The 275,516-nt window shown below is 40.2% G+C and overlaps 2 protein-coding genes across 2 annotated transcripts; both read left to right on the top strand.

Annotated features, from left to right (window-relative positions):
* The first annotated feature begins 7,806 nt into the window (after nt 1-7,806).
* Nucleotides 7,807-31,499, top strand: bsg (basigin). The gene is made up of 8 exons (XM_072244383.1): nt 7,807-8,271; nt 9,164-9,341; nt 11,559-11,647; nt 14,038-14,174; nt 15,173-15,446; nt 24,011-24,035; nt 24,125-24,207; nt 29,685-31,499. Exons 1-7 carry the CDS (start codon nt 7,812-7,814, stop codon nt 24,183-24,185), a joined length of 1,224 nt encoding a protein of 407 aa, XP_072100484.1. The 5' UTR covers nt 7,807-7,811; the 3' UTR covers nt 24,186-24,207; nt 29,685-31,499.
* Nucleotides 31,500-101,355: 69,856 nt separating this feature from the next.
* Nucleotides 101,356-263,294, top strand: hcn2b (hyperpolarization activated cyclic nucleotide-gated potassium channel 2b). Its single transcript, XM_072243884.1, has 8 exons — nt 101,356-102,023; nt 129,280-129,703; nt 171,124-171,285; nt 183,825-184,043; nt 237,431-237,577; nt 241,198-241,438; nt 254,207-254,371; nt 262,366-263,294. The coding sequence occupies exons 1-8, from the start codon at nt 101,356-101,358 to the stop codon at nt 263,292-263,294; spliced, it is 2,955 nt and encodes a 984-aa protein (XP_072099985.1).
* Nucleotides 263,295-275,516: the final 12,222 nt, after the last annotated feature.

Here is a 275,516-nt window from a genome sequence, read left to right as displayed (position 1 = left end):
ACCTGTGGTTTTTAAAATTCTTTAAAATTTCCAGTTGATATAAGTTTGTGTAACCCTAAGAACTGCTAAATCTGCTTTTAAGTTATTTCTTGCCAGGCCTTGGACTCAATAAATACAACAATTTACTGGGTGACTGTTATATTTATTCTAATTTTGTTATTGGAAGAGGTGAGTTCTGACAAATCTGATACTGGGTGAGGTGAACTGCAGCTATCTGCTTGTGAAAGACTAGTATATATGATTGAACATTTTATTAATAACCAAGAAAGAATGTCCAACTTTAATATTGCAGTAAGCTCCTAAATTTGCACACCACCTTGTCGCTAGCTTTCTTCAGTTAACCCCCTGAGATTTTTATATTTGATAGACTTGTGAGGGAATGCCATACTAAATAGCCCAAGCATAAACTACATTTGAAATGGGTATGAATCTCATCGTTTATACTCAGGTTTTCCAATGTGCAATTTTATCTCAAAAACAAAATGGAGGTCAGCTTCTCCTACTTGCAGATTTCATTTAAATGATTAAAAATAAATCAGGCATTTATCTTTGACCATATACATTATTCAATATCCATTTAATGTATGAACCAGTCTGGCTGTAAAGTAGCCTACTTTTTAAAATGGCTTTCTGCTGTGATAGATTATATACTTAATAATCATTATTAAGGAATCACTGGCAAGCCTCTCATTTATTGCCCATCCATAACTGTACTTGAGAGAATGTAGTGGTGGGTTCTCCTTGACCCTGTGTGGTAGTATTCCTGGTGAGGATGCTCCTCTGCTGTTAGACAGTAATATAGTACTGAAATAGGCATTTTGGCCCAACTCTTCCATGCCCACAAAGTTCCCCTCTTAACTGGGTTTGGCCCTTCTAGACCTTTCTTATCTCTTTTCTAATCCAGGTGTCTTTTAGATGTTGCTTCGGAAAGGGTTTCAGAATAACTCTCTAGTGGAGATGATAGACAACAGTGTATTTCTAAAACAGTGTAATTCTAAATGAGGCTTGGAATGGAATCTGGTGGTGTTCACATGCGTTTTCAAGTCTTGTTTCACAGATACTGGCAGAGTGGTGGAAGGAATAAATGTTAAGGGTGATTGCTGGAGGTCAGCTGAGTAGGTATTTTTGGTGTGGAACTGTCTGACTTGGAGTTACACTCATTCCTGATAAGTGGTGAGTGTTCTGTCAAACTTTCTTTTGACTTGTCTTTTTGATGTGAGGTTCCAGGAGGTTAGTTATTTCCTGTAGGATACCCAAACTTTGATCTGTTCTTTCTTGTAGTCGCAGAATTTATTGGTTCATTCAGCTGAGTGTCATGAGTGTATTGAAGTACAGTGCAATACATAAAATTTACTTTGGTACTGTACAAAAGCAATGGGCACTTAAATATATATGTGCTTAAGACCTTTGCACAGTACTGTATCTGCAGTGGAATATTGGGTAGTACAGTGCATGAAATGGTACAGATTTCAGCACCAGACTCCTGAAACCTCACACTATTCTAAGCTCCTCTAGGAAGAAATTGAGTTAGATAGAAGGATCAATTCAAAGGTGCATTTATCTTTTATGGGGAATGGGGGATAGAATGCAATTTCCCCTCAGATTGTGGGAATCTTTTCTCCACTTGGAGCAGTCATGGAAAGATGATTTAGGATGGTATTGAGAACTTCATGTCCATGAATTGGAATCATACAGGATCGTAATATAAATAGTGGCAGGTACTCACAGCTTAAACTATGTGCCTGGCTTCATCTTAAATAGTGATGGAAATGGTGGGCAGTGATTCATTCTGTTGAAGGTGGAGGTTAATGGGCCAATAGGTGCAGATGAGTGAATTATTTTTTTTTAATGATTTTTGGGTGGAGTCTGGTGAATGCAAGGAACCAAACTAGCATTGTTTTGGGTCTTGTTAACTGGTGGAGAATAATTTTCAGTTGATGAGGAGGGAAGACATTGGAAGTACTGTTAGATCAGAGGCTAATAAGACTGAAAAAACTAGTAGTGGAATAAAACCTTTATAGTGTATAAAAGAGGTGTTTAGTTGACATCCTTTTCATGGCATTTGTTCATTGGTCTTTAATCAACTTAGGACAGAAGTTGCAGGAAGGGACAGTGAGAAGGAATCATTTGAAAGCAAGTATAGGGTAGAAATTGACTGTAAATTTCCAGAGTAGTTCATAAAGATCATTTTATGTATGATTTTTATCTTGCCAGTTATTGGAATTGACATATTGACCTTGTGGTTGAAACACAGTGGTTAGAATTGAAAACTTAAAAGTGAAGATGGTTTAAGATTATAGCTGTATTCATACAATTAGTGAATTGAAAGTAAGTGTTCCATAAAAGATCCACGGTACTGAAAGTAAAATATTCCTACCTTAACTCCAGTTTCATCTGGATTGATAAATTTCACAACATATGCCAGTGTTAAACCTGATTCTCTGATGGGTATTTGTATGTCAAGCGACCAGAGACTTGTCCTTAAATGTTCCTTTTAGATTTGATTCTATTGAATGGCAACTATGAATATTTTGCCACTATTTAAAAATATGCATTTGGTTCCACAAGTTCATTCTTTCACATGTGGTTCACACAAGTCTTTTAATTTTTCAGATCGCATGTTCTTGTGCTTGAATGTTGAACAAGAATGTGTTACTGAAATCTGAATTATGTTAATAGTTTGAGTGCAATGATGTTTATGATTCACCATTATTATGCCTCAACTCCAATATTTCAGATGGGCTAAGGCCTTCAGGGGGTAATGGGTACAAGTCTAGGCCAATTCATCTCCAAGGTGACTTTCACAGCAGCAAAACAAAAGCTGGGTGGGCTGACAGCTGATTTGTGAGCAGTGACCAGAGGTCAAAGAAGGTGGACACTATGTACTTATTTTAGATACTTTTGAGTTCAAAAGGCCACTGTTCAGGGAATGCTGACATTTATAGCTATTTCTGATAATTTAGGCAACAGTTTGGGAAAGTAAGAAGTGGCCCTTTAGGTGACTTGCAAAGTAGTTCTGCCGTGCAAGGGCTCAAGTAAAATTTGAATCCTTTCTTTTTGCTTAAATAAGTCTGACCTGGTTTTACTGATCTTCTCTCAAATTGTGACAGTGTTGAAAAAGTCCAATCTAGTTGCTAATTGTACTTGTTTTTTCTTTGAGCAACATGTTCCATTTTCCTTAATTACACAGAACATGGCTGATGCCCTTGGCTCCTTTTGATTATTGATCATATGCTGTAAGAAGTTTTGTTTTATTACCTGCTATTCATTGATGTTTCCAGTGTAGCTTTGTGATTTAGTGAGGAAAAACAACTTTGCAGGAATTCTGCTTTTCCCATCACCCATTTATGGCTGTGTTTTTAAACAGAATTTGTTTCTTAAATGCGTTCACATTTGATCCTCTGACTTGAAATCTAGTTCTCACTTCCCAATGTGATATGACATTGCAGTAAAAGGGAAATTTTCGGTGCTTGCCAATTCGTGGATTAATCAAAATGAGTCATTTCCTAACCCTATAAACTCTGTTACATATGTTTATTTCGGAGATTCATGTGCTTGTTCTTGATTAAATTTGATTTCTCTGCTGTTAAGTTTTTATTTGTTTCATAATTTGTAACTGACCCCTGTTAAGTACAAGTTCCCCTTTACCATCAAATATAGATGGTTGTTATCTGGTAACTGAAGCCTTTTGCACTGATTAATGCAGCACTCCACCTGTAAATGACTCGTGTACTCTTTTTCAGCCTTGATTAGACGTCAGTTCATTTGGTATATTAGCACTAATACCCTACTCCCTGATTTTGTACAATAAGATGACAGTGTGGGTGCTAGCAGGATTCCTCGAGGCTGCTTTCCTCACTAAATTATCAACTGTTTTATTATTGCCTGTTCTGCTAGGTACAAGCTCAATAAGTTTGTAAAATTTAATTTGCCTTTCCTAAAATCTGTCTCTCTACCCAATTATTAGTTCTCCAAATGCTGATATATTATGTGCTCCAAAATTTCTTTTATTTCCTTTATTAAACTGTAGGGCTATCTCCCCATTTGTGGTATCTATTTCAAAATGTATAAAATTTTGGACGATGCCATGCCATGGAATGATTATCTCCATAGCCACTTCATTGAAAACACTGGTGTAGGTCATCATCGGTTCCTGGAGATTTATTGCTTATGTTTCTTTTTAATTATCCAAATACCAGATTTTTACTTGAGTTAATTTCTGAACTTTGCATTCACTTTAGATGTGCACGCAGTGGTCTCTTTGTTAAATACACCTGTATACTTTGTTAATGCTAATCATGTGGTAGCAACTATAAGTTGGAAGTAACTTTATTATCAAAATTCATGTCACCATATGCCTGAGCCTCATTTTCTTGTGGGCATTCACAGTAAATACAAAGGAACACAATACAATCAATGATAAACTGCACGTACGATGGATGTCCACAAGACACACTATACAAGTAATAAATATTGAGATCACCAGTTGTGGAGTCCATTGGTTGTGAAATCAGTTCAGCGTTTAGTGAGTGAAGTTGTCAATGTTATCCATCCTGGATCAAGAGCCTGATAGATGGGGGTGGGGGTGGTTAATAACTATTCCTGAAACTGGTGGTGTGGGGCCTGGATGGTGAGTGTCTTTGGATGCTACTTTCCTGCAACAGCACTCCATATTGATGTGCTCAGTGGTGGTGAGGTCTTTACTTTTGATGGACTGGTCGGTGTCCACTACTTTTTGTAGTCTTTTTCTGTTCAAGGGCATTGGTATTTCCATGCCAGACTGTGATGCAACCAGTCAGCATACTCTCCACTATCCCTGTACAGAAGTTTGTCAAAGTTTTAGATAATATGCTGCTGTGCCTTCTTTGTAGAGGCACATACGTGCTGGACCCGCTGGTGACAGGTAACCCGTTGTAAGTTGCTGACCCTTTCCGCCTTTAATCCCTGGTTGATAGCTGGCTCATGGATTTCTGGTTTCCTTCTCCTGTAGTCAATATGTAGCTCTTTGGTTTTGCTGATGTTGTACAACCATTCAGCCAGATTTTCAATCTCCCTCCTCTATGTGAATTCACCTTTGATTTGACCCACAACAGTGGTGTTGACAACAAACTTAAATATGGCATTGGAGCTATACTTGGGCCTCAGTCATAAAATGAGTTTAGCAGGGGCTATGCACACTACCTTGTGATGCCCCTGTACTGATGGTGATTGTAGAGGAGATGTTGCCAATTCAAACTGACTGGGGTCTGAAGGTAAGGAAATTGAGGATCCACTTGCACAAGGAGGTACAGAGGATTAGACCTTGGAGCTTCTGGATTAGTTTTGAGGAGATGATAGTGTTCAATGCAGAGCTGTAGTCAATGAAAAGTATCCTGGTTTGTACATCTTCACTGTCCAGGTTTGAGTGAAGAACCAATGAAATGGCATCTGTTGTTGACTTGTGATGGTAGACATGGATCCAAAAGTCTCTCCTCAGACAGGGGTTGATATGTTTTATCGCCAACCTCTCAGAGAACTTCATCACAGTGGATGTAAGTGTTCATGGACAATAAGTCATTGATGCAGGTTACCATGTTCTTGGGCACTGGTATGATTAAAGCCTGCTTGAAGCAGGTGAGAACCTCAGACTGCTAAAGCAAGAGGTTAAGGATATCAGTGAACACTCCAACCAGTTGATTAGCATACGTCTTCAGTATTAGGCGAGATGCCCTGTCTGGGCTGGATGCTGTTTCACTCTCCTGAAGGATGCTCTCACGTCAACCTCAGGGAACTAAATCACATACACGAGGAAATCTGCAGATGCTGGAAATTCAAGCAACACACATCAAAGTTGCTGTTGAACGCAGCAGGCCAGGCAACCTCTCTAGGAAGAGGTACAGTCGACGTTTCAGGCTGAGACCCTTCATCAGGACTAAAGCTCGTTGACTTCATTAACTTTGCCTCCAACTTTCACCCTGCCCTCAAGTTTACCTGGTCCTAGTGCTGACGAAGTGTCTCGGCCCGAACCGTCGACTGTACCTCTTCCTAGAGATGCTGCCTGGCCTGCTGCGTTCACCAGCAACTTTGATGTGTGTGACTTAAATCACATGGTTGTCTCAATTGCACAAGTACGTGATCAAGAGGTTCATTTGTTGTTCAGACCAAACATCAGAATGGGGAAGAAATGTTAATTAAATGACTTTGACTGTTGGTGCTAGATGGAATGGTTTGAGTATTTCAGAAATTGCTGATCTGGGATTTAAGTCTCACATTTGTAGAGAATGGTGCAAAAAAAACAACAGAACATCCAGTGAGTGGCAGTTCTGTAGGCGAAAATGCCTTGAAAATGAGATGGGTCAGAGGAGAGTGCCCAGATTGTTTGAAGCTGACAGGAGGTTGATGGTTACAAGAGCAGTGTGCAGAAGAGCATCTCTACACAGCACTTCAAAACTAAGTGGATGGACTATTGCAACAGAAAACCACATCGGCTTCCACTCCTGTACCTAATAAAGTGGCAATTGTGTGTACTTGTTACTGTTTTTGGTCTTAGATCATCAAGCATAGAGACAGATTATCATTTATTCCACTGCATAATTTCTCTTGCCTTTCTGTAAGTGATTTCTTAACATTTGCTAATCTTTTTGGTTATATCAAATCAAAGCTTTGCTGTTTTTACATTGTTCTTGTGCTTAAAGTTCTAAATTCTACTTTCCTTTTCCTTATTCCATGTACTGCTGGCATTTTCCCAACCCTCTGGTGTATTGATATTTTTCAGGCAATACTAGATTTTTTGATCTAATATTATCTTTAATTTCCCCTGATTGCTGAAGATGGACAACATTTCTTTATTATTTTAATTAAGCTGTAAAGGGTTCAAATTGTATTTTTTTTAAGAATGTTTGCCTTCACTGCAATGTCTTTCTGTTTTTAGTCTTCCAACCAAAGCCACTTTGTGCCTTATATGCATTTACTATTTTATTCAGATATAGGATTCTGGTTTGAAATGGAAGTAAATAATTTTCACATTCTTTTTGTTAGAACTCATTGCATTAAAACCATTTTGCCATCGGATTATTAAGATGTTTATCATAGGATTCATGTTACTTCAATTCATAAATTATTCATATCAGAAACAGGTTTAATATCACTGGAATATGTTATGAAATTTGTTGTTATGCTGCAGCAGCACATAGTAGTCTGATGGTTGAGGGGCAATAACTGTTCTGAACTTGGTATTAAGGCTCCTGTGCAGTCCTGATGGCAGTAGCATGAAGAGAGCGTGACCTAGGTGGTGGGGTCCTTGATGGTGAATGCTGTTTTCCCCAACTCTACAACTATGAAGTTTGATTTGTTGTACTGATGCCCATTTTGGTTATAATATTGTTTTGGTTGTTATTTGAAACTTGAAAAGCAAAGTGATCTTTCTGATCTACTTTATTGATCTCAAGGGAAATTACATTGCCATAGTAGCACTACAAGTGCACAGATACACAAATATTAAAGAGTAGGAGAAAAACTAAGTTGCCCTTTAAATATAAGATGTACAAGATTTTCAAGTTCGCACTGGTGAGATGGTAGTGCAAGAATTACTGTAATATTATGCAGTAATGGGTGCACATTCACATACTTATGTTACAAATGAAGCATTGTTGAATATGTTTTATAATATTGTTCCTTATATATTCACAACACTGCAGAGTTATGGTGTGCTGCAACTTGAAGTAAGACTTGGCACTTTTTAGAGCTTTATAGAGAGATGCTAAATTTACCTTCCCTTTCTTTAATGAGTAGAAATTTATGGTCAGGCACTCGCATATTAATAAATCTGAGCTATGGGGTTGGATTTGTTCACGTCAGAGTATAAGAATTTCTTTTCAATGCTTTCTCTGTTTATAAGCTTATATTTAAGTTTTCTCTTTTGTTGCAAACGACTTCTTATTGCAGCTGGCTTTATAAAGTCACCACTATCTGAAGTGAAGCTAATTGAAGACAGTATAGAATTGCACTGTGAGGTAATTGGAAAACCCACCCCTGAAATTCAGTGGTGGACTGTAGAGGGCAATGACTCTGAAATCATGTCACAGCTGTATGATGGTGCACGACAACATCGAGTCAACATCAACTTCACCTATAACCTTGATGCCAAGAGCACAATCAGCATCATGAATCTAACTATCGAAGACACAGGCACATATGAATGCAGAGCCAGTAATGATCCCTACCGCAATGATTTAAAAAAGATCCCAAAGATCAAGTGGATACGGTCTCAGGCAACAGTAATTGTCATTGAATGTGAGTGGTTGCCGCCAAACGCAGTTGGAGATGTTTACCAGTAGCTTAGTGCAAGTGCCTGGTATATATTTTGCTGCCCTCTGTGTCATCCCTCCAGGAAAAGCCCCTGGTACGACCAATGTTATTTTAGCCTTTTTCATCCCTGGTAGCTATCCTATCTTTTTCCTGTGGCTTGTTGCAAAGTTGTGAGATTGCTTTCCTAAATTTTGTTGTATTTTGAATACATCAATACATCATTTGTTCTAAAGAATTCTGAGTTTTGAAAATTAGTGGTTAAATGAATCTGATGTAATATTGAAATCTAGAAAGCCACTGGAGAATTAGTAAGTGCAGCACTTTTGGTGGTGTGAATGCAAGCAAAATGTTAGGCAAAATCTTTAATCATTAAGGCAATACAACATAAGATGTGGATTATCTTTTTGTAATGGTGCAATCTCACACTCTGTTACAGGTCTTTAGTTTTACCTTTATAACCAGAAGATGGCACCTGAAATCTTTCTAGCTTTATAGACTGGAATTGGATACCCAGCAATTTCTGATAGAGCAATGCATTTGATTCTAAGATTGACACCTGTATTGATTTATGTAATGGCTGCCATTTTCTACATGATCAACTTTGAATGTTGAAGCCTCCTTTATTCCCCTTGTTTTAGACAATGCCATGCTGTGCTTGACTTTGCTGGTTGTTAGTGGCTAAATAGTGGTGGATTAGTGTGAGGGTGGGTGCAGAAAAAGTAAATGGCACTGAACCTTTTGGTAATTCAGCATCTATGCTGCAATGTTTCTTCATGATTGCTTGATAGATGAGCTGAGTGTTTGATGACTGCTTTCATTTAAAAGGAGTATAACCTGCTTTGTTGCAATTTTCATGCCTGTTCCTTTTTGCTTGTAGATCCTATAATTGTCAGAAATCCTGAAGTCTTGGAATCCAAAGAAAACGTGAAGGGAGCCATTCTTAGCTGCAACCTGACAAATCCCCCTTCTTCTATAGAGGGCCGTGTATGGAAAAAGGATGATGTGGAAATCCCAGCAACTAAAGATACAGAGGACTCAACATTGATGGAATACAAGTATGTTTCATATAACTGCTGGAACTGATTTCATGATTTAGAGCAAAAGTTTTTTTGTCTTGTCCTTCCAGAGGTGGGTGTAGTAGTTCCTTAAACATGTTCATGATACTATAATGCTTTGTTCCTCTTACAATACCACTTATTTATGCTCCTACCTGCTATGTGACAAAGTTAGTCAACCTTCCAAAAAATCTTAAGGGAGAATAGAAAGGGAAGTATAGATATCACTAATAAGAATTAATTGGGTAACTTCTCTCCAAGCATTTTGACTTATCTGTATGTTCATTTCTTGATTTAATGCTTTCAACCAAAGGTTACAAACTATTTTGGGCTAATTAGGGAAACGATTTTTCATAAGAAGAGAGTATGTATCCAAATTAACCTTTAGTATCTCAGTGATATAATGAGATCAGTAGAGTGTGTACAAGAGTGTTATTAATATAGATGATTTTTACTACTGAAATCCATAATCTAGTCTCTAAAAAGACAAATGTTTGTAGAACTATTTCCAAAATGCATACTATATTGAGTTAAAATTTATCTTATTAAGAACAGTTTCATAAAGACTGCAGTTAGAATTTAGCATAAACCATGGAGTTTTAGTAGTTAGACTGCAAAACATTGAGGAAGTTAATAACTTAATTAACACAAACACCTGTGCACACAATTCCCATGTGGGATGCATGTGCACATTAAGTCTGTTCACTGAGATGTCCTTCTCAAGCACCTGACTTGAGTGCAGCTGTACAAGCATTTGGGAGATTGTTGTGATGGATTTGATGGCTTTTGCAGCCTAAGGGAATCTTCTAGAAATCAGTTCACCACAGTATCATTGCGTATTGCAGAGAAACAACTAAATTTCTTAGTTTACCTCGGTGTTCCTTGGATGGTCGATGGTTTTTAATAACAATATTGCCAGATCTTTGCATTTCCAACTTGCAAACTGGATTTATAAACCATTTTTGGGAGCAGAATCCTATTGTAGCTTGGGGTGAATCTGTACCTAGTTTTTTCCCCTCAGTAATTTATGAAGTATGCTTATAAATTTACTTTAAAAAATTTTTTTCTACTGGTGTTGCTTTCTGATGACCATAAATTATGTACTGTTAGCGGAAGGGCAAAACCTGTTCCATGGCTAGGTTTTCTCTCCTGCTCTGTTCCAACTTGAGCATTTTTCTGATCTTCATATATTGTAGATTCAGCAGTGTCCTCTCTTCCCTCTGAATTCCATCCCCTTCCTGTTTTGTTGTTTCCAGAGGCAATAATGGAACTATTGTTTTTTCATTGAGAATTGAGCTAATTATTTGTAAGACCAATTCCATGTTAGTTTTGCTGTGGGATTATCTTTCTGGAGGATTTGAAATGTGGAGCTGGTGGTGGACGTGCTTTTGCTAACATAAATATTGTTGGATTAGCGAGGCAGAGCAAGGTATTACTAGCTATGATAGAGCTGCTAATTTTGTGACACTGGAAAACAAGTCCTGCCGAAATAGCAAAAAGCTACCAATGTGCTTAAATCATGGTGTTTACATTGCAAGACCTGTTAAGCGGAAATATCATTTAAACACCCTGCTCTATGCACAACAGCTGAATCAACTTTGAATCTCTATTAAGTCATGGTGTCTGTTAACATTTAAAAAAAAACACTCTCTCAATTTTTTCCTACATCTGGGGTCAAGCAGAAAGCTATATCTGTTGCAGTGCCAACTGCAAACCACTGTCTCTAGTTTTCAAATGTTGAAATAGGGTTCTGTGTGATCCTAAACTTCACCATTCCCCTCCCCCACCCCCAATATTAAAGAACTATTTATATTTGTTGCAGTGAAAATAAAACTCTTTATTACGTGACTACGCTCCCACCACCACTGATTATAGTTGCATTGCTCGATCCCAGGCAAGTGGTTCTATTGTTAGTAAAGTGACCCCTAGAAATGGAATTAGGATGAATTCATTTGAGCTGTTGCCAATAGAACATGTTTTTTCCCCCTGCTTTTGGCATTAAACTACTTCAAGGAGATAGTCACATGTTTTTTAGACTTGTTGCTATGCAGCCAGAATTTGGCATTTGTCTAGTGTTCATGACTAGTGTTAAGAATGTACCAGCAAATTATGTAAGTGCTTTTTTTTTTAAAAAAATGCCTTCACTGTTTTTCATGTATGCTGGTTTGGTTTGTGCTTCGGTTGCAATGAATTCATTTGTTCTGCTTATTTCTTCAGACTAGAGGCTGATGATGTAAAAAATTCGGGAGAGTACTCTTGCCATTATTTCACGACTCCTGCTGTCAACGGTACCATTCTTGTGAAAGGTATGGCATTCAAAAAGTTTTTTTTTGTGCAAGCTGACCAGGCTAAAGCGTTTCCATTTGTTGAAGCATATTGTGTTAACAATGGAAATGGAAGTAAAAGGAAATATCTTTGGAAAACAAGTAGTGTTGATGATTTTACTTTTTGCCTATTGAATGTGACAATTTGTCTGAAAGGGTAAGTGTGAGTAATAAGAGGAAGGGAACACTGACTGCAGTGAAGTAAGTTAATTGCTTGCCTGTGGCTTAATTATAAGCACTCTGAGCTTGATTTTAATCATTTGGTTTGATGAGTGGAATGTACAAATTTGCTGAGCAGTATACAGCAGTGTGTTCTCTCAGAAGGTTGGAAATATCCCATAGTACTGCATTAGGGTATGCTGGTGAAGATTATCTCCATCTTCCCGGTCAGAGTTTGTTCCTCATTCAACTTCCATGAAACTGATTTTTTGGTAATTATTACACTGCTACCCATAAGGGAAAAAGGCAGAAGGGGTAGGATTTGTCCAGAATGTCAGGTAGAATCTGATTAGGCTTCAGATCAATGTGCACAAATGTCCCACATCATAACATGGCTGATCCACTTCAGCTCCAGTGTCCTGTCTTCTCTCCGTATTCCCTCATGCCCTGACTAATCAAGAGTCTATCAATCTCTGCCTTAAAGACTTGTATTTATAAAGTATGTTTGAAGTGGAGTCACTGTTGCTGAGTTATTTTCAGTATCTGAGTTAAAAATTTTTCCTCAACCACCACCATGAATGTACATTAGCTGGATTTCTATTTTTTTGTGGGAGATCGATTGCTTTGTGCACGTTGGCTGCACATTTCCTACATTCACTTCTGAATTGCCTTATTAATTCTAAACCACTTGGGAATGTCTTGTGCATTGTACACTATAAATGCAAGCCTTTTGAAAACACTTGGATTTGTCCTGATGACATGCATTTACTGTAAAAATAGAAAACAATGCAAGTTATTTTCAGGAGATTGTAAACCCCTGGCATATTGAAGCTGGTACAAGTATTTAGTGAACTTGAAGTGTTTATATTTTACATTAGGCCGTTGCCTTTCAGCAAGTGTCCATAACAGGTATCTGCTTAGGTTGCTAACTGCCTTAATAGCACACTGATCACAAATGTTTGGCCTTTGTAGTACTGAAGTAGATTAAGGAGTTATCTTTACAGTTGGAGCCAGATTAGCTTCTGGAGAAAAGTGAGTATAAATGTGAGTCTTCTAACTAACCAAAGACCGTTTGTAGCAACAGCTTAGATGATTTTTGTAGAATCTGAAGTTAGTGGTTTCTCAAGAATGCCTCACTTATTTATCTTGTGAGACAGAACCATATCACAATTTTGATTGAGACCATGAAAAAATATGCAAAGCTACTTGGTAAAGATAGCTATGAGATGACATGAAGGTGTGTGCTTTGTGTAGAGCCTAGTCTAAGTTCAGAAGTTAAAGAGCAGGTAATTTGACTTGTAGTATTTTATAAATAGTACTGGAATCCAACACTATCATTTTTGAGTATTGTGTAGTTACTTATTTTGGAGATACAGTGCGGAACAGGCCCTTCCAGCCTGACAAGCTACACCACCCGGCAGCCCACCTATTTAACCCTAGCCTGATCACTGGAGAATTTACAATGATCAGTTAACCTACTAACTGGTACACCTTTGGACTGTGGGAAGAAATTAGATCATCCAGAGGAAACACACACTCATAGGGAGGACGTACAAACTGCTTGCTGGGTATGGAATTGAACTTTGAACTTCGAACTCCACCCCAAGCTGTAATAGCATCACACTGACCATTGTACTACTGTGGCATTCATCTGATCTAGAAAGTACAGAACAGATTTACCAAGCTGTTACCTGACTTAGGCTCTGAGTTACAAAGAAGAATTGTGTAGAATGGGACCTTACTCCCTGGAATGTGAGATTATGCGGGGTGACTTGATAGAGATGTACAAGTTCTTGAGAAGTGGATTCGGTAAAAGCACATAGACTTTTCCCAGGGAAGGGTGCTTAAAAACAAGAGGCCACAAACTTAAGATTAGTGGTAAGAGATTTAAGAGGGACATCTGGACCAGCTTCTTCACACAAACAATGGTGAGTATTTGTGATGAGTTACCAGAAATAGTGATTGAGGCAGGCACCTTAGCAACATTTAAAAATACTTTAGATAAGTACATGAATAGGAGATGTTTAGAGGGCTGTGGACCAAATGGGCAGCTGGAACTAGCTTGTTGGCTAACATATTTGGCATGGATGAGTTGGGTCAAAACATCTGTTTCCATGCTGTGTGACTCTTGATCTATATTTGTGATCTCTGAACATGCATGTTGAGGAAAAGTTTAGGAGTGGTTGAAAATCTGTGACTTATTTTTTAATCAGCTGCCCCTGGTGTGAATGCAGAGAAGACATCTGAACACAGAACTGAAGGAGAGAGTGGAGTGTTAGCATGTAAGAGCAGCGGGTTTCCACCAGTTGAGAACTGGTCATGGTCCCGGAAGACCAAAGGTGGTACTGAGGTAAATAGCAACATAAAATAACCGACTAATTATTATAAATGAGAAACCACTTAGTTAACTTGATTTTTTTAAAGGTTAAAATACTTTTTTCCTCTTACTGCCATGGGCAAATTAAGCTTCTTGTTAGTTGTTCAATGTTTAAAGTTATTGTGTTGAGTCTAGTCGCTGATTGACGTACAACTGTCGCAGAGACTTGAAGGGTGGAGGTTGCATTACTGGTTTGGTTTATTTTTTGGTGAAATTTTATAAACCAAGTCTAATGTTACAACTAGTTTTATGAGTATACCACGCCACTTTATTACATACTGTGAATCTGGAAATGGTCAAAAGCAACGTTTTTGTTTAAACATCCTACCCAAGAGTAGTCTGATATACTTGAAGTCCCTTTAAAGTTCAAAGTAATTTTTATTATCAAAGTACATATACGTCACCATACACAACCTTAAGATTCATTTTTGGGCAGGCATCTCAGCAAATCTGTAAATAGTAACTATAACAATCAATGAAAGATCAACTATAGTGCAGAAGACAAAGTATAAGTGAAAATAAACAATAAATAGCAAGATGGAGTCCTTGCAGTGAGATCATTGGTTCTGGGAACATCTCAATGGATGGCAAGTGAGTGTAGCTAACCCTTTAAGAGCCTGATGGCTGTGGGGTAGTAACTGTTCTTGAACCTGGTGATGTGAGTTCTGAGGCTTTTATATCTTCCACCTGATGGCAGCAGCAGGACTAGAGCATAGCCTGGGTGGTGAGGACCTCTTGATAATGAATGCTGCTTTCTTATGATAGTTTCTTGTAGATAATGCTCAGTGGTTGTGATGTACTGGGTAAATTCACTACTTTTTGTAGGATCTTCAGTTCAAAGGCTTAGTGTTTCCACACCTGGCCATAATGCAGCCAGTCTATACACTCTCCACTACACACTCCAGTAGAATTGCAGAAACCCAGAAAGTTTTATTGTTATTTACGTGAACATTTTAATATTTCAAATTTAGCAAATTGTCAATGGAACAGAGAAGTTTCATATCAAGAGCATGGGAAATAAGACTGAGTTGCGCATCTCTTCTCTGGATATTGAGATAGACCAAGGAGACTATTTCTGCAATGCAACTAATGAAATTGGTGGAAGAGTTGAGACAATTCACCTTCGAGTTCGTAGCCGTTATGCTGCTGTCTGGCCCTTCTTGGGTATTGTTGCCGAGGTGATTGTGCTTGTTGCAATTATCTTCATTTATGAGAAAAGGAGAAAGCCTGATGAAATTTCAGATGGTAAGTTATAACTTTAATATATATTTGTACATTGTAATGTAGACTTATCGCTGATTCAAGAATGTTTCATAACGAGCCATTTCAGGGAATCATGACTAAATTCATTCTTGGAAACTGGACTTCCTAGACATTTTCTTGCCTTATTCTTTCATAATGATACATCTGACTGAATGTTATTGTGGAGTATCCAGTGCAATGTGAATATGTTGAATGCATCAATGATATTTCAACCAACAAAACTGCAAAATCTATTTTAAAGCTTCATTTCTGAGTTTATGCATTTGAATAACTTGCTTAATTTTGTGTTTAAGATGAATGTATCTTAAGATGAAAGATTATATGTATAATTGTGTTAAGAAAAAAATCAGATAGATCCATCATAATGGCAACCATATTGATAAGGTAGTTTAGTTCTCATGCATACAATTTTGTATGGTTATTTTCATTGTTTTAGCTTTTGTGTCAATTTTTTTCTCATCTACCTCTGTCAAATTGTATTTCCCTTAGTTTCTCTGTGTCAGTTGTCATGGATTATCTTGTGATGGTGTAAGGGGGGAAAGATTAAAATGGGTCTATTTGAGGTAGTTTTAGTGGTCAAATTTAAAACAAAGCAAAATCCACTTCAGATAAAAGTCAGTCAAACTTAGAGATTCTGCAGCTGAATTTTTATTGTGGGTGGGGGGCATGAATTAATTAATTAGCAAATGATTAGTTGTAATTTTCCCCCCAACCAGAAAGTCAGGAATTTCCTGCACATCAGCTCCCAGGGAATTCTGGAGGTTGATTGGGAGAATTTGTCAAAATATTTTTATATTTAAATGAACAGTAAAACAGCGCGTCTTTCAAAAGAAAAATTAGAATAGTGATCTTTCACCAAGAAACAATTTAGATGTTAAAAATTCAAAGTACATTTATATTCAAAGTATGTATGTAGTGTACAACCCTGAGATTTGTTTGCCTGTAGACAGCCACAAAACAAAGAAACACAGTGGAACCTGTTCCAAGCAAACCCCCTGATGTACAAAAACAGAACAAAACGTGCAAATAACACATAATATTAAACATCAAACTTTAGAATCCTTGAAACAGTCACGGAATGTTCAGTTCAATTTAACATTGTGTCATTTGTAGACTGCAGGCCGCAGAGCCAGTCTGCACTGATCAAAATCGCACAAAAAATTACAATAGGAAAGAAACCAGAAATCGGGGGGAAAAAATAACATGAACTGCAGTGTCTTCTAAATATGAGTCCAATCCACAAGCTGTGCTGATCAAGCCTTGTCCAATACTCAAGACAATGGTGCCTTTCTCTGGCAGCTAGTGAAAAGGAGATTCGCCAAACACAGGCAGGCAACGTTGAACACCTGCTCACCCTCCACTCTCGTGGTCATTAATTTCAATCTTGCTTGACGCTTTAATCAGTGAGTTAGTGGAGAATTGGAGTTGATGGGTTTGTGCTCCGCCATTAGGCCGCACATACCATTCTCAATCTTGTTCTCAAGCATGCTGAATTCCCTATGTGACAGCAAAAGCGCCGGATTGCTCAGTCCACCCAAAAACATTATCAAAATGTAAATTATGGTCTCCGATTACGCATAGATTAGGAGTAAAAGTATATTTTAATAAAGTAGTAAAAAAGTAGTAATTTAGTGAACTCTGGAGGAAGTTGCTGTTTGGCAATTTGAGTTGATATGTTTCTGATAAAAGGTTGTTGCATTGTAACTTAACTATTTTGTCTCTGCAGGTGTTGCCTCACCTGAGTTTTTTGAGCATACAATTTTTATTTTGAGTGTTTGAATAGACGTTGTTGAAGAGGCTTGTTTTAAGAAAGATCTTAAATGTTGAGGGGGATTATTTTAAGGGACTTCTGTTTTTGAGATCAGAGTGTTACTGGAGCTGTAAAATGGCCATCTTGCATAATCCGTAAATCTTACCAGTATTTTGAGCTTTTGGGTGTAACCAGTAAAAGCTCGGAACAGCTTACAGTTAAATACTGGAATAATTACAATGTTTTCTTGGATCTATTTTAACCCTGTGAACATTCAAAGGATATGTTTTTATTGATGTGTTTGAGCAGTGTCACTGACTTGGGTTTTAAAAAAACTCTGTCAACCAGTACATCTAAAAACCAGGAAATAATCTGAAAGAGAAGCTGATTTGAGTATTAACTTTTTAAATAGTAATATTTGCAAAGTATTCATTTTAACAAATTGTGCTGGATAAGTTGTGCTTTTAAACTTTTTATTTGAGACTTCAATTTGTGAATTTGCTCCTGAGATCTAATTCACAAAGCAAGAACACTAACATTCACCAACACTTCTTTAATCTCTGTATTTATCATGGAGTTTAGGTTAAGATGGACTTGTACCGTCTTCTATGAGAGTAAATAGTGCCAGGTTGACAAAGCAATGTTATTTGCTTCCTTCTTCTAGGAATTATTTTCCTTATGTTAGCTTTATCTTGCTTTTAGATCATCTGATGGCTCAGCTTTGCCAATTTTTTTAGTATTTACAGTTTTTTGTCAAAATCTGGCAGAGACGAAACCAGATAGTTTGAATGAAAGGGAGAGAAGTGTAGTCTTGTGCTGCTGTCAAACTTTGAATCAGTCATGTTTTTCATTAAGCAATTGCATTGGCTGGCAGTTGTGACAAAGGAGTATTTTCTATTACTTCTGGATGTAATGATCCCAGTGTTTGAAATGATTTGGTATCTAGGAAAGGTGAAAATCCTGTTGCTGGCCAAATGGAGAAGCTATGATGTCAATAATAATGATATCTCCACTGACAAGTGAAGTCAGAGCCAAAGTAAAAGCAAAAGAGAAGGCATACAAGGAAGCCAGAGCTAGTGGGAAGATAGAAGATTGGGAAGCTTTTAAAAATTTGCAGAAGGAAACTAAGGTCATTAGGAAGGAAAAGATTAATTATGAAAGGAAGGTGGCAACTAATGTCAAAGACAATACTAAAAGCTTTTTTTTAAAGTAAATAAAGGGTAAAAGAGAGTTGAGGGTAGATATAGAACCAAACAAAATGACACTACAGATATTGTAATGAGAGATGCAGAGATGGCAGTGGAACTGAATGTGTAATTTGTATCAGTCTTCACAGTGGAAGATGTCTGTAGTATACCAAACATTCAAGAATGTCAGGAAAATGAAGTTTGTGCAGTGAAAATTATGACTGAGCAGGTGCACAGGAAGCTTAATGGTCTGAGGGTGGATAAATCTGGACCTGATGGAATGTACCCTCAGGTTCTGAAGGAGGTAGCTGGAGAGATTGTGGAGGCATTAACAATGATCTTTCAAGAATTGATAGATTTTGGCATTATACCGGATGACTAGAAAATTGCAAAAGTTATTCTGCTATTTAAGAAGGGTGGGAGGCAGCAGAAAGGAAAATATAGACCTGTTAGCCTGACGTTAGTGGTTGGGAAGTTGTTGGAATCAATTGTTAGGGATGAGATTACTGAGTACATGGAGGCACATGACAAGATAGGCCAAAGCCAGTATGGTTTCCTGAAAGGAAAATCTTGCCTCACGAACCGACTGCAATTCTTTGAGGAAATTACGAGCAGAGTAGACAAAGGAGATGCAGTAGATGTGGTGTACTTGGATTTTCAGAAGGCCTTTGACAAGATGCCGCGCATGAGGCTGCTGAGCAAGATATGAGAGCCCATGGAGTTACAGGGAAGTTAATAGTGTGGGTGGAGCATTGGCTGGTCGACTGAAAACAATGAAAATAAAGGGATCCTATTTAGGCTGGCTGGTGGTTACTAGTGGAGTTCCACAGGGGTCGGTGTTGGGACGCTGCTTTTTGCGATGTATGTCAATGGTTTAGACTACGATATTAATGGATTTGTGGCTAAGTTTGCCGATGATTCAATGATAGGTGGAGGAGGACGTAGTGTTGGGGAAACAGAGCCTGCAGAGAGACTTGGATAGTTTAGGGGAATGGGCAAACAAGTGGCAAATGAAATACAACGTTGGAAAGTGTATGGTCATGCACTTTGGAAGAAATAAATGGGCAGACTATTATTTAGATGGGGAGAGAATTTGAGATGCAGAGGGACTTGGGAGTCTTTGTGCAAGATGCCATAAAGGTTAACCTCCAGGTTGAGTCGGTTGTGAAGAAGGTGAATGCAATGTTGGCATTCATTTCTAGAGGTATAGAATATAAGAGTAGGGATGTGATGCTGAGGCTCTATAAGGCACTTGTGAGACCACACTTGGAGTATTGTTGCAGTTTTGGGCTCCTTATTTTAGAAAGGACTTTGGAGAGGGTTCAGAGAAGATTCACAAAAATGATTCCAAAAAAGAAAGGGTTACCGTATGAGGAATGCCTGGCAGCTCTTGGGCTGTATTCCCTGGAGTTGAGGAGAATGATAGGGGGGGGGGGGGGGGGGTAGATCTCATAGAAACATTCCAAATGTTAAAAGGCCTGAACAGATTAGATGTGGCATAGTTATTTCCCATGGTAGGGGATTCTCGGACAAGAGGGCACAACTTCAGGATTGAAGGGCGTCCATTTAGAACTGAGATGTTGATAAATTACTTTAGTCAGAGGGTGGTAAATCTGTGGAATTTGTTGCCACGAACTGCTGCGGAGGCCAAGTCATTGGGTATATTTAAGGCAGAGATAGATAGGTTGATTAGCCAGGGCATCAAAGGGTATGGGGTGAAGGCAGGGGAGCGGGGATGACTGGAAGAATTGGATCAACCCATGATTGAATGGTGGTGTAGACTCAATGGACCGAATGGCCCACTTCTATATCTTATGGTCTTAATAAGCTGTTGGTTAAAACTACAGCTAGAAGAGGGTAGAGTTTGAGGGTGAGACAAGGTCCTTATCCTGAGAATATCTAGAATGACAAAGCCAGGGATAGGGGAGAGCTCTGATTATTGAGAATGGCATAGATAATACTGGGAGTACTTCGAAACATAGAAAACCTACAGCACAATACAGGCCTTTTAGCCCGTCATGCTGTGCCGAACATGTACTTCCTTTTGAAATTACCTCGGGGTACCCATAGCCCTCTATTTTTCTAAGTTCCATGTACCTATCCAGGAGTCTCTAAAAAGGTCCTCCACCTCCACAACCCAGCAGCCCATTGCACACACTCACCATTCTCTGCGTAAAAACACTTACCCCTGACATCACCCCTTTACCTACTTCAAGCACCTTAAAGCTCTGCCCTCTCATGTTAGCCATTTCAGCCTTGGGAAAAAGCCTCTGACTATCCACACGATCAGTGCCTCTCATCTTGTACACCTCTAGCAGGTCACCTCTCATCATCTGTCGCAGTAAGGAGAAAAGGCCAAGTTCACTCAACCTATTCTCATTATGCATGCTCCCCAATCCAGGCAACATCCTTGTAAATCTCCTCTGCACCCTTTTGTTTCTACATCCTTCCTGTAGTGGCGTGACCAGAACTGAGCACAGTACTCCAAGTGGGGTCTGACCAGGGTTCTATATAGCTGCAACATTACCTCTCCGCTCTTGAACTCCATCGCATGGTTGATGAAGGCCAATGCAGCATATGCCTTCATAAGCATACAGCAGCTTTGAGTGTCTTATGGACTCAGATCCCAAGATCTCTCTGATCCTCCACACTGCCAAGAGTCTTACCATTAATGCTATATTCTGCCATCATATTTGACCTACCAAAGTAAACCACCTCGCACATATCTAGGTTGAACTCCATCTGCCACTTCTCAGCCCAGTTTTGCATCCTATCGATGTCCTGCTGTAACCTCTGGCAGCCCTCCACACTATTCACAAGACCCCCTACCTTTGTGTCATCAGCAAATTTACTAACCCATCCCTCCACTTCCTCATCCAGGTCATTTATAAAAATCACAAAGAGAAGAGGTACCAGAACGGACACTAGGTGAAGTTCCAGTTGTGGGATCATTTTTTTTTTATATTTAAAAAAAAAAGTCATTTAGCTATTGTATATGGGAATTCTTGCAACGTCAGTTCCCAGATCCTCTGGCCCCTGGGAAACCAAGCATAGTTGAAGCAAAGTGATGGCTTTGTTCTGGAGCTTGGTGCTAACCTATCAAACTGGTACTTTTATGAAGTCTTAGCCCACCCTTACCAATTTATCCCTCTACCGTCTTGTTCAGGAAATGTAAAAGGTGGCAGCTAAGGTAAAACACAATGCTTGTGGTAACTAAAGTTCCATTCTCGCCATACTTTAAAATGGAGTAGAACTGAGTGTGACTCTTTTCTGTAACCTGCCTGTGTAATAACACCACCAGAGGGAATTCAAATCATCAGTGAGGGCTTGATTAAATTTTGTGCTGTGAGATGGTCAACAAATGAATTCCATTGTGCCATTATGACATTTATAAGATGACAGATAAGTTTCTTTTGTATTTCAGCAGCTTGTGCTAGAGTTACAGAAATATGCTGATCAATTATTTTTTTTCTTAGGCTCATTGACAGCTTAGTTTATGTAGGTTGGTAGATACTGTTGAGCTTCATGGTACTTACTACAAAGACCAGATTCATTACCTGGTTGTCTGATTATAGATTGTGACTAGTTTCATTGTCATTTAGGTGTTAGTGAATTTTGTAGAGAATTGAAACTTTAAGGTTTCTGGTTAGTGTCCAGCATGCAGTTCAAGGTCGTCTTTACTTAATTCAAGCAAAATGTTTTCTTTCCCATTTGCTGCTGGTTCATATCCTGCGGTAAGTGGATTAACATGCATGCTGGTCTTAAAAGGGTATATTCCATTGGATGAGCTGCCTAAAGTAGAGGTTCCTGCCTTCTTTACACAGTTGTGCTATTCATGTGTTTAGCATTAAGTTACTGTAAATCAAATAACTTGCTAGTTCAACTGATTCTTTTCTGTTATTTCAGTGTGATGTTGTAAAGCCAACATATGAATACAATCTCTTGGCTTTGAACAATTGTTTTACAATGTAAGGTGCTTAATAAGGAAGTTAAAATTAGACCTGTCCTTGCAGTGTTAGACACAAGGCTATATTTAAATTCCACGACATACAAAACTAAATAAATCATCAGTGTATGATTACAGAATTTCCCATCTTTTAGCAAGTTACTATGCAGTAAACTTGGTAAATCTTTACACAAGTCGAAACTGAATTTTATGGTAATTGCAGATCTGAATTCATTTTTAGAATTTGTCATTATTTTTAGTGTCATTTGGTTTATTTTCCTGCAGTGAATTAACAGTGGTACTACTGATTTCATGTGATATAAATAACTCCATTAGAACATAATTATACAAAGAATATTGCTGAAAGATTTAAAAAAAATTGAAGGTAGGAAGTGTGACAGTTATAATTTTTACCTCTTCAGTTTCCACTGTAGGCAGGAAGTCTTAATGATTCTATTATAGAATGGTGTAACATGGATGTTTTTGTACCTGCTGATGCTATAGAAGAACTACCCATTTAATTTCTCTCCCTGGTTATTCCTAATATCTCTAAATATTATGTAAATAGCAAGCTTACTTCCCATCTCCATCTGACTTATCTTTAAGTACCTGGTCAAGATTGACCAATAAGATAAGTTTCCCTAAATTGACATATCCATTGTCCAAACAGAGTTTCTTTCAGTTAAATTGTTAGTAGAATATTATGTTTGATGAACATCCCAGACAGTATGTAAGAATCAGGTTTGGGCAGTTGCGCTTGTTTTTGATTTACAGTATTGAGAAGGAGAAGACAAATGAGACTAGCCTCAAGGCTCATCTGTGTGTACAATGTCTGTTTAAAACGGATTTTGATATATACAGAATTTCCCAGCAATATCTAATCTGGAATTTTCTTTTAAATTATTGTATTTAATCTGTACTTTGAGCAAAAAAAAAGTCAATGAATATTGTAAAACCTTGAGCCTAAGTATATCTCATTTAAGGCAAACAATGCTAAACAGCTTGCCTTGTGTACAAAACGGCTGCTAAATCTGCAGCTCCTAGTATTGATTTGAGAAACAAGAAGTTGCTGCTTTTCTGCTTTCAGGCTTAACATAAGTTTGAGAATTGCAATGAAACAGTAGTATGAATTCATGATTTTAGGGAACGAATCTCAACCAAGTAAATGTTTTAAGGTCTGAAGAAAACTTCATGAACTGTATTTTGAGATAAAGATGAAGCAGTCTTGGTGTCAGAGGTCTGGTATGCATCATTCACTGCAATTGGAAAATGTGTTCTGCAAAATATGGGGAGTCTTGGCAAAACAAGAATTGCACATTGTATGACCAGATTGCAAAAATAGTTTAAGTGGGAGTTTGATTGAATACTGTTGGCACTTTTACGCCAATGTGTTCCATCTTACAATATTAATAATTAATTTCTGTACCTCAAAGCCAGAAAATTGCTGTGAAAGGCTCCCACTTAATTATCAAGGGGTTTCTTCCTGGCTCGAAGAATTATAACTGCTTATGGAGCAAGCTTTATTAGAGTTGACCTACAAAAAGGGTTTTTAAAAAGTTGAATCCCAGAATATGCAAATAGCAATAAATTCATTAAATATTTTAACATACTATTACTAAGCCCTCTCTTTTTGTTTTTGCATGTGAATTGGATACTAATACAGATGATGAACAAGGATCTGCACCTTTGTAAGTTTACCCAACTTTCATATTTAAGATACAATTTTAAATTTAGTCATTGTCGACAAATGTTAATTAATTCCTAATTTCTTCGACAGGAAAAGCAATTCAGCCACAAATCACAAGGATCAAAATATCAGGCAGCGAAACTCTAACTGATTTGATACCACCTCCATGAAAGGTTGGTGTTTCTTTATTTGAACAACTAAGTTCATACCTTATTTGAAATCTTCTGTTTTAAAAGTTCCAGTCTCGTATCCTGATTTACTAAACTCGCATGTTGATCGATCTCTCTTAAATGACACAGCAATATCAGTGTATTTTTGGGAGGATATAGTATTTCTTTCTAAGATCAAAATGTCCAAAAAAAGTTTTAGTTCTGATTAAATTAAAATTTGCAGTCAATGAGCTACTTTCCAGGTATGGACACTAGTGCAATGTAAACAAGATAGCAACTGATTTGTGCACAGTAACATCCCATAGAAAGCAAAGTGATAACCAAATAATAAGTTGTAGTGATCGTGCTTCAGTTAAATGTTAGGCAGTAAAAGAGTCCTTCCTCTGTGATCTAAGCTATCTGATCTGTTACATCCACAAATTGGCACCTGATAGTATAGAATTTCAGTGTCAGTCATTTTCAATAATATTCTTGACTACCAGTTTCAGTTTATTGTCATTCAGTCATACACATTTATACCACCAAGCAAAACAACATTCCTCCTGCCCAAGTTACTGTCACACAACATACATGGTAATAATACCACAAATGAATTAACAAATAATAAGGTACATTTATGACACAAGTTTTAAAAAGTAAACAATATAATGCTATTTATGCTTCATATAGGATAAGACATGGGTGGTGGCAGGGAGTTCAGTAGTCTTGTGCGCTGGGGGAAGATGCTATTTCCCACCTTAACATTCTTTGTCCTAATGCTATGTTACCTCTTGCCTAATGGTAGAGGGTCAAAGAGATTGTTGGATGGATGGGAGGGATCATCGATAATTGAGGCAAACCTGGCTTTATCTAATGTAAGGAATACTATGAATTTGATTATTCCATTATTCTGAACTGAAAAGGCTTCAACTCAGGTGTTGGTATGTGAATCAACAATGGCACAAAGGGGCATCTTTTCCCCTGTGACTCCTCTTCCTTTACTTTCTCCTATTGTGTACTCTCCTCTCCTATTGGATTCCTCCTTCTCCAGCCCGTGACCTTTCCCACCCTCCTGGCTTCATCTATCACTTTCCAGCGCTCCTTCGCCTCTCCCCGTCTTTCTTAATCTGGCATCTCCCCCCAACCCCCGCTCCTTCTCAGTGTCTCAGCTCAAAATGTTAACTTGGAATTCATTTCCATAGATGATGCCTGACCTGCTGAGTTCCAGCATTTTGTGTGTATTAGCCCTTATGTTAAGTTTCGGGTAGTCCAAGAGCGGTCAAATGTTCCTCATATGTTAACCCTCTCATTCCCGGTATCATTCTAGTGAATTTTCTCTGAACGCTCTCCAACATCAGCACATCCTTTCTTAAATAAGGAGCCCAAAACTGCACATAGTACTCCAAGTGAGGTCTTACCAGTGCCTTATACAGCCTCACATCACATCCCTGCTCCTATACTCTATTCCCCTAGAAATGAATGCCAAGATTGCATTCGCCGCCTTCACCACCAACTCATTCTGGAGGTTAACCTTAAGGGTATCCTGCACGAGGACTCCCAAGTCCCGTTACATCTCAGAACTTTGAATTCTCTCCCCATTTAAATAATAGTCTGTCTGTTTATTTCTTCTACCAAAGTGCATAACCATACACTTTCCAACTTCTTTGTATCTTCTTCATTTGCCACTTCTTTGCCCATTCTCCCAATCTATCTGCAGACTCTGTTTCCTCAGCACTACCAGCCCCTCCACCTATCTTTGTATCATCAGCAAACTTAGCCACAAAGCCACCTATTCCATAATCCAAATCGTTGATGTACAATGTAAAATAAGCGGCCCCAACACGGACCCCTGTGGAACACCACTGGTGACTGGTGGCCAACCAGAATGGGATCCCTTTATTCCCACTCTCTGTTTCCTGCCAATCAGCCAACGCTTTATCCCCGTATGTAACTTTCCCGTAGTTCCATGGGCTCTTACCTTGTTTAGCAGCCTTGTGCGGCACCTTGTCAAAGGCCTTCTGAAAATCCAAATACACAACATCTACTGCATCTCTCTTGTCTAGCCTACTTGTAATTTCCTCAAAAAATTGCAATAGGTTTGTCAGGCAGAATTTTCCTTTAAGGAAACCATGCTGAGTTCTGCGTGTCTTGTCATATGCGTCAAGGTACTCTAACCTCATCCTTGACAATCGACTCCAACAACTTTCCAACCACCGATGTCAAGCTAACAGGTCTATAATTTCCTTTTTTCTTCCTTGCCCCCTTCTTAAAAAGTGGAGTGACATTTGCAATCTTCCAGTCCTCCGGAACCATGCCAGAATCTATTGACTTTTGAAAGATCATTGCTAATGCCTCTGCAATCTCCACAGCTACTTCCTTCAGAACATGAGGATGCATTCCATCTGATCTGGGAGATTTATCTACTCTTAGACTATTCAGCTTCCTGAGTACTTTCTCTGTCGTAATTGTGACTGCACACACTTCTCTTCCCTGCCACCCTTGGAGTGTCCGATATATTGCTGATGTCTTCCTCAGTGAAGACTAATGCAAAATACTCGTTCAGTTCCTCTTCCATCTCCTTATCTCCCATTGCAATTTCTCCAGCATCATTTTCTTCGGTCCTATATCTACTCTCACCTGTCTTTTACTCTTTATATACTTGAAAAAACTTTTAGTATCCTCTTTGATGTTATTTGCTAGTTTTCTTTCATAGTTAATCGTTTCCCTCTAAATGACCTTCTTAGTTTCCTTTTTTAAGCTTTTAAAAACTTCCCAATCCTCTGTCTTCCCACTAATTTTTGCTTCCTTGTATGCCTTCTCCTTTGCTTTAACTTTGGCTTTGACTTGTCAGCCACGGTTGCATCCTTTTTTCTTTAGAAAATTCCTTCTTTTTTGGGATATATCTGTCTTGCACCTTCCTCACTTCTCGCATAAACTCCAGCCACTGCTGCTCTGCCATCCTTCCCGCTAGTGTCCCTTTCCAGTCAACTTTGGCCAGTTCCTCTCTTATGCCACTGTAATTTCCTTTACTCCACTGAAATACCGACACATCGGATTTTGGCTTCTCTTTCTCAAATTTCACAGTGAACTCAATCATGTTATGATCACTGCCTCCTAAGGATTCCTTCACCTCAATCTCTCTAATCACCTCTGGTTCATTACACAATACCCAATCCAGTACAGCCGATCTCCTTGTGGGCTCAACAACAAGCTGTTCTAAAAAGCCATCTCGTAGACATTCTACAAATTCTCTCTCTCGAGATCCAGTGCCGACCTGATTTTCCCAATCCACTGGTGTGTTAAAATCCCCCACAATTATCATAACACTGCCCTTCTGACTGGCCTTTTCTATTTTCTGTTGTAATTTGTAGTCCACATCATTGCAGCTGTTAGGAGGCCTGTATATAACTGCCATCAGGGTCCACTTACCCCTGCGATTTCTTAAGTCAACCCATAAAGATTCTGCACCTTCCGATCCTATATCACCTCTTTCTAATGATTTAATATTTCTTACCAATAAAGCCACACCACCCCCTCTGCCTACCTGCCTATCCTTCCGATACACCATGTATCCTTGGATGTTCAGCTCCCAGAGACATGCATCCTTTAGCCACGTCTCAGTGATGGCCACAATATCACACCTGCCAATCTGTAGCTGTACGACAAGATCATCCACCTTATTCCTTATGCTGCGTGCATTTAAGTATAACACCTTAAGTCCAGTATTTGGTACTTTTGGCTTTGATTGCTGTGCAACTTTATTGCACATCACCTGCCTGTCCTTCCTGACATCTTACTGCTCACTATCTTAGATTTATTTCTGTTTTCCCCCTCCTCTGCGCTGTCATTCCAGTTCCCTTTCCCCTCCAAATTAGTTTAAACCCTCCCTAATGGCTCTATTAAACCTTGCCACCAGGATATTGGTCCCCTTCGGGTTCAGGTGTAACCTGTCCTTTTTGAACAGGTCATACAGAAGAGATCCCAATGATCCAAGAATCTGAAGCCCTGCCCCCTGCACCAGTCTCTCAGCCACACATTCATCTGCCTGATCCTACTATTCTTGCCCTCGCTAGCACGTGGCACAGGTAGCAATCCTGAGATTACTACCCTGGAGGTCCTGCTTCTTGGCTTCCTTCCTAACTCCCAGAAATCTCTCTTCTGGACCTCCTCCCTTTTCCTGTCTATGTCATTGGTACCAACATGTACCAAGACAGCTGGCTGCTCGCCCTCTCCCTTCAGAGGACCCGATCCGAGACATCCCGTGCCCTGACACCTGGGAGGCAACACACCATGCGGGTATCTCTATCAGGCTTGCAGAATGCCCCGTCTGTTCCCCTGACTATGGAATCCCCTATGACTATCGCATTCCTCTTCTCCCTCCTTCTCTCCTGCACAACAGCGCCAGGCTCAGTGCCAGAGACCTGGTCACCGTGGCCTTCGCCTGTCAGGTCATCCCCCTCAACAGCATCCAAAACGAGATACTTGTTGCTGAGGGGGACAGCCACAAGGGTGCTCTCCACTATCCAGGCATTTTCCTTCCCTCTCCTGACAGTCACCCAGTTTTCTGACCCCTGTAGCCTAGGTATAACTACTTCCCTGTAGCTCTTGTCTATCACCTCTTCACTTTCCCTAATAAGCAGTAGGTCATCAAGCTGCAGCTCCAAATCCCTAATACGGTAATGTGAAAGGAATAATTGTGTGTTTGTGTTCTCTTAAAGAAAAGTGACCATGATATGGTAATGAGGATTTCAATGGAGTTCACATTTAGTTGGTTATGATGGATTTGGAAGGGGAGTGAGCAGTTGTGCTAAATGGATTGACTATAATTAGGCAATGGATAATATTTAAAGAATGCACATAGGAATTCCTACCAAAATTAGGAAAATTGGTTCATTTGTGGGTTGTAAGCGATATTAGACATAGTGTTAGGTGCAAAGAGGAGATGTATAACTGCCTGAAGAATCATCAGTCCTGAAGATTGGGAGCAGTTTGGAATTTAGCATAGCCAAAATGATTGAATAAGCAAGAATAAAAATGAGAATGAATTTGCAGCAAACAATAAAGCTAACTGTAAAACTTTATACAGTGAAAGGAGATTAGTGATGAAAAACGTAGATTGCCTAGTTTCAGAATATTGGGAACAAAGAAATGGTGCATGATTTAAAAGGTGATAGTGGCTGATAGGAAGGTCATTATTAATTCTGCTCGTTGGTGTACCATATTTTTTAGAATAGTGGCTCATTGAAAGATTTTGAAATAATTGGATCACTTTGGGTGCAAATTTAGGTGCTGTACACAAAATTCAAACTTCTGTGTTGGGAATTATTTGTAATTTGCATGAATTAATTTGGGTGACAGTCCATTGAGTTAACATATGCAGAAAACATTTAATGGGAACTTGATTTCTTTGACATATTGTGTCATACTTCCTATTTACTTATTCATTTTTCTTTGTTCTGATTGATATCAAAATTAGTTAAGGTCACTTTCTCCCCTCTTAGGAAGAGACCTACACAACTTTAAGCAAGATTGCAAAGTGGACGGGTTTTCAAGTTAGTATAAAGAATGTCACCTTCAACACGATTCAAATATTTGATCTATGCCTGGATCCTAGGTCATTTGGATCTACAGGAAAAACTGTTTAACAATTTAACTGCTGGTGCCTTTTAACTACAGTGTAATGCCGCTGGCACCAGCAGTCAATTAAAGGAACAATGTAAAGCTCTAGGCCTATCTCACCTGTATAAACTGGACTAAAATGTTCCTGGTAAAGATTTGCTTTTTCTTAACAATTAGATTGGAAACTCTGTTCTGTTAAACAGTCATCTAATATTTATCGTCCTACTTTATATAAATTATAGATTACCATAATTATTTTGGCTGGAATTTGTAAATACCCTTGTCACACATGGTCAACAGTAAGAATGCTGCCTTGCTATTCTCATGTTTTTAATCCTGCATGTTAAAATTTTCAGATTGGCTTCTAATGTATGTAGTGTGATGCTAGTGAATTTCTCTAATGTTGTCATGTTATTCCCTCTAATTGATGCATACCCAAAGAGTGATAGTTTACAAAAGTATATTGCTAAATTCAATGGTTGTGGCAAATGGGCAAGGGGTCTGGCTTCCTTTAGTGATTTGGATAATACTCCAGTCTATCTCATTTATATTTCAATGGTTATCATGGAAACAGGATAGGATTACCCACTGACTGATGGTTAGGCAGTACAATAGTTAAATCAAAGCAGTAATCTTTGTTCTGATATAGGTGATGGGAATCTACCCAGAGGCAGCAACTAATATGCTTCCATACCAATTTTATAGTTAGTCATATACGTCAGTTCAATCAAACCAGTCGGTCAGTGTTTTCAGGCCCTTGAAGGTAATTTGAGGGGAGACAATTGTGCAAATTCCATCAGAAAAATCTAGGTTGCTGCCATCTTGGGCTTAAGGAATCTGATTCCACCACGAGCTGGTCTGAATCCAGTAACTTTTGTTGAAGCCATCTATTTAGGATGAATGGCTTATTAGTTCTCTTTAAATGGGACTGGGACTGCAGACCTCCTCACACCTGTAAACCTTCACCAACTCACTCTGGTTTTCATTTGAGAAATCATTCCAAATTCAATATTTGAAATACTGAGTATACTTCAGTGATTTCCTAAAGCTCAATTATTGACCTCAAAAATATTCTTCAACTTTCCCTCTTTAGTATTACTGGTAAGATCGTGCATGATCTCTAGTCTTCAACACACTTTATTTTCTTGCTTTGTAGGCTACAATTCGTAGTTTTCTGTGTGAATGTATTTATAGCACAACGTGTTACTATTGTACTTTTAGTGCCATTGTTCGTGGAACTTAGATTGCCAATATTTTTTGCTGCCTATTTGTCCAGGAAAGAAAAGGCCCAAATAACATGGTTACTTTTGTTGCTTGCGGTTTCTGCCTTTTTAATCTTTAAAATGAATGATCCTTGCTCACTAGAGTTTGAAATGTTGGCCCTAGTGACACTGCATGTTAATTTTATGCTAGTGATTGATATGGGAAAGCAGTACAATTATTGTCAGTTTTGCTTTTGGTGAAATCCTCATGGCAATGTATCTGATTTGGAAATATGTAATTTTTGTATAGACTGCGGATAGTTTGCAGTATTTGACCATCACTGTTAATTGTTATGCATTTTTCCTGCTAAATCTTAATTGCTAAATGATTCAAGATGAAATTAGGTAATATTTTCAAATTCATGTTGCCACACTGCCTCAACAGTATGCAATACCTGTGTCTGAATTCACATTAAAAATTTTTGATTTTATCAATTTCACCTGTAAATTTTGCATTTTTCCCCCAAGTTCAGTTACAGCTTTTTCTCAATTAGTAGTACTACTTTCTGATGAAATATTTCTGAAGTAATACTTGAGAATACTTGTGTACACAGTGCCTTGTAAAAGTATTCAGCCCTCAATCCTTCACATAAATGAATATTACAACCTGAGATTTTGATCAATTTAACTGAGAAATTTTACTTGTGAATCACATGCTCCTATTTTTTCCCCAGTACAGCCCCAAAAAATGGAAAATTGTAAAGCTCAGGAAACTAAAAATTCAAAAACTGAAATGTCAGCAATTCAAAAGTATTCATCCCCTTTGCTCACTACTTAGTTGAACTACCTCTTTTTGGACAAGTCTCTTGGCTTTGCACGACGTGATGGCGTAAGATTTGCCCATTCTTCTTTGCAAAATTGCTCAAGCTGTGCCAGGTTACTTGGAGAACAGCGGACATAATTTTTTTTATTTTGAAGCCACTCCATGTTTGCTCTGGCAGTATGCTTCTGGTTGTTATCCTGCTAAAAGATGAAATTCTGCCCCAGTTTAAGCTTTCTGGCAGAGGCTAGCAGGTTTTTATCTAGGATCTCTCTGTAATTAGCAGCATTCAACTTCCCATCAATCCTGACCAAATTTCCAGACCCTGCTGCTGAAATGCATGTTTTTTTTCCCACCATATTTTGCAGTATGGATTGTGTTACTTGGCTGATGCACAGTATTAGATTTGTGCCACACGTACCACTTAGTATTGTGGCCAGAAAGTACCACTTTATTCTTGTCTGACCACAAGACCTTCTTCCACATCTTAGCAGTATCTTCTAAGTGACACACTGCAAAGTCTTTACGAGCAAGGGTTTTTTTAGCCAAGGTTTCTTCCTTGCAACTCTTCCATAAATACCCTTTTTGTACAAGGCCTTTGAGACTGTAGAGCCATGAACTTCATCTCCAGTTGCAGCCACGGACGACTTCAGCTCACTCAGATTGACTGTTAGCATCCCTGTAGCCACTCTTATAAGTGCCATTCTTGTCTGGCGATTGGGTTTAAAGGGGTGGCCTGACCTTAAGCAGTGTGGTTGTGGTTCCATATTTCCACTTTTTCATGCTTAACTGCACAGAGCTCCGCGGTATGTTCAGTGCCGTTGAGATGGTCTTGTACCTTTCCCCAGATCTGTGCTTCTCTATTATCATGTCCCTGACTTGTCTTGAATGCTCTTTTCTACCATGCTGTTGCTCATTACAGAGCGAGGAGGAATTTATTCAGGTGATCCTCCAATTTTCTACGTTAACAAATTGGGGGAGTTGGTATGGTAATACTGTATATTGCTCCTGAGGAAAGTTGGTGTAGTAATTACAAAGGAAATGAATATGTTTTCAGCCTAAATTTTGGTTTTTAATCTTTAGTAAATTGTTGACAGGATTTGGAATTTTTCTTTTGATATGCACAATGTCTTGTAGATTAGCTCAAACTTAACTTCAATATTTTAAATTTAGAAAAGACAGAATGTGAAAATCTTTGTGGGGACTGAATACTGTATCAAGTTACTGTAAGTCTTTGAACTATCCTCTTCCTGCCATTTGAGTAAACCTCCCACCGGAGATGAAGGTGTAAATTTCCTTATCCGTATGAGCAATGGAACATGTATGGTAACTGAGGTTGTTAATATTGATAGCTGAATTTGACATTTAATTGATGTGTAAAACCTGTTGAAAGGTTGAGAAAGTGAAGGTTTGCTAAGAATTCGTGGGTTTGCTTACTGAATAAATATTTGATTCTTGATGACTGGAAGAAATGTTTATCAGAAGCTAGCAGCCTTGGATGATGGTATGCAACTATTGTGTATGGCTTTGTTTTCTCAGATTGTCAAAGGTTGATAAAAGTACTGACATCCAAAAAAATGTAACCTGTATTGGCTAACTCGCAACATGTGCAAGTAACTTTCATACCCATGTGGCAAATTAACCCCTTCTCACCTTGACTTTCATTACATTCCTATGATTGATTAGAATTGCTATAACGTACTTTACTATTGCGTAGGATGAAATAAATGTGGAAAAGTTAACATGACTTAGATATTTTTTCCTGCTTGATTTATTGGACTAGAGTAGTTTGGATGGAAGTAAACATCTGTGTGCAGTTTATTATTTGGCATTTCCTTTATTCATATTCTGTCAATAACCAGTTCACCCATTTAATAAACTTTCAAAATATAGTACTAAATTCAGTCTTAATCTGTGCTCATCATTGTATCATGTCCACTCAAGATTGATATTTAAATATATGTGGTTCATAGTTTTGTGTTGAAGATGTGACATTCAGAATGAAATTTAAACTTTATATAAAATACTAATTCAACTGTTGTGGAAAAAAATATTGATGGACATAAACCTAGCAGTTCCCTCTCATTTTCTTTCCCCTACAATTTTTTAAATGATTTTATACTGTCTTTTGCTGTTTTTATTTATTCTATTGTGTCCTTTTTCAAAGTTTCTCTTTATGCTTTCTTTTTGTTTTAATTTGTTCTTTGCCACCTTGCCCAATGCCCAATTTTAGGACAGAGATGCAGGAGCAATTGAGTATAGATTTTTTTTTTTTTACCCACACAATGCAGGAGGAATTCAGCAAGTCAGGCAGCATCTATGGAAAGGAATAAATAGTTGATGTTTCAGGCTGACGCCCTTCATCAGAATTGGGTCTCTGTTCAAAACCTCGGCTGTTTATTCCTATCCATAGATGCTGCATAACCTGCTGATTTCCTCCAGCATCTGCAGAATCTCTGTTTGATTTTTGAATTAGTGGGTATGCTGAGAATTCTGGAGTCCACCAAGAGTACTTGATTCAACGAAGTAGAAGATACAAATTGCTTCATGGCTGAAGAATAGATGAAAGCATTATTAGATGTTGTACTACATGTGCTCAGTGCAGTTTTGGTAATAGATATGGTGAGGAGATCAGCCTAGATCAAACAATGCAGAGTTTAAATACCTTCTGAACCTTTTAGCTGAGGGAGTGACCAAGACATCATATAAATTAGGCCTATGCTAAAATTGCATTTTAAAGCTTCAGATTTAGTAATGTCTACATTGCATATATATGCAAATTTAAGTGTGGGTAGTATCTCATTAATAGAGTTTGTGTTGGACCACTTTCTACAAGCTCAGAAAATTAACAGCATTTAGAGTGATGCCAAAAGCATTTCACATTAACATTAGTCAATGTATTCACACAATGAGATTTAAAAATTGAGCCAGGCATCACTTCAAATATTTGGTGCCAGGCCTCCTATTTGTATCAATGGAGACCAAACAGGGTAAAAACAGTGAAATATTTTGAACTTTTTTCAAAAGTTGCAAATCATTTGAATTTGACCTTTGGACTTCAGCACAGACTGCTTATGTGATCATTCTATGTGCATCCACTAAAGCCGGGGTTCCCCGCCTAGTGTTGGGAAGACTGGGAACCTCTGCACTAAATGTTCACAGAATACAAGTTCAATATGGTAGTAGTACTTTTGTGTGGAATGTGAAAGTTGAGAATTTCTTCAGTTTGGTAATTTGGTGGTGAGGTGTTTTATGGAGCCTCTAACCCTTGTGATGTTCCATTTAGCTTCATGTAGGAAGTCCAGGTTGACTGGAGATGGACGGCAGACAGATTATATTTGAGTTGCAATGTGGAGCTGATGTCAGTCAGAAATCCTCACCAGTCTACACTTTGAGGAAGTTTAAATTGGAGACCTGAATTGCAAATTTTTGATTCTATTGTGTGCAAATTAATCCAAGAGATCATAAGACATTGGTCAGAATGGCCTAATTCTGCTCTCTCGAATCTCCTCTGCCATTCCATCATGGCTGATCCTGGATCCCACTCAACCCTATACTCCCGCCTTCTCACCATATACTTTGATGTCCTAACCAATCAGGAATCTATCAACTTACGCCATAAATATATCCACAGACTTGACCTCTATCACAGTCGCTGGTAGAGCACTCCACAGAGTCACTACTCACCAGCTTAAAAAAAAAATTCCTCCTCACCTCTGTTCTAAAAGGTTGCCCCTCAATTTCCTTTCAACATTTGGTAGGTTTCAGTGAAATCGCCCCACGTTCTTCTAAATTACATTGTGTACAGGCCAAAGCTGCCAAATGTTCCTTAAATGTTAACATCTTCATTCCTGGAATCACCCTTGTGCACTGCTGGACTCTCTCCAATGACAACATATCCTTTCTGAGATATGGGGCCCAAAACTGTTGACAATACTCCCAAGTGCGGCCTGACTAGTGTCTTATAAAGGCTCAGCATTATCTCCTTGCTTTTGTATTCTATTCCCCTTGAAATAAATGCCAATGTTTCATTTGCCGCCTTTACCACAGACTAAACCTGTAAATTAACCTCCTGGGAGTCTTGCACAAGGGTTCCTAAGTTCCTCTGCACCTCTGATGTTTGAACCTTCTCCTCATTTAATAATAGTCTGCACTATTTTTGCCTTTTATCAAAATGCATTATATCATACATTTCCCAACATATTCCATCTGCCACATTTTGCCCATTCTTCCAATTTGTCCAAGTCCTTCTGCAATTGCTTTGCTTCCTCAGCACTACCTACCTCTCCACTTATCTTTGTATCATCCGCAAACTTTGCCACAAAGCCATTAATACCATTATCCAAATCATTGACAAACAATTGGCTAGTGGTGTTCCTACTGACCCCTGAGGAACACCACTAGCCAACCAGAAACCCTTGTCAACCACGGTTACCTACCCCTGCTATTTGAGAGCTATTTCTGTGAGACTTGCACTAATGTAAAAATATGTACAGTATATGTGTAATAACTTGATAGGTGCACAGTTAGCTTGGGAGTTGGAATGGTCAAGCTATCCCATAGAACTGTCAAGTCTTAGTATAGGCCTCCCTGAATCATGCCTTTTTATAGATGAGTATAATCAGTCTATGAATGTATGGTGATCTTATGTATATACAGCCATATTCAACTGTGACTTGCACATTGTGTTCATAGGATTGCTTTTATGTTTAATTTGTTTTATATGCTTATTGTGGTTTTTTATGCTGCATTGATCTGGAGTAACAATCATTTTGTTCTCCTTTACACTTTTACTGAAGAATGACACAATCTTGAATAACATGCTAAAGTCTTTGATTGTATTACTAACCATCCTTGCTCAGCTCCTCAAAGTGGAGCATGTTTGGAAAAAGTAGTCATATATTGAGCGACAGAATGTGTTCTAGGTGGTGGTCAAGAGTAACTTGATGGTAACATCACTGCCCATGCTAGCCAAATCCAGAAGTACACATTGATAGGTTGAGTCTGCATCAGGTAAGGCATGAGCCAATGCAGATTGAATTGCCTCTAATCACCTTGTGCTGCAAATATGATCACAGTGCAGTCCTTGGAAGAAAGTCCTGTCATCACTTCAATAATACACCACCATTTTGGTTGGCACTAAAATTCATCCATCCTTGTTATTCACCCTGGATCTCATTTTTGAAACAACTTACCATGAGGTATCTTATTAAATGCCTTGAAGATAACTTCTACTGCCTTACTCTTTCAAGCTCCTTTGTCACCTCAAAAAAAATTGATCAAGTTTCAAAGAATATTTAAGCACATTATGATTTTCTTCGTTCCTTTGTCAGTAAAGTCCAATAATACAGCATGTCTGGGACTTTAGTAGCAGGGTTTCTGGAATATTGGATGATGTCTTTTTTTAGACGTGACACAATTTTATAACTTTCTATTGATCAGGTGGATTCAGGGGGAATGTAATAAGTCATACTGTTCGATTTAAAGGGAGACAAGAATTGTCTAGGAGGACATGAACTACACTTAAAGTGAGTTGGAGGGGAGCATGGGATCTGGGGCCCTAGCAATTTGGAAGAGAGCAGGTGAAACGGGGTCCCAGCAAATAGGAAGGTAATGCAGTTAACAATGTGAGCCAGCTACCAAATTTATCCAAGTTTTACTACAAATCTTCCTAATAACTCAGAATGTAGTGTCTGTTTTAGGAGTCTTATCGTGTTGGGCATGAAGCAACATGTAGCTCAATACTGAGGATAGTGGCCTGGGAGAGATGCCTGTTCTGGTAAATTTGGAAATATTTGCAGAGATATTAACATTGCTGTGCCTGGAGATGCCTGAGACACATTCTGGTCTCGATAGCAAAGAGTAGGGAAGGATCTCAGCTGTCTTATAAGCCAAATGATCTGTGTTGGATCTGGTGTCTTGATCTTCAAGTCGTCCCAGGGCTTTACTAGTCTGGTACATTGAAAGCAGTGTGGAATTTTATTGATGCCTGCCTTTGGATATGGAAGTTTGTCCCATTGCGTCACACTGAATCTTTATTGTTTGAAGGACAATGTGATGTCATGGGGACAAGGTGGTACATTGAAGATTTTGAATGTAGGTCTATCCTCCTGTTTCAGTGAAGGCATCATCGATGGGTTGGAGGTTGGCATCTGAGTATCATCAGCATTCTGCATCTTAAGTACTGGCATTTGGACCATAATAAACAGCAGGAGCTTTCTGTATCCTGACTGATTACATTGTGGGTTGGTATGGCAATTTCAATCCACTGGGACATATGCTATAGAGAGTGGTTGACACAAATTGGTCCATCATGGGAGCAGTCCTCTCCACCATTGATACCATCTACAGGAGGATCTGTCTCAAAAAAAAAAAAAGCATCTGTCAAAGGATTGCCATCATCTTCTCGCTGAAACCGTCAGGTCGGAAATACAAAAGGCAGAAGTCCTACATCACCTGGTTTGTAAACAGTTTTTTTTCTGCAGCAATCAGGTTATTATTTATTCTGAAGCAGCAACAGACACTACAGACCACATCTTTCACGATCAAGGTATTATCTCTGATTTGTTTTTTGTTTTGAAGTCATTTTTCACTGTTGCGGCTAATTTATATTTTGTGTTGACTGTACCTATTGTACCTGTCTTTCACTCTACTTGCACACATGACAATAAATTGAGCAATATACAGAAGAAAGAACAGTTGTAACCAATGAATCAGATTGAAGCTCTCTTGTTCTTCCACAACTTGTCGTGAATAATGGGCAATTAACTAACAGGATTCAAGTACATTTATTATCAAGGTATGTATACAGCACTGAAATTCATTTTCCCCAGTCAGTCACGAAACAGAACCAAAAGACCACCCAGTTCAAAGGAAAACATTAACCCCTCCCCCATGTGCAAAAAAATCATGCAAATGGCAACAAAAAAGCACAAAATCAGAAAGTATATTTCAGTATTGTTTAGCTCAGTATTCATTATCTGCAAGCTGCCACAATTCAAAAATTTGCCCAAAAGTAGTAACAAAAAAGAGGGACCCGAACTAGAGCATATTATAAACCTGAGAGTCCAAATCTGCATTGATTAAACCTTGGTGTTGAACCATCTGCTGACGGCATCGGGAGTTGGAGGAGAGATCTCTCCAAAGACCTTGCCTCTGAAGCAGCGAGCGGGAGACCGCCACACAGGCACCTCCAGCAGCAGCAAGTGAGAGGCTGATATACGGTGCTGAACACTTGTTTGCCCTCCATATCCTGCCTTGATGATTTCAGCGCTTTGATCGGCGAGAGATGATGAGGATAATCCAACAACTATTCCATCTTCAGCAAAGGTGAGTCCTGGTATTTGTTTTTGTTAGGTTAAGGTGAGCCATATTAAAAGGTGCCAAATTAACAATCCAATTTTAGAGGACAATTTTAGTGTCGTCTAAAATTCTAAATTTTAGAACAGAAGCCAGAATGAAGTCAATACTTTCACTTCATGTGATATTGTGAAATACCTCTGACAGCATCAAAGGCTGTGAGATGAAATGATATTTTGCCTGCAGTATAGAAAATGTGCACTCTAGAAAATGGCTGCACCTCTACCCAAGCTTTTCCAGTACAGTTACTGCATTGGCATCTACCCAATAATATAAAATTGCCTAGGTATGCCACATTCATCAGAAACTTGATAATTCAATCTGGTCAATTTCTGCCAAATCAGCATACTCTAAATCATCCGTAAATGTAATGGAATATGTCATTAAAAAGTGCTGTCTAGTGGCAATTACCAATTTCATTCACCTGCTCGCTGATGCCTCATTTGGGTTTCATGAAGAACTCACTGTTCCAGGTCTTGTCCAAACATGGATCAAAAAACAAATTCAAAGGGGCTACCAGGTTCCAAAACATTTTAAGAGGACTTGTGATTGATAACTTACTTCTTTCATGGTGAAGACTGGTGCTGTTTTAATGCAGCTATCTTTTAATTTCAAAACTAATTCCTGCTTGTGTGTTACATGTCGAGCTTTTTAAAGCCTGTTCCTTTCTGTATATTTATACTATACTACTACTTTTACTAAAGCACTGTATACCCCTTAATTATTGGAGCTTACAGTATACTAGTTTCTAACAGGCTGATAAGTGGTCTTCATGCCACAGAAGTACAGAACATTAGCCATGGCCAACAAGGTAGAATGTAATTGCTTAAGTAATTGACATTCAATTGCTGTTTTCAAGTTTCCCATCATTTAACATCTTAGGAGTCAATGTTGACCAATATCTCAAATGGACCAGTGCTGAATAAATACCATGGGTACAAGAACAGTCTGAAGGCTGGTGTATTCTGTTGTGAGTGACTGACCTGCTGATGGTATGCCCTTTCCATTACTTACAAAGCACAAGTCAGGACCGTGATAGTATATTTTATATTACACAGATGAGTGCAAGCCAACATCACTCAAAAAGCACAACACCATTCTAGGACAAAGCTGCCCATTCAAATAGCACATCGTCCATCTTCCTAAAATTCATACTCCCCACCAAGTCTTTCCAAATACATTGCCATTACCTCCCTAGACTACCCTGAGATCACATCCTAAATCCATGACCTCTACTATCCAGATGGACTTGGTCTTCAGGCTCTTCCCTAAATAGCACAGCATGTTAAGTTGAAAATACTACTACTTCTGCAGTGATACTGGGTCTAAATCCTGGAAGTCCTTTCTCAGCAGCACTGTTAAAAGAAGTACCTTTATCTGAAGAAATGCAGTACCTCAAGAAAATTGATTGGGGATGAGCAATAAATACTAGCCTTCATTCATTTGTAAAATTGTTGAAAAAATATCACCATAAAAACAAAATATAAGCTTTAATTTAAATACCCTCCTGCTTCAGAAATAAATGAACGAAAAAGGCAACTGCATTTAAAAACATGCCTAGGCCCTCTCATATCTCTGAATGTTATAGATGGGTTGGAAAGTTAATAGGGTGGGCCAAACACTTCTGTAGGGATCCTGGTTGTCCAAATTCTGGCTTTGCCTATCGAGGGTCAAACTCAGAAAGGGTATTCAAAGGGAGTTTCAGCATGCAACCATTGAAGCTCCTCAGTTCTTTTGAAAAGAGTTATTGAGGATAAAAGGATAGTGTTCACTCTTGGGTGAAAGGAGCCTTCCAATATAAAGTAGGGTAAAAGAGGTCATTTGTAAAGCCATTGTGCAATTCGATTTAGATCTGACTACTTACTATTTACACTGATCCAACATTTAATTACATTCTTAGCTTTTAATTATAATAAATTCAATGTGCCAGAGTTTTTGGTTAAATAACCTGGCGGTAATTAGGGTTTAGAAGCCTAATAACATACACATACATGAAAGATGTCTTGAATAATACTGCCCTCTTGTGGCTTTACTGTAAGAAATCAGTCCTGAAAGGATAATTAGTAGGCACAGTTAAGCTACTTATTCCTCTTTTTCACTGTAATCTTATATTGCTTCTGTTTAAAATTGCTATTTTTAAAACTCTAGACCATGATGTTTCACGTTAAAAACACAGCATAAAACAAATGAACATTGATTACTTCATTAATACTGAGAATGCTGAGGATCCCCACCAATTTCACTGGAGTTCACAATCATCTCATCATTTATTGTAGAAATGATTGCTATTTAGCGATTCAGCATGATAATATGCCCTTCTGGCCCAATGAGCACACAATGTTCCAATTAACATTTAACTCCTATATCTTTAAATGTGGAAGGAAACTTTTGCCAAAATGGGGAAAACATACAAACTCCTTATAGGCAGTGGTGGAACTGACCATCACTGCACCACCAGACTGATGGTGCTGTACCAGTGTTGTGCTAACTGCCATACTACTGTGTCACCCGCTTTTTTGACCATCCTTTACAAATGTGACTACCTTTTACAAAGACATTATAGACTCCCTACAAATAAAATCGGGTGCTAATTGCATAAAATGGGGGGGGGGAGTTCTTCTGTCTCTGCTCATGTATAGAAAAAGGAATACTTGAAACTCTATTCTAGACAAAATGATCACTCAAAGCAACGCAAATGCTGGGGAACTGAGCAGGTCAGGCAGCAGCCGTAGGAATGAACAGGCAGTCAATATTTTGGGGTGGGACTTGCAGAATTGAGAAGGGGAAGATGCCAAATAAAAAGGTGGGTGGGGGGGTGGGAGACAGAAGGAAGCTCGCTGGAGGGCGATGGGTAATAGGCAGGTGAGAGGAGATAAAAGTTAAGAGTGGGGATTAAAGAAAGATCACTCATTCTAGTGAGAGATGAGGAAAGGTTATATCAACACACATCAAAGTTGCTGGTGAGAGGTACGGTCGACGTTTCAGGCCCAGACCCTTCATCAGGACAGGTTATATGTTTATTTTTCTAAAGCTTGTCAATTACAGGTAGCTGGTGGTATTACTCAGGTGTTGAGATTTCATTAGTGTTAGAGGACAAGAGAACTGTAGTCTGAAAACAGGTTAGTAGTTAGATTTATTTCAAAATGAAGGAGTTTCAGAGTCCATCTTCTCTTGGCCAGTGAATGAAGTAGGATTCAGGGAGAATCCAATATGGGAGAAAAGCACATTGCAGTAAATGAAGCAGTTATTTAGAGGGCAGCACTTTAGTGTAGTGGTTAGGGCAATGCTTTACAGCGCCAACTTATAAGATCGGATTTTGATTCTTGCTGCTGTCTGTAAGGAGCTTGTACCTTTCACTGGTGCTGTGGTCTCCTTCCACATTCCGTGGTGGGGAAGTGTGACGATAATCCTCGCTGATTTGATTTGACGCAAACCAGCAATTCACTGTATGTTTTGATGTACATGTGATAAATAAGGCTCATCTTTAAAATCTTAAATTTTCATTAGTAATTACTAAGCTTGCCCCTTGCTCACAATACCTGGCAATGATTTCTGGATATTAGAGGAATCAAGGTAGAGATAGGCCAGGAAAGTAGTTTTGGGGTAAAAGATCAGGTGTAATGTTGTTGAATGGCAGAGCAGGCTTTAGAGGCCTAATGGCAGTTACGTTGTTAAATAACATTTCTACAGTTAATAATTTTATTTGGGTGAATATTGAATAATATTTCAAAATAAGTGTCTAATCACCTATCATTGATGTTTAATGATATTATAGCCAGGATATCACCATATACTACCCAGGGATTCATTTTCTTGCGGGCATTAATGTAGATACAAAGACAATAGAATCAATGAAAGACGACATATAAATATGGATAAATAACTATTCAAAAGATTGCTAATTGTGCAAATACAAAAAGAAAATGTATTAATAATTAATATTTAATATTGACAACATGAGTTGTAGAGACCTTGAAAGCGAGTCCCTAGGTTGTAGGATCACTTCAGAGTTGAGGTGAGTGACGTAATCTTCTCTGGTTCAAGAGCCTGATGGTTGAGTGATAATAACTATTTTAAAACCTGATGGTGTGGGACATAAGGCTCCCCTACCTTCTTCCCAGTGGCAACAGCAAGAACAGAACATGGACTGAATGCTCCAACATTTCTGCCAAATTGTATTTGTGATCACTAAAATGTGTAGGTTATGCTGTGGAAAATTATCAGGAAATGGCATTGTTCTCAATATAATGATTGCTTTTCAATTTTCTGTCAGAGGTTAATGAAGCAGCCTTCAGCTGAATCCTAATGAAACACAGTGCTGTTTTTCTTCCTATCCATGCATACTGTATTTGAACAAGGACTCGTGTCTTCATATCTAAAATCTAAGTGAGAAATTGAAAACACCTGCAACTTCAAAACTATGTACTTTGATGGAATCTTTCATGTATTGTTGTGTAAACCCTTTGAGAATCGCAGTTTGTCCCTCAACTTCTCTTGCATTTGCTATGTTTAGTTGACAATGAGTACAAAGACGTGCATAACAGATTTTAGTAGCGGATTTCCTGCTATCAGATGACTCCAATTTGTGTCCTGGGAAAATAATCACAAGTTACGCCAGCTTCTATTTCTGGACACATTTTTTCTCAACGATTACAGCTAAAAAATGTTGCCTAAAAATCCAATCCTGATTTGTAATTCTGAACATACTCCGTGGTCATGTCGAGTAATTAATTCTGGAGGCAGATTACAATGTGCTATATAATATGTTCATTACTGCTGCCTGCAGGTAAATTTCTATAAGCAGTAATAGTGATTTACAAGAGCTGTATGGAAAATTGCAATGGGTGTAGCCATGAGATTTCTCCACCATTGTATGTCAGAACAATAGAATGGGAGCTGGAATAGGCTTTCTGGACATTTGACTTGCTTTGTCTCTTATTATTTTCCATGGCTGATGTTCCAACTCCATGCCATTTTCTGCCACTAACTGCATATCTCTTGATTCCCCTAATGTGCAGAAATCTTATCGACATAACATGCTGGACAAATTCAGCAGGTCAGGCAGCATATACAGAGAGGAAGAAACAGTTGACATTTCAGGCCGAGACCCTTCATCAGTACTGCTTGGTGTAATCTTGGTTTACACTGAATGTGGGTCCCAAGGAAATTCCAAAGGTTCACTACCTCTTGAGTGAAGAAATTTCTCCTCGCCTCAGCCCCTAGTCCTTGTCAGCTAGCGAAACATTCACCCTGCACCTAGCCTGTGTAGCCCTTTTTGTTTTTGTAATGTCTTAATTTTAATTCTAAAGAATACAGTCCCATTCTCCTCGATTTCTTCTCATACAACAAACCTACCATCCCTGGAACCATTTGAATGGCTTGTTGTATTTCCTTGATGGTTAATACATCCTTTCTTGGTTAAGAAAACCTAAACTGAGGGTTGTACTCCAGGTGCAGTATTAACAAGGCCATATGCAGTTGCCAGAAGAGGTTCTTACTCTTGCAATCAAGCCTTCTAATAAAAAAAACGGCTGATGCCCCCAGTTCCTTTTCTTTTCAATTCGGTATATTAGTCTTCAGTGATTTTTGTTCTTGTAATCAGACATCTCACATCTGCACTGCCAATAACAAGATCTGGAATAGTCATGTCCCACTGAAAGAAACCACCAGGTAATTTCTGTGTCTGAGTGAAAGAAGCAAGAAGCACATTTCATTTTGTCCATCCACTGCCACATCCTGGGTGTTTCCAACTTGCTGCCAGGTTTGTCAAATCCATGAATCAATTTCAAAGATATCAGTCATGACATTAATTAAAAATATTTGCATATGTAATGCCCTGGTTCACATGGTTCTTGTTTTTTTTTTCATTTGCTTTTTCTGTTCTCTGTGTAAGCTGCTTGTTTGGGCTACTGTTGAAGATAAGAAATAGAAGAAATGTGTGCCATCCAATGGGGAGGGGTGGATTCAGGGGAGGTTTCTCTGGTGAGGGACACCAAGGTTGGGCTTGGGGTTTTTGAGGTGTGGGAGGAGAGAAGGCACCGGAGAGAAGAGGTCGGAGGAGTCAACCCGGAGCGGGGCCATGATTTGATGAAGCCTAGGGAGATCGAAGGAGGATCGGCGAAGGGGAAACAGTGAGCTCCAACTTGTGCACATTAGACTGTTTCATTTAAAATGGGCCCTTTTTTTGCCTTTTCTTTACTAACTCTTTAGTCAAATTAAGAATTATAAAGCTAAATCTTTTAATTATATGCGGTGTACTGTCTTATTTCATGGTACTGATTTGTAACACAGCATCCACACAAACGGGGATTGGGGCGGGGGGGGGGCTTGCACTTCAATCTCCCACGCTTGGCGGGGCTGGAGGGTGTCTTCCCGAGACTTGCGCAGCCGATGGAACCAGAGTGTTACACATATACACTGAAGTTTTTGCGTGAATGATGTAATGTGAAAGAAAAAGATTGGTTAAGACAAATGTAGGTACCTTACAGTCAGAAACAGGTGAATTGATCATGGGGAATAAGGACATGGCAGACCAATTGAATAACTACTTTGGTTCTGTCTTCACTAAGGAGGACATAAATAATCTTCCAGAAATAGTAGGGGACTGAGGGTCTAGTGAGATGCAGGAACTGAGGGAAATACATGTTAGTAGGGAAGTGGTGTTGGTAAATTGAAGAGATTAAAGGCAGATCAATCCCCAGGGCCAGATAGTCTGCATCCCAGAGTGCTTAAGGAAGTAGCCCAAGAAATAGTGGATGCATTAGTGATAATTTATTAGATCCTGAGGATTGGAGGGTGGCTAATGTAACCTCACTTTTTAAAAAAGGAGGGAGAGAGAAACCGGGGAATTATAGACCAGTAAGCCTGACATCGGTGGTGGGGAAAGTGCTAGAGTCAGTTATCAAAGATGTGATAACAGCACATTTGGAAAGTGGTGAAATCATCGGACAAAGTCAGCATGGATTTGTGAAAGGAAAATCATGTCACCCCAGTTGTTTACAATATAAATGACTTAGACAAGGGAATTAAATGCAGCATCTCCAAGTTTGCGGATGACACGAAGCTGGGCAGCAGTGTTAGCTGTGAGGAGGATGCAGGGTGACTTGGATAGGTTAGGTGAGTGGGCAAATTCATGGCAGATGCAATTTTATGTGGATAAATGTGAGGTTATCCACTTTGGTGGCAAGAACAGGAAAACAGACTATCTGAATGGTGGCCAATTAGGAAAAGGGGAGGTGCAATGAGACCTGGGTATCATTATACACCAGTCATTGAAAGTGGGCATGCAGTTACAGCAGGCAGTGAAAAAGGCGAAGGGTACGCTGTCATTCATAGCAAGAGGCTTCGAGTACAGGAGCAGGGAGGTTCTACTGCAGTTGTACAAGGAATTGGTGAGACCACACCTGGAGTATTGTGTGCAGTTTTGGTCCCCTAATCTGAGGAAAGACATTCTTGCCATAGAGAGAGTTCAAAGAAGGTTCACCAGATTGATTCCTGAGATGGCAGGACTTTCATATGATGAAAGACTGGATCGATTAGGCTTCTATTCTCTGGAATTTAGAAGATTGAGGGGGGATCTTATTGAAACGTATAAAATTCTAAAGGGGCTGGACGGGCTAGATGTAGGAAGATTGTTCTCGATGTTGGGGGAAGTCCAGAATGAGGGGTCACAGTTTGAGGATAAAGGGGAAGCCTTTTAGGACCAAGATGAGGAAAAACTTCTTCACACAGAGAGTGGTGAATCTATGGAATTCTCTCCCACAGGAAACAGTTAAGGCCAGTTCACTGGCTATATTTAAGAGGAAGTTAGATATGACCCTTGTGGCTAAAAGGATCAGGGCATATGGAGAGAAGGCAGGTACAGGGTTCTGAGTTGGATGATCAGCCATGATCATACTGAATGGGGGTGCAGCCTCAAAGGGCTGAATGGCCTACTCCTGCACCTATTTTCTATGTCTGCCTTTCTGGCCATTCGTTCTCGCTCTTCCTTCTGGATGAGAAAGTGGAGGGATGGGTTAGTAAATTTGTTGATGACACAAAGTTTGGCAGTGTTCAGGATAGTGTGGAGGGCTGTCAGAGGTTACAGTGGGATGTTGATGAGATGCAAAACGGCTGAGACGTGGCATATGAAGTTCAACCCAGATAAGTGTGAGGTGGTTCATTTTGGTTGGTCAAATATGATGGCAGAATATAGTATTATTGGTAAAACTCTTGGCAGTGTGGAGGATCAGAGGGATCTTGGGGTCAGAGTCCATAAGCACTCAAAGCAGCTGCATAGGTTGACTGTGTGGTTAAGAAGGCGTACAGTGCATTAGCCTTCATCAACCGTGGGATTGAGTTCAAGAGCCAAGAGGTAATGTTACAGCTATATAGGACCCTGGTCAGACCCCACTTGGAGTACTGTGCTCAATTCTGGTTACCCCACTACAGGAAGGATGTGGAAACTATAGAAAGGGTGCAGAGGAGATTTATAAGGATGTTGCCTGGATTGGGGAGCATGCCTTATGAGAATAGGTTGAGTGTGTAAGATGATGAGAGGCATTGATCGTGTGGATAGTCAGAGGCTTTTTCCCAAGGCTGAAATGGCTAACATAGAGGGCACAGTTTTAAGGTGCTTAGAAGTAGGTACAGAGGGGATGTCAGGGGCAAGTTTTTTTACGCAGCAAGTGGTGAGTGGGTGGAATGGGCTGCTGGCGACTGTGGTGGAGGCGGATATGATAGGGTCTTTTAAGAGACTCTTGGATAGGTATATGGAGCTTAGAAAAATAGAATGCTATGGGTATCCCTAGGTACTTTCTAAATAAGTACATGTTCGGCACAGCATTATGGGCTGAAGGGCCTGTATTGTGCTGTAGGGTTCCTATGTAAGAAGATGCAGGAACTTGAAAGCCCAGATGACCAATGTTCTTTGCTATTAGACTCTGAACATCCACCTTTTTTCACATTCTGTTCCCTTTACCCTTAAATTTATCTTTTGGTCATTCTGTTTTGCACTTTTGTAGTTATTAACGTTGCTGTTTACTGTGAGGAAAGGATTCCATTGCATCTTGGTATATAGGACAAAGTAATCTGAAATATAAAAACAGTTAATTTTGGGGATAGGATTCAGAGAATGTTAACATATCCTTATCCTTCATTAGCTGTTGTCCATAGGCAGACCTGAACAGATACCAATCATTCAGCTGTTTTTCACCATTCAGTTGGATTGTGATCAATCTACACTTTTACTAGTCCATAAACCTTACAACTGTTAACACTTTGGCCTGACAAAAACAAACACAAATCTGAGTTCTGAATTGTTTAGTGATGGGAGAAAGTGCTGGATGTGCAATGTGCCTTCTGTCAAGGAATACAAAAGGTCATGCTGTTGTGCTAGGAAGTTGAGGTTGGTGATAATCCTCTCAAGCTCTGGGAAGTGAATATCTGTCACAATAATGGCCATGAAACCATTTGATTATTATAAAGACCAAAGTGGATCACTACTGTTCTCTTTTAAAGGAGGAAATCTGCTGTCTTTAATCTCAGTATGTAGTTTAGGACATTTAAATTTCTTAGCAAACAATCCTGTTCAGAGGCAATTGTGGATAAGCATTGTAAGTTTAAAAAAAAGTAGCTCTCATCTTAAACACTTAATACTTGTCCTTAATACAGGGGTTCCCAACCTGGGATCCATGGACCTTTAGTTTAATGATCCGTGGCACAAAAAATGGTTGGGAAGTCCTGCCTTAAAATATAGCAATGAATTAGCCTCTGTTCTGCTATTGCTTACCCATAGACTGCACACGAGTTGGGAGCTGTGCCCCTTTCTTAGAGGTTACAGTTTCACCATGATTCCTTGGCCATAATCCAGTGACCAGACTTAATAATGTAAAACTATTAATTCAAATCCCACCATGGCAGCTAAGCAACGTGAATATTAAATTTATCTGAATGAAAGTGAACTGAAAGTATCAAATTACAAAATCCTACTTTGACCACTAATGTCATTTAGAAATGGAAATATGATATCCTTGTCCAGTTTGGCCCGTATGTGAATCCAGGCATGGTACCTCAGGGCTGGGAAACCCCTATGGTAGATCTTGAAAAGACCCACCTATCACTTTCAGTTCTTGCTCCACTCCTTCACTTCACCTCTCTATACTGTGAAATCTCCCTTGTATCTTTCTGTCTTGTTGACTGCCTACTTACTCCAATAGTTCAACATTCAAAGTACATTTATTATCAAAATATATATACATTATACAACCTTGAGATTCATCTCCTTACAGACAGTCACAAAACAAAGCCAAAAGAACATATTTAAAAATACATCAAACATCCATCATGAGAGAGGGGAAAAACAAATCATATAAACAATTAAAGTATGCAAATAGCATTCAGAACTGAAGTTTTGTGAAAGTTGGTCCACAGCCACAAAGCCAGGCATAACTGCTGCGGGAGCAGGCCATAGCCTCAGTTCAAAGCAGAGCAGAGTAAACATCACGGATCAGCGAGCAGAATTGGCTCGTCCCCCGCCTCTGGTCCCGACACCCTGACCTTTGTATGACCCATTGATATCTTCCAACATCTGCAGTATCTTGGGCCTCCAGTGAACACTTGTTTTTCAGTTTTGACATGGAAAATTCTCCAGTGGCATGATATATGGCTTTTGAAATTCCAGTGCAAAATTGTATTAAGAACCAGTTAAAGTCTGACTGAAAAATCCATAGACTTAGACAAGATGACAGGTAATCGAAGGAAAAGAATAATTTAACTTGAGTATACACCAGAACTTAACAAGTTTATTACACTGCAGGTTCTTCTGCAGTGCTGATGGTAACAGATGTGAGTATTTCTAACCTTTCTGCCCTAGGCTACCGTTTCAACTGAAGAAATGTCAAAACTCCAAACAAATTAGAGTATAGAAGATGTTTACAACTAAGTGAAACCTCAGTACTTAAATTTTTAGCAACACACAGAAAATGCCGGAGGAACTCAGCAGGCCAGGCCGCATCTGTGGAAAGCAGTACAGTTGGTGTTTCAGACCAAGACCCTTCGGCAGGACCTCAGGGTTGGGAAACACCTATAGTAGATCTTGAGTTCTGCCAAAGTGTCTCGGCCCAAAATGTCGATTGTACTTTTTTCCATCGATGCTGCCTGGCCTGCTGAGCTCCTCCAGCATTTTCGTGTGTTGCCTGGATATCTAGCATCTGCAGATGTTCTCTTTTTTTGTGATTTAAATTTTTACTTCATAGGTTTTGGGGCCTATAATTATACTCCCTTGAAACAAACAGAGATTACCAAGAGAGCTCATATTATACCCGTGGGGTCTTGAAAACCATTAGCTGCTCCTATTTCCCCACAAAGAATCATTAAAAATGTGTGAAATGTCCACCAGGCCTCTTAGTAGTATTTCACTCCACTCAATGATTCGGGAACAGCTACTTTCCCTTTGCCATCCAATTCTTAAATGGACATTGAAACCATGAACACTACCTCATTTTTTATACTATCTGTCTTTGCACTATTTTTAATTTATGGTGGCCAGTGCTATCATGTTTGCTGTTGTGTGCTGGGGCAGCAGGCTGAGGGTAGCAGACACCAACAGAAACAACAAACTCATTCGTAAGACCAGTGATGTTGTGGGGATGGAACTGGACTCTCTGACGGTGGTGTCTGAAAAGAGGATGCTGTCTAAGTTGCATGCCATCTTGGTCAATGTCTCCCATCCACTACATAATGTACTGGGTGGGCACAGGAGTACATTCAGCCAGAGACTCATTCCACCGAGATGCAGCACAGAGCGTCATAGGAAGTCATTCCTGCCTGTGGCCATCAAACTTTACAACTCTTCCCTTGGCGGGTCAGACACCCTGAGCCAATAGGCTGGTCCTGGACTTATTTCCTGGCATAATTTACATATTACTATTTAACTATTTATGGTTTTATTACTATTTATTATTTATGGTGCAACTGTAACGAAAACCAATTTCCCCTGGGATCAATAAAGTATGACTATGACTATGACTAATTTAACTATTTGATATACATATATTGTATCTTACTGTAATTGATTTACTTTTTTTTTAATCCAAAATTTGCATCTATCGCATTCTACTGCTGCCCACTATGTTAACAAATTTCATGACATATGCCGGTGATAGGAAACCTGATTCTGATTCAAAGCCCATTGATGTCAGAAAGGGATGTAATGATGCAGTTTAAATAAGTCCTTGTTTTTATGGGTAACTCCTTGTGAATTCAGACAGGTATAAATAGTTTGAGAGGCAAAATTTGAAGTGCCTTTGGAGTAAAGAGGATTTTGAGTCTCTCCTGGAGAGAGTGCTTTTAAGCCAGAGAACCAAAGTCTCCCAGGGGCAAGCAGGACTTTTATTATGGCAGCCCATTTGTGCCCAGAACAATTCTGTTTCAAAAAAAAATGTTTTTATTTTATCTCTGGGCTGTCAGTGAGAAATCACCAACCACCTACCTGAAGCAGTTTCAATAAAATGGGACGAACAATTGGAAAATGGTACAAGTTTGTCACTATTCTCTCCATCAGCTACACCTTTCTTAAATAAACATAAAGTCCGCAGATGCTAGAAATCCTAAGCAATTCACACAAAATGCAGGTCAGGCAGCATCTCTGGAAATGAATAAACAGTTGACATTTCAGGCCAAGACCCTACTTCAGGACTGAAAAGGAAGTGGGAAGATGCCAGAATTAAAAGGTAAGGGTAAGGGAAGGGGGGTGGTGGTAAAGAAGGTTAGCTGGAAGGTGATAGGTGAAGCCTGGTGGGTGGGAAAGGTAAAGGGCTCTCATTATCTCTATGACTCCTTAACGACTCAGAGTTTATAAGCTGGAAAACTACCCACAATCCATCAGAACTGAATAAGCCTCTCAGATGAGTGGCGATACGTCTTCTAGACAACACAGCAAGTCGAGTTGCTTTGACTTACAACTGTTTGATATACAATGACCAGGATGACTGAGAACCTTCACAGACATATGGCTGGAGAAGAAGGAATCTGATAGGAGAGGAGAGTGGACCACAGGAGAAGGTGAAGGAGGAAGGGACCCAGGAGGGAAGTGATAGGCAGGTGAAAAAAGGTAAAAGGCCAGAGTGGGGAATAGAAAAAGAGGGGAGGGGGAGGAAAAAATACTGTAAGGAGAAATTGATACTCATGCCAACAGGTTGGAGGCGACCCAGACAGAATGTAAGGTGTTGTTCTTCCACTCTGAGTGGACTGACGGGTTGGAATGGGAAACTGAATTTAAATGTTTAGCCACGAGGAAGATCTGCTTTTGGTTGATGGAGCAGTGATGCTCCATGAAGCAGTCCCCCAATTTATGACGGGTGTCACTGATGAAGAGGAGGGCACATCGGGAGCACCAGACACAATAGACAACCCCAGCAGATTCACAGGTGAAGTGTTGCCTCACCCGGAAGGATTGTTTGGGGACCAGAATGGAGGTGGGGGAGGAGGTGAATGGGCTGCTTGCAGGGATACGTGCCAGGAGGGAGACTAGTGGGGAGGGATGAGTGGGCAAGCGAATCACAGGGGGAGGAGGTAAAAATATGTTTAGTGGTAGGATCCCTTTGGAGATGGTGGAAGTTGTGGATGATGATATGTTGGATGTGGAGGCACATGGATTGGTAGGTAAGCACATGAGGAACTCTATCACTGTTAAGGGGGTGGTAAAATGCAGTGAGTGCGGATGTTTGGGAAATGGAGGAAATGCAAGTGAGGGCAGCGTCAACTGTGGAGGAAGGGGAACATCTCTGATGTCCTGGAAAGAAAAACCATGTCCTGGGAACAGATGCGGCAGAGGTGATAGAACAGAGAAAAGGGAGTCTCGTTTTTACAGGAAGTAGGGTACAAAGAGGTACAGTGAGATAACCGTGGGAATTGGTTGATTTATAAAAGATGTTGATTGACAGTTTGTGTCCAGATATGGAGATAGAGAAAATGGAGGGAGGTGTCAGTAAATATAGTGACAGAGTGGAAGTTAAAGGTAAAGTTGATGAAATTGACGGATTCAGCATGGGTGCATGAAGCCGCACCAATGCAGTCATCAATGTAGCAGAGGAGAGGTTGGGGAGTATTACCAGGGAAGGCTTGGAACATGGACTGTTCTACATAGTCAATGAAGAGACAGGCATAGCTTGGGCCCATTAGGGGGCCCATTAGGGTGCCCATGGCTACCCCTTGAGTCTGGAGAAAGTGGGAGGAGCCAAAAGAAAAAATATATTAAAAAAAATAAGGGTGAGGACTGGTTCAGCCAGTTAGAGGAGGGTGGTGGTGATGGAGGGGAATTGGTTGGTTCTTCTGGTAAGAAAGAAGTGGAGCTCTTTGAGGCCTTCTTGATGGAGAATTGAAGTGTATAGGAACTGAACATCTGTGGTGAAAATGGCCAGGGAATTGAAAGTTACAGAGAAAACCTAGAGCCTTTCTTACATTCTTGTGTGCTAATCAGTTAACATATTTAGCTGAATGTCAATTGTTGATAAGTGGCACAGTATGAGGAAGGTATTTTTAACTGTTAAAGCAGCCAAATCATGACTTATCATCACTGCATGACTTCAAAACACTGAAAAACATTTCCATGTAATTCAACTGAACAATAAAAGTATAGTTCTTTTCCTGGAAGGAAACAGTTTGTATTCTCCTCCAAATATATCCTTTGTCTTTAAACATACTTGACAGCTCTGCGTTAAACATTTATGACTTCTGCTGGGTAATTCACATCAATGAATAAGGAGAAAGATGTGTGACTATGATTATTTTTAGAATTTTAGGAAAATTGAGTAACTATTGCACTCGGAATGCAATTTGTGAGTACTTGCCCACTTTTGATCTGTCTTTAATTGGAGCAGCCACATAAATACTTGTCTGCACTTTGTAATTGTGATTATAACAATGTTCAAAGTAACTTCTTAATGAAGTATATATATCATCATATACTACTTTGAGATTCATTTCCTTGCAGGCATTCACAGGAAAGCAAAGAAAAACAATAAAATCAACAGAAAACTACACACAGAAAAACTGATTAAAAAACCAACATGCAAAAGAAGGCAAATGGTGCAAATAGAAGATAGATAAAGAAAGAAAGAACACTGAGAACATGAGTTGTAGAGTCCTTGAAACTGAATCCATTGGGTTATGGAATTGGGAGTTGGGGTGAATGAAGTTATCCATGCTGGTTCAGGAGCCTGATGGTTGTGGGATGATAACTGTCAGCCTAATGGGTGGCACTGTGGTACTATAGGTAGTGCTGCTGCATCATACTTCTGTCTGCTTCAGAGATGATCTCAAATGTTACCTCTGTGGACTCTGCAAATTGTGTCTTGTGACTGTGTGGGTTTCCCCAGGGGACTCCAGTTTCTTTCCACATCCTCGAGACTTTCGATGGTGGTTTAATAACACATTGTGAGCTACCTCTGATGCAAGGGGAAGAGACTGGTGAGATTATGAACATGAGAAAATCTGGAGACGCTGGAAATCCAACACAACACACCCAACATACACAGCAGGTCAGGCAATATCTATGGAAATAAATAAATGGTTGATGTTTTGGGTCGAGACCCTTCTTTAGGGCTGAGAAGGAAGGGGGAAGATGCCAGAATAAGAAGGTATGGGAGGGGAAGGAGGCTAGCTGAAAGGTGATAGGTGAAGCCAGGTGGGTGAGAAAGGTAAAGGGTTGGAGATGAAGGAATCTGATAGGAGAGGAGAGATTACCAGGAGAGCTCAAATTATACCCCTGTGGGTTTGAAAACCATTAATTTCCCCATAAAGAACCATCAAAAATGTGTGAATTGTCCGCTTGGCCTCTCACTGAAATCTTGTGATTGTTGAAGTTTGCAGGTAAAATGGACTTCAAAACCCATTGACGTCAAAGGGATGCAGTGCTGCAGTTTAAATAAGTCCAGACAGGAGAGGAGAGTGGACTATAGGAGAAAGGGAAGGAGGAGGGGACCCAGGGGGAAGTAATACGCAGCTGAGAAGAGGTAAAAGGCCAGATGGCGGTGGGGGGGGGGGGCGGAATTTGTTTACCGGAAGGAGAAAATTATATTTGTGTCATCAGTTTGGAGGCTACCCAGACGGAATCATTGGGCCTCCTCCTATGTTGTAATTCAATATTCAAATTCATTTACTTATCACATACACATCAAAACCTACAGAGAAATGCACTATTTGCATTAACAACCAACACACCCTTAGGATGTGCTGGGGCCACCACACATTCCAGTGTCAACATAGCCTGCCCATCGTCATGTTTGCACAACAACACAAGCAACACTATAAACCTCAGAACAAAGGCAACAAAACAACAGCAAAACAGGTACTATTCCTCCCACCCACCCACACATGCACACAGATAGTCCTCTACTCCTAGGACAGGCTGCCTCCAGACTTATCGCCTCCAGTGGACTTGCAGAAAATGTCTACTGCAAAAATGCAGAGACTTAAGAGATTCTGCCCTGGAAACTTTTGAGTATCAGTAACAAAATGCTGGCACCACTTATGGAAGGGAATAAGCAGTCAACGTTTCGGGCGGAAACACTTCTGCAGGGAATACAAACAGCTTCTGTGCTTATAGATTTGGAAAATACAGAAATCCAAAAAATTATAAACACAGAAAGGCCTGCAGATTCTGGAAATCCAAATCAACACATACAAAATGCTGGAGATCAGGTAGCATTCATGGAAATGAATAGATAGCTGGTGTTTCAAACTAAGATCCCTCTTCAGGACTGAGGGAAGGGGTAAGATGCCAGAATAAAAAGGTAAGGGGGAAGGGGAAGGAGAGGTGATAGGTGAAGCCAGATGGGTGAGAAAGGTAAGGAGCTGGAAAAGAAAGAATCTGATCGGAGAGGAGAGTGGACTATAGGAGAAAGGGAACCAAGGAGAAGTAATATGCAGGTGAGAGGAGATAAAAGTTAGAGTGGGGAATAAAGAAAGGCGGATGAAATTGCTTTCAGAGATTTCCTACTTCTTCTCATGGTTGCTGTTTGTAGTCATCAAAATAATTTTCAGTATTCAAACTAAAATACCCTGAAAATATTCATCTTTTCTGAGCATGTTTTGCTGCAGCAGTTAGTGCTGCCGTCTCACAGGGCAGAGGTTTTCTCCTTAACTCAGGTATTCTCTCTAAGGTCTCTATGCAATTGCTTCAATTTACTTTGAACCGCTCCAATGTCATGTCTCATTCCAAAGACATGACGGTGGGTTCTCCGGTGACTAGCAGCTGAATGCAGACAAGTGGCTAAATAATCGAAAGAGGAATTGATGTGTACGTGAGGTGGTAAGTTGCAGACCAGGAGGGATATAAGCAGAGAGGATGGAGTTGCTGTGCTGGGAGCCAGCATGGACCAAAATGTCCATGTGTATTAAGCAAGTGAAATCAAAGTGACTATTTTAAATGAAAGCATATTTAAATTGGTAAATTACTTTATTATTGTCATGCGTATCAAGGTAGAGTGAAAAACTTGCATGCTGTTCATACAGATCATTTCAAAACAACAGTGCATTGAGATTGGAGAAGGAAAATCAATCAAGCACTGCAGTTACAGAGAAAGTGCAGAATCATAACAAGGTAGATGGTGAGGAGAAGTATCCATCTTATCATACCAGGGAACCATTCAATAGTCTTATAACAGCAGGATATGGGCTGTCCTTGAGTCTGGTGACACATGCTTTCAGGATTTCTACCTTCTGTTTACTGGAAGGGTGCAGAAGAGAGAATATCTTCGATGGATGAGATCTTTGATTGTGCCTATTACTTCACAGAGGCAGCGAGAAGTACAGACAAAGTCTATGAAGGAGAGGTTATTTCTTGTAAAATGCTGAGCTGAATCCACAACTCTCCGCAATTTCTTGCGTTCACGGGAAGAGAAGTTGCCATACCAAGCTGTGATGCATCCAGATAAAATGGTTTCTGTGGAGCATCAATAAAAGTTGGCGAGGATCAATTTTTTTTTTTTAGCCTCCTGAGGAAGCAGAGGTGCTGGTGAACTTTCTTGCCTGTGGCAATAGTGTGGTCGGATCAGGACAGACTATGGATGATGTCCATTCCTAGGAATATGAAGCCTCTCAAACCTCTCAACCTCAACACCATTGATGCATGTGCACAGTCCCCCTTCCCGAAGTTAATGACCAGCCCCCTTGCTTTGCTGACGTTGGTTGTCATGACACGATGTCACTAGGCCTTCTATCTCTTTCCTATACTCTGACTCATCTTTACTTGAGATATGGCCCACTACCGTGGTATCATCTGCAAACTTGTAGATGGAGTTAGAACAGAATCTGGCCACACAATCAGGAGTGTATAAGGAACAGAGGAGAAGGCCCAGTCTTGTCGGGCACCAGTGTTTAGAATAATCATGGTGGAGATGTTGCTGCCTAATCTCAGTGACTGTAGCTGTTGGTCACAAAGTCAGCGATCAAGTTGCAAAGAGAGGCATTGAGTCCCAGGTCGAGGAGTTTGGAGATCTGCTTACTTGAGTAATGAAGGTGAAGTTGTAGTCAATAAACAATAATCTCTCATAGGTGTCTTTGCTATCCAGATGCTCCAGAGATGAGTGTAGGGCTAGGGAGATGATATTTGCCATAGATCTGTTTCGGCAGGGGACAAATTGCATTGACCTGAGGTTGTCTGGAAGACTGGGGTTAACATGTGCCATGACCAGCCTCTCAAAATATTTTGTGATGGAGGATAGTTATTTATTGTTCAGTAATAATCCCAATAGCACACGATCCAATTTTATGTGTGAATTGCAATGCTCTCTGAGAAGTATTCTAAAATATAATAGCTTTTCAAATATGAAGTTGTTTTATTTTTGTAAAGCTTGGTTCTGATATTTCACTTTCATCCACAATCTTAAATGCATTGATATTAATGTTATATTCTGCAAGATGCTTAAAAAGTTTGCTAGAAGTTTTAGTTTTTTACTCTCTGATCTGCTGTCTATGAGAATTCTCAATGTGACTGGCTGTTCAGAAAGCTTGCTGGGATTTGCAGTTGCCTGGCAGGAAGCAAGAAGATATTTGGAGCAGGAAAGCAGTTAAAGCAGATACAATAGCAACCTTAAATGGATATCTAAACAGGTGCATAAACAGGGAATGGAGCAATATAGACCATGGGCAGATGTGCAGTTTAAGTAGGCATCGTGGTTAGCACAGACATTGTGGGCTGAAGCGCCTTTCCCTGTGCTGTGCTGTACTACTCATGTTCTGAATTCTAACTCCCAAGCCAGCAGTGGGAGCTCCGTCACTTTGAGGACCATAGCAGTTCAATAAGTAGGTTAACAACAGGGCAATTGAAGTTTGGTAATGAATGCTGGCCCTGTCAAAAATGCCCGCAACTTGTGTATGAATGTGAAAAAAGAATACAGATGTCAGAAACCTTTTCTAAAAATACCCCGATTTAAAGGCAGCAATGCACTGTAAGGTTATGAAGAAATATGAACTAATATTGCATTTTGTTTATTTCTCTATCTATCCTGAAGCATTTTGCAAATAATGAATTAATTTTTGTGGTGCATTCATTTTAGCTAAATTATGCTAAAAATGTGCTAACAGAAAATGTATGAATATGTGACCTACTGGTAGTGTTAGTTGATGAAGAGTTATATGCCAGCTCGTTGAGAAAAATACTTGCTCTGGCTTCTTTGGCTCAAGGGGTCTTCTTTATTTCCACCAGGTAGGGCCTCTGTAAGGTCATCCTTGTAACAATGTGACATCCTTTGAATGTTGCCAGAGCTTTCAGCCAAGAGATACCCTCATATACATAGTAGAGTTCTAAAGCCATAAATATTTGTAAGTTAGTCAAAAGCATACATTGTTGATCTGTTCAGCTGATGAAAAGCACTATTTCTGTGAGTGATATACTTCTCTTCTGTTGTAACGTGTTTAGTCTGCTATGAAAGTTCTGGTTTGATGATTAACTCTTGTTCAGACATGTTTGAAAGATTCCCAACTAATCTAAGACAAATTACACACTGCCAGATGCTGTCTTTGTGAAGTCTGCTTGATTCATTGCTTAGAACACCAATACTCACTTGAAGTTGATAAGTTGCACTTTTTAACGCAATATCTATTCAATTTAGAGCATGGAATGTACCTGTGTGAGCACGTGGCCAAGTGGTTAAGGCATTGGACTAGCGACCAAATCTCCACTCAGCCTCTGCTGCTGCAAGGAAAACAATCTAAGTTTGTCCAGCCTCTCCTGATAATCAAATCTCCACTCAGCCTCTGCTGCTGCAAGGAAAACAATCTAAGTTTGTCCAGCCTCTCCTGATAATACTTACCGTCTAATCCAGGCAGCATCCTGGCGAATCTCATCTGCACCCTCTCCAGAGCCTTAATTTCCTTCCTTTCATAGTGCAACCAGAACCGAATGCAGTACTCCAGTCGCAGCCTAACCAGAGTTTTATAAAGCTGCAACATAACTTTCTAATTCTTGAACTCAATGTCTTGATTAATAAAGGCAAGCACCCTATTTTCTTCATCACCCTATCAACCTGAGTAGCCAGTTGCAGGAAGAAATGGACTTGGACACCAAGATGCCTCACTCATCAACACTCTTATGGATCTTGCCATATTGCCATTAACACAGTACAGGTAAAGGCATCCGTTAGTCTTGTGAGACCATGGATCTGCGCCTGGAAAGTCTTCACTCTCCAGGGCACAGGCCTGGGCAAGTTTGTATGGAAGACCAGCAGTTGCCCATGCTGCAAGTCTCCCCTCTCCACGACACCGATGCTGTCCAAGGGAAGGGCATTAGGACCCGTACAGCTTGACACCAGTGTCGTCGCAGAGCAATGTGTGATTAAGTGCCTTGCTCAAGGACACACACACGTTGCCTTGGCTGGGGCTCAAACTCACGACTTTCAGGTCGCTAGTCCAATGCCTTAACCACTTGGCCACGTGCTCACACAGGTACAGTACTTCATACTTACACAGATCAGAATCCATCTGCCATTTTTCCACCTATATCTGCAACTGCCCTGTGTCCCACTATATACTTTGCCAGTATTCTACACTATCCACAACACCATCAATCTTTGTATCATCTGTAAACTTCCTCACCCACCTGTCTACATTTTCATCCAGATCTTTTATATACATCACAAACAGTGGAGGTCCCAGTACAGATCCCTGTTGAACGCCACTAGTCACAGAGCTCTAATTAGAATAAGTCCCATTGGTCACTACCCTCTACAGGCAAGTCAATTTAAGTCAAGATAAATTTATTGTCATTTAACTATATACATGTATATAACATATATAACCATATAACATATATAGAGACGAGACAATGTTTCTCTGAACCAGGGTGTAAAGCACAATAGTACACATAACACGCAATAACTTATGAAGGTAAGGATAAAATCTACAGATGAATCACACTTAAATAACAGATTAAAGTGCATTAATATTAAATATTACACTGGAACAGATTAACCAGTGGAGATGTATATTTTCAGGATTCTCTCAATGGTGCTGAATCCAAATGGCCAATTCACTGTGAATCTCATGCATTTTAGAAGATGTCAAGTTGTACCAATGGATAAATTAAAGTCTATACATAAAATCATGGAAGAAATTTCTTAATCATGGTTTCCTCTCTACCATAGTCAACAGAGTTTCAACCATATTTCCTCTATTTCCTGCAGTTATGTTTTCAGGCCTCCTGAAACAAAACTAATCAGGGAAACAAAACTAACTCATCCTCAGTTTCCACCCACCAGCCTCTGCACCAGAGTTAATCCTCTGTAATTGATACCACCTTCAACAGAATTCCACCACAAAATATATCTTCCTCTCCCCTCTCCTTTCAGCATTTTGAAGGGACTAATTTTGTATTCCATAAATTGTGTCAAAATTGTAGCTTTTAATTCCTGCTTTGCTGTCTGTTGGAATTTTGAATATGATTGGATTTTAGAAGGCTTGATGGGATTACAGTTGCTCGCGTCGAGAGATCCCCAGGAACTGATGCCTGACAGTAATTGACACTGGGAGATGTGAAATTCATGCCGTAGTGGCAGCTAGCTCTGTCTTCACAGTCAGCAGAGAATATGCTGCTTCATTACTGATCACAAAATCCACATCATGGTAGCTACAAGACCAAACCACTGACGGGTATTTGAAGGCAAAACACTTCCTGACACAAAAGCGTTTCCAACAGGCATGCATAAATACTACCATTTCAAAATTCACCTCCAAGTTGTGCACCACATTTGTGACATGGAATTATTGTGTTTCTTCATTTTCTTGCAGGTTTAGCATACCACCATGAGGAGTGCACTGGTTCAAGAATTATGTTCACAGGCACCTGACAAGGACAATTGAGGATGGGTAACGCTTAGAAGTAACTAAATTCTACATCTGAATTTTAAAAGTATAGAAATGGGTGAAATTTTCCAGTCAGTAAAATGAATTCATAATGTATTTTATTCATTCCTCTGGAAACACTAAAGCAATTTAATGAATATCTTTGAAGAGCATTAATTTAACTATTATGGCAAAATTATGCACAGCAAGCTTATGCCAATTGCGAATGAATGAATGAGCAGATTTTAGAGGTATTGGTAGATGATTATAGTGGTTAGCACAACGCTTTACAGTACCAGTGACCCGTGTAAAATTTATGCCACTGCCTGTAAGGAGTTTGTGATCTTGTGGGTTTTCTCCAGGTGCTGCGGTTTCCTCCCACAGTCCACAGACATTATGGTTGGTCGGTTAATTGGTCATTGTAAATTGTCCCATGATTAGGCTAGGATTAAATTGGAGGATTGTTGGACAGCTTAATAGGCCGCAAGCCCTATTCTGCACTGTATCGCGATAATAAATAAATAGATAGGAATAGGTAGAGAGATAGATAGATAAATAAATATATAACATTGAGAAAATTATCTATTCTCATTTGTTTAGTTCAAAGATTCTCTTTATGTCCACTAGATGGGACTTCTGAAAAGTCACATCTGTAGCAATGCCACATGCCTTCAATGAACAAAGGTATGCTTCTGCGCATGATGGTTTTAAACCCGTTATGTGTTCCCAGGGTGTCAATAACCTACAGTGTTAGTACTTCCAGTGCACGAAAGATTACTTATTGGTTTTGTAGCTTTCCCTTATTGAAACAATTTCATTGTTGTTACATATTTTGACATTAAAAACACTATTTCAGACTCGCAGCTCTGCTGATCTCCTGTTGAAACATGTTTGATTTGCCATTTATTTTGAGACGGATAGTTGGATGCTTAGCTCTTGTTTGGGCATGTTGAAAATATTATTAAGCAATCTAAGGCAAATGAAATGATACAGAGCAAGGTGTTGTCTTAGCAGATTGTTCACCACATTGATTCATTGGCCACCAATGCTTATTTGAATTTGATAGGTTGCACATTTCAACATGCATTTAGTGACCACTTTATTAGGTACCTCTGTTCCTAATAAAGTGGCCACTGAGTGTGTGTTCATGGTCTTCTGCTGCTGTAGCTCGTTCACTACAAAGTTCAACATGTGTGTGTTTTGAGAAGCTCTTCTTTACACCACTGTTGTAAAGCATGGTTATTTGAGTTGCTAGTCACCTTCCTGTCAGTTTGAACCAGTCTGACCATTCTCCTCTGACCTTTCCACTGAACTGAATGTTTTTTTTTGTTTTTTGCTCCATTCTCTGTAAACATTAAAGAGACTGTCGTGTGTGTAAGTCTCAGGAGATCAGCTGTTTCTACGATACTCCAGCCACCCTGTCTCACACCAATAATCATTCCGTGGTTGAAGTTACTTAGATCACATTTCTCCCCCAATCTGATGTTTGGTCTGAACAACAGCTGAACCTCTTGACCATGTCTGCATGCTTTTATGCATTGAATTGCTGCCACAAGATTGGCCGATTAGAAATTTGCATTAAAGAGCAGTTGTACAGGTGTACCCAATAAGGTGGCCACAGTGTGCAAAACGTATGGGACATGTCAAGTGGTACCTTGTATGATTTAACTTTAATTATAAATAAAGCTCCACTAGATCTGCCCCAAACAACCTGGCTCCTTCACCTCCTACCACTTCAATTCCTGGCCTGTAAGTTGTCTTGCAAGGCCTGTCCATGAGTTTAATTCCTGAAAGAGAAGTTGCGAAGTCTATGGTATACTGATGTGCCACAAGACGGCTTCAGTGAGAGTTCTATGTAAGACAACAAACTAAATCTGTGTAACTTCAAAATCAGCATGTCTTAAAAGTGCCTTTATTACAAGTGTGTATATTGTGACAATATCATAGCCAACCAGAATGGAGATGTTTAAGTCACAGAGTCATAGGAAAGTACAGCCTTTGGCCTATCTAGTTCGTGCTAGGCCATTTAAACTGCCTACTCTAATTAACCTACACTGAGACCATAGCCCTCCATACCCATTTACCTTTCCAAACTTCTCTTGACGTTGAAATCAAGTGTGCATGCACCGTTAGAGCTGGCAGCTCAATCCACACTCTCACAACCCTCTGAGTGAAGAAGTTTCCTCTCAGGTTCCTTTTAAACTTTTCATCTTTCCCCTTCAACCCATGACCTCTGGTTGTAGTCCCACCCAGCATCAGTGGATAAAGCCTGCTTGAATTTACCCTATCTATACCCCTCATAATTTTTATACCTCTACCAAACCCCTTCTCAATTTTCTATGTTCCAAGGTTAAAGTCCTAACCTCTTCAATCTTTCCATATAACTCAGGTCCTCCAGTCCCAGCAACATCCTTGTATATTTTCTCTGTACTCTTTCAACCTTATTTACATCTTTCCTGTAGGTAGATGACCAAAACTGCACACAGTACTCCAAATAAGGCCTCACCAATGTCTTATACAACTTCAATTTTGGATAATTCTTTTGTCAAGTAAGCTTGATAATCACATCAATGTCTTTGTTTCTTTCGCATGTATTTTTCCTGAGTGATTTTCAATATTTGCAGAAGTCTGAGATGTTTCCTTTCAATTGCAATGACAGCTGATGGGTGTAGGACATGGCTTCTCTTCAGCAATCAGAGCCATTCTTGGGGTGGAGCTAATCACATCTGATCAAAGAGGCCCTGTGTCCTTCTGGGCCCCAATGCTCCTCAACAGAAAACCATGTCTGGGTTCATGCTGGAAATTGGAATGGCATTTAGTAAGTGCATGTTTTGGAATCATATTTACCAACACTTCTCCTATACAACTTAATTTCCCCCTATATATGATAGGTTTTTAAATCTAGAATTGGTGCCTTTACAGTACGAATTACACATTCAGAGGTTTGTCTTTGGGAGCTATTTTTGACATTTGAGCTATAGTGTTTAATGTGGCATGTTCCTAGATCAGTGGTTCAGGAGCCTGCCTGAACTATCTGCAGTTCTGTGTTCAAATCCAGCGCTAAACACAAGAGATTCTACAGCTGTAGAAGATCCAGAGTAACACATATAAAATGCTGGAGGAACTCAGCAGATCAGGCAACATCTACAGAGAGGAATAAAGAGCTTATATTTTGCCCTGATACCATTGGGATATTTAAATTCAGCTAATTAAATAAAAATCTGGAACAAAATCAATTACAGTAATTGCAACAACAAACATATTGATCATGATGAAGGCAAACCTGGTTCACCAATGCACTTTAGGACAAAAAGCCAACTCCATCGTGGGCACTAGCCTCCCCAGCATGGAAGACATCTACAAAAGGCAATGCCTCAAAAAGACGACATCCATCATTAAGGACCCCCATCACCTGGGATATAACCTCTTCTCATTGCCACCATCAACGAGGCCGTACGGGAGCCTAAGGACACACACTCAATGCTGTAGGAACAGCTTCTTCCCTGTCATATTTTTGAATGGACAACGGGTTGGGGTGACGTGGTAGCAAAGTGGTTAGCACAACGCTTTACGGTATTAGTGACCTGGGTTCAATTCCCGCTGTTGCCTCTAAAGGGCCTGTACGTTCTCCCCATGACCAGGTGGATTTCGATCGGGTGCTCTGGTTTCCTCCCACAGTCCAAAGACATACCAGTTGGTAGGTTAATTGGTCATTGTAAATTGTCCCGTGATTAGGCTAGGGTTAATTCAGGGGGATCGCTGAATCAAAGGGCCTGTTCTGTGCTGTATGTCAATAAGAAAAAAGAAATCATATACACTACTTCAGTTTTCTTCTTGCTCTCTTTTTGCATTAATTTAATTTATCTAATTATATTTCTTATTGTAATTTAATAGTTTTTATTATGTATTACATTGTACTGCAGCTGCAAAACAACAAATTCCATGACATACTTATGCCAGTGATATTAAACCTGATTTTGATTCTGTTTTACTCAAACTATGACCCCATATGCGACTCTAATCTTACACCAATGAGGCTGATTGAAATTGCCCGGCAAGTCGCTCAGTTTAAAGCATTGTGGGGTGTGTACTAGGGATGCCAGATGTGGATAGAAAATAGACCTTATCTCAAAACCCATGCCTTGTGAATGAACAACAGGTAAGAATTACAAAAGTATGCCATTTATTGTGCTAATGATTTACCCGAGGGAGGACATTTTGAACATAAAATTTCTCTGGGGTAGAGAGTTAAAGTTAATTTATGCTGCAGCTCATCAATATATTAGCAGATTGAATTCACAGATGCAATTCTTGGGAAAACTGAATTGAAATAAATTGACACCTTAACGGAATTATCCGTGCTGAGAGTTATTAGTTTTTCCATTATTGCAACCAAACTACTTTAAATCCCATGCATTGCAGAACATTAGTCAGACTTTTTGATTTGTAGGTCGAGTACAATCTTGCAGTTTCAATCTAGAAACAGATTTGAATTACAAAGCAAGAGATTTGCATCAGGTGGATATAAATCAAGTTTTTATCAATACTTGCCTTGGGCCACAGTATAAATGAGAACTGGGCAATATTTAATAGCTATTGCTCAATTGCATTAGTGCCAGAAGTCAAATGACTCTTTGAGAATGATTTGCTTGTTCATTTCCATCCTATAACTACACAGTGGCCACTTTATTAGGTACACCTGTATACCTCCCCTTTAATGCAAACTTTATTTTTCAGCTACAGTGCAGAATAGGCCCTTCCAGCTCTTCAAACCATGCTGTCCAGCAATCCCCAAATTTAATCCTAGCTTAATCATGGGACAATTTACAATGATCAATTAACCTAGCAAATGGTGCATCTTTGGACTGTAGGAGGAAACTGAAGAACCCAGAGGAAACCCATGTGGTCACGGGGAGAACATACAAACTCCTTACAGACAGTGGCAGGAATTGAACCCAGGTCGCTGGTACTGTAAAGTATTGTGCTAACCACTATACTACCATGCTGCCATATGTAATCAGCCAGTCATGTGGCAGCCACTTAATGCATAAAAAGATGCAAGCACCTGCAGTTGTTGTTCAGACCAAACATCAGTATCGGGAAGAAATGTGATCTAAGTGACTTTGACAGTGAAATGGTTACTGGTGCCAGGCAGAGTGGTTTAAGTATCTCAGAAACTGCCAATCTCCTGAGATTTTCACGCATGACTGTCTCTAGGGTTTAAAGTCTGAAAAAAAAAACAAAAAACATACAGTGAGCAGCAGTTCAGTGGGAGTGGTAAAAATGTCTTGTTAGTGAGAAAGGTCAGAGGTGAATGGCTAGACTAGTTCAAGCTGACAGGAAGGCAACAGCAACACAAATAACCATGCTTTCCAGCAGTGGTGTACAGAAAAATCAAAAAAAACACAGCATAAGATGTTAATATCCCTCATGCCAATGGTTCTTGAGAACTTGCCTGCGACGGCCTTGATGTTGGGAGTAGCATAGGTTTGGCAAACAGGAGGTTTCAAGTGGGCACCCTCCTTCCTCGATGGTTCATCAATTAGCCCACTGCATCTCCGGAGGGCTTGGCGATGACTTCTGGCATCCCAGAGTCACTCACCACCCCCCCCCCCCATTGTGTCATTCTTGATGCTATCTTGGAGCCCAGGTGAGGTCTTTTCACTTGATCCAAAACCAGTGACTCCTTCTTTCTGCTGCCTCTGATGTGGCTCTGATGGTTTGCTGTAGAGTCTGACCATGGATCCCCAGCTCCTTCAGCAGTTTGATGGTGGATGTGGCTATAAATCCTCTACAACCCACTCCCAGAGGACAAACTTTGGTTCTCCTGCCCCATCGCTGAGTTTCAGCTGCTAGATCTGCATAGCATAGCCTCCTGTGTTCAAAGCCTTCGGCCACTAAATTCTCCCACAGGACTCTGAGTTCCATGATGTAAATGATCTGTAATGAATTGGACCAGAGAACCAAGCCTGGTCTAAGGTTGGTAGAAGCAATTTCCAGTGGAAAGGTGAGTTGTTTATTGACACCCACCAGCATTTTCCAGTCACAGGCCATGTCCATCTGTCCTGTTTCTGGTTTAGGAGGGAGATTAGTTGGTCTTTTCCCTCCCTCCTGGACAAATGTTGCTGGAGTGAGAGTGTTAGTCGTTCTGGGGGGGGGGGGGGGGTAGGGAGGAGTTGGTTGCTATCCTCTTGATCTTGATTGCTCTGCCAGAATCTTCAAGACCTGGTTGTGACGCCGCGTGTATCTGCCTTGTGTGAGGCTTGTTTTGCAGCCTGCCAGGATATGCTTGAGGCTTGCCCGAATCAGGCACAGGGCACAAGCTGGGTCTTCACCGAACCACTGGTGGAGGTTTTTTTTGTGAGAGAAGCATATCTGAACACACACCACATCGAACTTTGAAGTGGATGGACTACAGCAGCAGAAGAACGTGAACATACATTTAATGGCCACTTTAACTGGTATGTAAGGTATGGTGGCCACTGATTGCAGGTGCCTGCACATTAACAATTTCCCAATAGCCTCTCAAATTTAAATTACTATAGGGAATGACTTTACATTCATTGAAATCATGATCATCTTCAAAGAATTTTTCATGGCTCCAATGAGAAATTAACATTTACAATAAAAATGTAAGGGGATAGGAATTATCCTGAATTATATGCAGTATAATAGTGGCCGTGCATTGTAGTCTATGTCCAAGATTTTGTTGGATCCCAGTATTTTTGCAATCCAAAGGTTCTTCAGAAGTCAAAAGAGAGGCATAAATAATGTTAATAATATGCAGGTTTATTACAAGAAGAAAGAATGAACAAAGAGAAAGGAAAAAGAAATCCTGGTCGACTAGTATATGGACGAGAGATAATAAAATTTTAGTGACAACAATTAATCTATAAAATAGCCTGATTCAAGTGATGTGACATCTGCTAGAGAAAGCTAGGAAGCTTCTAGAAAGATACAGAAGCAACTGTACCTATGACAAGCGGACTTGGTGAGATGGTAAGGACACAAGTGCTGGAGTATCCAAGACTGGAATCAAGACCATCATGAGGACAGCGTTCTTGACTAGATGCTAGACAAGAACCTGACAAGACTAGGCAAGAATCCAAACCTGACAGAAATCCTAAATGCAATCACAGACCGAGCAAAAGTTGAGCTGATGATCGAGCACCAAACCTGGGTTCAGATGCTCTTTAAATATCCAAACCTTGGCACAAAAGAAACGGCTGCCAATTAGCAGAGTGGGCCAGAATCTTTAAAGGGACCATGCCAGCTTACCACACACTGGAGAATTGGAGCATCTATACCCAGGAGGCTGGCGAGGTCAGGTGTATACTCTAGCAATAACATAATTATTTTAAAAATCACAAAACAATTATGTGTATATAGATGATCACATAAAAATATAAACAAGCAGAGGATAGTTAAATTACAAGGAAAACATGAGAAAAATAACAATTTTACCACCTCAATCCAACTATTTCTTGCCACTGATATTGTCAATGGCCTTGGTTATCTCATGTGGAGGTTGGCATCTCCTATTGTGCAACACTCCTGCACTGGAGAGTCACTGCGATTTTGGAAATTCACAACTTGCTCAAAGACAAATGCTATCAATTGAACCTAAATCTTCCCTGGGCTGATAGAATTGTACATTTACAAATCTGTTGAATAAAAAACTGTTCACATTTATCTAACTGTGAGAGTCATGGGGAGAGTCATGAAAAGAGGCCGTTAAACCCAACGTGTCTGTGCCAAGCCGTTTATACAATATTGCTTGAACTTAAAGTGGTTTTCTGTCATTGTTACTTGCTGTGTTTTGCAGATATTGGATATTAAAACTGCATAACACCACAATCTGTTCTCTGCAAGGTGATAGTGCTGAAGAGATTACTGTTGCTTTTCTTCTTTAAAAGACATTTCTAAGAGATCCATTTTATTGATGAAATATAAATCTGGGAAGGCAATTGATCTTTAAACTGTAATGTACAGTACAAGTCAGTGATTGAAATGAAAATCTGGGACAATTACCTGGAATTCAACAGGTTTTCCATTTTTTAACATTTTGACTGAAGCAGGTGTCTTTTAAATTTGAATTTCTGCAGGACCAGTATTTCTTGTTGCTTTCTTTATCAAATATCTTGTAAGATGGTGCCTATATATCAAACTACATTAAAATGTAAATTTTAAGTCGGGATATTATGTATAAAAATTGATCCAAAAATTACTTCAATTTTATTTACTCAATGCTTCAAAAGATGTCATTCTGCTCATTCATATTAACAGAATTTATTAGTTGAGTGACATATGTTTCTGGAAAATGCACATCTTCTGTTTTTGTACATTGTCACAGATTTTTAAATGTATCAGTCTGTTTGCACATTTTTAAAATATATTTTTATTCATTCTTCAGCAAGCTGGCACGGCTGACGAAGTAAGTATTTATCTATTGCCCATCAGTAACTGCTCCTGAGAATATGGTTGTGAACGATCTCGAACCACTGAGGCTGTCCCGGTGAGTGTAAGTCTAGAGTGCTGCAGAATAGGGAGTCAGGTTTAGATTCGGCAACAACAGAGGATCAGTGATATACATCTTCATCAGGACAATGTGCACCCTGAAGGGGAACATGCAAGGATTTTTATATGACTAACAGCCACCTTTTAGCATTTTAGTCAGGTTGTGAATCCACAACAGCATTATCAATGATGACCTAATATTATGCATTCCTGCAGGAGAGATGTAGAAATGTAGACAGCTTAGAATAGTGATTAATAAAATACATTGCATTGTTTGATGTTGCTTACAATTAATCAGGTGTAACCTCATAGTCCCAGAGACCCAGCTTTAATCTTGACTGTTTTTGCATTCTTCCTGTGACCACCTAAGTTTCCTCAGGTACATCCCAAAGATGCGTGGGTAGGCAGGTTAATTGGTTGCTGTAAATTGTCTCTGGTTGTTAAAAATGAGGGAAGAATGAAATAAGATTAGACTGTCAGAAAGAATTTGCTCTTATTCATCACATTTCATGAATTTCAAATAGATTCAATGTTGATGTATTAACACTTGCAGTGAGGAATATATGGACACCAGGATAATATTGACATCCCATTAAGAACTTGCGTCACTATCTCATCTGAAAGACAGTGCAGCAGTTCCTTAGTTTGATTTTAAATAGTTCAATGGAAAGTTATAGTAATTTGTCACATATTTAAAATTGTATAGGCAGTTTTTTTCGTCTGTACTGGATTGGGTACTGTGTAACGAACCGGAGGTGATTGGAGAGATTGAGGTGAAGGAACCCTTAGGAGACAGTGATCATAACATGATTGAGTTCACTGTGAAATTAGAAAAAGAGAAGCCGAAATCTGATGTGTTTCAGTGGATTAAAGGAAATTACAGTTGCATGAGAGAGGAACTGGCCAAAGTTGACTGGAAAGAGACACTGGCGGGAAAGACGGCAGAGCAGCAGTGGCTGGAGTTTATGCGAGAAATGAGGAATGTGCAAGACAGGTATATTCCAAAAAAGAAGAAATTTTTGAGTGGAAAAAGGATGCAACCGTGGTTGACAAGAGAAGTCAAAGCCAAAGTTAAAGCAAAGGAGAGGGCATACAAGGAAGCAAAAATTAGTGGGAAGACAGAGGATTGGGAAGTTTTTAAAATCTTACAAAAGGAAACCAAGAAGGTCATTAAGAAAGAAAAGATTAACTATGAAAGGAAACTAGCAAATAATATCGAAGAGGATACTAAAAGCTTTTTCAAGTATATAAAGAGTAAAAGACAGGTGAGAGTAGATATAGGACCGATAGAAAATGATACTGGAGAAATTATAATGGGAGATGAGGAGATGGCAGAGGAACTGAACAAGTATTTTGCATCGGTCTTCACTGAGGAAGACAGCAGGATACCGGACACTCAAGGGTGGCAGGGAAGAGAAGTGTGCGCAGTCACAATTACGACAGAGAAAGTACTCAGGAAGCTGAATAGGCTAAAGGTCGATAAATCTCCTGGACCAGATGGAATGCACCCTTGTGTTCTGAAGGAAGTAGCTGTGGAGATTGCGGAGGCATTAGCGATGATCTTTCAAAAGTCGATAGATTCTGGCATGGTTCCGGAGGACTGGAAGATTGCAAATGTCACTCCGCTATTTAAGAAGGGGGCAAGGAAGCAAAAAGGAAATTATAGACCTGTTAGCTTGACGTCGGTGGTTGGGAAGTTGTTGGAGTCGATTGTCAAGGATGAGGTTACAGAGTACCTGGAGGCATATGACAAGATAGGCAGAACTCAGCATGAATTCCTTAAAGGAAAATCCTGCCTGACAAACCTATTACAATTTTTTGAGGAAATTACCAGTAGGCTAGACAAGGGAGATACAGTGGATGTTGTATATTTGGATTTTCAGAAGGCCTTTGACAAGGTGCCACACATGAGGCTACTTAACAAGATAAGATCCCATGGAATTACAGGAAAGTTACATACGTGGATAGAGCGTTGGCTGATTGGCAGGAAACAGAGAGTGGGAATAAAGGGATCCTATTCTGGTTGGCTGCCGGTTACCAGTGGTGTTCCGCAGGGGTCCGTGTTGGGGCCGCTTCTTTTTACATTGTACATCAACAATTTGGATTATGGAATAGATGGCTTTGTGGCTAAGTTTGCTGACGATACGAAGATAGGTGGAGGGGCTGGTAGTGCTGAGGAAACGGAGAGTCTGCAGAGAGACTTGGATAGATTGGAAGAATGGGCAGAGAAGTGGCAAATGAAGTACAATGTTGGAAAGTGTATGGTTATGCACTTTGGCAGACAAATAAACGGGCAGACTATTATTTAAATGGGGAAAGAATTCAAAGTTCTGAGATGCAACAGGACTTGGGAGTCCTCGTACAGGATTCCCTTAAAGTTAACCTCCAGGTTGAGTCAGTAGCGAAGAAGGCGAATGCAATGTTGGCATTCATTTCTAGAGGAATAGAGTATAGGAGCAGGGATGTGATGTTGAGGCTCCATAAGGTGCTGGTGAGACCTCACTTGGAATACTGTGGGCAGTTTTGGTCTCCTTATTTAAGAAAGGATGTGCTGACGTTGGAGAGGGTACAGAGAAGATTCACTAGAATGATTCTGGGAATGAGAGGGTTAACATATGAGGACCATTTGTCCGCTCTTGCACTGTATTCCTTGGAGTTTAGAAGAATGAGGGGAGACCTCCTAGAAACATTTCGAATGTTAAAAGGCATGGACAGAGTGGATGTGGCAAATTTGTTTCCCATGATGGGGGAGTTTAGTACGAGAGGGCATGATTTCAGGATTGAAGGGCGCCCTTTTAGAACAGAAATGCGAAGACATTTTTTTAGTCAGAGGTTGGTGAATCTATGGAATTTGTTGCCACGGGCAGCAGTGGAGGCCAAGTCATTGGGTGTATTTAAGGCAGAGATTGATATGTATCTGAGTAGCCAGGGCATCAAAGGTTATGGTGAGAAGGCGGGGCAGTGGGACTAAATAGGATAAAATGGATCAGCTCATGATAAAATGGCGGAGCAGACTCAATGGGCCGAATGGCCTACTTCTGCTCCTTTGTCTTATGGTTTTATGGTCTTTTTTATATTAGCTCTGTAAGTTGAGGTAGTCTAAGTTAGTCCTTGGTGACAGCATGATAACATAATGGTTAGAGCATTGCTTTACAGTTCTAGCATTCAACGACAGGGGTTCAATTCTCGTCACAGTCTGTTAAGAGTTCACGTTTTCCCCATAACTGTGTCAGTTTCCCCTGGGTGCCCTGATTTCCTCCCATCTTCCAAAGATGTACTGGTTAGTAGGTTAGTTGGTCACATGGGTGTAATTGGGTCGGGTGTGCTCGTTGGGCCAAAAGGGCCCCTTATTGTGCAGTATCTCTAAATAAAAATAAATCAAATAAATCCACCAAATATAAAGTGTCAAAATAGTGACAGAATAGTGAATGTATGAAAACGTTGTGATTGTGGTTTTAATTATATTTGATATTATTTTGGATCATAGACTGAATAGCAAAAAAAAAACTGGGCAAATGAAAATATCCTTGATCTTACATAGAGTATACCCAATTATTCACCTGCAGTACATAAAGTGCAAAAGACACAAGACATCTGTTCACTTATGCAATATTTATTGCCTGTCAAAGAAGCCTAGATTGATTTTCAGTTTCAATTATGCCAGAGTCGAGAAAACAGAACCATAACTTTGGCACAACTTCCAATTTAACACAGATACAAGTTTCACTGGACCATTAGAAGTGGGACGGGGGTGTGGTTTATGAGACCTCCTGGTGGAGCGATGTGTCTCACTTATGGGTAGGTAACTGAACATTCTGTGAATGAAAATAAAACAAAATCTGAAGATCCTAGACATTTGAAATAAAAACAGGAAATGTTAGAAAATTCAGCAAACCAGAGCGGAGTTAACATCTCTGACAAAAGTTCTCTAATTCTCATTCCACAGTTGTTGTCTGGCCTGTGAAGTATCTCCAACATTCCAAGACTATAGGACAAAGAAGAATTAAACCATTTTACCCACTGAGTCTGCTCCACCATTCGGTGATAAGACCATAAGGTACAGGCACAGAATTAGGCCCCATCAAGTCTGCTCCACCATTTCATCATGGCTGATCCAATTTTCCTCTCAGCCCCAATCTCCTGCCTTCTCCCTATAACAATTCATGTCTCGATTTCCTTTATGCCCTGTCCAATCAAAAATCTGTCAGCCTCTGCTTCAAATATACCCAATGACATGGCCTCCACAGTCCTCTGTGGCAATAAATTCCACAGATTTACCACCCTCTGGCTAAAGCAATTCCTGCTCATCTCTGTTCTAAAGAGACATCCCTTAATTCTGAGGCTGTGCCCTCTGGTCTTAGACTCTCCTACCATAGGAAATATCCTCTCCACATCCACTCTATCAAGACTTTTCGCCATTCAATAGGTTTCAATGAGGTCACCCAACATTCTCTAAATTCCTGCGCATACTGGCCCAGAGCACAGTATGACGAGCCATTCAATCCAGGCATCATTTTCGTGAACCTCCTTTGAACCCTCTCCAAGTTTCAGCACATCTTTTCCAAGACAAGGGGCACAAAACTGCTCACAATATTCCAAGTGAGGCCTTGTCAGTGTTTTATAAAGTCTCAATATTACATCCCTGCTTTTATATTCTAGTCCTCTTGAAATGGATGCTAACATCGCATCTGCCTTCCTTACCATAGACTCAACTTCAAAATTAATCTATAGGGAATCCTGCACAAGGAGTCCTCAGATTTGCACCTCAGATTTTTGAATTTTCTCTCCATTTAGAAAATATTCTACCCTTTGATTTCTTCTACTAAAGTGCATGACCATACACTTTTCTGACACTGTATTCCATTTGGCACTTCATTGCCCATTCTCCTAATCTGTTGACATCCTTCTTCCTATCTATGACCTCAAAACTACCTGCCCCTCCACCTATCTTCATATCATCTGCAAACTTTGCAACAAAGTAATCAATTCCATCATCTAAATCACTGACATAGAATGTAAAAAGAATTTGTCCCAACACAGACCCCTGTGGAACACCACTAGGCACCAGAAGCCAACTAGAAAAGGCTCCCTTTTTTCCAGAATGAGTCCTGGTGAAGGGTCTCAGCCCGAAACGTCGACTCTACTCTTCCATAGATGCTGCCCGGTCTGCTGAGTTTCTCCAGCATCTTGTGCATGTTGCTTTGGCTTCTTTGCTGGCTTTGACTTCTCTTGTTAGCCACAGTTGTGTCAGTTTTCCTTTGGAATACTTCTTCATCATTGGGATGTATATATTCCGTACCTTCTGAACCACTTCCAGAAATTCCAGCCATTACTGCTCTGCCGTCATTCTTGCCAGAGTTCTTTTCCAACCAGTTTTGGCCAGTTCCTCTCTCATGACTCTGTAATCCCCTTTACTCCACTGTAATACTGATACATATGACTTTAGCTTCTCCTTCTCAAATTTCAGTGTGCATTCTATCATATTATGATCACTGGCCCCTAAGGGTTCTGTTACCTTAAAGTCCCAAATCAATTTTGGTTCATTGCGCAACACCCAATCCAGAATATCTGATCCCTTAGTGGGCTCAACCATGAGCTGCTCTAAAAAGCCATCTCATAGGCACTCTAGAAACTCCCCCTCCCCAAATCCAGTACAACCTGATTTTCCAAATCTACCTGGAGATTAAAATCCCCCATGACCTTTTGGGCATGCATTTTCTAACTGCCATTATAATTTGTAGACAACATCTTTACTACTGTTTAGGAGTCTGTATACAACTCCCATCGGGTTGTTTTTACCCTTGCAGTTCCTTAGCTCTATCCACAAATATTCCACACCTTCTGACCCTATGTGACCTCTTTCTAATGATCTGATTTCATTTTTTAAACAACAGTGCAATGCTGCCCCCTTTGCCTTCCTGCCTATCCTTTCGATACAATATGTATCCTTGGACATTAATCTCCCAGCTATAATCTTCTTTCAGCCATGATTCAGTGATGCCTACACCATCATACTTGCCAATCTGCAACTGTGCTGCAAGTTCAGCTACCTTATTCCTTATACTGCACGCACTCAAATATAATACCTTCAGTCCTGTATTCACGCGATTTGATTTTGTCTGCCTTTTACATTGCAACTCATCCTGTTGTTTGCAGTTTTGCCCTATCAACAGTCTCTCTTCACTATGCATTGCCTGTGTTTGTAAAACAGCTACCCATGATAGCTACACTATCATCTGCCTTTCCTACAATACTTCTTGCGTTGAAATTTACGCAGCTCAGGACACTGGTTGCACCGTGCTCAACCTTTCGTGGTTGGTTTCTTTCTTTCTCAATCCCATACTTCTGCTTTCTCCTTGTAACCTTTGACAACCTTACTAATCAAGGATCTATCAACCTCTTCCTTAAATATACCCAATGATTTGGCCTCCACATCCATCTGTGGTAATGAACTCCACAAATTCACCGCCTTCTGGCGAAATGAATTCATCCTAATCTGTTCTAAAGGAATGTGTTTTTATTCTGAAGCTGTGTCCTCTTATTCTATTGGAAACATCCTTTCCATGACCACTCTATCCAGACCTCTCTATATTTGGTAGGTTTCAGTGACATCTCCCACACTCTCACACTCCCACCATTCTACCATGCTCTGATGACTACAGGCCAAGAACCATCGAATGTTCCTCATATCTTCACCTCTTTTATTCCTGAGATCGTTTTTGTGAACCTCCACTGGACCCTCTCCAACACAAGCACATCCTACCTTAGATACAAGGCTCAAAGCTGCTCACAAAGTACAGAATGCCTTATAAAGCTTCAGCATTACATGCTCGCAATTATGTTCTGGTCCTCTCAAAATGAAAGCTAACATTGCATTTGCTTTCCATACCACTGCTACCATGTAACCTTTAGGGAATCCTACACGAAAACCATTTGTACTTCCCATTTTTGGATTCTCTCCCTGTTTAGAAAAGTCTATGCCTTTATTCCTTCTATTAAGATGCATGACCGTACACTTCCCTGCACCATACTCCTTCTGACACTCCCTTGCCCATTCACTAACCTGCCCAAGTCCTTCTTCAAACTCCCTGTTTCTTCAACACTATCTGCTCCTCCACCTAACATTGTATCATCTGCAAACTTGGCTGTAAAGCCATCAGCTCTGCAATCCAGATCTTTAACATAAAACATTAAAAGTGGCAGGATCAACACCAACCCCCGGGGAGAACTTCATGTCACCGGCAGTCAAACAGGAAAAGCTCCCTTTATTTCCACTCTTTTTCTCTTTGCCAATCAGCCAATTTTCCATCCAGGTTCAGACCTCTTCCATATTACCATGAGCTCATTTCTTATGTAGCAGCCTCATCTGCAGTGCTTTGTCACTGGCCTTCAGAAAATCCAAGTAACTAACATCCACTGATCCCCTTTGTCTACCCTGCTTGTTACTTCCTCAAAAACTTCCAACGGATTTGTCAGGCAACATATCCCCTTAATGAAACCATGCTGATTTGGGCCTGCTTTATCATGTATTTCCAAGTACCCTGAAACATCAGCCTTAATAATGGACTCCAATCACTGGTCAAGATAATTGGCCCTATAACTTCTTGTCTTATGTCTCCCTCTCTTCTTATTTTTCTTAATTGACATTTGCGATCTTCCAATCCTCTGGAACAATTATCCACCTTTAGACTTCTCAGCTTCTGAAGCACCTTCTCCTTAGTAGTATAGTAACTACTTCTACCTACCCCCAACTCGAATTTCTGGCACATTCTTGCTGTCTTCCACTATTTAGACTGACGTAAAATACCTATTGAGTTTGTCCACCATTTCTTTGTTTTCCATTACTGTTTCTTCAGCACCACTTTTCAGCAGTCCAGTGTCCACTCTTGTCTCTCTTTATATTTCTGAAAAAAAAGCTTTTACTATCTTTTTTATATTATTAGCTAACTTACCTGTGGGCACGTGGCCAAGTGGTTAAGGCATTGGACTAGTGACCTGAAGGTGGTGAGTTTGAGCCCCAGCCGAGGGAACGTGTTGTGTCCTTGAGCAAGGCACTTAATCACACATTGCTCTATGATGACACTGGTGCCAAGCTGTATGGGTCCTAATGCCCTTCCCTTGGACAACATTAGCGTCGTGGAGAGGGGAGACTTGCAGCATGGGCAACTGCTGCTCTTCCATACAACCTTGCCCAGGCCTGCGCCCTGGAGAGTGAAAAGACTTTCCAGGTGCAGATCCATGGTTTTGCAAGACTAACGGATGCTTTAATGCTTATCACAAGCTGCGTCAACTAATAGGATAGAATGTGCACAAACACATGACAATTTTCTTTGAAATAACATTATGTAATACCTAGAATAAATGGAAAGATCAATTTGATTTCCCCAAACCCTTCCCTCTTTTTCTATTCCCCACTTCGTCTCCCCTTTATCCTTTCTCTTATCCTCACCTGGGGACCATAAAAAAAAGTCTCCAATGATAGGAAAATCTGTTCTCCTATCAGATTCCTTCCCCTTCAAACCGTGACCTTTTCCACCTATCACCTCCCAGCTTCTTCATCCTCCCCCCCCCCCCCACCCACCTGGCTAGTTCGGTCTGTGTTCTGAACATACAATTGCTTTTTATTACCTTGTCGCTTGGAAAATTTACAAGTGGAAAGTAGGAAGGCTCTCAGCATGAAATATCAACTCTTTATTTCTTTCCATGCTGCCTGACCTGCTGAGTTCCTTCAGCATTTTGTACGTGTTACTTTGGATTTCCAGCATCTGCAGAATCACTTGTTTTTTTTTCTATTTGCTTTTATAGATCATTTGCTATTTACCCCACAGTCAAAACTGATTCTCTTTCAATTTAGATTGTAATCTAAGACTGTTAATTCATTTACAGTATTGCAATTTATTGCCTGGTATATATCTACAGGTACAGAGTGGAGGAGTCAATCTGTGCTCCAAGCATACAATAGCTTTTCATTGACCCTCCTTTTGGAAAACATAGAGGTGGAAAGTGTGAATGAGAAAAGAATCAGGTACAGCTGTGACAAACCTGCCCAGGCTCATTAATGGCCATGAATCAAGGGACCTATCGGGCTACCTGAGTCTTTGGAACTGTGTTCCAGTTGGTGATCGATCTACAATCAGGATTCAACTGACCACAGGAATGGGATAAAGTCTAACAACACTTTCAGGCCAATGTGGTTTAATATCACATCATCAAGCTAGGGCTTTACTCTTTGGAGGGAAGGAGGATGAGAGGAGTCATGCTAGAGGTATACAAGATAGTAAGAGGAATAGATAGAGTGGACAGCCAGTGCCTCTTCGCCAGGGCACCACTGCTCAATACAAGAGGACATGGCTTTAAGGTAAGGGGTGGGAAATTCAAGGGGGTTATTAGAGGAAGGTTTTTTACTCAGAGAGTGGTTGGTGCATGGAATGCACTGCCTGAGTCAGTGGTGGAGGCAGATACACTAGTGAAATTTAAGAGATTACTAGACAGGTATATGGAGGAATTTAAGGTGGGGGGCTTATATGGGAAGCTGGGTTTAAGGTTGGAACAATATTGTGGACCAAAGGGCCTGTACTGTGCTGTACTATTCTATGTTCTATCTCTGAGGAAATATCCTGGATCCAGCATAGTGATGCAGTTACAACGAAGGCTTGACACAGCCATATTTCATTAGGAATTTGAGGAGATAAAGGCACTCGCAAATTTCTATGGATGTACCATGGAGAGCATTCTAACTGGCTGCAGCGCCTCTAGTGTGGGGGTGGGGGCACTGCAGAAGACCGAAATAAGCTGAAAAAAGTTGTCAGCTCCATCATGGACACTAGCCTCCATACAATCCAGGACATCTTCAAGGAGCCTCAAGAAGGTGGCATCCAGCAGTAAGGACATGCCCTCTTCTCATTGTCACCACCAGGAAAGAAGTGCAGGAACCTGAAGGCACACACTCAGCGATTCAGGAACAGCTTCTTCCCCTCTGACATCAGATCTCTGAATGGACATTGAACCCATGGACACTATTACACTCCTGTCCTCCCCTCCTGTCTTCTCCTATCATTTTGGATCTCTCCCTCCCCCTTCCACTTTCAAATCTCTTACTAGCTCTTCTTTCAGTTAGTCCTGACAAAGGGTCTCAGCCCAAAATGTCGACTGTACCTCTTCCTAGAGATGCTGCCTGGCCTGCTGCGTTCACCAACAACTTTTATGTGTGTTGCTTGAATTTCCAGCATCTGCAGACTTCCTCATGTTCACTACTTTTCTCCCCTTTTTGCAATTTATTTCCCGTTTTTAGTATACATATATGCTGAATACACTTGCTATAATTTACAGTTTTTCATTATTATATATTGCAATGCACTGCTGCCACTTAACAACAAATTTCACAACATATGCCAATGATATTAAATCTGGTTCTGAGATATGCAGATAAAGAACAGAAAAACACAAGAAGCATTAAGAAGACTAGTCCAATCAGCTCCTCAAATCTGCTCCAATGTTCAATAAGATGACGGCCGATGCTTTACCTTAGCACTACTTTTCTGCATTAGCCCCATATCTTTTTAAAACTTTAATGTCACAGAAACGATTAGGGAATTTAAAAACTCCCGGCAACATTGAAATATTTACATATGTTAGATTATGAGAACACTCAGTCCTCTTTTATTGTCATTTAGAAATGCATACATGCACGCAAGAAATGATACAATGTTTCTCTGGAGTGATATCACAGAAAACAGGACAAACCAAAGACTAACACTGACAGAACCACATAATTATAACGTATAGTTACAACAGTGCAAAACAATACCATAATTTGATGAAGAACAAAGCATGGGCACGTTAAATAAAGTCTTAAATGTCCCCGAGTCGATCGACTCCCGAGTCCCGACAGCAGGCGGCAAAAGGGAGAAACTCCCTGCCATGAACCTCCAGGCACCGTCAACTTGCCGATGCCTTGGAAGCAGCCGACCACAGCCGACACTGAGTCCATCTGTCTGAAAACTTCGAGCCTCCGACCAGCCCCTCGGATACAGCCTCCTGAGCGCCATCCTCTGCCGAGTGCCTTCGACCTCGCCCCAGCCGCTGAAGCAAGCAAAGCTGAGGATTTCGGGGCCTTCTACTCAGGAGATTCTGGTTACCACACAGTAGCAGTGGCAGCAAAGCGGGCATTTCAGAAGTTTTCCAAATGTTCCTCTGTACTCTCACGCCAGAATCCATCAAATCAGAATTGTGCACGGTCCCCTACTTGACAGATAACAGATATTAGTCAACAGTTATATTAGTCAAGTGCCTTCAGAAAAGGAAGAGAAAAAGATCAGAAGGAGAATTTTGGAGCAACACACACAAAATGCTGGAGGAGCTCAGCAGGTCTATAAACAGTCAACATTTTGGGTTGAGGTGCTTCATCAGGACCGGACAGGAAGAGGGGATGAAGCCAGAATAAGAAGGTGGTGTGGGAAAGGGGAATGTATGTATATTGTTAGCTTTTACTGTTCACTCTAATTGAGGTTTCAGAACAAAGAAGCACGTGCAATATTTTCTTAGGATTTTCGTCAATTTTTTTTAGCAAGCTATTCATCATACTTCCCATTATCAATGCATTTGATCCAGTATCAGCTTCTGTCTGATTACACTGAAGTGGCTTGGGATCTTTTCTTATGATAAAGGTGCTATATAACTGTAACCGTATTGAGTTATTTTCATTGCTGCATGCTGAAAGCAAACTATTCTGTAACATTAGCTTGCTGGGATAAAGTTACATTGTGAGATTGACCATAAACATGTAACAAAATCAATACAGTCCAGATCCTTTTCAAATACATATTCCAGAAATACTGTATGATCACCTTTCAATGTGCGACTGATACTTTCTGTAACTTGATCCTTTCCACCCATAACCTTCCAAAGTAAAGTGTGCACAATGTTCAAAGTGAATCCATTATTATTTCCTAATTCATGTGCTTAATATTGTTCTTGTGCAACCATGAAACAAACAGGAAACCCATTAGTTAACAGCATTAGCATGAATACATGTTTTACCTTTTTTGGCTATTGAGTTTATAGATGTAGTTCAGTGAGACCTGAATGAGTAATTAATTAATCTAAGGATTTAAAGGCAAAACACTGTGGATGGAGTAAATCTGAAAAAAAAAAACAGCAGAAATGTTCATGATTTGTATTTGTTGAAATTCATGTTGAATCCAGAAGATCAGATCATAACAAGTGTGATGGATAGTCACTGTCCAGGGCCGGTGGGGGGGCGGGGGCGGTGGGCAAGGCCATGCTCAGCTTTCTAATACAGTAGCTGACTCTTCCAGGGGTCAAAGGTTTGTTTTTGAGCAGGTTAAACTATCAACCAATATTCCTTGCTCAGCTTCATGGCATAAACAAGAACCAGTCTTCAATTCTTAAAGTAAATGCCAAGCAATAATCAGTCCAAAGTTAGAAGGACAGCTTTGCAAACAAACAACATTCTCTGTAGAACTCAGGCTGCTGGCTCACAGCACACGCCTGGCCACTCAAGAGATACAATTTAAGACAATGGGTTTATGATAATTGGGCCTACATCTAACCAGACAACACTGGCTAAGTTACTTAGTTCAAGGAAGCTTGAAGACCAGACTGATACTGTCACTGACCACATCAAATAGTTGACCCATTAATAGTTGGGAGATTTGTGTACTAGGAGAGTCAGCCCTCACAGCATTAATGTTAGGTGTCTGGGATCTCTATCCCAACAAATTTTTGGACCACCTGTCTGCAGTTCTCAGCAAAGGTATCTGAAAAAAAGAATCATGTGTGTGAAGTCATCAAGTAACAAAAAACAGTGAGAGTGTAGTTAGGAATGGTCAGGTGATGACAAGAAGAATGACAGAAAAATTGGGTGACTAGAATCCGTTCCTCTACCCCTGATTTCTGTGATGGATGACTCATTTGTCTGTAACTTGCTGGTATGTCATTTTAGCTTCTAGGAATTGTACCCATGCACTGGAAATGCTTTGTGTTTTAGAAATCATTTGTAATTTGGAAATCTTTTATAAGATAGAAAACCTCTGTGAGTTTTAAATTCTGTTTTAAGAGTTTCATCTAAATTTAAATGTGTATCATTAAAAATAAATGAACTGTGTTTAAACTAATATGGTAGTTTGGAAATATCTCCTCCTTGGTAGGAGGGATCCCACCTCTCAGATGGTGGGTATTGGCAGCTAAACTTGCCATGGAAGATAAACAGGGACATGATTTAGCCTTTGAAGTGTAGGTGGCTACAGTATAACCTTCCTTTGGTGAGAGTACCTGAAGCTACCTTATAGGATAGGGCTTAAGATCTTCATTTGAGTTTAGAACTTCATGGATAGCAACCAAATGCCATCACAGAAGAGGACCAATTTTTTCTGTTGTTATTTCAGATTTCCAGCCCTCATCACTTTTGTAATTCTCCTTCCTCAAATTTCATCGCTTCCAGTCTGATCTTCTGTTCATCTACTTGATTACTTACTTTTAACTAGCGCTATCACCACTTTTGTCATTTAATTTCTTTCAACTTTCATACCGTTACAAACATTTCCTTAAGTTCTCCTTCTCCTCCCTTCACATCTTAAAACTTGCCCATCACTAACTTTTCCCAATTCCAATGAATTGATCAGAAAAAAGTATTTTGTTTTACTCTCCAGTGGTGCCAAATAAATCCTGCATTTTCTGCTTTTAATTTTTAATAATAAATAATTATGATGGTATTGCATTTTTGTAAAATTATGTAACTAAGTATCCTTAGCTATATGAAAAAGAACTTAATACTAAGAAGTACAAAACATACAAGGATTCTGCACTACTTTTATGTGTTGTACTTTATGTTTGATCTATCCAAAGGTTAAGAATAACTTGTTAAAATTTAACCTTACCTCCTTCACGATTTGGTTTAACACTTTTAAAATGGTACTTGGAGAAAGCATCCTTTGCATATGAGAGGTGTCCGTTGAATGTCCGACTGACTTTTGCTGACCAAAGTCATACATGATTGGCGACCAGAATATGTACCAGAACTTATTATACAAATTGCCTGTTTTTATCTGTCAGAGGTCTGTTATGGGCATAAGCCTCCCTCCCCCTTTCCCACCCTCACTGAGAACACTTTGAAAACCTAGTGCCTCTAGAAGGTGGCATTCACCGTTAAGGACCCTCACCACCTGGAATATCCCCTCTTGTTATTACCACTAGGGAGGTGGTAGAGGAAACTGAAAATCCACAGTCAAAATTTTAGGAACAGCTTCTTCTCTTCTCCCATCAGATTTCTGAACAGTTCATAAATCCATGAACACGACCTCATTAGTCCTCTTTTAAACTATATACTTTTTATTGTAACTTATAGTAATTTTTTATGTCTTGCACTGCTGGGGCGGTGCGATGCGATGGAGATACATCTCTACCAAAACAGGCGTAAGGTGCTCCTTCCCTCCGCTAGCTTGCAGGTCACCCTTGGGCAATGTGTAGCACCTGCTTAGCTCCCCCGATATGGGTCATGGGAGCAGGTTGTTTGAGCGGCTGGTACGTATCACTAGTCCTGGTTATGTGACCACTGATACCAGGCAGTGTCTGAAGAGTATTGGTAGTGGTGGGGGTCACCCATCTTGAAAACACAGGAGAAGGTAATGCCAAACCACTTCTGTAGAAAAATTTGGCAAGAAAAATCACGGTCAGGGAAAGACCGTGACGGCCCTCATCATATGACATGGCACATAACAAATGAATGAACTGACGAAGGATCTTGGCCTGAAACGTCGACTGTACCTCTTCCTAGAGATGCTGCCTGGCCTGCTGCGTTCACCAGCAACTTTGATGTGTGTTAAATGAATGAACTGTATTCTTGCAACAGAAAACAACTAATTTCATGACATTTGTGAGTGATAATTGATTTGACTTTGAAAAACAAAAAATATGGGTATGGAAATCATAAATATGAACGGAAAGCTCCTCTGGCACCATCCTGTAGCAAAGCCACCTCCATATAACTGGTACACAGAGTAATGAAGTCAAAGGGTTTGCCCATTCAGTGATAATTGAAGCCAGGACATTGATCTGGGACCCTCATCACTTTCATGAGAGCAGTCTGGTGAGTGCTAAATATGGAGCAACACGCACAAAATGCTGGAGGAACTCAGCAGGTCAAGCAGCATCTATGGAGAGGAATAAACAGTCGATGTTTCAGGCAGAGACCTTTCATCAGGACTGGAAAGGAAAGGGGAAGAACCCTAACACAAATAAAAACCTGGAGGAAGGGGGAGGAGAACAAGCAGGAAAGTGTATGGGTGGGAGAGGGAAGGTGAATTACAAAGCTGGGAAGGTGATAGGTGGAAGGGGTACAGGGATGAAGAAAAAAGAATCTGATAGGAGCGAGCATTGGACCATAGGAGAAAGGGAAGGAGGAGAAGCACCAGTACTCCACCTATCTCCCTACCTTCTTATTTTGGTTTCTTCCTCCTTTATTGCCAGTCCTGATGGAGTGACTTGGCATGAAACATCCACTATTTATTCCTCTCTATAAATGCTGCCTGATCTGCTGAGCTCCTCCAGCATTTCATATGTGTTTCTCTGGATTTCCAGCATCTGCAGAATCCCTTGTGTTAATGCTAGATATGGAGACTTCAGGATAAAATGAGATAAATAATGAAGTAATCAGACATGTTGAGCCATTATTCCTTTACTTACTATCCCATCCTCCACAATGACCACAACCATGTCATGGTTTGGAGGCTTATGTGCCTCAATGACCAGGAGAGCTGTGCTGGCTGGAGTCAGGGCCTTATGCTTTAGCTCCTGATAGGGTCACCCATGCAAAACAGGTCAAAGGGTAGAGACCAGACTAAGAGTTGTCCACCGGTTCTCCAGGTTTGAGGGTTCAACTCAGAGTTAACAACCCTGACTGGTCAGCAAGAAAAAATGTTACAGAAACAGCAATGAAGAATCCTTCTACATCTGCGTGCGGCCAAGGACAGACAGAGATGGAGGACCTTCATTGCTGCCCTAAACACTGGCAAGTATAATGAAGAGTAAGTAAGATACTATCCCAAAACTACAACATTCCCGTGAAGCAACTTGAGATGTTTAGTGATGTCAAAGGGATGTATGCAAGTGCAAATAATTATTTTATTGCAAATAGAAGTGTATTTTTCTGAGCTGAGGATAAGGTGAGGAATGCAACATTGTCTATAATCCAGGCTTGTAATATGTGTATGAACAAAACAGCGGGACAAAGCAAAGCCTTCAAATTTACAGCACCCTGTCACTGTCGTCAGGAGTATTTTAAGACTCTTTGTGAGGTTTTAAAATGCAGCACCCTTTCTGTGCATAGCAAAGTGCCACAGATATATGATGAATACCAAGTTAATTTGTGTAGTAAATCACCCAGCTATTGAGTAGTACCATTGAAATCTCATCATCCTACACAGACTGCTGTTTATTATCTTATGACAGGTAGTCTATTGTATTCACAGATGACAGCGAAACCTTTGTGGGAGACTTTTTTAAAATGGAGAAGTTGTTGCACTGGAGTTGTTCCACTTTTTCAACCTTGGAAGTCCAGGTCCAATGACATGGGTGGTCGTCACAACAGGTGTCTTCATTGGTTGTAGCGGATGACCTTGACTGTTTCTGTGCCTTGCCGCGCCCTTCACTTTCCACAAAGCACTGCAGAACCATCTTCCTGTTCATTGGATCTCTCTGTTGAACCCATCTGCCCAGTGCACCGGAGCTGAATTTGCATGCTGGAACAGGCCTGTCCCTATCTCTCTGGTGCATGAGGCCTGCCAGCTACCCTCACCTAGTTTAGCCTGCCTGTCGAAGCAGTACACCAGAGGTGTGGCCAATGTCACATGCAAACAACTACTTGGAGCTGCAGACTAGTGGGTGAGCTGCCCATGAATGGGCATGACAAGCCCCGTTACCAGAGGTGCTACCCCTTCCTGGACACCCCATTATGTTATGATATCCTGTTTGTGTTGCCCTTAAGGCATTTATTTGACTTTGTTGGGTCTACGTTTTAAATAATTTGTTTAACTATTTTCTAGTTAAAGTTAAAGGTTGATAATTAAGTTACAGTATAACAAAGGTAAATCCATTGTCTGTGGTATATCGCGGCATGTGATGATGTCACCTCTGGTTTCGCTGCGTTTTATGTGTAATCTCCAGTTCGGAGAAGGTGTAAAGACAGGTGCCATGTGTGCAGCATGATCATGAAGAGCTCCGTTTCTACCCACAAAGAAACATTACAGAAGCAACGCCTTCTCACCATACGATGTTAATGTGGAAGAGTGAACAGTAAATGGTTAAACTTACTACGACTCTGCCTTCATTGGCTCTGGTTTAACTTGGTGTTTGGTCAGAGTTTCAACACACTGCACGAGAACACTACACTGTGAGTGTGGCGAAAGGGTGCAGAACATTGAACACGTTCTGCGCAACTGCCCACTCTCACCTGAGTTAGCTGACACTGACCTGCTCAACGTCAACCAAACAACACCAGAGTGGCTGGCAAGCTATGATGATGATGATATCCACCCTATGAATAGCTTGTATTTTGATTTGAAGAACACCATGTATGTTGGAGCAGGTGCGTTTGTTGTTACAACACAATAAGTGAGTAGTAGAAATTTTCTGTATGTTTAACATAAGAACTAACTTGTTGGAATTTACCTAGTGAGGCAAAAACTTAGATATTTAATTCCTACTTCATTGTTACTAATAATGCAGCAAACTCATAAGAATCATAAGACAAGAAAGTCTGCAAATGCTGAAAATCCAAAGCAACACACACAAAATGCTGGAGGAACTCAGTAGTTCAGACAGTATCAATAGAAATTAATAAACAGTCGACGTTTCAGGCCAAGACCCTTCTTCCAAGCTGGAAAGGAAGGGGGAAGATGCCAGGATAAAAGGTGGGGGGACGGAAATGAGGCTAACTAGAAAGTGACAGGTGAGGCCAGGTGGATAGGAAATGTAAAGGGCTGGAGAAGAAGGAATCTGATAGGAGTGGAAAGGGGACCATAGGAGAAAGGGAAGGAGGAGGGGACCCAAGGGGAGTGATGGGTGATGGGCAGATAAGAAGAGGTGAAAGGCCATAGTGGGGAATAGAAGTAGAGAGGAGGGGGAGAAAAAAAGTTACCAGAACGAGAAATCGATATTCACACCATCAAGTTGATGGTTACCTGAGGCGGAATATAAAGTGTTGATCCTCCACAGAAATTCAGAAGGTTTTTTTTTCTCAGGATTGGGGAGTCTAAAACTTAATGGACATAGATTTAAGGTGAGGTAAGGAATGTAAAAGGTATCAGAGGGTTAATTTTTTCCTGTAGAGGATATATGGAATGAGCTTCCAGAAGAAGTTCACAGGTAGGTACAACAACAATTTTTAAAAGGCACTTGGACAGACAAATGGATAGAAAAGCCTTATTGGTATATTGGCCAAATACAAGCAAATGGAACTGGCTCAGACAGACATTTTGGATGGCCTGGATGAGCTGGGCCAAAGGCCCTGTTTCTGTTTTTTGTGACTATATCAGACTTACAAATATTAGATCTTTGGTCGTTAATTTAGGAAGTACGGTAGCAGATCAGCACCAGATTTTGGAGGCAATTGGATGGGGAATGCATCAGATTTTGCACTGTCTGAAAAAAAATGCCTGACATAGAGTTAATTCTCAGACAGCGCTCACAGTTGAATAATGGTTCACAGGATTACAGCACATCAAGAGACTGAAGAAAGGATTTTTATTCTTTCTCTAACCTCTGTCTGCAGAAACTCGAAGATTAATTGCTTACTCAGACTAGACTCTAAGCTTTCATTGCCAAAAAGATCAAACAGCAAGAGGCTGAAAGAAGCATTGCCTCCAGAAAATAGAGAACAGCAAATAGTTCGAACTGCTTCACTGAACTAAAACCCAGAGAGTGCACAAAATAATTGTTAAGATACCAGATGAATATAAGGGACTTCAATGTTCATTTCATTTTTCATTCAGGGAATGGGAATTAATGGCAATGCCAGCATTTATCACCCATTCCTAATTGTCCTTGAAAAGGTGATAAGCTACCATCTTGAGCTGCAGCAGTCAATCTGGTGAATGTACACTCAGAGTTCTAATGCATAGGAAGCTCCAGCAACACACACAAAATGCTGGAGGAACTCAGCAGGCCAGGCAGCGTCTATGAAAAAAAAGTACCGTTGACGTTTCAGGCCGAAACCCTTCAGCAGGGCTAAAGAACAAAAAAGCTGAGGAGTAGATTTAAAAGATGGGGGAGGAGGAGAGAGACAAATTCAAGGCCTTAGGTGAAACTTGGAGGGGGACAGATGAAGTAAGGAGCTGATTGGTGACAGAGACAGAAGGCCATGAAAGAAAGGAAAAGGGGGGAGGAGCACCAGAGGAGGCGGTGGGCAGGCAAGGACATAAGGTGAGGGATGGGAAATAGTGAAGTGGGGAGTGGGGACATGAATGGAAGTTTGAGAAATCAATGTTCATGCTATCAGGTTGGAGGCTACCCAAACGGAATATAATGTATTGTTCTTCCATCGTAAGTGTGGCCTCATCACAACAGTGGAGGGGTCCATGGATGGACATATTGGAATGGGAATGGGAAATGGAATTAAAATGGGTTTCTCTACCAGATTGATCCTTTCCCACACCCCAAACCCCAAACCCCATTAAGTTATGGGGCGGCACAAGACCGTAATGGTAGCACGACAACTTACAATGGCAGTGACTCAGGGTCAATTCCCGCTGCTGTTTGCAAAGAGCTTGTATGGTCTCCTTGTGACCAGCTGCATTTCCTCCAAGTGTTCTGGTTTCCTCTCACGGTCCAAAGTCATACTGGTTGGTAGGCTGCTTGGTCATTGTAAATCGTCCTGTGATTAAGCCAGGATTAAACTGGGTGGCGATGTGCTTAACAGTTCCATAGATTCAGCCCTCATCTCTGTCAAACCCCTCACTTCCCCTTGCTGGTCAGTATATGATGACTCACTTCATTAGATCCATCCCTGCAAGCTGTGCTATAAAATACAGAGTCATTTATTCATTCATTAGGTATCCTGTTGTATGATGTGCACAATCATGGTTCTTCCATGACCATGGTTGTTCTTGGCAGACTTTGTCATTGCCTTCTTCTGGCTAGTGTCTTTACAAGATGGGTGACCCCAGCCATTATCAATACTCTTCAGAGATTGTCTGCCTGGCGCCAGTAATCACATAACCAGGACTTGTGATATGCACCAGCTGCTTATACAACTGCCCACCACCTGGTCCCATGGCTTCACGTGACCTTGATCTGGAGGGGATGGTGGACTAAGCAGGTGCTACATCTTGCCCAAGGGTGACCTGCAGGCTAGTGGAGAGAAGGAGCACCTTGCACCTCCTTTGGTGGAAACCCTGCTACCCTATAGAGTCATAGGCTTGTAAAACATGGAGACAGACCCTTCAGCCCATCACACCTGTGCTGGCTATCATATCTCTATACTAATCCCATTATCCAGCATCCTCTGCCATGGTTTTCCGAGAGCTAAATAAGTACATGCATAGGCTTCTCTGGGGATCTTCACCTTGTCATGGTGGAGCAGCTTGTGAGTTCCTGAGATCTTGAGAGCAATGCTTTGTGAGCTTAGCTCCTGGGAATGAAGTCAAGGGAGAGGTTCCAGTCAAAGAGCCATCCAACCAAGACCTCAATGGTGGAGCTGGCGGAAGTTGATGGCACTTCATAACAGCAGGTAAGATGGAGGAAGTCTGCAGCAGTAAAGGTCCCCATGCCACTGGACCCTAACTCCAACCAGTCAATGACCATACATTGGCTGCCTGTGCATCAGCCTCCTCACATTAAATAAAGTCATGCACAGGCATCCTCCACTAAGGCAATACAACCTATCATCATGGATTAAGTCCTGTGGTGATCCTAGATCATCCTTTCCAGGCAAGGGTTCCCAACATTTTTGATGCTATGAAGCTTGGAGAGCTATTTTATTGAAGTGGAAGGATTCTAATCCACCTATGGTCTTTTAATGGCTTTCCTCTATTATGTCCTGTTTAAGTTTAGAGAAAATAAGAAGTCCGACATTTGATACATCCTTTAAATTTGAACAAATCTGGTGACTTTTTATTCAATATTTTCATTTAATTTGATTTATTACACTTACAATTTTTTTTCAAAGTTTTTGATTTGATCAGAAAGTTTTTCTTTTTTTTTGCTCATATCCTCAGAATGGACTGCCCAGACCTTTTTTTTTGTTTCTTTTTTTTGTATAGTGTAGTGTTTTTTTTTCTTCATTTAAAGTTCAAAGTTTTTTCTTTCCTCTTTATGAACTGATAAGAAGAGAATTGCTGTTTTCTTTATTATATATTGTATGCTAGCTTAACACTATGTATGATGTTGATAATGTCTATATCAATCTCGGTTGGTATTGTTATTGATATATATATCTGAGATAATTCTCCTCTTGTTTGTGTTTATTTTCCTTTTAAATCAATAAAAAAGATTAATAAAGAAGGAAGATGCTATGAAGCTTTACAATTAACTAAAGGGTCCAAGGACCCAGGTTGGGAACCCCTGCTACAGCCACCAAGCTCAAGCTCTTAGGAGAACAGTATACTGGACTCAAATAATCACACTACTACTACATGGATAGGAGAGGCTTAGAGGGCAAAGCGTTAAACGCAGGCAGATGGGACCAGCTGACAGGGTAACACAGTTGGTGCGGATGAGTTAGGCTGAAAGGCCTGTTACCATGCTGTATGACTCTCTGACTCGAGCTCATTTAAACACTTATTAAATGTTGTGAGAGTATCTGCCTCCTCCAAACCTCTCCGACAATACTTTCCATATTTCAGACGTACTCCGAGGGAAAAACAATTTGCTCCAAGTCTCCTATCTCTCATCTTATACCTATGCCCTCTGGTTATACAGTGGGTATCCAAGATTTTAAATTTTAAATGTACAGTCACTGTTTACTTAGTAATTGCTTTCAGGAAGAATGCTCAATTAGAATTTTAATTTGATCAAATTAAATATATGAATGAATTTGATACTTTTAAAATTCAGCTGGCAGCTCTGACCTGGAATAATTTATGTAGAGGTGACCTGCTTGTCCATAATGCTAACACATACATTGAATTACTGCTGTTTCAGAAAATAAAATTACTGTTTTGAAAACAGGTACAATGAAGCATTCTCCATATTCATTTTATTTGTTTCAAAGTAGTTTAACAAGCAACAGCATATCTCCAGTAAATTATGTCTAAGGCCCAGACAATTCCACTGGAAATATTAATCACCACAGATTCTACAGATGCTGGAAATCTTGAGCAACGCAAACAAAATGCAGTAAGTCAGGCAGCATCGATAGTGGGGGTATAAATGTTGCTCCTTCTCAGTCCTGCCACTGGATGGCAGAATGCATAGTAATGCAGAGTTCAACTTGGGAGAATATGACAAAGATTATACCATTATCCCTCTCTAATCTCTATTAATTTTCATGTCTTCATACCATTTAATTTCCTTTAGTTGCAAAATGTTTATGAAGCTCTGGTTTAAAATTAGGAACTGAGCAAGCATCTATTTCTTTATGTGGAAGAGAACAGCTACCAGAATTATCTCAGTGGTAGGGAATACAGTCTGGATATGTATTCCTGTTTTGGGGGTACAGGACAATGTTTGTGCTCAGGTGAGTGGGAGTGACCTCCAAGTGGACCACAGCCTTGTCATGGTTTGGAGGCCTACATGCCTCTATGACCCAGAGAGCTATGTTGGCTGGAGTCAGAGCTTTAAGCTTTGGCTGTTGGTAGGGTCACCCATGCCAAACAGGTCAAAGGGTAGAGGACAGAATAAGAGTGATCCACTGGTCCTCCAGGTTCAGGGATTCAGCTCAGGGCTAACAACCCTGACTAGTAAAACAAAACAGCAATGAAGAATCCTACGTCTGAGTGCAACAGTACTCCTGAGTCCCCAGCTGGGAATAGCACGACTGATAGTAGTGAAAACCGAGAGGATGCTACTGACATGTTGAAAGAAGCCCTGAACACTGCAGAAGATGGAGGACGTTCATTGTTGCCCTGAACGCCAGTAGGTAAGAGTGGGAGGGAGGAATGGGGCTTGCTTTGCTGTTATTGCTTTGCCACTTGGGATGTTCTGTTGTGCTGCTTTCTGAGTTGTTCCGTTGAATATGGTGGGCATGCCATGTTGGCACTGGAATGTGTGGCAAAAGTTACAGGCTGCCCCCAGCACATCCTGGGTGTGTTGGTTGTTAATGCAAACAACACACTTCACTGTATGCTTTGATGTACATGTGATAAATATATTTGAATCTGAGCCTGTTTTGTTGTTCAGCTCTGGTCAGGGAATTTTAGACCATAAGACATAGGAGCACAATTAGACCATTTAGCCCATTGAGTTTGCTCTGCCATTCCATCATTTTCCTCTCAATCCCATTCTCTTGCCTTCTCCCTGTATCCTTTAGTGCCTGACTAATCAAGAACCTATCAACCTTGGCCACAGCTGTCCATGGCAATGGATTCCACAGATTCACTACCCTCCGGCTAAAGAAATTCCTCCTTCTCTCTGTTCTGGACGTCCCCCTAGTGTTCACTGAGATTTTTAACCTCTCACTTCTGCAGTTTGCGGTACCCACCTGCTTCAAGCAGATTTCACTTTTACTGGTGCCTAAGAAGAGCGTGGCAAACTGCCTCAATGATTACCGTCCAATAGCGCTTATATCCACGGTGATGAAGTGTTTTGAGAGGCTGGTGATGAAACATATCAACTCCTGCCTGACTTGGATCCTCTTTAATTTACCTACTGGTGCAACAGGTCCATAGCAAATGTCATCTCATTGACTCTTCACTTAACCCTGGAATACCTGGACACCAAACATGCATCCATTAAGATGCTCCTTATCGACTAAATCTTAGCATTCAATACCACCATCCCCTCAAAACTAATGAATAAGCTTCAACACCTTGGCATCAATATCTCCTTGTGCAATTGGATCCTTGATTTTTCATTTGCAGACCTCAGTTATTTCCTATTGGCAACAACATTTCCTTCACAATCTCCATCAGCACAGATGCACCACAAGGCTGTGTGCTTAGCCACCCGCTCTACTTGTGTTGCACTGTTTGGCTCAGCACAGCTCCAATGCCATATTCAAGTTTGCTGACGACACCACTGTTGTTGACCAAATCAAAAGTGGTGATGAATCAGCATATAGGAGGGAAATTGAAAATCTGGCTGAGTGATGCCACAACAAAAACCTTTTACAGAGTATCAGTAAGATCAAGGAGCTGAGTATTGGTTTCAGGAGAAGGAAACCAGAGGTCCAAGAGCCAGATCTCATCAGAGGATCAGAGGTGAAGAGCATCAGCAACTTTAAATGCCACGATGTTATTAGTTCAGAGTACCTGCCCGTTCAATTTTAAAGACTGCACGACAGCACCTCTGCTTCTTTAGGAGTTTGCAATGATCTGGCATGACATCTGAAACTTCGACAAACTTCTCTAGATACATGGTGAAGAGTATATTGACTTTGGAAACACCAATACCCTTGAAAGGAAAATCCTACAAAAAATACCAGATACCGTCAGTCCATCACGGATAAAGCCCTCCCCACTACCATTGAGCACACCTACATGAAGCACAGGAGGGCGGTACCTGTTATCCGGGAATTCCACCACTCGATCATCCTCTCTTCTCACTGCTGCCATCAGGAAGAAGATACAGGAGCCACAGGACTCATACCACCAGGTTCAAGAGAAGGTATAAAGCCTCAACCATCAGGCTCCTGAACCAAAGGGGATAACTTCACTCAACTTCACTTGCCCCATCATTGAAATTTACCCACAACTTATGGACTTGTTTTCAACAACTTGTCGTCTCATGTTCTCAATATTTATTGCTTATTGATTTATTATTATTATTTCTTTCATTTTGTATTTGCAATATTTTGGTGCCTTTTGCACTGTGGTTGAACACCCAAGTTGGTTGGTGCGGTCTGTCATTGATTCTATTTTGGTTATTATTCTATTATGGATTTATTGAATATGCCCATAAGAAAATGAATCTCAGGGTTGTATATGATGACATACATGTACTTTGATAATAAATTCTGCTCTGAACTTTGTAAGCTACTGAAGCACCATCAATAACTCCAAAAGACTAGAAGTAGAGTAAATACTGAAAGGCTTTTATTAGCAGTAAAATGTGACCTCCATCACGCTGAGTATCTGCCCCTGGACTGAGAGGAGGGGCAATGGCGCAATCGGGGTCTGTGGGAGGAGCCACAGGAGCAGTCAGCAGAGGGGCGTGTCCAGACAGGTAACCCAGTTACAACATATATATATGGTTTACCACAGCGACATACTGATAACTTGGTGTCTACAGTTCATGAAGCCACTGAAATGGTTCTTTGAGATGTATTTAAGGTTTCTGGTATGATTGTGTTTGCAACAACAGCAATGAATGTTTGAAGCCCAAAGTGGTGTGATTGTTCTTGGTCTTTGAGGTTTGATTTGAATGGGAACTGGATGGCATGGGTGCCTGTCTACCTGCAGTATAATTGGTTGGATGAATCAGTTCATCTGTATCTGTAGCTTTTTTTAAAAAAATTGAAGTTGATTATATAGCTAAAGGGATTTTGTGTGATCCTGTAGAATGATTAGAATTTACAAAGTTGTAACAGAATTTAACACAGTGGGTGCTTGACTATATTTTTATGTTAATTTTATGTGTTAGATGAAGAGGGATTTATAAAGATTAGCTTTATTTTTCTGACATACATTGAAACATTGAAACACACAGTGAAATGCCCAGTTTGTGATAATGAGCAATTCAGTCTGAGGATGTGCTGGGGGCAACCCGCAAGTGCCAACGTGCATCTGGAGCCGATGAGGCTTGCCTATAATTTACTAATCCTAACCCAAACATCTTTGGAATGTGGGAGAGTACCCAAGCACCTGGAGGAATCCTATGCAGTCATGGGAAGAACATACGTGGGCCATACCCTCCAAATATCCGGACCTGCCTCTCGGTTTTTTTGCACTACCTTACTTCCCATTTTTCTATTTTCTATTTATGATTTATAATTTAAATTTTTAATATTTACTATCGATTTGTAATCCAGGGAGTGGGAAGCGCAGAATCAAATATCGCTGTGATGATTGTACGTTCTAGTGTCAATTGTTTGGCCACAATAAAGTATAAGTGTACAAACTCCTTACAGATGGCACTAGAATTGAACTCCAGTCTCCGTAATGCCCCAAGCTATAATAACATCATACTAACTGCGATTCTACCGTGCTGCTTAATATTATTCTCCAAACAATTCTTTATAAAATAGGTATGGACTGAACAGTGAAATAAACATTAAATGTGATCGCAATTTAGCAGCTGAATTTCATATCAAACGTTAGACCAAGGTGATTAAAGCACACTAATGTATGGTGAACATAATCAAACAAGCTTTTCTATAAAAAGGACTACATTAATCTCTTGTTCCATTAAAAGCTGTTCCACGATACCCTGTTCTACACCAGGAAGCATGTTTGCCATTCACTCAATCAGAGAAATCTAAATGACTTTTAAACTAGAAAAGAGGGCTGAAGAAATGAATAAGGGAAAAAGATTAACGTTTATTCAAAGGGATTGCTACCTAGCAATGCATAATCGAGTCAGACTTAGTGCTGATTGAATAACCCATAATAATAGCCTTATCGCATAGTGCTAAAATGCTTGTTGTATATGCATGTCATCCTTCTAATCTGCTAGAAAGCTACCAAACTAAACATCATTGAGAACTTATAATATGAAAGGGGGAACAAGAGATGGGTATTAATATATTATTGAAGCTATCTAGGAAATTATGGATAATTCTAAACATTGTAAAGTATAATTTTTATTAGCACAGTAGAAATTTTACAGGATGAGTAGGTGGGACATTATTCTGAAAACATACACTCAGTGGTCACTTTATTGGGTGCACCAGCTCGTTAATGCAAATATCCAATCAGTCAATCATGTTGCAGCAACTCAATGCATAAAAGCATGCAGACATGGTCAAGAGGTTTAGTTGTTGTTCAGACCAATCATCAGAATGGGGAAGAAATGTGATCTAAGTGGCTTTAACTGTGAAATGATTGTTGGCCCCAGATGGGGTGTTTTGAGTATCTCAGAAACTGCTGATTTATTGCAATTTTCACACACAACAGTCTCTAGAGTTGACAGAGAATGGTACAAAAAACAAAAAAAAAACAAATCAGGTGAGCGGCAGTCTGTGGGAGAAAATGTCTTGTTATGAGTGAGGTCAGAGGAGAATGGCTAGTTCAAGTTTACAGGAAGGTGGCAGTAATTCAAATAACCACGTGTTACAACAGTGCTATGCAGAAGAGCATCTCTGAATGCACAACACATCAAACCATGAAGTGGATGGGCTACAGCAGCAGCAGACCATGAACATACAAAAGTGCACTCAGTGGCCACTTTAATAGGTATCTCTTGTAGTTAAGAAGCTGAGGAATTTAAATTCAAATAATTAAATAAGTTTGTAATTTAAAAAACAGTAAAAGTAATACTTCAATCTGGTTGAAATCCTTCAGGGAAGGAAATCTGCCATCTGATGAAAGTCCTTGGCCTGAAACATCAACTGTTTATTCCCCTCCATAGATGCTGAGTTTCTCCAGTAGTTTTTGTGTCTAACTCTGGATTTCCAGCATCTGCAGCATCTCTTCAGAATCAGAATCAGGTTTATTATCACTGGCATGTGACGTGAAATTTGTTAACTTAGCAGCAGCAGTTCAATGCAATAAATAATATAGAAGAGAAAAAAATAAAAATATATATATATACTCCCTGAGTACTCTTGCGTTTATAATCACTGTTTCTTATCCAGTCTATCCAAGCATACCAATGTGGTTGACCCCTAATGCCTTCTCTTTCAGGGATGAAGAAGAAATGATGGTGTCAGCAGCAATAAATCATTTATAATGTACATTACAATGTGAAAAGGTGAACAGTTAAGAACAATAGACCATACACTTACAAATTAATTATAGATTCATTGACATAAAAGACATTAAGGAGACACTGTGCATTTGAACTTCACGCAACATATTTGCATTAACTGAATAATTGACATAGGTTTAAATCATGACGAAATGGTCAATTATATTCCATAATGGCTTAAACTGAACATAAGAAAATGCAAAATGCGTGGGATATGGGAATATTGCCTAGCAGATAGCTATTGCTGTTTCTGTTTCACTGATTTACACAGAGAGTGGTAGGATCTCCCTGCTGGGGATGGTGGTACGTTAGGGGCATTTAAGAAACTCTTCGATGGATACATGGTTGATAGAAATTTTTAATAATTTACTTAGCACTGCAGTATGGAATACACCTTTCTGGCCTTTCAAGCCATGTTGCCCCAGCAACCCCGCAACCCCAATTAACCCTAACCTAATCATATAACAATTAACAATGACCAATTAAACTACCCAGTATGCATTTGGACTGGGAGGAAACCAGAGGATCCGGAGAAAACCCACGCATTCCACAGGGAGGAATTACAGAGACTCCTTACGGAACAGCTGTGGCATTGAACTCTGAACTCCGGAACTCCCTGCGCTGTAATAGCATCATGGTAACTGCTGTACTACTATGGCGCTCAGTTGAGGGCAACGTAAGAGGGAAGCATTAGATTGATCTTTGAAGGTCAGGTCAATGACATAGATTGAAGGGCCTGTACTGTGCTCTAGTGTTCCATGTTGTGTGCTTTTGTTCCTATGCTTCAGATATTCTGCCTGATTTATTCAATTTAAATTAGCATGGCAACTTCCATATGATCAGGATTAGGATCAGTGCTCATTAGTATTAACAAATGCTCTTCCATCAATGGGAGCAGATTGCAAAGATTTCACCTATTCCCCCAGTAGTGTGTGTGTGTGTGTTGTAATTATTTTCTGAATATGTCAATTTTACACATTTAGAAAAATATGTCACAATTCAATTGCAATAGAAAACATCTACCTTGTCTAGCCTTGCTTAAGAATCTTATGGATTTTTATTTCCCTATCAAAATTGTATGGCATACACTTGGAAGTTAGAATTCATAAATGCTGAAAAGCAATTTTGGTTACCAAACATATAAATAAGCAAATAGAAACCTCAATATTTCATTAAATAAAAAATGCAGAATTTAAACATAAAATATACAAACTGCTCTCTCAGGAGCAGTCGATTTCAGAGATGTTGTTCTGGCGGTGGTTGCAACATTTTGAAGTTCAAAACTAAGGCCAGCATCAGTTGGGAAATTGAGTTTACTTCAATAAGGTTCAAATTGATTGAACTAGTGTGAGGAAGAAGCTGGGGGTTGAGGTCCTGGATTTTTGAGGAGAGTCAGATAGAATGAAATAAGAACAAAGCTGTACACCTAAATTCTGAAACTTTTTAAGCAGTATTCTTTCACATACGTTGTAGTGGAGGATTTTCTCTAGAGAACACAGTACTGTATGTGTGTAAAATATGAAAACACATGATGCCATCAATGATCAAGCAACAAATGACAAACTGTGAATTTAACTAAGATACCTAATTCTGGACATTGTATACATATTTAAATAATTTGACTTTAAGCCAAGTTCTAGTAGTTCCTAAACTAAAAAAAAATCTCCACTGTATTCTCTTGTGTTTCTCTTCAAAGTATTTTATTTTAAAATTGTTACTCATTTTGATTTTATTCAAAATAAATATTGGAATTTTAAAGAGTACATTTTATCTTGACACATACAGATTTGTTCCTTAAAAATAATTTCAATTTGAATTATAAGGAATAATATTCTTACAAGTTGACAGTTATCAAGAGTGGCTTGAACCAGACATAGACTAACACAATTTTGATAAAGCAATGCATCATTTACATAATTACAAAAATTAATAATCAAATAAGTTTCACAGTATCCCACAGTATAGCTTAATTTTGATTTGACTTCTGTGGAAAAGTACTGCAATATTTCAAATCCTTAAAGTCCAATATGTCATATAATACTACTTTGATATTCTGGTTCAAGCTATTCATCTGGCTTCAAAACGAAATACTGAAACAAAACATATTTGTTTATTGGGTGCTCAATGGTCCATATGGCCTTGTAGAATTTATTCAGTAAGCGGCACGAAATGAAACTAGAACGTAATAAAAATGAGAAAGTAAGGCCAACAGCATTTTTTTTTCTGGCAAATCGACAAATGGGATAACCGTGGTGTCTCCGATGTCTGTGAACCTGTACCAGGTACAGCGCAGTCTGCTACGTCACCACGAAGTACTGTAAAGCGTTACCTTGGCGAGACGGGTGTTCATCGGGTGCTTGCTGCAATGTATACGAACTGGATTGGGCTCCATCACCCGCAGAGACATAAAGCAAGCGCTTATTTGGAAATGACTAGATGTGAATCCTTAAAGTAGATAGCTGGACGATCTCAGAAACAGGTATTTCTCGACCTGAGCGACCTAAAGAGAATCCACTGCACTCACTCAACAGTAATGATGTTACTCTCGGTTACCGCTGCCCCCACTGATTCCTGTTTAACTTCAGACACCGTGATTTCAATCAAGATTTTACTTCGGCGTCCTCCGCTCTTCAAATCTCAGAGCGCTATAAAATCACAACTGTTACCAACAGTTACAGGCAAATAATTGAAAAAAGAACACTCCGTTACCCTGCTTCTGTTTACTATACGTGGATTAGATTTTGAAACAAACCTAACATCGCTATTCTCGGTCTAGGTTCCCCTGTAGGGCTTCTGGGCGACAGCTTGTCATGCTGTGCGCACGTCTCCTCCCGCCCGTTCCCAGCCTCTAGGTTCATTTCGCGCATTAACAAGCGCCTAAGCAACACCGGGTAACTGAAACCGGATTCCGCTGTGAAACGCAGCCAGTATTAAACAGGCGCTTGAGGGCGCTACATAAATACAGGCATTTTTTATATATATAAGAAAAAGCCCCCCCCCCCCTCACCAGGTAATCCCAAATCGTCCTTGGCGAAGTGTTGCAGACAATTTGCGCACGAAGGCCAGCTCTCAAGATTGTGTGCGCCCGGAACGAAAATGTCAACGCGCTTCCCCGTCTAACTTTAAATGGGCACCTTAAGGTGGACAGGGGCAGGGACGGGGGCGATGTAAGATGTAGCTTGGTGGGTCGGTTCACCTTCTCGAGAAGTATGGACGAGGACACCACGTCCCTGGCTTCACGCGCCACTTAAGCAAAAATGTCACGTACACCCAGCTCATAAGACGTCAAAGCATACCTCTCCAACCATATCAGCATCCATGGACAAATTGCGTCCTACTATGCGAAGAAGGCTGTACAGCCTACCTCAGCACATAGGTCCCAAATCGAGCATCATGGACGAAGAGGATGACAACGAGGAGGATACTCGCAGCAAAAGCATCAGGATGAAGGCAATGTCGTCAACTCCAGGAGGGGGAGGCAGCCGAGGACATAATAATAACGATAGTAAGCAAGGGGAGCCGAACCGGGGAGAGGCAGAGACGGTCGTGAACATGAAATGCAACACGAACGGTGATATTAGGATGACCCAAGGAAGTCAGTCCTCCATCAACAGGGCTGAACACGACAAGGGCGAGGAGAAGAAACCAGACATGGAAGGAGGAGGCTCCTTGCAGAACGAAGAGAAGAAAGAGAACAAAGTGGCTTTCTCTGCCGCTCCAAGCAGGAAATCGTCCCAGCTTCAACAGCAGGAGAGGAATTCCGTGAGCTTTCTCATGTCGGAGGGCGCCGAGCAGATCCTGGCCGAGGATGGCGAGCAGAGCGGCAGCCAGGCCAGCTTCATGCAGAGGCAGTTTGGGGCTATGCTTCAGCCGGGGGTTAACAAGTTTTCCCTGCGAATGTTTGGCAGCCAGAAGGCTGTGGAAAGGGAGCAGGAGAGAGTGAAATCGGCTGGAGCATGGATTATCCACCCTTACAGTGACTTTCGGTGAGTTCTGCAATGGGGGCTTTGCCCTTAGACACGAAACATGATGCGCACACATTGTATCTGCTTGTATATAACTGAATATAAACTACCCCTCAGGCATTAAAAACGACACACATACACTATCAGCTTGTATATAATAGTACACAAAGTACTCCTCATACATTAAACGTGATTCATACATATTGTATTTGCTTGTATATATTTGTATGCAAACTACTCCTCACACGTTAAATATGATGCATATAATTATGCAAAACGATTGCAAGCCCCAATATCACCAATTGTGTTCGGCTGCCACCTGCAATATTGAAGGTCGATTGACTCTAGCCTGCTCGATTGGGATGCCTGCTAATCTTTGTAAGCACTTTTAAATTGATGACGAGTTAACAAAGATCCTTTTAGAAGTCGCAAATGCGGCAGTCCCTCCAGTTTGCGAGGCTGAACCCCCGTACCTTTTGCTCGGCTCAGAGAGTAAGGGTGTGTTTTTCGAAGTGAATTTGGTTTCAGCTCTGTGAGAGACGCCGCACAACTGCAGTGGATAAGAAACTGTCCTCTGTTCTGGAGAAGTGTTATTTCTCGGCTTCCGACGAGCTAACGGCTCAGGTGGTCCTAGCGAAAAGAAGACTTAACTTCTCGGGAGCCACTGATTAGTGAAACAAATCACATACGAGCTTCGGGGCATTGCCGCATTTGTAACAATTTCCTTGAAGCATATTTATGCTGTTTAATAAATGCTTGCATATATTAATCTTGTGCATACCAAGCACATTGCTTAATGAAATTATTTTTCTGAAGAGATGTTTCCTTTATCACTTGGGGCAAAGTACTGTGGTACAATGTATAAAGGTGACCCGAGAATTTATTTTTGACATTGATGCATTTCCGAGGCTTCTATGTCCTTGGGCCGTGTGGCGGCTGGCGACAGCGTTATCATATCATCCCGCCCCTTGAGCAGACGAAGCACTTTATCACCAACACCTCCAGGGATGCGAGGGGATGGTGGAACGGAGTGGCGGGCACTTGATTCTTCTGGGAGGGCGGCGGGGAGTAAAATGCCTTCTGCTATCACCGCTGCAGGCAATTTCGCTTTTATTAAAACAGAACGGCCAAGAGCAAAGCATAAACACGAGAGATTCTGCAGATACTGGAAATCCAGAGCAACACACACAAGATGCTGAATGAACTCAGCGGGTCAGGCAGCATCTATGAAAATGAATAAACAGTCGACGTTTCGGGCCGAGGCCCTTCTTTACTGTTTACAGTCCTGTGCACTGCAACCGGCTCCTCTCTGAATGGAAGTACCCCCTTTTTACCAGTTAACGAACACAGCCGGAGTTACACTGTAATTAATACTGAAGGCACTTTATTTCACGTCTCTGAAATTATAACATATCTTTCTCATTGTTAAAAAACACCTCTGTTAATTTTAACGCTTTCCGATTTTATTATTGATAGACTATGCTTAGGTAGTATTGCCCATTTCTCACAGTGTAATGATATATTTTCGTTCTCAGAGACATAAGTGAAGAATATTTGAATAAAACAGCCAACAATTATTCATATCTCATTGATACTATTCTTGGCATTGTTCAGCTCTCATTCTTATTGGATTATTTGCTTCACAGCTGCCCCTATGAAACAAGGGCTGCCGTCAATCTATTGGCTGATAATGTCATACAATGTCAGCAAAAAGCTGCAGTTGAACTTCCATTGCTTTGGTACTTAGCAGCAGAAGTGTTACCGGAGTGTGGTACAGGCCAAATAGATTAATAACCAGTGACTTACCAAGATACAGAATAACAGCATCCTTAACACTCAACTTACAAATATTTGGACCAATATTTGGACGTTTTCTATATACAATTTTTCTTTGGATCTAGTCATACATATCAGTTAATCCATGCTGCAATTTCTGTTTACAATCATGAGAATTATTGAGTCATCTTCCACATCTCACATCCACGCTGTTCGTCCATATATTGGAACTCTGTTGTGGTAATTTTTTCCTTATTATACTTGTACTTTCCATTAATAATTCTATCATCCAATTTATCGGATGTTTCAACTAATTCCTTTCCAAACAGTTTGTATAGAATAGATTGCACGCATACTATGCGTTCAACTAAATATATTTTTCCCTATTTTGGAAATGGGGACATAGAAAACTACAGCACAGTACAGACCCTTCAGACCACAACATTGTGCCAACCTTTAATCATACCTTAAGCTTAGTCTAACTATTGCCTCTTATATAACCCTCTTCCATTTTTCTATCATGCACATGCCTATTAAAGAGTTTCTTAAATGGACCTAATGTATCTGCTTCTACCACCAAACCTGGCACGGCATTCCAAAAACCCACTACTCAGTGTGTAAAGAACTTACGTCTGTCATACCTTGCCTCCAATCACCTTAAATTTATGCCCCCTTTCAATTTTCCATTTCTTTGAATTATGCCTTTAGTAATTATTCGGAAGTGCCTCATTTGTTATCTGTTTTAAAGTGCTGCTTTGTACAGTCCACCATTCTCCCATTTGGATCTAATCTTTTTAAGACTTCATTGCTGAATGGGGCTTGAGAAAGCTTGGATTTATGGTCATTTTTTATGGAAAAGATCTTACGTTAGGTGGGCAGCTAATTAAAATGAAAATTAATGTGAATTTTATCTCGTTTAGAAAATGCTTGGTGCTGAGGTATGCATTCAATGGGGTCATGTTTACCCTAAGTTACACCAATTAAATATGATTTGTTTTCTACTCTTCTATTTTGATAGCAGTGGGTGCAGTGAGTATTCTTGTATATTGTGGGTTATGCAATGTGATTTTGTGTGTGTGAGAGAGAGAGACAGAGACAGAGGGAGAAAGCAAGATAGATACACCAGCTGCAGCACTTAATGCAGCTAAATGCATGTTTCAACTCCAGCGAAGTCCCAATGGAATTGTTGCCACCGTGTTTGACAATAACATATTGCAATTTGCAGTTCTGGGAATATTTTACCAAAGGCACCGAAAAATAATAACTACTGAGCGTATGTGCACAAGATGAGTAATAAATAGCAGCATGGAAACCTATAGAGTAGAGTTTGTTGTGGTATTGTTTTTCACATTAAGTTTGCCTATTAAGCATTTCAGAAACAAAACTGAAAATAAATCTATTATACTGAATGTTCTAGACCACATGCCATCTAAAGGATTCCCTAAATAAGAACAAAAACAAACTGTGACATTAATATATCAATCACTGATTTTATGCTCATTTGCTCTATAGAAATGTGGCAGTGGAGGCCTAGTGTGATTAAATTATGCACAGGATAAGTTGAGTTACCAAGATAGCTCAAGTATAAAACGACATTCATGCAGAAGCAGAGATGAACATGATAAAGGCTTTCATCTTAATGCCAAGAATTTATATATTTTATTTTTTTAAATTAACCTCACTGTAATCCCAAGTTAAGAGGGTTTCTCAGGAGTTTCAACAAATCTACTTTTACATATTTTTGTAATATTAGCAGTTATCTCCAGTTAGGAGCATTGACAATTTTATGCTGGAATATTTGGTTGAAATAATTAAGACCATAAGATATAGGAGCAGAATTAGGCCATTTACCCCATCAGCCCCAATCTCCTGCCATCTCCCTGTATCCCTTCATGTCCTGACCAATCAAGAATATATCAAACGCTGGCTTAAACATATATAAAGACTTGGCCTCCACAGCTGCTTGGGGTAGAGAATTCCACAGATTCACTGCTCACTGGCTAAGGAGTTTCCTCCCCTTCTCAGTTCTAAAAGGATAGTCCTCTATTCTGAGCCTGTGTCCTCTGGTCTGAGACTCTCCCGCCATAGGAAACATCCTCTTCACGTCCACTCTGTCAAGGCCTTTCATCATTGGATAGGTGTCAATGAGGCCACCCCTCATTCTTCTGAATTCTAGTGAATAAAGGCACAGAGCCATTAAGGGGTCTTCATATGACAAGACATTCATCCCCGGAATCATTTTGAACCCTCTCCAGTTTCAGCACGTTCTTTCGAAATTAAGGGGCACAAAACTGCTCACAATACTCAAAGTGAGGCCTCGCCAGTGCTTTATGAAGTCTCAACATTACATCCTTTGTTTTATATCCTAGTCCTCTCGAAATGAATGCTAACATCACATTTGCCTTCCTCACCACAGACTCAACCTGCAAATTAACCTTTAGGGAATCCTGCGCTAGGATTCCCAAGTCCCTTTGCACCTCAATTTTTTTGTATTTTCTCTCCATTTAGAAAAAAAGTAAACCCTTTCATTTCTTCTACCAAAGTGCATGACCATACACTTCCTAACACTGTATTCGATCTGCCATTTCTTTGCCCATTCTCCTAATCAGTTTGAGTCCTTCTGCAGCCTCTCTAGTTCCTCAAAACTATCTGTCCTTCCACCTGTCTTCATATTGTCTGCAAACTTTGCAACAAAGTAATCAATTCCATCATCCAAATCATTGACATGTAATGAAACAGTCCCAACACAGATCACTGTGGAATACCACTAGTCACTGGCAGCCAGCCAGAAAAGGCTCCCTTCATTCCCACTTTTTACCTCCTGCCAATCAGCTACTGCTTTATCCATGCTCGGATTTGCCCTGTAATACCATGGGCTCATAGCTTGTTAAGCCGCCTCATATGTAGTACCTTGTCAAAGGCCTTCTGAAAACTCAAGTACACAACATTAAGTGATTCTCCTTTGTCTCTGCTTGTTATTTTTTCAAAGAATTCCAACAGATTTGTCAGGAAAAATTTTCCCCTGAGGAATGGTAAATTGAATTCCCCAGAATGTGGTAAATTGGATCATAATGTGGTAAATTGGATCAGCAAATTTGCTGATGATACAAAGATTGGAGGTGTAGTAGACAGTGAGGAAGGTTTTCAGAGCCTGCAGAGGGACTTGGACCAGCTGGAAAAATGGGCTGAAAAATGGCAGATGGAGTTTAATACAGACAAGTGTGAGGTATTGCATGTTGGAAGGATAACCCGAGGTAGAACATACAGGGTTAATGGTAAGGCACTGAGGAGTGCAGTGGAATAGAGGGATCTGGGAATACAGATACAAAATTCCCTAAAAGTGGCGTCACAGGTAGATAGGGTCGTAAAGAGAGCTTTTGGTACATTGGCCTTTATTAATCAAAGTATTGAGTATAAGAGCTGGAATGTTATGATGAGGTTGTATAAGGCATTGGTGAGGCCGAATCTGGAGGATTGTGTTCAGTTTTGGTCACCAAATTACAGGAAGGATATAAATAAGGTTGAAAGAGTGCAGAGAAGGTTTACGAGGATGTTGCCGGGACTTGAGAAACTCAGTTACAGAGAAAGGTTGAATAGGTTAGGACTTTATTCCCTGGAGCGTAGAAGAATGAGGGGAGATTTGATAGAGGTATATAAAATTATGATGAGTATTGATAGAGTGAATGCAAGCAGGCTTTTTCCACTGAGGCAAGGGGAGAAAAAAACCAGAGGACATGAGTTAAGGGTGAGGGGGGAAAAGTTTAAAGGGATCATTAGGGGGGGCTTCTTCACACAGAGAGTGGTGGGAGTATGGAATGAGCTGCCAGACGAGGTGGTAAATGCGTTTTTTTTTAACATTTAAGAATAAATTGGACAGATACATGGATGGGAGGTGTATGGAGGGATAGGGTCCGTGTGCAGGTCAGTGGGACTAGGCAGAAAATGGTTCGGCACAGCCAAGAAGGGCCAAAAGGCCTGTTTCTGTGCTGTAGTTTCTATGGTTCTATGGTTCTATGAAACCTTGCTGACAATGGCCTGTTTTATCATGTGCCTCTAAGCACCCTGAGACCTCATCCATAATAATCAACTCCAACATCTTCCCAACCACTGAGGTCGACTAACTGACCAATAGTTTCCTTTCTTCTGCCTCTCTCCCTTCATGAAGAGTGGAGTGATATTTGCAATTTTCCAGTCTTCCGGAACCATTGGAGAATCAAGTGTTCTTGAAAGATCATTACTAATGCTTCCACCATCTCTTCAGCCACCTCGTTCAGAACCCTGGGGTGTGCACCATCTGTCTAGGTGACCTATCTATCTTCAGACCTTACAGTTTCCCAAGGATCTCGTGTCTAGTTATGGTAACTTCACGCACTTCATGCCCCCTGGCACCTGGAACTTCCATCATATTGCTATGTCTTCCACAGTGAAGACTGATGCAAAGAATGAAATATAACTTTCTTCCTTTCTTCCATTCCAGGTTAAAGCAAAATGTATGTTCACCAGCTTAGCATTCAACAACTGACTGCTCAGCAATTTATTATTTCTTATCTGCTCCACCAGCTAGATAGGTTCATGTATTTTATTACTAATTAATTGTATTTTAATTTCTTTTAAGAGCTAAGCAATGAAAGTCTTTAACTTGATTTTAAAGAAATATTAATTATTACTGCAAAACACTTTTTGAATTAAAATATTTTACTGGAGACTAAACTTGCATTCAGTGGCATCTATATTTTTTCTCTCATACACACACTCACATTACATAGCTCTTAATGCTTATAATATTTAGTGTTAGGATATTGATGAACAATATAGAAATAGTTCCCAGTTGAAAGTCCTACACTGGTCATGTCATTTTAGCAATAGAACATAGAACAGTCCACCATAGTATGGGTTCTTCAGCCCACCATGTTGTATCAACCTAAATAAATCTACTCCATGCTCAACCTAACCCTTCTCTCCCACACAGCCTTTAAAACCTCCATTTTTCTTACATCCACGTGTCCATCTAAGAGTCTTTTAAATGTACCTTTTGTATCAGCCTCTACCACAGGGCTTCCCAGCATGGGGTCCACAGACTCTTGCATATTGGTCCATCGTGTAAAAGGTTGGGAACCCCTGCTCTACCACCAACCCTGGCAGTGTACCCACTGGCCTCTGCTGAAAAACTTACCTATCACATCCCCCTAAACTTTCCTCTCCTCACCTTAAATACATGTCTGTGGAAATCTAACTCATACAATAACACTGAGGTAGAATGTTAATTTTCTCCAGAGGCTGAACATCCATTCTCGGAGATTACAAGCATTATGCCGTTGCAATCCAGTTGCTCAATTTAAGTACACAGGTAACCTGATTGGCAAGTCCAAGCACATAGCCACCTCGAGTTTAAGATGAGTGATTACATGGATAAAGGCCTAGCAAGTGTGAGATGCAGGAAAGCACTCGCCAAGTCAGTCCCTCCTTTCAGTAATATATGTTTTATTTGCACTGTCAAGAATTTTATTTAGGAAACTACCTGTATTCATTTAGAAGACAAATATATAAGGTATTCAATACTTGGAAGTGGACAAGGGAATATTTCTAAATTAACTTCTTTCTTCATGCCTATACAAGAATGTGTGGGATTATATGCAGACCCGCTAATTTGTATCTCACGCAGCAGATGAAATTCTCCAATGAGAATGCTTCTCAACATAATCATAATGTTATTTCCTAATCTGAGACTAAATCTAGACAGAGATTTCTGATCTAGACAGAGACTGCTGATCTAGACAGAGATTGCTGCCCTAAACGCAGGTGATGTAATGTAAATAAATAAGAGACAGAATTACATACTATATGTGTGACCCTCCATTGGTTGGGATCGAGAATATTGTGTGCCTGCTGTCTATACGACATGCAAGCCAGTATGCAAACTTGGGCCATACGATATTTGTCTTCTAAATGAAAATGGGTAGTTTCCTAAATAAAATTCTTGAAAAAATGCAAATAAAACTTATATTACTGAAAGGAGGGACTGATTTGGCGAGTGCTTTCCTGCATCTCACATTTGCTGGGCCTTTGTCCATGCAATTACTCACCTTAAACTCTAGTTGGCTATGTGTTTGGACTTGCCGGTCAGATTACCTGTGTACTTAAATTGACCAACTGGCATTGGTTTTAAGGTATCTTTGCCCCCTTCCGGTAGAAATGGTTCTGATGGGCTTAGTAGCTAAACCACACGTGAAGACCAGGAGTTGGAGTTGGTTGTCAGAGGCTATAGACAGTAGACAATGGACAATAGGTGCAGGAGTAGGCCATTCACAGTGATCATGGCTGATCATCCACAGTCAGTATCCAATTCCTGCCTTATCCCCATTACCTTTGATTCCGCTATCTTTAAGAGCTCTATCCATCTCTTCCTTGAAAGCATCCAGAGACTTGGCCTCCACAACCTTCTGGGGCAGAGCATTCCATATATCCACCACTCTCTGGGTGAAAAAGTTTTCCCTCAACTCCGTTCTAAATGGCCTACCCCTTATTCTTAAACTGTGGGCCTCTGGTTCTGGACTCACCCATCAGCGGGAACATGCTTCCAGCCTCCAGCGTGTCCAATCCTTAATAATCTTATATGCTTCAATAAGATCCCCTCTCAGCCTTCTAAATTCCAGAGTATACAAGCCCAGTCGCTGTTTGAGCACACTCCATGGGCAACATTTCATAGATAGTGGGAGCATATCCCCACTACCACCCCCAGCTATGTCAATCTTAAGGAACCACATGGTGTATAGTGCCAATTTAATCCAGGAATATCATGAGTAATCTAGCGGGGGGACTTCAGGGTCATCAAGGGAATGGCGGCGTAAGGAAAAGGTCTCTCGACAAAAAAGAAGGTAAACTGCCCCATAATCGAATTTAGACAAATACTTAATATTGCATAACTATATTAGTAAAAGGGGCAAGGATGATGTCTAAGAACAAGATTAAAAAGTCCGCTCCGAAGGCTGATAAACATAAAGAGACGCAGCAAGGCGACGGGCCTAGCTCCCCCACGGCAAGCCAGGACGGAGATAATGAGGGGGAATCGGTGACTCCGTCCTTGATTCTTGGAGAGATTCGCGAGTTCCGACAAGATAACAGCAAACAGCTGGAAGATATTAAAGGAGAAATAGTAAAAACTAACTCGCGGATAGATGAAGCCGAAGCAAGGATTGTTGGAATTGAAGAGAAGCTACAAAACGCAGAGGAGGTGATAGCAGAAATGCTGAAGCTGCAAGACCAGCTCCAGTGGAAACTAATAGATCAAGAAGGCCGCTCGAGAAGGGAAAATGTGAGGATTTATGGAATTCCCGAAGGAACTGAAGGTAAACCCGGATTGATGATTCCCTTCGTGGAGAAGCTACTTAGAGAGAACCTTGATATACCGGCCGCAAAAGACCTACAGATAGAAAGAGCTCACCGCGCGTTGACACCACAGCCTCCAGCAGGCGCCCAGCCCAGATCGATTCTGGTCAGATTTCTCAGTTACAGAACGAAGGAAGAGGTGCTTAAAAGGGCATGGCAAAAGAAAGGTTTCATGTAGAACAACTGTAAAATCAGTTTAGACCACGACTACGCACTGGGGATTCTTGCCAGACGGAAGGAATATACGGAAACACGGAGAGTCCTGAAGGAAAACAACATCAGATTCCAGACCCTGTATCCAGCTCGGCTGAGAGTCTTTTACGACGAAGGGGCAAAAACTTACGCTACGGTGGAGGAGGCAACATTGGACCTGGTGGACTGGGGACTACCTATTAAAGTTATCACCCAACCGGAGTCGCTACTGGAGAGGATTCGGCAGAATTCGTGGCAGTTAGTGGGGCGAGGACGCTCCACTCGAACCAGAGTGTCAAACTACAAGGAAAAGCTGCAAATATTCAGACGCGAATGTACAGAGAACACAGGTTAATTAAGAGAAATGACTGAAAAGAGTAAATCGGACTTAAAGGTAAAATGAAAACTGGTAACTGAAAATAAACTAGACGGAATAACTTGAATGATAGCAATATGGTCGAGACGTAAATAGGAGAAAATTCTCTATGATTATTCAAACTGCTGAGGGCCCTCTAACACAGGGTGAAGATAGAGGTTATCCCTCTGAACTGAGGCAGGTCGGTGCTCAGGCCTCACTGTGGTAAGTCGGGAAAAATTTTCAAATGTTGCACGTTCAAAAATGTCTAGGGTGTGGTTATATGTCTTGGTTTACTGTTGAGAAGGGATTGCTTACTGTTTCGTTAGAAAAGGAGAGTGTTTTTTTTTCTACTAGAGAAAAATGCAAACTGAATTGGTAAAAATAATTTCCTATAATGTTAATGGGGTTTTGAATCCAATTAAAAGAAATAAGATTATGTCTAAATTGAAAAAAGAGAGGGCACAAATAGCTTTCCTCCAGGAAACACATATGAGCCAATCTGAACATGGAAAATTAAAAAGAATGGGCTTTAAGCTTGTATTTTATTCATCATATAAATTGAGTCACAAAAGAGGGGTAGCTACTTTAATATCAAGTACTCTTAATTATGAACATATTTCAGAGACTAGAGACAAAGAAGGACGGTTCGTAAAAATCACAGGAAGAATAGAAGGTACAGAAATAACATTGCTGAATGTTTATGCTCCTCCAGGTTGTGAATGGTCATTTTATAGACACATTTTTGACCTAATGGTCAGTTCTCAAGGGGTAGTAATTTGTGGAGGGGATTTTAATATTAGATTAAATCCTACATTAGATTCTTCAAGAATAGTTACTCAGAATAAACCTCTGACTCGGAAAGTGAATTCATTGTTGGAGGAGTTGGGAATTATAGATGTCTGGAGGGAATTACACCCTACTAGTAAAGATTATACATATTACTCTTTCCCTCATTCAGCCTATTCAAGGATAGACTATTTCTTTATCTTTAATACAGATAGACTCAGAATAAAAAACTGTAATATTGCAACAATTGATCTGTCGGATCATAGCCCAGTCTCTAAGTCTCTAATCCTGGAAAGGAAAATGAGGAAAACACTATGGAGGCTAAACTCACATATACTCAATAACCCGAAAGTAATGGAGAGATTAAGGGGAGAAATCAAAGAATATCTAGACCTTAATGACACGGGAGAAACATTACCAGTGCTCTTATGGGATACATTGAAAGCTGTACTGAGAGGGAAAATTATTTCCATTACCACTCACATGAAAAAAATCAATGCACAAAAATTAGCAGACCTTCAAGGAAAATTAAAACAACTTCAAGTTGTAGATAGCAACAAAAGTAATTCAAATCAAAAACAGGAAATTAGGAAATTGCAAAGTGAAATTGACGATATTTATACGTTGGAAACTCAAAAGAAATTTTCTTTACCTGAGACAAAAGAATTATGAAGTAGGAGGTAAATCAGCTAGATTATTAGCATATAAATTACGAAAACAACAAGCAGACAATACAATTCATAAAATAAAGAATCCAAAGACAAAGCTTGTGGAGAGTACAATAGGGAAAATTCAAGAGAGTTTTGAAACATATTATCGAGAGCTGTACTCCCAACCCCGGGCCCCCAATGAGCCCTATATAGACAGTGTATTGAATTTTTTAGATCTACCTAAACTTACAGATTTACAAAATGAAAGTTTATTAGAACCAGTAACTGTCAAAGAACTGAGCGTGGCCATCTCTAGGTTAAAGGCTGAAAAGTCCCCGGGTTCTGATGGGTTTACCTCAGAGTGGTACAAGTCCCTGAAGACACAGTTAGCCCCATTACTACTTAACACCTTTAATTGGATCTTGCAGAGAGGAGAAACTCCACCTTCCTGGAGAGAAGCGATTATTTCAGTTATTCCTAAAGAGGGTAAGGATAAACTAGAATGTGGCAATTATCGGCCAATTAGTGTTCTTAATTTAGATTACAAACTATTTACATCTATATTAGTGCGTAGATTGGAAAAGCTTTTACCTGGCCTAATCCACTTAGACCAGACTGGATTTATTCAACAAAGACAAACACAGGACAACATAAGGAGAACTCTGCACATATTAGAACAGGTTAATAAGAACGGGACAGAGACAATGGTAGTAGGATTGGACGCTGAGAAAGCTTTTGATTCGGTTAGTTGGGCATTCTTATACAGAGTGTTAGGAAGATTCGGCTTTCAAGAAAAGTTTATTAAAGTAATTCAGACTCTATATGACAGCCCTACAGCCCGAATTAAGATAAATGGGGACCTCTCTGACTCCTTCATCTTAGAAAGAGGCACTAGACAGGGATGCCCAATTTCTCCTCTCCTTTTTGCGCTATATATTGAACCGCTTGCCCAACTAATAAGACAGAGCGAAATCGTAAAAGGTATCAAGGTGGCAGGGATTGAACAGAAAGTGGCGTTATTCGCAGATGATGTTTTGGTCTATCTGAGTGAACTAGAAAAATCATTTATAGGATTGTTTACACTGTTGGATGACTTTGGGAAAATATCAGGTTATAAAATAAATGTAAAGAAAACACAGGTTATGTTCCTAAATTATACGCCATCCAAAAAATTGCAGGATACATATGATCTTAAGTGGGAAGCTAAATCTTTAAAATATTTAGGAATAACCCTGCCGAAGGATCTTTCAACACTGTCACAGTTAAATTATGGGCCATTAATCTCAGAGATAAAAGCAGATATGCATAGATGGAATCTTATCCCCTTTTTAAGTTTAAGTTCAAGGATAAATACTATAAAAATAAATATTCTTCCTCGGTTATTGTATCTTTTCCGTACTTTACCAGTGGAGGTGGATGATAATCAATTCAGGGAATGGGACAAATGGATTTCCCGCTTCATTTGGCAAGGAAAGAAACCTAGAATTCGATATAACACCTTACAGTTAGGGAAGGAAGGAGGAGGTATGGTTCTTCCTTGCCTGAGAAATTATTTTTATGCCTCACAGATAACCCCTCTGTTATATTGGTGTAATAGGGAATATAAGGCTAGATGGAAGGAAATAGAATTTGGATTAGTTGACAGTTTTCCTCTTCAGGCCTCAATAGCTGACAAAGGATTGATGGCCCAGTTGGAAAAATTTAAAAACTCTTGGATAAATCTTACATTAAAAGCATAGCAGAAGGTGGTTAATTCATGTGGAATTAATAACATGTTAAAACTCTTTAGATGGTGTGCATATGATACCGAATTCCTTCCCAACAGAGGAGATAAAAGATTTGAGCTATGGATAAAGAAAGGTCTTACAACCTACCTCTCATTTATAGATAAAAGAGTATTACAAAGTTTCCAAATCCTGCAGGACAAACATGGCCTAGAACATAATGACTTTTTTAGGTAACTTAAAGTACGAAACTATGTTAACCAGAGTTGTAGATATACAGACCTATCAACAGTAGAATTAGAATTTTTCAAGATTCTGAATTCGGCTTGCAGTTCAATACCTAGTAAATCAGTTTCTCGATTATATAATATACTCTCCCATGCTAAAAATGTAAATACACTGTATATTAAAGAGAAGTGGGAGAAAGAAGCGGGGTTGGTACTTTCAGAGGAGGCTTGGGAGAAAATCAATGGTCCTCGACTAATTCTTTGACTTGGAGAGAACATTGTTGGAAAAACATTATAAGATACTTCAGGACCCCATATCAGGAAAAATATAAAGATACAAATGTGATGTGTTGGAGAAGGTGCGGCTCCAAGGAGGCAAATCATTTTCATATTTTTTGGGATTGCCCTAAATTAAGTCTATTTTGGGAAGGTATTCATAGAACATTAGTTAAGGTACTTAGGTCCCAGATACCTCTGAACTTTGAGACGCTCTATTTGGGGCATGTATTGTTTCTTGAACAGAAGGAAGATATAAAGTTGCTGCAGGCCCTCTTAGCGGCAAGTAAGAAATCAATCACTAGAAAATGGCTAAATCCAATACCACCTACATTAGAAGATTGGTACGAAATTACCTTGGAAATATTTAAAATGGAAAAGTTGACTTACTCCCTGAGAACTCAAAAAGAAAAATTTTATCAAATCTGGAATAAATGGATTGAATATATAACCCCAATGCGAGCAGACTTTAGATGACTCTCCTAATGATTTATACTGCTCTTCTCATCAACACAGTAATATTGCTAACGTAAGCACCCCTAGTCTAAATGTTTGTTTTTTTTGTTTTCTTTTGGAAAATAGAGAATTAACACAAGTAAAGGGAATGATTTGGGAAAGGGATAAAAAAATGAAAAAATTAAGTAAATAAGTACATAGCGATTGGATAATTATGTCTGCGGACAGGAGCAAGCATGAACAAATTAGGATATAAACACCTACAATGGTTGATACATAGGCTTATATACAACATTTTGGACCAGTGGAAATGGTCCAGAAGGGTTATATGGAAACTATTATTACCATTTTTCTTAACAACTAATTCCATTACTTAGCCTAATAGGTTAGATTTACCACAATACATAATTATCTACTTAAATGTTTATTTTCCTTTTATATCATCTCAATGTGTACTTAAGAATGTATAAATAATTGTAGTTTTATACATATAAAAAAATGGAAAAGGTTATATGTGTGAAAAAAGTACATGATATTTGTGAATTCCTTATCCAAATAAAAATAAAATAAAAAAAATTGAGTAATCTAGCAAGGCCTCGTTTCTTCATGTGAGCTATCATGAGCAAATACGAATATTTTAATGGTTAGTTAACATTGCTTGTCTTGTGGATAGAAACTAGTACTCTCAAAGGTTAATGCAAGCAAAGTCATTATGGATATTTTCCAAAGTTAGCACAAACTTGCAGAACCTGTGAGCAAAATGTGACATGTATATGGATAAAACATGAGTAGCAGTACAGTTATACAACAAAAGTGTCAGTTACATTTTCTGGCGGTGAAGTCTGGAAATTGGTACTTTATCTAACCAGCTGGGTTTGAATCCATTTCTAATTGACAGAACGAGCAATGCATCTGTCAGGGCCCACATGCAATAACACTTTTAGCTGATATGTGACCATAACACAAAAATGTTAATTCTACAGGAAATGCAATGTAATTCAAAAGGCACGAAGGTTTAAAAAAATTGTAAAGTACTACATTTCACAGAACTAACCTTCTTCACCTTGATGAACCAGATGTTCACAAAATAAGAATTAAATTCTTCCTTCCCACCTCTCACACTCTCTGCTGGTAGGGATAAAACTTGCCAGTCACACAGATTTTTAAAACATTTTGCTTTGTTTATAATTGTAACAATCACTCTCCCGTAGGAGCAAATACTGTGTTTCCCACAGTGAGATAAGAAACTAGAGAAAAATGTAATGTATTTATTTTCTCTCCAAAGTTGTGTCTTATGGTGCATCATAGTGGAATTTTGGTGTTGTGAGTTCTGTTAAATCATGATAGTGAGGCATCGAGAATGAGATGCAGGCTTGCCCACAGTATTCTCTTCAATTCCTTCACAGTCTCATGATAGTGATTGTCCAGGGAATAGCCTCACCCGCCTAGGAAGTTTGGGATTTCCCAGTAGCTCTCTTGGCGATGTACCATTCAAGAGCACAACCTGTGAGCCTGCTCCACAAAGGAGCTGTTTGTGGTGCTGAAACTTATCCACATACCAAAAGACATACTCCCAATCCATCCCATCTCCCTCTAGTCTGCCTCTCATCCCACATACTTTCCTTCCCATGTCAACAAAATTTCCACAACTTTTTAAATGTCAGTGCAAATCTTGTTTATTTAGTTAATAGATTTTGCAGCTAACGTTAGTAAAATTGAACAAATCTAATGACAAGTCAACATTTTAAATGATTTTTTTATTGGGTTCTCATTACTTGTTGTGGCTTTTCCCAGTGCCTGCGAACTTAAGCAGTGCAATAATTGCAGAAAGTAGATGACCAGGACTTTGCTAAAGACTTACTTTTGTATAAAATAGGATGCCAGTGTAGCCTACACATAGTAACAAAACAATCTAGAAATCTGTAAATTTTGAATGTTTGGTTTTCATAAAGATGAGTACCACACTCTGAGTTTTTGTAAATGCACCCCTCACAAAGCCAGCTCTCTGTTGTCCAATGGTAACTACTCTTAATTTCTCTCATTGAAAATTGATATTGTTCTTTTCAGATCTATTTTTGAGGTACTAAATATTTGCTTGGATTTTACCTAAGTATTTTTGGTCCAGCTGGACCACAAGGAGAAGCTGAAAAATTGTGCACTGAGTATTTTTTTGTGGGAGACCAGCTATGATTATATCCAAGATGAATATATCCAAGGGAAAGAATCAGGTTCAGTGAGAAACAAAGAAATGCCTTAGATGCTATTTCAGAGAATGTTTTCAATGAGCAACGAATTAATTTTTGGATGCTTAGCCAAAGATTCATAGAGTTATACATTCACAGAAACAGGAACTTCAGCCTAATGTGTCCAAAGTGATTAAGATGTCCATCTGAGCTAGTCCCATTTGCCTGCCTTTGGACTATATCCCTCTAAACCTCTTCTATCCATGTACCTGTCTAAATTCAATTATTACAATTGTACCTGCATCTACAGCTTCCTCCAGCAGCTTGTTCCATACATGTACCCACCACCAGCTTCATGAAAATCTTTCCCATTAAATATTTTCATTCTTAAATCTCATTAAATCTTTAAGCACTGGTTTTAGATGCCCATCTATTCTGGTGGAATGGGAAGAACTTCCCTTATATCAGAATCAGAATCAGGTTTAACATCACTGGCATGTGTCATGAAAATGCCCATTCAGAAATCAGATGGCAGATGGGAGGAAGCTGTTCCTGAATCATTGAGTGTGTCCTTTCAGACTTCTGTACCTCCTTCCTGATGGTAGCAATGAGAACAAGACATGTCCTGGGTGATGGGTCTCCTTAATGATGGATGCCACCTTTTTGGCACATCGCTCCTTGAAGATGTCCTGCATACACTGGAGGCTAGAGCTCATGATGGAGCTAATTAAGTTTTCTACTCTCTGCAACTTTTTTCAACCCTGTGCAGCCAGTTAGAATGCTCTCCACAGTACATCTGTAGAAATTTTCAAGTGTCTTTGTCCTATTGAATCATAGCTGCTGTCATGCCTTCTTTGTAGCTATATAGATATCTTGGGGCTGGAGTACATCCTCAGCGATATTGACACCCAGGAAACAATTTTGATTAATCTAATTTTGGCTAAAATTCAAAGATAAACATGATTGCCTGCCTCATCAGGCATGGCTTCAAAACATTTGATGGGTTGGGTGATCTGCATATTTGACTCTTAAGCTCCCTTTAAATTTGTCAAATATGGAGGTTCCAATATGTAACCTTGGTTGGGGAACTGCAAAAGAACAAGATCTGAAAAACTGTAAAACTTATTAACCTGGATGAAGGTACAATGGCTCACAATACAACTATTGATACATTGGATCTTAGGCTCAGCAATCAATGAATAAGAGTTGCTGCTTTAGTGCTGATTGGATGTTTCCATCAAATATTACCAGTAATTCCATGAGATACTAAAACAGATGAACAGAAAAATGGTATCAAAGCACATATATTTGGGAAAAAAGTTAAACGCTTACAACTATGTGAGTGCCTTTGGCATGTGATCTATTTGCAATGCAGTTTGCTTCAAATTTCCTCAGATCAGGAAATGGGGAAAGTAAGCATCAGGAATGACCTTGTTGAAACACTTGGGCTAAATTGTTAGATCACTTCATGATCTGATGTAAGCTGCTTTCCCAAATGCCACTCAACACTCTTTGAATTATCAGTAGTTGAATGAAGAACAATTTTTGCACCAAAACATAATGCAGCGAGGACCTTCTTTCAAAGCTTCTTGGACAACATTTAGAATAAAAAATCCACTGACAGCAACAGACAGTGATAAACATTTTCCTGTTTAATTTTCAACTCCCTGTCACAATGGTAGGGGCATTTGGAGCAAGGGTGGACCCAAATGTAAGACACATCTTGTGAGGTTACTTAGATTTAGTTTATTGTTCGATACCAGGAGAGCTAGGCAGGAGCAGGAGTAGCGAACTGGACAAGGACTCAGGACTACTACTAGGCTGGGACTAGGGTTCTGGGCTAGGACTCGGAATTGGATCCCAGAACTAGAGGAGACATGAAGAGGCTACGGTATGGACTCCGAGCCCGAGACTGGGCAAGGACCCAGTACCTGGGTCTTGCCTCGGGCTCGGACCACAGAATCAGGCAAGGACATGACATGGGCTAGGGAGAGGAGGAACATGGAAACACAGAGCCTCGATCTCGGGGAGCAGGTACATGGAACCATGGACACATACACAGAACACAGAGTCGGGACCCCCTCCTTGGGTACAGGACATAGGGCCGGGACTCGCACACAGAACAGAGAGCCGGGACCCCTCCTTGGGTACGGGACATAGGGCCGGGACTCATGACCCCCCGCGGGGCAACGGCAAGACGGCCTGACCTACCCCACGGAGGCGAGGACAAGACAAGACAAGACCAACACGAATGAACACCAGACAGTACCTATCTAGCTCCGGTGATGGAACTAGACCGAAGTGCGGGCGGGGGCTGCAGACGAGAGCTAGAGGCGAGAGGGGCAGAGAAGGGATTCAGACAAGGGAGTAGGACAGGAATCACAGACCACCAGGGCCAGGACTTGACTTGGAGCCTCCGGGTAGTAGCGAGCTCTCAACTCGACCCGGGAACAGTAGACAGCGGTTCTTGATTCCCTCTGGCGGGTTAACTGACGGACCCACCTCAGTGAGGAAACTTTGCAGGCTCGCTTTGGCGAGGTAACTGGACAGGGTTGCTCCGGTGAGGAAAGGCGAATTACTGGCACTCGGTTCGGCGAGACTAGGCTTGCTCCGGCCAGATGACATTGGCACGCCGTGACTTTGCAGACTCTCCCACGCCGGACGGCTGAAAGCTGGAGACTATTACCTACCGGTTCAGCCGAGCATTAATTGCCTCTAATCACCAAAGTCGAGGGACACGGGGAAACAGGGAATCAACGGTCCGGATCGTAACATAAACAAGATAAATTTAAAGGGACCCCGATCCGGACCGTGTCACTCCCGGACACCACCTGGTGTACTATCACATTATTTTGAACTAAAAGGAGCACCAATCATGTTATTCAGGTATTTAGATTCACATTAGCACAAGACAATGAGTTCAGAAATTACTGCCACATACAATTGAGGCTGCAATAATAACTGATAATGCTGTCATGAAAGGTATCTTCATTTATTGAATGCCAGTTATTCCAGCTGATCCACGTTTTTAATTCAAGGGACTTCAGTTCCCTGTGACAGTTAATTTTGCACTGAGAATCAAAAGGTGCAAGGATAATCACAAAAAGTTGTTGGCCTTATTTCTAAAACTCAGTGCATACCCCATGGTCATCTATACGTGGGTACGCCAGGACTAGAAATAAAAGCTATCTACATGATTTTACACCAAATTAAAAAGAACATTGAGATCAAGGAAATTTACACATTGTGTATACCTACTTAGAGAACTATATTTAATGAGATTTTGTATATATATTTATTTTAAATGTGTAGTTTCAGATTGTCAATTTTAGTTAAACCATTTTAACCCCTAATTATATTATTCATAGGCGTTCGTCTAGTTACCTCAAGGTCGCTAGTTCAAGCCTCAGTTGTGGCAACGTGTTTGTGCCCTGGAGCAAGGCGCTTAATCACACATTGCTCTAGTCTGTGCGAGGAGTGGCGCCCCACACAGACTTCCAATCTGCGCCTTGTGAGGCATGAAAATGCCCGACGCAGGCCTCTCATGGTCTGAGTCGACATTCCCTCCCCTATATTATTCATGGAATAATTACATTTTTAAGTTAGACTTTATTTCATTTACAAGGTGGGTTAGAGGACCCCATTGCAAGGAAGTAACCACAAACATGATGTTTGCTGGCATAATAACTTGGGTATAGCAGCTGGTATTTGAACATGCTTTAACATTAGACCCCACTTAAAAGCATTGATGCTGCAACAGTAGACAGTTATTAACTGTTGTCTATATTTATTGCATATCTATATAATGGAAACTAGAATCAAATCTATGCAGTCAAACTGAGAGTCTTGTATTTTCTACTGTTTGAATGCAGCAAAGATGTCCATTGGTGTTCTCAGCTCCTGGCTATTTTTAATCAGTTATTTTAGGATTGATTGTTAGGCATAGCGAGCGATATTCATCACATCGGATTCAGCAGTTTGAGATGGGAGCCTCCGACTGATGGACAAGGCAATTTACAGTTCAAAGAACAGATGCATTACCCTCCTCTGTCTAAAATACAGGTACTTCATGCTCTTCAGAAAGAAGCCTGCAGATGTTCCACTAGTCTGGCCACTCTATATGAGCTTCGCCCGCAGTCTGTCTCTCCTTGTGGCGACCTTGCGGGCAAGGAGACACTGTCACCTGATCCAGTAGAGCCAGGGTACATTGGTGACCTTAAATCGATGGTGTCACCCACAACTTGTTAGAGATTTATTGCCACTTTGACACCACTGTTAACTGGAGTAGTTCTTCTTTGTGGCAGCATTATATCTACATTTTCATAATCATCACGGTTATTTCTTTCAATATCTCATTACCGCAGTTCCGATTGCGGACTGAATAAAATCTGACATTTGCATGTACTTTTCCATGAATTAATTGAAGCACTCACCAAAATGACTTCTTTCTGCTTACCCTCCATACCCTGTTCATTTACTTTCTTCTGTTCGGTTCCTTTCTACCTAGCATTCAGTTCATTCATAATTTAAAGAATTTAGTGAACTAAATAAATTAAATCAACCAAAATTGCAAAAGGAACAAGACAAAACTTAAAGACATGATATAACTGACAATTTGAATTAATGATGGAGCAAAAATACTTTGCATTGTATGTCTTTTTACTTGGATTTAACTAACCCTATCTTGATTTGCCCTTTTTCATGTAGTTTAAATGACTTGTTTATTCATTATTTTGTATTTCCATATTTCTTATTACTCTTTTCTTATTTTTATTGAGTTTTATAAGACCGTAAGACATAGGGGCAGAATTAGGCCATTCAACCCATTGAGTCTGCTCTGCCTTTCCATCATGATTGATTTATTTTCCCTCTCAACCCCATTCTCCTGCTTTCTCCCCATAACTTTTGACACCCGGACTAATCAAGAACCTATCAACATCTGCCTTAAATATACTCAATGACTTGGTGTCCACAGTTGTCTGTGGCAATGAACTTAGCTGTCCTTTTACCTTTTGTTTCTCTCCCATATCACCACTGTGATAATTGTACAGGTTATTTTTACATCGTTATAAATTAAGAAGTATTGCAGACTTTATACTGAAGCAATAAGGTCACCAGGGATTGCCAGTGAAATCACCCAAACTGTATCCAGGAATCATCTTTGGGAGGTAATTTCTCATGATCTTAGCTTCACAATGGTTGCATTTGATTGCCCTTGGTGAAATGTGAAATGTGAATAATTCTCAAATGGTTCATTCCAGAAATTAATTTATATTATATTAATATCAGCCTGGAGCCTACATGAGAGTTCACTCTTTGCTGGATTTAAATCTGTCACCTAGGCAGAGCAGAACTCTGCATATTTTCCAAGGAAGAATATCCATGCGTGCCCTTTCCCTAAACTAAATGTGATATGACATGATCATTCTGATAGTATAAGAGTAATATATCTCGTGGGCACGTGGCCAAGTGGTTAAGGCATTCGACTAGTAATCTGAAGGTCGTGAGTTCGAGCCCCAGACGAGGCAGCGTGTTGTGTCCTTGGGCAAGGCACTTAATCACACAGTGCTCTGCAGCGACACTGGTGCCAAGCTGTATGGGCCCTAATGCCCTTCCCTTGGACAACATCGGTGTCATGGAGAGGGGAGACTTGCAGCATGGGCAACTGCTGGTCTTCCATACAACCTTGCCCAGGCCTGCACCCTGGAGAGTGAAGACTTTCCAGGCGCAGATCCATGGTCTCGCAAGACTAACGGAATATATAATGCTCTATCTAAATTACATTTGAGATATTCTTGGTCTGCTTTAAGAACCCACTGTCTACTCTTCATTCATCTGGCTGAACCCTCATCCTATAAGGTTTGTAGGACCTTTGCATCTATTGTTGTCTGTCTATCTTGTATTTGTGCTGTGCACCTTCACTTTGGATTAAGGTAATTTGTAACATTGGCTTGGGCGGCGGTTAGTGGGTGGCGCATGGCATCAGCTGATGGTTAAAATAAAAGAATATAGTCACCAGTTTGCCTCCTTGGCAGCATAGGGAGGGGGTGAGTAGAAATTGCGTCATACAGTGCAATACTCCCTCACTTAGACTTTTAGTTTGGTTTCAAGTAGTTGCTATGATGTTCTCCATTATTCTGGATTTATACCTTTACCCAATTTCCATGTTCATGTTCCCATTCTTTTTGTTCTCTTCTTTTAAATGCTGTTTCTCTAATTTGCCATATATTTGTTTTCTTCATATTGTGTTTTAGTGCTCTAGGAGCCAATCATGTTATTGATATTATTGGAATTCAATACATGCCAACAATGCAAATGATTTTTTTAATATGAGTTTTAAGACAAATCTCATATGACTGCTCTACAAATTGATGGAACACCACCTCTCCTGTTCAAGTTATGTGATTCAGTTAAGGGAAGACAGATTTCATTTGTTATCAGTCCCAGATAATAAGACAAGACATTATTCTTAAATAAATATAGTAACATTAATAATCCTATAGCTAATAAAGTGGTCACTGAGTGTATGCTTGTGGTCTTCTACTGCTGTAGCCCATCCACTTCAAGGTTTGATGGGTTGTGCATTCAGAGATACTCTTCTGCACACCACTGTTGTAACACATGGTTATTTAAGTTACAGTTGTTTACCTGTCAGCCTGAACCAGTCCAGCCATTCTTCTCTGAACTCTGTTGTATTTTTGCCCACAGAATTACCACTCACTGGATTTTTTTTTGTTTTTTTACACCATTCTCTGTAAACTCTAGATTCTACTGTGTGTGAAAATCCTAGAAGTTCAGCAGTTTCTTAGAAACACAAACCACCCCATCTGGCACCAACAATCATTCCATGGTCAGTCATATCGATCATCCTTCTTCCTCATTCTTCTGCTTGGTCTGAACAGCAACTAAACCTCTTGACCATGTCTGCATGCTTTGATACATTGAGTTGCTGCCACATAATTGGCTGATTAGATATTTACATTAATGAACAGGTGTACAGGTGTCACTAATAAAGTAGCCCCTGAGTCTATATACTAATGTTAGCTTCATAAAATAGATGTATTGGCTTTGGATATGTTGCAAAAGAACATTGCCACATTAAGCCCTTATGCTAATACTCTGAGTCTGTCATTTAGATGTTTTAGACAAGTTCACATTTCTAATAAACTTCTATGTAATCAGAATTGTATACTTACCTTAGTTTTTTAACATTGTTAAAAATGTTAAGGGCATAAAATTCCCACCAGTAATTTATCTTACTTGGGCCTTGACAAAAGTAATACAATAAAATCATCACAATGACTAATTCAGTCGGGTGACACACAATCCACTGACAGGCACAGCTGAACATTTCTGCTCATGCTGTTTTTTTATAAATAATTTTCAATCCCAAAAACAAGTGGATGTAAAACGTGAGAAGTATTTTGTTCAGACTAATATTTTATAACATCTGTTATTTATTTAAGAATAATCTTACATAGAGAGAAACTAAAGCAACACACGCAAAATGGTGGAGGAACTCAGCAGGCCATGCAGTACCTATGGAAAAGAGTCCCACTGAAGGTCTCGGCCCAAAACTTTGACTGTACTCTTTTCTACAGATGCTACCTGGCCTGCTGAATTCCTTCACCATTTTGTGTCTGTTGCTTGGATTTCCAGCATCTGCAGATTTTCTCTTGTTTGTGATAGAGAGAAACTAGTAAGCTTTCCTAGTAAGAAATAAAATAGATTTAATTTTCTGTTGAAACAATGGAATAGATGTAAAAGAAGTTTAGACTGCAGTACTTAGTTAATGAAAAATAGTTGGTGTAACAGCTGGTGAACAATTACCATAGAAATTAAGGCATTGATAGTCGTTAAAGGAAATTGTTTACATGGGTAATCTTAGCAGTAGTGTGGATAAGAAAGATTTATCTGGATATTAACTAAAAGCAGACAAGTGGGACTCATTCATTTAGAAAACGATGTAATGCTGAGGTTTTATAAGGCAGTAACCTGATCACATTTGGAGTATCATGAGCAGTTTTGGGCACCTTATCTAAGAAAGAATGTGCTGGTGGAGAAGGTTCAGAGGAGGTTCATGAGAATGATTCCAGGAAAGAGAAAATCAACATATGAGGAGCATTTGATGGCTCTGGGCCTGTACAAGTTGGAGATTAGGAGAATAAGGAGAGAATCACATTGAAACCTATTGATAATTGAAAGGTCTCAGCAGAGTGGACGTTGTAGGGGTGTTTCCAATAGTGGGGGAGTCTATGTCCAGAGAAAACAGCCTCAGAATACCAGACATCCCACCCTGCAAAAACTCATTTCAGGGAGGTAGCACCACCATTTCAGGGAGGTAGCATCCACGCTCCCCCCCCCCCCCCCCCCCCCGTCAACCTGCAAGGGCGCATGTATGCGGAACATTTGATTATGAAAGAACACAACAATTTATTTGACACATATTGAAACAATTTTACACACACACACACACACACACACACATATATATATATATATATATATATATATATATATATATATATAAATATATATATATATTCATATATATTCCTTGTCAAGTATTTTGTTGGCAATCTAAATGCTAATGCAAATAGCTTTTCTATTTCTTTTGCAAACTTTCCTTGTACTGTGATGTGGCTCTGCTGAAAAGAACTGTGAAATACTTGAGCAGCCTTCCCTGCTATTAGCCTCCCTAATATATTGTGGTCCCTGATTATGTAATACTTTGTTTAGTCACTTTGTCTAATCTGTAAACCAATCTGTAATCTGTAAACTGGGTATATGCAGAAAATGTGACATTAAAATATGTACGTATTTATCATGGAGTCGTTTTTAATTCTATTACAACTTTAAGCACGTCTATAGGGAGTTTGGCCTCATCACGTAGGACATCAATAGAGTAGTTCCTTAGCAGTTAGCCAGCTAGTTTAAATAACGTTATCTATGCTAATGAACGAATGACACATGTTAAACTCACCTCAACATGTCTTTTACAGTCCTAACCCACCATGGGCAATAGAAAAGTCACTGTTGCAAACAGTGCAGCGAGCAATACTGTCATTATTTTTGACCCCTATTAGGCAGGGGTACACTTTAGTGTAGTCTGGGGAGAAGTGCGTTTTATATTTTCTTTTTTTGAAACACTCTGCCATGGCGGTGCAGGACACTAAACTGAACTGATGGAGAGACAGAGGTTGCCTGTAAAGCTCGCCCAGAGAGAAAACTGATAGGTCTACTTAGCACAAAGAGAGACCAATCAGGATACTCGTTCCCGCTCCCGCTCTCCCTCTCCCTCTCATTTCCGGGATATTGTATATAATTTGCAGACGTCAGGGAGCTGCTATTAATATACGGGAGATTCCCGGAACTTCCGGGAGAGGTGGGATGTCTGGAATACAAGAGGTGATGAGAAATTCCCTTAGCCTGAGAGTGGAGAACCTGTGGAATTCATTGCCACAGACAGCAAGTCATTTGGTATATTTAAAGTGGAGGTTGATAGGTTCTTGATTAGTCAGGACATCAAAGGTTACAGGGAGAAGGGTTGAGATGAATAATTAATCAGCTATGATGGAAAGACTCAATGAACTGAATGGTCTAATTATTTTTCTATGACTTATGGTTTTATGGAACTTGGTTGCATGGACTGAGGGCCTGTTTTCTATGTTGAGTTGCTTTAAGTGTCTCACAAATTGAGTGAATTGAGGTTTTTAATAAATTATTTAAAGTAATAAACTGAAGACAGTAAATATTATTTCACAGATATCGACACAGTTCTACCTGTAGAACTGGTGTTAATGAAATAACATGGCCTTGCAGGTGATTATTCATCTGCATTCACAAGTCCTTTATTCAGAGGAGAATCTACGTATGCCACTTAAACTGGGCATCTTTATTAAAGCAACAAATTAACTTTCTAAAGCATAATCATGTTTTGAAAATGATGTTCTGGATTTATTGCATTCAGTCTGTGATAATTATTTTATGCCAGGTTAACTTATCAAGGTAGATGTATTCAAACCACTAATTTTTATAGAATAATCTTTTACACCTAATAGTGTATCTCAATTCTCTTTGTGACAGTGATTTAGAATTCTTAAAAGGTAAATTTTATTATCAAAGTACATACATGTCACCATTACAACTGTGAGATTCATTTTCCTGCAGACAATTTTGGTTAGATGTCATCTAGAATGTGGGCAGTCTTTGCCATTACTCATATCACAGGTAAAATCACATGTTGTCATAGCAAAGGGTTTGGTAGAAAATGGTTGCTTCCACAATAACTATAACTCTTTACTCTAGCATCATAAAGGAGGATGATTGAATGAGATACAGTGAGAAGACATATTTCCTTTCTTAAAATTTATTAACATAGTCCAAATAATTTGCTATTACTAATCAATATTGTTTCTCACCGATATAAATAGCTAGAATGCAGAAATATGTGTGAGCTTTTTAAGTTTCTACTCAAAATGGAGAGTTTATGGAAGGAATGAGATTTACTGTGTGATTATAAAGGCCAAGTAGTAAATGAAATTTAATACCAGCAATGCAAATATTCCATCTGGAACAAAGATTGAACATCATGCACTTAAATCCAAAGAGGTTATGGTGAGGTTTAATAATAAAAAGCACAGACTTCATTTAAAGTATAGTACACAATTCTTTCACTACAGTCTGTAAGGGATGTGTCCTTGAGAGAAGCTAGTGAGGAGTAACAAGACGATGCCAAATGGAATATTTGAGAACTTTGACCTCAGCAGTTCAGAGAAAAGATGGTTAGAGTGAGATCTCATGTGTTTCTGAAAATATTAAATGACAAAAACAAATTAGATCAAATATTATTCTGTCAGTCAGGCCAATAGGACATGAGATTCAAGTTTAAAATAAGGGGAAGGAAAATTAAACAATGACTTCAGCATAAGATATTTTTTATTTGAAGAGTAACATATTTTGGAATGATCGACCAAGTAGCTTAATGAAGTTAAAGTGGAAATCAAACTGTATATAATATCAACTCATTTATTTCCATTACCAAAAGGATGGTTATAGAACTTGATTTTTATTAATATGGTGGAATTATAGATTTTCTAAAATATGATTGTTATCATTAGTTGTTTAAAAGTTGAAGTTATGAGATTCAATGATTCTCAAATGAATATTTACAGATTTTCTATTCCTAATGTTCAGATTTTAAAAGGATACCATGGTTTGATTTTTTAAGGCTTTTGATTATATTTTTATTTCTCTTTTACAGGTTTTACTGGGATTTCACAATGTTGTTGTTTATGGTTGGAAATCTCATAATTATCCCAGTAGGAATCACTTTTTTCAAGGAAGAAACCACAACTCCTTGGATTATCTTTAATGTTGTGTCTGACACCTTTTTCCTTATGGATTTAGTCTTAAACTTCAGGACTGGAATTGTTATAGAAGATAACACTGAGATCATACTGGATCCACAGAAAATTAAGAAGACATATTTAAAAAGCTGGTTTATTGTCGACTTTATCTCCTCAATCCCTGTGGATTATATATTTTTGATAGTAGAAAAAGGAATTGACTCAGAAGTTTATAAAACAGCCCGAGCTCTACGGATTGTACGTTTTACAAAAATTCTCAGCCTTCTACGATTACTGAGGCTCTCAAGACTAATTAGGTACATCCATCAATGGGAGGAGGTAAGACTATTTTCTATTGAATTCTTTTCAGCTCATATGTTCCAGTTTTCATACATATCTTTTCATACAGCTCATATGTTCTGGTTTTCAAGCATAACTTTAGTTCATATGTTCCAGTTTTCGTACATACCTGCAGCTCATATGTTTCAGTTTTCATACATAGCTGCAGCTCATATGTTTCAGTTTTCATACATAACTACAGCTGATTTTACAGTTTTCGTACATAACTACAGCTGATGTTTCAGTTTTCATACATAACTACAGCTACCGTAACTTAAAGTTGATGGGATGGAAATTGAATAGTACCAACTTTTCATTATAGGCTGTAGGAGTCATGCACCTGTTTTCTATCTGCTTGGTATTCTGTGATGCATGTTCAGTATGTTTATTATGGCAACTAGTCATGTGGGTCGGGGTGTGGTAAAAGCAAAGGTTTTAGTTACGTAGTAAAGCTTTGTTCTCAGCAGTTTAGTGTCGGGACTGCTGGACATCTTTTGCTGACTGCTTAACTTCACTTAATTACATTTGAAATTGCTTAAATCTACTTAAGTGCATTTAGTAACACTAGTTTTAGTTTCATAAGTTTCATCACTTCTCCACTGTATGTTTTGCTAGTTGGTAATAAAGGATCGAATATACTTCTTTGACTTTTTGGAACATTATTACTGAATTGATTGGATGACATGTCATACAAGGATAACTACCTGTGCGTCGCCAGCAGTAGCATTGGTTTGTTCAAGTTGCCATTACAGTAGACATTAAAAAATGCATGTGTTAGCAGGGAGGAAACCAAATCTACGTAAGCCCAACGCATAACTACATTTTGGTGGGGTACGTTGTTACTCAACACTGGTGACTGCTCATTACAAATCTGCCCATACAATCATACTTTATACTTTATACTTTATTGTCGCCAAACAATTAGAACGTACAATCATCACAGCGATATTTGATTCTGCGCTTCCCACTCCCTGGATTACAAATATTAAAAATAGTTAAAATTAGTAAATATTAGAAATTTAAATTATAAATCATAAATAGGAAATAGAAAAACTGGGAAGTAAGGTAGTGCAAAAAAAACTGAGAGGCAGGTCCAGATATTTGGAGGGTATGGCCCAGATCCGGATCAGGATCCGTTCAGCAGTCTTATCACAGATGGAAAGAAGCTGTTCCCAAATCTGGCCGTACGAGTCTTCAAGCTCCTGAGCCTTCTCCTGGAGGGAAGAGGGACGAAAAGTGTGTTGACTGAGTGGGTCATGTCCTTGATTATCCTGGCAGCACTGCTCCGACAGCGTGCAGTGTAAAGTGAGTCCACGGACGGAAGATTGGTTTGTGTGATGTGCTGCGCCGTGTTCACGATCTTCTGCAGCTTCTTTCGGTCTTGGACAGGACAACTTCCATACCAGGTTGTGATGCACCCTAAAAGAATGCTTTCTACGGTGCTTCTATAAAAAATTAGTGAGGGTTTTAGGGTACAGGCCAAATTTTTCTCAGGAAGTAAAGGCGCTGGTGGGCCTTCTTGGCAGTGAACTCTACTTGGTTGGACCAAGTCAGGTCATTTGTGATATTGACCCCGAGGAACTTAAAGCTTTTGACCTGTCCCACTCGCGCACCACCGATGTAAATTGGGTCGTGCGGTCCGCTACTCCTTCTGAAGTCAACAACCAATTCCTTTGTCTTGCTGATGTTGAGGGATAGGTTATTGTCTTCGCACCATGCCACCAGGTTCTTAATTTCCTCTCTGTACTCAAACTCATCATTACCGGAGATACAGCCTACAATTGTTGTGTCATCAGCAAACTTATATATTGAGTTTGATGGAAACTTGGCTACACAATCACGGGTGTACAGTGAGTACAGCAGAGGGCTGAGTACACAGCCTTGTGGGGCACCAGTGCTCAGAGTGATTGTAGAGGAGAGCTTGTCCCCTATTTTTACAGCCTGGGTCCTGTCTGTGAGGGAGTTGAAGATCCAGCTGCAGATCTGAGTGCTAAGGCTCAGATTCCGGAGCTTAGGAATTAGTTTATTTGGAATGATGGTATTAAAGGCAGAGCTGTAGTCAATGAAAAGGAGCTTTGTGTATGAGTCTTTATTCTCCGTGTTCTAAGGAGGAATGTAGGGCCAGAGAGATGGCATCTGCTGTTGACCTGTTGCTCCGGTAGGGGAATTGCAAAGCATCGAGGTTGACCGGTAGACAGTGGTTGATGTGTGCCATAACCAATCTCTCGAAGCACTTCATAGCAATTCATGCCAGAGCCACAGGTCGATAATCATTCAGGCATGCTACCTTGCTCTTCTTCGGCACTGGGATTATCGCTGCCTTCTTAAAACACTAGGGGATCTTAGACTGAAGCAAAGAGCAGTTGAAGGTGTCAGCAAACACTCCAGCTAGCTCGCTTGCACAGGCCCGGAGAACCCGTTCTGGGACGCCATCTGGGCCTGTCGCCTTCCTTGGATTTATCTTCAGGAAGGCCCTTCTAACGTCCTCCTCAGTGATGATGAATCTGGATTCCACCAGGTCCGGTTCATCCGGAGGGAGTGGGACGCTCCTCTTCTGTTCGAATCTTGCGTAGAATACGTTAAGTTCGTCAGGAAGAGAAGCGCCACAGTTATTGATATTCCCAGACTTTTCTTTGCGCCCAGTGATCTCATTTAGACCCTGCCATAGTCTACTGGCATCCCTTTGGTTAGCCTGGGCTTCCAACTTGGCTCGATATTGCCTCTTGGCGCCCTTAATGGCTTTCTGGAGTTCGTGCCTGGATTCCGTGTAGCGACTGGTATCCCCGGACCTAAAAGCCGCAACTCTAGACTTTAAAAGGGACTTGACCTCATAATTCATCCAAGGTTTTCGGTTAGGGAATACCCAGATCGTCTTGCAAGACACACAGTCCTCCATGCATTTCCAAATAAAGTCCGTGACAGCTGAGGCATACTCATCAAGGTTAGCTGCCGAGTCCTTGAATACTAACCAGTCCACCGATTCAAAGCAGTCGCGGAGGACCTCATCCGTTTCCTCCGTCCAACGCGACACTACTTTTGACACCATGACCTCCCGCTTCAGTTTCTGTTTGTAAGCTGGGAGAGGAGTACGGCCTGATGGTCTGATTTTCCGAAGTGAGGTCGTGGGACGGAACGGTAGGCATCATTGACTGCTGTGTAGCAGTGGTCAAGTATATTCGGGCCTCTAGTGGGGCAGGAGACATGTTGGTATAACTTTGGCGCCTTTCTGAGGTTGGCCCGGTTAAAGTCCCCGGCTGTAATGAACAACGCCTCCGGATACCTGGTCTCAAGTTCACTGATGTTGGCATACAGTATGTTCAGAGCACACGCCACGTCCACCTGGGGGGCGGAATGTAGACCGCTGTCAGTATGACCGAGGTGAATTCCCGTGGCAGATAGTAAGGACGACACTTCACCGACAGGTGGTCCAGGTCCGGGCTGCAGGAGCTTGTCAGTGCCACTGTGTCTGAGCACCACGCAGTGTTGATTAGTAGGCAGACACCACCTCCCCTCGTCTTGTCCAAAGACGCCATGCGGTCCATCCATTGGATCGAAAATCACTCCGGTCGGATGGCACAGTCGGGGGTGGCAGGGGAGAGCCAGGTCTTGGTGAAACAGAATACATAGCAGTTCTGCATCTCCCTACAGTAGGTGAGTCTCCCTTTAAGATCATCCGCCTTGTTCTCTATGGCTTGCACATTAGCTAGTAGGATGGTGGGCATAGGGACTCTGAAGCCCCTCAGCTTCAATCTGACCAGCAGCCCAGCTCTTTTCCCACGCTTCCTCGGTAAGTAGTGCATCTTTCCAGGTTTCCATCGATGCAGTGTGTTTAGAAATCATTTAGAAATATGCATGAACTTTTTGCATAGTTGACCTAATAAATACAAAATTCATAAAAAGAGCAAATGCTGAATTATTGCTTGGCCTTTGTGAGTAAGGAATCCAAACCAACACACACAAAATGCTGGCAGAACTCTGCAAGTCAGGCAGTATCTATGGAAATGAATAAACTGTCAACATTTTGGGCCCAGACCCTTCTTCAGGACAGAAAAGGAATGGGAAAGACGCCAGAATAAAAAGTTGGGGGGAGGGGAAGGAGGGTAGCTAGAAGGTGATAGCTGAAGCCAGGTGGGTGGGAAAGGTAAGTGGCTGGAGAGGAAGGAATCTGATAGAAGTGGAAAGTGGACCATAGGAGAAAGGGACGGAGGAGGGGACCAAGGGTGGGCAGTGATAAGAAGAAGTAAGACACCAGAATGGGAAATAGTAGAAGAGAGGAAGGGGAGGGAATTATTTTTTACCCAGAAGGAGAGGTCAATATTCATTCCATCAGTTTGGAGGCTATGCAGATGAAATATAAGACGTTGCTCTTCTATTCTAAAGGTGGACTCATCATGGCACAAGAGGAGGCCATGGACCGACATTTTGGGATAGGAATTAGAATTAAAATTCCACTGGGAAGTTCTGCTTATGGCGGATGGAGCAGAGGTGCTCAACGAAGTGATTCCCCAATTTATGAAGGTTCTCACTGATGTAGAGGAGGATCACTGCACACAATAGATAACCCCAGCAGTTTCACAGATGAAGTGTTGCCTCACCTGGCAGGACTGTTTGGGGCCCTGAATGGAGGTGTGGGAGGAGGTGAATGGGCAGGTGTAGCATTTTGGCCGCTTGCAGGGATACGTGCTGAGAGAGAGATTAGTGGGGTAGGACAAATGGACAAAGGAATCATGGAGGGAGTGATCCCTGTGGAAAGTGGAGAGTTGGGGGGGGGGAGTAAAGATACTTTTGGTGGTAGGGTCCATTTATAAATGGTGGGAATGATGTGTTGGATGCAGAGGCTCATGGGCTGGTAGGTAAGGACAAGAGGAACTATCACTGTTAAGGTGGTGGGAAGATAGGGTGAGCACAGATGTTCTGGGAATGGAGGAGATGTGGATGAGGGCAGCAGCAATCGTGAACTAACTACAAGTAAACATATCTTTACCCTCCCTCTCCCTGCTTTCCACCTGGATAGCTCCCTCTGTGATTCCCTTGACAATTTGTCCCTCCTCACTTATCTCTCTCCCAGCACTTATCTCTGCAAACAGTCAAAATGCTACACCTGCCCATTCACCTCCTTCCTCACCTCTATTCAGGGTCCCAAACAGTCCTTCTAGGTGAGGCAACACTTCACCTGTGAATCTGCTGGTGTTGTCTATTGTGCCAGGTGCTCCCAATGCAGCCTCCTCTACATTAGTGAGTCCCGTTGTGAAACTCAGGGATCACTTTGCCAAGCAGCTCTGCTCCATCTGCGGAAAGCAGAACTCCCTTGTGGCCAAACATTCATGTTCAGAGATGTCAGTCATCTTGTGCCACGATGAGACTGCTCTCAGGGTGAAAGAGCAAAACCTTATTCTCCAACTGGGTAGCCTCCAACCTGATTGTAAGAATATTAATTTCCTCTTCTGCTAAAGAAACTCCCTCCCCTCTCCTCTTCTTCTATTTCCCATCCTGACATCTTTCCTCTTTTCACCTGCTTATAACCTCCTCCCCACCCCACCCCCAGCCCCAGGGTCTCCTACCCCTTCTCTTTCTCCTATGGTCCACTCTCCTCTCCTATCTGATTCCTTCCTCTCCAGCTCTTTACCCTTCCTACCCAGCTGGCTTCACCTACTGCCTCCCCCTCCCCCCATCTTCTTATTCTGGCGTCTCCCCCCTTCCTGAAGTCCCGAAGCATCGACTGTTCATTAATTTCCACGGATGCTGTCTGACTTGCTGAGTTCCTCCAGCATTTTGTGTGTGTTGCTTTGCATTTCCAGCATTCTTGTGTTAAGGAATACAAAGTTAGTGGCATGAAAAGCAAATGTTGAAATATTTAGCAGGTCAGTGTGGAACAATATTAATGTTTCAGAAGATGAAGAAGTTTTAAGATGCAAACAAAACAACAGAGGGCAGAAAAAATGAATGGAAAGGCCTGTAATAGAGTGGCAGGCAGGAAGGTTTAAGTTAAAAGGCAAAAGAGAGTGTTAATATATGAATTAAAGAAATAATAACTCTTGGTTATTCCTTAAAATGTTATTGCTTTAAGTGTAGTCTAGAAACTTGAATATATAATGTACTGTAGATTTTAAACTTTGTAGAGTGTTGCATAGTTGAAAATATCATCTTTCAAATTAAAGTGAGACATTTTTCCATCTCAAATGGATAGAAAAGATTCTGCAAAATTGAGAGATCAGACGTTTCAGAGAAGTACTTTCTGTTAACGCAATCTCACTAAATCAAATAATCAGATCATCTCTTCCATGCATTATGTGAGACCTTGCTCTAAGTACTTGTGCTACTGTTTCCTACATTACAAAAGTGACAATATTTAAAGAAATATATACAATGCTTGCTTTAAAACAATTTGTGATTTTCAGATTTTGAAAAGTGCTATGTAAATGAGTGTTATTTTAATAATGTCTTAAATTTCTGTTATGCATCACCTTACTTATATCATACAGTATGCTCATAGATATTTCCTAACCAATGCAGTATTTCTGAATCTAGCTGTATCCGACACTATATGCAAAGCACTATGAGGTAAGCCATAAAAACCATGGAGACAACGTTAGAATTTTCTTTAGCAAGTACTTGTGCTCACGATGTAGAGATTTTTAATCGCTTTTTTTTTTGATTATGAGGACACGCAGTCCTCTTTTATTGTCATTTATTAAGAAGCATGCGTTAAGAAGTGATACAATGTGTATGATATCACAGAAACACAAGACAGACCAAGACTGAAAAATTGACAAAAACCACATAATTATAACATATAGTTACAACAGTGCAAAGCAATACCGTAATTTGATAAAGAACAGACAGACCACGGGCACAGTAAAAAAAAGTCTCAAAGTCTCTCAAAAGTCCTATCATCTCACGCAGACGGTAGAAGGAAGAAAAGCTCTCCATGCCATGAACCTCCAGTGCCGCAAGCTTGCCAATGCAGCACCCTGGAAGCACCCGACCACAGCCGACTCTTGAGTCCGTCTGAAAACTTCGAGCCTCCGACCAGCTCTCCGACACCGAGCACCAAGCACCATCTCTGCCGAGCACTTCGACCCCGTCCCCGGCAACAGGCAAAGCCGAGGATTTGGGGCCTTCCCCTCCGGAGATTCTCAATCGCACAGTAGCAACGGCAGTGAAGCGGGCATTTCTGAAGTTTCTCCAGATGTTCCTCCGTGCTTCTCACGTCTGTCTCCATCAAATCAGGATTGTGCACGGTACCCTATTTAGCAAATACAGATGGCATTCCAGAGCGGCCGCGCGCGCTGCGTCATGCCGCTGTCTTCTCCTCCCCTCACATTTACAATTCATTTCAATATTCATGATTTGCTCTGTCAACTAGTAACAAAACCATTCTATTTTTACATTTTCCTTGTAATGTAATTTTATTTCCTTTATGTTTATGCTTAAGGTCAGCATAGATTTCCTTGAAAAAAGGGAAAAAAAGACCCAAATGAAGATCTTCTGAGCTATATTACTATATTTTTTATAATCACATGAATACTATGAGAAGACTATTGGTTTGTGTTCTTGGCAACACAATGATTTTGTCGGCTACTTGGTCCCAAAACGTCGGCTGTTTATTCATTTCCATTGATGCTGCCTGGCCTGCTGAGTTCCTTTATTAGCTTGTGTGTGTTGCTTCCGATTTCCAGCATCTGCAGAATTTCTCATTATTTCTTCAAGTTAATTATGAATGTTGTTTGAATTCTAGGTTAAATTAGGAGTTGTTTAGCAGATGTTGAGAATTAGCAGTTGGTAGAATACTAGCACAGTATGCAAAGTTATGTTTGTTTCATGTTTCCTGTGCCACAGCTTCCATTTGTAAGCTGAGATTAAAGGTGAAGATGATCATTAAAGGTTAGGAAAGTTTTGGTACAGTGGATGGAAAATCAAAGGAGGCACATGGGACTCCATAGGAAGAAGGCTCAGAATTTAGACGTAATGTGCCAAAACTGCAAAGCACTTTAGAAACAATAAGGATTAAACATTAAAATATATAGGGTTGTGTAGACCATAAAATATAGGAGCAGAAGTAGGCCATTCGGCCCATCGAGTCTGCTCCACCATTCAATCATGGGCTGATCCAATTCTTCCAATCATCTCCACTCCCCTGCCTTCACCCCATACAATATGATGCCCTGGCTAATCAAGAACCTATCTATCTCTGCCTTAAATACACCCAATAACTTGGCCTCCACCACCACTTGTGGCAATAAATTCCACAGATTTACCACCCTTTGACTAAAGTAATTTCTCCGCATCTCAGTTCTAAAAGGATGTCCTTCAATCCTGCAGTCGTGCCCTCTTGTCCTAGAATCTCCTACCATGGGAAATAACTTTGCCATATCCAATTTTTTCAGGCCTTTTAATACTTGGAATGTTTCTAAGAGATCCCCCCTCATTCTGAACTCCAGGGAATACAGCCCAAGAGCCGTATCCTGGAAATAGATATTAAAAATTTAAATCACTGTTTAAGCAGCATTTGTGTAGATAAAAATACGTGTCAATACAGGTTGAAGTGCAAAGCCACTGATTTAAGAAGTTGTGACATTATTTATAACAACTTTTTGAATTATTTACTTTCAAGTTGGATTGACACTGCAGGGTTTCCCAACCTGGGGTCCATGGACTCCTTGCTTAATATTATTAGTCCATGGTGAAAAAAAGGCTGGGAACCTCTGATTTACAGAATAACATAATATTTATCGTATGTTAGACGATAAGATATAGGAGCAGAATTAGGCCATTTGGCCCATCAACAATCGTCATTTCATAATGGCTGATCTACTTTCCCACTCAACCCCATTCTTCTTCTATATCCTCTTATGACCTTCGTGCTTTAGGGAAAAATATTCCCAGCTGATCTACTGTAGCTTCCTCTTATAACTTAATTCCTCAAGTAATATCCTTGTGAATCCTTTATGCATCCTTTCCAGCTTAATGACATCCTTCCTATAGGTGGGAAATTAAAACTGTGCATAATACTACAAGTGTGATCTCATCAGTAGCCTGTACGTCAAAGTTAAAATATTATCACAGTAAATCAAATTTCCCGATTATGAGTAAAAGTCTGACTGAAAATGCAGCCCACTGTTCGGTCTGCTGAATGACTCATTTGACTTCTTAGGATATCTGAGGTATAAGTGTATTCCTATAGAATTCCATTTGCACCTAATTCCATTTGCGTTGTATCAAGGGAAGGCTGACCCATTTATTAAGTAAATAAATTAAATAACAGCTCTAAATTGCCTCTGGCCAACAGAAGGCAAAGCCGGAATGGAGCTCATCTTTTTTTGCAAACCTGACATTACCTTTAACAATTTTAAACCCTTCTGATGCTTTGAGACATTTAAAAACTTGGAACATTTAAAAATATAAAATTATCAACATTTAAAACTATGTATTATAAAACATACAAAATACCTAGAAATAATTAAAAATATTAAGTCAAAATTTTTTTAAGTAAGGTACATTCACCTTTATTTGAATTAGCTATGAATGCAATGAATCAGTAGGCTCAGCTAGTTATCACTTTTATTTCCTAGTCAGAAGGTTGTTATTTCAAGTCCTACTCCAGAGACATGAACAAAAACACTGAGGCTGATTGTATAGGTCAGAGCTAAGAGCCTGGTGCACTGACAGAAGTAACTTATTTCAGATCAGCTACTAAGTTGAAGACTTCCAGTGGGGAACAAAACTTTAATTGAAGCAAATGGGAGGAGAGCTCATACCTAATTGCCTGCTCAATACTCCCCCCCTCAAATGAGGTTACCAACCTACGTTGCTTGGGCATGATTACATACAGTACTGTGCCATAGTCCTTGGGCACATAAATATAGCCAGGATGCTGGAGACTTTGGTGCAGTACTGTGTGTGTCAACGTGGAGCAGAGAGTGAGTTTGTAAATCTGGTGAGGGCAAAGGACGTCGAGAAGGGCAAGGATGGAGCACCATGGGAGGGGTGTGTAACATGGCAGAGAAGGAGTGACAGGGGAGGGGTTGGCATGGGTGTAGACACACCCAGCCTTGATACACCAAGCACGGCCATTTGATTTCAAGCAATCAGTACTGGTGAAGGGTCTTGACCTGATGCATTGTCCATTTCTCTTCAAAGGGAAAAGAAAGTTATTTTTTAAATAATTTCTTTTAATGTCTTTAATTACTTATATTGGTTTCAAATGTTTTAAAAATAATTTATTGAAATATATCTTGTATTTTTAATTATTTCAATATTAATAGGTTTAAATGTCTGTGAATGGCAGAGACATTTAAACATTAATAATTACTCTGACATTTTTGGGTGTCAAACTTGGAACTTTGAAGCTTCAAATCAGCAAGATTGGTCTTCAAAGTTGGGAGAAGCACCCTCAAAATCTGACCCATTGTCCATTTAATATCTACAAAAATTTGAAAAGGGAGTTGAAGACATATGACCTGTAGTGGGAAACACCGGAGAACATTTGTTGACAATTATACTTATTCATCTAGAAACATAGAAAATAAAGGAAAGATGGATTATCCATAGCAATTTAATTTCTTCATCTTCTCGTTGTGTTTTGTTGAGTCATAATAGAAAATCGTTAACTGTCTAAACAGGAGCTGTTTATTTTTTATTGTAGATTGAAGTAGTAGCTGACACTTAGACATTAAAATGTTCATTTTGTAAAAATCAGAAGATTTAGTTGGGGGAGGAGCTGTGGAAGAAATATTGGTACATTCACCTGGTGATTTTTTTTATACATAAGAAATTGCTTACTTCCTGTTACACCGCTGCTGTTTAAGGCAGCAATTAAGGTTCTCCATCTCTGTCTGTCCATATAAGAAATATAATATTAATAACTGTCTTCCATTATTAAAAATTGCATAGCATGTATCATTGTGTGGAAAATTGATATTTGTAATTGTAACTCTTAATTACAGAAATCCTAGGATATTTTGTTTTGCATTTGGTTAATACGTATTATGAAATATGGTCACCTGAGATATCACTGAAGAATAGATGATCCTATCAAGTTGCGTGGGATGATACGCAGTGGGACTTTAGCAGATGGTGCCAAGTTCCAGAAGGATGATTGAGCACCCTGACACATGTATATGATACTTGTACATCTACAACAGTGCTGTAGAGAAATCACAAGATCTTGTTTTACTTCTTTATCTTCCTCCCTTTTAAAATCATGACCGATCCTATGCATCAAATCCATTTTCTCACTCAGTTCCCAAAAGCCTTGATTTCTTTAGCTTCCAATTATCTTAGTCTTAGAGCTTATAACTGAACACCCAAGACCAGCTAGGTCAGAACCTTGGAATGATATACAACCCTCATTACAGACCTATATGTTTGATTTCAATATTGACTTAGGAATCAAGAAAGCTGCCTCTCAGCCTGTTTATCCTAGTCTTATTGGTAAGGTGGCCTCTTTCAGTGCAGCTAATAATAATAATAATAATATATAATATTATAACATCAATAGTAATATCTACAACTGGCATTACCCCAAAGTCTCTACATAATATTATTAAACAATTAGGCCTACATAGCAATATTTATGTAAATCTTCAGAAAGCTACAATACTGAACCCCACTAGAATAATCCGAAAGTTCCTAACAATTGAGAAATGAGAGTGCTTGGCTATGCCTGTACCTCAGCTTTACCAGCTCCAGCTGAGAAAAAAAATAATGTATTTGTAGAACATTTTTCATACAGATGATGTAGTTCAAAGGGCTTTACAATGGGATGAAGTGAAATGAAAATAAAATAGAATAAAAAATAAGAACAAAAAAAATAAACATTAAAATTCAGGACAAAAGGCAAGGTTAAATAAATAGGTTTTGAGCAGGTGTTTAAAGTGTCAACTGAGTCCGCATCCTTTATAGTTTTAAGTATTGATTTCCACTGTTTAGGACTGTCATTCCAAAAAGCTGACTTGCCAATTATCTTCAGAGGGAGAGTGTTTAAGTTTAACGGACCGGTGGAGGAAAATCTGAGAGATTGAGCAGGATTATGAAATGAAAATGATTCTGTGATGTACTTCGGTCCCATTAAGAGCTTTAACATCAAGTAAGAGAATTTTAAAATCAAATCTAAAAGATGCAGGAAGCCAATGCTGAGTAGGTAGGATGGGAGTGATATGTTTCCTGGTTTTAGGTAAAAGTCTAGCAGTGCATTCTGAATGAGTTGAATTACTTTATTATTTAACTAATACAGCTGTACCTATTTCCAAAGAACACAGGTAGCTGATTTCACAACAGATGAAGCTTTCCAGTACCGTCTGAGGCAATCAATAGAGATAGGCCAGACCATGGTCTAACTGTTTTCTAAAAAACACAAATCAGAAATATGGCTAAATGTTTCAATAACCAATAGATATAAGGAAGTTGTCCTTCAATTTATTGTCTATGTGTAACTTGTAAAACTCAGCCAAAGATCAGCACAGGCCTAGAATTGACGTCAGTGAGCTTAGCTGTAATGGAAAACATAATCTCAGAGATGGAACAGTAGTATAATCACAAATTTAGCAGTAATTCATAATTACATTTCAAATTAGATTGACCAGACTTCTGGAAATTGCAAATTGCAGGAATTGCAATGTTGGTTTTTAATTGTAAATATGTAATACATCCTTCAATTAGGATTTTGCATCCAATACCTACACAACTATTTTCAACTGAAAAGCACTATTTTGTTTTGTCGAACCTATTAGTTTGATATTTTTCTAAATACTACTTTGAAGATTTTGCAGGGGGAGTTGAGGACAATTAAAGAGGTTTTACTTATAGAGGAATTTTATATTGAATTCTACCACTTTATTGATGGATTAAATTTTACTCTGAAGCGCAATGGTATTAAAGGGTCATCAGGTGGTTGAGGCTATTGATGTTTATTGAAAACATAGCAACATAATTTATTGTTTTACCCATTTAATGAATGTGGGGATCACAGATGAAGCCAGCATTTATTGCTTTTCCCCAGCATTTATTGAAGAGTTTGTGTTGAGGTGAGTTTTGATCATTGCATCCCAAGTATTGAAACTGCTCTCCTGCTGTTGTTAATTAGAGAGTTGGCTGTTAAGAGATTTGACTCATGCAAACTGTGAAGGAATGGCAAATATTTCTTAGTCCAGAATCCGTTCCAAATCCTTTCCTGAAATGCAGAACTGGAACCGATTTGCTTCCATATAGACTATCTAAGTCAACTTTGTGAATTTGTCAACTAGTCAAGACTTGGTCTTTGAGTTTATTGATAATAAAAGACAAATAAATCTGTTGATTTTTCTTCATTTTTTTTTACACATTTAGTCACCTCTATTTTCATTTAAGGCAATCTCCTCACCAAAATATATCCCTTAGATATAGTTCTGTAGAAATATTTATTATTGCAAGCAAAGATTTTCTATGTGAAATACCAATGCTGATAAATCTATATAATTAAAGTGAAATGCATGTAGAACTAAGTTACATGTCAAATATTTATTTACATTCCAAGAACTTTCTTGTCACGCGATATGTGGTGGAAAACAGCTCAAGAAATTAATGAAACTATGTGATTGCAGTTATTGTGAAATAGCTGCAGAGGTTTGTAAACTTAGCCCGCGTCATCATGGTTGGTAGCCTCCCCAGCATCAAGGACATCCTCTAAAGGTCATGCTTGAAAAAGGTGGCAGCCATTATAGAGGACACCCATCATCCAGAAAATAACCTCTTCTCATTGCTATCATCAAGGAGGAGGTACATGAGCCTGTAGTGTAGGAACACATTCAATATTTTCAGAACAGGTTCTTCCCATCCACAATCAGATTTCTGAATGGACAACAAATCCATGTACACTACCTCACTATTTTTTGCTCTCATTTTGCACTATATATTTAATTTACATGTTTATACATTTTTTCTTATTGTAATTTGCTATTTTTTATTATGCATGCAATGAACTGCTGCCGCAAAACAACAAATTCACAACATGTGCCAGTGATATTAAACCTGTTTCTGATTCTGAAGCGATGCAATGACATCTTTTGAGATTTCTGTACATGAATTGAAGTGGAAATCCCAAAGATGCAATCTACACCTTTCACAGTAAAATTGTTTTAAAACCATCGCCACTACAATCAAGAAAAAATTGTTGCATTGGATTGGTGAGAGATTCAGGTATTTCTGAACTAGTTTTATGTAAATTGTCTTGAAAATATTATTACAAAGTGTAAATTAGTTATAGGTACTATACCAAGCTTTTATTGCTTTGCATACTCAGTTGGTTGATTAATGTAATATTTTGTGTATGTATTTCTATACTTAGGTATTTAAAAATATAATGTACTTCATATTTCTAAAAATTTTAGTAATGTTTGCTTATAATATTTCAGATTTTATTTTAATCTTACATGTATGTTCTTGTCTTTCTACAGCTTTTATGGAATGTTTAAAAATTTATGTAAAATATAAATATGTTCTTCCATGTTTGCTACCTGTGATTAATCTTTAAAGTGTTTTATTTTGCTCAGTCAACATGATGAAATGATAGTAGCAGGTTAGCAGGGAACTCCTCTCGCTGATCTTGACCACACCAACACATTCCATGCCACAGATTTTGCTGTATCTTTGTAGGCAGTTTCCTGCAATTAGGTTTAAGCACCAATACTTCTCTGCTGACTGTAAATTCTAGGTCAATACTGATGCACTATCAATTACTCCAAAAGACTGGAAATAGTGTAAATACTGAAAGGCTTTATTAACAGTAAAATGGGACCTCGACTATGCTGAGTATCTGCCCCTGGACTGAGGAGGATGAGCAATGGTGCAATCACCTTTATTCAGGGTTCTGTGGGAGGAGCCACAGGAGCAGTCAGCAGAGGGTCGTGTCCAGACATGTAACCCAGTTACAACATATATATATATGGTTTACCACAAATACACTGATAAATACACAATAAAATGTGATGCATAGAAATCAATTTTCAAGACAATTACAACTTGCAATTACAGATTGTCATTGATGTATCAAAACAAAAAAAAAGCTTCACTGGACTTTTATAAAGTTTGGCAGGAACCCACATAAATTGATACAAAGGCAAATGACCAAATGCTTGCTTGGTCCATTGGAAAGATTTTAAGCATTACCCTATAAGAGAGATGGTAAGGTTAAAGAATTCCAGAGCTTTATAGACTAACTACTGAGATGACAGCTGCCAATTGTCACAATTGAGGGTACTGCCGCCGAGTCCAGATGGACAGCTGAAAGAAGGTGGCAATCGCAAACGTGAGGATGCACGCTTTCCAGCCTATTAGGATTTCTTTGTATTGGTATTTTTCTCTTCCTTTTGCTTCAGCCTTGTCAAGTCTTGATCATAATGCAGCGATAATAAAGCAACCTGCCATGTTCTGGGAAAGAAGATTAGTGACTTCGATAGACGCTGTATTAATTTAGTTCAAGGCTATTGCTTTCGAGCCGCGGTGATGGCATTAGTGTTTAGCTAATTTGAGAGTTTTTTACCTAGCAGCCCTGTTAGCCTATTTATCTATTGAGATACAGCACAGAGTAGGTCCTCTCCGCCCTTTGAGCCATGCCACCCAACAACACCCGACTTAACCTTAGCCTAGTCGTGGGGCAGTATAAAATAACCAATTAACCTACCGGTACGTCTTTGGATTATGGGAGGAAACCAGTGTGCTTGAAGAAAACCCATGCATTCCATGGAGAGGACATACAGGCTCTTTATAGATAATGTCAAAATAGAACTCCGATATCGCGAGCTCTAATAGTTTCACGTGTTGGCACGTGGTCAGGTGGTTGAGGTGTTTGTCTAGTGATCTGAAGGTCGCTAGTACGAGTCTTGGCTGAGGCAGCATGCTGTGTCCTTGAGCAAGGCACTTAACCACACATTGCTCTGCGACAACACCATTGCCAAGTTGTGTGGATCCTAATGCCCTTCCCTTGGTTAACATTGGTGGCGTGGAGAGGGGAGACTTGCAGCACGGGCAACTGCTGGTCTTTCATACAACCTTGCCCAGGCCTGCGCCCTGGAAACTTTCCAAGGCGCATATCCATGGTCTCATGAGACCAACGGATGCCTATAATAGTTTCCCGCCAACTGCTGCACTACAGTGGCATTTATTCTTTTCTTTAAGTTCAGTACAGTGCTTATTAAAGGCTAGTGAAATGTTCACTCTGTGCCTGTCTCTCCCTCTGTACTTGCGCCATCACCGAGCTCACGCCAGCAAGAAGATGGATGCTGTTTTCCTGCGACAATGCTCCGTGTAGATGTGCTCGATGGTGGAGAGGGCTTTACCCATGCTGGAATGGGCTGTGTCCACTACTTTTTGTTAGATTTTCTGTTCAAGGGCATTGGTGTTCCCATACCAGGCTGTGATTCAGCCATTCAGTATACTCTCCACCACTCAATAAATAAAAGTTTGTCAACGTTATAGATGCCATGCTGAATCATCACATCTTCTAAGTAGAGATCCTGCCGTGCTTTCTTCGGAACTGCATTTACTTGCTGGGTCCATGACAGGTCCTCTGAAATGATAACACCGAGGAATTTAAATTTGTTGATCCTCTCCGCCTCTGATCCCCTGATGAGAACTGACTCACAGGCCTCTGATTTCCTCCTGCTGTCAATAATCAGCTCCTTGGTCTTGTTGACATTGAGTGAGAGGTTGTTGTTGTGGCACCACTCAGCCAGATTTTCAATTTCCTTCCTATATGCTGATTCATTACCATCTTTGATTCGGCCTATGACAATGGTACCGTCAGCAAACTAAATCTGGCTTTGGAGCTACGCTTAGCCACACTGTCATAAGTGTAAAGTGAGTAGAGCAGGGGGATAAGCACACTGCCTTACGGTGTACCTGTGCTGATGGAGATTGTGGAGAAGAAGGTGTTACCAATCTGAACTGACTGGGGTTTGCAAGTGAGGAAGTCAAGGATTCAATTGCAAAGGGATATTGAGGCCAAGGTCTTGAAGCCTATTGATTGGTTTTGAGGGGGTGATAGTATTGAATGCCAAACTGTAGTCAATAAAGAGCATCCTGATGTATGCATCTTTGCTGTCCAGATGTTCTCTGCACGATGAGCTCTGTAAGCACATGTGGAGATGGACCAAGGATTTTCTGCAGCGCACCCAGAAACAATATCCTCGGCAGGCTGATGGCTTCCGCCAACAGGTGAGACCTTTCATGTCGGGGAAAGTCTGGCTGGCATCCAGACATCTCCCATTGAGAGTAGTGAGCCGCCAGTTGATCCCAGGCTACGTGGGGCCATTTGTTACAGAGAAGGCCGTCAACAGAGCCTCCTGTCGGCTGCACCTACCGTCATCCATGAAGGTTCACCCAGTGTTCCATGTTTCCCAGCTCAAGCTGGTGACTTCCTCCCCCACTTGGTCAAGTCTCCCTCCTTCCCACTTGATGGATGGGTCCCTGCTCTATTCAATGCAGCACCTCTTGGCATCTTGCTGGGTGAGAGGTAGCATCCAGTACCTCGCTGATTTGTGTGTGGGGTGGGGTTATGGTCTAGAGGAACATTCTTGGGTTCCAGATTGACAAGTCTGTCATCCGGGATTTGCAGCAGGCACGGCCCTCTGACATCTTGGGAGCTGCACCTAGGGAGGGGTGGCTGTAAGAACTGCAGTCACTGCCATAGGGTCTGGGCGCTGTCACAGGCGGGCAGCTGAAAGAAGGCAGTAATCACACTCGTGAGAAGGCACGCGTTGCATTGGTATTCAACTCTCCTCCTTCTGCTTCAGCCTTGTCAAGTCTTGATTGAAGCACAGTGACAACAGTCTCTCCTTCCCTTATTCCCTGCACCGGAAAAGAAGATTAGTGATTTTGACAGATGTTAAAAAAACGACCTCAATCGAGTTCAAGGTTACTGCTTTCGAGCCTCAGTGGCAGTGTTCATGTTTAGTTTACTTCAGAGTTTTTAGTTAGCAGCCTGTTGGCTGAGAGTTTACTATTTTATTTAGTTCAGTACATTTCTTATTAAAGCTCAGTGAACTATTCAGTCCATGTCTGTGTCTCTACCTCAGCATTCGGGCCGTCACCGAACTCTTGTCACCAACAGCAGAGCAAATAAATTCATTTGCCACCTGGAGGCTAGGTCTGAATGAATCTGGATACTTTAGATAGTTGCATGGTTAGAGATAATGAGAACAAAGGTACACAGTAATTTGAAAACAATGGTGAAATATATGAATATCTTTACTTTAGAAAGCCTTCTTCAATGTATCAAAATATATAATTACCTAAAATCTATTTCAAGTCATTGAGTCATAAATCACGACAGCACAGAAACAGGCCCTTTGGCCCATCTAGTCTGTGCTCAACTGTTGTTCTGACTAATCCTGTTGACCTGTCTCAAATCCTGCCATCCACATACTTGCCAAACTACTCTTAAATGTTACAATCGAACTGCTATTCACCACTTCTGCCAGCAGTTCATTCCACACTTTCACCACCCTCTGACTGAAGAAGTTTCCCCTCACAATCCCCTTAGATATTTGACCTTTCAAACTTGACCTATGCCCTCTAGTTTTAGCCTATTTGAACTGCTTTTATCAGTTTGTTATTATCCCAGAAACTTAATTGGAGGAAATTTGTACTCGTCCAGTATGTGAGGATGGACAAATAGATTGACAATTAGACAGGAGGCTTTAGAAAGGCCAATAGAGGTAGTGATGAAGTAGATCTAGATGCCATCAGAAGCTACAATACTTTCAGTTGGCTTTGGAACAATGAACATGGAACATGGTACAACACAGCACAGGCCCTTCGGCCCACAATTTTGTGCAGACTTACATATATAAACCTACTCCATGACCAATCTAACCAGTGCCTCCTACACAGCCTGTAACTCTCCATATTTCTTACATCCAGTTGCCTACTTAAGTGTCTTTTAAATGTCCCTATTGTATCAACCTCTACCACCACCATCCCTGGCAGTGTGTTCCAGGCACCTACTACATCATGTGTAAAGTAAGCTATATCTGACGTGTACACTAAACTTTCCTCCACTCAACTTAACTACATGTGCTCTGGTATTGGTCAGTGCAGCCCTTGAAAGATGAAGCTGAGTGAAGACATCTGGATGTGAAATTAGTGACCAAGAATAGATTCTCGGGATCTTTGTTGTAGAAAGAGAAGCCACTACAGATAATTCCCTTGCTATGACAGGGTCCAGCCAGGTAGTTGACAATGGAATGGCATTGGAGGAGGATGATGTGTGGCCACCTATTGCCAAAGGCCACATCAGATCAAAAAAAAAGGATAAGGAGGGACAGAATACCTTTCTTGCAAGAACATAGGATGGCATTGACTTTGCTGCATCGTGGCCTGATTGGAGTGAGTCAAACAACTAAATATAATCCAGAAATACCATTCAGCAGAAAAATTATGTTAATTTTCAGTCAAAAAAATACTTCCCAAAAATAAATGTTATTGCCATTTGGTAAAATTAGATAACTGGTATTTTTATTAAAACTCTTTTAATTTGTTTGCATTATAATGTTTTTTTCTTATATAGATGATATAATGAAAAAGAAACAACTTGTCAAGTCTTTCAAAATGCAGGATACTCCAAAAGAACCTACAGAAAATGAATTACTTTGACATATAGCCCCTTGCAATATAAGCAAACACGACAGCAAATTTGCATCCAGCAGGGCCCCACAAACAGCCATTAGATAAACTATCCATTTTTGATGGAGGGATAAATAGTTTGCCAATAGAACAGGTAAATCCTCCTATTATTTCTACGAGTCTGTGGTGGCCAGTGTGATCATGTTTGCTGTTGTGTGCTGGGGCAGCAGGCTGAGGGTAGCAGACACCAACAGAGTCAACAAACTCATTCATAAGGCCAGTGATGTTGTGGGGATGGAACGGGACTCTCTGACAGTGATGTTTGAAAAGAGGATGCTGTCTAAGTTGCATGCCATCTTGGTCAATGTCTCCCATCCACTACATAATGTACTGGTTGGGCACAGGAGTACATTCAGCCAGAGACTCATTCCACCGAGATGCAACACAGAGCGTCATAGGAAGTCATTCCTGCCTGTGGCCATCAAACTTTACAACTCCTCCCTTGGAAAGCCAACGAAAACCAATTTCCCCCGGGATCAATAAAGTATGACTATGACTATGACTATGACTATTTCCCAATAAAGCCACAAGATCCATTACATGCACCTGATGGAGTTGAAAGAACTTGGATTTGCATCTTACCTCTTGCAATTGCCATTCGAGGATCTCCAAATATTACTGGGATAACTCGGGGCTTAAAGTCCCATAAAATATCACTCTATGCTGATGACTTACTTTTATATATTTCTAATCCTCAAAAATCCATCCCTGCTGTTTTAGAGTTATTAGCACAATTTAGTCTCTTTTCAGGTTATAAATTAAATCTTAGTAAGAGTGAACTTTTCCCGATTAATAAACAACTTCCCTTATATTATAACTTTCCATTTAAATTGATTAATAATTATTTTTCATATCTTGGGATTAAAATTACTTGTAAATACAAAGATTTATTTAAGATTAACTTTTTACCCTTAATTGACCATATTATTCAACTTTCATCTAAATGGTTTCCTTTATATTTAACTTTGATTGGTCGTATTAATGCAGTTAAGATTTTTTTTTGCCAAAATTTCTATATATATTTCAGGCATTACCAATCTTTGTCCCAAAATCTTTTTTTGATAAAGTTGACTCAAAAATTTCTTCATTTATTTGGCAAAATAAAAACCCGAGGCTGGGTAAAATATATTTACAGAAAGCTAAGAGAGATGGAGGTTTAGCATTACCTAACTTTAGATTCTATTATTGGGCAATTAATATTCGACATATGAAATTTTGGTTACTTGACCAGGATATACTATCTATTCCTAAATGGGTAGCATTAGAATTACAATCTGTTCAGGGTTATACACTTGGCTCTATTTTAGGTTCTTCTCTTCCTTTTGATTTGAAACGCCTCAAACAGGTATCTAACCCGATAGTTAAATATACCTTACGTATTTGGTTTCAATTCAGAAAATTTTTTGATCTTAACCAATTTGGGCTAGCGATTCCTATTTTAGGCAATATATTTTTCCTCCCTCTTTTACGGATCGTGCTTTTCAAATTTGGAAGACTAAGGGTATTTCATGGTTTTTGGATTTATTTTTAGATGGTTCCCTTATGTCTTTTGAACAATTATCTAATAAATATAATTTATCAAGAATACATTTTTTTAGATATCTACAAGTTAGAAATTTCCTAAGTACTATACTTTCTTCTTTTCCTATGCTTCCTCCTACATATATTTTAGATACTATAATTAACCTTAATCCATGTCAGAAAGGTGCATCGGCTATGATTTATAATATTATTATGAAACTTAGGAAAGCTCCATTTGATAAGATTAGGGTAGATTGGAAACAGGAATTGGGGTCTATCATTTCCGTGGATGACTGGGGGCAGATTTTACAATTAGTCAATACTTCCTCTATATGTGCTAAACATTCCCTAATTCAATTTAAAGTTGTTCATAGAGCACATATGTCCAAAGATAAATTAGCTCGCTTTTATTCTCATATTAATCCTTTTTGTGATAGATGTCCGGGGCGGATAGCCTCTTTAACTCATATGTTTTGGTCTTGTCCTACTCTGGAAACTTTTTGGACAGACATTTTTAATATTATCTCCAAGGTATTGAATATAGATATATCTCCTCACCCTATTACTGCTATCTTTGGACTACCTAAAATTTCCAGTAATCTTTCTCCTTCAGCCCGTAGAATGATTGCATTTCTTACTTTAATGGCGAAAAGATGTATCTTACAACATTGGAAAGAGCTTAATGCTCCAACTACCTTTTTTTGGTTTTCTCAGACGATATTATGCTTGAATTTGGAGAAAATTAGAAGCAATCTTTATGATTCCTCACTTAAATTTGAACAGACCTGAGATCTTTTATTCAATATTTTCATTTAATGTAATTTTTTTTCTCCTCTTTTTTTTGCTCCATATTTATATACCCTTCTTGTTTTTTTTACTGTTTTTAATGGAGGTCGGGATTGAGGACGTGATTTTAAGTTTTTTTTAACTCTGCTTGGTTCCAAGTTAGCCCATTGCTTTGCTTTGCTTTTAGTTAGTTGCACGGTGGTTTTTTTGGGGGGTTTCTTTTCTTTTTCTCTATTGATATATATATATAAAAATTAGTATACTATTATGTTACCTTAGTATGTTATGTTTAAATTACATTGTTTGTATCATTTTTTTGTATTAATATCTCCTGTAATTTTATTATATTCTAACAGTGTATTAGTGCTTATATGGCTTACCTTTTTGTATACTTATTCAATAAAAAGATTTAAAAAGAAAGAAAGAAAGGATTTGCATCTTAATCAAAGACCTGTTCATTGAAACAGACCTCCCTCCTTAGCGTTGCAGTGTATTTTAAGACCCAGATCAGGGCTTGTGTTAATTTTTGGCTCTGAAGCCACACCAAGGCTGATACTTCGGGATGATCCATGCACATTCACACCTGAAATAATTACTAATGTATGTCAGACACTAGGGTGACAGCAACGTAGAGGGTACCTGGTCTGATTCCCTGCCAGCTCCACTGATGTTTAGGCCGAGTGTCATTTTGCTGAGTGTGGAAATAAAAGTAATATGTGTGCTTTTATATCTCACAACAGGATGTACAAATGCCATTTTCTTATGGTAATTGGACTGCACCCATTTCAAATAGTTTAACTTTATAGTTACTCTTCCAGACACAGGCCTAATTTTCCTAAAGTTTCCAAGAGTGGGGAAGTCTAGGATCAGAAGGCATAGCCTCAGGATAGAAGGACATCCATTTAGAACAGAGATGGGAAGAAATTTCTTTAGCCGGAAGTGGAATTCGTTGCCACAGACAGCTGTGGAGGCCAGTACAGTGTGTATATTTAAAGTGGAGGTTGATAGGTTCTTGATTAGTAAGGGCAGAACATTTTTTTAAAAATCAGAGGATTTGGGAGTTCTTGTGCAGGATTATCTAAAGGTTAACTTGCAGGTTGAATCAGCGGTAAGGAAGACTAATGTATTCTCAGTATTCATTTTGAGAGGATCAAAAAATAATAACAAGGATGTAATGCTGAGGTTTTATTAGGGATTGGTCAGACCTCACTTGGAGTATTGAGAGCAATTTTGGGCCCCTTATCTAAGAAAAGATGTGCTGGTATTGGAGAGGGTCCAGAGGAGGTTCATGAGAATTATTCCAGGAATGAAAGGGGTAATGGGTGAGGAGCCTGTTCTCACTGGAATTTAGAAGAATGAGGGGGATCTCGTTGAAATCTATCGAATATTGAAAGGGCTAGATAGAGTGGATGTGGAAGTAGTGAATCTAAGACCAGAGGGCACAGCCTCAGAGCTGAGGAGGAATTTCTTTAGCTAGAGTGTGGTGAATCTGTGGAATTCATTGCCATGGATATCTGTGGAGGGCAGGTCATTGAATATATTTAAAGCAGAGGCTGATAGATTCTTGATTAATCAGGACATTAAAGGTTTTGGGGAAAAGACAGGAAAGTGGGGTTGAGAGGGTTAATAAACTAGCTATGATGGAATGGCAGAGCAGATTCAATGGGCCAGCCAGCTTAATTCTCCTCCTTTGCTTTATTAATTGTGATTTTCAATTTCCACTATGTGTAATATTTGTCACTATATAAACCGTGGATGAGAACTAGCATCTCATCTAGGCTTCATGTTAAAATAATCAATATAAACGACCTTGTACTCATTACTTCTAAAACACTTTAAATAGAGGCATTGCTTAACCGAAGAAAATATTTGTCAGGTATCTTGATATTGAAACTAAATACACGCATCAAGCTCAATCTATCTTTCTGCCAAGCCCAGATCTTAACAATGAATTGGAATTGGTTTATTATTGTCACACGTACTGAGATGCAGTGAAAAGCTTGTCTTGCATACAGTTCATACAGATTTAATAATTATACAGTGCATTGAGGAAGAACAAGGTAAAAGAATAACATGCAGAATAAAGTGTAACAGCATCAGAGAACATGTAGTGCAGGTAGATGATAAGGTACAAGGTCATAATAAGGTAGATTGTGAGTTCAAGAATTCACCTTATCTTACTAGAGAACTAACCAATAGTCTTATATGAACCGGGTGGAAACTGTCTTTGAGCTTGGTGGTCTGGGCTTTCAGACTTTTGTATCTTCTGCCAGATGGAAGAGAAGAGAAGAGGGAATGTCCAGGGTGGCTGAGGTCTTTGATTATGCTGGTTGTTTTACTGAAGTAGTGAGAGGTATAGACGGAGGCCACAGAGGGGAGGTTGGTTTCTGTGAGATGCTGAGCAGAACAGTTGCAAAATCAAGCTATTGTTCAGCCAGATAGGATGTTTTCAATGGTGCATTGATAAGAATTGCTGAGAGTTGATGGGGATACTGTATGCCAAATTTCTTTAACTTCCTTATGAAGTAGAAATGTTGGTGAACTTTCAAGGCTGTGATGTTTACATGATTGGACCAGAACAGGTGATATTCATTTCTAGGAACTGGACACTCTCAGCCATCTCAACCTGAAGAGCTGGCAGTAGAAAACTTTGCCATAATCAGTTTTATTGAAATGAGGGGTAAACAAACTACACTTTCATTCCCAGTGCCTGTAATGGATGTATCGTTGTAGGGTCTTCTTGAGGTAACATATGGTATGTGATGAGTAATGTTGTGGGGGAACACGGAAAACTCTATAAAGTTTTGCTGATTGATTTGAGGTGGTACATGTGACGAGGTGGAGATACATCTCTACCAAAGGAGGTGTAAGGTGCGGCTTCCCTCTGCTAGCCTTGAAATCACTATCGGGCAAGGTGTAGCACCTGTTTAGCCACCACCACCACCCCCCCCAAATCAGGGTCACGTGAATCCATGGGAGCAGGTAGGGTATGGTCGTATGAGCAGTTGGCATTTATCACAAGTCCTGGTTATGCAACCTTTGACATCAAGCAGACAATCTCTGAAGAGTATTGATAATAGCAGAGGTCACACATCTTGTACAGCCACTGCCCCAGAAGAAGGAAAAGGCAAACCACTTCAGGAGAAGAATTTGCCAAGAACAATCTTGGTCATGATCGCTCACATCATGCGACACGGCACATAACGAATGAAAAGCATGTACACAATAATACACAATTAAGAACATCATACAGTATTGTCACACATATTGACAGATTCTCCAAAGTCACCCTGTCTTCTTAATGCTGTTGAGTCATCATTATGTGTCATGTTGTATGATATAGGCAATCATGGTTTCATGCTGTTGATGGCAAAAATAAATTCCTTTCTCTGACGGCTTCAGTTATTTGGTTCAGAGTACGTCACAATTTTATTATTGCCTCCCTATCTTCTGCAACATTGACCTGTTCTCCATCTATTTCTTCTTTCCTTGAATTCTCTCTGTGGAAGAGGTCTCTCCCTCCTCTTATCCAGGCAATATTATTTTATTTTCTCTTGATTGTTTGAACCTCTCTTGGCCATCCAGAATCAGAATGGAGTTTAGTATCACTGATGCATGTCATTATATTTGTGTTTTGTGGCAGCAATACAGCACAATACATTAAAAATGCTATAAATTACAGTAAGCAATAAATAAAAAAAAAATAAATAAGCAGTACTCAAAAAGGGAGCAAAAATAGTGAGGTAGTGTTTATCGGTTGGTTCACTTTCCATTCAGAAATCTGATCGAGGAGTGGAAGAAGCTGTTCCAAAAAAATTGAGTGTGTGCCTGTAGGATCCTGTACCTCCTTGCTGATGTTTGTAATAAGTAGAGAGCATATCCTTGGTGATGGGGGTGCTTAATGATGTATGTCATCTTTTTGAGCATCGCCTTTTGAAGATAACCTTGATGTTCGGAGGCTATTGCCCGTGATGGAGCTGGATGAGTTTCCAACCCTTTGATCCTGTACCATGGCCCTTCCATACCAGATGGTGATGCAAACACTTAGAATGCTTTCCAAGGTACATCTATAGAAATTTGTTAGGGTCTTTGGTGACATAAGAAATCCCCTCAAACTCCTAATGAAATATAGGTGCTGTTGTACCTTCTTTGTATTATTCTTCAGTGCCATTGCTACTAGTCCAACTCTTGTCAGTCCAAGAATTTTCACAAGAATTTTGTTTTGGTTATCATTCACTTCCTTTTTTTGGGATCTGGAGTTAAACCCATTCTGGTAGCAGATAGTGGAAAGAAGATCATTTGTATCAGGTCCTTTTTGGGACCATTGGGTATTGGTTACTGTTGTGTTACTGATCGAGACTTGTCCAATTATTTGTTTCATCTTTGTGGATCCATTTTAGTTTCCCTGACCATTCTTCCATCAAAAATAATAGGAACTGGATTTTCCCTTTTTGTTTTTTGTGATATGTTTGTGATCACTGTATATAGTGGACCTTTAACGTAAGGTGAATCATTAAATAACTGGGCAAAAGCAATAATGAGTAACAGAAGAGGGGAAGATGGCATCTTAAGCAAACTGCCAGGATAATTATTTATTCAGTGAGATATAAATCAGGATGAAGTGTACCTGGAGAGGAGAATGATATCTGTACCAGTCTCCTGTCTCATTTTCATTTGTCACCTTTTTATTATCCTGATAAATGAATAAACAGACACAAGCCAACTATTTTCTTTTTCTGCTTGATTTTTGGTTTGATTCTTCTATGCACTTCCTCCTTCTAGACCTGTCCATTCCAGTGGATACATTGATAACTTCCTTCATTGCACTCTCCATGAGTTTGCTTGGCTTTAAGTTTACCATCTAAAATTCTACTGCCAGTGTCCAAACTTTCATCCAATATATTGACCCTAAGTGGAGTCCTGGTTCAATAACAGCTCAGTTTTAAAGCCAACAATCTTGTTTTCAACCCCCTCTGTTACCTTGGCTTTCCAACTGCTCCAACACTATAACACTCTTAAATATGTGCAACTTCAAATTCTAGCTTATGTTCAAGTCCAAAGTTTAAAGTAATTCTTTTTTCAAACTACGTACTGTATGTCATCTTGAGGTTCATTTTCTTGCAGGCATTCACAGTCGATCAAAGTAATATAATATAATCAGTGAAAGAGTACCACAAAGTCTGATAAGAAAGCAATGTACAAAAGAAGATAAACTGTGCGAATACCAATAAATAAACAAACAAACAAACAATACTGAGAGCATGAGTTGTGGATTCCTTGAAAGTGAGTCCATAGGTCTTTTATTTTATATTGATTGATTGATTGAGATACAGTGCAGAACAGGCCCTCTGGCCCTTTGAGCTGCACTGCCCAGCAATCCCTTACAGGCTGCGGCAGAAATTAAAAACAGCTCTCTGGTACTGTAAAGTGCTGTGCTAACCACTACACTACTGTGACCTCCCACTACCAGTCGTGGAATCAGTTCAGAGTTGAGGTTACTTACACTGGTTCAGGAGCCTGGAGGCTGAAGGGTAATAAGGCTTAATGATCATTCCCAAAATTAACCTACTGGAGCTTTGGCAGGCATGTACCATGTCCTCTCCTCTGAATGTTTCCTCATGGTGTCATGGTAATGTAACACCTTACAGCACCAGCAATCGGAAGATCGGGGTTCAATTCCCGTTGCTGTCTGTAAGGAGTTTGTATGTTCTGCTTGTGATGGCGTGGGTTTTGCTCGGGTGCTCTGGCTCCCACCCACATTTCAAAGGATGTACGCATTAGCAAGCTGTGGGCATGCTATTCTAGTGTCAGAAGCATGGCAAAACCTGTGGACTACCCCCAGCACATCTTCATGCTGTGGTGGCCATTGGCACAAACAATGCATTTTACCATATCGTAGATTTATCTTTCCTTCAAATCCTTGACACCAGTCTCCTCTGTTGGTACCTCTCTGTGACAAAGCTTTTGTTCTTTTGTCATACTGTTTCTTATGAAGTTCTTCATCAGTGTGTATTAAGAAGAATGATGGATGTTTTGCCAAAGTAGCCATGCTATGGAAGACAAATGGTTATTGGAGGGTGACACATTGGCTTTGTATACCTCCTTTGTGGTAACATTGGGTGAACCATTGCCATGTTTGAATTGTATCTGGATCGTCAGAGACCATGTGATCCTGTGATCTTGCACTTAACTGTAAATGGGAAATAAGTTAATTATAGTTCTTAGTTTTAAAACTGAGAAATTCACTAAGGTAACACACATAAAAAATGCTAGTGAACACAGCAGGCCAGGCAGCATCTATAGGAAGAGGTACAGCTGACGTCTCGGCCTGAAACGTCGACTGTACCTCTTCCTATGGCTGCTGCCTGGCCTGCTGCATTCACCAGCATTTTTTATGTGTGTTGCTTTAATTTCTAGCATCTGCAGATTTCCTCATATTTGTGTTTTTAAATTCACTAAGGTGTTTACTTTTTCTGGTCAGTTTCAAGGTTAGCTTCCCAATTATAAACTGCTTTCCCCCAGCCCCTGCTGGAATATGTCCTCTGTATGCTATGCCTAATAAAATTGTGCATTCAGTCTCTGTGAAAGGAGCACATAGAGAAATTAGGTACCTGTTCTCGTATAGCAACTAATGTTAAATAATGAGTCAAGTACCAAAATGTCACACTGACTTATGGGCACAACAAAATTTTCATGAAACATTGGTCTAAAAATAAGTTTGCAGCCTGCAAGTATGCATTAAAGAATTGCTGTTGTAATTGGAAAAAACATGTCACAACTTTTTCCTTATTCCCTTTTCTAAGATATTTGATATAATTGATCATTTGAATTATACTTTCTCCTCCATTAAATAAAAAAAAGCATCTTATGTAAATGGCAAGAGGTTGCACAGTTCTGAAATACAGTGGACTCTAGGTTTCTTGCTAAATGAATCACAGAAGGCTAATATGCAGGTGCAGCATTAGAACTGACAAGAATTATCATGTAGGGTTTGGAAAATGGAATCAAAAATTAATGAATCTGCTCTTCATTTATACAGGATATTTGGTGACACAACGTCAGGACTGCTGATTTTCTTATCTAAGGAAAGAAGTAATTATTTGCCGCAGATGGCTATGGAGGCCAAGTCATTGGGTATACTTAAAGTGGCAGTTGATAGTTTCTGGATTAGTAAGGGTGTCAAAGGTTATGGGGAGAAGGCAGGAGAATGATGTTGAGGGGGATAATGAATTCACCAGGAACACGGCATTCCTCCTGAACCAGACGACGGGTCTTGTTGCAGATTCTTGCAAGGAAAAAGTCAGCTAATTGGCCCCTCAGGCCTGCTCCACCATTCAATAAAAGTTTGCCCAGTCTTTTATTTATTTATAGGCAGTGCAGAATAAGCACTTCTGGCCTAACGAGCCCCACTGCCCAGCAACCCACCTATTTAACCCTAGCCTAATCACAGGAAAAGTTACAATGGGCAATTGACCTACTAACCGGTACATCTTTGTGTAATGCCCTGGTTAAGATTTTTACTGCTATGCTGCAGGTATTTCATTTTAACAGTTCTGTAAGAGCAGTCTGTTCTGCTTTCAGCCTGTTCAGGTTTGAGCTGAGATCAGGAGCTTTGTTCAACTTAGGAATATGGTGTCTGCCAATCAGGATGGTGGAATGGGGAGAAAGTTCTAGAGAATGCTGGAAAGAGAGGATCTTGTGAGGGTCACTTGTGTGGGTCGAGGTCTTTTTGCCAGGAGCTGGGGGAAGACGGGAGGGAAGATGGCTGAAGATGCTATCCCCATTGCTTTGTGCAGATGGATGACTTCAAGGAGGAAGGGCCAATACTCCTGTGGGAGAGCCCGTTTGTTCATGATGGAATTTGAGTGACATTCGGAAGCCGGTGTGTGAACTTGTACAGACTGAGGGACCAATGCATGAGTTACAGACAACTTCAAGATGAGCTCCTACTTATGTGCACATTTGACTGTTTAATTATCATGGTCCCTCTTTGCTTTTTTTTTGCTTTTTTTTCCCTTTAATATCTCTTTGGTTAAGTTAAAGTTCATAAATATACTTCCTTTATAATTGTATGCAGTGTCCGATCTATTATTTCTTGCCGACCTGCAATTGCAGAGGGGAGGGGGCAATAAATCACACAGTATTCACACAAGCCGGGGTTTAGGTGGGCGAGACAGCCCAATCTCACGTGTCTGATGGGACCTAAGTCGTGTACACCCTAGACGTACCGAGCCTGAGAAAAGGTGTTTTCCTCGCCGCAGAGTTCAGTGGCTGTCAGCGAGGGGCTAACGAGTTGCGTTTCCAGAGACGCCCAGAAAAAAGGGGTTTCATTTGGATTGTTGGAAGAAACCAGAGCTTCCAGAGGAAACCAAAGTGTTCATGGTGAGAATGTCTAGATGGGCCAAATGATCTAGTCTGTTCTGATGTCTTATGGATATATGGTCTAATGCATTGAAAGCAGCTCTAAGAAAGTTTACCAGCCTGATACCTGGAATGGAAACAGCTCAAAGCAGATTTGCCAGATTGATACCTGGAATGGGTCACCATATAAGAAAAAAATGGATGGATTTGGTTTATACTTGCTGGAGTTATAAGAATAGGAGAGTAATTGGTTGAATCCAATAAGATTTCATGGGGTCTGATAATATAGAAAGAAAAAAAAATAAGTAAGTAAGTAAATCAATTACAGTAAGTATATATACAAATGAGTATATTAAATAGTTAAATTAAAAATAGTACAATAACAGAAATAATGAAAGTAAGGTAGTGTTCATAGATTTGATATCCATTTATGAATATTTAGGAATATTTATGAATATGGAAGAAGGGAAGAAGCTGTTTCTGAATCACTGAGTGTGTCCGTTAGGTTTCTGTACCTGCTGATAGTAACAATGAGAAGAGGGCATGTCCTGGGTGATGGGGTTACTTAATAGTGAATGCTGCCTATCTAAGGCACCACTCCTTGAAGATGTATTGGATATTACAGCTGACTAACTTTACAAATTTCTGTAACATCTTTCATAGAAACATAGAAAACATACAGCACAATATAGGCCCTTCAGCCCACAAAGCTGTGCTGAACCTTAGAACTACCTAGGCTTTACCCATAGCTCTCTATTTTCCTATGCTCCATGTACCCATCCAGGAGTCTCTTAAAAGACCCTATCGTTTCCGCCTCCACCACTGCCGCCGGCAGCCCATTCCACGCCCTCACCACTATCTGCATAAAAAGCTTACTCTCCATCGGGACTCCATTGGGGCCTGCTGCCTTGTGAGGGTTCACCCTCCTAAAGGACAGCCTGACATTGGCCTCCGAGACAGAGATCACAGGGTCACCGGGTGTAGCAGGGATCTTCACAGCTGTAGTTATATTTTTCCTTTCAAAGTGAGCATAAAAGGTGACAAGCTTGTCTGGTAGAGAAGCATAGCTGCCGTTCATGCTATTGGGTTTCGCTTTGTAGGAAGTGAAGTCCTGCAAACACTGCCAGAGTTGATGTGCATCTGATTTCACCTCCAACCCTACTCAGAATTGTTTCTTCACTCTTGTCATAGCTGGATGACAGGTTATACTTGCATTTCTTGTACGGACCTGGGTCTCCAGATTTAAGTGCCACGGATGTACCCCTCAGCAGGTGAAGAATCTTCTGGTTCATCCATGGCTTTTGGTTTGGGAATGTACGGCAACTTTTCATAGGCACACTCACATGCTCACACATTTTAATGAAGTTGGCAACAGCTTGTGGCATACTTATCCAGATTTGAAGATGAATCCCTGAATACAGTCCAGTCCAGTGATTCAAACCGGTCCTGTAAGTGCTCCTGTGCTTCCCTTGTCCATACCTTCTCCAGGCAGAGAACCCTCTGCCAGGGCAATGCAGGCCATTCCCAGGGATGGAGAGGCACTCCCCTTGGCATTTTCTAGATGTGTTGGCATCTCAAAGAGTGCATGGCAAGCTGCCCAATCTGCTGATCTTTCCCAGGCTACCAGACAAAGCTTTGAGCCAACACTTTCATTCTGATCACACCAAGATGACCGGCATTTCACTCCTCCAATACTTTAGCTCTCAGCTTGGGTGGTACAACAACTCTCAATCCTCACATAAGGAAACCCCCATCAAGGTCAAGGTCAAGTTCAACCTGGTACTGGTAAAAATGGAGGAACTGGAGTTTCTGCTGGACGCTCCAGCATTTTGCATGGCAATGTAGATCTGAGGCAGTGTGTAGTCTTTTCTGGTTTTGCTTTGGATCATCTCTGCTATAATAGGGAGACTTCCAATTTGTGTTAGGGAGAATACATCAAGAAGAGTGTCGTCTTTTGGAAATTTTTCAGGTAGTTCCTTTTCCAAGGGTAAATTGGACAATCCATTAGCATTTCCGTGATTAGTCGTCCTCTTGAATTCGATATTGTAATTGTGTCCTCCAAGAAACAAAGCCCATCTCTGCATTTGTGCTTGTGCTGTTAGTAAAACACCCTACTGTGGATTGAAAATGGACAGTAGTGGTTGATGATCAGTAATGAGGGTAAACTCTCTCCCTTACAGGTACCGGTTGAAACATGTTACACCCCAAACCAGATTCAGAGCCTCTCTGCCAATCTGTGTGTAATTTTTATCCGCAGCTGTAAGGGAAAATGATGCAAAGGCTGTGTGGTGTTCATTTCCATCACATGTGCAATGACTGTACCTATATATACCATAAGGTGAGGTGTTATAGGCAGGCTTCTGTGGACAATGTGTGAGTACAGTGTCTGATGACACCATTCCTTTCCCTTTTGAAAGCCATTTCACGCTGCTTTGTCCATTGCTATTTCTTCCTGATCTGCAGTAAGAGTTCAGGGGTGGAGCGCAGTAACCAGGTTTGGCAGGGACCTGTTATGGTAATTGACAAATCCCAAAAAGGACGGTGGCATATCCTTTGGCCTTGAGGTATCCACCACTGCTTGAATCTTCTCAGCACACTTGTGCAATCCTTGCCTGTTGATGGTGTGACCACAAAAAGTAATGCTTGGTTTAAAGAGTTCACTCATGTTTCATTATGCGCTGAGCCATTAATCTTCTAATCTTTTTAACACTGTCTTGAGATTTGGAGATGTTTCTTGTCGCCCTTACTGTTAACAGTGATGTCATCCAGGTAACATTGATTACCTGGACAGCCTTGCAGCACCTGGTCCAAAGCTTTTTTGCCAGAGTGCAGGAGCAGCTGCTACGCCAAAAATAAGCCTATTATAGTGATAAAGCCCATTGTGAGTGTTTATGGTGAGAAACATTCTGGACTCTTCTTCCATCTCCATCTGTAGGTGAGCCTCAGCTAAGTCCAATTTGCTGTAGTGTTTTTCTCCAGAAATGTTTGCAAAGATATTGTCTGTACTGGGCAGAGGATATAGATTGATTTTCGATACTGGGCTCATGTTGACTTTAAAATCATCGCAGGTCCTAACAGGTCCATTCTTCCTCGCTACTGTGACCACTGGCATTACCTTTTAGCTCCACTCAACCTTGGAGAGAATTCCTTGAGCCTCCATGGGCTGTAGCTTGCTGGCTACTTTATCACAGATGGTATAAAGAACTGAATGCGCTTTGTAAAACTTGGGTGTGGTATATGCATGTAACGCTATTTTACACTTGATGTGTTTGAGTTTTCCAGTGCCATACTTGAACTTTTCTGTGGTATCATCCAGCACCTTCCTTCATTGTCTTTTAGTTGACTCTTTTGCAGGGGATGTGGCGTGCAAATGGCGGATTGTTCTCCAAATAAGTTGTAGTTATCTGAGCCCAACATTGCTGGCCCTCCTGTTTTTACCACGTAAAAGCCCAATGTGGATTCTTGGTTATTGTATTTCACTGTTACAAGTTTTATTTCCAGAGGAGTTATCTTTTCTCCAGTATAAGTCCTTAGCTGGATATCTGAAGGCTTCAGTTCAGTGTCTTTGAAATGCCATTCAAACTCATTTTGTGCAATGGCTGAAACAGCCAAGTTGGTGTCCAATTCCATATTAATTAATTTGCCGTTCACTTCTGCTGTAAGCCATATTACTTGTCTCCTGTTAGTTTTCACATAGTAAATCACAGGCTATTCAGTACTGTCACTCTCATCATGATCAAATTTTTCATCAACTGCATGCTGATTAGTGCTCTTTTTGAAACGGCAACTTGACTTTTTATCTTTTTCTCTTCCCTGTGCACTCCATTTATTTTTGTCTGCCCGACATGCTCTTTGTATGTGTCTTACTCTGTTGCATTTTCTGCAAGTTTTGCCACTAGAACTGCATTGCTGTGGTGTATGTGATACAACAGTAAAACCATTTATTTGTCCAAGCAGATTTCTGTTTAGATGTTGCAATTTTGCTCACGCTCACTTTCATTCCTGACTGCAATTCAATTATGTCTCTGTCTACTCTTGATATAGTGATTTAAAATGCTCTTTTACATGTGAGTTGTGCTTCAGGTTGAAGCCATTTGTGAATGCTTTCTTGTAAGATTTCATAAATTAAATGATCTCTCAGTGCCTCATTAAGCCCATCACCGAACTGACAATACTCAGACAACATTTTCAGTTCAGCCACATAGGCTGAAGTAGACTCCCCTTCCTTTTAATTCCACTTATGAAACCTAAAGCATTCTGCAATCAACAGACATTCCTGCATTGCTTTTACAATATCAGCAAAGCTCATTTCAGCTGGTTTGGTTGAAGCAGTCAAACTTCTAAGCAAACTATAAAACTTTCCACCTAGTGCATTCAGCAAAACTGGCACTTTCTTTCCATTGGCTATTTCATTTGCTTCAAAGTACTGCACTATTCTATCAGTATACTGTACATCAATCAGTTATCTCTTGTGCAATCAAACATGTCAATCTTTCTGATGTAGACAACTATTTCTGCTTTTAAAAATATTATGAATATTATTGTTTATGATCCTGTGAATTTCATCTTTTTTTGCTTTCTTTTTTAACTCGACTATCTCTGTCTCTTCCCAAAGTACGTGCTGCACTTTTTAAAAACTCAGACGTCTCGCTGTACTTCAACAGGCCATAGACCCGAGACAACAATTACCTTGGGTTCAGTTTTGTTTGTACTCATCGCCACTGTTATGTTTTGTAACTCTAAAAAGAAAAACACGGGAGTTCTGTGGATGAACGTGTATACCTGGTTCTTTATCGAGGTGCGCATTTATGATGAGGTGGTGTAATGACGTATACTAATCACATACTTTTACATATATCCTGTAAGGAATTATGTAAACAACAATGCTAAATCGAGCAATATATTTCCAATATTACTCAAATATTAGTGAAATGCTAAATACACAACAGTAGCAAAATTCAATAATGACCTCAGGGAAGGCGATCTTCTGTTCTTACCTTGCCTAGTCAATGTATATTTCCAGGTTGACTGTTAACCACTTCCTTTCTTTGGAGACATTTGGGGATATGCAATAAATGCAGGTATTGCCAATGATGTTCACTCTTGGCAAACAAGTATACAGTTCTGGTCACTGAATTATAGGAAAGATGTCAACAAGATAGAGAGAGTACAGAGAAGATTTACTGGAGTGTTACCTGGATTTCAGCACCTAAGTTACAGAGAAAGGTTGGACAAGTTGGGTCTTTATTCTTTGGCGCGTAGAAGGTTGTGGGGGGACTTAATAGAGGTATTTAAAATTATGAGGGGGATAGATAGAGTTGACGTGGATAGGCTTTTTCCATTGAAAGTGGGGGAGATTCAAACAAGAGGACATGAGTTGAGAGTTAGGGGGCAAAAGTTTAGGGGTAACATGAGGGGGAACTTCTTTAGTCAGAGAGTGGTAGCTGTGTGGAATGAGCTTCCAGCAGGGGTGGTTGAGGCAGGTTCAATATTGTCATTTAAGGTAAAATTGGATAGCTATATGGACAGGAAAGGAATGGGGGGTTATGGGCTGAGTGCAGGTCGGTGGGACTAGGTAAAAGTAAGCGTTCAGCATGGACTAGAAGGGCCGAGATGGCCTGTTTCCATGCTGTAATTGTTATATGGTTATAAGTCAATAAAGTAAGATGCATGGCTGGAATAAAAATGGTGCACAGTGAGCCCCAACACTAGCACTAAATCCCTGACCTACGAGGGTGTGCCTCTTGAAGTACCAGTTCCTAGAGCTGGTGCTGGCCATGATTCATGCTGGCATCTTATAACCTCCTGCATCTGCCCTCTAGACTTCTTGAGGACTCCAGAAGTACTGTAGAGTGTGACCTTCCACAGAGTCCCAGACTTTCAGACTGGGAAATATCCCCGCTGGGGCTGTCCCAGTTTAAACGTGAAAATAGGAATGCATTTCCCAAAAAAATGAAGGAGACACAACGACTCCTGGTGAAGGGATGGTAGTTATGTTTTTAGCATTTATTTACATTATTTTAATTGATTTTTAAAATATTTAAATTTTGAGTCTTTATTACTACAACCCATTAACCCACCCCACCACCACCCATGACCACTATATATACTTCAGCTGGCATCATTTCAGTACATAAAATCTGTCTATGTTCAGTATACTGTATAACACTTACTTGTACATTGCATTTTAGAAAATTGCTTTAATATTTATATTTATTGTGTTTTTATTGTATTCTTTATACTTACTGTGATTTACTTTAATGCTGCATCGGATCTGGACTAACAATCATTTCATTCTCCTGTACATTCGTGCAAAAGAATTAAAATAAGCAATCTTGAATCTGTATGAAGCTCCTTAATATTTAAGCTCAGCAGCTAGCATTATGCTTTACAGCACTCAGTTCTTGCAGCTGTCGGTAAGGAGTTAATATGTTCTCCCCATGACTGCATGGGTTTCCGCTGGGTGCTCCAATTTCCTCACACAAAAATGTACAGATGAGTAAAGGTTAGCCATTGTGGGCATGTTATTTCGGTAGAGAAAGCGCAGCGAAACTTGCTGGCTGCCTCCAGCACATATTCTTATGTGTTGGTCATTGACGCAAACGATGTATTTCACTATATGTTTTGATGTTATGGTGTACATGTGACAAATAAAGCTAATCTTCATCTTTACAAAGCGTTTTGAGAATCTGAGCACACCTACAGCTTTAACAGTATGTGGTATGTTCGCAACAATATGCAAAGCTCTTCTTGTAGATTTGGCCTGAAGGTTGAACTGATTAATCCGTGATCAAAACCACTGTTGGAGTATCACTGCCTTGATCAAAACATTGCATCATTTCGGGTGCGCAAAAAGAATTCAGCTATTGTTTTCTTTTCAATCAGTTCTCTGTAATTGCATCAATGTATTCTCTGAGAAACATGACACTTTCATCAGGCATTGCCTGACAGCTGACTGATGGCAGCAGTGAGCCAAGCTTCAAATCCACATCCTATCGTCCACCAATTCTGCCCACTCCAGTCTCTGTAACGCCCTCCGCCTCAGTTCTTTTCAGTCTCCAGTCCTGCTGAGATTCCACCCCAGATGCAGATTACCTCTGCATTTTACACCTCTGTTACTGCTGCCAGGTAGAGTGCCATGGAAGAAAATGTAGTGTTTTTATAAAAATGATGCAAAGAATAACAACGGTCATTTTTAACCATTATAGTGATTGACAAGTTTGCACTTTGATCCTGTGCAGTGCTTAGCAGAGCTATTTTGAGCTCTTGTCCCTCTGTAGCTGGGGGGCCCATTTTTTTCACATTTGTATGTAAAGTGCTGTTATCTCTGTACTCAAAATTGGCTAGTATGTTTTATATTGATATAGCAAAATTATGCCTTTCTATTGATATAATTAATGTAATCAGTGTGATGTGATCTTGATTCTGTGACTCTGGGTGTGATTGTTGTTGCTGGGGAATGGATGGCATGACAGGAAGCATTTTACATTGAGCACAGATGGTTAGATACAGAATTTCTATCAAGCTCGTCACCAGTGTTCCCTGTTGCTAGTAACTGTTTACTCGATGGCTGTCAGTTGTCATCTCAGATGCTGCAGAAATAATTTACATCCTCAAAGTTGAAAGTAAGTCTATTATTAAAGTGTGTATAGTGTGTACAACTTCGAGATTCATTTCCTTGTAGGCACCCGCAGGAAAATAAAGAAATACAATAGAATCTATGGAAAACCACACCTAACAAAGACTGACAAAGAACCAATGTGCAAATGTGGACAAATCTTGCAAATGATAAAGAAGTAATCATATGACACTGAGAGCAAGCTGCAGAGCCCTTGAAAGCGAATCCAGAGGCTGCAGGCTCAGCTCAGTGCTGAGGTGAGGCGAGTGAACCATTCGCGCCAGTCCATGTGCCTGATGGTTGTACGGCAGCAATTGCTCCGAACTTGAGGGGCGTGGGACCCAAGACTCATGTGCCTTCTTCCCAGTGGTAGTAGAGAGAAGAGAGGGGAAATGGGTCAAACGCAGGCAGATGGGAAAGGCACGGGGGGAGGGGGGGTGGATGATATTGGATGGCATGGAGTAATGGGCTAAACAAGGATTCATTTCCGCTCTCAGGCTTCGATGCTTTAATCCAGCTTGATGCCCATCCCAGCACTCCTCCAGCTGTGGCTGATTTTCATCCACTTCAAGGGTGCAGTAACTGCATTCCAAAGAATCAAGTTCGCTGGATCCTTCAGGAGGTCGTAAAATCACTAGTTCGCTTAGACAGTTCAGAAGCACAATTCTTAAGGGAAAGTTACAGGCTGCAGATTGCAGTGAACATGGTTTAGAAGACAAACAGTATGTCTAGAAGAATATCCAGCGATCTTATGAGCTGCCTACAAAACGTCGCCATATATTGCCAGCACCATCTTGTTCAAATGTGAACTTCGCTGATCTGGGAAATCACACGCAAACCTTCATTCTTATCTACCTTCAAATAATACTGTACAACCTTCTTTAATATTTTAACAGAGAGATTGAAATTGTTTAAAATAATTAACTTTAAATAGTGCTCAAATTAATTTCATTAGCTTCCATTCATCATTTATATGCTAATATCAGCTGAGTTGTATTTTGAAGATTAATGAAAATGTCAAGGCCAGTTATGCGATTGGCAATCAAGGAACTATTTTCCTATTTATTTATTTCCAGGATATGGGCAGAATAGCAAGGCTGACATTTGCTGCCCTTTCGTAACTGATCTTTGGACAGTAATGGTGAGCAGTCTTCTCAAACGCTGTAGTGCTCCTGGTAAAGTTAGTCCCACAGGGTGTTCTGGGATTTACTTATTTATTTAGAGATACAGTGTGGAACAAACCCTTCTGGCCCAATGAGCCACACCACCCAGAATCCCACCTACTTAACATGGCCTAATCACAGGATGATTTACAATGACCAATTGACCTAACCAGTGCTATGGATTCTATGATCTGCAGTCTCTTGTGTCTCCTGATTACAACTTTCTGGAAAGCTAAGCAACAAGGATATGCCAATTTTTTGAAGAAGATCCTGTAAATGAGTCCTCATGTTGAAGCTTTTGAAATGATATTTGTGGTAATGAGAAGTGTTCATTGCTATGCTAGACTTCCATTTCTTTAAAATCTCTGTTCTCGTATCCCACCTCCCTTCCCATCAGCTAACTTAGTCGTCGGCCTGCCTGATGTTGTGCCTGCTCAGATCTGCCAAATTGCAATAACGTGTCAGCTGCCTATTGGTGGCTTGTGTTGAGGTGAGATTATGTTGGTTAATATAGAAAGTGATGTATCTATTCATAACCAAAACCAATAAAAGGGTTATTGAATTCGAAATGAGGTCAAGTAATAAATTTTAGGATTGTTTGGATAATGTTGTCAATGTACCAGAAAATATAAATACTTTCATTTAATTCCTGGACTGGTTGCATTTCCTAATTTGAATATTGTTCTCTGAATGATATCTGTCCCTCATGTGAAACTATCTGTTCATAACTGCAGTGTAAAATAAGCACATTTTATACATTTGATTAATTTTACTTGCAATGTTATTTTAACATTGGAGCACTCACTTAGATATTTTTGATAGTATAAAGATATATCATAGTGAGAGATCTGCTGGAAATCATTAGAGGAAAAATTGATTCTAATTAAACTGCAAAGCAAACTGATGCACATAAACAACTTACATGAAGAACTGCATTTAATGGTTGAGAGAGAAAATAAGTCAGGCATGATTGAATGGTGAAGCAGACTCAATGAACCAAATGTCCTAATTCTGCTCTTATGTCTTATGTCTTATGGTTATCCAAACAATTGTTCATTATGTGCTGTATCATATGACATGGGTGATCATGATCATGACCGAGTAATTATCATGGAAAAATCAATACATAAGAATCTACCAGTTTACTAATATTAGGCAAGATATCTGTATGTATCTTTTCTGTTATCTATCTATCTACTTACTGATCTACTGTTTTGTACTTGAACTAATGACGCTAAACCAATTCAAGGTACAAAGCCCGAAGTATTTTTTTTATTGCCAGAGTACATACATCTCACCACATACAACCCTGAGATTCTTTTTCCTGTGGGTATATTCAGCAAATCTATAGAATAGAGCATAGAGCATAGAAGACAACAAACTATGCAAATGCAAATAGTAATAAATAATACAGGATAGAGCATAGAAGACAACAAACTATGCAAATGCAAATAGTAATAAATAATGAGAGCATAGAATAACAAGATAAAAGTGAGATAATTTCTTTGGAAACTTCTCAGTAGATGAATGTAGTTTTTCTCTTTTGTTCAAGAGCTTGCTGGTTGAGGGGTAGTAACTGTTCTTGAACCTGGTGGACTGAGTCGAGGTTCTTGAACCTTCTACCTGATAGCAGCGGCAAAAAAAGAGCATGGCCTGGATGGTGAGGGTCTTTGATGATGGATGCCGCTTTCCTATGGCATTTCATGAGGATGTGCTCAATGGATGGGCGGGCTTTACTCATGATGTACTGGGCCAAACCTGCCACTTTTTGTAGGATTTTGTAAGAATTACATTCTTGTCCATGCTAAGATATTTAAGAGGTAAACCTAACACTAATTTTATAACAAGTTAGAATTATCATTGCAATGAATGTAATAGATTAATATTGGTTCTGCATCATTTCTAAATCATAGATTAGACAGAACTTCATTGAATTGTAATTAGAAACCTATTATCGATTTATTGACTATCATTTCTTCACCCCATTCATGTAATATTATCAAATGATTGTGCATGGAATCTGCTAAGCTTTTTATTTTGTGTAATGTTCTAGAACCTGATTTTGTTGAAACCAATAAATGCTTATTATTATTTCCATGAATAGAGCACACACTAATTTAAACAGATAAATAATTGCAGGGCTCGGATGATAATTGCCGCCTCTTAATTTTAGTTAGTTTATGGATGTCAGTTTGTCAAATTTTCACATTTGCATTCTATTTCCCAATTATTTCTCATGATGAAAAGGTATGGTAGATAAAAGCAAAGAATGTAATTATAACTACGCTTTTTTTTCTCTCTCTTGTCAAAAGATCTTCCACATGACTTATGACCTTGCCAGTGCAGTGATGAGAATAATTAATCTTATTGGAATGATGCTGCTCCTGTGCCATTGGGATGGATGCCTGCAGTTTCTTGTGCCATTGCTTCAAGACTTTCCGAGTGATTGTTGGGTGTCTTTAAATAACATGGTGGTAAGTACAAAATTAGTATCCTTTAATGTGAGGCATCATTGAGTTATTTGGAATTTATTGTTTCACCAACAAAGTTCAAAGTACATTTATTATCAAAGTATGTATACTATATACAACTTTGAGATTTGTCTCCTTACAGGCAGCCACAAAACAAAGAATCTCAAAAGAACTCATTAAAAAAAGACCGTCAAACACTCAATGTGCAGACAAAAATAAATTGTGCAAACAGGAAAAGCAAGCAAACAACTGAAGTTTATAAAAGTGAGTCCATATCAATGAAGCCAGTCATCACTGCAGCTGAGCCAATAGCTCGTTAGTTGCAGGCCACAGCCTCAGTTTAGCGCAGAGATGAGTAAATCTCATAGAGCAGTGAGCTGGACCAGCCTGTTCCTCGTTTCTAGCCCACACTCTGACCTTTACAATCTGGCCTGGTGCTTAAATGGCCTCAGGTCTTTCCTTTCTCTCGCACCCTTGGCCCTGCTGCTTTGTTACGCTCTCGGACCGGGGCTCTGGCACCTCGATTCAGCCTGTACCTGACCTTTCCAATTTGACCCAGCACTTAAATCGATCAAACCTTGGGTCTTACCTTGCTCCCAGATCTGCCGCCTCAACTCAGCCTTGCCTCCACTCGCTTCTGCTCCATCATATCTCCTCTAAGTCTGCTCCGGCAATGGCCAAACATTGGCTCATTTCTGCTCTTGGGCCTGGGCCCTGCCGCCTCAAATCAGCCTGCACACGCCTTACACTTCTGCTTCATGTTATTACTTCCAAGGAATTAGACATTAGAAATATATCTACAAATATTTTTCTCCATTTTCAATTTCACTCATTATGTTGGGCACATGCAAAGATTTAAGAAACTAAAATCTTTATTTTATTTCACAAAAACTGATTTTTAATCATGGGTTCAATGCACACAGACATTTTCTCAGGACTGGGGAATGAAGAATGAGAGGACATACGTAGACAGAGAGAGGAGAGAGGTTTAATAGGAATCTAAGAGGCTTAGAAGTATATAGAATAAGCTGCAAAGAGGAAGTAATTAAGACAGCTACATTAGCAGCTTATAAAATGTACTTGGACAGGTACATGATAGAAAAGGACTAGAGGGATATTGGGACTAACATAGATGACAATCTTGGTTTGCATGATCAAAGAGCCCATATCCATAACCTATGACTATGACTACAACTGGTTATGGTTAGTACATTATAATGTATTAGCCTTAGTCTAGAGATGTGGGAGAGTGGTGGTGGGGGAGCACATACTTATGAAAAATAAATACAATTTACAAAACTGATCTTTAAGCAAACTACAGGAAGTGTAGATAGATTTTTTGGAAAGACATCTGGAAACTAAATCCAAGTGTTTCATGTGGAGAGAAATGTTGACATTAACGCCAGGACCAAAGGACCACCTTGGGTCTGACGTATCCTATAATTTCTTTATTTAGAAACAGTTGCAATACATTTAAATTATTTCTGAAAGTTAAAGTAATTCAAAAGATTTTAAAAATAATTAAAGAAGTAAATTTATTTAAACCACGTAGTAGAATCAGAGTCTCATTTCTTAATCACTGACAAATGACATGAAATCTAGTGTTTTGCAGGAGTAGTACAGTGCAAAGACAAAGCAAACCCCATAAATTACAAAAATAAGTAGATAGAGCAAAATAAAAAGAAATAATGAGGTCATGTTCATGGGTTCTTGGACTGTTCAGAAATCTGCAGGCAGAGGGGTAGAGGCTCTTTCTGAAATGTTGAGTGTGGGTTATCAGAATCGTGTGCCCCCTCCCTGATGGCGGTAACAAGAAAAGAGCATGTCCCAAATGGTGAGGGTCCTTTGTGATGGATGCCACCTTCTTAAGGTGCCACCTCTAGAAGATATCCTTGAGGGAGGGGGTGGTTGCACCCATTTAGAATGTAAATAAATACTAATATTATTGAAATGAAGGAAACTCAAGCAACAAGTTATCTTCTGAAGGTCAGTAAGTCCATTCAAGTGAATGTGGTCGTATAAGCTACACCAGCATGGTCAGTGTAAGGCTGAGGGGCCAGACTTTATCTAGCCCCACGCTCGGGGTGTTAGCAAACCCAGTGCTGAGTCAGGGTAATTAAGTGAAGTGGCCTCTCAAGACACTTAATGAGTTGAGCAAAATTCAGCACAGCCACATCATGGAAACATAGATGGAACTCCAGAGGCAGGGGTAGACATTTAATGTCACTGGTGTAATTACAATCAGGGACTTCAGGATTTTAGAGAAAAGGAAGAGAGGATTGATGCCAAGGGTGTCGGGGCAAAAAAAAAAATAGGTGGAGTGTTAACAGTCTTAATGGTTTTAAGGAATGTAATAACATATTTCTTAATGTGTTGACTGAAAGTAAGAATGAAAAGGCATTGTTTAGTCTTGTAAATAATTTAAAAATTATGAGTAAAGTTGATTTTGAGAAATAAAACTAGGTAGAGTTAAGGGCTTGGTAGGAAGGACCCAGTAAAGGCTTCTCCATTGCTGGAGAGGGAGAGGCAGGGGCCAGGTTGGCAGAGGAAGCCCCTTAATCATTACAATAGTGTACCATCCCAGGGGGTCACATGAGTGGCACCAGTCCTATTGCCTTTAAGGAACGTAATAGTACACTGCTTAAAGGATTGGCCAGCAATGTAAGAATGAAAAGGCATTCCATGATTTATTCTTGTAAATTTGTTTCTTATGAATATTTATTTTGATTAATAAAAAAAAAATTAGGTTAAGTTCAGATGCACCACTTTGTACTCAGGAGCTGTACTGGCATCTACAGATGTACTGAATGCACTGACTTGTGCTCTGCAGCTAGTAACCAGTAGTACAGTCAGTTCTTCTCATTGTTAATATAAGGTTGGATAGATTTTTGCATAGTAGTGGAATAAAGGGTTATGGGGAAAAGGCAGGTAGGGTGGAGATGAGTCCATGGCCAGATCAGTCATGATCTTATTGAATGACAGAGCAGACTCGATGGGCCAGATGGCCTATTCCTGCTCCTGTTTCTTATGTTCTTAAGCTCTACCTAATTTCAATAATGCAATTCATTTCTATCATATGTACGTAACTCATTTTCTGTTAAATTAATGTTTGAAAATACACTGAGTGGCCACTTTATAAGCTACAGGATGTACCTAAAAGAGTGGGCACTGTATGTTCATGGTCTTCTACTGCTGTACCCATCCACTTCAAGGTTCGATATGTTGCTCATTCAGAGATGTTCTTCTGCACACCACTGTGGTTGGTTAAAAGTTAAAGTCTGTCCCGAGCCTTGTGGCCCATCAGGCCGGTGCTTATGCCGGTTTCTGTGACATGAAGCGACTGAGAGTACGAGACCCCCCCCCCCCCCCCCCGGATAGGACGCCAGTCTATCGCGAGGTTAACCCCCAGCATTTGCCGGTACCCATTTTCAGCTGGGTGGACTGGAGCAGTGTGTGGTTAAGTGCCTTGCTCAAGGACACATCACGCTGCCTTGGCCGAGACTCGAACCCACGACACACCACTGTGGTACTGTGTGGTTTTTGAGTTATCATCACCTTCCTTTCAACTTGAACCAGTTTGGCCATTTTCCTCTGACCTCTCTCATTAACAAGGCAGTTTCACCCACAGAGCTGCTGTTCACTGGTTTTTTTTTTTGTTTTTCATACTATTCTCTGTAAACACTAGAGACTGTGATGCGTGAAAATCCCAGGCGATTAGCTATTTCTAAGATACTCAAACCGCCCTATCTGGCACCAACAATCACTCCATGGTCAAAGTCACTTAGATCACATTTCTTCCCCATTCTGATGTTTGGTCTGAACAACAAATGAACCTTTTGACCATGTCTGCATGCTTTATGCATTGAGTTGCTGCCACATGATTGGCTGATTAGATATTTGCAATAATGCACAGGGGTACAAGCATACCTAATTAAGTGGCTCTGAGTGTATGTACTTGCTATACTTCTTGTGCAGACCTATGACTTCCAACAATCTTTCATGTATGATGTGTTCTCGAAAAGAGAATATCACCTTAGAAAGAGATCAGTTTGCTTGTACATTGTGACTTAAACAGCTACAGTGGTTAGACTGCAATTGGAGAGATAGAGTCATAGAACAGCACGACACAAAAACAGACCCTTTGGCCCATCTGGCTCATGCCGATCTATTATTATGGCTAATCCCATCGATCTGCACCCGGCCCAGAGTCCTCCATACCCTCTCCCATCGATGTACCCATCCAAACTTCTCTTAGCTGTTGAAATCAAACCCGTGTCCACCACCAATCCATATTTTCTTTACAGGATGTTTTGCCTTATCTAATAAGAAGCTAATTCCTCCTTACCCATGCTGTGAAGGTTGAGGATACTTAGCCTAGCATAATTAGAGTAATTTAATCAGATGTTATGCTCTACTGCAGCTCAGACTTCATGTAACATTACATTAAATATAAATTTGCCTCTTCTTGTATGGGCATAATAGTTAGAAAGAGTTCCTTCTGAGTTCTAACTACCCTGGTTCCTAACATCAGCAATTCTGTCTACTCTCGTTTGCTCTTACTTTTGATTTCCATTATTTTCCATGATTAGGATGTCCCTGTGGAGATCATTGATAAATCAGCTGATGGGTAATTTCTAAATGTTGGCTTGTGTCTTTCATGGAGTGGCAGGGAGATGTGGAATTGAATCAGGACCTTGATCCCATGCTAACCATTATTCACCCGCTTACACTACCCCCACGTTTGCCTGAGCACAAGATCAAAGCCAATTACAACAAAATAATGATCAACTCGGAAGGGCTGTGGTTGGAGGCTTCTTTCTGGCTAAGCTGAAAACGCTGACAGCTGGCTTTCAGCTTCATTCATCTCTGAGGATTTTCTACTTCTCCTCAAAGGCCTAGGGCAGAAGGGCAAAGCAACCCCTCGTGTCAGACAGTGGGGTTATTTAAAATGCAAAAGAAACCTGGCCTCTCCTCTATCAAGTTCTGATTCAATTTGTATTCGTCTTTCCCCTGTTGGTTCGTGTTCTCACCGCCTTTACTTGTCAAAGTCCAATACTGGTAGCATTTTGTGTTCCTGATTCTGATTCAGAATTACTTATTTGTTAGTTTGTTTACTTACTTATCAGATGTATATCAAAATATGCAGAGAAGTATGTCATTTATGTTAACACCCCAACACAACCCTAAGGACGTGCTAGGAGCAAGCATAGCATACACACAATGTTCAGCAGAACAACACAAGCTGCAAAAGCGCAACTGAACAAAACAAAAATAAAACAAGCCCCTTTCCAACCCTTCCAGCCATCTATCCCCTCACACACACAAATAGGCCTCCAACCACAAGACCAGCTGCCTCTGGGCCTCCAGACCTTGGCCCAGGTCTCACAGTTGCCTGGCTTCCAACCTTCAGTACCTGGCTCAGACTTGCAGACTTGCCCTTCGGACCTTTGTCCCTGAACTCGTTGACTTTGGTCTTCGACCTATGGGCTTTCGAGATCTGGACTCGCTGAGTTCTGAATTTCGACCTTCTATTTCCCCTCCCAACTTTCCCAACTTCCAGGTATCAACCCCAGAACTTGCGAAACACAGGGTTGATATTTGGGCCTCTAGATCCGGACTCACATGGATGTCCAATCCCAGTCAGCAGCCCTCGTGACTCCTGCCCATACAGAACTCCAACTTGGAGTTCGCTGACCTGGTAATGACTGGTCTCCTCAGTGGCTGTTGACCTGTCTTTGGGATCACTGAAGCATTCCAACCAGGACTCCAAACACCAACTCTTGCATTCTCTCTCATCCCTGTCCATAAGCCCTAATTTGACCCCTAACGACCCATGCTATCCCCAGAACCTTCCCCACAAGAAAAACGAAGTCTGAGCTATGACATCAATGGACATCACAGCTCAGTGTCATCTTGTCCCAAGCACTGGCTGCTACCCCTGATTATTATGTGTGTAATTCACATTTTTTTACATATAACCCATAATGAATTACTTAAATGAATGAGAATGCTTAATCAAACAATATATTTACAATATTACTAAAGTGTTACTGAAATATTAATTACACAACACCTATCATCTCCCACCCCTCCTCAGTCCACTAATTGCCTCAGACTCCTTTCTTGCTATCTCCCTTCTTCTCACCTCTCCACTCTCAGTCCTGATGAAAGATTTCAGTCTGAAGTATTATCAGTTCCTTTCCTCCACCTTCCAGCTGATTGTTTGTTGCTTTAAGTTCCAGCAACTGCAGTTTCTTGCTTAATCCACTTTAGAGTATGTTGCTTGTATATTCCATCCAGTATCAGAAGAACCCATCAGTCATACTACTTTTATTTCTTTGGAGTCTAAAGTAGTCTTGGCACCATTAAATATCAATAGTTCATTTCATGAACTCCTTTTGGATTTTTAAAGATTTAAGGATTTAAAGATTAGCTTTACTTGTGACATGCACAGCCAAACATATAGTGAAATGTGTTATTTGCATCAAAGACCAACACGATCCACAACTGCCAACAAGCTTCCAGCACCAACATAACTTGCCTCCAACTTAGTAACCCAAACCTGTAGGTCTTTGGAATGTGGGAGTAAATCAGAGCACTCAGAGGAAACCCATGCGGTCATGGGGAGAACGTACAACCTCTTTACAGGCAGTGGCTCGTATTGAACCTGGTTCTGGTGCTGTAGAGTGTTACGCTAACCACAATGCCACCGGGCCACCCTGTTTTTTTTTGTTGTCAGGCTCAGGTTGGATTTCACCACTCCAACATTGCTTTAAGGATATCTGTGACTCCTAAGCTATTTAAAGAATTGCCAGTAAATTAGACTGAGTATTATGAATATTATGTTATCCTCAGACTTTTGTTATTTTTAAAATTAATGGAACCACTCATCAATTCAGCTAGCACTCGCGAAACAAGGAACAGAATTAAGGGGAAACCAGTAAGGGGTTCTTGACTTGAAATTGCTGTTACTCTTTCTGCAGAGGCTGCCTGTCCTGTAGAGGTTTTCCAGGATTTTCTACTTTTATTTCAGGTTTCTAGTCACTGTATTTTTAAAAAAAAAATTTCCTTGTTTAGGGTCACAGTACTCACATTATAGTGAAGATAATCTCTACCTCATAGCTTTAGCTTTAAAGTTACACTACAACATTTTAGGAACAGATTTTTCCCCTCTGCCATCAGATTTCTGACCGGTCCATGAACCTATGAACAATAGCTCACTAATCCTTGCTTGTACAATTTACTTTTTTATATACTATGTGGTAACTTTTATGTCTTGCACTCTACTGCTGCCACACAACAACTGTCAGTGATTCTGATTCCAAGATCCAAGAACTGGATCATTTTCCTATTTCTACCTCCATTTTGAATTCCCACCGTCTATCCCATTTGACTGAGAGATTGTTGCAGATTGAGAAGTCAATCACATGTAATGCTTTTTGTCTTGTCCTACAAATTTTAATACATTCAAGCAGAAGAGGGTTTTAATTTGATAACTGTAAAATAAAAATTAATTATATATTCCATAGAAATGTTGCATGCCTTTTCAGAATAATGCATAAATTAAATGTATTGCAAGCATGAGTGATACCATCAGTATATTGCCCAGACTCATTTCCTGTTTATAAAGTCATTCAGAGGATTTTTCATGACTGCAGCCTAAATTATTCTATCAGTGTGATTATCATTGTATACTCCAGCCTTCAATGCTCACAATGGTCTTCTGCTGCCGTAGCCCATTCACTTCAAAGTCTGACGTGTTGAGCATTCAGAGATGCCCCTCAGCACACCACTGTCGTAATGGTTATTTGAGTTACTGTCACCTTGCTGTTAGCTTGAACCAGTCTGGCCTTTCTCCTCTGACCTCCCTCATTATCAAGGCAATTTCACCTGCAGAACTGCCACTCACTGGATGCTTTTTGTTTTTTTTGCACCATTCTCTGTAAACTCTAGAGACTGTTGTGCATGAAAGCCAGAAGACACAGGAGTAGAAATAGCCCATCAAGTCTGCTCTGCCATTCCATCATGGCTGATCCTGGATTCCACTCAACACCATACCTGCCTTCTTGCCATATCGTTTTATGCCCTGACAGATCAGGAAACTATCAATTTCCGCTTTAAATATACCCGCGGACTTGGCCTCCACCGCAGTCCATGGCAAAGCATTCCACAGATTCTCTACTCTACGGCAAAAAAATTCCTCCTAACCTCTGTTCTAAAAGGTTGCCCCTCCAACTTGAGGCTGTGCCCTCTAGTTCTGGATACCCCCACAGTAGGAAACATCCTTTCCACATCCACCTTATCTAGTCCTCTTAACATTTGGTAGGTTTCAATAAGATCCCCCTGCATTCTTCTAAATTCAGTGAGTACAGGCCCAAAGCTGCCAAATGCTCCTCATAAGTTAACCCCTTCATTCCTGGAATCATCCTCATGAACCTCCGCTGGACTCTCTCCAATGACAACACATCCTTTCTAAGATATGGGGCCCAAAACTGTTGATAATACATCCTGACTAGTGTCTTATAAAGTTTCAGCATCATCTCCTTGCTTTTATATTCTATTTCCCTTGAAATAAATGCCAACATTGCATTTTCCTTCTTTACCACAGGCTCAACCTGTAAATTAACCTTCTGGGAGTTTTGCACAAGGACTCTTAAGTCCCTCTGCATCTCTAAACCTCAGGAGATCAGCAGTTTCTGAGATACTCAAACCAGCCTGCCTGGCGCCAACTATTATTCCATGATCAAAGTCACTTAAATCACATTTCTTCCCATCCTGATATTCGGTCTGAACAACAACTGAACCTCTTGACCATGTCTGTATGTTTTATGCGTTGATATACTATATGATTGGATGATTAGATATTTGCATTTATGAGCAGATTCAGGTGATAAAATGGCCACTGAGTGCAGTCCGTAGAGTTTTAACTGTAAGGCTAACTAAGATGCATTAATCTTTTCACTTATTTTATTCCCTTACAGAGCTTTTCTGCATTTTCATTTAATCTATTTCTATCTGATTCAATAAAGCCATTGAGTAGTTAATATCAAACATGATTTTAAAATACATTTTCAATTTAGATCATCAAAAATTAAACCAAAGCCCACACTTTGCAATCAGTGGTGCCTTTTGCAATGATTTTGGAGAAAGCTACTCACTTGAATCTCTGTTCCGTGATCTATTTTTTCCTGATGCCCAGTATTAGTTCAAAGAGATATCTGGTATGCAGAACCAGTGATCCCTTCAGACTAATTAAGCGGCTTGTCATATTGAAGGATTTGCACAAACTAGGAAAATTGCACTCAGTAATTTCTTTTGAAAGCTTTGCTTCCTCAGAAATTTTATTTTGTTTATGATGGACTGCTTGAAGCTGAACATAAATATAATTTCAGACTATTTGTATCACATAGGAATTTGGAGAAACAAGAAATTAACTTTTATTGAATATAATGCATTTAATCACATAATGGTGCTGACGCTTTCCAATAGTTGAACTTAGGTTAACAACAGCTAAAATGTTTGTTGATAATTTCCATTTGTATTCAGTGTCTGAGGTTTCTCACTTAAGTGTTCATCAATAATCTGTCAGCATTGATGGATTCCAGTTGCCCTAATACCATTTCTCCATGACCACAATATCCTGGTAAAACATGGTTTTGTATGCTTGAATCATGTTGTCAACCAGCTGCACGTAACTTGGTGCCCTGTAGCTGCCAGGAAGGTTTTCAGCAGCACCCTTGAATGCCCTCCATGTGATTTTCTGGTCCCACGAGGAGTTCTTCAAATTGCCTATCATTGATGACCTTTTTGATTTGTGGACCAACAAATATGCCTTCCTTCATCTTGGCATCAGTTATTCTGGGAAACATCTGTCTCAAATATCAAAATCCTTCATGGAAATTTATAGCCTTTCTAAAGCCTGTCCTGCTATGTAGCATTCACCCTCCCTAAGCATGCCCAGGCATACCTACACAAGATAGAAAACATTTCAGTTTACATTGTGGGCAACATTTTAATTGACTTGAATTATGAATTGAAGTAAAAAAATATATAGGCAATTTCAAAAAACTGGTGTGTGTTAGGGAAATTTCATGATGATTTTCATGATCAGCAGCCCAAAATCTATAAGGTACACCCAGAAATATTCAGGAAGCAAAATCTTTGTTGTTCAGTGTAATCACAATGTTTAATTGGTGTTTTAAACATGTTACAAAAGCAAAGATTAAAACATAAAACCATTTTAGAATTAGGCCAATTGGCCCTCCAAGTCTGTGCAATCATGGCTGATCTTCTTCAACCCTGTTCTCCTGCTGGCTGCTCATAATTTGTAAACTCAAGAACCAAGCAGTATCTGCCTAAAATGTACAAAAATAACTTGATCTCCACAGAGATCTATGGCAACAAATTCCACAGATTCCCACCCTTTGGCTGAAGAAATTTCTCCTCATATCAGTTATAAAGGGATGGTCCTTTATTCTGAGGCTATGCCTCGAATCTTAAACTCTCCTATTAATGAAACGTCCCCTTCACTGTATCTAGACCTTTTACTGTCTGGTATGTTTCTTTGAGATCAACACTCATCCTTCTGAACCCCATTGAGTACAATATAGGTCCAGGGATATGCAGTTATCCAATAGAATAGATAGAAACAGAAATATGATAAAACTACAAAATAAAAATATTTATCCTTCTAAAATTAACTACAAAATGTATTGGATTCAGCCGAGTGCATCACAGGTAAAACCCTCCCAACCACTGAGCATATCCACATAAAACACTGGCATAGAAAAGCAGCATCCATCATCAGAGATCTCTGCCACCTAGGTCACGGTCTCTTCTCACTGCTGCCAACAGGTAGAAGATACAAGAGCCTCAGGACTGGCACCACGAGGTTCAAGAGTAGTTAATACTCGCCAACCGCTAGGCTTTTGAATAAAGGGATAACTACACTCAACTTAACCTGCCCCATCATTGAAATGTTCCTGCAACCAACAATCTCACATTCAAGGACTCCTTTTCTCATTATATCATGTTCTCAATATTTATTGCTACTTATTTATATTTGCCTTTGCACAGTTTGCTTTCTCTTGCACTCTGGTAGATCTGTCATGGATCCTGTTATAGTTACTACTCTATATGTTTGCTGAGTATGCCCACAAGAAAATGAATCTCAGGGCTGTATAGAATTGCATAAATATAGTTTGATAATAAAATATACCATGCACTTTTTTGAACTTCGAAAGGTTTATGCAAGGCAACCATGATACACCTACATAAAATTAATTTGTTTGGGATCAAAAACTTTGGTAATCAGTAATTGTCACTCAGTATGCCCTCACAATATTCATTTAGACTCCATACTGGGAAGGACAGAATTTCTGTGAAATTTTACTGTGAGGATAAACTGTGTATGCCTTTTCAAGTGAAGTCATTTGCTACCTTATAGAAGGCAGCAGCAAACATATGCTGTGTAGGAACAGGGCAGCTCTGAGAATCGCCTTTAGATTTGTGCATTTCATTGGCCGTGTCCATAATCCAGAGGCTGTTATCCATTACACGTTGGGTCAACAGTGCTGAGAGTTTTTCCACTTTTCATATCATTAAAGCTGTGAAATCCGTGCTATTAAGTCACTGTAAGCCTCTTAGACTTAAAGCTTTAAAGAGCTTAATTTCAAAAATGTTTGTGTTATTCATTATGTTATTTTACCCTAGCATCTTAAAAAAAAAAGCAAGTTACTCCAGGTCATTGTTAAAACAATCTGTACTTACATATGATAAAATATGCAATGTCCTTTGCAATTTATTTCTGCATTTGATGTACAATGTTATTGTGATTTGTTGATTAAGTGGTTTTAGTTTTCCTGAGAGACCTCTTAAAAAAAAACAACTGCTTCAGATTAAACCTTCAGTGCTTCAATTTATACCATGAGTGACTCAGATTATCAAAAGATCCAGATAACGTCAGGAGTTTTCATCTTGATATCAGAGGACGTTCAAGATGTTGGGGAGTGATAATGTCAAATAGCAGTGATGGCTCCCACAAGGTAGTCTGAGATGAGTGGGCAAAGCTCCAAATTTCATAGTAGTGAGATCAGCGGCAACTTAGATGACCCAAGGCCAAACGGGGCAGGTGGCCAATGTTGAGTTTAAGGGTTGAGGGAAGGCTAGTAAAGGTGGACAATGTGACATTTCATAATAGGCAGTAGAGAGAGTAGGAAGGCAAGATGGATAGTTGTTCTTGAACCAATAAGTGAACACATGATGATACCAAGAATGGGTTGATGTTTACATCAGGAAGTGGAACATGTTCTGGACAATCTGCTGAAGACTTAAAGACAACTGAAAACGAAGTGCAGTTGTAATCACGCACAAAATACAACCTAAGGTACTGTCCACAGCATGAACGGGCTGGAAATTTTGTGCTGTGATTTTTCTTGGTAATCATTGTAATTAAATGTTTAAATTTTGGCGCATTGTAGTTAATATATGTTTTCAAATGCCTTTATTTTGATTGCCTATTTTCCTGTCTCTTTCCTCCACAGAATGATTCCTGGAGTGAGCTCTATTCCTTTGCGCTCTTTAAAGCAATGAGCCACATGCTCTGTATAGGGTATGGCCGCCAAGCTCCCAAAAGCATGTCCGACATCTGGTTGACCATGCTCAGCATGATAGTGGGCGCCACCTGCTACGCCATGTTTATTGGTCATGCGACTGCGCTCATCCAGTCCTTGGATTCATCGCGCCGCCAGTACCAAGAAAAGGTAGGATAATTATACAAATCAGCTCAACTAATGGTAATGTCCGCTTAATACTACACATGGAACAGCATAACATAACGTTGTTGCCGACTAACTGGACTCCGAAAACTTGCACTCATTCCTCAATTATACTTTATTTTACTTGTGCACAAGGAGAACAGCACGGCCCCTGTCACCCACACTGTTCTGAAGTCAGAACAGAAAAAAAGCCATTTTTATACAGAATTGAGTGGCTGTTATAGATGTTGGGCACGTGGCCAAGTGGTTAAGGCATTGGACTAGTGACCCGAAGGTTGTGAGTTCGAGCCCCAGCCGAGGCAACGTGTTGTGTCCATGAGCAAGGCACTTAATCGCACATTGCTCTGCGACGTCACTGGTGCCAAGCTGTATGGGTCCTAATGCCCTTCCCTTGGACAACATTGGTGTTGTGGAGAGGGGAGACTTGCAGCATGGGCAACTGCTGGTCTTCCATACAACCTTGCCCAGGCCTGCGCCCTGGAGAGTGAAGACTTTCCAGGCGCAGATCCATGGTCTCACAAGTCTAACGGATGCCTTCATTATTATTATAGATATTGACTATTTGGTAAACAAGGTATGTTTGAATTCCTTACTTGCAAGATCAATCACCATTCAACATAGGAGTGTAAAAGTCAATAGAAACTACAAGCTAACAACCAATGATACTTCGAAGTTAGTAAAGCATTTGTCCCTTCGTTTACCTGTGCATTTCATATTCTTTCATTATTTTCCTGTCTCATCTCAAGTAAGCGGAAATGGCTCTGGGAATCTGCTCTATAAAGGGAAGCTATGCTCTTCAAAGACCTTTCTTACCTGGGCTGTCTGCACTCTATTTGCAATCTATCCTTGCCCAGGCATTATGTTAACCCTTGCCTTACCTCAACTAACACAATACAATAAACCACGGTTTCCCAACCCTTTTTACGCCATGGAGCTTTGCCATTAGCCAGGATGTCCATGGACCCCAGGTTGGGAACCCCTGCCGAAAAGGTAGAGAATGAGTTTTGTCCTTTAGGAAGATTATTTATTTCCTTTAAGTCTGCTGAGTGCATAGATGAAGATCAGTCAAAATGATCTCTGCCAAAGTTGAAAATATTGATGCAATATAATCCTTTAAAGCACCTTGACTTGCCTAGCTTGGAGGGCCCCACTATGAACTATCCACATTTGATACAATACATATGTACATTTCTTCTGCCTATTATAAGCTGAGAGCAGAGTTAGCCTTGATGAAACAGCATCAATCATCACACATTTTCATTGGTGTGTAATGAGATTGTGCCACCGTCTTCTGTTAAACTCACCATTACCAATGTATTATGCATAAGCGATGACTGAGAGTCTTGTACTTTGGAAGATTATTTTAATGATAACTTAGTAATTGAGTGGTATAGCGTTGTAGCAGTTACTGCTACCACTTGACTGCTCCAGAGACAAGGATTTTATCTTGACCTTTGTGGGCTGTATGAAAGGTGTTTACACATTCTCTCTGTGATTGCAAAGGCTCCCCTCACTTTCTGCTCAACATTCCAAAATTGTGGCTATTACCTTTTAGTATATGGTAAGTGGGAAGGGAATCTCATCTCTGTGCTGAACTAAGCCTGTGGCCTGCTCTGATGCCGATGATGTCTGGCTTTGTCTCTTTCGTAAAACTTCAGTTCTGAAGTTATTTGCTTTTATTGTTTGCATGATTTGTTTCTTTTTCTCTCTTTCTCAGTGGACTGGTCTTTTTTAATGAGTTCTCCTGAGGTTTCTTTGTTTTGTGCTGCCTGTAAGGAGATGAATCTCAGGGTTGCATAATGTATACATAATAAATGTACTTTGAACTTTGTACTTTGAATGAGAAAGAGGAACTTGGTGGGCAGATGAAAGAAAATAAGTTGCAGGGTAACAGAGGTAAAGGGAGAAATAGGACTGATGGGATTACTCTGCTGGAAGCTGGCATTCATCAGGCTGAATGACTTTCTATGTCATGATAAGTAAATAGATACCTAGCGGTGAACAGAGTTTGTCAGCTTGTAGATCCCGTCTGACTTCGATTCTGTCCACGAGGAGGTATCCAGAGTAAACCTTCACAATATGAGAAGCATCTTGGATTTAATGTTCCACACCAGTAGGTTCAGGAACAGTTATCACTACAGAACTATCAGGCTCCTGAACCCAGAGGGTATAATTTCACTCACCACAACAATGAATATAGAAACAGAAAATCTACAGCGTATTACAGACCTTTCGACCCACAATGTTGTGCCAACCATGTAACCTACTCTAGAAGCTGCCTAGAATTTCTCTAGCACATAGCCCTCTATTTTTCTAAGCTCTATGTACCTATCTAAAAATCTCTTAGAAGACCCTATTGTATCCGCTTCCACCACTTTCGCTGGCAGTCCATTCCCTACATCCACCACTCTTTGTGTGAAAAACTTCCCCCTGACATCCCCTCGGTACCTATTTCCAAGCACCTTAAAACCATGCCCCCTTGTGTTAGCCATTTCAGCTCTGGGAAAAAAAGCCTCTGGTCATCCACACGCTGAAAGCCTCGCATCATCTTATACACCTCTATCGGTCATCCGTCGCTCCAAGGAGAAAAGACCAAGTTCACTCAACCTATTTTCATAAGGCATGCTCTTCAATCCAGGCAACATCCTTGTAAACCTCCTCTGCACTCTCTCTATAGCATCCACATCCTTCCTGTAATGTAATGAGATGACCAGAAACCTATGGACTTACTTTCAAAAAACACTACAACTCATGTTCTTGATATTTATTGCTTATTTATTACTTATTATTTTTATTTCTTATTTTTTGTATTTACACAATTTGTTGTCTTTTGCGTATTGGTTGTTTGTCCGTCTTTGTTGTATGCGGTTTTTCATTGATTCTATTGTGTTTCTATTAACGGCAAATGCCCGCAAGAAAATGAATCTCAGGACAGTATATGCTGATATATGCATACTTTGATAATAAATTTACCTTGAATCTTTCATGAATACCAGTCCCTTAGCAAGATTGAAAATGGATGTAAAATAGTTTGAAAATCAGGCAGACAATACCTGGTGACCATTTTTATGTTGGAACAGAGGTATCACTGGAAGCATTTTCACTCATGACTTGAATTGAATGCAAAGGTTTCATGTTAACATATGATACTGGAGTGCTAGAGAGAAACAATTAAAACTCAAGAGAGTAGCTTACAAAATGATCCAGGTAAACTATATGATAGAATGAAATTCAGAAATGTTAGAATTTAACTCCTAGAGTAAGATGATTAATGTATCAAAACTTGTTTAATATTGACTTTGATATAGGTGAATAAGAGAAACATTAGTGTATGTATAATAGAGAAAACTGAATATTTAACTATAAAGCAATGCGAATGGTCTACAAGTCAGGAGAATTTTGGAATTACCAACGACTCAAGAAAGGTCTTCAACCAAGTGAATTCTGAAATACCTACATTAGGAATTAATAGAAGTTGACAAAATTACATTCTTAATCACCCAAGTAGACGTTTTACTAATTTGGAATTCTGCAATGAGGATTCTTTCATTCATTTCTAGACAGAGTCCAGTTGAAGGCATTCAGATCATGGAAATTACAGAGAGAATAGCCTCTGGACTAACCTTTTGAGGGCTCTTACTAAAGTGAATAAGAAAGAAATATAGGCAACACACGCAAAACTGCTGGAGGAACTTAGCAGATTAGGCAGCATCTACGGTGAGGAATAAAAAGTCAATGTTTCAGGGTGAGATCCTTCATCAGATCAGGGTAGAAAGGGTAGAAGCCAGCAAAAGAAGGCAGGGAGTGAAAACTGTACAATGTGGAAGGTGATAGGTGAAGCTAGGTGAGGGGGAAGGTTGGTGGGTGGGGGAGGGGGGTGAAGTGACAAGGGCTGAAGAAGAAGAAATCTAATAGGAGAGGAGAGTGGACAATGGGAGAAATGGAAAGAGGAAGGGCGCCAGAGAGGTGGTGATAGGCAGGTGAGGAGAAGAGAAGGAGTAAGAAAGGAGTCAGAATTGGGACTGAAAAAGTAGAGAAGGGGGAGAGGGAAGAAATTACCATAAGTTGGAGAAATCGATGTTCCATGCTGTCAGGTTGGAGGCTCATCTTGGCAATAGAGGATGCCATGGACCAACATGCCTAAAGGGAAATGGGCAGTGGAATTAACCTGGTTGGCCATTGGGAAATCCTACCTGTAGCAGGTGGAGAGCAGGCATATAGGCATGAAAATAAGGTATGTCAGTCTTTCAGACAAAGAGAAAGGTCATTGATATTAAATGGAATATTCATATTACACAATTAGCAAGCTGCAGACTGGTTTGTATGTTGTAAAAGTCTGAAGACAGAATATGCACTGAGACTAGACTAAATCAGCAGGGCTCCCCTGCAGATATAATAAATCAGTAATTTCAGTGTGACACCACTTGAAATGTAACCAGGTATGAAATGTGAGCAGAGATTTCCTCGGATGATTTGGGTACTTTGTAAACTAAAGGAAGTTAATTTACATCATCACCAATGAACATTAACCATTTAGTTCTGCTTGGCAGGATAGAGTAAGAGAAATGTGTAATGTAGGCAACTGTTTCTTTCACTGTCGCTTAAATGTTTGGATCCACCAAACACACATTTACCTCCCCCCCCCCACTCTCCACTTTTCATAAGGATTGCTTCCTCTGTGATTCCCTTGCCCACTTGTCACTCCCCACTAATCTCCCTCCTGTCACATATCCCTGCAAGTGACAGAAATGCTACACCTGCCCATTTACCTCCTCCCTTACCCCCAATTCAGGGCCCAAACAGTCCTTTCAGGTAAGGCAGCACTTCATCTGTGAACCTGTTGGGGTTGCTTATTGTGTCCGGTGCTCCCGATGTGGCCTTCTCTATGTACATTGGTAAGACCCGACATAAATTGGGGAACCACTTTGCTGAGCAACGCCATTCCATTCACCAAAAGGAGAATTTTGCGGTGGCCAACCATTTTAATATCTATCCTTTTTCCTGTTCTGACATGTCAGCCCATGGCCTCCTGTTTTGACACAATGAGGCTGCCCTCAGGGAGGAGGAGCAACACCTCATATTCCATCTAGGTAGCCTCCAACCTGACAGTATGAACATCAATTTCTCCTTCTGATAATTTTTACTTCCTTCCCCCTTCCCTCTTGTATTCTCCTATCTGGCTTCTTACCTCTTCTCACCTGCCTATCACCTCACCCTGCTACTCCTCCTTCTTCCCATTCCCCACTGGTCCACTTTCCTCTCCTATCAGATTCCTTCTTTTCTAGCCCTTTGCCTTTCCTATCAACCTGGCTTCACCTATCACCTTCTTGCTAGTCTTCCTTCCCTTCCCCCACCTTTTTATTCCGGTATCTTCACCTTCCTTTCCAGTCCCGAAGAAGGGTCTCGGCCTGAAATGTCAACGGTTTAATCATATCCATAGATGCTACCGGACCTGTTGAGTTCCTCCAGCATTTTTATGTGTGTGTCTGGAGTTGGTATGAACCCTTTGTGTGGGTTAAAACAAGGTTCATACAACAGCACAAACCAGAACTCTTCTAAAATGTATTAAAACAGAGCATATGCCGCAAATAAAATACATATACAGGTATACAAATTTAATAAATATGTAATGTCTGATCATTGGCAAAATAAAATGTTTTGATCGCGATAAAGTTTGAGTGTATTATAACTGTAAGGGGGTTTCGACTTCTATGTTACCGCAGAGGCTAATTAAAATGGCGTCTTTGTTATATTAATGTGGGGAATGTGGCTTTGTTGTGTTAAGCGCTGAGAAAGTTTGCACTAGCAGCTTGTTTTGGTTTAGAGGGTGATAAGAGGCTGCTATTAACCAATTGGGATAATTGTTATGGTTTTGGTGTATTTGAAGATACTGTATGCGCGGGGTTTTGGGGCAGAAGGCCGGAGAGCAAGACAGAGGATGGACGATGTGCTGTGATGTCTGCTAACGGGGTCGGACCCCGAGGAGGGCGTTTGGTGAGGAGACGGAGACGGACTCGTGTGGAGCATCTGGTTGACCACCATTGTTGGTCCCAGGCGGCCGGTCGAGGTGGTCTGAGGGGGTCGCAGGGTGAAGAAGAAGGTCCTTGAGCTCCAACTGTTTTGTGCACGAAGAGATTGAACTTTGATAAGTGTGGCGCCTTTTATTTTCCTTTTATATTTTATTCTCTCTTAATTATATAGTTCCAGTAATATCTATAAACTGTATATCATTTAATTGCATCTGGTGTATTGTCTGTTATTTGGGTGGGTTCGGGTACCTCACACAGCATCCACACAAACTATTACCCAGTTTGGTGGGGCCGAGGCTGTTTCCCTAGACGACAGCGAGCTGAGCAACCCTGAGGGTGGCCAGGGGAGGCTACGTAACTATGAAAGGTTGATGAGTTGGTTACAATCCAATGGCAATTCTGATATTCAAAGACCACAGGGGAAGAATCAGATGCAGTACATGTTCTCAAGCTTCTTCTGCCCAAAGGAAGGAAGGAGGAGAGAAAATGTCTGAGGTGTGAGTGTCCCTGAGTATGTTGGCTGCTTTCTCGAGGCATCAGGAAGTATCGTGTCCATGGAAGGGAGGCCGGTTTGCGTGATGCCCTGGACTGCATTCACAACTCTCTGGAATGTTTTGCAGTCCTGTGTTAGAGTAATTGCCATACCAAGCTGTGATGCATCCAGGTAGATGTTTTCTACGGTGCATCTGTAAAAACTGGTGAGGGTTGACGGGGACACGTCACATTCGTTTAGCCTCCTGAGGGACTAGAGGTGCTGGCATGCTTTCTCAGCCATAACATCTATGTGGTGTATATAAGATGATTGCCACGTTGTTCTTGACTGCAATGCCTTCTGTCACCATGTGGAACCGGGGGGGGGGGGGGAGGGGGGCTCATAGGGTTCTTTTTAAAAGTCTTTTCAGACATTAAAAAGGCTTCCATTGGCCCAATTACAACAAAGACGATTAAGATACTTGGCTATTGTTGGATGTTGAAAACTTAAAAACTTAACCAGGACTTTCTGTGAGGGATTGTTGGGAAAGATGCTGAGATATAGGTTTATCAAGCTGGAGCAGTGACAGCAAGGAGGCATAGTCTCAAAGTATGAGGTCAGGTGTTTAGTCCAGAAGTGAAGAGAAATTGTTTTAATTAGAATCTGGAATTCTCTTCCTCAGAGGACTTAGATGCTAAGTATTTTCAAGACTTGAATGATAGATTTTCTGTAGGAGGATATGATAATGGTATTCTAAAATAGTCAGGTTCTGCCAAGATCTTATTAAAAAGAGAACAGATTCCATGAACCTGCAGGGTATTTTCTTTATGTTCTTGTCAAATCTGTCATCAGGACAGGAGGGTCAAAAAGCAAAGAGACAGATATAATATGAAGGGAAGCTTAACTCAATTCTTTTTCAAAGTCAAAATTTTAAAGTTACTGAATCACAAATGAAAAAGATTATCCAGCATCTCTTTATTAACTGAGTCTATTTGATTCACCAGGTGTCATTGCATCTGCCCGTCACTTGGCATCCAATGAGAACTTCACTCCTTTGCCTGGTCCGATAGTTTAATTGTACTCTCAATGCCGTGTTTGTCTGCCAAGAAATATTGTAAACAGCTGAATCTGACTCGCGATCACATTTCAGCTAACTCAATAAAATCCACCAGAACAAACCTCCAAAAATAATTGCATTTTGCTTCCAGATTTTTTTAAGTGGATGTCACCCAGCTGAATTTAATATTGGCTCTCTTCTTGGCAGAGAATAGATAGATTTAATGAATTTCTTTATTTAATATAGCATTTATAAAATGTATAAATAAGTTAATTTGTGTTTGTACAGTAGTTGGATAATAAGGTGGCTTTCAGTACTGTCATTGATCAGGAAGATCCTCAAAGAGTTTTTATGTAGTCACCAAGGTTATTATACTCTGTTTTTCAATACTGGATTGCTGATGTATCAAGTTTAGCTAAGTGGTGGAACATTAAGTTCCTGTTCCAGAGATCTGAGGAAATAGTGTTTTGGTACTGAGGATTCAGCACTGTCAGAATGGCTCTCTTTTGGATGAAGCCGTCTTTTGTGGTCTAGACTGCTATGTCAGCTGAATGGAAAGGATCCTATTGTACCAGCTGTGGAGTAGCTCAGTTGATGACTTGATCAACTAGCATCACTGAAGTGAATTATCTGCTCAACTTTTTTCTTTCCTGTTTGTTGAAATTTGATGGATTACTGCATTGACTTGTATTTGGAACAAAAAACGTACTTCATTGGCTGTGGAGTTATTTTGGTGATCTGAAGTGTGTTAAAGTAACACACATAAAAGTTGCTGGTGAACGCAGCAGGCCAGGCAGCATCTCTAGGAAGAGGTGCAGTCGACATTTCAGGCCGAGACCCTTCGTCAGGACTAATTGAAGGAAGAGTGAGTAAGGGATTTGAAAGTTGGAGGGGGAGGGGGAGATCCAAAATGATAGGAGAAGACAGGAGGGGGAGGGATGGAGCCAAGAGCTGGACAGGTGATAGGCAAAAGGGATACGAGAGGATCATGGGACAGGAGGTCCAGGAAGAAAGACAAGTGGGGGGGAACCAGAGGATGGGCAAGGGGTATATTCAGAGGGACAGAGGGAGAAAAAGGAGAGTGAGAGAAAGAATGTGTGTTTAAAAATAAGTAACAGATGGGGTACGAGGGGGAGGTGGGGCATTAGCAGAAGTTAGAGAAGTCGATGTTCATGCCATCAGGTTGGAGGTTACCCAGATGGAATATAAGGTGTTGTTCCTCCAACCTGAGTGTGGCTTCATCTTTACAGTAGAGGAGGCCGTGGATAGACATGTCAGAATGGGAATGGGATGTGGAATTAAAATGTGTGGCCACTGGGAGATCCTGCTTTCTCTGGCGGACAGAGCGTAGATGTTCAGCAAAGCGGTCTCCCAGTCTGCATCGGGTCTCGCCAATATATAAAAGGCCACATCGGGAGCACCGGACGCATCACCCCAGCCGACTCACAGGTGAAGTGTTGCCTCACCTGGAAGGACTGTTTGGGGCCCTGAATGGTGGTAAGGGAGGAAGTGTAAGGGCATGTGTAGCACTTGTTCCACTTACACGGATAAGTGCCAGGAGGGAGATCAGTGGGGAGGGATGGGGGGGACGAATGGACAAGGGAGTTGCATAGGGAGCGATCCCTGCGGAATGCAGAGAGAGGGGAGGAGGGAAAGATGTGCTTAGTGGTGGGATCCCATTGGAGGTGGCGGAAGTTACGGAGAATAATATGTTGGACCCGGAGGCTGATGGGGTGGTAGGTGAGGACCAGGGGAACCCTATTCCTAGTGGGGTGGCGGGAGGATGGAGTGAGAGCAGATGTACGTGAAATGGGGGAGATGTGTTTAAGAGCAGAGTTGATAGTGGATAGTGTGTTAAAGTGTAACTTTTTATTTGGGTTTGAAAATAGGATGGTGTCTTCTGTTGGGAGGGAACTTATGCAAACCAATCTTTCAGGAATTAATGTTGCCACAAAACATAGCAAATAAATTATTCACTATAAAAATCTAATCTATTCAGCAGTGGGGAGTCCATCTTATTCAGGAATGACCACAAGACATAGGAGAAGAATTTAGCTGTTAGGCCCATCGAGTCTGTTCCACTATTCCATCATGGCTGACTTCTTTTCCCCCTCAACCCCGTTCTCCTGCCTTCTCCCCATAACCTTCCATGCCATTACCAATGAAGAACCCATCAGCCTCCACTTTAAATATACCCGGTGACTTGGCCTCTGCACCCACTTGTGGCATTGAATTCCACAGATTCACCAACATCTGGCTAAAGAAATGTCTTCTCAGTTCTGTTCTAAAGAGATGTCCTTGTATTCTGAGGCTGTTCCCTGTGGTCGCCCACTACAGGAAACAACCTCTCCATGTCTCCATGTCCACTCTATCTAGGCCTTTCATTTTTTGATAGGTTTCAACGAGATACCCGCCCCCCCCCCCCATTCTTCTAAACTCCTGTAAGTACAGGTAGAGCCATCAAATGATCTTAATATGTTAACCTGTTCATTCCTGGGATAATTCTCATGAACCTCCTCTGGGCATCCTTTCTTAGATAAGGGGCCCAAAACTGCTCACAATACTCTTGGTGTGGTTTGACTAATGTCTTAAAAAGCATCATCATTACATCCCTGTGCTTATAATTTAGTCCTCTCAAAATAAATGCTTACATTGCATTTGGCTTCTTTACTACCAACTCAACCTGCAAATTAACCCACATCCAAATTTTGTAATTTTTAAAATACAATGTGCCTATAATGTCATTTCTCACCTCTGATTGATTATGCTTTTTTCTAGGATTATCATTTACTATCCATACTATACAAATAAGCCTCTGTAATCTGAAGAGAATGATGACAGAATGGCATTGGCTTTCTATGTGGCACTGTTCTTTAAGAAAATAGATCTATGCTCTTCTATTGCTGCCATCATCTTGCATTGGCCCTCAGAGTAACTGGATTTGCCTAAAAGTAAAGGTGTTGGATTGTGGTGGTGTCTGAAAAGAAGATGCTGTCCAAGTTGCATGCCATCTTGGACAATGTCTCCCATCCACTACATAATGTACTGGTTGAGCACAGGAGTACATTCAGCCAGAGACTCATTCCACCAAGATGCAACACAGAGCGTCATAGGAAGTCATTCCTGCCTGTGGCCATCAAACTTTACAACTCTTCCCTTGGAGGGTCAGACACCCTGAGCCAATAGGCTGGTCCTGGACTTATTTCCTGGCATAATTTACATATTACTATTTAATTATCTATGGTTTTATTACTAAATTATTTTTGGTGCAACTGTAACGAAAACCAATTTCCCCCGGGATCAATAAAGTATGACTATAGACCAGCTCCACTGCCTGGAGTCACTATGGTATTCTATACCACCCTCACCAAGGTCAGATGCAGGCTTTTGCTGGCTTTTTGCATCTTAAAATCCAGTGTGGAGCTGTGCACAGTGAGTGCATCACATGATGTAGATTTAGAGGCAGAGAAGAGGCCTCGGCCTTGAAATACCCCTAGCAGAGGCAAAACCAGAGCTGGAGCTGCGTCTTCTATCAAAGCCGCTGCTGGCTTTAAATGTTTCTGAATTAAAATTAAAATTTAAAATGATACAAATAATTTAATAAAAATGACTGTACAATGAAATTAAGTATCACAGTTAATTAAAACATAAATAACTAAAAATATTTTGGCAAAGTAGTTTACATTAGAAAGAAAGTAACTCGAATTTATCTAAGCCTCCTAATGCGGGCCTGACCAACATACCCCAACTCTCTAGAAATCATTGGGATATGAGATTCTAAGATTCTCTCCTTTGAAACTGACTCAAGCAATGAGCAGCTCCATTTTTATCATTCACTAGATCATCCAAAGCACCTTTTAGTCAATAAAGTACCTTTTGAACTATAGGACAATATAGCTGTCATCTTCTACGAAGATAGCAAACAGCAAGTGATTGAGAAGTGATTTGACCCCCAGTTAGGGTTATGTGAAGTCATGAGAACAGGTGGTGAATGGTCGTATGAGCAGCTGGTGCATATCACAAGTCCTGGTTATGTGACCACTGACACCAGGCAGACAATCTCTGAAGAGTATTGATAATGGCTGTGGTCACTCGTTTTGTAAAGACACTGCCCAGCAGAAGGCAATTGCAAATCACTTCTGCACAAAAAATTGCCAAGAACAATCATGGTCATGGAAAGATAATACTGAGATCATGAGTTGTAAAAAGTCATTGAAAGTGAGTCTGTAGGTTGTAGGATTAGTTCAGAGCTATGATCAGTGAAATTATTCACATTGGTACAGGACACTGAAGGTTGTAGTCACTAAAGTACTATAGTCAAGAAGTACTAAAGCCTCAAAGTACTATGGTCAATAAATACTATAGAGTATAAGAACTGTTCCTGGACCTGGCAGTATAGAAGCTAAGACTCCTGTACCTTCTGACCGATGCTAGTAGCGAGAAGAGAGCATGGGTGGAAGATGGGGGTCTTTGATGATGGATGCTGTTTGTTTGCAGCACTCCATGTCAATGTTTTCAATAGTGGGGAGGGCTTACCATTATAACTGTACCCTGACACTAGACTCAAACACCAGAACAAGATGGCAGACTTGGCTTTGTGGATCTCTTGTAAAGTCCTGGGCTCACAGGGTGTTTATGGAGGAGCATACTGCAGCTAACTTCAGTTAGGATGATGGATCACTGACAGGTGCAGTACATTCTAGAAATGATGGCCATAGTCAATACAATTCGCCCAAGGAATGGCGTAACAACAGTGAAGCAGACCAGGAAATCATAGTCTTGGGATGCTTTCTAAAGTTCAAAGTTAAACTTTGAACATTGTAAGGTGCATGGATAAAAATGGTGAGCGTCAAAGGCAACAAGATAAATTCTGTATTAACTCAGGAAGCCAAGGAAATATGGCATGGCCCCTTTGACCCTCACCAAATGTTATTGATACACCATAGAACAGATGCATCATGGCTTGGTATGGTAAACAGCTCTGGCTGTGACCACAAGAAACTGCAGAGATTTGAGGACTACTCAGAACATCACAGAAACCAGCCTCATCTCTATGGACTGTGTTGAGAGCTCTCACTGCCTCAGTAAAACAGCCAGCATTCTCAAAAACCCCACCCACCCCAGCATTCTCTCTTTCCCCCTCTCCTACCATGCAGAAGCTACAAATGCCTGAAAGCATGTACCGCCAGCTTCTGCACAACTGTAATAAGATTACTAAATGGATCCCTAGTACAATAAGGTGGACTATTGACCTCAATCTACCTGTCTGTGATCTTGCACATTATTGTTTAACTGCACTGCAATTCTTCAGTAGCCTTGACCCTTTATTCGGCACTGTTAGTATTTTACCTTGTTCCGCCTCAATGAACTACTTAATGATTTGATCTGTGTGAACAGAATGAGAATGAGGTTTATTATCACTGACATATGTCATGAAGTGTGTTGTTTTGTGACAACTGTACTGTGCATTGACTGTCCTGTACAAAACAGAATTCAGCGCAAGCTTTTCACGTTATCTCAGATTATGTGAAATGTTAATCCAATTCCAATACCAATATCACTAATTAAAACTGAACCGGTTGTTGGGACATCTATCAGCTGAAGGAGCTGATATATCAATCCTTCAGGTTGATAACATTTTATCAGTGATGTTAAAATCTTTTTAAAATCTTTCTACGGATGCTAGGTGATGTGTTGAATAATTCCAAAAATTTCAGCTTTATTTTCTGTACTACTTTGCTTAAGGGCCTGCAGTCCCAAGGATCAAATATCACGGCTGGCCACAGGCATACCTTGAGATACTGCATGAGTGAACCCTGGTCTTAAACTGCAGCGGATTATCAATTTGTCAATCTGCATGTTAACTACTCTCAGTGGCCACTTTATTAGGTATCTCAGGTACCGAACAAAGTGGGCACTGAGTGTACGTTCGTGGTCATCTGCTGCTGTAGCCCATCCACTTCAAGGTTCGACGTGTTGTGCATTCAGAGATGCTCTTTGGCACACCACTATTGTAATGCATAGTTATTTGAATTACTGTTGCCTTCCTGTCAGCTTGAACCAGCCTGGCCATTGACCTCAAGTCAAGTCAAGTTTATTGAAATTGAACTATATACATGTATAGAACACTTATAACCATATATAGAAACAAGACGTTTCTCAGAACCAGGGTGTAAAGCACAGTAGTACACATAACACACAATAACTTAAATGGTAAGGATAAAAATAACAAGGCATTTTCACCCACAGAACTGCTGCTCAGTGGATTGTTGTGTTTTTCACACCACTCTCTGTAAACTCTAGAGATTATTGTGCAAGAAAATCCTAGGAGATCATCGGTTTCTGATTTACTCAAACCAACAAAAATTACACAAGCAAAGTCACTTATATCACACTTTAGCCCCATTATACTGTTTGGTTTGGATAGCAGCTGAACCTCTTGACCATGTCTGCGTGCTTTTATGCATTGAGTTGCTCTCACATGATTGGCTGATTAGATACTTGCATTAATGAGCAGGTGTACCTAAAAAAGTGGCTTCTAATCGTAGCAACACACACACAAAGTGCTGGAGGAACTCAGCAGGCCAGGCAGCATCTATGGAAAGAAGTACAGTCGACATTTCGGGATGAGACCCTTCGGCAGGTCTGGGACAGTCCTACTGAAAGGTCTTGGCCCAAAACATCGATTGTACTTTTTTCCATAGATGTTGATTGGCTTGCTGAGTTCCTCCAGGATTTTGTGTTTGCTGCTTTGATTTCCAGCATCCAAAGATTTTCTCTTGTTTGGCTTCTTTTGTACTTCAAAAGCTTTCGCTGTCAGTTTCAGAAGCTTAAGCTTCTAGGCTTTAAAGCCGGCCTCCAGAGAAAGAAGTGAGAGTACAAGAGGAGTATATAAATGACAAGAAGAGTACAGTAATGGAGCTCTAACAATAGTCAGGTTACAGGAAGCATATATTAAAACAGTAGTTAAAATTTTCCTGCTGATTGAAGCTTATTTATGCAGTAGTAGTACACCTGAAGAGCACTGTTCCCTCTAAGCTGTGCAGTAACTGAAATACTCCCTTTTGTTCCTGCACAGCTGGAATTTAGACGCAGCTAGGAAATGTTTATTAAAACGTGAAAGATTTTCTCTGTTGTACTGTATTTTGTTATACCCTTCAAATGACATCAAAAGTATGTGATTTTACAAGTTGCGCTCTAAATATTCATAGTATACATATTACAAAAATATATTTAAAGTGCCGCACATTTTTCAGGCCATGTAGAAAAAATCCTGCTCAGAGCAATGGTTGGTCTGCACAGTTGTAAAAAAAAATCAGAGGGAACGTTACTAAAGAGTCATACAAAAGCTTTGCTGCCAAAAACTTCAGTTTGGACCTCTTGGTGTATTTGAGAACCAAAAGCTCCACTGTCAACAATAGCAACAGGCAAGAAAATTATGCTTTCCTGGCTTTTCAAAACTAAATTGAGCTTAAAACTGAAATACAGGAATTATAAACCAATGTTCAAATGTTTTTTTTAATGAACTGGCTTGGCAGTTAACTCAAACTGAAGAAAAAAAATTTTGATCATTTCATATAATTCCCACATCTCACACAAAGAACACAACACAGCCCCTGAAGCCATTCTCACTGTTCTAACTCTGCACTAACAGACAAAGAATGAAGAATGAAGGACAAGAAACTTACCAGGCAATTACCTCACTCAAGCCTTAAATTACAAAAGACATGATTTAGTAACAGTGTTTTACGTGGATTGAGTATGTTATGAGCTTATGAGGTTTGCTTAGTAATATAGTGTAAACAAGGGAATTTTATATTGACTGACCAGTTAGTTGGGAGCAGTTTATGTCATAATCAGAACCCTGTATTGTATCATCTCTCTCAGACTGGCTTTCATTGACATAATTTAAAGACTTATATCCCTTTGAGTTAATTGTGGGTTATTTCTGGTTGCATTATTTTTGTAACAATATCACAGCTATCCTTTTGTGAAAGTCATTGTTTTCCAATGACGAAGTGCTGGCAAGAGGTTACAAGTTCAACACAATAAGCTACCATCAGCAGGAAAATGGTCTAAAGTGCCATGGGAATGTCATCAGCAACATTAAGCAGAAAAGAAGGGCACTTTTTTCCAGAAGCCCAATTCAAATGGAAGTGGGAAAGGAGGCGATTCACAGATCTGTGACTGAGATTTAAAAAGGAGTGTCTGGGGGCTTTTGGTGGTTTTCTGGTGGCCCAATTGAATGAGGAGCCAGAGAAGAGGCAACTCAAAGGTCCGTGAAAGAGATTTGAAAAGTAGTGTTCACAGGCTTTTACCAGCGGCCCAATCAAAGCAAGGGCAGGACACGCAGAGCGGCCATCGTTGGAGTGGACCAGCTTCAGAGTGGGGAGGCTTTGGCGAAAATAGGCTTGGCCAGTAAGATTCTTCTTCGTTCTTTGGTTGTTAGTGTGGAGTTAGAGCAATGACAATGGCCCCAGGGCCTGCGTTGTGATGTCGTATGAGATGTGTGAATTCTGGGTGACCTCCAGCCTCCCAGATAACAACAGGTGCACCAGGTGCACTGAACTGCAGTTCTTCATAGAACATGTTGAGGAACTGGAGCTGCAGCTTGATGATCTTTGGCTCATACAGGAAACTGAAGGGTTGACAGATAGGAGCTACAGGGATCAGGTCACCCCTAATTTGCAGGACACAGGTACCTGGGTGATTGTCAGGAGAGGGAAAGGAAATGGGCAGCCAGTACAGAGTTCCCCCAATAATAAGTTTACCATTTTGGATAATGTTTAGGGGGATGATCTACCAAGAGAGAGCCACAGCGACCAGGTCTCTGGCCCTGAGTCTGGAACTGTGGCTCGTAAGGGAGGGGGGAGAAGAACACTGCAGTATTGATAGGGTATTCCATAGTTAGAGGAGTAGAGACAAGACTCTGTGGAGACTATAGGGACACCCGGATGGTATATTGCCTCGCTAGGGTCAGGAATGTCTCGTATCAGGTCCACAGCATTGTAAAGGAGGAGGGTGAGCAGCCAGAAGTCTTGGTACATATTGGCTCCAATGACATAGGTAGGAAAATGAAGAAGATTCTGAAGAGAGAACTTAGGGAATTGGGTAAAAGCTGAAAGGCAGGACCTCCAGGGTAGTAAACTATGGATTGCTGCCTGACCCACGTGCCAGTGGGGGTCAGAATAAGATGATTTGGCAGATGAATACATGGCTGAGAAACTGGTGCAAGAGGCTGCATGTCATATTTTAGGATCATTGGGACTTTTTCTGCGGAAGGTATGACCTGAACAAAAAGGACAGGTTACACCTGAACCCGAGGGAGACCAACATCTTTGCAGGCAGATTTAACAGAATAGTTAAGGAGGGTTTAAAACAATTTGGCAGGGGTATGTGAAACTGAGTGATAGGGCTGAGGATGGGGCAGCTGGTATACAAACAGAGGCAGTATGTGGTGAGACTGTCAGAAAGGATAGGCAGATGAAAGGGCAAAATTGCAGTCAGTGGGATGAGTTGCAGATTAACAGGGAGACAAAAACGGAAAGGGTGATGAATTACAAGACCGAAGGTGTTATATTTGAGTGCACACAGTATACGGAATAAACTAGATGATCTTGTAGCACAGTTAGAGATTGGCAGCTATGATGTTGAGAACATCTCTGAATCGTGGCTGAAAGAAGATTATATTTGGGAGCCTAACGTCCAAGGATACAACTTGTGTCGAAAGGACTGGCAGGTAGCCAGAGGAGGAGATGTGGCTTGGAGATAAAAAAAAAATGAAATCAAATCCTTAGAAAAAGCTGACACAGAATCAGAAGATGTAGAATTGTGTGGGTAGAGTTAAGGAAAACAGAAAGGGTAAGGAGACCCCAATAAGCGTCTGAACAAATTACAGCAGGACATAGAAAAAGCATGTCAAAAGGGCAATGTTATAATAGTCATGGGGGATTTCAATATGCAGGTAGATTGGGAAAATGAAGTTAGTGCTGATTTTGGATCCCAAGAGAAAGAATTTGTAGAATCCCTATGAGATGACTTTTTAGAGCAGCTTGTGGTTGAGCCCAATAGGAGATCAGCTACTCTGGATTGGATGTTGTGTAATGAACCAGACTTGATTAGGGAGCTTAGGGTAAAGGAACCATTTGAAGGCAGTGATCATAATATGATAGAATTCATCCTGCAATTTGAGGGGGTGAAGCTAAAGTCAAATATATCAGTATTACAGTGGAATAAAGAGATTTACAGAGGCATGAGAGAGGAGCTGGCCAAAGTTAATTGGAAGGGACACTAGCAGGGCTGACAGTAGAGCAGCAATGGCTGGAGTTACTGGTGCAATTTGGAAAGTGCAGCATAGATACATCCCAAAGGAGAAGAAGTATTCTAAAGGCAGGATGACATGATCATGGCTGACAAGGGAAGTCAAATCGACATAAAGTAAAAGAGAGAACAAAAATTAGTGGGAAGTTAGAGGATTGGGAAGCTTTCAAAAACTAACAGAAGGCAACTAAAAAGTCATAAGGAGGGAAAAGATGAAATATGAAAGTAAGTTAGCAACATTATCAAGAGGATACCAAAAGTTTTATCAGATATATATATATATATAAAGTAAAAAAGAGTTGAGAGTAGATATTGGACTGCTGGAAAAGGATATTGAAGAGGTAGTATTGGGTACAAGGAAATGGCAGATGAACTGAATAGGTATTCTGCATCACTCTTCACTGTGGAAGACACTAGCAGTATGCCGGAAGTTTGAGAGTGTCCAATGATCCAATCTAACCTGAATCTTTCCAGATAATAGTCAGAAGCTGTTCTTTCGCTGTTGTCACAATTTATAATGCTATTTGAATTCCTTATTGAGGGCTACCTCCATGCCAAACTAGAGATCCCAAAATGAATGAATAATTGCTTCCAATTAATTCACTTAGACCCGCGAGGAAGCAAACTAGAGGTATTTTGAGACCATTGGGCACCGCAGGGGATAAATGCCACCCTCAGTGAGGATAGGAACGTATAGGTCATGATTTGTCTTTTTACTTGTAATGTGACTTTACAATTGTACTGCAGCTGTCAGGAAATGAAGAGAAGGCTTAAGACAAAAGCAGAGCGACAGAGACCATTTAGCGTTCACTGATAGCTTTAATAATAGACTGCAAAATACAAGTCGCAAGGGGCCACAAAACGAGAGACAGTACTAAACACAACAGGCAACAAGGTAACTGAAGGCTAGGAGCAACTGGTTGAAATCAGCTGGTTCAATGAATGAACAAGGACAGTGGCTGAGAGCTGGGTTTTAACGGGCTGCAGATGATAAGGTAGAAACTAGCTGGGTGGAGACTGGGAGGTGCCTACATGTGCAGGATAGGCAGCAGTGGTTTGAATTTATAATGAATTATTTTTTGTAAAAAAAGAAGAAACAAAGCAAACAGGTCAGGGGCCTTTCTGAGAGAAAGGGCGATAAATTGTGAAGCAAAAAATTACTATAACTTACAATAACAAATATAAAAAAGAAATTTGTAGTGCAAAAGGAGAGCAAAATAGTACTCATGTTCATGGGTTCAGGTAGAGAATAGACGCATGGCTTCTACATGGACCATTCAGAAATCTGATGGCAGGGGGGAAGAAGATGTTCCTAAGATGTTGAGTATGTGTGTCTTCCCCTTCCTGATGGTAGTAATGAGAAGATGGCGTATATGTCCTGGGTGGTGGGTTCCTCAATGGTGGATGTTACCTTCTTGAGGTATCACCTTTTAAAGATGTCCGTGATGTGGGGAGGCTGTTGCCTATGATGGAGCTAGCTGAGTTTAGAACCCTAGCCAGAAGTGGAATGATGGGCGATAATGTAGATTTTAGTGACTAACTGTATGGGTCAAATAATCATGGGGTAAAATTTCAGGAAGTACATTTTTCTGTATTTATTTTGGACAACAAAACTTTATATATGGGCAGATTGTGTTTTATTGCTGATTTACAGTACTGTGCAAAAAAAAAGTCTTTGGTGCATGTAAAATCAATTCTATAAAGTGAAGAAGCTTGAAAACTTTCTAAATATTAACAAATTACTATGAAGAACAGTAAGCAGTAAAAATCTAAATCAAATCAATATTTGGTGTGGCTGCCCTCTGCCTTTAAAACTGCATCAATTCTCTTTAGGTACGCTGTCGTGCAGTTGTATAAGAAAATCGGCTGGTAGATTGTTCAAAGCATCTTGGAGAACTTGCCACAGTATTCCTGCAAACTTTGTCTGTCTAGCTTGCGTCTGTCTCTGCAGGTAATCCCAGACAGCCTTGATGATGTTGAGATCAGGGGCATACCATCAGAAATCATGTAAAAAAAATCTAGCTCCATATGACCTTTGCACAGTACTGGAGCTTATTCATGAACTACTTCTGAAATTGGTTGTGCAAGATGAACATATGAAATACCTAATAGTATCTCAAGACATGGAGACTGAATAATCATACTTGCAGTGTGTCTGTATGCATGGACATTAGTTTTCTTTTGATTGGTCCTTCCCAATAATCATATCTCCTCAGGGTTTTCATTTGAAAGAAAATGCAATATAAAGTGAAGACTTAACTATGAAAAAATGCATTATTGAAAAAATGTCATAGTTTTTTCATAACCTTAACAGATTTAAACACACAAAAACTTAACATTGATGTGTATAGGATTCTGGGTGTTATTCATAAGCAGCCTGGTTGATAATGTGCAATATAGTATATAATTCTTCTAGCCACGTTCAATTTTACCTCCCTCAGTAGTCCTACTGCTAGGGATACTGAATTCAAACAATTCATAGAAAATCAAAGTTTATATATTTCTTGAGTTGCTAAGGAACTGAGGCTTCTTTTATAGCTTTTTTAAACAAACTCAAATGTGCATAATAAATATGAAATCAGCTTGAAGGATGCATGTTAGTTTAACCTCTGGGATGGTAAATTAGGAATTTATTTTTCTTTTTGAGAATAATTCCCACTCAAAACTGGCAAGGACTGCCAGTGCTTCATTTTACATTCCATTATCAGAATCAGGATCTGGTTTAATATCACCAGCGTATGTCGTGAAATTTGACTTTGCGGCAGCAGTACAATGCAATACATAATAATAAAAACAAGAAATGCAGTAAAAATATATGTTAAATAGTTAAATAAGTAGTGCAATAATAGAAATAGGAAAGTAATGAGTTAGTGTTCATGGGTTCAATGTCCATTCTGAAGTTGAATGGCAAAGGGGAAGAAGCTGTCCCTGAATCGTTAAACTGTCAATCCTGCCAAATTGGAATTCCTTCTTTTATTTGAAATCAGGAAGTTCTTCCAGTGCAGCAGTTCCTTGGGTTCTGTGCTTGAGAGAAAGCCCAAGTCTTGCTCATATACACCAGTTTGCAAGTAGATTATTTGACAGAGTAGTTCAAGGATCATGCAAGGTGTGCAGAATATTGTTTATTTTTGCATAAATAAATAATTATCAATAATGAAACAATGGCAACTGTTCAGCTGTTTGAAAGTGATGTGGTATAATAGATGAAGAATATTTTATCTTATTACCCTTCTAGACTGTGGTTCATTAAGTTCAAGACTGGTTAGCACTAGTTCAATATAAAATCAATAGCTGAGAGAGAGGCAGATGGCTTTGTGACATACCAAAGTAAATTACTCAATGTCATTGCCCTTTCTGGTACAGGCTATACTATCTGCCTTTTTATTGAATATTTTCACCAGTTTACAGTAAGCTACACAATATAAAATGCACTAATCACAATTCTGATGAATGAATTAAAACATTCAACAAACTGGTAATACCCTCATTGGCAGATTACTTTGGTCATTTGAGGAAAATGAGGCACTATAGCAAAGAGCAGTTCCTTTCTATCCAGTTCATCTATTTCTTTACTGTATAAGACACTGCGACTCCTTCAGGCTTGCAATAAGAATAATTTTCTCATACCCTCATCGGCTCCCACTTTGTCACAATGGTTCTCTCAAGTGATGCTATGTCTTAGTTTGGAGAAAATTAGAAGTCGAACCTTTGAACCTATGTTTGATTTTGAGAAAAGAATGGATTCATTTGCTCGTTATTATCATTTGAGTTAATTGATAGATTTCCTCCACGATCTAATTGTAAATTTTTGGTACATTTTTTTTTCTTGCTGGTGGTTTGACGTTTATCTCTAGAAGCTTTTTGTTGTGACACATGGCTCCGGGGTTGAACACCTAATGCGTTTTTTTCTCTCACTTTTTCTTGCTTAGTAGGGTATTTTTTCTCTTTTTTTAATCACCAAAATGTTTCCATCTTTAAAATAATGTTTTTTTTTACTTGAGACATTGTAAGTGTTGCTTACTTCGATGTACTCTTGTTAATTTTGGATAATAATAATAAAAAGATTTGAAAAGAAAGAATTTTCTTGTATCCTGACTGGTTGCATCATGCTTTGTATGAAAACGCCAAAGCCCAAGAATGGAAAAGCCTACAAATAGCAGTGGATAGCACCATTGAGCACATCAACAAGGAGCACTGCCACAAGAAAGTAGCATCAATTACCAATATCCTTGCCGTCTAAGTCATACTCTCTTCTTGCTGCTGCCATCAGAAAGGAGGTACAGGAGCCTTATGTCCCATGCAACTAGGTTTTATTACTCTTCAACCATCTTGTTCCTGAACCAATGTGGATAACTTCACTCACCTTAATTCTGAACTGATTCCTCAACCTACAGACCCACTTTCAAGTTCTTGGAATCATGTATGTATGTATCTTTGTATTTATTATTTTTCTCATATTTGCAGTTTGTCTTTGTTTGCACATTGGCTGTTTGTGAGTCTTCATGCTTCGTTTTTCATTGTTTCTATTGTATGTCTTTGTTCTGTGAATGCCTGCAAGAAAATGAATCTCAGTCTAGTATATGGTGACATTCAAGATTCAAAGATTCAAAAAACTTTATTGTCATTCTAACCGTACATCAGCTCTGCAGGGCAGAATGAGACAGCGTTTCCCAGGAGCAGTGCAATTATAACATAACAAACGCAACACTAAATAATAAACATAACAATAAATAGTAAAACACAACTATTGTACATATGTACGTATACGTACATTGATAATAAATTCAGCTTGAGCTTTGAAACAAATTCCTCATTGTCTCACCAGTGTCCATTTTAACCCTGGCCAGAAATAAAGGGAATCACAACCATTTTACAACTTCATGAAAAATGAAATAAAAGTAAATATCAAGAAAGGAAGGAGATTCAATTTACAGACAAGACTGAAATTGCCAGTTTCACAAGTATAACTGACCTGTGATGATATGCAGCATCTTGACAAATCTTATCAAACTGTTTTCTTAAAGCAGGGCTCCCAACCTTTTTTTATGCCAAGGATGCCTACCATTAACCCAGGGGTCTGGGAACCCCTGTCTTAAAAGGATATGCATAGGTTTCCTAAGGGTGCTGTCGTTTCCTCCTGCATTCCAAAGACGTGTGAATCAGGGTTAGTAAGTTGTGGGCATGCTGTGTTGGCCTGGAGGTAGGGCGACACTTGCAGACTTCCCACAGCACATCTCAAAGTATGTTAGTTGTTGACCCAAACAATGCTTTTTACTGTATGGTGTGATATTTTGGTGCATACGTGACAAATAAAGTGAATCTCTTTATATTTACATTAGTCTGCTATATCAATCAAATTGGGTGTTGTTTGGAACTAATTGTTTTAGGTTTTCCAACAGTATTGAGGTAAATATTTTAAATCAAGTGCAACCAAATGATCAAAAAGACTGATGAATTGTTTTAAACCATAAGTGGGTTGAATGAAAAGAGGGGGAAGAAATCTGTGGTCAGACCTCATCAGGGGTAATGTCTAATTTAGGTGTTGTACCTCAGTAGGATGTTTTAGTCCTTGATTGAAGGATTTTTCAAAATGATCTTGGGGTAAAGTGGGTTAAATTATGAGTTCAGGATAAATATGTTTGGCTTGTTTCTCCTCCATAGAATACTAAAGGATAATCTGATCAAGGTTTAAGAATGATTGTTGGATTTAATAAGGTTCATAACAATAGATTATCAAATTTCTTATGCAAGTACCTTTGTTTGTCTCTCCACATGTGCTGCTTGATCTGTTGAGTGTTTCTAGAATATTCTGTTTATATAATTGACTTCCTCTAGTGGGTGAACGGAAGACAAAATGAAGGAAGATTCGAGATAGTCCATTGGAAGGGAAATCAGGGAACACTCTGACAGCATTACTGTAAAAAACGTAGAATCCCCAGTTAATGTTTGATCATTTGGGACTGACATGGGTATTTTTTGTTGGGTAGGACATTTGAAGGATTTAACGCTGAGGCAGGAAATATATGAATCACTTATGAGATAATTGACTGAGAGAGAAATCTCTGGAGGTAGGAAGGACTACTCTTGCTCCTGGACATCTACTGCAGCTGTGTTGGTAGCAACCTTGCTTCACCTGAGTGGTGAAATTTGTGGACTCCAATCCTAGGGTAGACTAAGCACAATAATTTAAAAGAAGTAACAATGTAGGACTGTACCATCAATTGTAAAGCCTCAGCAACCTTCTATCTAAAACACAATTAGACCTCTATAGAAGAACAAAGTACAAAGTAACACACATCAAAGTTGCTGGTGAACAGCAGGCCAGGCAGCATCTCTAGGAGGAGGTACAGTCAACGTTTCAGGCCAAGACCCTTCGTCAGGAAGGGTTAAAGGGATGAAGGGTCTTGGCCTGAAACGTCGACTGTACCTCCTCCTAGAGATGCTGCCTGGCCTGCTGCGTTCACCAGCAACTTTGATGTGTGTTGCTTGAATTTCCAGCATCTGCAGAATTCCTCGTGTTTGCGTTTTTTAAATACAAAGTAAATTTTATTATCTAAGAACATATATGTCACCATATACAATGCTGTGAATTCATTTTCTTGTGGGCATACTAAACAAATCTAAAGAATGATAACTATAACAGAATCAATGAAAGACTGCCCAACCCCAGTGCAGAAGACAACAATTTGTGCAAATATAAAAAGAAGAAACAACAGCAATAATAATAATAATAAGTAAGCAATAAATATTTAAAAAAACATGAGAGGAAGAGTCCTTGAAAGTAAGTCCATTGATTGTGGGAACATTTCAATGATAGGGCAAGTGAAGTTGAGTGAAGTTACCCCCTTTGGTTCAAGAGCCTGATGGTTGAAGGGCAGTAACTGTTCCTGAACCTTTGTCATTTACACTGAGATTTCATTCTCAGAATGTGTCTTTCAGATTGAGGTTGCAACTTCCTCATTGAATGGACGTAGAAGGCTCCAAAATTCTATTGGAGATTGATAAAATAGTTCTCAATAATATTCACATTTGATTATTATGTTGGTTACCATGGGAAAATGATTGCTATGTCTCTTCACAGATGCTGTCTAACCTGCTGATAACTAAGATCAACTTTTGTTTTTATTTCAAATTTCTAGAAACTTCTGTACTTTCCATTTGCATTTTACTTTGATTCATGGTAACATCTAATCTCTGAAAATTCACAACTGTTTCACACAACTTCATATGTGGCTTTGCTGATGTGGTCATGTACAGGAGTGGTGACAATTAAATCAGGCTCACAGAATATTTTCCCATTACAGAGAATATTTGCCATTGGGTAAATACACAGTGGCATAGCGTTTAGCATATTGCTACTACAGCACCAGCAAATCAGGTTTAGTTCTGCCACTGTCTTTAAGGAGTTTGTATGTTCTCCTGTGGGTTTCCGCCCACATTCCAAAGATGTTGTTGTTCGTCCATTGTTGTCGTCGATGAAGACCTTAACACCATTAGTCACTTTGAGACTGGATGTTGTGTGTCCAAAGATGACCGGTCAGGCCAATTCGGGCACGGAATGCCCTGGCACATGTTGGGCAGACATGTGTAGGCACTGCAGTTGTTGCACTGGTGGCTCTGGACTTGCGCAGCTCGCGCTCATGTTGTGCTTCAGCAACGCGCCTTGCTTTGTAAGCTTGACAGCCCTTGTGGATGAGGCTGCGCCAGGTAGGGCGGTTTTGTGCCAGCATTTCCCAGGTGGTCGTGTCTATGTCAAGTGACTTCAGGGAGATCTTTAGTGTGTCTTTGTAACATTTCTTCTGCCCTCCATGTGAGTGTCTTCCAGCGGAGAGTTCCCCAAAAAGGAGCTGCTTGCGTATGCGCTCATCCAGCATGCGGATGACATGACCTGCCCACCGGGTCTGTGCTCTCATCAGCAGTGTGTGGACTGATGGTAGACTTGTTCTAGAGTGAACTTCAGTGTTTGGTGCTTTGTCTTGCCATCTGATGCCTAATATTCTGTGAAGACAAGTCATGTGGAAATGGTTGAGCTGCCTTGCATGCCTTCGATACACAGTCCTTATTTCACAGGCATACAGGAGGGTAGTGAGTACCACGGCTCTGTAGACCTTCAGTTTTATTGCTGGACTGATTCCTCGGCATTCCCATACAGTGGAGCGCAGTCTATGTTCGATGAGAATGATGAGGAGATACAGGCTTTATTTGTTGAGAAGCACTGCCTTCGTCGTGCCCATCAGAATGACCCATCATCAGCTGCCAAGAGAAACGCCTTTACCAGTGCTCGCAGGATAGTTCAGAATAAACTGCGTAAAATGCAAGATGCTTGGCTGAGCGCCAAGGCAGATGAAATACAAGGATATGCTGACAAAAACAACTTGAAACAATTCTATGAAGCCCTCAACACTCTCTACGGACCTCAGTCTCTCGGGAGTTCCCCCTTCCTGAGTATAGATGGTACAACTCTCATTACAGAGAAAGCTCCGATCCTGCAGAGATGGGATGAACACTTTGAAGCCGTCCTCAACCGGCTGTCATCTATTAAGGATGAGATGATAGACAGGATTCCCCAGGTCGACATCAACAGCGCCATGGATGACCCACCAGTAGTAGCCGAAGTCATGAAAGCTGTCAGCCAGCTATCCAGTGGCAAAGCCCCAGGGGCAGACGCCATACTTGTAGAGATCTACAAAGCCGGTGGTCCTGTACTTATAGAGCAGCTCACCGAGTTGTTCAGTCTTTTTGGAAGCAAGGATCCATTCCTCAGGAACTTAAAGATGCATCCATCGTACACCTCTACAAGAGGAAGGGCAATCGACAAGTATGCGACAACCATCGGGGAATCTCGCTGCTCTGCAAAGATATACAGGTTTGTAGGTTAATAGGTCACATGGGCAGCTCTGGCCTGTTGGGCTGGGAAGGCCTGCTTCCACGCTGTATCCCTAAATCTAAATGTAAATATAAAACTTACTTTGCTCTATTTTTGCAGCTTCACAACTGAGTACAATTGCTTTCTGTCATCTCAATTCCCACTGGATTCGGCAACATTTCATTCTTGTACACCTCAGCCAAATATCTGTTCTTCATGCATGTTGCTGAGTGATATGGAAATATCACTGATACTTCAGAATACTTTGTAGCCAAGCCTTTCCTGCTCCCAGCATTGCCTCCCCACAGGACTTCCCAGATAATAAAATAGAATGTTATCTCTTGATTTTTGACCCTCTCTACTATGACATTTCTTGACCACTTATCAGGTGTTTGATAGCTCTGGACCTGTACTCGGTAGAGTTAAGAAGAATGGGGGAGGTGGGAATCCCATTGAAATCTACCAAATATTGGAAAACATAGTCAGAGTGAAGTGCAGAGGATGTTTCCAATAGTGGGAGAGTCCTGGATCAGAGAACACAGCTGGTGTTCCCAACCTGGGTTCCATGGACCCCTTGCTTAATGGTAGGGTTCCATGGCACAAAAAAAGGTCGGGAACCCCTGGAATAGAGGGACGTTCCTTTAGAGCAGAATTAGAATGAAAGTTCTTGAGCCACAGGGTGACAAAGCCGTGGAATTAATTGCCACAGATGGCTGTGGACACCAAGTCATTAGGTATACTTAAAGTTGAGGTTGATAGATACTTAATTATTAAGGGCATCAAATGTTATGGGGAGAAGGCAGGAGAACAGGGTTGAGAGGGAAAATAAATCAGTCATGATCAAATGCAGAAGCAGACTCAATGGGCTGAATGGCCCAATTCTGCTCCTACTGTATGTCGAATGCTTCTTAATAAGACAGAAGGACTTGATTGTTTTTCGTTTCTCAAGGGAATTCCAAAATGGACTGCAGACAATAAATACATCTGAATTGCTGTTGCAATGTAAGGAATTCGGTGGCACATTAAGGTCCCACAAAAATCAAAATGCTAATGAAGAGATAAGCCGATGTAGAGTATGAGGCGAGACACAGATATCGAACACTACTCTGTTCTCCAAAGTAGTGCTGTGAGATTTTCCCTGCATCCTAATATTGGTGGGATGTAGTCTTTGCTGTACATCTCATCTTTTAAAAAGGCCCCAGAAATGCAGAATTGTCTCTCATTATTTTGCTGAAGCCTCAACTTGAATTATATGGTGAGATCTCAGGGGTGGTGCTTACCATTGCAACCCTTGAGGGCAGTGAGCTACCACTGAACCATGACTGACACTTAATTGCAAAACTCAAGCTGTGGTGCGTCTTATTGTTTCCACTATTAAGTCTTCAATTTGTGACTCACATCCTGTTTACTTTCAGACTGTTCTCCATGCTCTGACAAGAAATACGCTATTTGATTTCTACCCAGAACACTGGGCATTACTGAGTAATGGAGTACAATAAGTACTAATAGAGTGCTTGAGCCTTATTATCATAGATGCATATTTTTTCTTGCAATACATACACTTTCTTTTTAAACAATTGTTTCCTTTGTTTTCTTGAGACATTTAATTTGGATGATCTTGTAAAAAATTTGGAGCGCTGTGTGAAATATGTAACTAGGGTGCCTAAGACTTTTGCACAACATGGAGCGGAGGATGAGTTTGTAAGTCTGACGGGAGCAAAAGAATGTTGTGAATGGCGAGGGTGGAGTACCACAGGAGGGGTGTCGGACAGGTGGCAGAGAAGGAGTGCCAGGGGCGAGGGGTGGCGTGGATGCAGACACACCCAGCCCTGAGACACTAGCTAAGGTAATTTGATTCCAAACAATTGGTTTATTGATCACTACAGAATGTCTCTCAAGTTCTTCCTGCTTCCTCCCCTCTCCCTTCCCCTTTTGTCAACCATGATTCTCCTCTCCCTGCCCCCTTCCCACTCTCTGTCCGCAATAGAGACTCATATCAGAATCAGGTTTATCATCACTCACGTATGTCATGAAGTTTGGTTTGTTTTTGCAGTCACAGTATAGTGCAATATATAAAATTACTACAGTGCTGTGCAAAAATCTTAGTCACCCTAGCTATATATATAGGTGCATAAGACTTTTGCACAGTACTGTAAATTTTATTATTAATGATCATGCGTCTTAAGACATCACTCATGATATCACTTGAGTGATAAAATATTACATGAACATAATCATCCGTCTTTGTCAGGAATTCCCAACCTTTTACATGCCCTGGACCAATACCTTTAAGCAAGGCGACTGTGGACCTCGGGTTGGGAATCCCTGCTCCATGTGAAGTACTCTTATGTTGGAGATTTGAATTCGGTTATTTCTGTTGATATACAAGTTATTTAAAGGAGTGGAAGTAACATGAGCCAATAGATAAAACGGAATGACATGCCTTGTTCTCACTGCTACCAACAGGAAGGAGGTACAGTGATGATAAGGCAAGGTTGAGTCTCCCATTGTCTCTTTGCAGTCGAAAAGGATTCAAGATGTTTTTGGCCTCTCAGCTCATCAGAGGCTGGAACTGCATCGTTACGCGGGCATCTTTCATGGGCTACCTCCACAGCTTTATGCAGATTTATTTTTTAGATTCAAATTAATCTTTGACAGCTTCCATATGTTTAGTAAATTTGCTCAATAGACCAGTGTGACTAGATTATGCTTTATTGTTGCCAAAACTACATTTCCAAATGACAGTGAAGACTCTTACATGCTGCTTATTTTCAGATTACGTGCTCCATTAATGCCTTGAGGTACACGGTGTTATTTCTATAAAGAATATAATATACTTTTGGGTAACGTGACATGATATATTATATAAATGATAAACATCTGTTGACAATGATACAAATCCCTATTCTTGTAATAACAATAGTTTGTGTATAGGTAGTCACTGGGTTACAAGGTTCTATTCCTGTAATCTGATCATGATCCACATTTCTTGTAAATCAGGAATGAACAGAAACCATGTGTAGGAGAGGATCACAGAAACAGCGGTATTAGGAGAGAGAGCAGGTGTGGGAGGGGCAGCGGTCAGCTGCCTTCACTGATTCTGAGTTAGTGAGTGAGTCTGCTCAGTGCTCTCTGCTCTGCTCAACTTGATCCAATTGTTATGGCTTGGGAGAGGCGACAGGGAGAAGACATGAGGGAATTCCCTATTCTCACCCAACAAAAATGACTGTTACTTTGCAGCAGCTGGCAAAACCATCCCCACCTACCCCGCTGATCTCCTAAATGCTTGGTCGTATGTACAGGTGTTCATAATCCTGGGGTGGGCTGTATTGTTTTTAGCTAACCCACAGGTTCACACTGCGCTCACAGCCAATATGCATCTCTTCACGTCTTTACCCACTAATCCGAAGAGAAGGCTTCATTTTATGTTTCAGTGGTTTGCTCTTGTATGATGCCTTGATGGTTTTGAATTGCAAAGCACACACTGTGGACAGTTCCGACCACGTGCACAGAATATTTCCACGTGCAGTGGTACTCAGCGGGAACTGTTTGCAATTTTATTCCAGTGAATTTAACCCTGATTGTTGAGGTGTATCGTCCAATGTATCACACATTTTAAAATAGTCAGTGTTACTGGGACTAACATTATTTGTTAAGTAAATTTGGCTTGCAAGTGAGACACTGAAAATAGCTGCTTTTCCTGCAATAGAAACACATTACTTAAATTATTGCTAGATAAGTTAAAATAAAAAATGGTTAGTTGATGCTTTTGTCCTGATTCACCTTGTTTTTTTTTACCCTGCCCTTGCTCAATGAGATGTATATTATACATTTACTGCAGAACAGTTCCTTAGCTGGTGCAGACTGAACTGCTCAGTGTTTCTGGCATTTTCTTTTTAATTTCTGTCATCTGCCTTTTGTTATGGTTAGTTCCTTAATTTTTATCTGTATTTTTGGCCATTGCACATTGCACAATGACAAGGCTGGTGCAGTTGTGTTTCTATTGTTAAATTGTTAATCTAGGGCAGCACAGAAGTGGAATGGTTAGCAGAACGCTTTACAGTACAGATGACTCGGGTTCAGTTCCCACCTCTGCCTGCAAGGAGTTTGTACGTTCTCCCCGTGACCACGTGGGTTTCCTCTGGGTGCTCTGGTTTCCTCCCACAGTCCGAAGATTGGTAGGTTAAATGGGCAATATAAATTGTTCTGTGATTAGGTTAGAGTGAAATAGGTAGCTGCTGGGCAGCGTGCCTTGAAGGTCAGAAGAGCCTATTCCATGCTGTATCTCTATAAAGGAAAAATAGATCCAAATCTTGAATCAGTTGGATGATAGTGCAGCAGTTCATTTACTTGACTAGTAATCCAAAGACCAAGACTATCAATCCAGAGTCCTGAGTTCAAATACCTTCAGGTCCCCATGGAATTTAAAAATTCAGATATTGGTAAAGAACTTGACAGAAGAACCCACTACTCTAAGTAATGTCAACTGTAACAGCTATCACCTGGTTATTTAAAAAAATACATTAATGTCTTTAAGGAGAGAAAATCTGTCACCTAAAATCTGATCAGGCTTGTATGTGACTGAACACTTACTATGCGTGATTAACCCTTAAGGGCTAGCTTGGTAAGCCATTTTGTTGTGCCAGTCATCATCATCATCATTATGTGTCATGTCGTTTGACAGGCGATCATGATTTCATGACCATGATTGCACTTGGCAAATTTTTTTTACAGAAGTGGTTTGCCATTACATTTTTCTGTCTTTACAAGATGGGTGAGCCCAGCCATTATCAATACTCTTCAGAGACTATCTGCCTGGCCTCAGTGGTTGCATAACCAGGACTTGTGATATGCACCAGCTGCTCATGTGACTATTCTCCACCTGATCCCTTGGCTTCATGTACCCTGATCAGTGGGCTAAACAGGTGTTATACCTTGCCTAAGGGTGACCTGTAGGCTAGCAGAGGGAAGGAGCGCATTAGACCTCCTTTGGTACAGACATATCTCCACTCTGTCTTGGTCAGGTCACTCGTCTGAGTGCTACTGGTACCATGTAACCCAGTACTACCTGTCGCATGGTCAGGTGGTCGGTGACTAAACCGGCTCCCCCACCAGGCTTGCCTGGTGAGGAGGGTGGCTAGACACCCTGCAGGACGAAAAACAAGACCTGTCAAAGGGCGGATGAACCCTCTCGTAGGGTCAACGGCCATCTAGCAAACATGTGCCGTGAAGTGTGGAAAGGGCACCCCTTGCATCGAAGCTTGGTCTGGCCATTCACTGCAACAGAACTTCCCCCAGCCGTCTTGGGCCCCACCATGCCACTGGATCCGGGAGGGGATGTCGAGAGGGTGGGTCTGGACCTGTGCAACCCCCTACTCACCTAAAATCCACTCACGCACACACTGTTCCTTTCTGAGGAGTGGGGTACCGCCCCACTAACTGACTGAAAGGAACCATCATCATCCTATGGGATGGGTAGCCAGAGAGAGAGAGATCTCCACCCTGCCACCCAAGATGTACCGGTACTATAGTGATTAAACAGAGAAGGAATTAAATTAGATGGACATCTAGCCTCAACCTAGACATCAAATTTGGCGGGAGGAGAAGATGGCGACGTGACGTAGTGCACGCAGCCTCTCCGATGAAATGATATCGTATTTGTTAAATAGCGGCCGTGCACAGTTCTGATTTGATGGAGACAGCCGTTTGAAGCACGGAGGTACATCTGGAGAAACTTCTGAAATGCCCGGTTCGCTGCCGCTGCTACTGTGCGATCGAGAATCTCCGGAGGGAAGGCCCCAAATCCTCGGCTTTGCCTGCTGCTGGCAGCCAGGGTTGGAGTCGAAGTGCTCGGCAGAGATGGTGCTCGGTGCTCGGTGTCAGAGGGCTGGTCGGAGGCTCGAAGTTTTCGAACGACTCAGAGTCGAACTGTGGTCAGGCATGGCAAGGGGAGTTTTCTTCCTTCTCCCGTCTGCGTGAGATGTGGGACTTTCGAGAGACTTTGAACTTTTTTTACCGTGCCCATGGCCTGTTCTTCAAGTTACGGTATTGCTTGCACTGTTGTAACTATATGTTATAATTATGTGGTTCTTGTCAGTTTTTCAGTCTTGGTCTGTCTTGTGTTTCTGTGATATCACGCCGGAGGAATATTGTATCATTTCTTAATACATGCATTACTAAATGACAATAAAAGAGGACTGCGTGTCCTCATAATCTAATCTAATCTAATCTAAATTTGGACTTGGATGCTCTCTCCCAATCCAGAACACTCTGCTAATTTCTTCTTGCAAACATTCAAATTCTAGTGTCTGGTTCTTCAGGTAGGTTAATCTTGACATCCACAGGTTTCATACTGAGAGAAATATAAACTTAAGAGTCTCTATGCAGAATGGAAACTCTGAGTAACATATTCAAAGTGCTGCAGGAGCTCTGGAGATTCCACAGCATTAATGAGAGGAATAAAAAGCGACATTAAGAGCTGAACCCCTTCATCGATACTCTCTCATATTTCTACACATTCTCCATCACAATTTCGGGTACGTCTTGTCTCACTGGCAGGACTGACACATCTGAGGTGGCAGTGTTATGATGTACAGCCAGGAGGGAATCATCTTTGCAGTCCCAAACAATGGCTCCAGACCCCATGAAATCTCAGCATAGTTTGTCAAGAGTGGTGAAGGAACTCTCCTCCTGATTACTCTGCATAGTCCTCCCAAAGCTAATGAGTTAGTCCAGCTCCATTTGGGGGACTGAGTGCCCATCACAAAGAGTGACTTGGTATTGCCACTGACCCAGCTGGCTGAGTCCTGAAGCATATTGGTATTAAATCAGAATCGGAATCAGGTTTATTATCACCGGCATGTGACGTGAAATTTGTTAACTTAGCAGCAGCAGTTCAAAGCAATACATAATCTAGCAGAGACAGAAAAAAATAGTAATAATAAATAAAATAAAACATAATAATAAACAAGTAAATTACACACATTGAATAGATTATTAAAAATGTGCAAAAGCAGAAATACTATATATTAAAAAAGTGAGGTAGTGTCCAAAGCTTCAAAGTCCATTCATGAATCAGATGGCAGAGGGGAAGAAGCTGTTTCTGAATCACTGAGTGTGTACCTTCAGGCTTCTGTATCTCCTACCTGATGGTAACAGTGAGAAAAGGGCATGCCCTGGGTGCTGGAGGTCCTTAAAGATGTCCTGGGTACTTTGTAGGCTAGTACCCAAGATGGGGCTGATTAGATTTACAACCTTCTGCAGCTTCTTTCGGTCCTCCATCTTTTTTATGTCATGGAGCCTTATCATTAACCGAGGGGTCTGTGGACTCTTGGTTGGGAAGCCCTGTTTTAAAGGGAAGGTTGCAGCATTTGCAGTTAGGCTTGCTGAGAAAATCCACAGGCTCACAGAGGATCTTCAATAAATTCAATTAATTCCACATAAAATCAAGAAACTGCTAAGTGCTTTGGATGTGGTAAAGGCTACACAACTAAACAACAGGCTATAATTCAGAAAACCTGTGCCACGTGCAAAGCTATTCCAATGTAATTATAATACTGGCACTCCACAATTGCTAAAGTATGTTCTGTTTATAGAAAGTGTATCAGATCCAGTCTGTTCAATCTCAGATCAAATGGTTCAATTTAATATTAGAGAATGTATACGATATGCAATCTGGAAATCTTACTCTTCGCAGACATCCACAAAACAGAAAAAAAGCAAAAGAATCAATGGCAGAAAACGTTAGAACTCCAAAAATCCCTGCCATGCACATACAGCAGCAAAGGCATCAACCCTAACCACTCCCCCTCCCCCACTTGCTTCAGCAAAATCATCAACCCCCCCCCAACTAACCACCATGCAAGAAATAGCAAAGCCCCCAAAGCCTCTCAAACATACGTGATCGAAGCTGTTGTTGACATTACTTTTCAAATGACTATTACTCACCAATAACCTACTCCGTAATGCCCAGATTCGGTTTCCTCTGGACTGCACGGCTCTAAATCTCATCACAGCTTTAGGCCAATGAGTTGAGTCCCAGAGGTGAGATAAGAGGGCCTTCTCTTGACATTCAAATGGGTGAGGTATCAATGAACCCTGTTAAAACTCAAACCAATGACCATAAAGGGGGTCCACACTTCAAAACTACAGCCATACATTGCACAAAGGAGCATGGCTGTGGTTGTTAGTTTTTTTGTACGCAAGAGAGGACAGCATTTTTTCTGTGTGGGAGGGTCTTAAGCATTAGGGGTTTGATGTTCTATATGCCGTTTTCTGGGTGGGTGATCTGTTAATTTTTGTGTGAGGGAGGGGTTGAGGGTTTGGGGATTGTGAGTTTTATTTCTTATTCTGTTTCATGCGAGGAGGTGTGGTTGATGTCAATGGCTTCCTTGGTTTTACTGTATTTCATTGCTATCTGGAGAAGACAAATCTCTGAGTTGTATTCTGTATACATACTTTGATAATAAAATGAACCTTTGAACCTTTGAACCTTTGAACAATGGATTTTTTTTTCTCTCTGTACTATTTATTTATTGCAGAATTTATTTGGCAATTGATAGAGAGATGATGATAAACCAAAATACAACACATTGTTGCAGATAATGTTGATAAGATTGCTTCCAAAGGTACACCAGTTTTTGAACAAGCTAACAAATTTTAATTCATGTTTAAAATGCTGCAAGAATATCTCTACAACCAGATTATGTAACCTGAGCTAAACGTTACTGGTAGAATAACAGCATGTTCACAGAAAGCAAGAAAACAGCTTGTAAAGTTCAGGGGTTTAAACAATTCGTGATGAGTCAAACCAATCTCAGCTGCAGCTTCGATGACCTTCCTTCCATTATAATGTCAGAGGGGGAGACTTATTTATCTTTCTGTCTATCTATCTATCTATCTATTTATTTTCACTGATGTTTCCACAATTTTCAAGTCTCTGTGTCTTAAAAGAAGATGAAACATCTCATGCATTCATGCAGCAAGATCTGGACTTGCACTGATAAATAGCAAGTAACATTCTCAACAAATATGTGCCAAGAATTGGTGTTCTCTAACAAGAAAAAGTCTAACCACTTGCATGATGTTCAGTGACATTACCATCCATCATGGATATACTGTACCAGAAGCCAATATTGATCAGAAATTCAACTGGAAAAGCTTAGTAAATATCCATGACTACATAAGCTTGTCAGAGGCTGTGTACCCTGTAGTGAATGTATTTATCCCCTGAAAATCCATGGCCTTTCCACCATCTAAAAGGTAGGAACATTGTGGAATGCTCTTCACTTGCCTGGATAAATGCATTCCCATTTCTCAAAGATCTCAACGATGTCCAGGACAAAGCAACTTGATCAGCATGCCATCAACCTCTATGAACGTCCATTCTCTTTACCATTGATGTCCAGTTGCTGCAGTGTATACCACCTACAAAATGGCAGCAGTTACTCACCTACATTGCTTTGAGCTGAGTAAACAATAACCTCTACTATCATGAAGGACAAGGATTCCAGACATAAGGAATGCCCCCACCTGCAGGTTCCCTTCATGTAACTTGGGAGGAAACCATCAGGTCTTAATACGAGAAAGTCTGCAGATGCTGGAAATCCAGGACATCTTCGAGGAATGATGCCTCAAAAGGACCCCCATCACCCAGGTCATGCCTTGTTTTCATTGTTACCTTCAGGAAGGAGGTACAGAAGTGTGAAGGGACACACTCAACAATTCAGGAACAGCTTCCTTCCCTCTGATTTCTGAATGGATATTGAACCCATGAACACTACCTCACTACTTGGTTATTTCTATTTTTGCACTACGTATTTAGTTTAACTATTTTACACACACACACACACACACACACACACACACACACACATTTACTGTAACTCACTGTTCTTTTTCACTATCATTATGTATTGCAATGTGCCGCTGCCACAAAGATAACAAATTTCACGACTTATTCTGGAGATATTAAACCTGGTTCTGATTCTGATTCCAGAGAGGTACAGTCAAGATAGCTGTGGGAATCAGTCTTCACCCTTGCTGGTTCTAAATCCTGGAACACTGTGCGCTATGACAGTGAGGGAGAAGAACTGCAGCAGCTCAGTGTCGCCTTGTTCTTGAACAATGAATAATAGTCTATCAATGGTAAATAAAACTGTTACAATAGATATTTTTTCTCTCTATACTATTTATTTTGCAGAAGTTATTTGGCACTTGACAGAGACCTAATTATAAACTCAAATGTAATAGATTGTATCAGGAATTGTTGATAGGTGGAGAATATTTGTTAGGTTTAGTTCTAAAGTGACAGTAGCCTTCAAGCAAGCTAACAAACTTTGATATTTTTTTCAAGAAATGCTACAAGAATAGCTTTACAAATGGATACACCATAAAATGATTTGACATAGGAGAAGAAGTAGGCCACTTGACTTATCAAGTCTGCTTCGCCATTCCCTCTTGGCTGATTTATTATCCCTCTTAATCACATTTCCTGCCTTCTCCTCATAACCTTTAACACCCTCACTAATCAAGAGCCTGTTAGCCTCTGCTTTAATTATAAAACCATAAGACATAGGAGCAGAATTAGGCCATTTGGCCCACTGAGTTTGCTCTGCCATTCCATCGTGAATGATTTATTATCTCTCTCAACCCTACTCTCCTGCTTTCTGTCGGTACCCTTTGATGCCCTTGCTAATTAAGAACCTATTGACCTCTGTTTTAAATATACTCAATGTGGTGGCCTCCACAAATGTCTGTAACAATGAATGGCACAGACTTACCACTCCTTGGCTAAAGAAATTCCTCCTCATCTCTGTTCAAAGTGAACGTCCCTCAGTTATGAGGCTGTGCTCTCTGGTCCTAGACTCACTCACTATAGGAAACATCCTCTCCATGTCCACTCTATCTTGGCCTTTCAATATTCCTGAAATTTCACACTCCCATTTGGATATGTCCATACATGGTCTCCCCTAATGCTATGGTGAGGCTAAACTCAGGTTGGAGGAGCAAGACCTCATATACCGTCTAGGTAGTCTCCAGCCCCTTGGTATGAACATTGAATTCTCCAACTTCCAGTAATTCCCTCCCCCTCCTTTCCCCTATCCCTATTTCACTGTGCCCCCCTGCCCCAGCTGCTTACTACCTCCCTCATGGTTCTGCCTCCTTCTACTACCCATTGTGCTTTCCCCTATTCCTTCTTCATCTTTCCTGCCTAGAACCTCCCTGCTTCCCCTCCCCCACCCCTTTATCTTTCCCCTTACTGGTTTTTCACCTGGAACCTACCAGCCTTCTCCTTCCCACCCTCCCCCCACCTTCTTTGTAGGGCCTCTGCCCCTTCCCACTTCAGTCCTGACGGAGGGTTCCGGCCCGAAACGTTGACTGATCGTTTCCACAGATGCTGTCCGACCTGCTGAGTTCCTCCAGTGTGTTGTGAATGTTGCTTTGACCCCTGCATCTGCAGAGTATTTTGTGTTCCTGAAATAGACCCTCACTGAGATCTTTAACCTCTCACTTCGGCGGTCTGAGATACCCACCTGTTTCGACCAGGGTTCAGTTATATCATTGCCTAAGAAGAACGAGGTAACCTGCCTCAATGACCTATCATCCAGTAGCACTTACATCCACTGTGAGGAAGTGCTTTGGGAGGCTGGCGATGGAACATATTAATGTAGTGCTTAGATCTGCTCCAATTTGCCTACTGTCACAAGTCCACGGCAAATATCCCTTCATTGGCTCTTCACTCAACCCTGGAACACCTGGATAACAAAGGTGCATACATCAGGATGCTCTTCGTCAACTACAGCTGGGCATTCAATACTATCATCCCCTCGAAACTAATCAATAAGCTTCAAGAACTTGACCTCAATATCTCCTTGTGCAACTGGATCCACAATTTTCTAACTTGTAGTGCCCAGTTAGTTTAGATTAGCAACAACATCTCCTCCACAATCAGGTGCCCTACAAGGCTGTGTGCTTAGCCTCCGGCTCTACTCACTTTATACTTTTGACTGCGAGGCCAAGCACAGCTTGAATGTCATATTTAAGTTTGCTGACAACACCACTGTCATTAGCCGAACCAAAGGCGGTGACGAATCAGCATATAGGAGGGAAACTGAAGATCTGGCTGAGTGATGCCGCAACCACAACCTCTCACTCAATGTCAGCAAGACCAAGGAGCTGATTATTGATTTCAGGAGAAGGAAGCTGGAGGTCCATGAGCCAGTCCTCATTGGGGAATCAGAGGTGGAGAGGCTCAGCAACTTTATCAATGTTATCATTTCAGAGGACCTGTCCTGGGACAAGCACATAATTGCAATTATGAAGAGAGCACGGCAGCACCTCTGCCGCCTTAGAAGTTTGTGAAGATTTGGCATGACATCTAAAACTTCGACAGACTTCTATGGATGTGTGGTGGAGAGTATGTTGACTCATTGCATCATGGCCTGCTATGCAAACACCAATGTCCTTGAACGGAATATCCCACAAAATCTAGTGGGTACGGACCAGTCCATCATGGATAAAGCCCTTCCCACCACTGAGCACATCTACATGGAGCACTGTTGCAAGAAAACAGCATCCATCATCAGGGACCCCCACCACCCAGGCCATGCTCTCTTCTCGCTGCTGCAATCAGGAAGAATACACAGGAGCCTCAGCACCCACACCACCAGGTTCAGGAACAGCTATTAAACCTCATCAATCAGGCTCTTGAACCAGTGGAGATAACATCACTCGCTCTATCGCTGAACGGCTCCCATAATCTATGGATTCACTTTCAAGGACTCTTCATTTCAGGTTCTCAATATATATTGCTTGCTTATTTATTTTCTTTCTTTTGTATTTGCAGTTTGCTGTCTTTTGCACAGTGGTTGTTTGTCCATCCTGTTTCAATGATTCTATTATGTTTCTTGGATTTACTGAGTATGCCCACAAGAAAACAAATCTTGGGGATTTACTTTAAACGTCTATATTTGATAGGCGAATAGGACATCAGTGTTCTCCTTAATGGTTGAATCACAGACAATCTGTTCAATTTTCAAGAGTGCACAGTGTGTTAAGGTAACCATCTCTTCATTAGAGCAGGCGCATGGTGTCCCTTCTAGTGAAATTGCTGTCTGCAAGTCAATTATAGCACTGTTTATTTGCTCTAAATAAAGTGACTGCCAAAAATGTCATCTTAGATTATAGAACTGTCTACCTGTTTTCACCCAATCCAATTTTAAACAAATTGATGTAACATAGTAACTACGTAAATGTCCATTTCTCATCCAATAGGCTTGGCGTGCATGCTTTCCAAAAGCCATGCACAAGCGAGGACAATAATAACAAAGGCTAATAGAATTTGGGTCTTTATAGCCAGAGTATAAAGGAATAAACTTTGCAGTACTCCAGTGCAAAGCTTTAGTTTGACCAAGTTTGGTTAACGATAAAGGAAGGAACAGTACAGTGGCCTGGTGGTTCATGCTCGGAATACAAGGACATCCTTTTAGAACAGAGGTAAGGAGGAAGTTCTTTAGCCAAAGGGTGGTGAATCTGTGGTAGTCTTTGCCACGGACAGCTGTAGAGGCCAAGTCACTGGATATATTTAAAGCCAAGGTTGATAGGTTCTGATTAGTAAGGGCTTCAAAGGTTACGGGGAGAAGGCTGGAGAATGGGGTTGAGAGGGAAAATAAATCAGCCATGATGGAAAGGTGAAACAGACTCAATGGACCAAATGGCCTAGCTCTGCTCCTATGTTTTATGGTCTTATAGCAAGGGTATATACATGTAGGCTTTTTCCCCATTGGTTGGTTGAGATCAGAACTAGAGATAATAGCTTAAGGTAGAGAGGCTTCAGGGGATGTAGACAGGCTGTGTGAACTGATAAGGACAGGTAGATGGAATATAATGCAGATAAGTGTAGAACCGTTGACTGTGTAAAAATGGAAATGCAATGCAAGTTGATTGTGTGGTTAAGACGACGGATGATATATTGACCTGCATTAGTCAGAGGATTGAGTTCAAGAGACTTTCAGCTTTTTGAGCACCTTCTCTCTTGTATCAGTAACTGCACCCACTTCTCTTCCTCCACACACTACAACATCAGACATACTGCTAGTGTCTTCCACAGTGAAGACTGACGCAAAATAGTCATTTAGAGCAGCAGCCATCTCGCCGTCCACCGTTATTATTTCTCCTGCCTCATTTTCTGGCAGTCCTATATCCACTCTCATTTCTCTATTATTTTTAACATACTTAAAAAACTTTTACTATCCACTTTGACATTATTTGCTGGCTTGTTTTCATGTTTCATCTTTTCCTTGCAATGATTTTTTAAGTTGCTCTTTGTGGGTTTTTAAAAACTTCAAAATCCTCTATCTTCCCACTAATTTTAGCTTTGTTGTATGTCCTTTCTTTTGCTTTTACAATGGCTTTGTCTTCCCTTGTCAGCCACGGTTGTACTATTTCACATAAAACTCTCTTACTACCATTTGATGGATCAAATATAATAGTAATCATGAATGATTTAATTAACATTTTAAAATCATATAAGTGAACATCATCATGTGCTGCGTTTTATGGCATAGATAATCGTGGTCTTTCCATGATCATGATTGTTCTTGGCAAATCTTTCTACAGAAGTAGTTTGCCATTGCCCATTCTGGGCAGTGTCTTTTTAAGATGGATGACCCCAGCCATTATCGATACTCTTCAGAGATGGTCTGCCTGGTGTCCACGATCACGTAACCAGAATTTGTGATATGCTCCAGCTGCTCTTGTGACCATCCACCACTTGTTTCCACGGCTTTACATGACCCTGATTGGGGCGTGGGGGCTAAGCAAGTGCTACACCTTGCCCCATTGGTGACCTGCAAGCTAGCAGAAGGACGGAGTGTCTTACACCTCCTTTGGTAGAGACGTATGTCCACCCCACCACCCTATGGAAGTGAATAACATTCTGTAATTCACTGTTTAATAATAATGGCATGGGTCTAATTTTTATATTCAGCCCAGTGTCCTAAACTATTCAATTGAAACATTTTCCCTCTTTTAAACTTATTCACCTGTACACTTACTCAATTATGCAAATATCTAATCAGCCAATCATGTGGTAACAAATGAATGCATAAAAGCGTGTAGACATGGTCAAGTGATTCAGTTGTTGTTCATACCAAACATCAGAATGGGGAAGAAATGTACCTAAGTGACTTTGACAGTGGGATAATATCCAGGTGGGTGGGTGGGCAGGGGTAATGAAGTGAAAAACTGGGAGATGATAGGTGGAAGAAGTAAAGGGCTGGAGAAAGGGGCATATGATGAAAAAGGAAAGTGTACCATGGAAATAGTAAGCAAACTTTCTTTACTTAATCTCTTTATATAACTTCTTACCTGGAATCCAGGTAGGATTCCAATAAATCTGCACTCTTTTGTCGGACAAGGTTTTCTTCTTAATGTGTGTTGTCCACTGTTACTAGAGGAGCAAACTGCTTGTATTCCATCTGGCTAGCCTCCAAATTGATGTTATGAATATCAGTTTCTCAAATTTACAGTAATTACTCCTCTCTGTTTTGCCCCCTATCCTCCTATCTCTCATTGTGGTTACCCTCTCACCTCTTTTCCTCCCTGTCTTCATGACCAGCCCATCATTTCCCTCTGGTTCTCCACCCTTGCTCCCTTCATTCCATGGTCTACTCTCCTCTCCTATCAGGTTTCTGTTGCTTCTGGCCTTTACATCTTACAGCTATCATCTCCTAGCTTCTCCTAACGTCCCCCTTCCACACCCACCCATCTTCCCCCTCAACTGATCTCACCTATGACCTGCCAGCTTGACCTCCCCCACTCCCTCTTCCCCCACCTTCTTATTCTGGATTCTGCACCCTTTCCAGTCCTGATGAGGGGTCTCAGCCCAGAATGTACCATCCAGGGAGTTCGTGTGGACATGGTGGAGGATTACAAATACCTGGAGATACGAATTGACAATAAACTGGACTGGTCAAAGAACACTGAGGCTGTCTACAAGAAGGGTCAGAGCCATCTCTATTTCCTGAGGAGACTGAGGTCCTTTAACATCTGCCGGATGATGCTGAGGATGTTCTACGAGTCTGTGGTGGCCAGTGCGATCATGTTTGCTGTTGTGTGCTGGGGCAGCAGGCTGAGGGTAGCAGACACCAACAAACTCATTCGTAAGGCCAGTGATGTTATGGGGATGGAACTGGACTCTCTGACGGTGGTGTCTGAAAAGAGGATGCTGTCCAAGTTGCATGCCATCTTGGACAATGTCTCCCATCCACTACATAATGTACTGGTTGGGCACAGGAGTACATTCAACCAGAGACTCATTCCACCAAGATGCAGCACAAAGCGTCATAGGAAGTCATTCCTGCCTATGGCCATCAAACTTTACAACTCCTCCCTGGGAGGGTCAGACACCCTGAAGCAATAGGCTGGTCCTAGACTTATTTCCTGGCATAATTTACATATTGCTATTTAATTATTTATGGTTTTATTACTATTTAATTATTTATGGTGCAACTGTAACGAAAACCAATTTCCCCCGGGATCAATGAAGTATGACTATGACTATATGACTATTATTCCCCTCTATAGATGCTGCCTGACTTGCTGAGTTGCTCCAGCACTTTGTGTGTGCTTTGCTCAAGATTATCAGCATCTGCAGGATCTCTTGTATCTGCGAACATCCAAATGGAAATCCAAAATATTAAGCATCAACTAACTTATGAAAATGTGTAATAGAGCTTCCAATTTTGACTTCATGGACTTTCTGTGACTGTGACTTTTAGGCATTTCTCTCATGTATGCTAGAAGACAGTTAATGTGTTTTGGGGCTTGTTTATTGAGCTGGAATGAGTGCAATGCAGAAAATAGCCATCTGTTTACCGTTAAAAGCACGGAATATAAATCTGGAGAAACCTTATTTAAAGCTATTTTTACTTTCAGCCATCTCTGTACCCAAGACAGTGGTGATTTATTTCTGCCTATTACGTTGAACAATGCCATTGCTTCCATCTATCAATTTGAGATGAAAGCTACTCAGGGAGCAGATGTTCACAATCCACTGTGGCAGCCAGTGCAAAGAAAGTTGGTCCTTTGCAATCAGGAAAAGTAGTTGTGATATTCTCCTCCTACGATATCCTGCCTGGGATTTTATAAAATAAACTCATCAAAATCCTAATCTCTCCAACCAGCTTCTCCTTGTTTACTGAATCAAACCAGTTCTGATTGGACCCTGCATATACCACACGGAGGATTATAAATCTCTGTTGTTTTACATTAGTTTATAATCTCTTCACATAAAATCATGAAGCAAAATTAAAGGAGTCAGTGAATGCAATTAATTCAGTATGAAGCTAAAAATTCAGTTATTTTATTGATCTATCGTTCAGATGGTGAGCATTGTTAAAATGTTCTACAGTATCTATTGACACACAGCACGGAACAGACCTTTCCAGATCTTCAAGCTGCTCAATGATCCTAGCCTAATAACAGGACAATTTACACTGACCAATTAACTCATCAACCAGTAGGTCTTTGGACTGTGGGAGGCAGCAGCAGCAAGAATTGAACCAGGATGCCTGTACTGCAAAATGTTGTGCAGGGGAGCACACCCAGCCCCCGATATATACGTTTGTACATGTATTTGCAGTTGCTTAAAGCCATGATACAATAGCCAGGTACAGAATAGATAAAGAAGTGTACATTGATCTGGTCCCCTATATGTGACTTCAAGACAAAAGCAAAATACTGGCGGTGCATCTGAAATCAAAATAAATTGCTGAAAATATGCAGGAGGGCTTGCAGCATCTGTGCAGAAAGTTAATAGGTAATAGATCATTCCTTGGGACTCATCAATTCCAATGGAAAGTTCCCGGTCTGAAACATTAACTCGATTTGCTTTGCCTGGTCTATTGAGCCCTCCCAGCATTTTCTCATTTTATTTATGACTTCTAGACATCCAAAAGCTTTCTACGTCCAATGAAATACTTTCAGTCACTATTGTACTGAAAGACAGTGTGACAATCAATTTCACTCAGCAAGATCTGACAAAAAGTAATTTTTAAAACTAGATAATCTGTTTTAATAATTATCATTGGTGATAACATTAGCCAGAACACCATGAATAATTCCTCTGCTGTCAGTGATAGAACAAACAATTAAAACTTTCTTCCCTCTGGTCTAAACTGGATTCTTACTTGTGGGTCCTGGAATAAAAGGATGGCTCATTTTATATTATCTGCTTTTAAAATGCCTTACAAACAGAACCACTGTTTGAATTAAATGGTGGTTACATTTCATTCTTTTGCTATGTCTCAAAGACTCCAGCAAATTTCTAAAGATGTACCCTGAAGAGCATTCTGAATCACTGTCTGGAACTGAGGCATCAATGCACAGGATCGGAGAAGGCTGCAGAGTGAGTAAACTCTACACCATCATAGGCAGTTCACTCTCCACCACTGAGGACATCTTTAAGTAGGCAGTGCCTCAAGAAAGTGGTAGCCGTCATTAAGGAGTCTCGACATCCAGGATGTGCCCTCTTCTCAATTTTACCATCACGGAGAAACACACACAATGTTTTAGGAACAGTTTCCCTTCCAGCAAAAGATTTCTGAATGGACCATGAACTACCTCTCTTTTTGCTCATCCTTTTTGGTAATTTTTTTAATGTATTGCACTGTAGTGCTACCACAAATCAAAAAATCATAACATATGTCAGTGATAATAAATAGGCTCAAGCTCACAAACTTGTGCATTATTAGTTTTTGAATCAACCACTATGCACAAAACTGACACTGTAGTCTGTATAGGTGTACCTAATAAAGTGGCCACTAGGTGTGTCCGTTACGTTTCCCTCTGCTAATAATATTGTACTTTTGTTGGTGTGTGTTTGCATTACAAATTTCAAAGTATATTAATGATCTAAGTATATATGCAGTATACAACCCTGAGATTTGTCTTCTCCACAGACAGCCATGAAAAAAAGAAAACCCTGGAATCCATTCAAAGAAAAACATCACCCCCCCCAAACACACACACACACACACACACACACACACACACACACACACACACACACACACACACGCACGCACGCAAAAAACAAATTACACAAACAGCAGCAACAACATCATCCCCTCCCCACATGCAAAAAAAGACAAATCGTGCAAACAGCAATGAGAAAGAACGAGCGAAAACACAACATATAAAAACACAAAATCAAGGATCCTATCAGACTACAGCCCAATCTGCAAACTGCAGGCTCAGAACTTCAGCACCACCCTCCAACAGCATTGAGGGAGAGACAGAGAGACCATTCAAACACAGAGTCCTTCCCTTGGGAGCAGCAAACAAGAGAGTTGTTATGTACAATGTATTTTTTGACAAAATTTTAAAAAAACATTTATTGACCAGTTATGCCATCCTGGAAGCTAATGTTATCATCTGCAATGAAAAGCTAGAGCTATTGCCAGCACTTAAAAAGAGTAAAACGGTTCCAGGCTCTTGATGTGTCAAAACTGACGCTTCAACATGCTGTAGTACTGAATATTGTGCCAAGAACACGTCAGAGGCTCCCCTTGCCAATAATTGCTGTAGATTGCAGTACTGGTTCTGAGTAATTACTAATGTAGAGCAATATATTAGGGAGGCCTGGGCAAGAATACATTATAATCAGTTTCCAAGTCCAAAACTAAGGGCCAGATTGAGCTGCCTGTGGGAATTACTGGCATTGTGCTGCTTCTGGCTATGTACATCTTGGCTCGTGCATGTCTGCTGTAAGGCTGAGAGGAGCTGAGTGATAAGTGTCAGTACACCTGTCATTCCATTCTGTTGCTGGTTTCCAAGCAGGGTCCAACAGCAAAGCTGAAAGCTGTCATAGGATTAGAATCATTGTGAACTTGAATGGGATTTCCTGATTGTTAGTTAGGAAAGGATAAATACAGTTATTTATATATTGTTATTGATTTTTACATTGTTTTAATTGTTTTTAAGTTCAAAATATCTTATAGGGTGGTGTGGTGGAGATATGTCTTTACCAAAGGAGATGCAAGGTGCTCCTTCCCTCTGCTAGTCTGAAGGTCACCCTTGGGCAAGGTGTAGCACCTGCTTAGCCCCCCGATCAGCGTCACGTGTAGCCATGGGAGCAGATGGCGGATAGTTGTACGTGTATGAGCAGCTGGTGCCTATCACAAGTTCTGGTTATGTGACCACTTGATGCAGGCAGGCACTTTCTGAAGAGTACCGATAACGGCTGGGGTCACCCGTCTTGTGAAGGATCCGCACAGAAGAATCCAATAGCAAACCACTTTTGCAGAAGAATTTGCTAAGGACAATCATAGTCATTGAAAGACCGTGATTGCCCACGTCAAATGACACGGCACACAACGAATGAAAAAAAGTTTTATATGTTTAAATATTTTTAACAATCTTAATTGGAGCTAAACGCCTCCATATATCAGAGCTTTGAAAATTTAGACACTAGTCTTGGCCCGGCCCCAAATTTGACTCCTGCTAAGGGATTTCAGGGAAAGTAAAAGGTTTTAATCCTGCATTTCACTTAAACATCCCAAACCCAAACGTGTAAGGTTTAGAAGGAAAAAGGCCAGAAGTGGGTATATGGAAAAGCAAGAGGACAGGGGTGATGAGGATAATCTGAGGAAGGTTATCTATGGCTGGCCTGGCAAAACAAGAAGAAGCTGAGAAGGTGACAACATGGAAGGCTGACTGTCCTTATAGTTAAAAAGTATTCTCAACTCCTCACCTTCAGAGTTTTGTCCAAGAGGTTTATTATTGTTAGTGCCGAATGAAGTACAGACACAATGGAGCTGGTCATGTTGCCCTCTTGCAGCTCGAGATCCAGGTTGTATTCTGGTTGCCAGTCCCTTCTGCTGCCATAAATAATTTATTCCCCATTCTGCTTATTTTCCACTAACCTACTCTTAATTAGTTTGTCATTTGAATTTGTCATTTTTGGACGTTTTTATACATCTTCAACTATGAGAAGTATTCAGTGCATTAACAAGTTGAACCGTTCTGGTGGAGCTGTGGGAATGGCTTTGTTGGAACTGTCATTTTAATTTGTGGGCAGGATCTGATGTGGCCATGCCCGTAAAATGGAATTATACTGCAGGTGTTCTGCCCGAATGTAGAATAAGAATCAGGTTTAATATCACTAGCATATGTTGTGAAATTTGTTGTTTTGCAGCAGCAGTACAGTGTGATACATAATACTAAAACACTGTAAATTACAGTAAATATATTAAAAAAGATAAATTAAATAATTAGTGCAGAAAGAGAGAAAAAAAAGTAGTGAGGTAGTGCTCATGGTTTCAACGTTCATTCAGAAATCTGAGGGCAGAGGGGAAGAAGCTAATCCTGAATCATTGAGTCTGGATCAGACTCTGAGGATCTGAGGGCACACACTCAACAATCCAGGAATACCTCCTCCCTGATGGTAGCAATGAAAAGAGTGCATGTCCTGGCTGCCGTGACACCGACCCTCCATCCATCTGTCTCCCGAGCCTCAAGATCTTAGGCTTCCAAACACGATCGTGATTCTCAGGCCAAACCCTCGACATGTCGAATAACAGCCAGTCGTGGAACCCGAAGAACAGGTCCCATTCCTGCAAAAAACCAAAGCCTACATGTAACTCCAGGTCAGGGTCTTCAAAAGAATCCTGAAAGGGAAAAATAAAGATATTAAAGGTAGAAATAGAGCTGTTTCCGAAGATGCAAGCAAAGGAGTGGCCGTTAGGCGCCACCATCCCTCCTAAGCTCCGCCCTCCATAGGTGAAGATGTTATTTCCAATCGCACAGACTGTGGTTTTCTGTTGAGGAAGTTGAGGATCCAGTTGCAGAGAGAGGAAGAGGGGCCCAGGTTTTGGAGCTTTTTGATCAGTACTGCAGGGATGATTGTGTTAAACGCTGAGTTGTAGTCAATAAAGAGTGTCCTGACATAAGCATTAATATTGTCCAGGTGATCAAGTCCACATGAAGAACCAAAGAGATCGCACCTGTTATAGACCTGTTGTGGCAATACTCAACACAAACTTTACAGCTGTGTCTGGACTACAAGTTCAAGACAGGAGAACCATGCAACATCTTCCTCAACAGGAACTTGAGGCATTGCACTGGCTGAAAAACTGTGGGGCGAACATTGTCTTTTGGGTATCTAGTTCTGGACCAGGCTTGGCTCTTCATATCCTGCCCAGATAGGAACAAGTGTGTAATTTAAAGAGAAATAAAACACAGAAGAAAGCAATCCACTGGCTTTAGGAGTTTGAGGAGATTTGGTATGTCACCAAAGACTCTAGCAAATTTCTACAGATGTACCATAGAGAGCATCCTAACTGGCTGCATCACTGCCTGGCATGGAGGGGCCATTGTACGGGATCAGAAAAAGCTGCAGAGGGTTGTAAACTCAGCCAGCTCCATCGTGGACACTAGCCTTCCCACCATGGAGGACATCTTCAAAAGGCAATGCCTCGAAAAGTGACATCCGCCATTGCGAACGCCTAGCAGCCAGGACATGCTCTCTTCTCTTTACCACCATCAGAGAGGAGGTACGGGACCCTGAAGACACACACTCAACATTTTAGGAACAGTTCTTCCCCTTCACCATCAGATTTCTGAACAACAACGAACCCATGAAAAATAACTCAGTACTTTTGCACTTTTTCTGTACTACTTACTTGATTTAATTTTTAATATATTGCCGCGAGTGGCTGTGGAGGCTAAATCATTGGGTGTATTTGAGGCAGAGATAGATTAGCCAGGACATCAAAGGGTATGGGGTGAAAGCAGGGGAGTGGGGATGACTGGATGAAGTGGGTCAGCCCTTGGTTGAATGGCAGAGCAGACTCGATGGGCCGAATGGCCTACTTCTGCTCCTAAATCTTATGGTCTTATTGTAATTTATGGTATCTTTTTTGTATTTTGCACTGCAGTGCTGCCACTACACAACAAGTTTTACAGCATATGTCTGTGATAATAAACCTGTTTCCAATTTGGAAATAGGAGCAAAGATAAACCATGTGGCCCCTCGAGCCCGCTTTTCCATTTAGGATCGTTGCCAATCCAATTTTGGCCTCAGGCCCACTTGAGCTCATGCCTTTAATCTCATTTATTCTAATGTCAACAGGCTGAATTTATCAGGTTCAAATAGTGGGCATATTATTATACAAACAGCGAATGTCACAGCAATTAATTAGGACTGGTGACCAAGTCCTTTGTATTATCTTAAATGCATTTTCTTATGGCCCAACTTGCCTTCTGGCTTGGCCTCTTTATTTGCGTGAAGAATGTATTTGACAATAAATTTGTTTCAGTGAAGTTTAATTGGTATAAAAATAGCCCATTGCAATGAACCAAACCAAAGTCTTTGTTCAAACAAGATTCCTTTTTATAATATGGAATAGATAGTGACATTTCGGAAAGGACAGAACAGACAAATACACATTATTATCACCTCAAGATGATCCAAATCTAATTTTCACATCCAAGCTAATTAATGTAAATAGGAAATAATTTTTAATTTTCTACCTGCCATAAGGTGCCAAGTGTGAGAAAATCAGAATGCTTGTAAAGGCCGTTTCTCTAGAAGGTAGACATAAATTTATCTTAAGATGCCAACCAGTCAATCTCAATTTCAATTGTTTAGTCCTGATGGAGGGTCTATTCTTTTCCATTGATGCTGCCTGAGCTGTTGAGTTCCTCCAGCGTTTTGTGAGTGTTACTGTCAAATAGTGTAACGCTAATTGCATAGCAGTTAACGTTACACTATTACAGCACAAAACGCAGTTAGCGTTACACTGTTACAGCACCAGCTACCTTGGTTCATTTCCCGCCACTGTCAGTAAAGAGTTTGTACGTTCTGTCTGTGACCATGTTGGTTTCCAGTAGGCCAGGCAGCATCTACCAAAAAGAGTAAACAGTTGATGTTTCAGGCTGAGACCCTTCATCAGGGACTGGAAAAAAAGATTCAGATTCAGAAGGTGGGGGGAGGAGAGGAAGAAATACGAGGTGGTGGGGATAGGTGAAACCAGAAGAGAGGATTTCCACAATCTGCAGATTTTCTCATGTCCATGTTGGTTCCCTCAGGTTCTCCGGTTTCCTCCCACATAGGTTAATTGGTCATATGGATGTAATTGTGTAGTGTGGACTCATTGGGCTGGAAGAGCATGTTACTGTGCTGTATCTCTAAATTAAATTATATTGAAATTAAATTAAATTATGTAGATGTTACCATTTATTCAGGTGGGCACATGCAACTTGGTTCAAACTAATCCACCAGTTTTATGGATTTCTATTCGCTAAGTAACTTATCTACAAGTTCCTGTCATGTTGTTAAAAAGACCCAAGGTCACAGTCTCAGGATTAGAGAATTTCCCATTAAAACTGAGATAAGGAGAAATTTCTTCAGTGAATCTGTGGAATTAATTGTCACAGATGGTTGTGGAGGCCGGGTTATTGAGTGTATTTAAGACAGAGGTTGATAGTTTATTGGTTGGTAAGTGGGTTAAGGGCTAGGGGAAAAGGTAGGAGAATGGAGCCATGATTGAAAGGTGAAGGAGTCTCAATAAGCAAAATGGCTAACGTTATTCTGCTCCTTTACAGGAACGTTGCTGTTCCTGAAACTCAGAAATTGCAAAGTTCAGAACTTAAACCTTTCTGCTGACATGATGGAAGAATGAAATGTCTGGCACAATAACCAGTTTTGAATTTGTGATATGAGACATGATACTTCTGTAAATAGTCCTTCATTTAACATGAAATAAGCTTAATGATTACTTTTAGGTCCCTGTCCATTTTTCTCATCTTTGTTGACTTGTGGTGTGTATATTATGATCAGAATCATTATTCCAGCTGACAAGGTGGGTGTGAAAAGAAGTTATTAATGAAAAGAGCTATGTATGAGGCTGGTGGTAGAAGCAAGATTTCTCACTGCTGGCATGACTAGGAATGTTACCCTTTTTGTTGGGTCAGTCATTTTATGATATTATTTGAATGTTGCACTATTGCCCCATGGGCAATATCTTGTCATCTGCTGAAATCTATAGCAAAGATGGTAAATACCAGCAGAAAGGTGAAGAGGGGTTGCAAAAAAATCTCTGGCGGACAGAATTAAGGTAAATTCAGAATTATTCTATGAGTATATTAAGGGCAAAAGATTACTAAGTGAAAAATACGATCATTAAATGACTCAGGGTGCATATGGCAACCTATACATACTTCGATAAAAAATGTATTTTGAACTTTGAGTATGAGCTAACTGTAAATGGAGCCAGTTGGAATGGGTGAGTCCTAAATGAATACTTTCACTATATTCAAAAAAGAAATAGATTCTGGAGAATTTGGAGAATTAGGATTATTTGGAGAATTCAGTGAAGGAATAGGTGAAAGTCCAGTACAGGATTCCATAAATACCTTAGTACTCAATTCCTTAGGGGATTTGAGTGAGATTTATCCCAAGCTACCACTGGATTGGAATCCTTGGAGGAGTTTGCTGTGGCTCTGACTGAGATTTTTAAATATTCACTGGACGCAGGTGAGGTACTTGGTTTCTGAAGGACAGCAAACATTCAAGAAAGGAAGCAAGGAAAAAGCCTGGTAACTATTTACCTGCCAGCCTACCATTAATGGTGGAGAAAGCACTAGAAAAATATTATAGGGAAAGAATTAATGATTACTTGGAAGGCTAGTGACTGATTGGGCAGATCCATCCTGACCAAATTGATTGAGGTCTTTGAGGAGGTACCATGATGTATCGATGAGGGTAGGGCAATGGATGTGAATTATATAAACTTAATAAGGCTTTTGACAAGGGCGCACAAGTGAGACTGGTTGAAAAGGTTAGGACCTATGGGATCTAGGGCAAGTTGACAAACTAGATCTAAAGCAACACAGACAAAATGCTGGAGGAACACAGCAGGCCAGGCAGCATCTATGGAAAAGAGTGAGCAGTCGACGTTTTAGGCTGAGACCCTTCATCAGGACTCAATAGCTTACCAGTCCTGAAGACGGGTCTTTGGAGTTCCAGCATCTGCAGATTTTCTTGAGTTTGTAAAACTAGGTCCAAAATTGTCTTGGTAATAGAAGACAGAGGGAGTTGGTATTTGACAACAGTATGAACATTATTATAAATTACAGTATTTAAAACTTAATGTTCACACTGGTGTCTGAATACCATCACCTTTTCACTTGAACTTATTTTACAGGACTCTGTTATAAATTACAATATTCAAAAGTTAGAGTCGCTTAAAATAAGATCAAGTTAACAGATGCAGAATACTCAGAGATGAATAATGAACCACTAGTCTAAGTGCTTAAAAGTTAATGTGTTCACTATATTCCGATCTTAAAATGATTACTTACAATGTACATTTGAATATTATAGTTTGCCATTAATATAGAATACTGACCTAGATTTAAATTCTCCAAGGTATAATGGAGTAAATTGCTTATTATACACTTGTTGGTTGCAAATCATTTTTACCGTAGATTCATCTTGTTTAATACATACCCGTCCCCAAGTAAGAGTGTTTTGTGCTCAATAATTTTACATTCCCAGTTAGCACTATTTTCAGCTTGACTGAAACTATGCTGTATCCAATGACAGGCTTTCTTTCTGTACAGTACAAGCAAGTGGAACAGTACATGTCTTTTCACAAGTTACCTGCGGACTTCCGGCAAAAGATTCACGACTATTATGAACATCGATACCAGGGGAAAATGTTTGATGAAGATAACATACTGGGGGAACTAAATGAACCACTCAGAGAAGTAAGTTAAAATTTGTCAGCATGTCATATATTTTGATTTTTATTAACCTTTTAAATGATTGGTAACTATTTTAGTATGTATTAGGTGTATATTCAACTCAGTATATTGCATGAAACTCTGACAAGTTAAGCACTCACTTTGAGAGGACTCGAATATAAAAGCAAGGTGAGACTTTATAAGGCTCTGTTGGGGTCTCACTTGGAGTGGTGTGTGCAGTTTTGGGCCCCTTATCTAAGAAAGGATGTGCTGATGTTGGAGACAGTTCAAAGGAGGTTCATAAAAATGATTCCAGGATTGAAATGCTTGTCATATGAAGAGTGTATAGTGGCTCTGGACCTGTACTCACTGGAATTCAGAAGAATGATGACTGGCCTTGCTGAAGCCTATCAAATGTTGAAAGGCCTCGGTAGAGTGGAGGTAGAGAGGATGTTTTCTATAGTGGGAGAGTCTCAGAGGGGACAGCCTCAGAATTGAGGGATGTTCTTTTAGAATAGAGATGAGGAGGGATATTTTTAGTTAGAGAGTGGTGAATCTGTGGATTTTGCTCCCGAAGGCTGGTGTGGAGGCCAAGTCATTGAGTGTATTTAAGACAGAGATTGATAGTCAGGATATGAAGGTATATACGAAGAAGGCAGGAGATTGAGGCTGAGGGAGAAATAGATGAGCCATGATGAAATGACAGGGCATAGCTGATGGCCAAATGGTCTTAAGTTTAGAAAGCAAGTCATCCATAGTGGTTATATGTGTAAGGCAGTGCTGACAGTCAGGAATGCTTTTGTGATAATACAACAAGACCTCACATTGACTTTCCCCAGGGAGCCCTGCTCTCTGTTAGTTCCCACAGTGTGGTACTCTTTTCACTTGACCCAGAGGGTGAGTCAGCCCTGCTGGATTCTGACTAATACCAACCGAATGAGCAATCATAATGAGAGGATAAAGTTTTAAAATCGGAAAACAATAAGCACAAGTGATGAAGATTTGTAATTACTGGAAGACAGAAAATGGTGGAAATGCACCAAAGAATAACCAACATTTCAAAAGTTCGGCACAGCATTGTGGGCCAAAGGGCCTGTAATGTGCTGTAGGTTTATGTATGTTTTTCTATATTTCTATAAGATATAGCAGTAGAATTAGCCCATTCGGCCTATCAAGTCTGCTGCACCATTCCATCATGGCTAATTTATTATCCCTCTCAACCCCATTCTGGTGCCTTCTCCCTGTAACCTTTGATGTCCTTACCAATAGAGAACTAATCAACCTTGACTTTAAATACACCTAATGACTTGACCTCCACAGGCATCAGTCACAACCAATTCTACATATTCACCCACATCTGTTTTAAAAAAATTCCTCTTCATGGCTGTCCTACTATTCTGAGGCTGTGCCCTGTAGTCCTAGACTCTCCCATTATTGGAAGCAGACTCTCCACATCCACTCTAGTTTGTTAGTTACACCCCTCACCTCTACTGAGGCATTGGCAGCCAACAGCAGCTCACCAGACTTCTACTCATCTGTATTCAATAAGTTTCAATGAGATCCCCCACTCATTCTTCTAAGCTCTAGTGATTATAGGCTCAGAGCCATCAAACACTCTTCATAGATTAACCCTTTAATATCTGGGATCATTCTTGTAAACCTCCTCTGGACCCTTTCCAATGCCAGCACATTCTTCCTTGTATGTGGACTGCAGACAATACTCTATTTGTGGTCTGACCAATGCCTTATAAATCCTCAGCATCACATTCCAAAGAGGAGGAAATGACCACAGGACATAGGAGCAGAATAAGGGCATTCGGTCCATCAAGACAAACTGCCATTCTATCATGGCTGATGTATTTGTGCTCGATGTTGTGCATTCATCTGAATGCTTTTTATTTCCACCAATGCAATAAATCACATAAATCACAGGGCCTGGTCGACCCTGGCTGGGTCACCTGAGAGAGAGTGTCTGATGTTGAAAGACCTGAAACCCCCGATGACCTCAGGTTACATCACTAATGATATGTCCCAATACAACCTAGGGTGTATCTCAGCAGCATTGAAATTAAACTTCATTTGGTTGAAAGCTTTTTGAGTGTTTTCATATCAGATATTTAGAAAATTAATCTCAATAACATCCAAGGCATATTAACTCCAGCAAATCCTATTTGGATGTGGTTATTAAGATTAAAATTAACAAGGATGAGCTGTATTTGTACAGGATTATACATCACCTGTTATTTATAATGCTATATAAATTAGGAATGAAAATATACAGGTATGCTCACAGATTAAACATCAAAACATTAACATGAGGTGCTCAAAGATCTGCTGCTGTGTGGTCCAATGAACAGCTGTGCCAAATCATCAAATAAATGGTGACATATTTTTCCTTCATTCAGGTGTTTGATCTGAACCTGATTGATATGGTGGAGATGAAGAGCAGGGATTTTGACTGGGCCCAAGCCCCAGAATTTCCTGCCCAGGAATCTCAGGAATATTAACTATTTTTAATATGGACATCAGCTTCTGAATATGCATGAGTTTTTATATACATATTCTCTATGGCTAAATACAAAATGATCAAAGTGCTCATTATTAGGGACACTGAGCACTTTTGAATGTCGGCTCTACCTAATATAAACAAATGATATGGGTGACTGTTTCCTTAAACTTGTTTGCATCAGAATCAGGTTAAATATCACCAGCATACGGCGTGAAATTTGTTGTCTTTGCGGCAACAAAGAGAGAAAAAATGTGAATTACGGTAAGAATATATATTAAATAGTTAAATTAAATAAGTGAAGCAAAAGTAGAAACAACAGAGTAGTGAGGTAGTGTTCATGTGGTCAATGTCCATTCAGAAATCTGATGGCAGAGGGGAAGAAGCGATTCTTGAATCGTTGAGGGTGTGCCTTCAGCTCCCGTACCTCCTTCTCGATGTAGCAATGAGAACACGCAATATTCAATTAATAGCATAACGTATTATAGCAGTTAACCATCTTTGAAATGAATTTTAAAAATTAAAGCATATAACATGCTGGTGTTCAAATATTATATTATGCATGTATAAAACATACATTTAAAATTATAAATAGGAACTAGAGGGCTAATAGTTTTTACATAAAGAGTGGAATGAGCTGCCAGAGGAAGTGGTTGAGGCAGGTACAACGCTTAAGAGACAGATGGGAAGATAAATGGATTGGAAAGGTTTAGAAGATTATGAGCAAATGGGACTAGCTTGGATGGAGCATCTTGGTCAGCATGGACCATTTGGGCAGAATGGCCTGTTTCCATGCTGTATGACTATATGCCTCTATGGCTTTTTAAAAAAATAATGTTTTCAACAGCAGCGGACGAGCCACTTGATTAAAGCAAGGTCACCTGTCGCTCTAATCTGTAGCTTTCTGTAGCAGTCTCCTCAGTAGATGACTGGAGACTAATTAGGATGGCTGCCAGGTGTGAAACTGGCATCACATCAGGGATCAACTTTGCTCATTAACGTGAACATGAGTTAAAGGATATGGTTGCCAGTGAGGCAATTCTGCACGCAGGTTTGTCAGGCAGAGGTCTTTTTGTGTAATTATTCTGAAGGTGAAAGCAGAAAGACTCACTTGCTATTTTCTTGTTTTCAAATGCAGGAAATAGTGAACTTCAACTGCAGGAAACTGGTGGCCTCCATGCCACTCTTTGCCAACGCGGATCCAATTTTTGTGACGGCAATGCTGACCAAGCTAAAGTTCGAAGTGTTTCAGCCCGGAGATTACATAATTCGTGAGGGGACCATTGGAAAAAAGATGTATTTTATCCAACACGGGGTGGTCAGCGTCCACACAAAGGGCAACAAGGAAATGAAACTGTCAGATGGTTCATATTTTGGAGGTCTGTGTCTAACTTTAAACCAAATTCCAAACAAGGGAAAGTCTGCAGATGCTGGAAACCAAAGTAATACACACACAGTACTGGAGGAACTCAGCAGACCAGGCAGCATCTATGGAAGAGTGAACAGTCGACGTTTCAGGCGGAGACTCTTCGTCAGGATTAATGAAGGGCCTTGGCTTGAACGTTGACTGTTTACTCTTTGCCATAGATGTTGCCTGGCCTGCTGAGTTCCTTCAGCATTTGTGTGTATTACTTTAAACCAAGATCATTCAAGGGTTGTCAAATATGTCCTATGACACTAGGGTGATATCATTGTTCACATTCTGGTTCAGACAATTTTCTAATGTTAGTCAATTATAAAATTACTCAAAAATTCATCCACTGTGCCATCTGACCCACAACTATGCAATTGTGGGAAAATTAAAGCAGGCCTGTTATCTGTAAATAAGTAGTAATTATCATTATTGATTTCTTTATCTCGAAAATATGGCAATCAGATCATCTAGTTAACACGTCTTTGAAATATTATGTCCCAGAACAAAATATACCCTCATAAGCAACAGCTTAGCAGCTAACAAGTGATTCAAGTAATAGTTTCTTTGTCCCTTGGTAACAGCAACAACAGTGATCATTAAAATTTGTTAACAACAATGGGTGAGATTAGTATTGCTCAGGTAAAAGGGAAGTGTGGTAGAGAAATTTGCTTTCCATACACAGGATGTTTTAGTTTTTCTTTCATTAACAAGGCCTAAAAGGGATAAACACAGGAGATTTTGCAGATATGAGGAGATATGCAGATGCTGGAATTCTGAGCAACACACAGAAAAATGCTGGAGGAACTCAGCAGGCCGGGCAACATCTATGGAAGTGAATGAATAGTCAACGTTTTGGGTTGCGACTCATCATTAGGATTCAACAGTTGACATTTTGGGCCAAGGCTCTTCATCAGGATTCATGAAGTCTTGATGAACAGTTTTGGCTTAAAACATTGACTGTTTATTCATTTCCATAGCTGCTGCCTGACCTGCTGAGTTCCCCCAGCATCTTGTGTGCGTTGCTCAAAGAGGGATTTTTTTTCCTGGCCAGGTTTGAACAACTGATCGTGTAATATGTGACAAAATGCAATTCATAAATATTAAACAATGAGACAAAATTTGAACATATAGAGATTAATGTCTTGACAGTGACTGCAATTGAACAATTTTAATGTATTTATGCTGGAAATCCAAGCAATGCACATAAAATGCCAGAAGAACTCAGCAGGCCAGACAGCATCTATGGAAAAAAGTACACTCAATGTTTTAGGCCGAGACCGCCACCTTTTAAATCTATTCCTCATCTTTTTTTTCTCCAGTCCTGCCGAAGAGTCTCAGCCTGAAATGTCGACTGTATTGTTTTCCATAGATGCTGCCTGGCCAGTTTTTTGTTTCCAGCATTTTGTATGTATTGTTTGTAAACATGGCTGTGAGCCAAATGGTTGATTGACCATAAGACCATAAGATATTGGAGCAGAATTAGGCTATTTGACCCATTGAATCTGCTCTGCCATTTCATCATGGCTGATCTAATTCCCTCTCAGCCTCAGTCTCCTGTCTCCTCCTCTTAACCCTTCATGCCCTGACTAATCAAGAATCTATCAAACTCTGCCTGAAATATCCCCAATGACTTGGCCTCCATAGCCACCTGTGGCAATGAATTCCACAGATTCACCACTCTCTGGCAAAGGATATTCCTCTTTATCTCTGTTCTAAATGATGTCCCTCTATTTTGAGGCTGTGTCCTCTAGTCTTAGACTCTCCCATCATAGGAAACATCCTCTCCACATCCACTCTATTGAGGCCTTAAAACATTTGATAGGTTTCAATGAGATCTGCCCTCATTCTTCTGAATTCCAGAGAGTGCAGGCCCAGAGCCATCAATCGGTCTTCATATAGTAACCCTTCCATTCAGGATCATTCTCGTGAACATCCTCTGAACCTTCTCCATTGTCAATACATCCTCTCTTAGTTAAGGGGCCCAAAGCTTCCCACAGTACCCCAAGTGAGGCCTCACCAGTGCCTTATAAATCTTCAACATTACATCCTTGCTTTTGTATTCTAGTCTTCTCGAAAAGAATGTTAACATCACATTTGCCTTCCCCACCACTGACTCCACTTGTAAATTAACCTTTAGAGAATCCTGCACAAGGACTCCCAAGTCCCTTTGCACCTTGGATTTTTGAATTTTCTCTGCATTTGCAAAATAGTTTACACTTTTATTTCTTCTACCAAAGTACATAAGCAATACTGGATTGCGTGTTATGTATTGAGCTGGAGGTGATTAGGCAGCTTAAGGTAAAGGAACCCTTAGGAGGCAGTGATCACAATATGATTGAGTTCAACCTGAAATTTGATAGGGAGAAAGTAAAGTCTGACTTAGCAGTATTTCAGTGGAGTAAAGGAAATTATAATGGTATGAGAGAGGAGGTGGCCAAAGTAAATTGGAAGGAGATGCTGACATCTTCTGGGAAAGATGAGGAAGGTGCAGGAAAGATGTATTCCAAAAACAAAGAAATACTCAAATGGCAAAATAGTATAACTGTGGCTGACAAGGAAAATCAAAGCTAATGTAAATGCAAAAGAGAGGGCAAACAACCACAAAACTTAGTGAGAAGATAGAAGATTGGGATGCTTTTAAAAACCCACAGCAAGCAATTAAAAGAATCATTGGGAGGGAAGAAATGAAATATGGAAGCAAGCTAGCAAACAATATCAAGGTGGATAGAAAAAGCTTTTTCAAGTATATAAAATTAAAGAATGCTGAGAGTGGATCTAGGGCCTTTAGAAAATGAGACCAGAGAAATAATAATGGAGGACAAGGAGATGGCAGATGAACAAAATGAGTATTTTGCATCTGTCTCCACTGTGGAAGACATTAGCAGTGTATCAGGTATTGAAGGAAGAGAAGCGAATGCAGTTACTATTGCAAGGGAGAAGGTGCTCAAAAAGCTGAGAGACCTAAGGGTACATAAGTCATCCAGACCAGATGAACTGCACCCTAGGGTTCTGAAAGAGGTAACGGTAGAGATTATGGAGGCATTAGTAATGATCTTTCAAAAATAATTGTATATCAATAATTCAGATGATAGCATAGATGGCTTTGCTGCCAACTTTGCAGATGATACGAAGATTGTTGGAGGGGCAGGTAGTGTTGAGGAAACAGGAAGACTGCAGAAGGACTTAGACATATTAGGAGAATGGGCAAGAAAATGGCAAATGAAATACAATGTTGGAAAATACATGGTCATGCACTTTGGTAGTAGAAATAAATGTGTAGACTATTTTCGAAATGGGGAGAAAATCCAAAAATCTGAGATGCAAAGGGACTTGGGAGTCCTTGTGCAGAACACCCTAAAGGCTGAGTCAATGGTGATGAAGGCAAATGCAATATAAGAGCAGGGATGTGATGTTGAGGCCTCACCTTGAGAATTCTGAACAGTTTTGAGCACCTTATCTAAGAAAAGATGTGCTGGCATTGGAGAGGTTTCAGAAAAGATTCATAATGATGATCCTGGGAATGAAAGGGTTATTATATGAAGAATGTTTGATAGCTCTGGGCCTGTACTTGCTGGAATTTAGAAGGATGAGGGGAAATCTAATTGAAACCTTTTGAGTGTTGGAAGGCCTAGACAGAGTAGATGTGCAATGGATGTTTCCCATGGACAAGAGGGCACAGTCTTAGGATAAGGGGGCGTCCATTTAAAACAGAGATGCGGAGAAATTTCTTTCACCACAGTGTGGTGAATTTGTGGAACTTGTTACTGTAGGCAGCTGTGGAGGCCAGGTTGTTGGGTGTAATTAAGGCAGAGATTGATAGGTTTTTGATAGGTCATGGCAACAAAGGTTACGGGGAGAAGGCTGGAGAGTAAGGCTGAGGAGTGGAGAAAAAATGGATCCGCCATGATGGCCTAATTCTGCTCCAATGTCCTATGGTCTTATGGTCTATAACTATACACTTCCCGATACTGTATTCCATCTGCCACTTCTTTGCCCATTCTCCTAATCTATGTCCTCCTGTAGCCCTTTTACTTTCTCAACACTACCTTCCCCTCCACCTATCTTCATATCGTCCACAAACTTGGCCACAAAGCAATCAGTTCTGTTATCTAAAGAATTGACATATAATGTAAATGAAGTGGTCCCAACACAGACCCCTGAGGAACGGCACTAGTCACTGGCTGTGAATCGTGGATTAGATTGCTATTATACGGCCAGCTGACAAAATTGAATGGGATTTGAGTATGCTGATAAGCTAAATAAGGTTAGATGGGATTTAGTAACAATGAATATGAAAAATCTGGACAAAAAATAGAGAGAAGGGATGTAAGCATCCAAAACAAGCAAAAACTGCTTGAGCTGCAGCATCTGTGGAAGCAAAGGGACGATTGACATGTTGGAACGTGACCCTGCAGCAGAGCCCAAAATGTTACCCTTCACAGAACCTGCTTGACCTGCTGAGTTCCTCCAGCAGTTTGCTTTTCACTCCAGATCTTAGTCTCCTCGGTCTCTAGTGTCTCTGAATGTTTCTTTTTAAAAGAAGAAAACAGTGTGATAGTTAGGCTTTTATCACTGGAAGTTAACAGAAATCGATTACCTTAATTGTCAAGTCAAATCAAGCTTATTGTTATTTAACTATATACAGAGACAACATTTTTATGGACCATGATGTAAAGCACAGTCGTACATATAACACACATATAGCTCACAGTAGCTTCAAAAAGTAAGAATTAACTCAACAAATGAATTACACATAGACAAAGTAAAGTGTATAAATTAAATATTGTAGAGTACAGTACAAATTATCTGGTGACACTTCAAATGTGATATGACAGGGAGCTCTGAAATCTAATAGCCTGAGTGAAGAGGCTTTTTAACCTTTCTGACCATTAATGTCTTTATGCATCGGAGTCTCCTGCCTGATGATAGAAAGTCAAAGAGGGTGCTGGATGGATGGGTGGGATCCTTGATAATACTAAGGGCCCTGTGTATGCAGTGCTCCCGATAAATGTCCCCAATGGATGGTAGAGAGACCCCTGTGATCCTTTCAGTTGTTCTGACAGTCCTAAGTAGGGACTTCCAGGCTGATGCTTGGCTGCTCCCAGACCTTTAAACAGTGGGATAATTAGCTTTATATCACTGGATGTTACACTAATCTAAATAGATTGCCAAGCACTTGAATTGAGTGAAGACTACTGAATATATTATTAAGCAAGAAAGAGAAACTTTACTCCTGCAAGCTTCACATCATAAAGTTGACAGTTTTGATTTAGATTCAGATTCATTTATTTATCACGTGTACATCAAAACATACAGTGAAAGGTGTTGCTTGCATTAACAACCAATGCAAGCTAAGGATATGCTGGGATCGGTCTACAAGTGCCGCCGCACGCACTGACACCAACGTGGCATGCCTGCCATGCTCAGCGGAACAACACAAGCCACAACAACAGCAACAACAGCAAAAAAAAACAACTCCACCAGAACAAGCCCCGTTCCTTCCATGCACAGACAGTTCTCCAACCCCAGGACAGGCCACTTCCAGGCCTCCAGTTGACTCCTGGACTCTCAGACCTCAGCCTCAAAATTGCCAAGTGGACTTGCAGACTCACAAACCCAGAAGGTATTAGCTGGACATCTGTAAACTAGATAACATCAATCTGTACTACCCTGCATAATTATGGCTGATACTTAACGATACTCCATACCTTCTTGACATTTTGTGCCCTCAATTGCAAACAAATTTTGATTTGGGCATGGGGAGTGAAAAGACTTTTGCCCCGATTTTGCTGTTCTTCAGAATTGATTTTAATCTTATAAAATGTCTTTCTGAGTTTTGTTTTTCTGCAGCAATTGTGGTTCCCATATTAAATTGTTCAAGTTTTTTATTTTGCTTCAGTTGAAGATTAGTGGCCTTTTAAGCTTTGCCAGAGACCTTCTCAATTCAGGAGGCTCTTGTGACTCCAGATGCTTCAAGCTAATTTTGTTCAAAGTGCTCTCAAAATAATTGTTGATTCAATATTAACAGCCTGTAAGTGTGGACTGTGATGAAAACATCACTGAAAATAAACTTAATTTGCAAAGGACAAAATACGTCATAAAGATAATTAGCATTACACATCAACAGTTCTCTACATGTTCACTTGGAAGTAAAAAACAGTTCTGAAAACACTTGCTTTTGGCTAGGACATACTGAGACTTACACTTGGCAACCTGACCAAAATAGGTGCAGGATTTAGCTATACAATTAAATCCCATCCATGGTTGCTGTGCTTTCTCATTCATTCTAATGATTTCTACATCCAGCCCAATACTGACCTCAATGGTTTTCTGGGATCAGAAGGGGACCATATCTTGTGTGGCTATCTCTGGTTCAAACTAAACCACATGTTTTATAAGGGAGATGCACAGCGTCTAGAAATAGGTCTGACCTGGAAAACAGGGAAAATATGGCACAGTATAGATTTGAGCAGGTTCTGGGATTGTGAAATCCTGCAATGGAAACTGTGGGGGTGGATTACAGGAAAAAAGCATCCTGTGACATTTGGCCACAGTCTGACTGATCTGCATAATCCTTTGAGACTTTTACTGATATGACACCTTGCTCAATTCATCCCACAGCAATCAGTGCTGCTGCCTCACTGTCCCAGCGACCAGGGCACAATCTTAAACTTGAACTTTCGTGGAGTTGGCACATTTGTCTTGTGACCACGTGGGCTTCCCCTTGTCCCAGAGGTTTTAACTGGTTATTGTAAATCACCCCTAGTGTAGGTGGGTGGTAGGGAGAATGAGGGAGACATTGGAGACACTTCGAGGAAAATTGGTTACAGGGAAAATGGGGGGGGGGGCAATGGAATTGAAGGAGGTTGTGAACAACATGGTTCCCCCTAAGATGCATGGGTGCGTGGCCACACAGTAACTGAAGTGCTCCTGTGCACATAGACTTCGTTGCTGCACAGGTGGAATTCTCCTGTATATAATGCTTTTGTAGCAGCAGAACCAAAACCAAAATAATTGCCACTGCTGGCAACCCTACAGATTTGTTATACTTGCATGACTCATCCTCACTCCATTAATTATTGCTCCAAAAGTTGACAATATGTGTTCAGTCCTTTATTAGCATTTGGTAAACAGACAATCTTGAAGTGATGAAACTTAAGCGTACCCAGGTGTAAGCTAAGCATAATTGACTATTATTCAAGGGTCAGCAAGAGATATAATGTCCGCCGGTTCCCAACTACTACAAACTGCAATGAACAAAGTTCAAGTTCATGACTTATTCCTTCACTTTTACCATGTCCCTACTCATGTCACTAGTTACCATAATAAACACGCAACACAGAATACAACGCAGATAAAGAACAGATGCAAGGCTCCCATAGTTTCATTAAAGTTCTGCCCAGTTTTTAGACCATGTAATTATTTCCTTCTTAAAGCAATGGTTTAAAAAGAAACTAGAGGGAATGCTGGTGCAATGTCAAATTAGAAGGATGTAGGGAGGGATGTCTTCACCCAGAGGGTAGTAAATCTGTGGAATTCATTGTCACGGATGCCTGCAGAGGCCAAGTCTTTGGGAATACTTAAAGCAGAGGTTAATAGGTTCTTGATTAGTAAAGGCATCAAAGGTTACAGGGAGAAAGGTTGAGAGGGAAAATAAATCAGCCATGATAGAATAGTGGAGTAGACTCGATGGACCAAATGGCCTATTCCTACTGCTATGCCTTGTGATTTTATGAATATGGCATAGGTAGACCTCCCATTTTATAAGGAAGAAAGACCATAATTCATAGGAGCAGAATTAGGCTGTTTGGCCCATCAAATCTGCTCTGCCATTCAATCGTGGCTGATTTATTTTCCTTCTGAACTCCATTCTCCTTCCTTCTCCCCATAACTTTTGACACCCTTACTAATCAAGAAACACCCTTCCTACTCAATAAAGTATGAAAGGAAATCTGATTGTGGGGCAGTGTAACTAGATTTTTCCCCTTTCACTGTACTGACACAGTGTTCTCACCCGCAGTATGTTTGGCAAATAATATATCTCACCTATCCTTCTCTTGTACCTCCCTGAAAGAATATTACCACTGCTTGTAAATCCAAAGTATGAAGTTAGACTTCTTCAGTTCCAACTACCGATACTTAATGAAGAGTCAAGAATTGTTAACTTGCTAGGTTAGAATTGCAGGCCATTTATTTATCTGTTTTTTTATGTAAATGCTTCCAAGCCAGATAATTAGAGAGCTTGCAGTTAGTACAAAGTATCATCATGAGTTAATAAATTTTGTCCATTTAAATGTACAATGTAAAGCATTATTGTTTTTCAGTAAATTTGTCTTGAAGTTGAATGAAAGCCTAATTTTAATGTACAGTATAAATCATGTTTGCGATCATTTCCATATGAAGAAACGTCAACCCCAGAATTAGACCAGGAATATCTGATGGTGATTCACAAACATTCAACGTTTTCTCTGCTTCAAATGCGCATTCGTTGAAGATAATTTGCTGGCTTTCCAAAAAATGAAGGGTGATCTCATGAAAGCTATTGAAATTTGGAAGGCCCAGATAGAGTTGATGTGGAGAGAATGTTTCTTATAGTGGTGGAGCCTAGGACACAACCTCAGAATAGAAGGGCATTCATTTAGAACAGAGATGAGGGGGAATTTATTTAGTCAGAGAGTGATGAATCTGCAGATGGCTGTTGAGGCCAAGTCATTAGGTATATTTAAAGTGGTGGATGATAGTTTCTCGATTAGTAAGGGTGTCAGAGGTCACAGGAAGAAGGCAGAAGAATGGAGTTGAGAGAGATAATAAATCAGCCATGATGGAATAGTGGAGCAGACTCGATGGGCCGCATGGCCTAATTTTGCTCCTATATTTTATGCTCTTATAGTCATATGGTAGTTGAAGTGCAAAAAATATTTCTACCCCTTGCAAAATATATCAGAACTCTTATGTCTAGGAAATAGCTCTATCTTTGACATGAAGTCAGATTGCAGAGGAACAAGCCACTCAGCCCATCTAGTCCCTGCTGACCTTCAAGCACACATTTTTACATAACTCCTATCTAAACCATTCTATTCTCTCCACATTTCCATCAGCACACCCCCAGAATCTATCCATTCAACAATAAAAGGCAGTGTTGTTTTACCCACCAGCCTGCACATCTGCCTACATTTCTGTCAACATTTCTCACTGCCTCAGTAAACATCGTCAAAGACCCTACCTACCCTAGCTGTGATATCTTCTCCCATCTGTCATCATGCGGAATGTACAAAACCATGAAAGCATGTATCATATCTTCAGCCTTGCTGTTGTAAGACTATTGAATGGTCCTCTTGCATATGATAAGTTCAAGTAGGTTTGTTTAATTGCCTTTCAACCATTAATGCAGCCAAACAAAACAATGTTACTCTGGGGCCAAGGTGCAAAACACAGTACCAACAGGCATACACAGCACAAGCCACGTATAGCACATATAAAATAGCAGTAAAATGCGGTCACAAAATTATTGTCTTAGTTCCTGAGTCCATGAATGTTACAGCAGTCTGCAGTGGAACACAATGCAACTTGCCTTCTGCTGAGCGAACACTGGAGGGCAGCACTGATGTCACACAGCTACTGGCACTGACTCTGACATCTCTCTCCTGGAAGGCTGCAAACAGGCAACGCTGTGGCTTGAGGCCTGGTCCTCGCTATGACAGAGGCCACATCCTTGCCACACAGCTCCCACACCATCGGACTCATCAATAAACCAGTGAGTCGGACCTGCAGCTTTCCACATTTCTAACATCCAACAGGATCTTGTGATCACAAGTAAAACGACTCAGCCAATCGCGCTGTTTGACTACACACTTCCCTCATTCACCAGCACCTCTTTGTCATAGGCAGCAACATGGTCTGCACCAAGTCCAGCTCCTTCAGTTTTTCTGCCAAAGGGTAACTCGCTGGTGAAGTAGACCTGCAGATCTTTAAGTTCTTAATGTCCAACAGGGTCTTGCGATCATAACAAATATGGTTAAAAAATACAGTAACACTTTTGCTTGGCCGCATAGAAGCAGCTGCATGTGTGTGCGCCACCATCTTGCAGGAAATTTAAAAGATGGATTCTTGACCTCACAATCTACTTGATCATGGCCTTGCACCTTGCACCTTACTATCTGCTTGCACTTTCTTTGTAACACAAGAGCATGATGCTATTGCTTTTCCCTTGCACGACCTCAATGTACTGACGTGTTGAAATAATCTGTATGGATAGCAAAACAAGGTTTTTCACTGTACCTCAGTATATAACAGCAATGGACCAAGTTACATCTTTGGGAGCACTTGTGGAAACCTATGCAGTCGCAGGGAGAACTTCCACAGTGACAGCACTACAGGTTAGGATTGAAACAGGTTATCGGGGAGATGTGAGGCAGCAGCTCAGATAGCCGCATAAACACAAGAGATTCTGCATTTTCTGGGAATCTTGAGCAATATCCACAAAATGCTGGAGGAACTCAGCATATCAGACAGCATCAATGGATAGAAAATGTACAGTCAACTCTTCAGGCCGAGACTTCATCAAGACTGGAAAGGACGGGGGCAGAAGCCAGAATAAGAAGGTGAGAGGAGGGGAAGGAGCACGAGCTGGCAGGTGATAGGCGAGATCAGCTGAGGTTGAAGGTGGGTGGGTCAGAGGGGGATTGGAGTAAGAAACTGGAAGGTGATGTGGAAGAGGTAAGGGACTGAAGAAGAAGGAATCTGCTAGGGGAGGAGTGGACCACAGAGGAAAGGGAAGGAGGAGGGGCACCAGAGGGAGATGATGGGCAGGCACGGAGAATAGGAGGAGTGATAGGGGAACCAGAACGAGGTTTGGAAAAGGAGAGATGGAGGAGGGGGAAGAAATTACCAGAAGTTGCATCACTCATTTAACAATGACTAGAAAACAAGGAGTGTTATATTCTTTATTAAGGCACCACATAAAGGGCAACCCTGTTGACTTCTCAAAACATATCCAATATTCACCGGAGAACGCCCAGACAAACTCCAATGTAATCAGTCTGTGTCCAGTCTAACATTTGCTTTGTGGAGAATAAATCTGGAAATGGGAAGACTTGCAACAAGTCTCCCCCCCCCCCACACCCCACCTTTTTGGCATCCCGTGGGTCACTGGCGTCTGCCTGTCATGGAGAGTGTGCCTTTAGGGGGATAATGACCATTACTGAACATCAGTAACAAAGAGGCAGAAAATGTATCTCAGTAATATTGATCCCACTGAGTCCCACACAGGTCATGATTCAACAAATCTTTGGTTGCTCTCTTATTTTTAACCAATTTTGCGATTAATTAAAAGAGATTTGCTCAGCCATTAGCATTACACCCAGTGATGTTTTAGAAGTGCAGTCCAATTTCTCAGCAATGATATATCACTTTTTGTTAAGAATTGTTTTATTTTAGCTAGTCTCACAATTTTGATATTTTTTCCAGGATATTGTTCAGAATGCTCCACATTTTTCACGGATTCTATTATATTCCTTTATGTTTCTGTTGGTGCCTGCAAGAAAATGGATCTCAGGATTGTGTATGGTATACGTACATCGATAATAAATTTACTTAGAACTTAGAACTTAGAATTTTGACCATTAGCTAGGTTTTAATATTCCATGTACTTTACAGCTCACCCTCATATTTTAATGACTTTGATATATTTAAAAATCAACAAATGTAAAAAAAATTGTTGATTTGTTGGTGGCATGTGGTTAGCACGCATTGCAGTACCAGTGACCCGGGTTCAATTCCCACTGCTGCCTGTGACCACGTGGGTTTCCTCCAAATGCTTCAGTTTCCTCCCACAGTCCAAAGACAATGCTGGTTGGTAAGTTAATTGGTTATTGTCTCATGATTTGGCTAGGATTAAATGGGAGGATTGCTTGGTGGCACGTCTCGAATGGCCATAAGGGCCTATTCTGTACTGTATTTCAATCAGTCAATCAATCAATCAATAAATAACATAGCTGAGAAACTACTGTGTTATCGGTTGAGAAGTGTGTGTCGTTACAAATATATTGAAATAATTTCTCAAAGAATTAACACTGCTCCTTCAAATTTCTTGGACCATTTGAGATGAAATAAAATGAAACTACCCAGTATAAATTCTCCTTTTCTACATCTGTCATTTCAAAAATCACGTGATTATTTTGCATGATTGAAGTATTTACTGATACATATTTACAGATTACTGTTCAGTCAATTAATTTTTTAAGCAAAGTTCTACTTTGGAACAGGAATTTGTCACTGATGATTAACAGAATGATAATTACAGTGTCTAGCAATTGTTTCTTGATCTGCAACTTTAAACACTCTGTATAATGGTGTTAATACTCTGCCTCCTACACTATCACTGAAAGTGTCTTCTAGAACCAGTGATCACTGATGACTGTGAGAATGAATCCACTTTTAATCAAGACATCCTGTTGACAGTGAAATGTGAGAATGTTCCATTTGAAGTTATTTTCTCTCATTAGGTCAAGGTGGGAACAATATATAGATAAACCATGCTATATTGAATGGGGTACAGACTTGAGGGGTTGAAAGTCCCCCCAAAACACATAACCAACAATAATTAATAGCGAGTGAAAACAAACTGTGAACAAAAATACTGTTGTAACATCTTCATCACATGAAATAGGGCATCAGCTCAGTTATGGTTGCTTCCCCGAGCTACAACTGTGCTCAATTCTTTTCTAATTTGCAGAAATCTGTTTGTTGACGAGAGGCAGGCGAACTGCCAGTGTACGGGCTGATACCTATTGTCGTTTGTATTCTCTCTCGGTGGATCATTTTAATGAGGTGTTAGAAGAGTACCCAATGATGCGTCGAGCCTTTGAGACAGTTGCCATCGACAGACTGGACAGAATAGGTATGGTATCAAATCCTTGCGTCTGTTCAATGTCTTCTTTCTAATCTTCTACAAATAATTGCTCATGAAGATATCAACTTTGATTTTACATTGTAGGTAAAAAAAATCACCACTTGGTTTTGTTGAATATATATTCTCAACTATGCCCTTTAAAATTCTTTGTATCCTAGCAACAGTTAGTCGTCATAGAGAAAAAAAACTATTTACAAGGACATCACCTTCTTAAATCACATCATCTTCCAATGAATGTTTAAACAACAAATTAACTTTGCTATACCAATGAATATTATACTGTATGATGGTATCATACAAGTATTACAACTGGATATTTCATATAAGATTGCAAAGGTCTGTTGAAAACTGAATGTTTATATTCATTGATTAGCCAAAAGGTAGATTATGACTTGCTAGCCCATTTAATTATACTTTATACTTTATTATAACCATATAACAATTACAGCATGGAAACAGGCCATCTTGGCCCTTCTGGTCTGCGCCGAACTCTTACCCTATCCTAGTCCCATCGACCTGCACTCAGCCCATAACCCTCCATTCCTTTCCTGTATTGTCACAAACAATTGATACTAGAATGTACAATCATCACAGCGATATCTGATTCTGCGCTTTCCGCTCCCTGGATTACAAATATTAAATATTCAAAATATTAAAAATAGTAAAAAATAGTAAATATTAAAAATTTAAATTATAAATCATAAATAGAAAATAGAAAAATGGAAAGTAAGGTAGTGCAAAAAACCTGAGAGGCAGATCCGGATATTTGGAGGGTATGGCCCAGATCCGGGTTAGGATCCGTTCAGCAGTTTTATCACAGTTGGAAAGAAGCTGTTCCCAAATCTGGATGTACGAGTCTTCAAGCCCCTGAGCTTTCTCCCGGAGGGAAGAGGGATGAAAAGTGTGTTAGCTGGGTGGGTCGTGCCCTTGATTATCCTGGCAGCACTGCTCTGACAGCGTGCAGTGTAAAGTGAGTCCAAGGATGGAAGATTACTAACTTACTCTCTAGATCTCACCTTCCTAACAGTGAACAATAAAATGTTAACTAGATAAAATTACTATTTTGAGGGGAGAGGTGATTTTATCACCATGTATTTCACCTTTATTTAAAACAGGGTTTCTAAATCTGGGGTCCACGGACCCCTTGCTTAATAGTATTGGTCCATAGCATAAAAAAGGTTGGGAAATACTGACTTAAAGGGATTAGATTTCACGTAAAATATTTCTACCTTATATGCAAAGACCGTACTTTTGTGGATGAAATCACTCTTTTTTATATTTGTCTGTTGATAGCTAATAAGATGTTGGCTTGGTTCCGATTTAGCTCTCCAGCCACAATCCAGAACAGTTCAGGTTAATGAGGACAAGTGATGGTGCTTCGTCAAAGTTCCATCTTTGGAATGAAATGTTAATAATAACCCTTTAAAAGTAGAGTTGAATTCTTCTGGTGATCCAATCAACATTTCTCCCTGAAGTGAAAGTAAACTAACTGGGCAATTGGGATTTGTGTGGGACCTTGTTGCATAGAAGTTGATTCCATGTAACAATGATTAGTGAACTTCAATATTTATTTGGTAGCATCTGTACATCATGTAAATATCAAGGTATATCTGTATTTATCTGTACATCATGTAGATATCAAGGTATATCATCTCTAAGCCCCTTAACTGAAGCAAAAATCCTTCTCCATGTTGGCCTGTGGTTACTGACATGGGCCTTGATTTATCTAAGATGAGATTGATGCTTTGATTTATGGGTAACTCATAGCAGTGACCTGTTGGCACCCTTTTACTCAACAGTTATTGATAGCCTTTCGCTATTCTTTGAAAGTTCTTGCTTTCACTCCTGCGAGGAGATCACACTTCTTCATTTGGCCATTTGCATAGATTCTGACAACCAACCTTTGGAATGACCTGTATTGATTGATAGTATCCAGACAGAAGAAGCTGATGCTGATGAGACATGTAGATGAGGAAGATCAAATATAGCACAGTCACCAGGCTGTGAACATATGCATGACTAAAATAGAAAAGACTTTCATACATATTTATAAACATAATTGCTATTATTATATAGCATGAATTCAAACTTCAATTAACTAAATAGTACCTCATAGAAAACTTGTCACTTTTTTGAATTGACTATTGTTGATGCAATCCTTTTTGCAATTAGCTTCAATTTTCCTTTTTAACATGACCAGTTACATATTCTTGGACTTATATCAAGATATTCTGAGAAGCATTTCCAAGGTTTTCATTTTCACATCAATTTTACTTACTTACTGCCTGTTACACTGCTGGCGTTTAGGGCAGCAATGAAGATCCTCCATCTCTGGTGGTGTTCAGGGCTTCCTTCATCATGTCAGTAGCTTCCTGTCAGTTTTCACTACTGTCAGTCATGCAAGTCCAAGAATATCATCACACTCAGACGTAGAAGGATTCTTCATTGCTGCTTCTTTAACAATTTTGCTTGACCAGTCAGGGTTGTTAGCCCTGAGCTGAACCCCCAAACCTGGAGGACCGGTGGATCACTCTTAGTCTGCCCTTTACCCTTTGACCTGTTTGGCATAGGTGACCCCACCAAGACCCAAATCATGAAGTGCTGACTCCAGCCAACATAGCTCTCCGGGTCATGAGGCACGCAAGCCTCCAAACCACGACTAGGGTGTGATCCTCATGAAGGTCTCACGTCTAAACTTCTACGTAATTGTAAAACAATGACTTGCTTTTATATAATACTTGCACCACCATAGTATGGAATGATTCACACAGAAAAGTATCCAATTTGTTCACTAATTATGGAGTGTTTAACTTGCTAACCCTCTAGCTTTTTAGTGTTTGAATTTGCACACGTTGACATAATTTTCTCTACCATAAGGTATCGATGTAACTAATGACAATTTGCTGCTCTTTCTGTCAGTGTTGGGGAAGGTAAACTTAGATGAAATGACAAAGGCTGTGGGTTTAAATACATCCGTGCCTTTTAGATTGTTGTGAAGACAAAGCCAGTGCCTAGCAACTGTGTTGAGCATGGAGCCCTTCAATAACAGTAGGGACAACCCAAAGGTGCCAATGTCCACAATCCTACTGATTTACCTAACCCTGATGGACATTTCTACTCCCAGGAGCAACTGCAAAACAACAAGCAAATTAAGACATTGTATTCTTTACTTACAGCCTGCAGCCAGTATTTGTTCCTTTCCACGTTTCTGTATTTCTCTATTATTTTATTTGCGTTTATGACATCTACTGAAACAATTTCATTTTTTGTTGATTGTATTGCATTTCTTTGTTCTACTGTGAATGCCTGCAAGAAAATGGATCTCAGGGTGGTATATGGTAACGTATAGATACTTTGATAATGGATTTACCTCGAACTTTGAAATGAATTTGTTGATCCGTTTATTAAATGAAGGTCTGCCACTGTTAGTGCAACACAATACTGTGGTAGTTCAGAGCGGCTTTCTCAGTCTTGCTCACTTCCTCACAGCCAATCCAACCCCAAGCACCTTGCCAATTAAAAAAAAATAATAGTTCCCCTTTTAACCAGTTGATTACTTTCAATTTGAAGTTTCTGACTTCATTAGATTGAATTGTCACGTATGGCGATCGCTAACCACATTTTATAAAACATCAGCTTTGATAACGTACTAAACATTCAACCATCAGGCTCCGAAGTGGCATGGATAGTGTCACTCACCTCAATTATGAACTGATTCCACTACCTATGGACTCACTTTCAAGGACTCTACAACGCATGTTCTCAGTGTTACTTCTTTTATTTGCACCATTGTTGTTTGTCAGTCTTTATTTTTGTATTGTTTCTCATAAATTATATTGAATTTATATCATTTCCTGTAAATGACTACATAGAGTACTGGGCAAAAGTCTTAGCCACATATATATGGCTAAGGTGCCTAAGATTTTTGCACAGTACTGTAGTAATTTTATGTATTGCACTGTACTGCTGCACAGAAGAAGACAATTTTCATGATATATGTGAGTGATGATAAACCTGATTCCGATATGGGTCTCTATTGTGGACTGAGAGTGGGAAGAGGGCAGGGAGAGGGGAATCGTGGTTGGGAAGGGAGAGGGTGGGGGAAGTGGGAAGTGCCAGAGCGACATACTGTAGTGATCAAAAAAAAATTGTTTGGAATCAAATGACCTTGCCTGGTGTCTCAAGGTTGGGTGTGTCTTCACCTGCGCCACCCACCCTCCCCCCCTCCGGCACTCCTTCTCGGACACCTTTTTCCACATCCCTCCTGTGGCGGTCTACCGTCGCCATTCCCAACATCCTTTGCTCCCGCCAGAGTACAAACTCCCTATCTGCTCCACATTGACAAATGCAATACTGTCCATACTCTTAGGCACTTTAACTAATCTATGTGCCTAAGCCTTTTGCACAGTACTGTAAACATTTACATACTTTGACTTGAAACATTGGAGTTTATATTTGAGATTAAGTAAGAGGATAAATTTGTGTTTTGGACCAAATAAATTTGAAATAAGAAAAACTTATCAGAATCAGAATCAGGTTTATTGTCACCAGCATGTGATGTGAAATTTGTTAACTTAGTAGCAACAGTTCAATGCAATACATAATCTGGCAGAGACAGAAAAAAATAGTAATAATAAATAAAACAAAACATAATAATAAATAAACAAGTAAATTACATATTTTGAATAGATTATTTTAAAATGTGCAAAAACAGAAGTATAGTATATTAAAAAAGTGAGGTTGTGTCCAAAGCTTCAATGTCCATTCAGGAATCAGATGACAGAGGGGAAGAAGCTGTTCCTGAATCACTGAGTGTGTGCCTTCAGGCCTCTGTACCTCCTACCTGATGGTAACAGTGAGAAAAGGGCATGCCCTAGGTGCTGGAGGTCCTTAATAATAGACACTGCCTTTCTGAGACACCGCTCCCTAAAGATGTCCTGGGTACTTTGTAGGCTAGTACCCAAGATGGAGCTGACTAGATTTACAACCTTCTGCAGCTTCTTTCGGTCCTGTGCAGTAGCCCCTCCATACCAGACAGTGATGCAGCCTGTCAGAATGCTCTCCAAGGTACAACTATAGAAGTTTTTGAGTGTATTTGTTGACATGCCAAATCACTTCAAACTCTGAATAAAGTATAGCCATTGTCTCGCCTTCTTTATGGCTACATCAATATGTTAGTTCCTCAGTGATCTTGACACCCAGGAACTTGAAGCTGTTCACTCTCTCCACTTCTGATCCTTCTATGAGGATTGGTTTGTATTCCTTCCTCTTACCCTTCCTGAAGTCCACAATCAGCTCCTTTGTCTGACTGACATTGAGTGCCAGGTTGTTGCTGCGGCACCATTCCACTAGTTGGCATGTATGCCCTCTTATCATCACCTGAGATTGTACCAACAATGGTTGTATTGTCAGCAAATTTGTAGATGGTATTTGAGCTATGCCTAGTCACACAGTCATGTGTGTATAGAGAGTAGAGCAGTGGGCTAAGCACACACCCCTGAGGGGCACCAGTGTTGATCATTAGCGAGGAGGATATGTTATCACCAATCCGCACAAACTGTAGTCTTCCGGTTAGGAAGTTCGAGAATCCAATTACAGAGGGAGGTACAGAGGCCCAGGTTCTGCATCTTCTCAATCAGAGTACAATAATAAATAAAAGGATTAAATTTATTATTGTCAGGGTGACCCTCTTTATCCTATTATTTCTTAGGGAAGGACTGTAAGAACAATTATTCGTCAAGTTAACAGGCTGTCTAGTTGGCATTTCCAGATTAGATACTCTTGGCTGAGGCAGTCCTTTGGGCAGGAAAGGTTCAAGTTCAAGATTATTGTCATTCAACCGTACACATTTATACCACCTAATAAAACAATGTTCCTCCAGGCTAAGGTACACAACACAGTACATATAACTCATATACAACATGTAAGGTAATATTGCCCACAAATAAATTAACAAATAATAAGGTGCATTTACATCACAAGTTCTGCACTCTGACATGATTCTGTTATAGTTACTATTCTGTAGATTTGCTGAGTATGCCCATAGGAAAATGAATCTCAGGATTGTATATGGTGACATATATGTACTTTTGATAATAAATTTACTTTGAACTTTGAACTTTGATAAAGTAAACAGTATACGCTACTAGCACTTCCTATGTGATGAGTCTTGGGTGATGGCAGGGAGTTCAGCAGACTCACGGCCTGGGGGAAGAAGCTGTTTCCCATCCTAACAAGTCCAAAGTTTCTCTATCTGTTGGGTAAAAAAAAAAGATCTTTTTATCCATCTCTTGAATGGCAGGCGCTTACTCTGAGCTTGTGACCCCTCGTCCTATGCACCTCAGACAGAGAAAACAGAACTATTTTGCATCTCCTTTGTCACGCCTTGTGAATTTTGTGTGTTTCAGTAACATTTAAAATGAAACAAAAGCGTTTGCAGTTTATAAACATGAGATTCAGCAGAGGCTGGAAATCCTGAGAAACACACACAAAATGCTGGAGGAACTCAGCAGGTCAGGCAGCATCTATGGAGAGGAATAAACAGTCAATGTTTTGGGTCCTGATGAAGGGTCTCAGCCCAAACTATTGACTTTTTATTGCTCTCCATAGATGCTGTCTGACCTGGTGAAATCCTCCACCATTTTGTATAATTTAAAACTTATACTACTCTGCTATATTTTTCATCAGCAGAAGAGGGGGAAATCATTTGAAGGGATTTTGAATGAATGTTTTCAGCTGTAGAGAAACCTATAGTTTAACAACCTCTTTTTTATGATTTTGTACCCTAACATTATATTTTCCCAGGAAATCTGTCATAATTTCCTTCAGTTTTCTAATATTGTTGACAAGTTATAACATAAGATTGGCTTATATCATGGTCTTGAAAGTCTAATGTAGGGTACCTATTACTGACTGACAGTATCTTCCCAAAATATTGATTGAGGGTAAAAGAGGAGAGAACTTTGTCAGGATATATAGCAAATTAGGCAAGTATGAATCATCTCACAAAGATAATGGGCAGGGATGTCTCTGTGATTCTGAATGGCAGGATGAAGTGCTTCAATTGTCAGCAAGATGAGCTGTCAATGCCTTGATGTTACTCAAATTACATGCCAGGCAGTGAGTATTAACACTCCTCTGCGTGGAAATGACAGGGGAGAGCATGAAATATTTTCTTAATGTAATGTTAGGAAGCAAGGCAGAAAACATCAATGCATTTGCCAATTTACTTAGATGCCTTCACACTTTCGCTTGCTTCTGAATTTATACAAAAATGAAAATCTTACCTAACGGTGCCAAGAAATTCTGTCATGAAGCATAAAGTTCAAATGCAGTCTGTTCATAGCTTTCCATTTTCCTATCGTCCATGTGCATATCTTAGAGTTTCTTAAATGCCCCCAAGGTATCTGCCTCTACTCTCACCCCTGACAGTGTGTTCCACGCACTCACCTCTCTCTGTGTAAAAAAAAAACCAACACTGACATCTCCCCTGTACTTTCCTCCAATCACCTGAAAATTACGGACCCCCTGGTTATATCCATTTCTGCCCTGGGAAACATTTTCTGGCTGTCCACTATATCTATGCCTCCTTTCACTGTGCACACCTCTATCAAGTCACCTCTCGCCTTCCTTCGCTCCAAAGAGAAACAACCAACACACCTGATGACGCGCTGGGGGCAGCCCGCAGGTGTCGCCACACGTTCCCGCCACCAGCATCGCGAGCCCGCGGTGTTCAGCAGAAGAACACAAGTAATGGCAACAACAGCAAAATAACAGCGGTGAAACAAAACAACAGCAGCAGCACAAGCCCTTTTCCTCCCTCCCGCTGACCACTATCACTCTGCTCTCTGAGGCAATTTGCTCTGTGCAAACTGGCTACTTCTTTGGCAGCAGAGTGGAAGGGGCTGTTTCAGAGCAAGCTGTTTATTCCATACTTAACCTCGTCAAAATGTTCTAAAATGTAACTTCTTATTTCTCCACAGGGAAGAAAAACTCTCTTTTGCTGCACAAAGTTCAGCATGATTTAAACTCGGGTGTCTTCAACAATCGCGAGAATGAGATCATTCAGGAGATTGTGAAGTATGACAGAGAGATGGTTCAGCAAGTGGAACTTCAAAGGCCTCTTGCCATGTCTCACACTCCTCCATTTCATGGAGGAGCCATGTTTAATTCTCAAGGTCATCTTGCCAACAATTCGGCAATTGCTACTCTCCAGCAGGCTGTAGCTATGAGCTTCTGTCCTCCATCTACAGGGCTTTTTATTGGATCTGTAGGTGTGCAATCACCCAGGACAGTCAGACGGTTGCAGCCTGTTCAGAGTGCAGCAAGCCCACTTTCAGTGTCCCCTGGTCAACCACTGCAGGCACAGCAACAAGGGGTTTCTGTTTCTCCATGTCCTTATCCTTCTGCTGTCTCCAGTCCTCCAAACCAAAGTCCATTAACGAATCGAACTTTCCAATACGGATCACAGGTACAATCTGGATCACAGCTATCACTAACGCAGCAAACAGTCCCCAGCCCAACTCAACGTCGTGCCACTCATAAGAGTGCACAAGCGTTGCATACAGGCAGCTTATCCCAAGAGGCAAGACCGCTGTCAGCTTCGCAACCTTCGCTGCCTCATAATATTTCCCAGTCAATAACCTCAAGTCCACCACAATCAACCAGAGAATCAACATCGTCAATGGGAGGTCAGATACCTGTGCAACCAACCGCCACAGGAAGTCTCCAAGGATCAGTCCGAGGACCTGTCCCGCCAAGGATGACTCTGACTCACCAAATGTCCACAGGTGCACTATTCCAAACGGGGACAGCAGGTGCACAACAGGACTCAAGTGTTCCCAAGAAAGATTCAGTTGTATGTGTTACTGATACGGACACAGGCAAATCAAGGCTTTCCTCCAACTTGTGATATTTGAGGCACCATACTTTTTTTTTGGTGGTAGTAAGAGGTTTATAGTATCAGAAGAATTCACAGGTAGTTATGTGGTCCAGAAAAGAATTGCTGCTGGTTACTGCTCATCTTAAACTAATTGCACACTCCACACCTTATTCCTATCGTACAGAAACTCCAAGTCTGTGCAAGTGTTTCAAAGTCAAATATATGACAAGTGTACATAAACGCAAAGTTCTTTGATATAGTTACCAGCTTTAATTTCTTTTAACAATTTGTCTGTGTTAGAGGCATTAGTGATTCTTTTGTTTTCAGAATAATGTCTTATGGCACTTGGTGTTACAGTGTTGCTTCTTTATGTGCTGTTGTAAGATTAGGCATCAGTAGTTACCCCAATACATTTTAATGTCTTAGGAAATTGTTGCTGCCATAAAGCGGCAAAGCAGACAAACTTTAGCCTTTTTGGAGATATCTGTGCTAAAGCATATTTAATTTTAATATTAACAAAGGAGTTATGGCTTTCCTTGTACAATGTAGCAGAAGCAGTCAATATTGGCAATCTACTGATGCACAGCAGGCTATAGGACATTAAATCAACTATTAAGTTTCTGTTGACAATTTTGAATATATATAAAGCCTTGAGAGTTGATGGATTCCTATGTGAAGACAAAAAGGCTGATGTTACTGTAAACAGAAATGATTAAATGTGTGTATTATTAGGACCAAAAGCAGTTCCAAATGAAACTGCATGGAAAATTGCACTGGTGGTTTTTGATTAGTAAAATGCACTTGATAAGTAACTGATATTTTCCTTATTGAATTAGTGCATGGTGTAATAACAACACCCAACAGTCCATTCAGGTTCAAGTGATTGTTTGGTGTACAAGTGGCAGAATGAACAAGTTAGAACAATAACTTGGTATATTCCCTTTCTCTAACATGCAATAGTAACAACTGAACAAGTTAGTGGAGTCATCCATTTTGTATATATGGTGAAAAGGCACACCTCTCTGCAATAAGAGTGTTGACTTAGTTCACGAATACTTCCCATGAAGCTTGTTGCTAGCATAGCACTATTTGTACAACATTAACAACTGTTCTATACGTTTAAATGCAGAGCACAACTGTAACCATGGAGATCTTTATTTCCAATACCCCAACAACCATCCGAAGCCGTTAGATCATAGGTCGGTGTGTTGCTTTACCTCTTTGGGATGATGTAAGATCCAATCCAAGCAATTCAAGGTATTGCTTGTTCAGTTATTTTCTTCGACAGAATAAACATCATAATAGTTCACCCATAAAAAATTGCAACCAGACAAACATATAATTTTGAGTTGTATTTTTGATTCAAACGTTTTACATTTAGATATCCAATTGCATTCCATTACACTCTTATAATAATTGCATTACATGGTGCAAATATTTACTGAACTTGAAAAACACATGGAATCCAAAATCAATTTACTGTAACAGAAGAGAAACAACTTCTTCCCACATTAACACCATGAAACTAAAACTTTTTGGGAAGTACTTAGATATTTCTGGTTTCTGATTGAGTTCATATTCTGAAGAATTGTAACTTATAATCCAACTGCGCTATTTAAGGACTTTACGAAGAATTAAGCTGTATTTTTTATCGAAGCTATCATATTAGCTTTTCTCACACAACTAAGGAGCCTATAATCATTGCAGCCATATCTTTAGGGTAGAAAGAAAATGTAACTGGTAGGTATTTTTGTTCAATGTATAAACAAAGTTGGGCAAAGTTTGCCCAATGCCTGAAAATGAAAGATAAGCTTTAACATCATTTGTTTTTTTTAGAATAGTAAATTGTTGGTAGCATAATAGATTTTTAGCAGCCTTTATGCAATAAATGTGAAAGTGTAGATCACTTTTCTGGTGCTTCTCTATAGTACTGGGAAAAGTCACTTTTACAGATTGTCCAGTAAAGTCATTATGGTACTGTCCTCAGTAATCTATAATGTGTTGCCAGCTATAACGTTATTGATCATAAACTGTATGTATTATAAATAGAATTCTCTTCAGTCATAGCTCTCAACAACATGAACTGGCTTGAGATGAAACCTTAAGAAATTAATGTTAAATCAATAGGCAGCTAATATGTATGATATGAAAGAGTGTATGATGTTTCATTGTAAACAATGAAAGGGATCCCAATGAATAGGTTTAAAGCTATACATTTTGTTGCAGTTATTCATACGCTGTGTGGAAAACAGTTCAAATAACCAAGGCTTCACTTGCAGTGAAATTAATGTAAATTCTTGTCATAAAAATTATGAATGAAATAGCACACCATTATTACTGAATTTACAATTTCTAATATTTGTAAATTAGCCAGTGATCATTTTAATGGACATTCATTTCCAAATCTTACACAATCTGACTTTGAATTCTATCATTATCAAATTCAAAAATTATAGAATAAAGATAAAAATTATTTCCAACTTAAAGTAAATTTATTTGTATAATAATTCAAATTATATATTAACCAATTTGATTTATTTTATGTAGAAGAGGTTTTATACATGTGAAAATTAATATATCACTGGCAATCTTATCCAAGCTTAGAATGCCAAAGTACCAAGAAGCTTTTATTTTATACCCAGAATATTGAATTCTTGACTGCACTAATGTATGATTATCACCTCATTTACCTTAGCAATAGACCGCACTTTGAATTTTTCCTCCTAAATGTGGACCATGAGTATCTGCAGCTGCTATCTCACTGAACATTTCTATTTAAATTTTAAAATGTATTCATTTGTATTTACCAATTGGTTGAATGGATCTTTTGAGGTACAAATACTTCAAACTGCTGACTTCATTTTTGACCTTGCGAAATTTCAATTTCATTTTAATGCAGTCAATCTGCTTTTATGCAAGTATGCTGAAAGCAAATTCCTTACCTGACTAAATAACAGATGGATGTTAATATTGTATTAATTCTTTCAGGAGGACAGGCTTTTTAATCACCTATTGCAACTACTTAGCCTTACAATGTTAATCCATATATAGCACCATATATGTACTTCAGGTACATAAGATGATAGAGGTTTTATTAAATGTTTTAAACTGGCAATTCCTCCGTGACAGGTGTCTTTTGCAGGTTTTGTGCTTCCCCTGTGTGCTCTGTGATCTATTGTTTTGTAATTGTGCAGCATTCAATATTAAAACCTGCTCAGGAGTTGCACTGACATTCAATAAAATTAATTCTCTCCCTCGCAGCGAAGAATGCAGGTTGGGACATTGTAAGACTTGCATTTTTGTTATTAAATATATATACTGAATAGAATGTATTTTCTTGCACTTATTAAGTTGGCCATACAGGTGTCCAATATTATATATACTATGTCAAGTAGTGAGTTGTCTGTAACATAAATGTAAGGAAGTTTGAAAGAGTTTGCTTATCTATATTATCAATGCCTAATATATAAAAATGCAATTCTTTAGTGCTCTATGTTTCAATTGTAAAATAATGTATAAACTTATGGTCCTTTGGTTCCAGTAAATTTACATCCCTTAGTCAGAGTTTTCCAATCTTTGAAAAACATACAAGTAATTTATTTTTCTCAAATTTCTCTGCACATAAAATGCCAGGTGTTCATCTTGCTTCTCGATGTTGAATTTCTCTTTCATTTCTATGGACTGAGTTAGTGCCTAGCAAAATCAGAATTGAGACAAAAACTGCATCAGGACCTCGTGCTAAAGCTTCTTTAACGAAGTCCGCTTTAAACTATTGTCAGTGACGTAGATGTATCGAATGTGGTGAATCTAGTTTGCAGTGCAGGAAAGATGCCTCATCTTTCAAGGCTGTATTTTATGTTTCCAAGACGGTAAAACTGCACCAGTTGCAAGTACTTACTTAACAGAAGCTCAAATAGAGGCAAAAATGTCGGAAATGCTCCGCAACTTAAGCAGTAGCATGGGGGGGGGAAATGTAGTGTTAATGTTTTAGTCTTCATAGACACAGTCAGACCTGCTGAGTATCTCCAGCATGGTTCCGCTTTTAGTTCAGGTTTCCTGCCTCCTCAGTATTCTGTTTATGAAAGGTCTACCTGAACCACACTGCTAACTGGGTGTCTCGTAATTATTTAGTTTGGTTAACATTGCTGAATTTGATCCAGTGTTTGTATGCATGTTTTATTCTTTTAATTTTGCTGTGGTGTAATAGAAGGAAGCATATTTTCCTGAAGATGACAAAGTTTGTTATTTTTGTCCTTTCTAAACATAACATTGTCATTAATTGAAATCCAAAGGAGCTGTGGTCCTAATATCAGAGTCATAGCAGAATATGATTATTTAATTTATTGTTATTCTCTTTAGAGATACAACATGGAACAGACTTTTCCAGCCCAACGTGTCCACTTATTTAATACTATTACAATCACAGGAGAGTTACGATGATCAATTAACGTACTAGCTGGTAGACTTTTGGGCTGTGGGAGGAAACCAGAACACCCGGAGGAAACCCACATGGTTCATGGGGACAATGTACAAACTCTTTACAGACAGAGCTGGAATTGAACTCTGAACTCCGTAATGTCCCAAGCTGTAATTGCATTGAGCTGACTACTACACTACCACGGGGTTCTCCCATTCAGTCTAATCATCAACGTTGCTTTTAATATTAAGTTTTATCCAAAGTGTTGGACCAAACAGGCTTTTCCCATTCCTGACAATGTTATTATGCCCTAGTTGTGGTGCCAGCAATATCTCAGAATCTGGAAAATCTTGACACCCACAGCTATTCCTTACGTTCTACAACATAATAACAGCTGAGTTGGTGTTGCTTGTGGATCAGGGAATGAAAGTTGCTGATACACAAAGGACCTGTACTTTAAAGCAACAGTTCCCACTCTGAAACCGCCTTTGTAATGAATCTAGTTTTAAAAGATGCCTCAGGAGTTCAATTTTATTTCAATTTATTTGGTGATACAGTGTGGAGTAGGCCCTCCTGACCTTCGAGTCACGTTGCCTTGCCAACCCCAATTAACCCTAACCTAATTACAGGGCGATTTACAACGACCAATTAACCTACCTGTTTTGGACTGTGGGAGGAAACCGGTGCAGTCGGGGGAAACCCAAGCATTCCACAGAGAGGATGTACAGAGACTCCTTACAGAATGGCACCGGAGTTACAACCTCTGGAACACCCCGAGTTGTTATAGTGTTCTATTAACCACTACACCACCGTGGTGCCAAGTTTTAGGAGAAGAATAGTTAACTTTCAGTCTTCTAATGTTGTAAGTCTTACTTACTTAGCATAATTGTTTATAGGATAGCTTTGTTTCTTTCTGACTAAATAGAGCATGGCATTACAGCAGAGACTATTAACGGAAAACCAACAGAGCCAATCAATATTTTATAAAGCTACCTTACTCCTTGCTGACTACAATGGTATTGACAGCAAATTGCAGCAACGTAGTTAATCTATATTGTCCTCCCAAATGATTGGTAAAAATAAGGTTTATAATCTTTAGAGAGGAGAAAATTACAATTATTAAGAAAATGCTGAAAGGAAAACTTGTTTCAGCTCATTAATTATTATATAGTTATATCTTTGGTGATAAGTAACACCTTCATACCCAGGATTTAACTGATTTAAATCTTATGGATCTTATCATTTACATAAAAAATGATATGTTAATTTCCTTTTTTAATTGGAATATAATAATTACACAAATAGATAAAGCTTGTAATGTAATAGGCCATTGGGGTGCTATGGTAACGTAATGGTTCGCTCGACACTATTACAGCATGGGGCAGCAGTGAGTTCAATCCTGGGGTCCTCTGTAAGAAATTTTGTACGTTCTTCCCGTGAGCGTGTGGGTTTCCTCCGGGTGCTGCAGTTTCCTCCCACCGTCCACAGACGCAAGGGTTAGCAGGTCGATTGGTCACTGTAAATTGCCCTGTGATTAGGCTAGGGTTAAATAGGTGAGTTACTGGGCAGTGTGGCTCATTGTACCGGAAAGGCCTGTTCCGTGCTGTATAACTAAGTAAATAAATAGGTAGATATGTTGGAAATTTGATCTTATGCAATAAAGGCTTGCATCTAATTATCAGTCAACATGACCTCAGGACATCCACTAGCATTGTACAGTCTGTGAAGTATTTTTTGAAGCATATTCACTGTTGTATTATTAGAAATGTGGTAACCACAAAAAGCAATATAGTAGAATATAAATAATCCTTTAGAACTTGAACTACAGGAGTTTCCCTGGAAATAAGTATGATAGTAAAGCAGATTGCTATGAAATATGCATACGACTCTGGGTCAAACTTTAGCTCCTGAATTGTTTTATCATACATGGTAATGTAGTTTTTCTAACGAACTTCCAATTATTTGCTGTATCTGTATCACAAACATTTTACATTCACAAATATGTGGATATTGCCCTCAAAAGCTTTTGTGTTAACATATGATTGTTGTTTGACTGGAATAATGTATCATTTCTCCTTCCATAAATGCTTGGCTCAATGTGTTGGCGCAGATTCCTACTGCTGATTGGTGTGTGCCTGAAGTACAGTATGTCAATGGTGTTACGATTATAATAGTACTGGATTAAACCACTCATTAAAAGCCCATTGAGAATTCCAAAGAAAAATAAACTGTAACAACATGCACTACTTTATTAGTATTCATTTTTTTCCAGCTCAATTTTAATATACACCTTAATTTCTTCAGTAAACGTCTTCAGCCGTGAACTAATGGGATGGAGGGAAGCAAGATATTTGCATGTAAACAGTTTGAAGTAAATGTGTATTTTAATCCTTGGAAAGGTTGATTATACTTAGCTGGAGAGTAAGTGAGCATGCATGCATGACTTTATCGGCCACGAAACATTTAGCCAAACAGTATAAATAGTAGTCTGGAGAAAAGAGACTGGAGATCCTAGAATCTGGAGCAACAAACTGCTGAGGCAACCCAGTGGTTTGAGCAACGTCTGCGGGAGCCAAGAAGTTCTCCATGTTTTGTGCCAACTCCCTGGATTGTGATCTGAAACATCAGAAGTTCGCTCCTCCCTCATGGATGCTGCTCAATCTGCTGTGCTCCTTCAGCAGATTGGGTAGAGTCATAGGGCACTACAGCACTCAAACAGACCCTTTGGTCCATCTAGTCCATGCCAAACTATTATTTTCCCTAGTCCCATTGACCTGTCCCTGGAACATAGCCCCTAACACATCTCGCGTCCATATACTTATGCAAACTACTCTTAAATGTTGAAATTGAAACTGCATCACATCGGCAGCTCGTTCCACACTCTCGCCACCCTCTGAGTGAAGGAGTTCATCCTCATGTTCCCCTTAAATATTTCACCTTTCACCCTTAACCCATGACCTCTAGTTTTAGTCTCACCCAACATCAGTGGGAAAAGCCTGCTTGCATGTACCCTACTACTCGTAATTTAATGTAGCTGTACCAAATCTCCCCTCATTCTCCTACAGTCCAGAAAATAGAGTCCAAACCTAGTCGCTTTCTCTATAACTGGGTTCCTCAGTCCCAGCAACATTCTTGTAAATATTCTCTGTACTCTTTCACTCTTATTGATAACTTTCCTGTAGATGAGTGACCAGAACAGCACACCAGATTAGGCTTCACCGATGTCCTATACAACATCAACATGACGTCCCATCTCCTATATTCAGTTATTTGATTTATGTAGGCCATTGTGCCAAAAGCTCTCTTTACAACCCTATCTACCTGTGACACCACTTTCAAAGAATTATAGACCTGTATTCCCAGATCCCTCTGTTCTACAGCACTCCATATTGCACTACGGTTCACTGTGTAAATTCTACCCTGGTTTTTCCTCCCAAAGTGAAACACCTCACATTTATTTGCATTAAATTCCACCTGCCATTTTTCCTGCTGGTTCAGGTACCACTGCAAGCTTTGGTATCTCACCTCTCTGCCTGCCACCCTCAGTCTTGGTGTCATCCATAAATTTGCTGATCCAGTTTACCACGTTATCATCCAGATCGTTGATATAGATAGCAAGCAACAGACCCAGCACCGACCCCTGTGGTACACAACTAATCACAGGTCTCCAGTCAGAGAGGCAACCATCTACTACCACTCTCTGTCTTCTCCCATAAAGGCCTCCCCATTACCAAGACCGTCTTTGCCAGACAACATCCTGTCCCAATCCACAGTTGATATATCCTTTCTGATAGTATCAAATTTGGTCTTTCTCCAATATAGAATCTCAACACAAAGACAAGACATATGCTTTTTCATAGTTATCTGAAAACTAATGGACTTATGATCGCTTGATCCAAAGTTTGTTGCAGTATGAGTAGCAAGTTGATTTTACCAAAGCAAACTGTTCTACCAAGAATTAAAGTATTTTTCACCCCTATCTCATAGAAAAATACTGTCCTAGAAAATTATCATTTGTTGCAGATGTTCAGCAAGTCACTCTTGAGTGAGGTTCTAATGGCAATTAGGAATGTCACTGGAAAATGCACTTGTCCCAAGTCTTAAGGCATCACTGCCACACAGTCCAGAGATTGCAGCCCAAGAGGAGAGTAGCTAGTTCAAGAAGATTAAGGCCAGGAAAGAGAGATTATAAACATGGGAGAACTTGTCCGCGGTTGGTGCTTCGTGGATGTGGTTAAAACAGGAAGGTGGTTGGTGGAAAGCTCAAGGAAAGGATATTAACAAAGGAGCATGAGAGGAGAGGAGAGGAGAATGAGAGTTGACTTGATAGATGTATGTAAGGTGATAAGAAGCATAGATGGAGTGGACAGACAGAGACTTTTTCCCCAAGGCTAATGGAAGGGGACATAACTTAAAGATGTTTTGAGGAAATTATAGGGAGTTGTCAGAGGTAGGGTTTTTTTTACACGGGGTGCATGGAATGTGCTGCCAGGGTGGTGGTAGAGGCAGATACGTTAGGGACACTTATAAGCTTCTAAGGTAGGCACATGGATGAACAAAAAATGGAGAGCTTTGTGGGAAGGAAGGATTAAACTGATCTTGAAGTAGGTTAAAGAGTTGGCACAATATCATGGGCTGTAGGGCTCCTATTGTGTTGTACCTTTATAATGGGATTTACCTGAATGAGATGCATCAGGTGGATGAATGTCATGCCGTGCCTGAAAGGAGCATTGTATAGGGAATGACACTATTAGATGTGCCTGTCTCGGAAAGTGTGTCATCTGCGTACCGGTTGTTGGTGGCCAGAATCGTGACTTTATAGAGTGGTGTGATTCAGCCTAGAAATCACTGTGATCATATTCCTCTCTAGAAAAGAAGTTATATTCAAGTATGCGACAGCGAAAAGTTCCAAGACAGAGCATCCAATTTAGAGTCATAGAGAACAAAAATATTCTCAGGGGCTCACAGTCAACAATCAAGCCTCCATCCATGTTAACTCTATTTACCTGCAGTTGGTCCATACATTTCTATGTCTTCATAATTCAAATTTCTAGGCCATTGGTCCCTCTCCCAAACCTTCAACCTCCAACTCCCATGCTTATTCGATGTTCCTGAATGATTTGGTGATATGGTTGGGGAAGGGAATAGCTTGTTATCTTCTCAATTTATGAGTCAGCTTTTGGTAATTTACTCATTCATGTACTTCATCACTAGCATCAGAACCCAATCATTTATATTGGCACTTTCTAAACAGCACTTAGAACGCTCAGTTATTCACACCCCAGATTCTAAACCCTGCCAACAACCTGAAAATTTCCATGAGAGGAAACAGGAAGGAACTCCTTCAACTTGCTTGATAGTTGGTAACAACGAAACTCAGATTTAAGGTTCTGATGAAAGGTTATCTGTGACTTAAACTCAACCAATGCTGTTGATTTGATCAGTATCTCCACCAATTTCTGCCATTATTTCAAATGTAACATAGTTAACAAAGGACTAAGGAGAAAGGAGGAGAATTATTTTTCAGAGCTACAGTACTGTGCAGAAGTCTGAGGCACCCTAGCAAGTCATATACGTGTGTGTGTGTGTGTGTGTCTATATATATATATATATATATATACACACACACACACACACATATACAGTGTATATATATATATAAGACTTTTGCACAGTACTGTATGTTGATATAATCTTGAATATATTGTATAATTTGCATTTTTTTTGTCTGGCATGGGGATGGAAGAAAATTCAGTTTGATTTTTCATAAAATGAAATATTCTATTTCAATGAAAATTTCACAGAATATATGTAAATTAGCTTTTGTGGCAACAGACAAAAATTGACACTTTTCACAGTCAATGCTGTCCAATTCTTACGTAATATAATCCCATTGCTTTAAAACTGCAGGACTTAAGCAATATCCTTGCAGGCATTGAGTATGGAGGGTAATTGGCTGGGGGCATTATAAAGTAGCCTCTCCATAGGTTAGAAGTATATAAGATTCTGAGAGATGTTGATAAAGTAGATCTTTTATCAACATGGATCAACGAGTCAGCATGGATTTATGAAGGGGAAATCATGCTTGACTAATCTTCTTGAATTTTTTGAGGATGTAACTATGAAAATGGACAAGGGAGAGCCAGTGGATGTAGTGTACCTGGACTTTCAGAAAGCCCTTGATAAGATCCCACATAGGAGATTAGTGGGCAAAATTGGAGCACATGGTATTGGGGGTAGGGTACCGACATGGATAGAAAATTGGCTGGCAGGCAGGAAACAAAGAGTAGGGATTAACGGGTCCCTTTCAGAATGGCAGGCAGTGACTAGTGGGGTACTGCAAGGTTCGGTGCTGGGACCACAGCAATTTACAATATACATTAATGATTTAGATGAAGGGATTAAAAGTAACATTAGCAAATTTGCAGATGACACAAGGCTGGGTGACAGTGTGAAATATGAAGAGGATGTTATGAGAATGCAGGGTGACTTGGACAGGTTGGGTGAGTGGGCAGATACATGGCAGATGCAGTTTAATGTGGATAAATGTGAGGTTATCCACTTTGGTGGCAAGAACAGGAAGGCAAATTACTATCTGAATGGTGTCAAATTAAGAAAAGGAGAAGTACAACAAGATCTGGGTGTCCTTGTTCATCAGTCACTGGAAGTAAGCATGCAGGTGCAGCAGGCAGTGAAGAAAGCTAATAGCATGTTGGCCTTCATAACAAGGGGGGTTGAGTATAGGAGCAAAGAGGTCCTTCCGCAGTTGTACAGGGCCCTGGTGAGACCACACCTGGAGTATTGTGTGCAGTTTTGGTCTCCAAATTTGAGGAAGGACATTCTTACTATTGAGGGAGTGCAGCGTAGGTTCACGAGGTTAATTCCCGGGATGGCAGGACTGTCATATGTTGGAAGATTGGAGCGACTGGGCTTGTATACACTGGAATTTAGAAGGATGAGCGGGGATCTGATTGAAACATATAAGATTATTAAGGGATTGGACACGCTAGAGGCAGGAAACATGTTCCCGATGTTGGGGGAGTCCAGAACCAGAGGCCACAGTTTAAGAATAAAGGGTAGGCCATTTTGAATGGAGTTGAGGAAAAATTTTTTCACCCAGAGAGTGGTGGATCTGTGGAATGCTCTGCCTCGGAATGCAGTGGAGTCCAATTGTCTGGATGCCTCAAAAAAGTGTAAAATAGAGCTCTTAAAGATAGCGGAGTGAAGGAATATGGGGATAAGGCAGGAACAGGGTACTGATCGTGGATGATCAGCCATGATCACAGTGAATGGCGGTGCTGCCTCAAAGGGCCAAATGGCCTACTCCTGCACCTATTGTCTATTATTCCCGTGGTAGGGGTATCAAAACCAAATTGGCATAGGTTTAGGAGGAAAGAATTTTAAAAGGGATTTAAAGGGTAAGTATTTTTACACAGGGGATGGTTGATATATGGAAGGTGCTAGAATAAGAGACACGTAACTAGGCATGCTGTAGAAGGATACGATCTTAATCCAGGTGCAGAGGATTAGAGTAATTGGACTAAAAGGTTGGCATGGACATAATAGACAAAGAGGCCACCTTCTGGGCTCTATAATTCTATGCACAAAATACTCTGCAGATGCTGGGGTCAAAGCAACACTCACAACACGCTGGAGGAACTCAGCAGGTCAGGCAGCATCCGTGGAAACGATCAGTCAACGTTTTGGGCTGGAACCCTTCGTCAGGACTGAAGAGGGAAGGGGCAGAGGCCCTATAAAGAAGGTGGGGGGAGGGTGGAAAGGAGAAGGCTGGTAGGTTCCAGGTGAAAAACCAGTAAGGGGAAAGATAAAGGGGT

The sequence above is a fragment of the Mobula birostris genome, chromosome 26, assembly GCF_030028105.1.
Source record: "Mobula birostris isolate sMobBir1 chromosome 26, sMobBir1.hap1, whole genome shotgun sequence".
Taxonomy (NCBI): Eukaryota; Metazoa; Chordata; class Chondrichthyes; order Myliobatiformes; family Myliobatidae; genus Mobula; species Mobula birostris.
Note: the sequence above shows the minus strand (reverse complement) of the source record. Positions and strands in the feature narration are given on the sequence as shown.

Bases quoted from the DNA above. Each gene is read 5' to 3' on its own strand.
- bsg (XM_072244383.1), top strand. From the start codon at position 7,812: ATGGGGTTGGATTTGTTCACGTCAGAGTATAAGAATTTCTTTTCAATG. The intron at 8,272-9,163 runs GTGAGTGGTTGC...TTTTGCTTGTAG, and splicing joins AACAGTAATTGTCATTGAAT to ATCCTATAATTGTCAGAAAT. The intron at 15,447-24,010 runs GTAAGTTATAAC...ATACTAATACAG, and splicing joins GCCTGATGAAATTTCAGATG to ATGATGAACAAGGATCTGCA.
- hcn2b (XM_072243884.1), top strand. From the start codon at position 101,356: ATGGACAAATTGCGTCCTACTATGCGAAGAAGGCTGTACAGCCTACCT. The intron at 102,024-129,279 runs GTGAGTTCTGCA...TCTCTTTTACAG, and splicing joins CACCCTTACAGTGACTTTCG to GTTTTACTGGGATTTCACAA. The intron at 171,286-183,824 runs GTAAGTACAAAA...TTTCCTCCACAG, and splicing joins TGTCTTTAAATAACATGGTG to AATGATTCCTGGAGTGAGCT.